This window comes from Mustela lutreola, chromosome 14 (genome assembly GCF_030435805.1).
Source record: "Mustela lutreola isolate mMusLut2 chromosome 14, mMusLut2.pri, whole genome shotgun sequence".
NCBI lineage: Eukaryota > Metazoa > Chordata > Mammalia > Carnivora > Mustelidae > Mustela > Mustela lutreola.
The window spans coordinates 30,625,356-30,901,249 of NC_081303.1; the positions used below are offsets into that span (position 1 = coordinate 30,625,356).

Sequence of the window (275,894 nt, forward strand, 5' to 3'; positions counted from 1 at the left end):
ACAGAGAGAAATCACAAGTAGTTGGAGAGGCAGGCAGAGAGAGAGAGAGAGGAGGAAGTAGGCTCCCCGCCGAGCAGAGAGCCCCATGCGGGACTCCCAGGACCCTGAGATCATGACCTGAGCCGAAGGCAGCGGCTTAACCCACTGAGCCACCCAGGTGCCCATTATTATCTTTTATTTAAAGATTTTTATTTATTTATTTGACACAGAGAGAGAGATCACAAGTAGGCAGAGAGGCAGGCAGAGAGAGGAGGAAGCAGGCTTAACCCACTGAGCCTCCCAGGTGCCCCACAATGACCTTATCTTAACTTAATCACCTCTTTAAAGATCCTATCTTCAAATAGAGTCATAAGCTTCAACCTATGAATTTGGGGGAGGGCACAGTTCAGCCCATGAGAGGCCAGATGGAGGAGAACCGAGCTTGAACTGACAGCAGCACCAACTGCCAGATATGTGAATGAGGCCATTGTGAACCTTCCAGCTCAGCTGACTCTTCCTCCAAATGCTGTCACATGAGTGAGCTGAGGTGCCCTCAGCAGAACTGTCCAGCCATCTGTAGAATTGCAAGGAGTAATAAATCACTGTCCTTTTAAGCCCTAGGTTTGGGGATGGTTTGTTACGCAATTGAAGCAACATGTATGTAGAGTTACCTGGGTGGCTCAGCTGGTTAAGTGTCTTGTCTGCCTTCGTGTCAGGGCATGATCTCGGGGTGCTGGGATTGAGCCCTGAATCAGGCTCCCTGCTTGGTGGGGGGCCTGCTTCTCCCTCTTGTGCTCTCTCTTGCTATCTCTGCTGCTATGTCTGTCTCTCTCTCAAATAAATAAAATCTTGAAAAAAATTAACAAAGTGTATGAGCAGTTGAGCATCTGCCTTTGGCTCAGATCATGATCTCAGGGTCTTGGAATCCAGGATCTAATGGAAACAATGTGTATAGTGACACATAAGTTACAAACTAGGCCCAGTTCTACTACTCTACATTTACTGATGGGCTACGTCAAATGGATTGTTTAGCCAGCTTGTCATTGTTACCACAGAAAAGGAGTGAGTACTAATTTATTAATTTACAATGAATAGATGCTATTACTGCAACCTGTAACATTTTATATAGCATTTTGCTAATTGTTTGAAAGAGTATCTTTAATAAATAATAAAGTTTTTTAATCAAAGAAATATTGAATCATAGACCCTTGGGGCTAAAAAAACAAGAGGTCATTTAATTCAACTCCTTATCTTCAAAGAGAATGACTTACTCTATCCCAGCCAGATAAGAATCCTCCACCTCTTCATTGTCATCCAAAAAAACTTTTAAAATATCGATCTATAAATGGAACTGTATTTGGCACTGTACAGGCCTTTAAAGATTTAATACAAGAACAATGCAGAGACAAACCACACATAAACAAATCTAAAGTACAGCATGCACAAAAAGCTTAAAAGGAATGGATAAAAAAGATGTGATACGGGGCGCTTGGGTGGCTCAGTGGGTTAAGCCGCGGCCTTCGGCTCAGGTCATGATATCAGGGTCCTGGGATCAAGCCCCTCATCGGGCTCTCTGCTCAGCAGGGAGCCTGCTTCCCTCTCTCTCTCTCTGCCTGCCTCTCTGTCTACTTGTGATCTCTGTCAAATAAATAAATAAAATATTAAAAAAAAAAAAGATGTGATACGCACATACACGCACGCACACACACACACACAGGAATATCATTCAGCCATGAGAAAGATAAGATCCTTCATTTGCAACAACAGATATTGACCTTGAGGGCATTGTGCTAAATGAAATAAATCAGACAGACAAGGACAAATACTGTGGGTCACTTCAGTGTGGAATCTAAAAAGTCAAACTCGAGGTACTCACTGGCTCAGTCCTTGATTTAGGGGTTGTGAGTTCGAGCCCTGCGTTGGGTATAGAGATTACTTAAAAATAAAACCTTTGAGAAAAAATGAAATAAAAATAAAAAAGCTAAACTCATAGAAACAGAAACTAGAATGTAGCAGGGGTGGGGTGGGGGAAATGGAGAGATGTTGGCCAAAACATCTAATTTGGGGATAAGCTCTGGGGATCTAATGTACAGCATGGTGATTATACTTAATAATACTGTATTATATACTTGGGAGTTGCTATAAGAGTAGATTTTAAATGTTCTCACCACAAAAACAGAATGGTTATTATATGATGTGGTGGAGGTGTTTACTAAAGCAACGGTGGTAATCATTTTGCAAAATATGTGTATCAAGTCACCACGTTGTACAACTTAAACCGCATGTTGTATGTCAATTACATTTCAATAAAGCTGGGGAGAAAAAGAAAAACGCTACGTATAAAATGACATTTTTTTCTTCCAATTTATCTACCTAAATATTTTTAGCTCATGTAGATAATATAAACAGAGATAAACGTAACTAAAGAAGCATATACACGTACACAAGTAGTAAAAGAAAAGATTTGGGGCCACATGACAGTTCTCAAATATTTGAAGGGTGGTTGTGTAAAAGAAAGGTTAGATTTGTTTTGTTCAGCTACTGGGTAGAACTAGGACCAGGGTGAAACAGGTAGAAGTTTCAAGGAGGCAGGTGTCAGTTTATCTTTAGGATGAACTTTTTAGCAATTAGAACTCCTTAAGGGTGCCTGGGTTTCTCAGTTGGCTGAGTGTCTGCCTTCAGCTCAGGTCATGATCTCAGAGTTCTGGGACTAAGCCCAAAGGGCATCTGGCTCCCTGTTTCGCTGGGAGGCTTCTTCTCCATCCCCCTCCGCCTGCTCTCTGTTTTATTTTTATTTTTTATTTTATTATTTTTTAAAGACTTTATTTATTTATTTGACAGGCAGAGATCATAAGCAGGCAGAGAGGTAGGCAGAGAGAGAGGAAGGGAAGCAGGCTCCCCACTGAGCAGAGAGCCCAATGCGGGGCTCGATCTCAAGACCCAGAGGCTTTAACCCACCGAGCCACCCAGGCACCCCTCTCTGTTTTATTTTTAAAAGATTTTATGTATTTATTTGAGATAGAGAGAGCATGAGTAGGGGCAGAGAGAGGGAGAAGCAGGCTCCCCATTGAGCAGGGAACCAGATACCCACTGGGCTCAATCCCAGGATTGAGCCAAAGACAGACACTCAACCGACTGAGCCACCCAGGTGCCCCTGACTCTCTCTTAAAAAACAAACAAAAAGGGGCACCTGGGTGGCTCAGTGGATTAAGCCGCTGCCTTCGGCTCAGGTCATGATCTCCGGGTCCTGGGATCGAGTCCCGCATTGGGCTCTCTGCTCGGCAGGGAGCCTGCTTTCCTCTCTCTCTCTCTCTGCCTGCCTCTCCATCTACTTGTGATTTCTCTCTGTCAAATAAATAAATAAAATCTTTAAAAAAAAAAAAAAACCAGAAAACAGAAACAAAAGAACTCCTCCAAATAAATGAGTTCCGTCACTGAAGTTACTGTCAAGGGAATTCCAGATTAGCCTAGGTGACCTTGAAGGCTCTTTCCAACCCTGTGATGCTGAGCCCCATGTCAAAATTAAGCAAATTTACCAGCCTGGAGATGCAGGGATCAAAATGCACAGGGATCAGTGCAGCATTGCAACACTCCCCATGAAATAAGCTAATTGGATGAAATACCCATGCATGCCCTAGGAGGGGTGGGGGTTTGAGGACCAAGAGATGACATAACTTAAACAATTATAATCCAGGATGTTCTGGAAAATAATTTTGAAACAGGTGAAAAATTTGGGCATTGCACATAATGAAGGGCAGGGGAAACATTGTCCAAGTGATGAGAGGAAGAAATGTTTTTGTCTTAGTGAGTTGCTTGGTACTAAAGGTCAGGAATTTAGGAAGGAAAGGCTTATAATAGCAGAAGAATCCAGTAGATATGACCTGAGTCTAAATGAACACTGTGTTCACACAGAGGTAGAGAAAGAAGTAGATATGAAAGACAGTAAGAGTGTGATGATAGCCTGGAAATGCAGAGTTGTGAAGAAAGGGAGCATTGCTCACAAGTCCCTTGCTTCTGGAAATAGTGGTATTGCTCCTATTACAGGGAAGGTAAAGATGATAAGCATCTATGTCTTCCGTGTGCCTTGTTAATGTTGGTGATGGGTCTGTCTGCTCTTCCATGCCAGACCCAGGCTATCGGTTGGTTGAGGTTGTCCCTGGGCTATTGTGTATCATCCCCGCTACTTTTTTTTTTTTTTTTTTTTAAAGATTTTATTTATTTATTTGTCAGAGATCACAAGTAGACAGTGAGGCAGGCAGAGAGAGAGGAAGGGAAGCAGCCTCCCCGTTGAGCAGAGAGCCCGATGCGGGGCTCGATCCGAGGACCCCTGGGATCATGACCCGAGCCGAAGGCAGAGGCTCCAACCCACTGAGCCACCCAGGCGCCCCATCCCCGCTACTTTTTTTTCATCTGGTTTCTGTCCCTGCCTGGAGCTCACAGCTGCTCCTCAGTTCAATTTGAGATGATACTACTTGGGATTGTTTAAATGTTGTCCTCAGGTAAGTCATCTTGCTTTGGTTATATTGAGATGAAATAATTTCCCATGCCTAATGAAATAGGTTTCTACCTAGTCTATAAAGTTCCCATTCTTTTTTTTTTTTTTTTAAAGATTTTGTTTATTTATTTATTTGACAGACAGAGATCACAAGTAGGCAGAGAGGCAGGCAGAGAGAGAGGAGGAAGCAGGCTCCCTGATGAACAGAGAGCCTGATGTGGGGCTCGATCCCAGGACCCTGGGATCATGACCTGAGCGGAAGGCAGAGGCTTTAACCCACTGAGCCACCCAGGTGCCCCTATAAAATTCCCATTCTTTTTTTTTTTTTTTTTTAAAGATTTTATTTATTTATTTGACAGACAGAGATTACAAGCAGACAGAGAGGCAGGCAGAGAGAGGAAGGGAAGCAGGCTCCCCGCTGAGCAGAGAGCCCGATGCGGGGCTCGATCCTAGGACCCTATCCCAGGACCCTGGAATCATGACCTGAGCTGAAAGCAGAGGCTTTAATCCACTGAGCCACCCAGGCGCCCCTCTTTTTTTTTTTTTTTTTTTTTTTTAAAGATTTTATTTATTTATTTGACAGAGATCACAAGTAGGCAGAGAGGCAGGCAGAGAGAGAGGAGGAAACAGGCTCCCTGCTGAGCAGAGAGCCCGATGCGGGACTCGATCTCAGGACCCTGAGATCATGACTTGAGCCAAAGGCAGCGGCTTAACCCACTGAGCCACCCAGGCGCCCTAAAATTCCCATTCTTTTTTTTTTTTTAAAGATTTTATTTATTTACTTGAGAGAGAGACAGTGAGAGAGAGCATGAATGAGGAGAAGGTCAGAGAGAGAAGCAGACTCCCCATGGAGCTGGGAGTCCGATGCGGGACTCGATCCCGGGACTCCAGGATCATGACCTGAGCTGAAGGCAGTCGTCCAACCAATTGAGCCACCCAGGCGTCCCTAAAATTCCCATTCTTAAAGGTTCATTCTTAAAGTTCCCCATTCACTTTGAAAATGAAAGAATGGAAAATATCTACAAGATAATGCATATATCCTAATCTCCCCTTACAGAATATTTGCTTTAGTCTAGAAAGGATCCTAAGAATCAATGGTAGAGGAATCCTCATATGCAAAATAAGAATTATATTATATAGTCCATGTGTGCATAATCATGTAGGAATAATCATGGATTATAGTCCAAGATATATATATATATATCTCACATTTATCATGAGATATATATATATATATATAATATATGTGATATAATTATAATGAATTACATAATATAGTCCATGTGTGCATAACCATGTAGGAATGACTAATAAAGTGCTATTTGATTCTACATGTTTTAATTGGTTGATTGGTGTTTTTTTGTTAGCTGGTGGCAAGTGGAAGGGGGGCTCACCTGAATAAATACTGTAGCATTTATTCCATAATTTAAGTTGTACCACTTGAAAAAATTAGGCTTGGAAAATCTGATGGACTTCTGAAAACATTAATTTTTTTGAACTAATACTTCTATGACACTCATTAAATGTCAAATACTGTTTTAAGAGCTTCATGTTAGGGGCACCTGGGTGGCTCAGTGGGTTAAAGCCACTGCCTTCATCTCAGGTCATGATCCCAGGGTCCTGGGATCGAGCCCCACATCCCGCTCCCTGCTCAGTGGGGAGCCTGCTTCCTCCTCTCTCTCTGCCTGCATCTCAGCCTACTTGTAATCTCTGCCTGTCAAATAAAAAAATAAAAATCTTTTAAAAAGTTTAAAAAAAAAAGAGCTTCATGTTAACCTATTTGTTTATTTATTTATTTATTATTATTTTTTAATGTTAACCAATTTAGTTCTAACAACAGCCCTATAGGTATTATTGTTATAACCATTGCTTCATGGATAAAAGAACTGACACACAGAAGGTTAAATATTTGCCCAGGAGCAAATACCTAATAAGTATCAGAGCCTAGAATTAAAAAATTAAAACTGGGTCAGTATTAAGATGCAGAATGTGCAAAAGGGCAATGATTAGTGAATATTTGTACATATATATGCGGGTGCATGTATAAAAAACAGCTGTTGGCGTCACTCTCTTTAGGCAATATAAATTAATGATAAGATCTGACTCAGAAGCAGGGTCAAAGAGAAATTTTCTTTTCCCCTTTGTCATGGAAAGAAGACCTGACCACGAGCACTGTATATAAATCACACCAGTGCGAAGATTAGCTTTACTGTCAAGAATTGTAAGGGTAACAGAAACACAGGTATGGTTAGACGGTGAAGGAAGTCAAGAGAAATTCATGGTAATATGAGGAATGGGGCCACAACTGCTTCTCCAATGAGACGGCAGAGTACAGACAACGGAGGCGACTGCAATTTAACATCATGAAATAATTTCAAAAAATTACAATAAAATAATAATGTACCTTTTTACTACCTTCCTGTAAATTTTGTATAATCTTCGACTCTAGGCCTGCTGCTGACAATGGAGTTGGAAGGGATTCTCCTGGGCGTTTCAGGGATCTTCACCTGGATGGCAAGCAGCAAATGCCTTGTGCTTTCCTTTTTCAACTGTGCCTGCTCTTTAGCAGAGCTACCTGGGGGGCTCAGCGCAACGGACTCATTTGACAAGTGGAGGTGGGACAAGGAAGGCTTTAGACCGTCCAGCTCCAAAAGGCGGTAGGTAGCAATGTAGAGCCGGAGCTGGGAGGGGTCGGCTAGGACGAACTCAGACCTGGGAGGCCCAGGTGGCGCGAAGACACCCAGAGACCGAAAGACCCGAAGGAGCGGTGGACTGGCCGACGGGGTGGGCAGTGGGGGGACCTACCCCGCGAGGAGGCGGGGGCGGCGCGGGCGGGGTGGGGCCGGGGCGGGGTCGCCGGGAAGCCCTCCCTCCGAGTAGCGGAGGTGACTGGTCGGGTGGGGGGCGGGAGACGCTCTGTCCCACGCTCTCCCAGCGCTCGGTGGTTTAAAGATGGCGGCGGCGGCGGCGGTGTTGGGGACGCGGAGCCGCGGGAGGAACGAGAAGGAGAATCTGTGAGTCGCCGAGAGGCAGCGCGGCGGCTGCTTTGAGGAGTCTGCGTGCGGAACCGCCGACGGCCCTACCGCTCGGGGCCGGGGCCTGGGCTGGGAAGGAGAGGCCGGAGCAGCGCCGGGAGCCTGAGGCCGAAGCCGAGTAGGAATGTGACCTGGGGTCGGCGGGGGCGCGGGAGTACGCGAGCGCAGAGATGGGGCAGCAGGTGGGCCGCGTTGGGGAGGCTCCGGGGCTTCAGCAGCCGCAACCTCGCGGGATCCGGGTCAGCAGTGCAGCCAGGCCCTCCGGCCGCAGGCGGGACCTGGCGGGGCGCACCACAGAGGCCGGCTTCAATATCTTCACCCAGCATGGTGAGTGTGTGTGGGAGCTGGCGTGAGGGAGGCCGGGGGTGGGGTTGGGGCGGGGTGGGAAGGAGACAGGCAGCTCTAAGGGGTCTAGGGGTGGCGGGGTGCCTGAGAGTGGGGGCGGAATCCGCTGCCATCTGGGCCAGTCGCGGGAGGCGAGTCACACCCCTCCCCCCTCCCGTCTCCAGCCTGGCTGGCAGCTCCTGGGGGCGGAGAAGGGAAGAGAAGTGGTCTGAGGGGCGGTGGATGGACTGTCCTCTTCCCTGGGGCACACTGTGTGGCTCGGGGAAGACGGTGGGTAGTATCCGCTGGGGAGGCGAGGATGCTGGGAGGTGTGAGCTCAGTCCAGTAGGTGTTAGTGTAAATCGGTCGTTAGCGAAGGGAATCGGTTGTGCCTCGAGGGATTTGGAAATAGGAACTGAATCTCTGGAGCTGGTGGCGTATAAAGTATACACACGTATAAGTCAGACTGTGAACAGTGTCAGAATAGTGAGCAGTGACTTGAAATACTCTGATAAGGCAAAGATAAGGGTAGTATCTCAGCGCTTTGGGATTTCCACCCCTCAGCCCAGACTGGAAATGAAAGGCATTGCCAGACTGTCCTACGTTTTCTTTTGAGTAGGACGCGATTCTGAGAACCCAGCAGCGGTTAGAGGTTGGTGGGCATGGTTAGGACTTTGGATATGCACAAGAGTTTTCTTCCTACAGTGTGTGCATGTGTACATAAATCTTCTGTATAGTTTGGGACCTATTACTTTGACCTCATTATCAAGGTGTTTTTAGAATGGTTGTCTTCCAACTCTTTTGATCATATCCTCTTATCGGTAAAAGAGCACACACTCCCAAGAATTTGTTATCGTTAATTATATATGTACTTGTTCTGTTGTATCAATATGTTATGTAACTTATACATGCACTCAGAAACAGAATTTAGGAAGGGATGAGATGAAAACATGATGAGAGGTTTTTTTTTTAAGATTTTATTTATTCATTTTTTTGACAAAGAGAAAGAGATCACAAGTAGGCAGAGAGTCAGGCAGAGAGGGGAGAGGGGGAAGCAGGCTCCCTGCTGAGCAGAGAGACCGATGTGGGGCTCGATCCCAGGACCCTGAGATCATGACCTGAGCTGAAGGCAGAGGCTTAACCACTGAGCCACCCAGGTGCCCCTATAATGAGATTTCCAATATTTTTTTTTTCCTGCAGTCAAGTAGATCTTTTTGTGCTTCCTCTGAGCTGCATCCACACTACTTTTGGGACCAGTTTTCTAGAGGAAGGAAGAGTGGGGAGGGGGAAGAACAAATTGACCTTCATGGGGTTGGGATACCATACGACCTTAGGCTGAAGAGATAGATATGACTTATTATACAAAGGACTGGATAGTTGAGGTTGGATGAGGGGTGGCAAACACGTTTCACTAATAATAAAGAATAAAAGAGGGTGTCCAAATTGCACAATGTACAGAAGAGGAGGAAGAAAAAGAAGTGTGAACTATTTGTTAGAAATGGGAGTTTGGGAGGAAGTAATGATAGATGGTAGTATGCAGAGAGCCATGATCCCAAGGGAACTGTGGCTGCCAGCTGAGTTGTATCAAAGAGCTCTGGATTTGGACTTTGTGAATATGCTGAGTTATTTCTTTTTTTTTTTTTTTTTTAAGATTATTTATTTATTTATTTGACAGACAGAGATCACAAGTAGGCAGAGAGGCAGGCAGAGAGAGAGGAGGAAGCAGGCCCCCTGCCGAGCAGAGAGCCCGATGTGGGACTCGATCCCAGGACCCTGAGATCATGACCTGAGCCGAAGGCAGCGGCTTAACCCACTGAGCCACCCAGGCGCCCCTATGCTGAGTTATTTCTATATGGAGAAGATAACAAGTGATTTGGGGCTATTTAGGTGTTACATGTCTACTGTTAAAGATGTGAGTGAGCTTCTCTTCCATATATATGCACATTTTATGAAGGTGTTATATGTGAGTTAGTCTTTATTAAAATGACTTCCTAGAACAATGGAGGAATGGATGGCACGCTTTCAAGGAAGATCATCCAAGTAGCCTAGCTTTATGGTAAGTGTTAGAATGCATTAAACTTGGCCCAGCAGGCAACAGTGATTTTCTTCCTCCAGCACCTTATTGAAGACAAACTTTTCTGAGAAGGAGGAATGTCATGAAGAACAGAATAGCAAGAGATTTTGAAGGATGGAAGGATTTGGATCTATGGAGCAAGGAAAAGAGGGAAGGCTGGGCAGGAGAGACAACTTGAGTATAAACAGTGGGAATTAACATGATTTCTTGGTGGGGTGGTGAGGAGACATCTGTTGGGAATGAAGCAAGTTCTGCAGGAGTCAATCCTAGAGCAAAAACTGCGGGAATCAAGTTCTGGTCCTGGCTCCACCTGGCTGTGTGACTTAGTTACTTGCCATCTTTGGGTTTCTTTATCTGCAAAATGTAGGATTGGATGATCCCTGAGGTACCTTCTGACTCTAAGATTTTATGATTCTAATTGAAGTGATGGCAAAAAAGCTTTGGGTATGTTTGATTGGGCCTGGGTGATGGAAAATGTGGCAGAGGAGTTTATATCAGTTTACATGATTGGCTAATTCATAGGATATATCAACAAACCCAGGTGTGTAATGCTGAAAGACTGGCCTTAAGTGGACGCAAAGGAAATAGGAGTAAGTTTGAGGGATATTTCATTCCATGAACAAAAGTTTTTTTGACTACCTGTTACCTAACTGGGCTCTGGGAATGTTGCTGTCCCTTATAGAACTTGAAGGACTTCATGATTCAGTATAGAGGATGAAAGAGAGATCACTTTGGAGTATTAAGGGCATGTACTCTGCGGCCATTCTGCCTGGATTTGAAACCTGCCTCACCTGTTTATTTGTGTGATTCTGGGCAAGTTATTTAACTTTTTATACCTTGGACTCCATTGGTAAAATGGGGATAAGAGCACCATTAATAATAGTACCAAGACTAAATTAGTTAATATTCATAAGGCACTAGTTGCCTGACCAATAGTAAGAGCTGATATTGTTAACTGCTGCGATTACTACCACTACTATTATAAAAATAGTATATTTTTAGGGGTGAGTCAGAGATTATGAAGTTTTGAAATTGGCTTAAGTAATAAGCAATTTTGGAAGTCAGAAGCAGATCAAAAGGATGGGACAGGGTAAGTTTGTTGCTGAAGTTTAGTAAGAAAAGACTGTCATTAGTAGATAATATAGGAAATAAAGGTTACTTTATTTACTTCTAGTACTACTTCTAGACAGATGAGTGTTTATAAAATTTAAAAATATTCTGGTACTTTTTTTTTTTTTTTTTAAGATTTTACTTTATTTGAGAGAGAGTGGGTGCACAAGCAGGGTGAGGAGCAGAGAGAGAAGCAGACTCCCCGCTGAGCATAGAGCCTATTGAGGGGCTTGATCTTGGGGCTCCAGGTTCATGATCTAAGCTGAAAGCAGATGTTGAACCGGCTGAGCTGCTCAGGTGCTCCAAAGTGTTTATAAACTTTTCTATAGATCAGTGTCTCAGCCTTGGCACTGTAGATATTTTGGGATGGATAGTTCCTTGTTGGGGGGAAGGGGTATCCTATGGTTTGTAGGATGTTTAGCAGCATCCTGGCCTCTACTCACTAGATGCCAGTAGAACCTCTTCTGGCAACCCTTGCCTCCAGTTGTGACAACCAGAAATGTTTACAAACATTGCCCCCCACCTCGCTCCAGGGGACATTTAGCAAAATTGCTCCTAGTTGAGAACTGCTGCTTAGGAAAATGTAGAAGGGTCCCTGGGTGGCTCTGCTGGTTAAGCGTCTGCCTTGGGCTCAGGTCATGGGCTCAGTGGTCCTGGGAGTCCCACTCCCTGCTCAGCCCTCTGCCCTGTTCTTGTGATCTCTCTTTGTCTCTTGCTCACTCTCTCTCAAATAAATAAAATTAAAACAACAACAACAACAAAAACCTGGTAGATTCTGAATTGAATGACTAAATGAGTCAGATTCTAAAGCTTCTGAACCTGTCATTTGACATTTACATAAAAAATCTGAATCCTTGGGCGCCTGGGTGGCTCAGTGGGTTAGGCCACTGCCTTCGGCTCAGGTCATGATCTCAGGGTCCTGGGATCGAGTCCCGCATCGGGCTCTCTGCTCAGCAGGGAGCCTGCTTCCCTCGCTCTCTCTCTCTGCCTGTCTCTCTGTCTACTTGTGATCTCTCTCTGTCAAATAAATAAATAAAAATCTTAAAAAAAAAAAATCTGAATCCTGGAAGTAGTGTACAAATAGCGGTCTTGAGTTTCAGAATTGAGATATTAGCACATAATTTCATATAGGAAATTATTAGGTCTGGCAGACTTTTGAGCTTACATGTGGGTTTAGATATAGGTCAAATAATTGTTTGTAGTTAATCAGTAAAAATGTATAGATGTTATAGAAGTGGGTTTGAGTCCATGATTTTTCTTCTGTAGAAAGACATGGTATTTTTTATTGTTAATATATGGGAAAGTTATAATAATTTGCCTCTCCAGAAGTGATTTTTTTTTTTAAAGATTTTATTTGTTTGACACAGAGAGAGAGAGCACCAGTAGGCAGAGAGGCAGGGGCGGGGAGCAGGGGGAAGCAGTCTCCCTGCTGAACAGAGAGCCTGATGCGGGACTCCATCACAGGACCCTGAAATCATGACCTGAGCTGAAGGCAGTGGCTTAATCCACTGAGCCACCCAGGTGCCCCTCCAGAAGTGATTTTTATGAAAATAATTGAGAAGGAATAAAAATAATAGGGCTGGCTTTGGTATGAAAGGAGTGAGTGCTGTATGACTTCTCTGAACTCAGCTATTGAACCTTTTTGGTGAGTTCCTGTTCTGTCACTAGTAATCTGGGGTTAATACTTCTTTTTTTTATAACCGACAGACCTTGCAACAGTTGAGTGATTTCACTTCAGCTTCTCTAATTTGCTGAAAGTACTACTAAAAATGAACCTTAAATTATGAAGTTTTGAATAACTCCTCTTAAATCAATTTCATCATTTTATTTTATTTTATTTTTTATTTTTTAAGATTATTTATTTATTTATTTGACAGACAGAGATCACAAGTAGGCAGAGAGGCAGGCAGAGAGAGAGAGAGGAGGAAGCAGGCTCCCTGCTGAGCAGAGAGCCCGATGCGGGACTCGATCCCAGGACCTTGGGATCATGACCTGAGCCAAAGGCAGCGGCTTAACCCACTGAGCCACCCAGGCGTCCCTATTTCATTTGATCTTTAAAACTATTCTCGGGACGCCTGGGTGGCTCAGTTGGTTAAGCAGCTGCCTTCGGCTCAGGTCATGATCCCAGCGTCCAGGGATCGAGTCCCACATCGGGCTCCTTGCTCAGCAGGGAGCCTGCTTCTCCCTCTGCCTCTGCCTGCCATTCTGTCTGCCTGTGTTTGCTCTCTCCCCTCTCTCTCTCTCTGATAAATAAAAAAAAAAAAAAAAAAAAAAATCTAAAAAAAAAAAAAAAAAAAAAAAAACTATTCTCTTTACTCTGAAATAGGTAGGGGCAGGTATTGATCTTCCCGTTTTATAGATGGTGAGGAGTTAAAGGAATTAAATGACTTCCTAAGGTCACATAACTGTTAAATTATGGACCTGAAACTCATGGCTTTGCCTCCAAATTTTGCTCCAGTGAAGAGATTTAGAGAACATGGGTTTTAGAAGTAGAATTGCATTCACATCTTTGCCTCCAAATTTTGCTCCAGTGAAGAGATTTAGAGAACATGGGTTTTAGAAGTAGAATTGCATTCACATCTTGTCTTCTGACATTGCTAAAGAGTTACAGCTTCCAGCTTCATAAAATTATGTACTAAGTATTCAATAAGTAGGAATGTTGTCACTTATTTTGAGATGGTTGTAGAGATTGTGTCAGTTGTATGTGAACATGTTTTGTAAATAAAACACTGCTGTTGTCATTTTGAGGGCATGCTAAAGCGTGGCATTGTCTTACCACTTACATTTTAAGTCTCTATTTTCTCTGAGTTTTTTTTTTTTTCCTCTGAGGTGACTCTTGACTTTGAGAAAGCATCAAAAAGGTAGGGAAGGGGCGCCTGGGTGGCTCAGTAGGTTAAAGCCTCTGCCTTCGGCTCAGGTCATGATCCCAGGGTCCTGGGATTGAGCCCCATGTTGGGCTCTCTGCTCTGCAGGGAGCCTGCTTCCTCCCCACTCTCTCTCTGCCTGCCTCTCTTCCTACTTGTGATTTCTCTCTCTTTGTCAAATAAATAAAATCTTTAAAAAGAAAAAAAAAAGGTAGGGAAATTTTTGGGACCTGAATTCACATTAGGCCTTACTTTCTCTGAAAGTAAATGTTACCCCCTTTTTTTCCTTTCTTCCAATTTGAATTATAGTTAGTACACAATGTTACATTAGTTTCAGGAGTACAACATAGAGATTCAACAATGATATACATTATGCTATGCTCACCACACGTGTAACTACCATATGTCACCGTACAGCACTATAACAGGACCAGTGCATATATTCCCCATGCTGTGCTTTTTATTCCTGTAATGTCCATAACTGGAAGCCTGTATCTCCCACACCCTTTCTCCTATTTTGCTCATCCTTCCCCCCCAACTTCTGCTCTGGCAACCATCAGTTTTCTGTTTATAGGTCTGATTCTTCTTCTTGTTCATTCGTTTGTTTTTTAGATTCTATATGTAAGTGAAATCATATCGTATTTGTTTTTCACCAACATAATATCCTCCAGGTCCATCCATGTTGTCGCAAATGGCAAGATCTCATCTTGAGTAATACTCTAATTGGGTGTGTGTATGTGTGTGTGTGTGTGTGTGTATACACACCACATATTCATTCATCTGTGGTTGGACACTTGGGCTGCTTCCATATCTTGGCTACTGTACATGATGCTGCAGTAAATATAGGGGTGCACATATATTTATTTTTTATTTTTTTAAGATTTGATTTATTTACTTGAGAGAGAGAGACTATGAGCAGGGGGAGCAACAGAGGGAGAGGGAGGAGACTTCACGCCGAACAGGGAGCCTGATGCAGGGCTGGATCTCAGGACCCTGAGATCATGATCTGGGCCGAAGGCAGAGGCTTAACCCACCCAGGCGCCCCTGAATTAGTGTTTTATTTTATTTTTTAAAAAGATTTTATTTATTTATTTGACAGACAGAAATCACAAGTAGGCAGAGAGGCAGGCAGAGAGAGAGGAGGAAGGCTCCCTGCCAGTCAGAGGGCCCGATGTAGGGCTCGATTCCAGAACCCTGGGATCACAACCTGAGCCGAAGGCAGAGGCCCTAACCCACTGAGCCACCCAGGCGCCCCTGAATTAGTGTTTTAAGTGTTATTCTCTTAGAATGATTTGTCTTAGGGGCTGGGTGTCAGTCAGAGGACACATAGCCCATGGTTCTTTTTCACTGACTCTTTTTTTTTTTTTAAAGATTTTATTTATTTGACAGAGAAAAATCACAAGTAGGCAGAGAGGGAGGCAGAGAGAGAGAGGGGAGGAAGCAGGCTCCCTGCAGAGCAGAGAGCCCGATGTGGGGCTCGATCCCAGGACCTGGGATCATGACCTGAGCTGAAGGCAGAGGCTTTAACCCACTGAGCCACCCAGGCGCCCTCACTGACTCTTTTTATAGGAATGTTTCCCCCCCACCCCCTTGGAGAAGGTGAACCAGAAACACAGGCCAATGCAAATGTAATGTTTAGGTAGAGACCTCATTCTGAGCTGGCACATTTGTTTTCTGGTTAATATTTAATGACTTCATAATAAAACTTCCTTCATCTGATATCCTTTGAGACCTTTTTGTGCTTCCCTGCATTATTTTTACCTCTCATTGTAAAGTTTCTTTTTAAAAGCATGTTTTAGTAGGACTTTTATAATGATTTTGTGAGTCAGATGTGCTTTTTATCATATACTACACATAGATTTCAGAATACTTGAGAATGTTAACCTTGTCAATGTTAACAGATTTCTTTTGGAATAGATGAATTTGGAGTTTCACTGTAGAGTCTTCACCAGATTTTATAGAATAGTTCTCAAACTTTGTGGGGCGTTTGTTAAATACAGATTGCTGGTCCCATCCCCAGTGGTTCTGATTCAGGTCTGAGGTGGGATTTAAGATTTGCATTTCTGACAAATTTCCAGGTATTGCTGATGCTTCTTGTTGGGGGCAGCAGTTTGAGAACTAAGAGAACACTTTGAGTGATGTGAAATTAAGAATAGTAATGAATCAGGATTATTCAGAGATTGTCATTTGTGTCAGAAAATCTAACGTATTGATTCTGTTCTACTTAAAACTGGTTCAAAAGTCCATTTGTTCCAAGTCGGGTGTGTCTGTATGCAAGCGTCCACCATCTTAAACCATCTTTTGGTGGCACAAAGAGAGATGTCTTTTTGCTTTAGCCTCAGCTTTTTTTGATCTCTGAAAGTTCATATGTTTGGAGGTCTGTTGAGAGACTTACTTTGAAAGAATCTAGAGTATTAGAGAGAAAGAAGGTAGGACACGGGGTTCTGTTGACAGATTTAGGGTGGGCCTCAGTTTTTAGAAGAAGTGGTGAAGAAAGAATTGCCACCTATTGACTGCTATGTGTCAGGCATGTTTTTTCATTTAAAAGCGTAAACCCCTGCTTGCCAGCTGAAAGAGATTAGAGCCCAAAGATACTGGGATACCTATTTGTAACTATATTTTTGGTATATGTTGGGCCTTTTGGAGGATGTGTCCACGTACATCTGTATCTGTGAGTTTTAGTTTTTTAAAATCTCTCTTGAGACCAGTGATGAGGTTTTCAGAATGGTAGGCCAGAGTTGGGTCTGTATATTCTGTGGCTATGAATTGAGACTCCCAATATTATGGTATAACAAAGGGAGCAGTAAGTACTCAGGATGCTGTTTGGAATCTCACTGTAATGTGGAACTATGGTCCTAACTTCTAGGCTTAGCGTTACTGGTATTTCATACTTAAAACCGTGTGTGTATGTTTGTTTGTGTAGTATGTACATTTATATATTTATATATAAAAATATATGTATTTAAAGATTTTATGTATTTGATGGAGAATGAGAGCACAAGCAGGTGAAATAGCAGGCAGAAGGGGAGGGAGAAGCACACTCCCTGCTGAACAGAGAGCCTGACATGGGGCTTGATCCCAGGACCCTGAGATCATGACCTGAGTTGAAGGCAGATGCTTAACCGGCTGAACCACACAGGCACCCCTTAAAATTTTATGTTTTATATAATTTAACATGGGACTTCTATTAATATATTAATATATGTCATATTTTATATAATTTTATACTTTCTCCATCTTACAGATTACAACTCTTTGCTTTTTAGAAATTAAGATTTTTAAGATTTTTACTTATTTATTAGAACAAATTGGGGGCAGAGGGAGAGGGAGAAGCAGACTCCCCACTGAGTAGGGAACCAGATGTGGAGATCCATTCCAGGATCCCAAGATCATCACCTGAGCCCATGGCAGATGCTTTACCATCTTAGCCACCCAGGTGCCCCCGGTAATTGCTTATTTTAATGCCTCTGAGAGAATTTTTCAGGTGTTATTTATTTATTTATTCTTTAAAGATTTTATTTATTCATTTGACAGAGATCACAAGTAGGCAGAGAGGGAGAAGTGGAAGCAGGCTCCCTGCTGAGCAGAGAGCCCTATGTGGGCTTGATCCCAGGACCCTGGGATCATGATCAGGTGTAATTTAGAACAGCTGTCCAAGAGACTGATGCTGCTAAAATAGATGTTGGTGAACATCCTTACTGGTTTGTGTGTCTGCATGTATGGAAGTGTGATACTGTATGCAATAACCCTTGGTTGCTAATCCTGCCTTTTTGAGTTGAGTGCATAATTTCAGTGTGTAAATTTATGATTATTACACTAGTTAGAAAAATTTCTCAGTATTGTTTTGCTTAAACTTTCACTCAAATACATAGGTTGATACACATTAAGTACAATACTGTGCCACATTTCATTATGATTGCTAAAAACTTAGGAATCTGTTAAGCCTCCCCTGTGCCTCTTTGCTTCATGCTGTAAATGTGCTGAGTCTGTGGTGGTAGAATTGCTGGCTTCTCCATGGTGAACTCTGCCAGTGTGGGGTTTTGATCTAGCAGGACACAAAGCTCCACAGGCCCAGCCAGGCAATTTATATTCTCTGGTTTGCTTTCCAAAGACAGGGGAGTTTCAGAAACCTTTCACTTGATGTGGTCAGGGTCAAAGAAAATGATCTGTGGCTTCATCTAATATATAGTATGTATGCATACTGTTAGCCTGTTCCTCTCTCTATAGTAATTCCAGCAAATTAAAATAACAATACTGAGTTAGGACTAAAGATTGCCACTTAGCATTTTGTGGTTCTAGATAATTACTAAGAAAACATTTTCCTAAAACTAGCATACTAACAGGCAGAGTTGGTATCACCCATCTGTTTGTTTCTTTCTTTTTTAAGATTTTATTCATTTGTCAGAGAGCACAAGTAGGCACAGCGGCAGTCAGGGAGAAGTAGGCTCCCTGCTGAGCAAATAGCCCCATGATGATGCAGGACTTGATCCCAGGACCCCAGGATCAAGACCTGAGTGGAGAGCAGATCTTAACCGACTGAGCCACCTAGGAGTCCCTTTTTCTTTCTTTCTTTGTTTCTTTCAAGATTTTATTCATTTAAGAGAGAGGAAGGAGCAGAGGGAAAGGGACAAGGAGACTCCATGCTGAACACAGAGCCGGACACAGGGCTTGATCTCATAACCCTGAGATCCTGACCTCAGCTAAAACCAAGAGTTGAATGGTTAACCCACAGAGCCACCCAAGCACACCCACTTACGTGTTTCTTACAGGAAAGAAAGGTTGATACATGAAGGTTTTTGTTAAATAGCTTCCTTTTTGTTTTGAGATTGTAGTTTTAATTGTATATAAACCTATGAAGAGGTATCGCAATATAAAAAGACCAAATTAATACAGAAGCATATAACCAAGACTAAACCAAGACTAACCTTTGATAATCCCACCATTCTGTTCTGTTGTTAGAGGTAAGTACTGTTCGTGGTTTGATTTGTATTTTCCCAGAACGTTGTATATATTTACATGTATAAAAGTGTACATACTTAGAGTTCTCTTGCCATTTCATAAATAGTATTGTACTGTATGAATTTTTTTCTCCCAGATTTGTTTTTTTTGTAGTTAATGTATCTGGAAGACCTTTCTATGCCGTATGTGTCAATCTGCCATTCTTTTCAACAGCTTTATCGTGTTGCACGATTTAGATACATATAATAACCATTTTGTTTAGATATTAGCCATTTTTCTAAGTTGATGAATATTTGTTTACAAGATTATCAAAGATCTGTTTTTCTCTTCTGGTATTTTTTCCCTTTACATTACCAACTTGAACTTATGTGAAATATTTATCCATCCATCTATCCATCCATTCATTCATTCATTGATGGTTGGAACCAACTTAATATTTTTCCATTGCACTAACAAAATAGCTTATCAGTTCCCACTGCTTTGAAGAGCCATATTTCTCATATGTCAAAATCTTAAATGTACACACCTTTGAAAAATTATCTACATGATTCCATTCCTCTTTCTCTTCCTACACATTGTTTTACATATTATTTTATTTATAATAATTTGATTATAAGCTTAAAGTATATGTGTTTATTTGGGTAGCTCCCCATCATTGTGTTCTTTTTCAAAATATATTTGGATATTATTATTATGACCTTCAAAGATCACTAGGATTTACATTGTTAAGATTTAGAAATTTAGATTTTGATGGGATTTGGATAATCTGTAAAATTACTGGGCGCCTGGGTGGCTCAGTGGGTTAAGCCGCTGCCTTCAGCTCGGGTCGTGATCTCAGAGTCCTGGGATTGAGTCCCGCATCGGGCTCTCTGCTCAGCAGAGAGCCTGCTTCCCTCTTTCTCTCTCTGCCTGCTTCTCCATCTACTTGTGATTTCTCTCTGTCAAATAAATAAATAAAATCTTTAAAAAAAAATCTGTAAAATTACTGGTTAATTTGCGGCAAATTGACACTGTTGCATCATTGTGTACTTAATTCGAAGAGTAGGGTATCCTTTTGCCTATAAGTAAAAAATGTCTTTAAGTAAAAAAGAGTTTTCAGTTACTGTTTTGGATATTTCTTGTTAGGCTTATTTGTGGGCATTTTATAATTGTTGTAATTTTAAGTGTCATTTTTTGGGTACAGACTTAGAAGTGGAATTGCTGGTTTATATGGTAGTTCTATTTTTTTAATTTTTTTGAGGAACCTTCATACTATTTTCCATAGTGGCTCTACCAGTTCACATGCCCACCAACAATGCACAAGGGTGATAACACTGGTCATCTCATCTTTTTTGGTTATAGCTATTCTAACAGGTGTGAGATGATATCTTATTGTGGTTTTTGACTGACATTTTTCTGATTAGTGATTTTTCAGCACAAGGATATGAAACATATCCTTGTTGGCTCTTTGTGTCTCTTTGGAAAGATGTTCATTTCCTCTGCCTGTTTAAAAAAATTTTTTTTAAAAGATTATTTATTTATTTATTTGACAGACAGTATTTGACACAAGTAGGCAGAGAGACAGGCAGAGAGAGAGGAAGCAGGCTTCCTGCTGAGCAGAGAGCTTGATACAGGGCTCGATACAGGGCTTGATCCCCTGGGATTGTGACCTGAGCTGAAGGTAGAGGCTTTAACTCACTGAGCCACCCAGGTGCCCCTCCTCTGCCCATTTTTTAATAGAATTTTTGTGCTATTGAGTTATATAAAATTTTTCCTTTTAAAGCTCAAGAGTGTAATAGGTAAATCTTTGAGAAATCTATCTTCAAGGATTATTTCTGAATCTTTATGTAATGTACTACCTATATATTTGGATTTTGGTTGTCTTGCTAATTTAGGACTTTTTTTTTTTTTTTTTTTTTTTAACATATAATGTATTATTTGTTTCCAGGGTACAGGTCTGTGATTCATCAGTTCAGAATACTTACCATAGCACATACCCTCCCCAATATCCATCACCCAGCTACCCCATCTCTCCCACCTCCCTAGCTAGTTTAGAACGTTTTGACTGTTTTCCTGGTTTTCACATTATTTGCCTAACCTATTTCCTCTGCTATCCATATATTTATATATATTTATAGATTAGTGGTCATTGATCTTTTTTCTATATCTCACCATTGGTTTCCATTATTATAAAATTTCACCAAATTGATTTGATTCACTTATTTATTTCTGATTTAGCAGTGTCGAACTATTGTGTACTATAGTCAAGTCTTCTCTACCTTAGCAGTTTTCTTTGGGTGATATGTGTGAGTAGGACTCTTGGTTAAAAGTAATAGAGACCGGGGCGCCTGGGTGGCTCAGTGGGTTAAAGCCTCTGCCTTCGGCTCAGGTCATGATCCCAGCGTCCTGGGATCGAGCCCCACATCGGGTTCTCTGCTCTGCTTAGAGCCTGCTTTCTCCTCTTTCTGCCTTCCTCCCTGCATGCTTGTGATCTCTCTCTGTGTCAAATAAATAAATAAAATCTTTAAAAAAAAAAAAAAAAGTAATAGAGACCAATTCTAGATTATGTAATCTATAGAAAATTTATATGGGGACATTGGCTGCTCAAGTACAATAATGCAGCTAGGTTGGTCCAGAAACAGGAAATGAAAGGCTGCTAGAAACTCAGGCAATATTTATTTGTTGACTTTTGTTTTAACTATTTACTCACTTGATTCTTCCCTCTTAGGCATTCAATTCATATTACACTTTCCAGTTCTTTAAAATTTCTTTGATCAAGAGGATGGTTTATAGTAAACTTTCATTTCTTAGCCTCATTTCTAAACTCCTTGGACAGTCACTGTAATTGGTGGTGAGTTCACCCATAATAGGATTCCTTAGTCTCCATAATATTGACACTTGGGGCTGGATTTTGTTGTGGTGGTAGTGGGGACTATCACTATCCTACACATTGTAGGATGTTTAGCAGCAACTCTGGCTCCTAATAACTAAATGCCAATAGCACTCACCTAATTGTGATGACCAAAAAATGTCTGTAGATATTGCCAGTGTTCTTCTGGGGGTAAAATTACCTCTGGTGGAAAACTTCTTTTTTTTTTTTTTTTTTTTTTTTTTTTTTAAAGATTTTATTTATTTACTTGAGAGAGAGACAGTGAGAGAGAGCATGAATGAGGAGAAGGTCAGAGAGAGAAGCGGACTCCCCATGGAGCTGGGAGACCGACGCGGGACTCGATCCCGGGACTCCAGGATCATGACCTGAGCCGAAGGCAGTCGTCCAACCAACTGAGCCACCCAGGCGTCCCAAGAAAACTTCTGACCTAGAATGTGTTTGGCTGCTGTGGGCATACCATGTATGAGAAGGACTTTTCAGGAGAGTCATTGTGAGCTAGGTACTCCAGACTTTCGATAAATATTTTTGGGTTTTGGTAGCAACTATAAATTTAGCACTTTTTAAGTATTTTTAGGTATCCCTTTTAAATGGGTCAGTCAATTAAGTGTCCAGCTCTTGATGTCAGCTCCGGTCTTGCTTTCAGGGTTGTGAGTGTTGGGCTCCAAACTGGGCATAGAGCTTACTTAAAAAAAATTTTTTTACTTAAAAAAAAAAAAAAAAAAAAAATTTCCCCCCCAGGGGGCACCTGGTTGGCTCAGTCAGTAGAGCATGTGACTCTTGATCTCAGGGTCGTGAGTTTGAGCCCCACCTTGGGTATAGAGATTTTTTTTTTATATTAACATATAATATATTATTTACCCCAGGGTACAAGTCTGTGAATCATCAGGCTTTCACATTTCACAGCACTCACCATGGCATGTACCCTCCCCAGTGCCCATAACCCAGCCACCCTATCCCTACCCCGCCTCCCCAACAACCCTGAGTTCGTTTTGTGAGATTAAGAATCTCTTACGGGGGCATCTGGGTGGCTCAGTGGGTTAAAGCCTCTGTCGTCAGCTCAGGTCATGATTCCAGGGTCCTGGGATCGAGCCCCACATTGGGCTCCCTGCTCAGCGGAGAGCCTGCTTCCTCCTCTCTCTCTCTGCCTGCCTCTCTGCTTACTTGTGATTTCTGTCAGTCAAACAAACAAACAAATAAATAAAATCTAAAAAAATATATACATATTAAATTTATGAGATTACTCATCTACCAAGAATGACTGTTTGCTCTCTGATCTTGATGTGAACAGATTTTTTACACTTGGAATTCTTGAAGCATTTGGGTTCCCTAGTTGAGTGCTTTCAGTTGTAAACATCAGTCAGAGTTGCAGCCATTTTTAAGCATGCTGTTAACAGCAAGGATTCTGGTGTTAGACTGTGTGGGTTTAAAGCCTGGATTACATTTGTGACTTTGGTATCTTGACAAAGGTATGACAAATTTAGAACCCTGGGAGACCTTGGAAATAGTATTTCTGGACAAGTTACTTATTTTCTCTGTTTTTTCATCTGTAAGATAGTCATGCTAATAGTACCTACTTTACAGAGTTGTGAAAATGATTATGTATAAAATTCCCAGAGAGTGCATGGTGAATGATAAAAGTGCTCAAAAAATGATAAAAAAGCAACAAAGCGATAGAAAAAAAAGTGGTAGAAAAGCAACTTAACAAAAATGGCTGGTATTTTTATTGGTTAATATACTTAAGTTTTATAAGTTCCAAATGATTTAAATAACAATTATGACCATGTTGAGGCCTTAATACAAGGTAGTATATTGTACTTAGACTTGTTATGTGCCTCTGTTTAGTTATCAGATTTCAGTGCTTCTGGATATATAGGTAAGTGTAGTTTGTAGTTTTATTCTGTTTTGACACAATTATCAGCATTCTGATTAGTTATCTCTAGCACTTAGGTAAATCATAATCTTTCTTCTCTACACGGGGCACTTGGAAGTCATCCTAAAGTGCTTTCTCATTCATATAGGTAGAAGAGCTAGCTAGGGGCTCTAAGGTAAAAAGGAATGGCGAACCAGTGGTGCTAACTCCAGAAGGTGGTAGAAGGGAGAATTGTATGTGGGTGCCCTGGGGATCATGACACTCCGTAGATAGGAATCCTTCTGCAGCTGGTCCTTTCGGAAACTGGAGCCGGTAAGCAACTAGAAATTGAGACTGCATGCTCCATCATTCTCTTTCAGAGGCTACAAGGTTTTGGCATCTTTTTTGCTGTATACATCTGTTCAGTTTTCCTTTTCTTCCAGCTGGCTTTCTCCGTTTTAGCTTGTATATGAAGTGTAATGGCTGTGAGCTTCTCTTTATCATGAAAACTCTCAATATATTCTTTTGGCATTAATCCTTGCTGTTCAATGGCTCAGTCTTACTCTTTAAAATTTTTTTTTTTTTAAAGATTTTGTTTATTTATTTTATAGACAGAGATCAGAAGTAGGCGGAGAGGCAGGCAGAGAGAGAGGGGAAAGCAGGCTCCAAGCTGAGCAGAGAGCCCGACGCGGGGCTCCATCCCAGGACCCTGAGATCACGACCTGAGCCGAAGGCAGAGGCTTAAACCACTGAGCCCCCCAGGCGCCCCTTACTCTTTTAAAATTTAAATAATTTGTCTATTTATTGAATGGTCAGTATCTTTACATGGTTTAAAATTCATATGGTATGGAAATGTTCCTGCCACTTCCTTTCCTCTGGCCACTCAAATTTTGGCAATCCATTCACCAGCGTCTTGTGTATACTTCCAGAGATATAGTTTATATGTATGTGTATGCCTGTGTATCTCCCCAGTCCTTTTTTTTTTTTTAAGACCAGTGGAAACATGTATGTATGCATTGTTTTGCACCTTGGCGTTTTCAACTTAATTTATCTTGGGGATTCTTTCATGTTAGTAAATAAAGAACTTGTTTCTTTTTTTTTTAATGCATGCATAGCATTTCATTATAGGGATAAATTATATAATTAGGTTGTTTTATAAACAGTGCTGCAGTGAAAAGCCTTATTATTTTTTGCAAACATATTAGTGTAGCTCTAGGATAAATGCCTTGAATTGAACTTGATGACAAGAAAGGATATGGATGGGCGCCTGGGTGGCTCAGTGGGTTGAGCCACTGCCTTCGGCTCAGGTCATAATCTCAGGGTCCTGGGATCGAGTCCCGCATTGGGCTCTCTGCTCAGCGGGGAGCCTGCTTCCCTCTCTCTGCCTGCCTTTCCGTCTATTTGTGATTTCTCTCTGTCAAATAAATAAATAAATAAAATCTTAAAAAAAAAAAAGAAAGGATATGGATATTTCATAATAACCACTTATTGAATAAACTATCTTTTTTTTTTTTTTTTTTTTAAGATTTTACTTATTTATTTGGCAGAGTGTGAGAGAGAGAGCACAAGCAAGGGGAGCGACAGGCAGAGGGAGAAGCAGACTCCCTGCAAAGCAGGGAACCTGATGTGGAGCTCAATCCTAGGACCTTGGGATCATGACCTGAGCTGAATACAGATTAACTGAGCCACACAGGCACCCCAAATAAACTATCTTTTATTCACCTTTTTGTATACTAAAATCCTGTGCACATTTAATTCTATTTTTGGATTTTCTGTTCTGATGATTTGCCTGTCTAATTATGTGCCAGTACATGCTGTTTTAATTTTGGTATCTTTTTTTTTTTTTTTTTTTTTTTTTTAGATTTTATTTGAGAGAGAGTGCATGCGTAAGCAAGTAGGGGCAAAAGGGGAAGAAGGAGAAAGAATCTGAAGCAGACATGGAGCCCCATGTGGGACTCAGTCTCATGACCCTGAGATCATGATCTGAGCCGAAACCAAGGGTTGGATTTTCCAATTGACTGAGCCACTCCGGTGCCTCCTAACTGTGGTACTTTCTATAATGTGTGGGATAGCGTGGTGGTTAAGAATATGGACTTGTGGGGCACCTGGGTGGCTCAGTGGGTTAAGCCACTGCCTTCAGCTCAGGTCATGATCTCAGGGTCCTGGGATCGAGTCCCGCATCAGGCTCTCTGCTCGGTGGGGAGCCTGCTTTCTCTCTCTCTCTCTCTCTCTCTCTCTGCCTGCCTCTCCATCTGCTTGTGATCTCTCTCTGTCAAATAAATAAATAAACTCTTAAAAAAAAAAAAGAATATGGACTTGTGCTAAACTGCTTTGCTTTAAAATCTTGTCTTTATCACTTCCTTAGCTGTGTGTCCTTTGCCAAGTTACTTAACATCCCTGTAGTTTTGTGTCCTTATTTGTAAATTGGAGATGATAATACCTATTTGATTAGGTTGTTATAAGGTATAAATGAGTTCATGTATATAAAGTTCTTAGAACAGTGTTTGGCATATAGTTAGTATTACCATTTTACCAGTTTATTATTGCTGCTAACTAGTAGGGCTGGTTCTTCATTGCTCTTCATGTTCAGAATATTCCTGGGTCTCCTTTCTTGCCTATTTTTTTACATTAACTTAAGAATCAGTTGGTCTGTCTGGTTAGGGTAGACTAGGTTATGGGTTGGTAACAATAGCTCCCCTGCCGATCTTAGTGGAATAACCCATCAAAAGTTTGTCACTCACAGTACATGTTCAGTGTGGATCATTGCATGTATGTTGGTGGAAGGGCTTGGTGGGAGGTAAGAGAGGGGCTGTGCCCATCTTTTGTAACGAGACACCCAGGCTGGAAAGTTGGCAGATGCCATTGCATGGGGAAGAGGAATGAGAAATCAAATACTAGTGGAAACTTTAAAAGTTGGAAGAGACATATATCCCCCCCCCTTTTTTTTTTTTTAATGTAGGCTTCTCACCCAGTGTGGAACCCAGGGCTGGGTTTGAACTCATGACCCTGAGATCAAGAGCAGATACCTACGACTGAGCCACCAGGTGCCCCCATCACTACTTCTTCTATTTCATTGGCCAGAGCAAATTGTGTGGCCTTAAATCATGTCACAGGGTTGGGGAAGATGCAGTTTTGCCTGTGCCTGCAAAGGCAGTGGAGAGCAGTGATGATTACCCTGGTTTGCTTTACTGTTTGCTAAATATTTTTTTTTTAAAGATTTTATTTATTTATTTGACAGAGGGAGATCACAAGTAGGCAGAGAGGCAGGCAGAGAGAGAGAGGAGGAAGCAGGCTCCCTCCTGAGCAGAGAGCCCGATGCGGGACTCGATCCCAGGACCCTGAGATCATGACCTAGCTGAAGGCAGCGGCTTAACCCACTGAGCCACCCAGACGCCCCTGTTTGCTAAATATTGAGTAACTGTTGTGTTATATGCAACACACTAACCCCCAAAACTTAAAAAACCCTAATTTCTATCTAGTAACTATGCCGAGTTCAAACTCTAGAATCTCTGAGTGATGTTAGATTCAGAGGTTTGTCTGGGTCCAGATAGCTGTGAATGAAACAGGTCAGTTAGCTGGTTTGTTAACCACCACAACAACATTTTATTAGTATTTTCTTGGGCTCCTTGGTGGGTGGTGGGAGTGGAGATATAAAGGGAACTTCCATTTTTAACTCTGCATATATCTATATTATTTGAATTTCTTTTTTCATGGTGAATATATGTTGTGTGAAGAGAAATGTTAACACAACCTATCACAAAGGATTGTCTGATGTCTTGTTCACACTAAATTAAGTAATGTATAATAAGTGGTACAACCTGAACTGGAATGTAATATAAGGTTCTGACCCACTGTACCTTTTTTTTTTTTTTTTTTTTGAGATTTTATTTATTTACTTGAGAGAGCATGAGAAGGGAGAAGGTCAGAGGGAGAAGCAGACTCCCTGCGGAGCTGGGAGCCCGATGTGTGACTCGATCCTGGGACTCTGGGATCACGACCTGAGCTGAAGGCAGTGACTTAACCAACTGAGCTACCCAGGCGCCCCCACTGTACTTTCTAGTATACTAAAATGTCTCTTTTATTATTTTTTTATTTTTTAAAGATTTTATTTATTTATTTGACAGAGATCACAAGTAGGCAGACAGGCAGGCAGAGAGAGGAAGGGAAGCAGGCTCCTCACTGAGCAGAGAGCCCGATGCAGGGCTCGATCCCAGGACCCTGAGATCATGACCCGAGCTGAAGGCAGAGGCTTTAACCCACTGACCCACCCAGGTGCCCCAAGATGCCTCTTTTAATGCATGGGCTTTTGTGTATAGCTTTCTAAAGACAATGTAGATGCTTTTGTTACTTGCAGTGAACATAGAAAACTGTTTACTTTGAGGAAGATGATTTTTGGGAAAATAATAGAAGTGAAGTGAAGAATGATTTAAAGAAAGTTACCTTGAGGACCTCAGTGAGAGGGCAGTCTGTACTAACAGGGAGGATGATGGTGCATATTAACTGTTTTCTGGCTTGAAGATCTTCCCTGGAGCATTTAGTTTTATATTTGACTGAGTTTTAAGGGACAGTTTAGAAAGCCAGCAGAATGACCAAGTGTAGTATGTTTGTGTTTTATATTGTTATTTATCTAAGTATAACATGTTTATTAAATACAAATCCCTTGTTGGGCACCTTGCTGCCTTAGTTGGTTAAGCATTCAACTCTTGGTTTCTGCTCAGGTCATGGTTTTGTGGGATTGAGTCCCAGGCTGGGGACTGCGCTCACGTTGGGGTCTGCTTGAGATTCTTTTTTTTTTTTTTTTTAAATTTTTTTTTTAAAGATTTTATTTATTTATTTGAAAGACAGATATCACAAGTAGGCAGAGAGGCAGGCAGAGAGAGAGAGAGAGGGAAGCAGGCTTCCTGCGGAGCAGGGAGCCCGATGCGGGGCTCGATCCCAGGACCCTGAGATCATGACCCAAGCCGAAGGCAGCAGCCCAAACCACTGAGCCACCCAGGCGCCCCTGTTTTTTTTTTTTTAAATAAAGATTTTATTTATTTATTTGACAGAGAGAGATCACAAGTAGGCAGAGAGGCAGGCAGAGAGAGAGGAAAGGAAGCAGGCTCCCTGCGGAGCAGACAGCATGATGTGGGGCTCAATCCCAGGACCGTGACCTGAGACGAAGGCAGAGGCCTTAACCCACTGAGCCACCCAGGCGCCCCTGCTTGAGATTCTTTACCTTTCCCTTTCCTTCTTCCCCCCACATGCACACATGCTCTCTCTCTCTCTCTCTCTCAAATAAACTTTTTAAAAAAGATTATAAATTCCTTGCTTCATCTTTTAAATTAGAAGAAAGGGGAAAGAGCTAATTTACTACTCTTTATTTCTTTAAACAGAAAGGAAAGTAACTTTATCTTTTTTTTTAAAATTATTTAACAGACACAGATCACAGGTAGGCAGAGAGGCAGGCAGAGAGAGGAGGAAGCAGGCTCCTTGCTGAGCAGAGAGCCCGATGTGGGGCTCGATCCCAGGACCCTGGGATCATGATCTGAGCCGAAGACAGAGGCTTTAACCAACTGAGCCACCTAGGTGCCCCGGGAAATAACTTTTTCTTATTACAAAAGTATATATTTCATTATGGGAAAAAAAGTACATTAAAAAAAAAAGTAAAAGCAAATGAAACCTCAAAATCCACCTTCCTATTTAGAGACAACAATCATTAAAGTTTGGTATGTATCCTTTGAAATCCTCTTCATGCATATAATTTGTATTGTTAACCAAAGTGCATACAAAACATGTAATTTTTTATTTCTTTTTTTTTTTAATTTTTAATGTATGTTATATTAGTCACCATACAGTACATCATCAGTTTTTGATGTAGTGTTCCATGATACATTGTTTTTGTATAACACCCAGTGCTCCATGCAATCAGTGCCCTCCTTAATACCCATCACCAGGCTCACCCATCCCCCACCCCTCTCTCTTCTAAACCCTTCAATTTGTTTCCCGGAGTCCGTAGTCTCTCATGGTACTTTTTTCACTTTACACTTGATCCTTGGGGATTAAGAGTACCAATTCCCCAGCAGTTAAAAATCTACATATAACTTTTGACTTCCCAAGAACTTAACTACTAATAGCTTACTGTTGACTAGAAGCCTTACTAATGACATAACTGTCAATTAATACATATTTTGTGTGTTACACATATTACATACTGTACACTTAAAATAGAGAAAATGTTAAGAAAACCATATTTATAATAGCCAAGGTATGGAAGCAACCTAAATGTCCATGTAAGATGAATGGGTAGGGAAGATGTGGTATATGTACACAATGGAATATTATGCAGTCATTAAAAAGGATGACATCTTGCCATTTGTGATAATGTGGATGGACCTAGAGGGTCACTTAGCTTAAGAAAGATAAATATGATTTCACTTAATGTGGACTCTAAAAACCAAAAGCAATGAATAAACAAAAAGCAGAATCAGACCTGTAAATACAGAGAATAAACATATGATTGCCAGAGTGTAGGGGAAATGGAGGATGGGCAAAATGGGTGAATGTATATGCTCCTGTTATAGAATAAGTCTCTGGAATAAAAGGCATAGTATAGAGAATATAGTCAGTGATACTGTCACAGTGTTACATGGTGACAAGTGGTAGCTAATTGTGGTGAGCACAGCATAGTGTATGGAGTTTCTAAATCACTGTTGTATATCTGAAACAAATTAACATTTTGTGTCAACTATCTTTTTTTTTAAATTTTTATTTATTTGACAGAGATCACAAGTAGGCAGAGAGGCAGGCAGAGAGAGAGGAGGAAGCAGGCTCCCCACTGAGCAGAGAGCCCAATGTGGGGCTTGATCGCAGGACCCTGGGATCATGACCTGAGCCGAAGGCAGAGGTTTAACCCACTGAGCCACCCAGGTGCCCCTTGTGTCAACTATCTTAAAAAAATTAAGATCCTAAGGAAAATACATTCTACAATTTACTTTTAAAAGATTTTATTTAACAGAGGGATACACAATGAGAGAGGGAACACAAGCAGTGAGAGAGGGAGAGGGGGAGCCTGATGCGGGGCTTCATCCTGGGTCTCCAGGATCATGACCTGATCCGAAGACAGACACCCAGCGACTGAGCCACCCAGGTGCCCGGAAAATAGATTTCATAGTAATTTACTGTATTTATTGAGAAGAATCCATGTATAAGTGCACCCATTGTATATATTTTGCACCTTATGTATATTTTGAACCTTAGAAATCTTAAGGGAGGAAGGGTTTTTTTGGGGTCCTCTTTTTTTTTAAAGACTTTATTTGGCAGAGAAAGAGATAGCAAGAAAGGGAATGCAGGCAGGGAGAGTGGGAGAGGGAGAAGCAGGCTTCCCACCAAGCACCGAGCCCCATGTGGGGCTCGATTCCAGGACGTGAGCCTAAGGCAGACGCTTAACAACTGAGGCACCCAGGCACCCCTTGAGGCCTCTTTTTAGGACTTCTGTATTTACTTCTCACACTGTTTAATATCCATACTTTTGCCTTGCAATTTTTATTGTTATTCCTGTTTCCTCAGTTAGATTAAGTTCCTTGGAGTTTTCTGTATTCTTCATTCTGCTGACTCATGTTAAGTTAATTTAAGGACAGGATGTACATTAATGGAAGAGATTGTAGGGAAACAAGTAGAAGACATTTCATCAGTTATTTCAGGGTATAGATCAATCACTAAATCACTTACAGTCCAGCATTGTTCAATTTGCTGATACAACCAAAAACTAAGTACAAATTTGTAGACATATATTTAAAATTCTTCCCTTTTTTAAAGCTAGAGTAAAGTATTCCTATGATTATAATTTTTTATAATATGCTCCTTTGAACAGAACATACTTAGTTTGAGGAATTAACTCTTTTGAAAATAAAATGAGGGTAGTAAGGTTATTTTTTATTTCTTTTAAATGTCATGAGTTGTTTAATCTCTTAAGAGGAAAGTGTGGGTTTACTGTCTAGTTTTTAGGTGGTTATTTATAAAAGAATATCACTCCCACAGTGTTAACAGGTAATTTGTAAATGTACATATTAACTGGTAATATGTAAAAATCTCCTGGGGCTGAGGCCTACTTAAAAAAATTTTTTTTTCAAGGTTTTATTTATTCATTAGAGTGAGGGATCACTAGTAGGCAGAGAGCCCGACGCGGGGCTCTATCCCAGGATGCTGAGATCATGACCTGAGCTGAAGGCAGAGGCTCAACCCACTGAGCCGCCCAGGCGCCACCCCCCTATAAAAACCTTTTTTAAAGAGCGCTTATGGTTACTGATTCTGTTACAGTATAGATGATCAGTAATATGTATTAAGTTGCATTGAATGATGTATATATTCCAGTGGTTAAGATTAATTTTTTTACGGTCTTTAAAACTTATTTAATTTAATTTAATTAATTTATTTAAAAGATTTTATTTATTTATTTGACAGACAGAGATCACAAGTAGGCAGAGAGACAGGCAGAGAGAGAGGAGGAAGCAGGCTCCCTGCTGAGCAGAGAGCCCGGTGCGGGGCTCGATCCCAGGACCCTGGGATCATGACCTGAGCTGAAGGCAGAGGCTTTAACCCACTGAGCCACCCAGGTGCCCCTATTTTTTTAGTTTTTTAAAATTTTTTTATTTTTTTTTATTTGACACAGAGAGATCACAAGTAGGCAGAGAGGCAGGCAGAGAGAGAGATGGAAGCAGGCTCCTCACTGAGCAGAGAGCCCAGTGCGGGGCTCGATCCCAGGACCCTGAGATCATGACCCGAGCTGAAGGCAGAGGTTTTAACCCACTGAGCCACCCAGGCGCCCCTGTCTTTAAAATTCAAAAGGATTTTTTCCCCTCACAGGTATTCTCCTCAAGGATAGATACAAAAATTAATCATACCATGGCTTATAAAAGAGTTTTAAAACTTGGGCATGAATAGCTGATAAATTAGGAAAAAAAATACAAATCTCAGAAAAATGACAGGAAATGGGGACCCATATTATATAGAAAAAAGACTGCTAAAAACAAAATGCGTGTGTGTTTGTTTTTTTTTTAAAGATTTATTTGTCAGAGAGTATGCAGAAGCAGGGGGAGTGGCCGACAGAGCAGGCAGAGGAAGAAGCAGGCTCCCCACCGGGCAGGAGAACCTGATATGGGACTCGATTCCAGGACCCTGAGATCATAACCTGATCCAAAGGCAGACGCTTAACCTACTGAGCCACCTAGGCATCCCACTAAATGTTATTTCTAAAGGGAACATCTCATTTGTGCAGAAAAGAGTTAACATGGTGGACTTGAGACTACTATCCTTAGAATGGTCTGCTTACAATAAGGCTGGCTCTTGGCTAGATTTTAAGAGAAATTCACAGTTCTGAACTGTGAAGAGTGGCTCACTGTGCCTAAACTGTACAGTGTGGTTTATGTGAAACACCTGCTTTCCATCTAGGAGTCTAGAATTTTGGTGCATGGTAGACAGAGGAAAAGCCAGGAAAAACCTTGCTGAATCTCTAATGAACTTACCCTGTAGACAGTATTTTATACATGTTATACTTAACATTTCTGGAGGAGTTAAAGGTATCCGGTATGACTCTTATGGGAAAAGACTCTTGGAAACTTGTGTTTGATTTCTTCTATACCATCTGCCTTTTCTTTTTGCTGCTTTTGCTTTGTTTCCTTTTGCTTTACTATTGAGTATGACAATCTGCTGAGTTCTCTGAGTCTTCCTAGTGAATCATCAAAAGCTGGGGGTTGAAGGGACCCCCTTCCCTTGATACAACAGTAGATCAGATAGTTAGTATTCTTTTTCTGCTCTTCCAAGATGTGGAGAGATTGAACTTTAAGCAGGAGAAAGAGAAGCTGAAGTTTGTGTTTCTCTTTTAATTGGTTTAATGTGAGGTTGTGTAGCAAGGTTAGTGAGTAAAGAGGAAGTTTTAGACATCTAAAAGTTTAAAGTTTAGAACATTAAATTTTAGATTAATCTATCCATTTTAAATTTATCTCTGAAATTGCCCAGTGGAACTTTTCCTGGTTTATTTTAAGAGCTATGAATATATATATATATATATATATATATATATATATTTTAAGAACTATGAATATTTTAAGAACTAAGAATTTCGGATGATGAGCACAGTATTGTATGGAACAGTAGAATTACTGTATTGTACACCTGAAACTAATATAACACTGTATGTTAACTAACTGGAATTAAAAACTTGAAAAAAAAACTAAGAATATCTTAAGTACAAAATAAAGAAGGGGATGAGAAGTACAGAAACATTATGAATGTTCTCCATACCTTTAAGGTGAGGTTGTCATGAATTAGTTGACAGCTGTGTGTATGTGTGTGTGTGTGTGTTTTTAAAGATTTATTTATTTATTTGTCAGAGAGATAGAGTACAGCCAGGCAGAGTGGCAGGTAGAGGCAGAGGGAGAAGCAGGCTCTCTGTGGAGCAAGGAGCCCGATGTGGGACTCGATACCAGGACCCTGAGATGATGACCTGAACCAAAGGCAGCTGCTTAACCGACTGAGCCACCCAGGCATCCCCCCCCCTTTTTTTTTAAAGAAGTTCGTGTGTTTTAATAACTGACTCAACACATAAACCTCTCTTTTCTTACCATGAATTCGTCCAGGTAATGTTCTTACCATGAATTCGTCCAGGACAATTCGGATTAATTTATGGGCATATTACTTTATTAGAATTTTTAGAATCAGTGTTTATAAAGATAGTGGCTTTTTTTTTTTTTTTTTTTTAATTTGACAGAAAGAGAGAGAGTGAGAGAGAGATCACAAGTAGGCAGAGAGGCAGGCAGAAGTGTGTGGCGGGGGGAGCAGTCCCCCTGCTGAGCAGAGAGCCTGATGCGGGACTCAGTCCCAGGAACCTGAGACCATGACCTGAGCCGAAGGCAGAGTCTTAACCTACTGAGCCACCCATGCGCTCCAAAGATAGTAGCATTTTTAAAAAAAAGATTTTATTTATTTATTTGACAGAAAGAGAGAGAGAGAGAACTAGTAGGCAGAGAGGCAGGCAGAGAGAGGGGGAAAGCAGGCTCCCCGCTGAGCAGAGAGCTTGATGTGGGGCTCAATCCCAGGACCCTGAGATAATGACCTGAGCTGAAGGCAGAGGCTTAACCCACTGAGCCACTCAGGTGCCCCTGCCCCCCCCCTTTTTTTAAAAGATTTTATTTATTTATTTGACAGAGATTACAAGTAGGCAGAGAGACAGGCAGAGGCAGAGAGAGGGGGGAAGCAGGTTCCCTGCTCAGCAGAGAGCCTCATGCGGGGCTTGATTCCAGGCGCCTGAGATCATGACCTGAGGTGAAGGCAGAGGCTTAACCTACTGAGCCACCCAGGCACCCTGATAGTGGCATTTTAAAACCGAATTGTAGGGGTGCCTGGGTGGCTCAGTGGGTTAAGCCTCTGCCTTTGGCTCAGGTCAGGATCCCAGGCTCCTGGGATCAAGCCCTGCATCAGGCTCTTTGCTCAGCAGGGAGCCTGCTTCACTTCCTCTCTCTCTGCCTGCCTCTCTGCCCACTTGTGATCTCTATCAAATAAATAAATAAAATCTTTAAAAAACAGAAAAAAAAAACCCCACCCAGAATTGTATAATTCTGGTACTGCATCTGTGTTTTTTTTTTTTTTTTTAAGATTTTTATTTATTTATCAGAGAGGGGGTGCGGAGAGAGAGCACAGGCAGACAGAATAGCAGGCAGAGGCAGAGGGAGAAGCAGGCTCCCTGCCGAGCAAGGAGCCCGACGACGACGGGGGGACTCGATCCCAGGACGCTGGGATCATGACCTGAGCCGAAGGCAGCTTCTTAACCAACTGAGCCACCCAGGCGTCCCTGCATCTGTGTTTTTTTAAAATAACTTTAATGGGTGCTTCACTGGCTCAGTTGGTATAGCATGCAACTCTTGATCTTAGGGTTGTGAGTTCAAGCCCCACATTGGTGGGTGTGGAGCTTACTTAAAAATACTTTTAAAAAATAAAATAACTTATTTTGAAAGTTTTAAGATTATAGAAGAGTTGCAAGAAAAACATTAAGAACCCTCATTTACTCTTTGCCCAGATTCCCCAGTTGTAAATACTTTGTCTCATTTGTTTTTATCATATTTCCTCTCTCTCCTTTTCCTCTTTCTCTTCTCACTCCTTAATGAGGAGTATAGATAAAATCACCTCTAGAATATTAAAAAAAAGTTCCTACTGAACCAAACAGGTATATTCTGAAGAAAAAACAACCTCCCTTGTGATTTGGATATGCACATCAGGTGAAGAAATACAGATGATCCCTGAGTTATGATGACTTGACTTACGATTTTCAACTTCACCATGGTGTGAAAATGATACCATTCAGTAGAGACCATACTGCAAAATTTAATTTGATACGCGGTATGATACTTTTTAATGCTGGGCAGTGGCAGTGAGCTAAGTCACAGAGTTCTGTCAGTGATGTAATCAGGAGGGTAAACAGTTGATGGTACCCTTACAGCCATTCTGTACCCATATAGCCTGTTCGTCACTTTGAGTACATTCATTATTCCATAAATTGCATGAGCTGCTCAACACTTCATTATAAAATAGACTTTGTGTTGGATGATTTTTCCTAACTGTAGGCTAACATAAGTATTCTGAGGATGTTTAAGGTAGCCTAGGCTAAGCTGTGATGTTTGGTAGGTTAAGTGTATTAAGTGCATTTTCATCTTACAGTATTTCCACTTACGATGGTTTTGTTGAGCTGTAACCCCATCGTAAGTTGAGGAAGGTCTGTAGTTCATTACAATATGGTGATGAGAGTTTCTTTTCTTTTTGTTGGGCCACAGGAGCTCTCAGAGTTATGTAGGCTAAATTGCACAACTGTGAATCTTGTCTGATGATTTAGTGTTCATCTTTTTCAGTATGTTATTACCCTCTGGGTTCCATTATTGCTGTTGAGAATTTAGCTGTCAGTATAATTATCCTTCTTAGAGACAGTGTCATTTCTATGCTGTGGTTTTACACATCTTTTTGTCCTTAATATTCTGCATTTTCATTGCTAAGTAACTAGGTTTAGATTTCTTACTGTTTATCCTACTAGTGGTTATTTGTACTTCCTAAAACTTCAATTCTGGAGAAGTCTCGGCAATTATATCTTCAAATATTGCCTCCTTCCCATTTTCTCTACTCTTTTCTTGAATATTGTTTAGAGCTTTGTTGGATTTTTTGCTTTGTCCTCATGTTGCTTAACTGCTGTCCCGTGTTTTCATTTGTTGTATCACTGTGCTGCATTTTGTGTATTTCTTCAGAGTGGCCTTTAGCTGGTCTGATCTGCTGTTTAATCTATCCATTTAACTTCTCATTTTAGTTAATATATTTTGCATTTCTGCAAGTTCTATTTGATTTTCCTTAAAATATCTGGCTTTTTAAAAAAATTGTGAAATACACATAAAATTTACCATTTTAACCATTTAAAAATATACATTTGAGGGCATTATTATATTCACATGGTATAACCATCACCACCATCCATCCCCAAAACTCTTTCCATCTTACAAAACTGAAACTCTGTACCTTTTAAACAAAATAACTCCCTGTTGCCTCTTCCTCTGGCCCTTGGCAACAACTATGAATTTGACTACACTAAGTACCATAAAGTGGAATTATACTATATTAGTCCCTTTGTGATTGGCTTATTTCATTTAACATGATGTCCTCAATGTTCATCCATGTTGTAGCATGTTCAGAATTTCCTTTTTATGGCTGAATGATATTTCATTGTATGCGTGTACCACATCTTATTTATTCATCTGTCAGTGGACCATTTGGGTTACTTCCGCGTTTTGACTATTGTGAATAATGCTGCTGTGAACATAATGTATACAAATGTCTCTTTGAGCCCTGCTTTAATTTCTTTGGGTTACATATCCAGAGTGGAATTGTTGGATTGCATAGTAATTGTATTTTAATCTTTTGAGGAGCTGCTATACTGTTTTCTTGTTTTTTTCTTAAAGATTTTATTTATTTATTTTCCAGAGAGAGAGAGCACAAGAGCCAGAGAAAGCATAAGAGTACAAGCAAGGTAGAGGGAGAAGCAGGCTGTCCACTGAGCAGAGAGCCCGATGTGGGACTTGATCCCAGGACCCTGAGATCATGACCTGAACTGAAGGCAGGGGCTTAACTGACTGAGCCACCCATGTGCCCCAATAAAGTGTTTTTTAACAACAGAATAAAACTCTAAGGAATAATCTTAAATGACAGAAGCACATTTTATTTCTGACAGGTTTTTTTTTTTTTTAAGATTATTTATTTATTTATTTGACAGGGAGAGAGATCACAAGTAGGCATAGAGGCAGGCAGAGAGAGAGAGAGGAGGAAGCAGGCTCCCCGCTGAGCAGAGAGCCTGATGCGGGACTCGATCCCAGGACCCTGAGATCATGACCTGAGCCGAAGGCAGCGGCCTAACCCACTGAGCCACCCAGGTGCCCCTATTTCTGACAGGTTTAATGGGGCCAGTACTAATAGTGTTTACATGATGGCTGGCATTGTTAAAAGGTGGTTTACAGAGGTGTTACTAAATTATCCCAACAGCCCTGTAAGATAATAGACTCTCTAAATAACCCTGTAATAAAACAAGCAGACATTGCTTAAATAAATCTGTAAAAGTTGAGGTACGTAATGTTATGAGAAGCAGTAATAGAATTGTATCTAGTCATGGAGGTTAGTGTTGATTTAGTTGAGGTTTGAAGGGTGGGTAGCCATTAATTAGGTCCATGGGTCGGAGTGGGGAAGAGTGTCTTAAATAGGGGGAACAGAATGCGTAAAGATGGTGTGGATGGAAGAAGGAGGATAGCATTGTTTTCAGTGCATTCAAGTATGATTGAAAGATTTTGTTACTTTTTTTGTGTACTACTCTTCAGTAGATTTTGCTTGCTTGCAAAAACATGAAATAATCATTGTGTTATTTTTATTTGTGTATAGGTTTTTGATGCCTTAAAAATTATTTTTTAGTCGTTCTTCAAATTCCCACGTTTTCAGAAATTACATAGTATGTAAAAGAATCATTTTCAACCCCCTTTCATAGTTTCTCAAATTCATTTCTGGTAACCTCTGGCTCTTTGGGAAACACTCTACTTGATATTCATAATTTCATTGACCTTCAGATCAGTGAGATGGTATGAGTAATTTCCAAAATAATTTCCTTTCTTTTAAATTATTAGGAAATTATTATAGAAGATTGGAAAAATACATGCTTTGGGGATTAGTACTGTTAGTGAATTTGTTACTATCAGAGACTTGAAGTTCAACTTAATAAGCAAAAGAAACCTGTTCCTTACCAGTCCACTAGGGGATACTCCAGGACTTAGAAAGAAAATCCAGTTGCCACTTTACAAAGTTTTAAAAATTACCTCGGGCGCCTGGGTGGCTCAGTGGGTTAAAGCCTCTGCTTTCGGCTCCGGTCATGATCCCAGGGTTCTGGGATCGAGCCCCACAGGGGGCTCTCTGCTCAGCAGGGAGCCTGCTTCCTCCTCTCTCTCTGCCTGCCTCTCTGCCTACTTGTGATCTCTGTCAAATAAATAAATAAAATCTTAAAAAAAAGAAAAAAGAAAAAAAAAGAAAATTATCTCCTGTTTGGGGTGCCTGGGTGGCTCAGTCATTAAGCATCTGCCTTCAGCTCAGGTCATGATCCTGGGGTTCTAGGGTCGAGCCCCACATCAGGCTCCCTGCTCAGCAGGAAGTCTGCTTCTCCCTCTCCCACTGACCCTGCTTGTGTTCCTTGTGTCTCTTTCTGTGAAATAAAGAAATTAAAAAACAAGTCTTTAAAAATTACCTATTCTTTATAAAAATTACTACTTTCCTATTTGCTTATATGGAAAAAAAAAAAGACTTTTTGGTCTGGTTTGGGCTATTAATTTAACAATAATAGTTACCTGTGGAAGAATTTGCAGGATTTTCCTAACTTTTTAAAGGTATAATTAACAAATAGGAATTGTATACATTTGATTAGAACATCAAGTTGTGGGCGTCTGGGTGGCTCAGTAGGTTAAGTGTCTACCTTCAGCTCAGGCAGTGATCCCGGGATCTTGGATGGATGCTCAGCAGGGAGTCTGCTTGTCTCTCTCACTCTTCCCCTCCCCCTGCTCCTGTGCCCACACATTCGCTAGCTCTCAAAAATATCAAGTTGCATGTTTATATTTTGTTGTATGTTGATGATACAACATGATGTTCTGATATACATACATTTTGTGAAGTGAACACAAGCTAATCATTTTCTTTTTTTATTTTTTGGTATGGTGAGAACTCTTAAGACCTACTCTCAGCAAATTTCGGGTATGTGACCCATTTTATTAAGCATAGTCACCATACTAGACCACAGTTTTCCAGAATTTATTCATTTCGCATAACTGAAACTTTGTACCCTCTGACCAGAATGTTCTCATTCCCTTCCTTTCCCCAGAACAACCATCATTGTACTCTTTGTTTCTGAATTTGACTATTTTAGAGTCCACATATAAATGGGATAATGGAATTTGCTGCATTTTTAAAGTGTGGAAACTCAGTGTGATTCCTTGGCCAGTTTTTCTGATGGTAGTCCCTTAAACTTAATTCTTTGAGCACTTTAGAAAAAACTGGTTATTTTTATTTTTTAGTACAGGAAAGGTTTCTCATTTATTTTCAAATTGTGCTTTTCCTTGGGAAGGCAAAAAAGGTGATATTTGGTTTGAGTTTGTTAAATTTTCTCCATTGTATGATATATGATCTTTGAATCTCTTAACTTAGAAATGAAATATGACCTTAGCTACATGTAACACAGGACCGTTGGTGCTGCTATTAAAGGCATTCAACAGAATTTAGTATTATCTTGATTTCTCTCTGGTAATTTAAGTAGACACAGTGCAATTATTTAATACTCTCAAAAAATGTAAAAAATTGAGTTCTGTTTTTAAAATAGCAAAGTTTACTGGCGATTCACAGACCTGTACTCCTGGGGCTAATAATTCATTATATGTTAATAAAAAATAAAAAACAATAGCAAAGTTTCAAGAAATTTAGTCTCAAAAAATTTAGTCTCTTGAATTAGGAAAAGGTTATCAGACTTATGTTTCAGAAAGTACTTCAGTTAACCAAAATTTTACTGTCTTTTCTAGATTCATTTAAAAATTTTTGTCTATTATAGGATTGTACACATTTTCTGCATAGGATGTACATGACTTTTCTGTGCACACAAATATCTTTAGGTTAAGTGACTTTTCTGATTTAACTCTTCAGTTTACCTGATTTCTACTATTTATAAACCCAACAAATGGGTGAAATCATGTGCCATCATGACAGCATGATTTAGAAAATGGAAAGGCAGGCTGGGATAAGAACAAGTATATTTAGGGACACCTGGGTGGCTCAGTCAGTCAAGCATTTATTTGTCTTTGGCTTGTGTCCTGATCCCAGGATCCTGAGATCAAGTCCCCCATCAGGCTTCTTGCTCAGCAGGGAGCCGGCTTCTCCCTATACCTGCCACATCCCTGCTTGTGCTCTCTCCCTTTCTCTCTGACAAATAAATAAAATCTTAAAAAAAAAAAAAGAAAAAGTTTATTTATTCTTGTGCAGAAAATAAAGCAGTGAAGGAATTATTCAGTAAGTTTGTTTTGATTAGAGTTGGGTGATAACCTTTACAGGGTATTAAAGAAGTAACAGTATTGGGTGGAAACATTTTATTTGACATTCTGATTCCATATTTTTTTTTTTTAATCTCTTTTTCCCTAGCAAAATGGGGAAGGAGCTAGAGAATGTGATAATATGGCTTTTTGGTTGTGCTTCTGGATAGATTGACTGGCATGACCTTGATGCTAGCTGTACATACCTGTGGTATAATGAGAGCCAGAATAGTCCTATGAGCCATTTTTCTTAATTAGTTCTGTAACTAGAGCCATTTTTCTTAATTAGTTCTGTAACTACTAAGTCTGATTAGTAAGCTCCCTCTTGTATACAGTGACTTGAACTATCACTGGTTCATGTTTTGTTATATTTTGGCTATAGAGGAAAGGCAGAATGTCCAGAGTATTACAGTTGCTCTTTTGTTTCTGTATGTTTTTGTTTGCAGTGAAATGTATGTGTGTGTGTTTAAAGGAAACTAAAGACCATTTATGGTGCTTTTGTTTAGGTCCAGACTTAATTTATTTATTTAAATTACGGTTGAACTTAGTTTTATAGGACAGATTCCAGTTGATTGTTCAACTTTTTTCTCTAACTTCAGTTTAGGGAGTAATTAATGATTCCATCTTTCATGTAACACTATGTAGACTGTTTCTTAATAATTTCAAGGGGAGAAGTTTTTTTTTTTAGTAATAATTGTAGAGATTATTTAAATAATGGGAAAATAGGTGTATATAGTTTAAGTGATTAAATACAGAAAGATTATGCTTGTCATACTACCATGTAATACCTAATGTCTTAATATACAAGAGTTGGATAAGTATCCAGTACTATATGAATTTGAAAACTAAGAAGTATAATAATCTGTTAGCGGATGCTTGGCAGAAATCAGTGTTTATTCTTTCCAAGTTAGTTTTATAATTCTGATCCTTTGTGATAAAATACAAGTAGAAAGTACTTGGAAGGTTGTTAGAGTTAATATTGGTCCTTGAAGGAGTTTATCCCTATCTTGCCGGGTTTCCTCTTTTGTAAGGAACCTTTTTGTGTCCTTCCTATCCTGTGAGAGGAACACTGTTTTCAAGAGAACTGGGAGGGACTTTCTGGTTAACTATGTATTAGCTGGGATGATAAGGGGAGTGACAGTAGCTGCTTTCATTTCTCCTTTTCCAACATTCTTCCCACCCAATCCCATTACCAGACCTAAGACTTTACCTTCCTGATACACTAGAGCCTGTCCTTGGAATAGTCTTTGTTATTGCTCTCTTTAATGACCAAGTTTCTGATAATACCATTGGCTTACAACCCTATAATTAGTAAAGGTATTATCATACTGTTTATCTTGTTTACTAGTGAACTAGTGAATGTAGCTAACAAATTCCTAGTGACCAGGTGATTGCTAGTAAATATAAGACTAAATGGAGCATTAAAGAAGGAGCATAAAACTTCTTGTGCTCTGAGAAATTCCTGAAGAATCATATTAAAACATCCCAGAACAACATAAAGAATGCTGTATTTTTGCAAGTAGTATTCCATATCTTTTTTTTTGTTTCCTTAAAGGTTTTATTTATTTGGCAGAGAGAGACACAGTAAGAGAGGGAACACAAGGGGGGGAGTGGGAGAGGGAGAAACTGGCCGCCTGCCAAGCAGGGGGAGGCTTGGATCTGGGACCCTGGGATCATAACCTTAGCAGAAGGTAGATGCTTAATGACTGAGCCTCACAGGCGCCCCAGTATTCCATATCTTGAAAATGCAGGATTGAACTGGAGTGTTTACATAAGTCAAGCAATAATATTACTATTAAATTTGAAATTTTATAAATATTAAGACGAATCACACATTGGTCCAGTTCAAGATTTAAGTTAACACATTAATATAGTTAATGAAGTTAGTACATTAATATAGTGTTAACACATTAAGACAGTTCAAGATTATAAGAGGTATACAGTTATTTTTAATTTTTTTTTTAAGATATTATTTGTCAGAGCATGCCAGGGGAGAGGCAGAGGCAGAGAGAGAAGCAGACTCCCCGCTAAGCAGGGAGCCCGATGTAGGGCTTCATCCAGGACCCTGGGATCATGACCTGAGCCGAAGGCAGATGCTTACCCTACTGGGCCACCCAGGTGCCCCAGAGGTATATACATTTAATTGCCCTGCATCTCTCTGCCCTCAGCTACCTTTTCTCTTCCTTAGAGGCAAGCGACATTCCTAGTTTAAATAACACTTTAAATATTATTTAAAGGACTTTTTTAGTATGCTTGAATAATAATGACAGCATGACTTCCTGAGTGAGGCATTTCAGATTTTCCTGTATTTAACTGTTATTGAGCACCTACCACACACTTTCTTGACACTGGGAGTATGTTAGTGAGCAAATGAGACTCCTGCCTTTGTGGTACGTGGTAGTGGTTGGAGACAGGCACTAAATAACTATGGTGATGAGATCGAGGAGAAAAATACTGCTGAGTAAAAGAGCGGACCCAAGGGGTGCTACTGTTGATGATAGGATGGTGAGAGAAAGCCTCTGGCTGAGAGGGTGATTTTTCAGCAGAGAACTGAATGATCTGAAGGAATGAGACTTAGGGCTTTCAGGAGTTAAGTATTCCAGGGAGAGGACCATCAAGGACATCTCTGGAGAACATTTTCAAGGCAGAGGTATCCTTCTGGAGTGGTAGAGGAGGACTGGCTAGAGAGGACTGACTTGGTGGGAGAAATGCTGAGAGATAATCTGTAGAAGGAGAAAGAAGGTAAAAGTTGCATGTGGGATGAGGGAGACTGCTGAGGGCCAGTTTACAGAAGGCTTGCTTACCATCGTAAGGAATTAGGACTTTATTCTGAGTAGGATGGGAATCTTGGGCCATGGGGGTTATATTTAAAAGTTTCAGTCTGACTGCTTTGGGGAGAATAAATTCTTGGGGACAGGGATGAAAGCAGAGAGACACATGACTCTAAAATAGCCATTGAATATGTAGCACTGTACTAGGTAAAGTGGGTTTTATCAAATTTAGTTAGGTGTCATTTCTCTCTGGGATGTGACTTTCTACCATTGAAGACAGGGCATGAAATAAAAGTGAATTCATAATAAGTGTTTATATTTTCAAATAGTAACTTTAGGAATTATAGTCAAAACTCTGTAGTGATTTAAATTTGATTAGATCCCCTATGTATCACTTGGATCTTGAAGAAAGGTGGTAAGATTCCTAAAAGAATCTTCAATACCTTTTATAGTTATAGCATGAAATAAATTTTTATTCCTTAGGCCTTCCAAAAAAGGCTGAGCAGTAGAGTTTTGAGAAATTAAATATTGGGTGCTATTTTTTCCTCTCTATTTTTACTAGGTAACATTTCAAATTTGAAACTGCTTTGGTTTCTCCAGCATGTATCAATGTGCTGAGAAGTATTTAAAAGTTAAAATTCGTAGACTTTAAGCAAGCAGGTTGCTAGTGATGAAAACAAATGGAATATAAAAATGTCAACATGTAAAATTTAAACTTCTGAATGATTGAATAATATGTCTGAATTTGCTAGCAAACCTGCTATGTCTGATAATGTGGAAAGGAGTTGCATCATAGGGAATAAATCTGAAATTTGAGGATCTCAGAACTCTTAATATCTAACTGGGTCAACAGAGCCCCCCCCCTTGGGGGGGGCATAGACTTAGGGACACTTTGAATAAAAAAATGGGGCTGCCTGGTGGCTCACTTGACCCTTGATCTTGGCTCACGTTATGGCTCAGGGCATGATCTCAGGGTCCTGACATTGAGCCCCACCTCCTCACTAGGTGTGGCACCTGCTTGGGATTCTCTCTCTCCTTCTCCCTGACCCTCTCCCATTCCCTTGTATGTGTTCAGGTGTATTGTGTCTTTAAAAGAAAAATGAAATCATAGATAAGGGAGGCATTAAAAACCAGGCATGGTAAAGGTATAGGAAGTAGGTAAGCAAAATGGTCACTGCGAAGCATACTGAAATGTAGATAGTGTTGGAAGGAGAAGAGGAATAGAAAATCAAAGTTAAAGGGAGAGCCTAGCATATTCAGAGTTTAGGAAAACTTTTATTTTTATTTTATTTTATTTTTTTTTAAAGATTTTATTTATTTATTTGTAAGAGAGAGAGAGAGTGAGAGCGAGCACAGGCAGACAGAGTGGAAGGCAGAGTCAGAGGGAGAAGCAGGCTCCCTGCGGAGCAAGTAGCCCGATGTGGGACTCGATCCCAGGACGCTGGGATCATGACCTGAGCCGAAGGCAGCTGCTTAACCAACTGAGCCACCCAGGCGTCCCAGGAAAACTTTTAAATAAGGAATTGCTGGATCCAGTCAAGTTCAGAGGGAGTTAAAATGACTTAACGTGTACACTCCAAAAGAACTCTGAGAATGAATACCAAAGCTATCTTGTACAACTTAGGCATACTACATAATTGTAGTTACAGTCTAAAAGGGCATCGATTATTTATTCTTGATTTCTGCTAATTTGATCACTTCTCTAGAGTTCCTAAAATACGAAAAAAAAATATATCCCTCAGTTTGGTTCATGGAATCAAAAGATTTTTGAGCTGAAAATAACCTTCCCCTGCCCCTTATTTTTACAGGTTGGAGAAGTAGAAACACAATGGTAAATTTTCATATCCGGTTACGATGGAGGAAGGATTAGAACTCAGGTCTTGACTTCCAGTTCAGTGCTCTTCCACAGATTTTGCCTTATGTGTGTTTTTGAGTTACAGTTTTTTGACTATTTTAGTTGTATATTAACAAAGACAGGAATTTTGTTGTTGTTAAATTGCTAAGAACTAACAGTCTTGTTATCAAAACAAGTAAGTCTTGTTAGTGAAAGTGAACCTGTATTTTGTAGGAATACATTATCTAAACTTTCAGTCTTAATTGCCAGCTTTCTGACTGTTTATTGCTTCCTTAAATATTTTTATTTGAATTAGTATTTTTCATAGTTAAAGTTATTTAGAAGAGTTAAGTGTGCAAAAGTATAAGTGGCAACTTATCTGTTAAAATCTTCTAGAACCTTACCAATTTTATTTTTATTTTTTAAAGATTTTTACCCACAGCACGAGTGCATGTGGGTAAGAGGAATGGCAGAGGGAAAAGCAGACTCCCCCGCTGATTAAGGAGCGCCATAATTGGCTTATTAGTCCCAGGATCCTGGGATCAGGACCTGAGCAAAAGGCAGAAACTTAACCAACTGAGCCAGCCAGGTGCCCCCGAACCTTACTAATTTTAGTATGAAGAAACAGTTTGGCTTTATAGGATATCTGATTTATGGAAAATTTTAGGGCATTTGTTGCTATTTTTTGAGGTACAAATAACTGAAAGTAGATTATTATGGTCTTGCTGGTAAGAATCTTTGGGACACTTGATTTTAACATACAGCTAAGGATGTTTTTAGTACCATTTTAATTTAATAGTTTAAATTAAATAGAGAAAGTGTCTTTACAAATAACTTTTAAAAATTTTAAGTAACTTTATCCTTAAACATTTTTTTTTTTAATTTAAGATTTTATTTATTTATTTGACAGAGAGAGATCACAAGTAGGCAGAGAGGCAGGCAGAGAGAGGAATGGAAGCAGGCTCCCCGCTGAGCAGAGAGCCTGATGCGGGGCTGGATCCTAGGACCCTGGGATCATGACCTGAGTGGAAGGTAGAGGCTTTAACCCACTGAGCCACCCAGGTGCCTCCCCCCGCCCAAACTCTTTTTGACATGATTATTTAGCAAGCCAAATTTTTACAGATTTGTAGAGACAAATTTTATTAACTCCCAATAAAGTATTAGGTTTCCAAAGCTTTGAGGTAATGAGGCCCTTAAGAATAACATTTTGATGGAGTAATTTTTTTGTAAAAGCATACTTTAGAGGACTGTAAATATATATCCTGTGTATCTTTTTGTTTTGAAAGTTTTATTTCAATTCTGAATATAGTGTAGTTGTTAAATACATTTTGGATGTGTATTAAAACACTGAGTATTAAATGTATATTAAATCACTAAGTCAGTTTTCCCTTTTGTAAAATGGGAGTAATAACAGTGCTTATGTCACAGCATTGTAAAGGTTTAATGAGATAATGTGTGTTAAGAATGTAGACCTTTTCTTCTAGAAAACACCAATGTATGGATGATGCTGGTGCTGCAGAAGGGCCCAGAGACCCAGAGACCCAGAGTGGGTGTGGGGGCTACAGTGGGAGGCTGGCGGACATAGCGGCATCCAGGATGAGTCTTGGCTATGGGTGTGATGATGCTGAGGCCTAGCTGAAGTCAAGGAGTGGTTCCGGGTCACCAGGCTGGGCCACCTGTTCAAGGACATGAAGATCAAGTCTCTGGAGATCTCTTCTCCCAGCCCGTCAGGGAGTCTGAGATCACTGACTCTTTCCTTGGGGCATCCCTCAAGGATGAGGTTTTGAAGATTATGCCTGTGCAGAAGCAATTGCCTGCTGCCCTGTGGACCAGATTCTAGGCATTTGTTGCCATCGAAGAGTACAGTGGACATGTTGGTCTGGGTGTTAAGTGCTTCAGGGAGGTAGCCACTGCCATCCATGGGGCCATGATCCTGGCTAAACTCTCCGTTGTCCCTGTGCTGTGAAACTACAAGGGGAACAAGATCAGCCAGCCCCACACTGTCCCTCACAAGGTGACCGGCCACTGTGGCTCTCCTTGTGCACCTCATCCCTGCCTCCAAAGGCGCTGGCATTGTCTCAGCCGCCCAAGGAACTCCTGATGATGGCTAATACTGACAGCTCCTGCACCTTGGCCAGGGGCTGCACTGTCACTTTGGGCGATTTTGCCAAGGCCACTTTGGATGCCATTTCCAAGACCTACAGATATCTCACATCCTCCCCACCCTCCGTCCCAACCTCTGAAAGAGACTGTGTTCACCAAATCTCCCTATCGGGGGATTCACCAACCAGCTTGTAAGGACCCACACTAGAGGGTGTAGAGGACCCAGGCTCCTGCTGTGGCCACCACTATAGTTTTATAGAAGAAAAATAAAGAGAATTAAAGCCTGGGAGGGGGAAAGAATGTAGCCTTTCTGAGTTCATATCCTAATCCTGCCACTTATTTAGTATGATATTGTAAAAGTTAAGTAGCCCTTCTTAGCTTCCTTTGTTCAGTCCTTTTTAGTCTTCCCTGAAGGAAGCCCATGTTTGCAATGGAGTCATTTTTTTTCTTTCAGCCAGTTTCCTGCTCAGAGATGTGGGGATCCAGAGGCCTGTTTTCATTTTGCTTTGTGTTTCTTTTTAGTTCTACCTGGCATTGTTTCTGCTCATACTGTTTTTGTGATAGGAGTTACAGCATTTTCATAGGTATTTTGTATGCTCATGGAAGTGATGTGGTAGAGAGGGAAAAAAGGGAAGGAAAAAAGCTGATGATACAGAAGAGGAGGAGAATTGGTGGTGGTCGGGATTGGAGCTTGTACAGGAGGGAAGGGGTTAGATAGAGAAAAGATAGTAGTTCATTTATCATAACAAGAAGGAAGGCAGAACATATGGGTGTAGAGAGATGCTGATACGCGGTGGGTGGGTGCGATGATAATTCCTGTAAATCCTCTTCTGACTGCTTTAATTTTCTAAGCAAGTCATCAGCTGAGAGTGGGAAAGGGCATGGAAGAAGATATTAGAAGTTTGAGAAGAGGAGAGAGCATGTAAGTGTTTAGAGAAGTGGGAGAGTGCATGGGCTAGGGAAATAGATTATGATTACCAGGCAGAACTCAGGGCTCACTTGAGGTTAAAGGTCATGAGTTAAAAGAGGCCATTCAGCTTGGTTGTGTGCTTTTTTGCTCGAGTACTCTCCTTGAGTAGTAGGAGAACAGAGAATTGAATTTAAGCAGGATTGTGGTTTTGCAAAGTGAGTATGTCCAAGTGAGAGAGGTGTGAATGATCATGATGCATCATGGAGTTTAAACTGGGTAAGGAGAGAAGAGGGGACTCAGCGGGGAGGGAGAGTAAAAAGATGGTTGGGTCAATAGGTTTGAGGTTCTGCTGGGATCAGATGGTGGCAGGAGCTCCTGTACGAGAAGGAATGAGCTAATAGGATAGAAGATGTGTTCAATAGTGGTTGCATGAAATTGAAATTGCTGAGAAGGGTGCATTGCAGTGTGTGGATAAGGTAAGGTTACATTTAGTTCTTTGATCTTCAAGCAACTCTGTAATGTAACTAGTGTAAGCATCATTATTCGTGTTTGATGAAAAACTGAAACTTAGGTTGGACAGTTGCCCCAAGATAACGAAGTTAGGACTCCTAATTCTGTTACTCTGATTCTCAATATGCACTCCTTTACCGTACTGTATCAATTTTCTGAAAGCTAGTGGCTTTTTACCTTCCCTTTGAAACTGAAGGGCAACCTCAAATCAAGAGTTAATAAATGTACATGAACAAAATTTATTTTGTTCAGAAGTCTTCAGAGACTAACTTTAGGGTAAGGGTGATGTTAAAGGGTTTATTGCTTCTGATATTATCTAACTGACCTTACTGAACACACACACACACACACACACACACTCGCGCGTGCATATTAGAGGCTTAAGTATGACAGTTTTGTTTAAACCTCCTTTTGTAAGGAGACTTAAGGTGCATAGAGGACAGGACAAGTAGGAGTGTACTATTCTTTCAGCAGCGTGCCTGGACAGACAGCTGTGCTGTCAAATGTGTCTGCCCAAATCCATGTGCATTCTTTATGGAAGCAATTTGCACCATTGCAAGATCTCTTGGAACGGATAGTTAGTTGGCTCTTAGATAACATCTGTTTGGGATATGATTGTCTTCTGTCCCCCAGCAAGATAGTAATTATTCTTTTTCTTTGTATTCTTACACATTTAGTTTTGTGTTTGGGATAGATTTTGAACAGTTCTTTAAATGTGAAGGAGGAATGAAGGAATTGTAATTAAATATAATATGAACTTACCATTTTTAATGTTTGCCAGAGTATGAAAATAGGTTGCCTAAATTTTAGGCTTTTTTTCTTTTTCTTTTTTTTTAAATATATTTTTAAATATTTTATTTATTTATTTGACAGATCACAAGCAGGTAGAGAGCAGGCAGAGGGAGAGGAAGGGAAGCAGGCTTCTTGCTGAACAGAGTGGCCATGCAGGGGAGGGGGGTCGATCCCAGGACCCTGAGATCATGACCTGAGCCGAAGGAGAGGCTTTTTTTTATTTTTTAAAGATTTTATTTATTTATATGACAGACAGAGATCACAAGGAGGCAGAGAGAGAGGAAGAGAAGCAGGCTTCTCACTGAGCAGAGAGCCCGATGTGGGGCTTGATCCCAGGACCCCGGGACCATGACCTGAGCCGAAGGCAGAGGCTTTAACCCACTGAGCCACCCAGTCGCCCCTTTTTTTCTTTTTTTAAAAGTTGATTTAATTGTGGTAAAAGACACACGACATCAAACTCCTCATCTCCTCAGATAATGTTCTAATATGCTTTAGATTATATATATTTTGTTCCTGTAATAACAGGATTTATATATTTAGATTATATATATTTATATTTATATATTTAGATTATATATATTTTCTTCCTGTTTAAAATAGGAATAGTTTCCTATGGATGATCCTTAAATTCACTTTGGTCAGAAGAACTCCCCTTATCTGTTACCACTTTCTGTCTCCTACCTGCTACTGGTACTGAAACCTTTTACCTCCCTAGAATGGAGTCTGATGATAGAACAGGAGGCTAGGGAAATGGTAAACCTTATTAGTAGCTGATGCTCCCTCCTACAATATCTGTGAAATGGGGGTTGTATCTGCTTGTTTCTTCCCTCTCCCTGGAGACTTTGCGCCAGCTCCTTGGAGAGAATGTATAAGAAAGCCCCAGTCAGAGTCTGAGTGGTACGGCTTTGATCTTGTTACTTCCTTAAGAGCTTTCATTTCTGGGGCGCCTGGGTGGCTCAGTGGTTAGGCATCTGCCTTCAGCTCGGGTTGTTATCTAAGGGTCCTGGAATTGAGCCCCACATTGGGCTCCTTGCTCAGCGGGGAGCCTGCTTCTTCCTCTCCCACTCCTCCTGCTTGTATTCCATCTCTCGTGGTCTCTCTCTCTGTGTCAAATAAATAAAGATCTTTAAAAAAAAAAAAAAGCTTTCATTTCTTATCATCTTAAGGATGATGTCTAAACTCCTTAGCAGAGCGCCATCCAAGGCTCTCATGATCTGGTGCCTGCCTTGTCTCGTACATTCTCTCTAGGTCCCAGCGGCACTAAAATCCTTTTAGTTCCATCAGTATGGTGTATGCCTGGCACATACATGGTCCAGAAATCCTTCTGGAGAGAATGAATCTCTCTCTGTCTCTGTCTATTCTGTGTCTGTATCTTGAAGCTGTAGTTTTTGACATAACTTTTATTCCATGGCTAAGACTCAGGCCAAGAATCCTTTATCAAGAGCCCTTCTCTGCTTTTGTAAGCACTCTTGTTCTATGATATCAAAACATTCAGGTCACATCTCTGTATATGATAGCTGATTGACTTCTTTGTTTCTCTCATAAGTGTATGACATGCTTGAAGGCCAGGTACCATGTGTTATTTTCCTTAGTACCCCATAGCTCTTACCCTGTTCTTCATAGGCATCTTCTATTATTAAAATAAGTCTTTAAGTTAGCTGTTGTTTTTGTTTCCTCATGTTTACATTATGTAATGTTATGTGTTCAGTATTCCTGCCCTTTTTCTTTCTTTTTTTTTTTTTTTTTTGGCCTTCCTAAGTGAAAATTACATGGACACTTAACTTGTGAAATAATCAGTATTTTAATGAGTATATATTGTACATCATACATCATGGTTTTGCTTATTGGGGGATTGGGATGTTGGGTACAAAAATTAGAATTTCACACTTAATTTTCTATAGAGGAATTATTTGAGCATTTTTTTTTTAAAGATTTTATTTATTTTATTTGACAGACAGAGATTACAAGTAGGCAGAGAGGCAGGCAGAGAGAGAGAGAGAGAGAGAGAGGAGGAAGCAGGCTCCCTGCTGAGCAGAGAGCCCAATGCGGGACTCGATCCCAGGACCCTGAGATCATGACCCGAGCCGAAGGCAGCGGCTCAACCCACTGAGCCACCCAGGCGCCCCATTATTTGAGCATTTATTATTATTATTATTTTTTTAAAGATTTTATTTATTTATTTGACAGAGAGAAATTACAAGTACACTGAGAGGCAGGCAGAGAGAGAGAGAAGGAAGCAGGCTCCCTGCCGAGCAGAGAGCCCGATGTGGGACTTGATCCCAGGACCCCGAGATCATGACCCGAGCCGAAGGCAGCGGCCTCACCCACTGAGCCACCCAGGCGCCCCTTATTTGAGCATTTAAATAGCTGGACAAGATCCCCTTCTAGATCAGTACATTTGAGTTTGCACATTTTCTTCTTTTCTTTTCTTTTTTGATATTTTATTTTTTATTAATATTTAATGTATTATTTGTTTCAGGGGCCCAGGTCTGTGATTTGTCAGTCTTACACAATTCACAGTACTCACACAACACATACCCTCCCCAGTGTCCATCACCCAGCTCCCCTCCAGCAACTCTCAATTTGTTTCCTAAGATTAAGGGTCTCTTATGGTATGTCTCCCTCTCTGGTTTTGTCTTGTTTCATTTTTTTCCTCTCTTCCCCTATGATCCTCTGCCCTATTTCTTAAATTCTGCCTATCAGTGATATCATATGATAATTCTTTTGCTGATTGACTCATTGCACTTAACATAATCCCCCCATTCCATCCATGTTGTTGCAAATGGCAAGATTTTATTTATTTATTTATTTTTAAGATTTTATTTATTTATTTGACAGAGAGAGATCACAAGTAGGCAGAGAGGCAGGCAGAGTGAGAGGAGGAAGCAGGCGCCTTGCTGAGCAGAGAGCCCAGTGTAGGGCTGGATCCCAGGACCCTGAGATCATGACCTGAGCCGAAGGCAGAGGCTTAACCCATTGAGACACCCAGGCACCCCAAGATTTCATTTTTTTGATGGCTGCATAATATTCTTGCATGCCTACGTGCATGTGTGCGCGTGTATGTACATACCACATCATCTTTATCCATTTATCTGTCAGTGGACATGTGAGCTCTTTCCATAGTTTGGCTATTGTGGACATTGCTGCTATAAACATTAGAGTGCAGATAACCTGTCAGATCACTACATCTGTTTCTTTGGGGTAAATACCCAGTAGTGTAATTGCTGGGCACAGGGTAGCTCTATTTTCAACTTTTGAGGAACCTCCATACTGTTTTCCACAGTGGCTGCACCAGGTTGCATTCCCACCAACAGTGTAGGAGGGTTCCCCTTTTTCCTCATCCTTACCGTATCTTTCATTTTCTGACTTAATTATTTTAGCCATTCTGACTTTATTTAGCCATACTGCTTGGTATTAACATGTGGCATTGTGGTTTTGATTTGGATTTCCCTGATGCTGAGTGATACTGAGCATTTTTTCATGTGTCCGTTGGCCATATGTCTTCTTTGCAGAAATGTCTGTTCATGTCATCTGCCCATTTCTTGATTGGATTATTTGTTCTTTGGATGTTGAGTTTGATAAGTTTTTTATTATTTTAATTTTTAAAAAGATTTTATTTATTTATTTGAGAGAGAGAGCATGAGAGATGAGAAGATCAGAGGGAGAAGCAGACTTACCATGGAGCTGGGAGCCCAATGCGGGACTCTATCCTGATCAGGACCCGAGCCAGAGGCAGTGGCTTAACCAACTGAGTCACCCAAGTGCCCCTGATAAGTTCTTTATAGATTTTCAATACTAGCCCTTTATCTGATATGTCATTTGCAAGTATCTTCTCCCATTCTGTCCGTTGTCTTTTGGCTTTGTTGACTGTTTCCTTTGCTGTGCAAAAAGGTTTTTATCTTGGAGCGCCTGGGTGGGCGCTCTGCCTTTGGCTCAGGTTGTGATCCCAGGGTGCTGAGATCGAGCCCCGCATCGGGCTCTCTGCTCAGCGGGGAGCCTGCTTCCTCCTCTCTCTCTGCCTGCCTCTCTGCCTACTTGTGATCTCTGTCAAATAAATAAATAAAATCTTTAAAAAAAAAAAAGGTTTTTATCTTGAAGTGAGTTTGCACATTTTAAGTTGGTGACTTGTTAAATTGTTCCTACTTAAGATGTAACTATTGTTAATGCATTTCTGTTTCCTAATTTCCACTCTCTTTTATCACTATTGCTTTTCTTTCTTACTCTAAAGATTTATTTTATTTTATTTTGTTTTTTTTTTAAAGATTTTATTTATTTATTTGACAGAGAGAGATCACAAGTAGGCAGAGAGGCAGGCAGAGAGAGAGGAGGAAGCAGGCTCCCTGCTGAGCAGAGAGCCTGATGCGGGACTTGATCCCAGGACCCTGAGATCATGACCTGAGCCGAAGGCAGCGGCTTAACCCACTGAGCCACCCAGGTGTCCCAAAATTTATTTATTTCAGAGAGAGAAAATTAAGTGTCCAAGTCAGGGGGAGTGGGAGAAGGAGAGAGAATCTTTTTTTTTTTTTTTTTTTAAAGATTTTATTTATTTATTTGACAGAGAGAGATCACAGGTAGGCAGAGAAGCAGGCAGAGAAGCAGGCAGAGAGAGGGGAAGGGAAGCAGGCCCCCTGCTGAGCAGAGAGCCCTATGTGGGACTCAATCCCAGGACCCTGAGATCATGACCTGAGCTGAAGGCAGCGGCTTAACCCACTGAGCCACCCAGGCGCCCTGGAGAGAGAATCTTAAGCAGACTCCCTGCCGAGCACAGAGCCTGAGGTGTGGGACTTGATCTCATGACCTGAGCTGAAATCAAGAGTTGGGCGCTAAACTGACTGAGCCACACAGGTGCCCCTTTTCTTACTCTTGACATCAAAAGTTGTGTGATTTGTGTATTCCTTAGAATTAATGACATAGTGGGTGACACATTTGTTTGTATGAGTAGGCTTTATTTTATTTTTATTTATTTTTTTAAATTTTTTAAAATTTTTTTTTAAAGATTTTTATTTATTTGACAGAGATCACAAGTAGGCAGAGAGGCAGGCAGAGAGAGAGGAGGAAGCAGGCTCCCTGCTGAGCAGAGAGCCCGATGTGGGACTCGATCCCAGGATCCTGGGATCATGACCCGAGCCGAAAGCAGAGGCTTTAACCCACTGAGCCACCCAGGTGCCCCGAGTAGGCTTTATTTTAATTTTTTTTTTTTTTTTTAATTTATTTAGTCAGAGAGAGAGAGCGAGAGCGAGCACAGGCAGACAGAGTGGCAGGCAGAGTCAGAGGGAGAAGCAGGCTCCACGTGGAGCAAGGAGCCCGACGTGGGACTCGATCCCAGGACGCCGGGATCATGACCTGAGCCGAAGGCAGCTGCCCAACCAATTGAGCCACCCAGGCGTCCCGAGTAGGCTTTATTTTAGATGTTCTTCCTGTTTAGCTTTCAGAATCTTAGTCATTTTACCGTAAGTTTCACTTTCTCTGTTCCTAATTTTAGTGTGAAATCATTTAGGTGAAACAATAGTCAAGGAAACTACAGGCATACTAAACATGTCTTGGATTTTTTTTTTTGTCATGAACCTAAGTACAAAAGAGATTTATTATGTAAATAGCAATGTGTGAAACCCCCAATTTATTGAGATGTACTTAAATAACTTCTTAAAATTAAAATTAGCATGTGGCATTGAAGACATTTCTGGTAACTTTTTTTCCTGGTGTAGTCTCACTTTTCTATGCTAGAGCTACCTGCCTACAGCAGATAAGGTTTTATGGGACTTACTCTTTTAAAAAATTTTTGTATTGTTTTAAAATATATATAACAAAAAATTCTCCATTTTAATCATTTTTAAGTATACAATTGACTGGCATTAAGGGCATTTACAATGTAATGCAACCATTACTACTATCTATTTGCAAACCTTTTCAGACAATCCAAACAAAATGTGTCCCCATTCGTCTCTCTTCCCAGTCCCTGGGAACCTCGAATCTACTTTCTGTCTCTAAGAATTTGCCTATTCTCGATATTTCACATAAATGTCTTCAGTTTGTTTGACTAGCACAATTTTCAAGGGTTACTATGTAATGGCATGTACCAGAACTTTGTCTTTCTTTTTAAAATTTAAAGTTTTATTATTATTTTTTTAAAAAGATTTTATTTATTTGACAGATCACAAATAGGCAGAGAGGCAGACAGAGAGAAGGGGAAGCAGGTTCCCCGTTGAGCAGAGAGCCCGATGCAGGGCTCCATCTCAGGACCCTGATATCATGACCTGAGCCGAAGGCAGAGGCTTTTAACTGAGCCACCCAGGTGCCCCTATTATTTTTTTTTAAAAGATTTTTATATATTTATTTGACAGGGAGAGAGAGCGAGCCAGTGTGCACAAGCAAGGGGGAGCAGCACAGGGATAGGGATAAGCTGAGCAGGGAGCCTGACCCCTGGCTCCTGAGCCAAAGGCAGACCCATAACTGACTGAGCTACCCAGGTGCCCCTAAAGTTTTATTTTAAGTAATCTCTACATCTAGTGTGGGGCTCCAGCTCACAGCCCTGAGATCAAGCATCACATGCTTTTCTGACTGAACCAGTCAGGCGCCCTAGAACTTCCATTCCTTTTTATGGCTGAATAATATTCTATTGTATGCATAGACAACAGTTTGTTCATTTCTCCGTGGACACTTGGGTTTTTTTCCACCTTTTGACTATTGGGAATAGTGCTACAGTGAACATTAGCATGTTAGCTTCTGTTTGGATCTCTGTTCTGGATTCTTCTGAGTATATATCTTGGAGTGGAATTGTTGGGTCATTTGATAATTCTGTGTTTAGTTTTTGAGAAATCACCAAGCTTTTCCACAAGGACTATATACCATTTTACATTCCTACCTGCAATATACTGGGATTCTTTAAAGGGAATTCTGCCTACAACATCCTTAGCTAGTTATGTATACCTTGGATGAATCTCTCTTAACCTAGCTTTGTATTTCAGTTACCTCATTGTTAAAATTGGAGCTTGAATTAGATAATCATGTCTTCTATCTCTAAAATTCTGTGTTACTATAATGAATTGCCATGATTTGCAGTTCTTCTTCTTTTCTTTTTTTTTTAAAGATTTTATTTATTTATTTGACAGAGAGAGATCACAAGTAGATGGAGAGAGAGGCAGGCAGAGAGAGAGAGAGGGAAACAGGCTCCCTGCTGAGCAGAGAGCCCGATGCGGGACTCGATCCCAGTACCCTGAGATCATGACCTGGGCCGAAGGCAGCGGCTTAACCCACTGAGCCACCCAGGCACCCTTTTTAAAAAAGATTTTATTTATTTATTTTACAGAGAGAGACACAGTGAGAGAGGGAACAGAGCAGGGGGAGTGGGAGAGGGAGAAACAGACTTCCTGCAGAGCAGGGAGCCCAATGCAGGGCTCGATCCCAGGACCCTGGGATCATGACTTGAGCTGAAGGCAGACGCTTAACGACTGAGCCACTGAGGTGCCCCTGATTTGCAGTTCTTTAGTTCTTCTCTCCCCCTTTTTTAATGAGCAATTTGACTTGTATATTGGGAGGCAGCACCCTTATATGTCTCGTGATACAAGTGTATGCAAATCTCCAAATACATTTTAATTTTTTTTTTTTTAAGATTTTACTTATTTATTTGACAGAGAGAGATCACAAGTAGGCAGAGAGGCAGGCAGAGAGAGAGAGAGGGAAGCAGGCTCCCCGCTGAGTGGAGAGCCCGATGCGGGACTCGATCCCAGGACCCCGAGACGATGACCTGAGCTGAAGGCATCAGCTTAACCCACTGAGCCACCCAGGCGCCCAATTTTAATTTTTTTTTAAAAGATGTTATTTATTTGACAGAGATCACAAGTAGGCAGAGAGGCAGGCAAAGAGAGAGAGAGGAGGAAGCAGGCTCCCTGCTGAGTAGAAAGCCCGATGCGGGGCTTGTTCCCAGGACCCTGAGACCATGACCTGAACCGAAAGCAGAGGCTTCAACCCACTGAGCCACCCAGGTGCCCCTACATTTTAATTTTTATTCTATTATATATGAGCCACTTTATAGAGTTCATCAAAGACTTTTTATGGTACATCTACATTGAAATATCATAAGATTTATTAATGTGCACTGTATGGATATAAAAACCATAACTTGGATGAAAAGTTGTTTTTTGCCCAATTTATGTCACAAAAAGTTTTGCTATCCACTAGTCTACACTAGTGATATATATGAAAATATGTACTGTATTTATATATAATTTATGTTATCATGTTAATGTGATTTATATATGTAACTACATATATTATAGATGTTACATAATATATTTAGAATAGTATAATAAAATAATTATAAGAAAGGTTATTTTTAAGAGTGTAGAATAATTTGCGTAAAGGGAATTGTCTCTAGATGCTTAATGAAAACTTGAAATAAAGGCGAGAAAGGAATCAAGGATAACTGCAAATTTCAAACCTGAAGGAAAAGTAGTTTTCATAATAAAAAATGGAAATTTTGTGGGGCGCCTGGGTGGCTCAGTAGGTTAAAGCCTCTGCCTTCAGCTCAGGCCATGATCCCAGGGTTCTGGGATCGCAGGGAGCCTGCTTCCTCCACTCTCTCTCTCTGCCTGCCTCTCTGCCTTCTTGTGATCTGTCAAGTAAAAACAAAACAAAACAAAACAAAAAACCGGAAATTTTGAAATAGAAGTATATTTAGTTGGCATATGAGCAAGAACTGAAGTCAGTATCAGCTTGGTAGTACAGTTGTTGCTTTCAGTGGCATGTTGGAACTTGCATCTTTTTTTGCCAAAATTGTATTCCATTCTGTGTAATTATATGATGATGATATGTAACTAAGTATATTTGCATGGCACCTAAATTACATACCAAAATACATTATAGGTACAATGAGTCGGGAGACTGGAAGTCTTGTGTATCTAGTATCTTGTGTTAGAGGCATCCTTTTAGAAGGCCATGATGCCCCAGTAGGTCCTAATGGGTTATGGAAAAGAAGTTTTAGCAGAAATTTTTCCCTTGGCTATGATGCCTGAATTGGGAGAACACTGAATAGCCCTTCTTCCCTAAAAGCCACTTTTAAACTGGTTATGTAACCTGTTAATATGTAACTGTCTACCCCAACATTGCAGTGAAAGGGCCACCTTGTTACTTAAGTATTTTCAAAGTTGATTTTATTTTTTATTTATTTATTTATTTATTTATTTATTTATTTATTTTTTTTAAAAGATTTTATTTATTTATTTGACAGAGAGAAATCACAAGTAGATGGAGAGGCAGGCAGAGAGAGAGAGGGAAGCAGGCTCTCTGCTGAGCAGAGAGCCCGATGCGGGACTCGATCCTAGGACTCTGATATGACCTGAGCCGAAGGCAGCGGCTTAACCCACTGAGCCACCCAGGCGCCCCAGAGTTGATTTTAGTAGTTAATTGTTTTCCAGATAGCCCCTGAAAGTAAGATTTGTGAAAGAGGTAACAGTTGTAGCTTATTCTCTCCACCCCCAGTAAATTACATGAGGTAATTGCTGTTAAATGCATGCATTGCTATTAAATTTAAGGTTTCTCTTTATTTGAGTTTCAGTGATTGTGCCATTAGTCCCAGGACAATCTAGTTCCCAAGACCAGCAGTCTCCCTGAGGAAAACTAGTTAGAAGGGGATGGTATGTTATGACTATTCTTGGAACTTGACTTGGCTGTTAACTGTGCTTCTCCGGCAGAAGACAGAAGGGTTGGGTTGGATCTCAGGGCATCTTTGGAATAATCAACATGCTTAGTGTAGCAGCCGGGCTTGCAATCAGGGCTCAGCCCTCTTATTGTGTTTGTTTGATTGATTAGTTTTTAATCTCATTACCGTGGTTTTAATCCTTTTCTTCTTGAATAGGAGCCTCCTTATTAGTCCATCTCTTCCACCTGGGCTGGCATGTGAAACTAGTTTATTCTTTCTGTTGGCATACTGACTCCTAAACTTGGATCCTCAAAATCCATTTTACTACTAAAAAATGCTCACTTGCTTCTGTTTTATTTTTCTTAGGATAGGAAAATGTAACAACACTAAAAATTAAAACTAGCTGCTATTAATAATAGCCTTACTATTTTTGTTTTCTTGAATAGCACTTCACTCTCCTAGATACTTGCCTTTATCTCTCAAGTGTAATACTCTAGGAACTGTAAAAATTCTTTTACGCATATAATTAAAAGGAGTGATAATTGATTTTCATTAATTTGTTAAAACTAATTTTGATTATAGAGACTGTGGTAGGAATTTGTCTAGCCTGTGATCTCCTGTATTAATTTGCTTCATAATTCCCTTTCATCAGTGTTTATGTGTTACTGCCTAGGGCATGAGCTCACATTCCCATTTATTGGACTTACAAGATAGTGGCATGCCAGACAGTAGTAAAACTTCCTAGGATATCTGTCTGCTAGGAGACTAAAATTAAGAGCTAGATGTTTATTCCTTAAGGACATCCATTTAGGGAGAGTGGTTCCTCCCCTTCTTACCCCACTCCTCAAATAGCTAATTTATTTCTTTTAGGTGCTTCACACTTGTCTGTTCTAATGTTCTAAATACACCACCAAATATTTATTAAGCTTCTACTATTGTGAAACAGCCTTGGCAGGAGTCTGGTCTCTGTCAGTGACTGGTGATAGCTTTTCTTTTCTGAGTTGGACAGGGGACAGAAGGCCAATTCACCAGGTCCAGGGAATAGCTAGCTGAACATCTTTCAGCCTGGACTAACAATCCTGTCCATCTTTATTTTCTGTCCCTGGCTTTGGTATCCCTAGCTTTCTTGCTGCTATGGCCATGTGGGTTTTCTACTTTGCCAGTCTGCTCCAAAAACAAAAACAAAAACAAAAACAGGGCGCCTGGGTGGCTCAGTCGGTTAGGCCGCTGCCTTCGGCTCAGGTCATGATCTCAGGGTCTGGGGATCCAGTCTCGCATCGGGCTCTCTGCTCAGCGGGGAGTCTGCTTCCCTCTCTCTCTCTTTGCCAGCCTCTCTGCCTACTTGTGATCTCTCTCCGTCAAATAAATAAATAAAATCTTTAAAAAACAAAACCAAAACCAACGACAAAAAAATTCATCTCCTCTATTTTTTCTCCTCTTTTTTTTTTTTTTTTTTTTTAAAGATTTTATTTATTGATTTGACAGAGATCACAAGTAGGCAGAGAGGCAGGCAGGGGCGGGGGGTGTCGGGAAGCAGGCTCCAACCTGAGCCCAACGCAAACGGAGAGCCCAACCGGGGCTTGATCCAAGGACCCTGAGATCACAACCCAAGCTGAAGGCAGAGGCTCAACCCACTGAACCACCCAGGTGCCCCTATCTTTTCTCCTCTTACTGAGATAAGAAAATACTCTAAGAAATTTCACAGGGAGTAACAAAATGTAAAGACACTAAAGGGACAACAGGGGATAGTCTCCCTTTGATATTTAAAAGACTTCTCCTTTTTGCTTGGAATCAGTAGGAAAGTTGAGAGGTATGAAATTGTAGAAGGTTTAAAGACTACACTGGACTAAATGAAGTAATATTCATTTATATGTATATACGCATATATATTTAAAGTATTTCAGACTTATTTTCAAGTGTACATGCAGATGTGGGAATTGCAGTGGGCAATATCAAAGAGGAACTCTAGTAACTAGAAAGGCTTTGCATTTCGCGTCTGTAAGGACCGTAGGAGGATAAGCTTCTTATTCCTAGTCTAAAGTGAGGACATAGGAGAAGGGAGCATCATATGTTGCCAGGACAAGCAGGGGAGGGTGGCGGAACATTAAGAGGGAAACAAAGGAAGAGAACCTGATGGGGCAAAGGAGGGAGGCTCTGTAGCTGCTTTTAGGGCCAGCATATAAAAAATGCAAATGTTTTTCTTCACATAAAATTTGATATGAATACAAGCACAGTAATAAGGGAAAACTGTAATAATAATGCTGGTTTGCCAGTTCATTTGAAAATTTTTTTTTCTTGCAAATAACAATATCATGCTTCAAGGTTTTTTTTTTGACAGGGCACCATGGTAATTTATACTTTAAAAAAAAATGCTTACTTGTTTTGCTATAGTCCCATAATCAGTGTTCAGATGTCATTGTTTTTCAGGTTATGTGAATTACTATCCAGACAAGACCTGTTTGTCACAGTGATATATTTAATAATTGATAGAATTATTTAATGATGTATCTAATACAATTCATAGGTATCTCAGATCTCTGCTCTGTAGGTTCTCTGCCTGTCATTCTTCCTTGTGCACTAAAGGGTTGTCACTTCTAAAAAACGGTTAAAACCTTTTGCGGGGCACCTGGGTGGCTGAGTTGGTTAAGTGTCTTCCTTTGGCTCAGGTCATCATCCCAGGACCCTGGGATTGAGCCCCTAGAGCCGCATCACATTCCCTGCTTAGCGGGGAGTCTGCTGCTTCCTCTGCCCCTCCCCGTGCTTGCATTCTCTTGCAAAAATAGATAAATAAATCTTTAAAAAGCCACTGAAGAGGGACACCTGGGTGGCTCAGTGGGTTAAAGCCTCTGCCTTCAGCTCAGGTCTTGGGGGATCAAGCCCCGCATCCCGCTCTCTCCTCAGCAGAGAGCCTGCTTCCTGCTTCCTCCTTTCTCTCTGCCTGCCTCGCTGCCTGCTGCCTACTTGTGATCTCTGTCTGTCAAATAAATAAATAAAATCTTTAAAAAACCCAAAAGCCATTAAAGCCTTTTGTAGCTTTAAAATTTGTTGTTCATTATTCTAATTATATCAGCTATTTCCTAGAACATGCTTCCAAAAGATTTCATTAATGGTTTTAGAAGAGTGCGTATGCAAATTTTCTTTCTTTCTTTCTTTTTTAAGATTTTATTTATTTATTAGAGAGAGTGAGCGAGAGTATGAGAGGGGAGAAGGTCAGAGGGAGAAACAGACTCCCCATGGAGCTGTTTGATCCTGGGACTTGATCCTGGAACTCCAGGATCAAGACCTGAGCGGAAGGCAATCGCTTAACCAACTGAGCCATCCAGGCACCCAGAAATTTTTCTTAAAATAAAACTTTGCTTCGGGGCGCCTGAGTGGCTCAGTGGGTTAAGCCGCTGCCTTCGGCTCAGGTCATGATCTCAGGGTCCTGGGATCGAGTCCCGCATCGGGCTCTCTGCTCAGCAGGGAGCCTGCTTCCCTCTCTCTCTCTCTGGCTGCCTCTCTGTCTACTTGTGATTTCTCTCTGTCAAATTAATAAATAAAATCTTAAAAAAAAAAACAAACTTTGCTTCTAAATATGCAGATGGGGCATATTATATTCATATTTTATATTATAAATTTCCTCATAATATTCTGGGTGGGCATTTGTTGGACCCTGTTAATTTAGTATCTTCAGTGGAGATTTCCTTGTTAAAACAGAGCTAGCCCATATGTATTTCTACAGGGATAGAACAAGCTTTATGGCATGATTTGAGGAACACCAGCAGTGTCTCCCTGCCTACTTGTTAATGATTAAAATTATTTCTTTAGGGAAATTTCTTTTATTTTTAACTGCCTAACCTATTATGGTATAAATATTACTGCAGTGGCTGGTTGTGTGGGGGTGTTGTGGTGGGGGGGGGCGGGGATTCAGGACCGTTATACTTTGTAAATGTTTCTTATGAAGTTACCTTTAAATTTCATAGATTATCTTTCAATTCTAAGGTTCTAGAGCACAGTTGTTCTGGAGACCTTAGAAGAGTAAATACCTTTAGATCTTTATTAAGATAAGTGGAATCTGGGGCGCCTGGGTGGCTCAGTGGGTTAAGCCGCTGCCTTGGGCTCAGGTCATGATCTCAGGGTCCTGGGATCGAGTCCCGCATCAGGCTCTCTGCTCGGCAGGGAGCCTGCTTCCCTCCCTCCCTCTCTCTCTCTCTCTCTCTGCCAGTCTCTCTGCCTACCTGTGATCTCTCTCTGTCAAATAAATAAATAAAATCTTTAAAAAAAAAAAAAAAAGATAAGTGGAATCTGCTCTCTTCCTCCCATTACTACCCTCCAGTCAAAGATAAATTAGGAGTGCTTCAGTGGTTCGTTCGGTCTGTTGAGCAGATCTTTGATTTCAGCTTAGGTCTTGATCTCAAGGTTGTGAGATCAAGGCCCCTATTGGGGTCTGCTAAAAACAAAAACAAAAACAAAAAAACCCCATAAAATAGGGGCGCCTGGGTGGCTCAGTGGGTTAAAGCCTCTGCCTTCGGCTCAGGTCATGATCCCAGGGTCCTGGGATGGAGCCCCACGTCAGGCTCTCTGCTCAGCAGGGAGCCTGCTTCCTCCTCTCTCTCTGCCTGCCTCTCTGCCTACTTGTGATCTCTGTCTGTCAAATAAATAAATAAAATCTTTAAAAAAAAAACATAAAATAGCTTCAGCTCTTTAGATAGACTGACTTGGGGCAGTTTGTATGTGCATTCAGGTAGGCGTGTTTATCTCGAGGGGTTAAAGGCCTTGGAAAATAGAAAGAGAGGTTAGGAAAGGAGGGTACCTGCCTGTCAAGGCCAACTTTACCATCTTTTCTAGGATAAATTAAGGAGTATGTATCTCGAAGTAGAGCATACACCAACTTTTAATTCAAGTCTGCCATTTGAAAATGATTGCCTATTTTTTCTTTTGAGGTAAATTAATTTGTTTTTTCATTTTGTCATGAATTCTTTTAAGTTCTAACTCTGATCAATTTTAGTAAGGAGAAAAGTATTTGTGGTTTCTGCTGGGATTTTTTTTGGGGGGGAAGATAACATAGCAACAAATAAGGGATATTTGCGATCATTGGTACTTAGGTTTGATGATTTTTATTCTTTTTTAAAGAAATGAGAACATAAATTATGCATGACTTTTCTGGACATATGACAACATGAACATGAAAACCCATTCTTTGAAGTGTCATGGAACTCCTTATAGAATTGTATTTCTGTTTCATTGTAGTAAGGTGTAGAATAATTAAGTACCTGTTGTACTTTATTTCCTAAGTGTAAAATGAATTTATTCTAACCAAATCTCTCAGACATCAAGCTTCTTGAGTGTAGTGTCCGTATCTTTCATCTTTGTACCTTCCAGTACTAAGTAACAGAACCCTATTGTAAGTGGGGTCCAAAATGTGGTATATCTTTTTTAAAAATTCTCTTTATTCATTTGAGAGAGGGGGGCAGAGAAAGCACAAGTAGTAGGAGGGGAAAGGAAGAGGGAGAAGCAGGCCCCACCCCCTGCTGAGCCAGGAGCCTGACATGGGGCTCAATCCCAGAACCTGGAGATTATGACCTGAGCGGAAGGCAGACACCCAACAGACTGAGCCACCCAGGAGCCCCAAAAATGTGGTATATAATTAAAGTTAGTAAAATTGGGGTGGCTGGGTGGCTCAGTCGGTTAAGGGGCTGCCTTTGGCTCAGGTCATAATCCCACGGTCCTGGGATTGAACCCCTCATTGTGCTCCTTGCTCAGCAGAAAGCCTGCTTCTCCCTCTCCCTGCCACTCTGCCTACTTGTGCTCTCTCTCTCTCCCTCTCTCTGTCAAGTAAATAAAAAAATAAAGCCTTTAAAAAAAAGGGAAAAGTTAGTAAGATTACCAATATGGTTGGTCAGTAGACATAGAGCCAGTCACCAGTCATAGTATTTCAGAACTGTAGTCTCTCGAGCAAAGTAAGTTCTGAATTTTTTGAGTGAATGGGCATTTCTGTTTGTATTAATACGAATAAAGATGATTAAGTTCCTACTTTCCATTTAATTCTTTGTTATTCTCAAGTACAACAGTGTTGGGGTTTATACTGTGTTTTTTTGTTTTTTAGAAAAAAGTGATTTTTACTGTTTGGCCTTAATGACTAAATCCATCTTTATTATCAGTCTTTCTTTCTTTTTTTTTTTGTAGAGTTAGAAATAAATTCGTGTTCTTAAATAATTCAATAAGGACCACTTTAGGTTATGTCCTATATTTAACCTTACTTGCTTATAGTTTCCATAATTGTTTGAAGTCCTTTGCTTTTAACTTTTTTATTTAAAAGACTTTAATTATATTTAGAAAGAGAATGCATGTAGTGTGTGCGTGCGCTTAGAGGGAGGGGCGGGGAGAGAGAATCTCAAGCAAACTGCTGAGCAGGGATTCCAAGTCTCAGGGCTCAATCTCACAACTGTAGGATCTTGACTTGAGCTGAAATCAAGAGTCCCATGCTTAACTGACTGAGCCATGTAAGTGGTCCTGCCTGGCTTTGACTTTTGATGTTTCTCCTAGTGGTGGTATGCTTGGTAGTTTTGAGAAAGACTGGTTGAAACCCTTTTGTGTGCAAAAGGGTTTATTTTTTGTTTGTGTTATACTTCCTTGATTTTCATTTGGAATTGCTCTTTAAAAGTGATATTTATCCAAGTCTAAACTTCCTGTAAAATTAAAGCAAGCAGAAATGGAAGAAAATTCTGACTCGGAGGTCGTTTAATACAGTCGGGATAACCAAGCAGATGTATTTAAAAAATACTAATTTTCAGATGAAAATAGGCATCCTTTATGAGTAGTGTGGAGAAACTCTAAGTCTTTTTTTTTTTTTTTTTTAAGATTTTATTTATTTATTTGACACAGACAGAGATCACAAGTAGGCAGAGAGGCAGGCAGAGAGAGAGGGAGAAGCAGGCTCCCCGCTGAGCAGAGGGCCTGTTGCGGGGCTTGATCCCAGGACCTTGAGATCATGGCCTGAGTGGAAGACAGAGGCTTAACCCACTGAGCCACCCAGGCGCCCCAGAAACTTTAAGTATTGACTGCAGTGGACTATGAGTCAGTAAGCATATTAACCAACTCAAGACTGACTTGGATATATTATTTTGCCCTTTGAGTAGATTTTACTATTGCTTATTGGATGTTTTGGTTGTTATTAATATTGCTCAAGGAACTTGAATTCTGCTAAAAATTTGCAGCTTCTGTAACCAGTCTAGTAAATCATGCTCGTTAGTGTCATATAGCAGTGTTCTTCAACTTCTTTGTTCACATATTTCCTAAAAGAACTTCAAACAGATCTAGGTGAGAAGAGAATGTGACAGGGACAGGGATATACTGTGAAGGGACAGCATGAGAGGGATGATTGTTCTGTATCTTATACAAATAGGTATTGATTACATGAAATTCACAGAACTGTATACTAAGAGAAAGAAAGTAGCTGTCTACTGTCTTGCACATGTTTTGGGTGATAACAAAAGTTTTCATCATAAGTTTCAAAAATTGCAAATTATGTAATTATTGGTGTATTATAAATAATGACATTTTAAAATAAGACATCATTTAAAAAATGTATCTAGGAATCTAAATACTATAGTAATTCATCATTACCATAATCCATTTTACAAAGTACATGAATAGGCTCTTTTTTAACAGCCTAAAGTTGTAAGTTGTTCGTGTTTTTCTTTGGATTTGTATTTCTATTCCACTTCCTTCAGAGAAGTTTATTCTAATGTATTTTGACTATCCAAATGCCATATCATAATTCTCTGCACCTAAGATAGGTAAGTAAATTGAAGTTAGATTTTTCTTTCAGTATCTCTGTTTAAAATTTTTATGATTGATTTAAGATTTTAACCTATTAGTACATAATCAAGACAATATAAGCATATATTTTGATAATTAAAAGTAAAATTTTATTGGAAATGCATTATATCAGCCGTTGGTGCAAAAATGCTATGTAATAAATAATCTGAATCTCAGTAGCTTAAAACAGCATTCCTTGTTTTTCCTCATAAGTCTCTCTGTCAGCTAGGATTTGGTTGATCCTAGCTTAGCTTGCCTAGTTTCAGCTAGATTTGGCTCCACACCCACAGGTCTGCTCTGCATGTCTCACTGGAGAATCATCTCCTAGAGATAGCGGGAGCACAGGAAGGGTGAGAAACAAACACACATGAGGCCTGGTAAAGCCCCAGTTCAAAATTGGACATTGCCCATACTCTTGGGCAGAGGAAGTCACATGGCCAAGCCCAGCATCAGTGGGGAAGGGAAATATATTTTGCCCATTCCAGTGGTACATAACTGTAAAGTCTTTTGGTCAAAGATACGCATGTATAATTCTGTAACAGTGAGGAACTTAAAAATTGGGAACAAAAATCTTAACTTATTTTGTGCATTTTTTTTTTATTTTTTAAATTTTTTGGTTTTTAAAATATTTTATTTATTTATTTGACAGAGAAAGAGAGATCACAAGTAGGCAGAGAGGCAAGCAAGGGTGGGGAGAAGCAGGCTCCCTGCCAGCAGAGAGCCCGATGCGGGGCTCGATCCCAGGACCCTGAGATCATGACCTGAGCTGAAGGCTGAGGCTTAACCCACTGAGCCACTCAGGTGCCCCTATGTTGTGCATCTTCAAAGAGGTATTTTTTTCTGTGTCTGTGGATACCGTTTATTAGAATGAGACTCTTCATTGAGATCTGAAGCAGTAGGAATTAAGCCAGGCAAAATGGCAGTGGAGATAAGTGGGAAGAAAATATTTGGGGCTGAGGAAATAGTATTTATCAAAATAAGAGAGAGTTTGGGAAACCAGAGAGTTGAGTATGTCCAAAGCATGGGTGAGAGGCCAGGTGTTTATCAAAAAGAATTTTGCAGGACCAAGGCTTTGGTCACTGCAAAAGAGCCTTTTATGCCATGTGAGGGAGATTAGTCTTTAACTTCAATACAGTAGGGAAGTCATTGGAATGTTTTAAATGGAGTAGTGATGTGGTCAGACTTCCTTGTGCTCAAGGAAAAAAAAGAATCATTTTGACTGTTTATGCACATTAGAATGTTGTTAAGGAAGACCAGAGTCTGAGAGACCAGTGATTAGATCATTGCAGGAAGTTAGGTGAGGAATGAAGGTGGCTGAAACTAAGGGAGTAGAATTAGGGCTGGAAAGAGATGATGTTAAGCGACAGAGAACTAATTCGAACTGTTTTCAGCCAAGGAGTATATTGGTCACATTTTCTCATTTATATATAATTTGAATATTAGAACAAGGGCATTTTTTCAATTGATACATGTCATCAGTATTTCTTTTATTCTGTTTAGTTAGCCAACATATAGTACATTAGTTTTTGATGTAATGTTCAGTGATTAATTAATTGCATATAACATTTAGTGCTCATCACAACATGTGCCCTCCTTAATACCCTCACCTGGTTACCACATTCCTCCCACCCTCCTCTCTTCTGTAACTCTCAGTTTCGTTTCCGGAGTCCAGAATCTCTTATGGTTTGTCTCACTCCCTGATTTTTTCCTAGTTTTCCCTCTCTTCCCTTGTGGTCCTCTGCTCTATTCCTTATGCTGCACATATGAGTGAAACCATATGATAATTGTCTTTCTCTGCTTGACTTATTTCACATAGCATAATCCCCTCCGGTCCCACCCATGTTGGTGCAAATAGTGGGTATTCATCCTTTTTGATGGCTGAGTAGTATTCTGTTGTATATCTGGACCATATCTTCTATCCATTCATCTGTTGAAGGGCATCTCGGCTCCTTCCACAGTTTGTTGTGGATATTGCTCTTATGAACATTGGGGTGCATGTGCCCTTCTTTTCACTACATTTCATCAGTCTTTAATTTTACAGAACAGTGAATATTAACAATGTTTAAAATGCTTCATAAATAGTAACGTTTACTACAATGCCAACTGTTAATATTGTGCAGGATGTTCTTTGTTTTAATTTCTTGGGAAAAGAGTTAATAAATGAATATTATTTTATTGAAATAGAGAAACACTATTATCTCTGACCTAGTGTGTATTGTGTGCTTTTTATTTCCTTGGTTTAAATATTTTCCCCTTCTTCCATAATCCAGAAAATTCAAAGCATCTGTTTGAGAGAAAAACTCTTGAAATTCTTACTGCTCTTTAATGGCTTCTAATTGCCAACAAAATAAATCTGAACAACTTAGCGTGGCATTCAAGGTTCTCCAAGAACTAGTCCTTGCTTATTTCTCCTGCTTTAATTTTCTGAGCACTTTCATTTCATGCATACACACTTCTCCACCCACTCAAATCTTTGGCCCACACTTTTTTTTTTTTCTCCTCTTTCCCAGTTTGTAGAATATACTGTGCAGCTTATTATTACTAATCATACTTTACTTGGAATGTCTTTATCTTCATTCACTTTACCTGCTTCAGATGGTTGATACAGAATACTTGTCTTTAAACCAGAGGTGATATGTGAGAGCCAGGTTTCATCTTTCCACTTACTGATATATTCCTGGCGCTTGTTAATAGTGCTTGGTTCAATGTGGATATTCAGTAAATATTTCAGTAATCATCAGTGTATTAATTATTCAGAGTTAGGCATTGCATTATTTCCTGTGGATTGAGTTATTTTATTTCTTTCTGGATATACAGACACATTCATAAACATTTCATGCATAGAAAAGAGTGTGTGTGTGTGTGTGTGTGTGTGTGTGTAAAAATGCAGTTGTTACATACTTCCATAGTTTCAAACAGCTGACCGCTTAGATTTCAGAGGATTGTATTGTAGACCTTTAGGAATGATCTAGGTTTATTTGTGAGTTCCTCCCTAGAATGTCAGCTCTGAGCTTGCATTGAAGTTATTATACCAGTTGCCAGCTACATTGACTTTGGGAATTCCATGAGGGAAAGAGGATTGGCACATTCCTTTCATCCCTTAGATATTTCATTATCTTTTGCCATAACAACATAGGCAATGATGTGTCTCTGCTAAGATGCAAAGATCTTGGAATGCTAAATTCCACAAATTTCATGTGTTTAGGAAGGATCCTTCCTCCAAACTTCTGTCACAGTTCTTAACAGAAAGGTATTTATATCTAAAAATAAGTATGGAAATTTTAAATTCTTATTTAAATTCTTATAGGTAGGTATTGCTAAATTTTAGTGTTTTGTTCATCTGATATTTATGACATGGCTTTGATTTTTTTCATGTAACTGGTGTTAAATGTGCTTCAACTTATTTCTTTGCCTTTTTTCTCTACTTTTCAGATTATCATACAGTAAAATTGATTTTTATATCTGTACAGTTCTATGAATTTTAACCCCTATAGATTTGTTTAAACCCACAATCAGCAGCAAAGTAATTACATTATCCCTAAAAACTTTATTGTGCATTCCCTCTGTAGTCTCATCTTCTCTCTATCTCATCATTCCTGGCAACTGCTGATCTGTTCTCTGTCACTGTAGGTTTGCCTTTTCCAGAATGTCACTTGAAAAAGAACCATGCAGCATTTAACTTCTTGAGACTGGCTTCTGTTGGAAACTTAGCATGGTATCTTTGAGACTTAGATCTAAGTTGCTGTGTGTGTCAATAGTTCATTCCTTTTTTAGTGCTGCTTGTGTTCCCCTGTGTGTTCCCTTCATCTGTTGAAGGACGTTAGGTTGTTTGCATTTTGGGGCAGTCATAAATAGCTCTGCCATAAACATTTCTGTACAGGTTTTTGTGAATAGAAATTTTCATTTCTCTGTGGTGAAATAACCCACCAGTGGGATTGCTGGGTCATGTGGTAAGTGTATGTTTTACTTACGAGTAAAACTGCCCAGCTGTTTTCCAGAGTGCCTGTATCGTTTTATGTCCTCCCTAACGAAGTCTGAGAGAGCCAGTAGGTCAGCATCCTTGTCAGTACTTGATGTAGTCAGTCGTTTTTGTATTAGTTGTTCTCATGGGCATGTAGTGGTATTTCATAGTTTTAATTTGCATTTCCTTAGTGGCTGCTGCTCTTCATCTTTTCATGTGCCTGTTTGCCATTCATGTAACCTCTTTGGTAGAGTTTTGCCTGGTTTTGTTATTGTTGTTGTTGTTATTATATATGTGTTTTCTTAGTGTCTTTACCCATTTTTGTTTGGCCTTTGTATATCCTCAGTAAATGTTTCCTTTTTTTTTTTTTTTTTTAAGATTTTCTTTATTTGACAGAGAGAGATCACAGGTAGGTGAGAGGCAGTCAGAAAGAGAGGGGGAAGCAGGCTCCATGCCGAGCAGAGAGCCCAATGTGGGGCTCGATCCCAGGACGCTGGGTCATGACCCAAGCTGAAGGTAGAGGCTTAACTCACTGAGCCACACAGGCGCCCCAGTAAATAATGTTTCTTGTTCCCATCAGTTTTCTTATTTTCTGATTAAAAGACAGTGTGACAGGACTTTGGAGACAAACCAACAGCTGGGTTTTAAATGTGGGTTACTCTGTAAATCACTTTCTGGTCTGGGACAAATTATTTACCTGACAGGATTATTATGAAAATTAGAAAATTTGGGGGCACTTGGGGGACTCAGTTGTTAAATGTCTGCCTTCAGCTCAGGTCATGATCCTGGGATCAAGCCCCGCATCGGGCTTCCTGCTCAGTGGAAAACCTGTTTCTTCCTCTCCCCCTGCTTGTATTCCCTCTCTTGTAGTCTCTGTGTGTCAAATAATTAAATCTTTAAAAAAAATTAGAAAATTTTAATTGATAGACATGAAGTGCTTGGCACATAGCTTTATCTAAGCCTTTCTTTCCCCCCTCAATTCCTATTTTAGAGTGCATTCCCTGGAATACTAGTCTTTGAAAATGCTCAGTGACAATGAATCTGAGAGAGGCTACTTGATATAGCCGCTTTTTGGAGGGCTAGCTATGAACATGAGTATATTACTGGCTCTAGTAAGTTAGACTTTTTTTTTTTGTTGTAGAACTACTTTTATTTAGCATTTTCCAATATTACTCAACTGTGGAAATACTTGGCCTATGACATCTATGTCATAGGTGCTTAACCTGCTTGTATGGAACACACTTTGGGGAATACTGACTTAGCATGTTACCCCAAATAGTGTGGCACGTGGTAACATAAATATTATTCACACACACACACACACACGATTCATTTAGTTTAAGTCTTGAAATAGCATTTAAAAATATATAAACTCTTTGGGTACCTGGATGACTCAGTTGGGTAAGCATCCAACTCTTGATTTTGGCTGAGGATGTGCTCTCAGGGTTGTAAGGTCGAGCTCTGTTTAGATTCTCTCTCTCCCTCTCCTTCTGCCCCTCCTGCTCTCTTGCTCTCTCTAAAATAAATAAATCTTTAAAAAATATATTAACTCTTATTTTGGGATGGGTTATGTAGATTAACATAATCTTCCTCTTTTTAAAATATTCTGTTCATGATTCCTTTTCTTCATTTATTTTTTTAAAAATTCCAGTATAATTAATACATGATGTTAGTTTCAGGTGAACAACATAGTGATTTCAACAGTTCTGTACATGACTCAATGCTCATCACAGTAAGTGTGCCCTTCATCTTAATCCCCTTCATCTGTTCATATGTGTCCTATCCCCTTTTTGAGAAAGTTCTGGGCAATGGATTGAAAGTTTGATTTGTAGACCCTTAGCCTCAATATCAGTTCTGGGTGAGATTGGAAAGCATATTCTTTGGGTCCTACCCTAGGCCAACCAAGTCAGAAACTTAGAATGATGCTTTATAATCTGTGTTTTCCAATAGGTCCTTCAGGTGATTGCAGAACTCACTCTAGGGAATCATTAAGTTTAGGGTTTTGTTGTCAGAGCAACAAAATCTGAGAAGATTCAGGGCTCTCAGCAGGGAGCCTGCTTCCCCCTCTCCCTCTGCCTGCCTCTCTGCCTACTTGTGATCGCTCTCTGTCAAACAAACAAACAAACAAATAAATAAATAAAAATCTGAGAAGATTGAGATCATCTAGGTGTGACTTGGATTAACTAGAATACCTTACTGTATTATCTCTTAATGTTGAAAAACTTTGTAAAATGCATTAGAACACTACTAATAGATCAGATTGTCTCATTTTCTTGCCTTGGATAGTAGTTTTCCAATTGTAGGTTTTGAAATCACTTCATTGGGAAGCCACCAGCAGTTGAGAATATATAGAGGGAAGGGAAGGAGACCATGAGAGCGTCACCTGTGTTAAAAAATGTTTTATGAGTTTATTTCACTTGCACATGTTGGTATGGAGTGTCACACTATCACATGTTTTCTTTTCTTTTCTTTTTTTTTTTTTAAAGACTTTATTTATTTATTTGAGAGAGAGACAGTGAGAGAGCGCTTGAGTGAGGAGAAGGTCAGAGGGAGAAGCAGACTCCCCATGGAGCTGGGAGCCTGATACGGGACTTGATCCCGGACTCCAGGATCATGACTTGAGCTGAAGGCAGTCGTCCAACCAACTGAGCCACCCAGGCACCCCTATCACATGTTTTCTTTACTGTGGCTATGATTTGGGGGCATATAAGGGGAGGCAGATGTGTTGTAGAGGAGGGAGCCCTGGATTCAGAGTCTGAAAGCTTGTACACCACTCAGTTATTGCTTTTATCAAAGCTTTGTATATCATAGGATTAAAGATAAAGATAAAATCAGGGGTTCTCAGCTTGCCCTCCAAGAGACTAGATAACCTTTGGAGACGTATTTGGTTGTTGCAAGTGGTGATAGGGTGCTACTGATTTTGAGTGGGTAGAGAGGCTAGGGATGCTGCTAAGCATTTCACAAAACAACTGTCTGGCTCAAATGTCAGTAGGGTCGTGGTTGAGAAACCCTGGATTAAATGATTACATTTAGAAAAATTACAAATTGTCATATAAGGTACATAATATTTTTTTTAAAAAAAGATTTTATATGTTTATTTGACAGAGAGCAAGAGAGGAAACACAAGTGGGGGAATGGGAGAAGGAGAAGCAGGCTTCTCGCCCAGCAGGGAGCACAATGTGGGGGTCGATCCCAGGAATCAGGACCTGAGCCAAAGGCAAATGCTTAACAACTGAGCCACCCAGGCGCCCCCATAATATTTTTTATTAAGAAATATTTAAGGGGTGCCTGGGTGGCTCAGTCAGTTGGGCGTCTGTTTGACTCAGGTTGTGATTCTGGTTGTGATCCAGCCTGTGTTGGGCTCCTGCTCAGCGAGGAGTCTGCTTCTCCCTCTTTCTCTGCCCCTTCCCCTGGCTGGTGCTTTCTCTCTCTCTCTCTCTCAAATAAATACATAGTCTTAAAAAAAAAAAAAAAAGAATATATTTAAGTACTTTGGTTTTTAATTTTAATTTTTTGAGAGAGAGCAAGCGCGGAGGTGGGGAGAGGGAGAGAGAGAATCCACACCCTAAGCTGGGCTTGGAGCCCCACGCTGCCCTGTGTCATGACCAGAGCTGAAATCAAGAGTCGTGCGCTTAACCAGCTGAGCCACTGAAGTGCCCCATATCTAAGTATTTTAAAAAGACCTATGTCTCAGTATTATCTTTCAAAGATGAATTTTTATCATAAAATATAGCATATAAGGAAGATAAAGGAAATTGGAGCAGACCTGTATAATCTGGTTAAGTTCTTTACCTGACAGAATTATGAGAATTTGATAATTAGATATGTACCAATTAGATACATACTAATAGGATAATTACATATATCTTTCTTTCTTTCTTTTTTTAAAAGATTTTATTTATTTGACAGAGAGATCACAAGTAGGCAGAGAGGCAGGCAGAGAGAGAGGAGGAAGCAGGCTCTCTGCAGCAGAGAGCCCAATGTGGGGCTCGATCCCAGGACCGTGGGATCATGACCTGAGCCGAAGGCAGAGGATTTAACCCACTGAGCCACCCAGGTGCCCTGATAATTACATGTATCTTGATACATTTTTCAAACCCTCATTTGGTTTAAGTAATATGTAGACATAAGAGCAGTGCAGAAGGTAGAGTACTTGTATAAGAAATGATTTTGTATCAATATAAGCAACATTAGAGAAGTTGCATTTAAACACATTATACCAATCTAGATTATTTGAGAGATTAATGTAATTCTGTACTATTCTGTGTTAGTCAAGTATAAAAAAGTATAGCTATTTAACAGCTTTTAATCAGATTTTCAGGAAGGCTGCAAGTTAAAACAACCAGAATCAGCAAATTTTGAAAGGATAAGCACTGTTCACACTATATTTTCTAGCTCTTTCTGAAACAGAGCAATCTCTTAAATATATGGTCAGAAAATCAAGATATCACCTGAGCCAGAAATTCCATTATAGATGTCTGTTACTGATAATTTATGAAACAGCCATCAGCACAATACAGTCTAGGACTGCTGACCACTCCTTCACCAGCAAGATGTGATAATCGTCATGTACCCTCTTGACTGTTTCACCATGTATTACCTTGTGAAAAATGAGGGGGTTAGCATAAACCCTCTCTGTGAACTAGAAAATTGTCCTTGGACATTAAGTTCTAAGGATTCCAGATTAAAGAGACTATCTGTACTTAGAGTGTGCATATTATCTACATTAAATCGAAACCAGCTTTCATCCAAGCATCCCGTGCAGTCTGTTAGAAAAGACGGAAATTTTATTGTTAAGGTTTGAAGGTAATGCTCGGTGTACATTTCTTCTATTTAGCTTTTTTCTCTTCATCAACTAAAAAACATTTTATACAACTCTTCATATCAGACACTGTTTTATGGTCTTTACATACAAGCATCATTTAATTCTTATTTTTAGAGGAGTGCTACTATTACACTCCTTTGGATGAAGAAACTGAGGCACAGATATGTTAATTTGTTGAAGGTCATGTAGTTAGTAAGTGGTAGAACTAGGATTCAGACCCAGGGAATCTGGCTCTGCAGTTTATGTTATTATTGACTGTGTTCTGGCTGTTCTGCCTCTTCTGTAACAGCTGCCTTGCAGGATGGTTGTAATTAAACTTCATGTACCTAACACTTCACATGTGTTATGTACTCAATAACTGAGAGATGATGATATATATTTTGTTAAACGCAACTAGGGGGAGTTATGCGCAAAGCATTACTTTTAAACATCTCTTTACAAAAAAATGCAGAAATTATGTATTTAAATCAAGAATTCATGCTTTAATTTAAAAAGAAAGATATTTATTTATTTATTTATTTATTTGAGAGAGAGAGAGAGAGAGAGAAAGCATGATGGGGAGAGATTAGAGGGAGAAGTAGACTCCCCGTCGAGCAGGGAGCCTGATGTGGGACTTGATCCCAGGACTCCAGGATCATGACCTGAGCCAAAGGATCCTCCAGGAGCCTCAGATCAGGATCTGAGCCACTCAGATGTCCTAAATTTTTTTTTTTAAATAAAAGTTATATTAAGATAACCATATGCTTCCCCCCTTTATTTTATTGACGCGGGGTATTAGCTGATTGATTTTTGTGTATTCAGCCAACCTTGCATTCCTGGGATGTATCCTACATGGTATGGTGAATAATCCTTTTAATATACTCCTAGATTTGTTTGCTTGTAATTTATTGAGGGCTTTTGCATCTATTTTTTTCTTAAGATTTTATTTATTTATTTGACAGACAGAGATCACAAGTAGGCAGGGAGACAGGCAGAGAGAGAGAGGAGGAAACAGGCTCCCTGCTGAACAGAGAGCCCAGTGCGGGGCTTGATCCCAGGACCCTGGGATCATGACCTAAGCTGAAGGCAGAGGCTTTAACCCACTGAGCCACTCAGCCCCCCCCCCCTTTAAAAGATTTTATTTGTTTATTTATTTGTCAGAGTGAGCATGCACAAGCAGGCAGAGTGGCAGGCAGAGACAGAGAGAGAAGCAAGCTTCCTGCTGAGCAAAGGGATCATGACCTGAGCTGAAGGCAGTGGTTTAACTGAATGAGCCACCCAGGTGTCCCTTGCATCTATGTTTATAACGAATATTGGTCTATATGTTTGGTTTTTTTTTGTGGTATCTTCAGCTTTATCTTTTTTTTTTTTTTTTAAAGATTTTTATTTATTTATTTGACAGACAGATCCCAAGTAGGCAGAGAGGCAGGCAGAGAGAGAGGAGGAAGCAGGCTCCCCACCGAGCAGAGAGCCCAATGCAGGACTCTATCCCAAGACCCTGGGATCATGACCCGAGCCGAAGGCAGAGCCTTTAACCCACTGAGCCACCAAGGTGCCCCAGCTTTATCTTTTCTTGAAGTCCTTCTCTACTCTCTTTGCCCCCATCATGGAAGAGGCTTATTTTACTCACCCATCTCTAGTTTTAAGTCAGAGGTCAGTTTCACTGCATAAGGCCCAGACAGCCAAATAATTAGGCAGTTATGGGGCCCTTTAAAACATTCTGGCTTTGGCAGCCCAGGGCAGGTGATCCCTGGCACAGGAGGATATTTAATAAGGCACATATGCTTTTGCAAGACTGTTATGGTTCTATTGTGCTTTGCTGATAATAGGATGACTATATTTTTAGTTATTAATTGCCCGTGGTAATTTAAGGTTTCAAGGCTCGTATGTGCTAGAGGCATAATTTCAGCTCTTACTCCAGAATTGTCTCTGTAGGGGCACCTGGGTGGCTCAGTCAGTTAAGCGTCCAACTGTTGATTTCAGCTCCGGTCATAATCTCAGGATCGTTGAGTTTGAGCTCTGCTTGAGATTCTCTCCCTCCCTGTTTTTTTTATCCCTCCCTCCACTTGTGCACATACTCTCTAAATAAATAAATTAAGTACATCTTTGAAAAATTCCACTAAATTATCTCCCTGCTTTATAGCACATGGCTATTCATCTGAGAAAGGGGAATAGTATTCTCCTATCAGTATTAAGATGAGAATTAGTGATAACATAGGTAAATTCCCTGGCTTATATAAGCAAGTACTCAACAGTTGTTAGATTTTAATTTTCTATCTCTGTCTTCTATTCTCTACTAGATGGTATGGTGCTCAAAAGTCCAGACTTTGAATGCTTAAGTGGCTCAGTCGGTTAAGCGTCTGACTTCAACTCAGGTCAGAATTCCCAGGAGTCCTGAGATGGAGCGCCATGTCAGGCTTCCTGCTCAGTGGGGAGACTGCTTCTCCCTCTACCTGCTGCTCCCCCTGCTTGTGCTTACACGCTCTATCTCTCAAATAAAATCTAAAAAAAAAAAAAAAAAAAGCCAGACTTCAAGTTTTATTCTTACAGGGTTGGTATAACATTGCTTCTCCCCACCCTCCCATATTCTTACTATTTTTTTCTGTCCTTTATCCCTTTTCCTCACAATCCTGCTCACCATTTAGGAAGAATTTTGATGTCTGATTTACGTTCTTTCTAGGTCCTATAGATGTTGCTACTGAGCACAGTATTTTCCCTTCTGTCATCAGTATAGAATCAGTGGAAATCTAGCAAAACTGAAAAGGAAAATTGAAATTAGTCATACCTTTGGGAAGCCAGTTCTTTCTTGACCTGGGCCTGGCTATCTTGGTGAAGAAACTTAGCTGACTCCTGCTCTTAAGGATTCTGTATTTTTATCTGTAGATACCTGTAAAGTATTCACTTTCTTTCTTTTTTAATTCTCTATGGCTCTCAACTGATATTTGGACTATTAGTCTGGGAAGACATTATTGGTAGTTGTAGGAGTGTTTAACGCAGACTTTTCTGCTGTCCTGGGGTTTTTACCTTGCATCATAAAATAAGCCAGTGATAATAGTCAACTCTACTATGAGTTATTGTACACAGTCATGTGAATACATAGTATTCACGTCACACTTAGCATACCAGGGACTCACAGTTTGATGCTGACAGATGTTCAAATAAAAATAACTTTAATAGCTTTATTAACAAAGAGATATCATTAAAAATTTTCAATAATTTTGTAATTCAATGATAGTCTTATTTTAAGTTGGAGATAAATACAGAGTTTTGCAATAGGGATTAAATCCTGGGCATTTTTTAATAGATTATTTGAACAAAAAGTATATATTAATATGAGTACTAAACCAAAAGAATTTTGTAATTTGAACTATTTTTTTTTTCTTCTTACTTCTAACACTCATGATGTAGGGAGGTAATAATAATGCCTCTCTTTCAGAGCTGTAAGTAATGATATTATAAATTATAATACATCAGTTAAAGTGTGTGAAGTGCCTTGTACGTATGTGCTCCATAAATGGTAGCTGTCATTCTATTCCTACTGTAGAGGGCTAGAATTGTTTTGAGTCATTTTTAGTTTGCATAAAAACTTCATGCTGGTAGAGATTTGTGAACATTAATTTAAAAATACTTGCAGGCCTACAATGTGCAAGATGCAGTGATTAATACAGAAGAAAATTAGTGATCATATTGTTAAATGCAAACAGCTGTTTAAAGAGTCTGATCTGTGGCTAGGTGATTCTTTCCCAAATGCCTATATCCTCATATTATCTAAAGGCAACTATACCTCCAAAAAAACTATACCTTCAGAAAGAGGGCAAATGATAATGTAAGAAATAATGAGAAGTGGGTGTTGTTAGGGAGATGTTCTAAGAGATGCTTTTATAACACAAGAATTCCTAAGTCCATATTATATCACTCCCTTCATACAAGATCCTCTTTCAAGAATGATGCTTGCATGTGGAACTCAGGAAGGCAGGATAACACTTTGTTAGCAAGAGTTTTGGCTTTGGACCCCATTGAAGAAATACAATTATGTAGGATCAAATTAATAGATCTTACCTCTAGCTGCATGAAAAGACTATACCTTCTAATAAGAAAAAAGAGGAGAACACAAGAGATGGGGAAAAGTGTGACTTACTCATTGTCTCGAATATAGTAAATCACAAGTCCTCCGTCTCCTTGATGGTTGAATTGGAAGCCAAGCTTCTGATTCAACTTTGTGAGAAAATGAAGATCTGGGAAGGGAGAGGGGAGCCTTCAACTTCTCTTTCACAAAGACCAGTACATAATTAAGCATGCTATTTAAAAGTAAAATTATAAGCTCATTAGACCAAATCTCTGAAACACTTTGGAAACTTTGCAGTTTCATTTTGACAGTCTGTAAGGACTATATACTTTTGCGCGTTTGGTATTTTGGCCATAAAATGGGTAAACTACTTCAGGAATGGATCACGTCTTGTGTTTTATTTTAAATTTTGTTCATCTTTCAAAATTAAAATTGTTTTATAAATGTATAAAAACTACCTAATGTTGAAGTTTGCTTTGAAATTCCTTAAAACCATAACACTTGTACAGATCTTAGATCTTAGGGATCTGAATATCTAGAAATTTAAATGAGATAAATCAAATTTGCACATTTCCCAGACAAATCTGTGACTAAATTCATTCTGTTGCCAAGTTCTAAACCTTAACCTAAAGGAATTGGTAGGTTATTATTTAGGCTTAAGGTTAGCCTTAAGGCTAAAATTGCTATGAGAGTATATAAGGGAACATCTTTAGGAAGGAAATGAGGAAAAGACTGTATTAAAATGTATGAACATTGTTGTCAGTAATTATTTCTGGGTGTTGGGATCATGGCTGCTTTTAATTGTCTTCATACTGTTATCTTTTAGTTTCTAAAAAAAAAAAAGAGCAAGTCTTGGTTCTGTGATTGAGAAAAAATGATATGTCAATAAGTGTTTATTGAATGCATGTCCTAGGCAAATAGATATGGATAAAACATAATCCCTTCCTTTACATGGGGGTAAGGCTGGAGTCATACATTGTAAATAATAGTACTTTGCAGTATTTCACCCCCACAAATAACTACTACTAATTAAAATCTGTGTGAATGTGATGAAGTGTAGAGTTACAGACTTTATTTTAGGGGAGAGGGAAAATTCTTTTGAGAACACTGAACAGAAGGAATATGAATTGTGTTAAATGAGTTCACTAGGTAACTGGAAAGGAAGACTATGGGAGAAGAGAATTAGCAACAAAGGTTGAACAAATTGATATATTCAGAGAACTGTTGGGAGAGTTGTATATAGATGAACATAAGATTGAGGATCTGGCTAAGTGCCAGATCATAGCTAATCATTCTCATGGTGAGAAATTTGGAATTTAACTCTGTGCAGTAGAGAGCCCAAATCCTTAGAGATTTTTTTTTTTTCTTAGAGATTTTTTTTTTTTAAAGATTTATTTATTGGAGAGAGAGCACAGGCACAGGAGTGTGGCTGAAGAGGGGCAGAGGGAGAGAGAGCGAGAGAGAAGCCCAGGCAGACTCTGCTGTGGAGCCTGACATGAGGTTCAATCCTAGGACTCTCACCACCAACTGAGTTGAAACCAAGTGTCAGACATTCAACTGATTGTGCCCCCCACCCCCCAGCAGCCCCTTAAACCTTAAAGGTTTTTTTTTGTTTGTTTTAAAGATTTTATTTATTTATTTGACAGACAGAGATCATAAGTAGGCAGAGAGACAGAGAGAGAGGAGGAAACAGGCGCCCTGCTGAGCAGAGAGCCTGATGCTGGGCTTGATCCCAGGACTCCGGGATCATGACCTGAGCTGAAGTCAGCGGCTTTAACCCACTGAGCCATCCAGGCGTCCCAACCTTAAAGGTTTTAAGTATAAACATAACTCTAGGTGGTCTTGCCCTTTGAAACTCAGTTTAGAGGCAGTGTGGGTATTAGATTGGAGCAGAGTGAAACTGAAGAAGATCAGGTGGATGAATGTTGTAGCAGCTCAGGCACGGAAATAAAGAGGGCCTAAATGAGGACAGGTGGTAAGGGAGTAGAGTTAATGGATTTGAGAGAGATTTAGGAGCTGGAATCTGTAGGATAATAGTGTTAGAGGGAATTAGGGAAGAAAGAGGATTCTAGAATGATGATGGGGTGTCCGGATTAAATACTTGGGTGAATGGGTATGCCATTAGCAAGAACACACATGCACATACACATGCTAAACTGAAAAAGAAATAAAAGCATAAGTAAGAACAAAATGGGGTTTTGGTTCTTTTAGGATATCTGAGTGTACTTAGAGGCTCTTGGAGTCAACTGACCAGGAGAGAGATTTGGGGTTGGTGAGATTTGGGAGCTATGGTGGGGTGAAAAGTGCCCCCTCAAAAGATACCCATGCCCTAATCCCTGGAATTTGTAAATGTTACATGGCAAAAAAGTGGGGGGAGGAGATGTCTTTGTAGATGGAGAGATTATCTTGTGTTACCTGAGTGAGCCCTAAATGCAGTCAGTATCTCTGTAAGAGGGAGACAGAGGGAAACGTCACATACATGATATGAAGCTGGAGCAGAGAGCTCTGAAGATGCTGATTTTGAAGATTGGAGTGATGTGACCACAAACCAAGAGATGCTGGTAGCAACCAGAAACTAACAGGGGCCAGGGATGGATTCTTCCCCAGAGCGTCTAAAGGGGGCCGAAGCCTTGTTAACTACATTTTGTCCCAGTGATACCGGTCCTTGTGATTATTGCCACTTTTTTAGTTGATTAAAAAATGTCTTGATGAAATTCTGCTTTCCATTGCCTTTTGTATTAAATGTTGAACCATGTTGACAATTCCTAAAGTAATGTCCTTAGTGGATATACCTCATTTATATTTCTTGTCTTACAACTCTGGCTTTGAAATCATTTTGCTCCAAACTAGAGATAGATTTATTAGTTTCCTTTCCTATATCCTCTATTACTAGATAATTGTCAACTCCCTTCTTCAAAACATTTCTTGAATATGTCATTGTCTATGCCATGAACAGGCTATTATCCCTGCTTAGTTTTCTGAGGCCAACTTTTAGTTGGTCTCTGTAAATGCAGGGGGTCCATCAGGAGCATTATAGAGCAGTCCTCTTCCCTTACTCTTTTATTTTTTTTTTATTTTTATTTTTTTCCCTTACTCTTTTAAAAAAAGATTTATTTAGGGTCCCTGGGTGGCTCAGGTGTTAAGCATCTGCTTTTGGCTCGGGTCATGATCCCAAGGTTCTGGGATTGAGCCCTGCATCAGGCTTTCTGCTCAGCGGGAAGTCTGCTTCTCCCTCTCGTACTCCCCCTGCTTGTGTTCCCTCTCTCACTGTGTCTCTCTCTGTCAAAGAAATAAAATATTAAAAAAAAAAGATTAATTTATTTGCAAGACATACACACTCACTCACTCACTCAGTCTGTATGCCTGTGTGGGGAGGGGCAGGAGGAGAGCATCTTCAAGCAGACTCCACACTGTGTGTGAACCCTGACACCAGGTTCAGTTCGATGAGATTATGACCTGAGCCAAACCAAAAGAGTTGGGCACTTAACTGATCGAGCCATCTAGGTTCCCCAATTTCATCCCTCGCCCGAAGTAGGCCCCATGTCTGGTTTGAATCCAGGGCGTGAACTCATGACCCTGAGATCAAGAACCAGAACCTTAATTGACAGAACCACCCAGGTGTCTTAGACCAGTGTTCTTTAAATAGCACAGTCAATGTGTTACTACTTCTCACAAATCTACAATGATTACTTACTGTATCTCAGTATAGTCTTAATTCTTCTTTTGTCTGGTTGTCAAGGTTGTCTGTGTCATTCGGCTCATAAATATCTCCCATTGCTTGACAAAGACACATAGATTTCTTGTCTCTTCTAATCAGGCCAAGTTTCTCATGCAGCAGAATCACTGAGCTGGATTAAGGATTGGGCCAGCTGGGCTCCTCTCCAGATTGTGTTTCTAAAGGTTCACCTGAAATGAAACAAGGAGAAGAAATCGGCTTCTAAAAATCCTCTCATAAAGAGTGGTGTTGGGGAATATTTTCATAAGCTGTTTGGGCTAGAGCCTTAGACCACGAAAGGGCATGGGAAAGTGCCTGCTGAGGTGGGTAATTCTGGTTAACTGCAGGGTCTCTTGCTGAGTCAGGACTCCTGAGTTTAGGGCTAGAGATGAGTTATTCCGGATCACTCCTTTGTTTCTGTTTTCCCTTCTCCCTTAGCACAAACTTCAGGCTTCTTGATGAGTAAATGTTGAATACATTTAAGGAGTGTTGTTTTGAAGCTGTATTAATAGCCTACCCAGGTTCCCACATGTCTTGGTCTGGTCTTGTAAAACTTAAAATGCTCAATGCTTTTTCTTCTCTGCCTTTGTCATGTATGCGTGCGTGTGTGTTTATGTTCTTACCCCCTGCTTAGGAAAACGTGTTCTTCCTTTCTCTGTAACAGAAAACTTTGAGTCTGAAGTGTGTTGACATCTTTGGTTTTGCAGTTAGAGAAAGCTCTTACTCTAATAAGAACAAATGAGTCCTGTTCGGACCTTCAAGTGTTTGGAGGATTTGGTTAAGTATAGAACATGCATTCTCAACAGGGCTGATAATAACTTAGGTATTTACAGTGGTTTGTGACCCTCCAAATCTCAGTGCTACCTTATAAAATCTTACCCTTTTAATTTTTACTTTCTCTTGTTAGGGAGAAATTGAATTAAGCTAAATTATTAGTTAATTTAAGTTAAATGTAATTTTAGTCCTTAGAGTAGTGGTAATGAAAAAAAAGTTTGAGAAACACTAGTGTAGAAAAAGGGAAAAGATGCTCTTAATAGGTTTTATTTTTGTAACAATAAGTCTCACTGAATTTTTTAAATGAGTTAATCCTTTTTACCAGTCATTATTTATTAGTAAAGTACTTTGCTGGGTTTCATAGGACAGAAAAACATAATGGTTCTATACCTGTAGAAACTTAATCATACTGGATGAAAAAAGACAAAAAAAGGAAGTAGTAAATTATAGTAAATACACTATAGAAGATGTCCCAATATAGTATGACAGTTGCTGTTCTAGGCAAAGGCAGAGAGTACTTAATCAGAAATGGTCAGAGAGGTAGGGTTCAGGGAGAAATCTATGAACTTGAGCTACACTTGGAAAGATAATACAGAATTTGAATAGACAAAGGAGGAGTATAAGTATGGTCCTCATTTTGATTCTTGTGACTTTTTGTGATATACTCAAATTGAGAGTGTATGAGAGCTTGGGAGATCATCTATAACTACTATTACTAACTGACCTTAAGAGGGTTACTTTTGCAAAAAAGTTTAGAGTTGCTTACTTTTATTTCTGTATCTTTGACTTCTTGTTAGCTATACAGATCGTCTAACTCGAGCTCAACAAATGTATTCTTATCTTTTAGTAGATGTATTTTCCAAGCAGGAAGGTATACTTTTAGAACAGAAGGTACTAAAGTTTTAACTTACGGTGTCAGGTTTTCCCGTAAACACTTTACATCAATTTAATCTCATTTAAGGACTACATAAAAGTACTTACCATTTTCTTTCTGTCTTATGTATGAAAACTGGACACTCAGATATTGTAAATAACTTAACCAAGTTGAAACCTCACGTTTTGAATGGCAGAGCCCAGGGCTACTTAGAACAGAGCCTGAGGTCTTAGATTACAAAAACAAAAAACAAAAAACTTAACATTAGGGATTGGTTTTTGTAATGAGAGGCCAGTTTTTATTCCTGAAGCCTTGAATTCACAAAAGGAAAGGTAAGGTGGTGAACACCAAGAGTGAAGTAGCATGACATGGAATTGGTGCTCTGCTCTCTTAGAATTCTAGTCAGCTGCCGTGTTGGGAGGTTGAGGGGTGAGGGTTAGCAGCAGACAGGGCTGTGGCATCTGCCACACTAGAGATCATTTGGTTCTGACACTGGCTTTGTTTTTTCACTCTGTAATAATGGAATTGAACATGTTTTGAGGTCTACCATTCCGTCCCAAAATATTACTTGAAAAGACCCCTGTCTTAGAAAGTACCTTTCTGTGCATTGGATGCTGTAATGCTGTCTGTGTGATGCTGATAGGAAAAACGGATAGATGATCTGTTGGGGATAGTTCATCTGGTGTGGCTGTCCACTCTAAGAATACATGCTGGTATAGAAATGACAGCTCAAAAAAAAAAAAAAAAAAAAGAAAGAAAAGAAAAGAAATGACAGCTCCAGTGATGAACTGTTTGAAATTGAGGGCCTACATAGGGAAGAATCAGATTTTTTTCTTTGTCATATCTCGAGGGAAGAGTGCCACTAGAAGTTATATATTTGTATATTTCCTGTTTATTGATTTTGATTTATTGCTTGTGCCTCTTAACAGCTTGAAAAATAGGAAACAAATAGCAAAAGAAACGAGAAAATATTTTATGTCATGAGGAATAAATTACTGTGTAGTTAGCCAAAGAAATGGGAAGTAAATTGTGAATTTAAGCAAGTTACTTTTGTTTGCCTTAAAAAAAAATTATTTATTTTATTTAAACATTATTTATTTATTTAAATATTAAATTATTTAGATTTTATTTTAATAAATAAACATTTAAATTAAATTCAAATTTAATTAAATTATTTAAATTTTATTTTAATAAATAAATATTTATTTAAATGTCAATTATTTAAATCTTAATTGTATATACACACATACATATATACACCTTGGTGAAATGAACATCTATACATTGTTATTAGTGTAAAGTGGTAAACTTTTTTGGAAATAGGTACATGAGTTGAAAAGGTCCTTGGACTAGAAAATTTGTTTGTTTTTAACATTCTTAGTTTATTAATCCTCTCATGAAAAATCTGCACAATCACCACAGATAAAGCCACTGCAGCATCTTTACTCCTTCAGTTGTTCAATCTCCAGCTTACTGCTAGACACTTCTTTTCTTTTTGCCGGCACTAACATTGGCTTTTGCAGTCCACTGACTTTCTTCATTCTGTTCTTGGCATTTTTTTTCGCTGTTTCCTTGAGGTCTTTTTCTTCTCATAGAGACCATGTCTTGCACGTCTGTCTTTGGGTTCATTTTTCTTTGCATAATCCAGGGAGTCATAAATCATGCCAAAGCCAGTTGCCCTACCACCACCAAAATGGATTCTGAATCCAAATACAAATATAACATCTGGTGTGGTCTTGTACATTTTGGCTAATTTTTCCTGAATTTCTGTCTTAGGTACTGTTGCCTTTCCAGGATAAAGGACATCAATAACCATTGTTTGCACTGAACTAGTCAGTTGGTCATGAACTTCCTGGTCCGCAGGGACCAGGTTGCCTGACCCTGGCCCCTGGCAACCACAGTGGTTTTGTCTTTTGAAGAATCTATGCTTTTGAACTTCCTGGTCCACTGGAAGTTGGTTTGTTTTCATACTGTTGAGTTTGAGAGTTCTTGATACATCCTTTGTCAGAAAATGTAACTTGCAAATATTTTCTCCTGTCCGTGGCTTATCATTTGATGATACATTTCAGAGAACAAAAGTCTGAATTTGTTTTTTACCCTTTGTGCTTTAAGAAAAATAGCATTATTGAGCTATGATTTACATTTCATAAAACTTAAGTTTTAAAAGATATATAATTCAGTGATTTTTTGGAAAAATGTACATAGTTTTGTAACTCTCACCACAGTCTAGTTTTAGGATATTTCCATCACCCAAAATGTTCCTTGTACTATTTTATAGTCAGTCAGCATTCCTGCTCTAGTCCCAGGTAATCACTAATTTCCTTTCTGTCTATATATACATGCTCTTTTTGGGGTATTTCATATGAATGGAATCATGCAACATGTAGACTTATTTTTTTTTTATTAAAGATTTTATTTATTTATTTGAGAGAGAGACAGTGAGAGAGAACATGAGCGAGGAGGTCAGAGGGAGAAGAGGACTCCCCATGGAGCTGGGAGCCCGATGTGGGACTCGATCCCGGGACTCCAGGATCATGACCTGAGCTGATGAAGGCAGTCATCCAACCAACTGAGCCACCCAGGCGCCCTGCAACATGTAGACTTTAAATCTGGCCCTTTTTCCCATAGCATAATGTTTTTAATGCTTTATGAAATACAGATCCACCCTCTTACAGTGTATGATAAAATGGTTTTAGTATATTCAAAGTTCTTCAACCATCAGTACAATTTACTCTTATAATATTTTCATCACCCCTGGGGTGCCTGGGTGGCTCAGTGGGTTAGAGCCTCTGCCTTCAGCTCCGGTTGTGATCCCAGGGTTCTGGGATCAGGCCCCACGTCGGGTTCTCTGCTCTGTGGGGAGCCTGCTTCCGCCTCTCTCTCTGCCTGCCTCTCTGCCTACTTGTGATCTCTGTCTGTCAAATAAATAAATCTTTAAAAAAATTTTTTTCATAACTCCCCAAAAAGAAACCCCATAGCCTTTAGCAATCATTCTGTATTCCTCCCCACATCCCAACCTTAGGCTACCACTAAGCTACTTTCTGTCTTACGGATTTACCAATTCTAGACCTTTCATCTAAATGGAATCATACCAACATGCGTTCATTTTGACTGGCTTCTTTCACTTGACATGTTTCCATGGTTCATATATGTTACAGCATGTATTAGTATTCCCCCCCCCTTTTTAAAAAAAATTTTTGCTGAGCTGTTTTATTTATCTATTCATTAACTGATGGGACATTTCGGTTGTTTCTACTTTGGGCTATTATTAATAATGCTATGAAGGTTCATATACAGGTTTTTCTGTGGACATATGTTTTCATCCTTTTATTTTTACCTACTTCCATGGTTATATTTGAAGTGAGTTTCTTTTAGATAGCCTGTAGTTTTATCATACGTATCTATTAGGACAAACTAGCTTATAATTGTATTTAGATCATTTTCATTTAATGTTAACCATTGATATGTTTGGATTTCAGTCTACAATTTTTTTTTCTGTTACTTCATCTCTTTGCCCCTTTCTGCTTTCTCTTGGATTATTAATGTCTTTTTAATATTCCATATCACTTACCTGTAGTTTCTGGATTTATCTCTTTGGATAGGTTTTCCTGTAATTACTATAGGGATTTCAGTATACATATTGAACTTTTCACACTACTTAAATTCAGTATTTTGCCACCTCAAGTGAAATATGGGAACCTTGCCATCATACAGATTTTTCTTTTCACTGTGTTATGTAGTCGTCATATATCTACATGCATTGAAAAGTTCCTACAGATGGCGTTAACACTGTATGCTGTATGTCTGTATCCTCCCCCCCTCCTCCTTTCTCTCCTCCTTCCCCCCTTTTTCTTCTTATAAAGATTTTATTTATTTATTAGAGAGAGAGAGAGAGAGATTGAGAATGGAGCAGGAAGGAGTAAAGAGAGAGGAGCAGAGGGAAAGAGAGAAGCAGACTCCTCCTGAGCAGGGAGCATGACATGGGCTTTAATCCCTGGGATCATGACCTGAGCCAAAGGCAGACCCTTAACTGACTGAGCCACCCAAGCACCCCTCACCTTCTTTAAAGTAGTGAAATTCCTCCCTTCTCCAACCCATTATCTTCATCTGTTACGGACTTCATTTCTTGCCTAGCACCTGATATTTAAGGTGAAGTGCTTTGCACATAGTACCCACTCAAGAAATAATTGGCTGAATGAATGAAACATGCAGATTAAAAGGGCCAAATGCAAAGGTATCAATGTTATTTTAATGATATAACAAATGGGGCTGTAGAAGTGGGTGATGTGCTGTTGTCTTTTTATATATTGTTTCCAAATTTTCTGTAATAAGCATGTGTTACTTTTATAAACTGAAAACAAAGAATTTTAAAAAGAAGAACTTGTCTTTCTAATGGTTTTGTTGAGTTTAATTTCCTTAGGTTTCATATACTATTTTTTGGTGATTAGTTTTGCATGTGTTCTTTTTCATTTTATTTAAAATATTTAGAAGTTATTAGATAGTTTAGATAGTTAAAAGCCGCATAGAATCACAAAAGTATTTATTTTCTTTATATTATACTTTTGTAGTGTCTTAATTTTTCTAGTTTTCTGAGTTGTAGCTATTATTAGTAATTTGAAGAGCAGATTTTCTGGCTAAATAGTAAATTATGTGGTATGGAATATAGGTGTGTATAGAATATGGATTATGGAGCTCCTTTCTGTTATATATTTTTAAAGATACTATTTATTTATTTGAAGAGAGAGAGAGATCACAAATAGGCAGGCAGAGAGAGAGGGGGAAGCAGGTTCCTCACCAAGCAGAGAGCCTGATGCGGGGCTCTCCCCCAGGACCCTGAGTTCATGACCCTAGCCGAAGGCAGAGGCTTAACCCACTGAGCCACCCTGGTGCCCCTTACTGTTATATTTTTAAAGATTATCTAGGGAAGGAGAAATTCAACCTGGTGTTTGAAACACCTGGTATTTGAGTCATTAATTGAGGTAACTATTAGTCATTTAACTCTTGCTTTTCCCATGATGTTAACAATACTGGCTTTATAAAAGGTTAATTTCATTGAAAGTATAAGCCTTGTTTTTTTTTAAGCTCTTAGTAATTCAGAGACAGTCTTTCTCTAAGGTTACGTTGTAATTTTGTTTCAACTTTATAAAACACTGTTTCAGTCCTGGTATATTACAATACAATGGAAACATCCATTATGGACCTGAAACCTAGCACAGTGGCTAGTACATAGTAGGTGCTTATTAAATATTGATCAATGAGTGTTCTTAGAAATACTTTTTTTAATAAAAAGATTTTATTGTTTTTTGAGAGAGAGTAAAGCAGGGGTGAGAGGCAGAGGGAGAAGGAGAAGCAGACTTCCTGCTGAGCAGGGAGCCTGATGGGGGACTTGATCCCAGGACCATGCGGTAATGACCTGAGCCAAAGGCAGATGCTCAGCTGACTGAGCCACCCAGGCACCAAGTTAGAAGCATTCTTGTGTTAGTTTTGTAGATAATACCACTGAATAATTTAGTGTACTATTTGCAGATTTACTAGTTTAATTCTCAACAAAGTACTCTCATCTCAGATTTTTACATTTTATTTAACTTTGTTCCTATATATTAGTAAAGATTTGCTTTTTCAAGTGTTAACATTCAGAAATTTTCAACACTGTCATGACATGTTTTTATTTTTCAAAAATTTTATTTTTATTTTGTTTAAGTTTATTTATTTTATTTTGTTTAAGTTTATTTAAGTAATCTCTACATCCAGTGTGAGTTCAAACTCACCACCTGAAATCAAGATGGCTCTTTTGGGGCACCTGGACGGCATAGGCAGTTTAGTGTCAGACTCTTGGTTTCAGCTCGGGTCATGGTCTTCGGACCTTGTCTGTCAGTCAGGGTTATGAGATAAAAGCCCTGCCTCCAGCTCCACACTCCACGAGTAGCATGGAGTCTGCTTGAGATTTCCTCTCCCTCTGCCCCTCCTGCTCATGCTCGCTCTTTCTCCAATGGATAAATAGATCTTTTAAAAAAAAAAAAAAAAGTCACATGCTTTTCCAGCTGAGCCAGCCAGGTGCCCCTAAAATTTTATTTATTTTTTAAATTGAGATATAATTGACACACAATGTTGCATTAGTTTCAGTGATTGAACAAATTTATATGCTATGCTGTGCTCCCCGCAAGTATAGTTATCTGTCACCACAGATAGCACTGTGTGCTATCACAGTGCCATTGATTGTATTCCCTACACTATAGCTTTCATCCCCGTGACTTACTTATTCCATAACTGGAAACCTTTGTCAGCCGCCCATCTCCCCAACCCCCTTCTCTTCTGACAGCCATCATTCTCTGTATTTATGGGTCTGTTTCTGCTTTTTGTTTTATTTGTTTGTTTCCTTTTTTAGATTCCACATTTAAATGAAATCATATGATATTTGTCTTAGTCTGAAAATTTCACTTAATGTAATACCCTCTAGGTCTATCTGTGTTGTCTCAATCATGCTGTATTTTTTTTTTTAAGATTTTAAAAATTTATTTGCCAGAGATCACAAGTAGGCAGAGCAGCAGGCGGGGGTGGGGGTGGGGATGCAGGCCCCCCACTTTGCAGAGAGCCCGCTGCAGGGCTTGATCGCAGGATCCTGAGATCATGACCTGAGCCGGAGGCAGAGGCTTATTAACCCACTGAGCCACCCAGGTGCCCCTTTATGCCATATTTTTAACTGTATTAATCTGTAGAGCCAAAATGTTAGTGAAGGCAGTTATTTCCTGGCTTCTGTGCTCATGAATCAGATTGTAACTATTTCTTTGACTTTGGAGTTGTGGTTACTTGAACTAATTTAAGGGACACAAAAGATGAGTCTCCTTAGGGCGTTTCCTCTTTTAAAAGTATATTTGGTATTTTATTGTAAACAGGTTTTCTCCAAGGAAACTTTTCTCTACAGCTTACATCATCATCCATTTAGGAACAAAATCCCATCTATATATACTGATCCCTACATATTTTATTATTTGTTACTCTTATGTGTGTTGGTTTTTATTTTACTTATTTTTTTCTTTTCCTTCAAAACATTCCCAGAGGTTCTTCTGAATAACCCTGTTGTGACTCAGTCTTTGCTGATTACTAGACATTTTCCTTTAGGTTACTCTCCACCCACTTTGGGACTTGTAAATGCCTACCCTCCTATTGGTTCCCTGTGGCCACTGAATACATGAGTAAATGCCACATGCATGTGGTATGGCTTGTCAGGGAGTGGAATTCTAAGACTTCCTCTACATAGAACAGTTTAACTTTTGTGCTTCTGGTCAGAAGAATGGTCCTTGGAACAGTCCTGCTTTCACCTAATAGTTATGACAGGGATCAGGACACGTCTTCGCTTTGCTGCCTGTGTAGTAGTGAGGCCTCAGACACTGCTGTACCCAACTTGACAGGTATGGTTCAGAGGTGATAGCTTGGGTGGGGTGTGAATATTCACAGTAATCAAGCGTGAATGGAGATTTCAGAAAAATTCTCTCTACTGTTAACTGTCCTCATTGGCAGGGAAGTTTTATGTGCTTTGTTTCTGGTATTTCATAGGTAGGGTCTCAGTAAGTACTTACTGAAAGAAAGAATAGTGAATAATATGTAATATTTTGTGATGTTCAGATATGTCTTGCTTGATATGAAGAACTTAAGCTATACTGAGAGCTGCTGAATGATTTATCCATCTACCTTACATAGTTGTTAAAAGAGATATTAAAAAGTAGTAGCTTCTTAGAGAATAAGCAATCAGATAAAGTGGAATTCTGGCAAGATACAGATTTGTAAATGCTTGGAAATAAATGCCTCAAGTGAAAAATGTTTGTATTTAATTCTCCAGTTACTTTCCTGATGAATTTCTAATTAAAATGATAAAAGTTATTGAATGACTAATTGGTAAAAGTGTTTTTTAATAAAATTAAACATTAAATTTAGGAATTGTCTCTGAATTTGAGTCTGAGTCTTTGTTTTTTTTCTTTAAAGATTTTATTTATTTATTTGACAGACAGAGATCACAAGTAGGCAGAGAGGCAGGCAGAGAGAGAGAGAGAGAGGGAAGCAGGCTTCCTGCGGTGCAGAGAGCCTGATGTGGGGCTCGATCCCAGGACCCTGAGATCATGACCTGAGCCGAAGGCAGCAGCCCAAACCACTGAGACACCCAGGTGCCCCTTGAGTCTGAGTCTTATTCTGGATTTTAACTTCTTTAATCCTGATAATTTACTTTGTACAAACTGCTCTTTCTGTGTTTTTGCCTTATTTTTATTGTCTTCAGCAAGTCTTTCAGATAAAAGTAATAAAATTACCTCTACTTAATAGTCATATTTCTTCTAGCTGGGTCCTGTGTTGCATCGGTGAAAATCAAGTCTATTGTCTCATCTTAAGTCCATGATTACCTCGGTAATAGTGATTAAATGAAAGATCAACCCGCTAAGGCACCTAATATATAGTAGTCACTTCACATTGTTTTTAAAAAAAACAAAAACAAAAACAAAAACAAAAAACCAGAAACCCATTCCCAGCTTTCCCGCTTGGATTTGTGAGGGCACAGTGCATCTGAATCTTCCAGCTGTGTCTGTTTTAAGCCGACAAGTAAAGTGGCATAGACTAGACCCACTGAATAACATGGTGACATTTACTTGCCTTTCCTATGGATTTTTTGTTTGTTTGTTTGTTTGTTTTTGCCCTTATTCCTTAGCTTGTTCTCCTGCATTTAGTTCTTTAACTCTTCATGATTTAATACATGTTCATTCTTGGTCTTAGGAAAATGTTAGGATGTTTTTTGTCTTCAGAACATTTTTCCTTTTGTTTGGTGCTAGCGGATAGGATGGTGTTTAAGTGGATATCCTGTGCAGACGGATTGTACAGGAAATTGACCCTTAGTTCTATGAGAACAAAAGCATGAGTGGGAAGAAAGAAGAAAGGAAGGAAGTAAGATTTTTTTTTTAAAGATTTTATTTATTTATTTGACAGAGATCACAAGTAGGCAGAGAGGCAGGCAGAGAGAGGAGGAAGCAGGCTCCCTGCTGAGCAGAGAGCCCGATGTGGGGCTCGATCCCAGGACCCTGGGATCATGACCTGAGCCGAAAGCAGAGGCTTTAACCCACTGAGCCACCCAGGCGCCCCAGGAAGTACGATTTTTGACTTGACCAAAAAGATCACAGAAGCAGAGATGGGAAGAAGGGGAGTGAGAAATGAAAAGGATTGTTTTCCAAGTCATGGTTCTTTTAGTACTTTGGCTTCAAAGTACTATGCACAGTATTGTTTGGCCTATAATAATCTTTTCATGTTTACATAAAATTGTGCTCATTGCCTTTTGTTTGTTTTTTAAGATTTTATTTACTTATTTGACACAGAGAGAAATCACAAGTAGGCAGAGAGGCAGGTAGAGAGAGAGTGGGGGAAGCAGGCTCCCTGCTGAGCAGAAAGCCCAACGTGGGGCTCGATCCTAGGACCCTGAGACCATGACCCAAGCCAAAGGTTTAACCTACTGAGCCACCCAGGTGCCCCTGCCTTTTTTCAAGTAATGTGGTTTTTAAGCTGAACTTGCCTTTAACAAACCTTCTTTGAGCTGATGGAGCTTGTCTCCAGTACAGATGAGTCACATGTTGTAGACATGTCCTTACGCGTTGACAGCCTGCCAGCTATCTCATCAGTGCACAGATCCTGCTCATCTAATTTAAATGCTTTCTCTTCTTTGAAACCTTTTGTGATCCAGAGTTTTGTTTTCTATCCTGTTCTCTCATAGCACCATAGCATGTGAATATAACACTACACATGATTCATTATTCAACAAATGTTTTTTGAGAGACTCTTACATACATGCACTATTCTGGGTGCTTGGAATTTATCAGTGAACAAAGCAGGCAAAAATCCTTATCTTCATAAAATCGATATTCTAGTTGGGGGGAGTTAGGTAATATACATGAATATAATAAGTAAATTATATTCTTTGCGGTAGTAAGAGCTATGGAGAGAAATAGGGAAGGAGACGTGGGGGGAGGTGGGAGTGTTGTCAGGAATAGCCACATTTTAAAATAGGGTAGTCAGAGAATGCTATACCAGGAGGGACACACTTGAGTGAAGTGTCATGTGAATGTCTTGGGGAAGGAATGTTTTAGAAGAAATAGCCAGTACAAACGTCTTGAGGCAGGAGCGTGCCTCCCTTGTTCAGGTAATGGCAGGGAGGCCAGTATCCAGAATGAGGTAAACCCGCGGAGGAGTATAGACAAATATGGGCAAGACAAGTTGTGAAGAGCCTTGCAGGCTCTCGCAAGCCTTTGGCTTTTTACTCTCTGGTAGGGAACCATCAAAGAGTTTGAGCAGAGGAGTAACATGATCTGACTTAAGCTTTATAAATTGGCTGGTGTGTTGAGAATAGACAGAGAACAAGGGCTAGAAGTGTGGAAATCAAGAGTGTGGTGAAACCCAGGAGAGAGATGATGGTGGTAACAGGGTAATAGTGGTGAAGGGCGTGAGAAATGAATAGATCCTGGGTATGTTTTTGAAAGCAATGCCAATAAGGTTTCCTTACGGATTAGATGTAGTATGTGAGTGCAGAAAAGGAGTCCTGAGGGGCACCTGCGTAGCTCAGTCAGTTAAGTGGCTGCTTTCAGCTCAGGTCATGATCCCAGGATCCTGGGATTGAGCCCTATGTCAAACTCTGCTCAGTGGAGAGCCTGCTTCTCCCTTTCCCTCTTTTGGCCGCTCTGCCTACTTGTGATCTCTGTCAGATAAATAAATAAAATCTTAAAAAAAAAAAAGTCCTGAGTGATTCTAAGGATTTTACTTTTGGTCCCCACCCCCAGCTATATTGATACAATGGACATTTTGCGTAAGTTTAAGGTGTACAGTGTGTTGATTTGATACTTAGGTATTTCATAATGATTACCACTGCAGCATTAGCTAATACCTGTATCACATCACATAATTACTTCTTTTTTTTGTGGTAAGAACATTTAATATCTACTCTGCCAATTTCCAAGTAGATAATACAGTATTATTAACTATAATCACTGTGGTATATGTTAGATGCCCAGAACTTACTCATCTTATAGCTAGCTTTTAAAAAATAAATTGTATATTTATTTTTCTTAAGAAATTATTTTATTATGTTCAATTAGCTAACATAAAATATATCATTAGGTTTTAAAATTTTTTTAATTTTATTTATTTGACACAGAGAGACATCACAAGTAGGCAGAAAGGCTGGCAGAGAGAGAGGGGGAAGCAGGCTCCCTGCTGAGCAGAGAGCCCGATGCAGGGCTCGATCTCAGGACCCTTAGATCATGAACTGAGCCGAAGGCAGAGGCTTAACCCACTGAGCCACCCAGGTGCCACCATTAGTTTTTTGTTTTTTTTTTTTTTAAGATTTTATTTTTCAGAGAGAGAGAGAGAGAGGCAGACAGAGGGAGAAACAGGCTCCCTGTGAGCAAGAAACCCAGTGTGGGACTCGATTCCAGGACCTTGGGACCATGACCCCAGCCAAAGGCAGATGCTTAACCAACTGGCCATCCAGACATCCCTTATAGCAAGAAGTTTGTATTTAAACTTCACGGTTTTTGGCCTGAGCAGCTGAGAAGAGGAAATTGCTGTTAAGTGAGATATAGGGAATTGTGGGAGAGAAGCAGATTTGGGGACAGAACAGAGAGAGTTTTTTTCTAAGTCTAAATAGTGTTATTAGTGATTTATAATTTTTATATTTGGAAACTCAGATTGATGACATATAGTAGATGTTCTCTAAAATTATTAGATTTGTAAACCTTAAAGTTTTCATATATTGGGTTTCACAAGGTATAATTGTATGACGTTGCTGGTTTTGGTCTGCTAGGATTTAAGAGTTGGCTTCAGTATCTGCTTAATTATTGTTTCTAACTTTGTCAATGATAGTAGAGAAGTTCTTATTACCCTTGATTTTTGTTCCTTGTATAGCCTTAAACAAGGGGGACTTCTGTTGCAAAAGAGGAAAATGTTCTTGAACTGTTTGATAATCATTAAACAGGGTAATAATCACAAAACATTATAATGTTAAACACCATCATTGACAAGAAACATTTATTAATGAGGATCATGTGATACTCAGTATAGAATCTAATATATATTACAAATATTCTCTATACTTTTTGGCAGTCTTTTTTTTTTTCATTTTAATAAAAGATTGGCATTTTGTAGTCTCATGGAAATTTTGCTACTAGAGTGGATATTTTCTCAAGCATAAGGAAAAACAGTACATGTGACTTGTTTGGAGGTTGTTTCATAGAATATGGTGTTTTGTTTGGTAAGCCTAATTGGTTACCTTAATACATAATACAGCTGTTTCCATTCCTTGTAACTGCATTTAAACAAGGAGCATCTGATTCACATTAGCTTTTCAGGGCATCTGGGCATACCTTCAGATTTGTTTTAATAATTTTTTTTTTTAAAGATTTTGTTTATTTGGCAAAGACAGGGAAAAAGCACGGGGAGTGGGAGAGGGAGAAGAAGCAGGCTTTCCGCTGAGCAGGGAGCCTGATGTAGGGTTTGATCCCAGTTCCCTGGGATCATGACCTGAGCCAAAGGCAGGCGCTTAACGACTGAGCCACCCAGGCGCCCCAGTCATAATATTCTTAATGTGAAACAAAATTTAATTAGCTCTGAAACTGTAAAGATACATTCTGTTTAAGAGGAGGAAGGAATGTGATGAAGTGACCTCTAAACCGATTAGGAAAATTATGATCCATCCTACCGCAGGAATGTCTGTAGACTGTTATGAAGCCATTTTTAAAACAAGTTAATTCTGTTTTAAGATTAAAATACATCTGAGTGTTACAAAATGAGGAGATGTGAGCCAGTCAAAAGACGGGTGGGTTGAGATCCCATTCCATGTAGCCAGGACTACGTGAGCAAAGGCACAAAAAAGCAGGAAGCATCATGGTGTGTGTTAAAGTTTAGAATTTGAAATTTGGAGGGGGGAAGGTAACCTGGAGAAGCAGGTAGAGACCTGACCATAAAAGACCTTGAAGGCAATTAAAGAGATTTTAGCTTGATGGTGAACTATTCAAGAATTTTAAAAAGAGTGACCTGGTCAAATTTTTGTTTTAAATAGATCACTTTGCCAGCTGTGTGGAGGATGGCTTTGAGGGAGACAAGACTGGAGGCAGTAGTCCAGGTGAGAGATGGTGGGGGTCTGATCTGCGGTGTTGGCAGTAGAGATGGAGAGGAGGGTGTGGGTTTGAAAAGAAGTGAAACCACAGATTCAAGGTTTTTCTTCTTCAGGTGTAGTAAAGTCAATTTTAAATTAAAAATGAGTGCAGGGAGGAGAGAGAGAGATGATAGTAAAGTGTTACATCACAGTGGGTAGTTGGAGAGTGGCAGAGAGCCACTATAAACAGTTCCTGTGATCAAGAAGATCATTGCTGAAGGCATGGTGTATTTTTTGTGTAAATGACCTGAACTGCAAAAAGCAGGTGATCTTTATAGGGATCACCTGTTTGTGTAGTGTGACTAGGAACCCATAAAGCCTCGAGGTAAAAAAAGAATTAGGTCTTAGAAGGCTTCAACATTACACATTGTAGATACTCAAATGGCTATTGCTGGTGATATTTTCTAGAGCTGTCAATTAAGTTCTCAAAATATTTTAAAAAATGTACCACCTAGGAAAAGAAAATAAGGTAAAAACTTTTTAAAAACAACAGTTGGAAGCTGTTATATTATACACCGTGCATAGTAATGCAAAGGTATTTTGTAGTGCCAAGAATATTTGTATTAAGCCAAAACATTTTTCTGTTGTTTAACAGATAATTTTAGTATTTTTGGTTTTTTCTGGAAGCACTGTTTCTATAATTTTTCTGTATGTACACAGAGGATCCGGATTTATGAAATATGTACATATTTCTTAAAGTTTCTGTTACCTTTTCCACAACTTGTTTTGTGTGGAGAGAGTCAGTGAAGAAGGGTAGTTTGGGAGGATTTTTAAAAACAATTTAAAATCACCACCACCACAAAGTAGCCTATATGTTTTATAAAATGAATTGCCATGTTTTTGAGTGTGGGGTTCTCCCCCCCTCCATTTTGAGAAACCCTGCTTTTTCTGTTTATTTCTGATTCTGGTTTGAGTGCATATGAATCACAGCTGAATGCTCCTTTGTGATCTCTTCTCTGTCTTGTTGCGTTTTCAACAAGTAGACTTCTCTCATGTTTAGGAGACGGTGCCATTTACTCATTCTTCATGGCTCCATATTATACAGTTCTTTTCCGGCCTGGAGCCATCAGTATACACATGCCAGCAGCTAAAATACTGTGTATGTACTGAATTAAATGAACTTAATTTAACCGTTGAACTTACTGTGAATTCCTTTCTCTGTTTGTCTTTCAGAAGCCTTGCACCGCCCCTATAGTTGTGATGTTGAACCCCAGGCACTGAATGAAGCCATCCGGTGGAGCTCCAAGGAGAACTTACTTGGAGCCACTGAGAGCGACCCTAATCTCTTTGTTGCACTTTACGATTTCGTAGCCAGTGGTGATAACACACTCAGCATCACTAAAGGTGAGCTTCACTTTCCAGTTTTCATGTGGTTAAGAAATAAAGGGGTCTGTTCTAGATTCTGCCTCTGACCAAAATTAGGTGATTTGGGCCCCAATACTTTAGGGTTCATTGTCTTGGTTTGGTTTTGTTTTTTAAAAAACCTGTGTCTCCTTTATCTGTCCTGTTAAGGGTAAGAGGAGATAAAGAACTTTAGAAAAAGCACCACACGGTCTATACTAAACTTTTCTCACTCTCAGGATTCAATTCTCTCTGTAATAGGCCAGCATTCATCTTATATGGCGGTAAGGTTCACTGTACATCCCTTCTAATGAAACCATGGCTAACATGAGTCGTTCTGCCAGAGCCGCTGCTACTTGGAGTGCTGTCCCTGGGCTGACTGCCTGTCTGAGAACCTTTCGTTACCAGTCCTCATTGTTAAGATATAGAACTTGTTCCCAATACGTAAATGAACTAATCACTAGGTATACTACTTATTTTGTTTAGAGACATTTTCTTTTTTTGGGGGAGCAGGACTTGCAACAAGAAGAAAGTAGTCTAGTGATTCCATATGCTAGTGCAAGTGTCCTGTCACATTGTGGACCTGCTTCAAGTAGCACTGGCGGAGACCATCTCTCATCTCTGTTTAAGTGCCTTACTGAAAGGGATCATAGGAAAGGTTTCTGTTGTAGTAATACTCTCAAGAGAACAGTAGTTTATTTTGGTAGAAAATTCTTATAAAAGGGAGGATTAAAAATATGACCAAGTAAAATCATTCAATATTAGTGTTTCTGAACAACGATAGAGAATGTGGAACTTTTATGAGAAAGAGCGTCTGGCTGGCTCAGTTGGTAGAATGTGTGACTCTTGATCTTGGGGTCATGAGTTTGAACTCCTCATTGGGTGTAGAAATTACTTAAAAAAAAAAAAAAAAGGAGGGGCGCCTGGGTGGCTCAGTGGGTTAAGGCCTCTGCCTTCGGCTCAGGTCATAATCCCAGGGTCCTGGGATCGAGCCCCGCATCGAGCCCCGCATCGGGCTCTCTGCTCAGCAGGGAGCCTGCTTCCCTTCCTCTCTCTGCCTGCCTCTCTGCCTACTTGTGATCTCTGTCTGTCGAATAAATAAGTAAAATCTTTAAAAAATAAATAAATAAAAACTTTAAAAAAAAAGGAATGAAAGAAAGAAAGAGGCATGGACCATTCTCATTGTGTCCTTGGATTGGAATGCTAATCTGCCCAAGTTTGTTCTTTTGAACCTATGAAAGCCTCCTCCTGGAAAGAACATATTTCAGGATAACTTTTTAAAAAGATTTTATTTATTTATTTGTCAGTGAGAGAGAGAGAGAGAGAGATCACAAGCAGGAGGAACGATAGGCAGAGGGAGAAGCAGGCTCCCTGCTGAGCAAGGACCCCCCCCCCCCCATACGGGGCTTGATCCCAAGACTTTGGGATCATAACCCCAGCCGAACAAAGGCAGATGCTTAGCCAACTGAGCCACCCAGGCGTCCCAAGGATAATTTTTTTTTTATTAAATATTTTGTTTATTTATTTGGCAGAGAGAGAGGGAGCACAAGCAGGGGGAGTGGCAGGCAGAGGCAGAAGCAGGTTCCCTGCTGAGCAAGAAGCCCAATATGGAACATGATCCCAGGACTCTGGGATCATGACCTGAACTGAAGGCAGACACTTAAGGACTGAGCCACCCAGGCGCCCCTCAGGATAATTTTTGACTTAAATGAAATTGTGCTTTAGGTGATAATTTGTCAGACATATGCCTTTTATTTATAAGGTTCAGAATGAGGTAATAAATGGGAGTGAATATACCAGATTAAGATAGGCCTCCATTCAGGGATTGTTACCCTTTTATAAAATTTTTATGTGCTTCTATTTTTTAAGTCCAGAGCAGAAACCTGTAACTCAAACTGTGGTATAGATGTGTTCCAGAGTGGATGGGAGGCACATACATACATACTTGTGCCAGGAGGTGTCGGAGGTGAAGGAAAAGTAAACATGTGTGATCTCCTAGTTGCAAGTTACTTGAAAACTTTGGGTAGTTTTGGGGGACGGGATGGTGATAGTATTTGTATGTGTGCGAGGTTTATGTATCAGGGGAAAATTTTACACAAAGTTTTAGGATAAAACAAAGGATTTCAAAGAATTTTATACTGTGCGTAGTCTCTTTGGGCTACAACACACTCTTTTACCTTTATTGATACTTCAGGAGAGAAGTTTGTGAAGCAGTGACTCAGAACATTCTTTCCTAGATACACTTTTCATGTCACTGTTTTCCAAGATAGCTCTGTCACCAAGGAAATACCAGTCAAGACTGTGTTGCTGCCTCAGTTACCAGTTATGGCAGCTGCTGGTGTGCAGCTCAAGGGCTGGGATTCTTGTTCTCTCATGGCGAACAGTGATTTGTCTCAAAACCCCTGAAATGGGGGTGCCTGGGTGGCTCAGTCGGTTAAGCCTCTGCCTTCAGCTCAGGTCATGATCCTGGGGTCCTGGGATCGAGCCCTACAGCAGGCTCTTTGCTCGGCAGGGAGCCTGCTTCCCTTCCTCTCTCTCTGCCTACCTCTCTATGCCTACTTGTGATCTCTCTCTGTCAAATAAATAAAATCTTAAAAAAAAAAAACAAACCTGAAATGTCAGATTTTTCTGTCAGGTTCATATTGATAAAAGTGATGTCATGCTAAAGCTATCTTACTATTTTAAAGGACAAGAAAGTATATTTGAAAAATAATGATTCCTACTTTACTTCCTTCTTTGAAGATTTTTTTTTGCTTGAATTAAAAAATAAGAGTTCTCCCAACATTCCTGTCAGTAGAGCTGATGTGTACATCCCCCTTAGTCAGACTCATCAATTTCCATGGTACTCAAAACTTCCAGAGTAGGATATTCTCCTAACTTCCAAAAGAGAGGAAAACAAACACCTAGGATTTTTTTTTACTGTATCCTACTTATGATGACTTGCTGTTACCAGAAACAACGGTATACTTGATGTTTACATTTTCTGGTTTTTGTGGTACAACAGGAACGAGTTTTATTTAGCTTTTCTAGTAGCATTGAGTTTTTTGTTTTCCTACAGATATGGCTGGGGAGTATTTCTCTGCATACTGGTGCATTTCCACAGCCACAGGACACACAGTCCTATCTGTCCCTCTATACATATGTGTATCGTATGAGTACATACTCCTAGGTTTTTGTCATTAAATGTCTCACGTCCAGGTGTCAATGGTGAGAGAGTGATAAAGTTATCCTATGGTAAACATTTCTGTGGGTTGCTGGAAAAATTTGATGACTGCCAGAATAATGATTTTGAGCTTTTCCTCAGTGGCCTATGTCTGACAGCTAGTGGGCCATATGATTTTAATTGGTTTGGTTTTCTTCTGCCGACACTGAGAAGTAGGTGTGAACTCTGTAGGAAGATGTACATCTCTCAGAGATAGGGGCCCAGGGCCTTTTCCACAGTCTCCCCCCACCCCCCTGCAAAAAAGGTTTAGGTTATTAGTTATTACTAATGATACCTATCACCTTTCCTGTTTTATCTGAGTTGCACATTCAGGGGCAAAATGTATATTAGTGAGTTTAAAGTTCACAACTTGAACAGAAATCAAGGGCATTGACGTTGATAGCAAGCAAAGACATTCTGAGTAACTTGTCTTAGGTTCCAGCTTCAGTGTCAGCTTCCCTTCCCACACACTAATTTTGGAGGAATGAATAGGACTGACTCATATTCTTGGGAAATGGGAGGGAAGTTGGGAAACTATAACTGTTAAAACTTGAGTCCTGGAATGTGCTTTGAGAGTTCTACCTGCCCAGCACCCCCAGCAGTTTTTGTTCTGAAAGCATTGCCCAAAGCCCTTTGGTCTGCTTCTGTTTTGTCTTGTTTTCTTATTTGTTTTTTTACATAAATGGTTTTGTTGCCTCGGTGCCAACTGGAAGCAACAAAATTTAGAAGTAACTTTGTATTTCATGATTCTCATACCAAAGCCTTGATTATTACTAACATTGAACCATGTATAAGATATATTCCTTGACAGACTGTTATGTGAGAAAAAAAAATGAATTATTTTTGAGGGGTGAGGCTGTGCCATTTTCCATTTTCCATTTCTTTCTGTCTTTTTTTTTCCTTTTTTAACTGAAGTACAGTTGACATATAATATTACATTACTTTCAGGTATACAACATAGTAATTTATTCTAAACATTATGCTGTGCGCACCACAAGTGTGGCTACCATCTATTATCACACAGTGCTGTATAATACTATCAGCTATATTCTCTATGCAGCTGTACTTTTTATCCTGGTGATTTATTCATTCTCTAAAGGGCTTTAAGCCTGTATCTTCTACTCCTCTTAACCCATTTTGCCCATTGCCCCTCCCTCTCCCCTCTGGCAACCATCAGTGTCTACTCTGTATTTATAGGTCCATAACCTTTCTATCCTTGTATGCCTCTGTACTATACCACACATGGGGTTGCATGAAGACATTTTTTTAGTTGGTGTAAAAGCCATTAGTCAATGCCAGCAGGCTATTTCTAACTATGCTGCTTCTGTTTAAGCTACACTCTAAAGAGGTTGATCAGGATATGATGAACAGCCAAGTTTGTTTTCATTAATTTTTAAAAAAAAGTTGGCATAGGAGTTACTGATTGATTTTTCTCTGAGTTTGACAGTAGACTGCTACTGCTTGAGATAAAGTCCTAACACCTTCTCTTTTCTTCTCTGATGACTTCATGGCTAGGTGAAAAGCTTCGAGTCCTTGGTTATAACCAGAATGGTGAGTGGAGTGAAGTTCGCTCCAAGAATGGACAAGGTTGGGTGCCAAGCAACTACATCACCCCAGTGAACAGCTTAGAGAAACATTCCTGGTACCATGGACCCGTGTCACGCAGTGCAGCAGAGTATCTACTCAGCAGTCTAATCAATGGCAGTTTCCTGGTGCGAGAAAGTGAGAGCAGCCCCGGGCAGCTGTCCATCTCGCTCAGGTACGAGGGGCGTGTATATCACTACAGGATCAATACGACCACAGATGGCAAGGTAAGATGGGCCAGCTCTGCCTGTAGGTGTGGACTGTTGTTTTTTAGAAAAAATACTCAGAATGACTAAAGAATATAGTTTTTATGTCAGACATAAAACGAAATAATCACTGATGTGAATTTGGGTTATTTGGCATGTGGAACCTTACTTTTTTCAAAAGAATATGGTAATGGGATTTAAAAACAGTACTACATTAATAGTTTAATGATGAAATAGAATTGAAGGTGAGTGAAGGGAACTGCTATATAAGTTAGTGGTTCTAATCATCATATACAGATACATACACACACGTGCATCTAGTACGTTGTACAGAATTGACAAATTAACCCTTTTTATTTTTTTTAAAGATTTTATTTATTTGACAGCGATCACAAGTAGGCAGAGAGGCAGGCAGAGAGAGAGAGAGGGGAAGCAGGCTCCCTGCTGAGCAGAGAGCCCTATGCGGGGTTGGATCCCAGGACCCTGAGATCATGACTTGAGCCGAAGGCAGAAGCTTTAACCCACTGAGCCACCCACATGCCCCAGAATTGGCAAATTAATAAGCCTTGGATCTTTGAAACTTATAATAATCTCTCCCAGAAAGTTTGCAGAGTAAGAATTTGGGCTTCTGAGACTGGGATTGATGGGTAGTATAGATAGATAATTTGGATATTTAGCAATGTACCTGTTAGAAAGACCAACCATTGTAGAATGGTAGTGTAAGAATGGAGCTGTTTTACTTTCTGAACTGTGAAGCACAGATTTATGTCCATTCTGTGGAACAGTAAATTTACATTGAATCATTTGTTCTTTCCTTGTATGTGATCTGCATAGTAGGGGATAGCACACAGACTTTGCCAAGAGCAAGCAGACCTGGTTTGCTGGACAACTCCACCGTTTCTCTTCGTTAACTTTGTGACCTTACTATAAGCCTCAATTTCTCATCCCACTTTATTGGATTGTCATGAGGATTAAATGAAATGATTTCCTTAAAACATAATAGCTGGTACAAAGTAGGAAGTAATTATTCTCTTTCTCTTTTGCATCATCCTACAGACACAACTGTTCCCTGATGAAACCACATTGAATCAGATTAAGTGATAATGTAGGAGAGACCTAGCAGCTCTACTTCTGGTTACATACCCAACAGAAATGAGTGCATGTGTGTACGGAAGACATGTCCAGGATGTTTGTAGTTGCATTATTTGTCATAGCCCCAGATTAGAAACACTTAATTGTCTAACAACAGAATGAATTAATAAATTGTGGTATATTCATAAAATAGAATCTCATACAGCAACAAGAAATGAGTGTTATACTGCTGTGTACATTCTGAGGAAAATCTGTGGCCCACCTAGTTTCCTGCTTTTGTAAATAAATTTTTATTAGAACACAGCCACATCCGCTTGTTTATGTATTGTCTATGGCTGCCTTCTCATTCTTTTTTTTTTTTTTTTTAAAGATTTTATTTATTTATTTGACAGAGATCACAAGTAGGCAGAGAGGCAGGCAGAGAGAGAGGAAGGGAAGCAGGCTCCCTCCTGAACAGAGAGCCCGACGTGGGGCTCGATCCCAGGACCCTGGGACCATGACCCGAGCCAAAGGCAGAGGTATCAACCCACTGAGCCACCCAGGTGCCCCCTGCCTTCTCATTCTTATACCCGCTTTGAGTAGTTAGCACAGAGGCACCATGGCCACAAACCTGAAATATTTACTCTCTGGCTCTCTGCAGAAAAGTTAGTTGACCCATGTCGTAGGTGAGTCTCACACCTATGTAAAGTTGAGTGAAAGGAGTTAGTCATTGTTGGGATGGGTGTGAGGGGAGTGGCAAGGGCTGCTGAGGATATGGGATTTCTTCATAATGAAGGCTGATGTAAGTGTTCTGGAGTTACATAGTGGTGATGTTGGACAACTTTGGGAAGCCCACTGAATTGTATACTTAAAAATGGTGGGCATTATGGTATGTGAATTCTTTCACAATAAAGAAGAGTGGAATGGAAGAAAGCAGGCACAACAGTGCATGAGGTATGATTCCATTTGTGTAAGTTCAGAAGCAGGCAAAGCTATTGTAAGTTGTGAGAAGTCAGGAGAGTGGTTACCTTTGAAGGAGTGAATAGCTTAGCTGGGATGGTGCTGGTAGTGTTATAATTCTTGGTGTGGGAGAGGTTTATGTGGGTGAGTTCACTGTATAAAAATCATCAGTTCTGTATGTAATATGTATCTGTATATAGCACAATCTCTTTTTCGGTAAACAATAAACAGGTTAGCTCCCACAGGACATAGGGTTCAAAGACTGCTCATCTTTTATACTTTAATTACTTGCCACAAAATAACTACTGTTTTGCTAACAACCCTGAAATAAAATTGTGGCTCTTTTTTTAATGGCCTAGCCACTCAAAGCACATCCTAATTAAGTAAAAATTGTAAGATCCTTAAATATTCTCCTCCTCCCCCCCCCCCCCCCCAAAAAAAAAGGAAGCCAGTGGTTTTCAAATTATGTTCTGTGCAAGACTTCATGACCTTTCAGAGACCAGGTCTCCCCTTTCCACTTATATCAGAATTTCTGCCTTTATCTTATGAATTTGGGTTTCACAGTCTTGTTGCTTCAACATATTCGAAGACCAGTGATCTTTTTTTTTTTTTTTTAAAGATTTTCTTTATTTATTTGACAGACAGAGATTACAAGTAGGCAGAGAGAGAGAGGAGACAGCAGGCTCCCTGCTGAGCAGAGAGCCCGATGTAGGGCTCCATCCCAGGACCCTGGGATCATGACCTGAGCCGAAGGCAGAGGCTTTATTTAACCCACTGAGCCACCCAGGCACCCCTCGAAGACCAGTGATCTTGATGATCCAGAAAGATAGCTTGGAAATCTCGTTCCCCCACTCTGCCTGGGAAGAGTGGTGTAAAGAGGGTTAAACTGAAGTTGTGTTTTCCTTTCTCCTCATCGCTTAATTCGTTCACTTACCTCCGTAAAAGAGCCTCTTATCTTCATATCTTCAGACCAGTGAAATAATGGGCTTTGAAAAAGGTTTTCAGACCTCTCTTTAAGTTGCTAGCTTTTCTCCTGCCTTTCTCACCAGGTTTACGTCACTGCGGAGAGCCGCTTTAGCACCCTGGCAGAGCTTGTGCACCATCACTCCACGGTGGCTGATGGGCTGGTGACAACGTTACATTACCCAGCGCCCAAGTGTAATAAGCCCACAGTCTATGGTGTGTCCCCCATCCATGACAAATGGGAAATGGAACGAACGGATATTACCATGAAGCACAAGCTTGGGGGTGGTCAGTACGGAGAAGTTTATGTTGGCGTCTGGAAGAAATACAGCCTTACGGTTGCTGTGAAGACGTTGAAGGTGGGTTGCTGAGAATTACAGTTTCCAGGCCTTTTTTTTTTTTTTTCCCTTTTGTGCTGAATCACTGGGAAATATGAGCGCGCCCCTCTTTAACTTTGGAGCACTTTCCACCCACGGGTGCCAAGCATATCAGCAAATTGATGAGTAACCTCAGTGCCCTTGCTGACAGTGCGGGGACAGATTGTTCATTGCGACGCAGTGAAACCCACATGTGGGGAAGGTTGGTCTCTGGAGGGTGTTGATGTAGGTCTTAGTGGAAGGTTAGAGCGGATTAAAGAAGTTATAAAAGCCAAACAAGCTGTTTTGCTTCCTGAGAATGACCCCTGCTGGATGACATTGTTCATGCAGTGCTCAAGAATTGTGTGTTCTCTCTTTTCTCCTTGAGCTCTCTGCCTCGTGCTCCCCCATCTCTCTGAGATTTAGATCACTTCTTCTCCTAATAGTCAAGGAATCTTCTTTCTGATGCCACTGCCTTCTTTAAGCGTCCCAGTATCTAATTACAAAGTTGTCACTCATTCCATTCTCTGAAGATCTCCCATATGCCTCGTAGCTCTGGCGAATCACGTGTAAGGGCTGCTCTTCGGCTTCCTGAGTGTGATCAGTTTCAGTCAGCAGATATTTATTAAGCATATTTTGAGTGTGAGACAGTATACATGGCTTTGCACACATGTATTGCTCCTTAAGGAACTTGTCAGGAAGACAAATGCATGAACAGCTAACTCTTCTGTCTCCTCTTTGGAAGGCTGAGGTACCTAGGGAAGTAAACTGTCAGAGAACTGAGTTATCCATCCAGGTCTCCCAGGCCTCAGTTGTGATGGGATATGATGGCTGAATTATGCTTGCCCTGATAATTTTCACTCCAACTTCAAATATTGGATAAATTTAGAGACACTCTCTTAATCCGATGTCTCTGGAGCCTATTATTAGGTTCTGATAAAGTTTCTGTAAGTAATCTGCTAGAATATTCAAAAGATACCTCCTTTTAAAACTGTAGTTTTAGGATTATAAGTTGACTCAAATGATTAAAATAGGGGTTTGTCCCCTGTTCTGGGTTTTATTTATTTATTTATTATTTTTTTTTTCCTCCTTACTTTTCCCTCTTTCCAGGAAGATACCATGGAGGTGGAAGAGTTCCTGAAAGAAGCTGCAGTGATGAAGGAAATCAAGCATCCTAATCTGGTCCAACTATTAGGTGAGGAAGATTGCCTGAACCATAGGTTTCCTCACAGGTCCTTGTCTCCCAACCCCATTATTTCCAAATGCTGCTTTTGTATCACCATGGTGGAAGCTCTAGTACAAATCTACTTCAATAAGTGGTTGTCATTTTTTTTTTTTTTTTTTTTTTTTTTTTTTAAAGATTTTATTTATTTATTTGACAGACAGAGATCACAAGTAGGCAGAGAGGCAGGCAGAGAGAGGGAAGGGGGAAGCAGGCTCCCTGCTGAGCAGAGAGCCCCATGCGGGGCTCGATCCCAGGACCCTGAGATCATGACCTGAGCCGAAGGCAGAGGCTTTAACCCACTGAGCCACCCAGGCGCCCCAGTGGTTGTCATTTTTAATGACACTTAATTTTAATCAGCAGGCTCTCGGTTTAAAAATTGCCCTGAAACGGGGTCCCTGGCTTGCTCATTCAGTAGAGCATCTTATTCTTAATCTTGGGGCCATGAGTTTGAGCCCCAAGTTCAATGTAGAGATCACATAGATACATACATAAATTAATTTTAAAAAATTTTAATAAAAATTGCCCGGGAAAGTGGCCTGGGTTGATTATAATATATAAAACTGGCCAACTTATGGTAATTGCCTCAGAATCAAGGTTCAAGAATACTCAGAATGATACCACACCAAACATTGTCAAAAAATATTTTACAAAATAGACATGAAACAAAGAACTGTTGAGACGAAGCAGATTCCAAATTGTGGCCACACACATTGGTTCACCTTCCTCAGCAGCAGGTGCTGTCCTATTGCAGAACAGCTTCTCACCCATTCAGGTCGCGGAGAAACTAGTGACTGAACTCTCGGCCCTTCTTAAAGGAGGACCAGTTTCTTTGTTCACCTTGAGCCATACTGTCCCAAAGGAAGTTTGGGACAGTTTCATTTTGAATCTTTTCAAGGAGTCTGCCATGTATCAGTAAAATCCTTGACTGTGGAAACATTCTTTTTACAAAGCATGATACAGACTGGGCTCACCTGGTCTTCAACACAAAATTGCTGTTACTTAAAGATAAACATTGTTAGTGTACAGGTGAGGATGGGAATCGTGGGCATATATCGAACTAAGGACATTTTGGTCTTCTTGACCCCTTATGAAATTCATGCTTTTCCCCAAGCAGGCAGATACTCAGATGTAGTGAATGATGTAGTGAAAGCCAGGACTCCCTTATCAACCACTTTTATCTGAACTTTGCTCTGTTATTTTAGGAGAGTGTGGTGGCAAGAAGGGAAAAGATTACTGCTGAACTAGACTTTAAAATGTGTCTGTTAATCTTGTCCAAGTGCTTGGGAATTTTTGGAAATATCCTAATAAAACAAGCTCTGTTCTTCCACTATCAGGTGTGTGTACTTTGGAGCCACCATTTTACATCGTGACTGAGTACATGCCGTATGGCAACTTGCTCGATTATCTCCGAGAATGCAGCCGAGAAGAGGTGACTGCAGTGGTCCTGCTGTACATGGCCACTCAGATCTCCTCTGCAATGGAGTATCTAGAGAAGAAGAATTTCATCCATAGGTGTGTAAAGCCTGATTATGGCCTGTGACTAACCATGAAGCTACCTTGCTTGATGTGCAAATAAAAGAATGTGAGAATCTTACTGGAAATTTCCAGATGACCCAGAAAAAACAGTTTTCTCTTTTACAGGACCCACCCACTATAATGTCATTTCCAGTTTATAAACCTACAGTATTTTGGTTAAAGTATTAATGGGCCTTTGCTGATTCTTAAAACAGAATGCTCTTTATTTTGCCCAGGACCATTTCCAAGAGCCTTTTGCTCTACCTAATGGCTTAATTGTAAAAATAGCTTGCTGTCTTAGTAAAGAACTTAAAGTAAAGCCTTGTAGAAAAGCATCTTTTGCTCACCTCTGAAACCTCTCCCAGCGTACTGGTAAATAGGAACCCATGTTCTGAAGTGGGCTTTATTCTAGTATCAGATGACTGCTGCCTCTTGGAGATGACTCTACAAGTGATACATAATTAGTGGCTTTCTCCTGTGTTAGCAGCTATCATCAGGTGCTACTGTGTCTGTCAGCATGGACTTAACCAACTCTGTTTACAGCACAAAGGACCAAGAAGAGACTGTTCATGGACATTTTTCTCAACATCTGAATGGAATCACATTAGGGTTCTCTTTTCCACAGAGATCTCGCAGCCCGTAACTGCCTCGTAGGAGAAAACCATGTGGTGAAAGTGGCCGACTTTGGCTTAAGTAGATTGATGACGGGAGACACCTATACTGCGCATGCTGGAGCCAAATTTCCTATTAAATGGACAGCACCAGAGAGTCTTGCCTACAATACCTTCTCAATTAAATCTGACGTCTGGGGTAAGGTTGGAAGGAACTTCTTCTGTGTCTGTCATTTTAGGTTTTTAATGTTCTTAATTCTTTAGAGCTTCTCGTTTATGCAATCAGTAAACTCTGCCTTGGCCCCCATTTTAAATTCAGGAAGGATTTATTAAATACCTATTATCTGCCAGGCATTGTGTTAGGCACTTAGCATAGAAGTGTAAAGAGGAAAGTGTGGGGGGGAAGTCCTCACTTTCAAAGAGCTCACAGTCTAGATCTTGGATTGCATTGGAATTTTACTGATCTTCTCTTTGTAAAGTCCCTGTTTTCTATATTAAATTTATTGCTCATTTTCGAAGTGCTGTGACACAGAGTAGCCTCTTCTCTTCAAGGAAGGCGTGATGGAATTGCACCTAGAGTTTGTCCTTGTAACTAACTCATCTTGTTTCTGTTACCCTGGAAAGCAGTCTAATATAGCAGAGGCTCTTGGACTGAACAAGTCTAGAAATTTGGGTTATAGGCCAACAGAAATAGTTGAAAGATGGCGAGTCACTTTTTACAGAAATCTCAAACTCAGAAATAATGTGTGACAAAATCAAGCAAATTTTCTTTGCTAGTTTGATTTTTTTCCCCCTCTGACTTTAAAAGAGTCCATTTTCTATTTTACTCCTTCAGTATTAGCTGATCTAATACCTGGAACTCATTAAATAGATCATCAATTGTTCTAAGAGTAGTTTGGTTCTGTCCCAGACTTTTTATGGTCATAATTTATTCTCCCTCACTACAGTTAAATCTAAAAATTGGGAAATTAATGGAGCACCTGGGTAACTCGGTTGGTTGAGCGTCGGACTCTTTGGTTTTGGCTTGGATTGTGATTTTGGTGTGTCAGTGATGTGGGATCAAGCCCTGCTCGCACTCAGTGCGGAGTCTGCTTGGGATTCTCTCTCCCTCCCTGTTCCTGTACTGTGTGCTCAAGCGTGCTCTTTCTGTCAAATAAAAAATCCTAAAAAAAAAATTGGGAAATTTATAGAAAACAGTCTATCTGAATCATTTTGTGGCAGATACCTTAGGACAAGTTCAGCTGTAAAAATTAGAATGTTACTAAGAATTAGAACAGTTTACTAATGTTGTAACAGTGTGGATGTTAATCCAAAACTTGAAAGAGAAGTCACCTAATAGTATAAAATAGATAACAAATCAGAAGAAACATTCAGCTTTTTTTATATCCCCTTTGCAGCTTTTGGGGTACTGTTGTGGGAAATTGCTACATATGGAATGTCACCATATCCAGGCATTGACCTGTCTCAGGTGTATGATCTACTGGAGAAAGGATATCGAATGGAACAACCTGAAGGATGCCCCCCTAAGGTTTATGAACTTATGAGAGCATGTGAGTGTTTTCTTTCGTATTTTAATTTTGAAGACTTAAGTCAGTGATTCAGGATGATTAAAGAAATAAGAAACCGTTTTCCTCTCAGTGTGAGGTTGACTCCAGCCTCCTGACATATAAAGGATTGGTCAGGCACTGAATGGCTTAGTCAGTTAAGCTTCTGCCTTTAGCTCAGGTCATGATCTCAGGGTCCTGGGATCAAGCCTCTGTGCTTCTCTCTCTGCCTCTGCCCTCCACCGCCACCTTCACTCATGCTTTCTCTCTCAAATAAATAAATAAAATCTTTTAAAAAAAGAAAAGAAAAGGTTGATCATTGATCATCCAGTTGGCATATATGATAAATCATCAAGTTTAATTGGAATCCTGACACAGTCATCCATGGCCCATATATTGACTAAATTTCCCCAGCCCACTTATATGATAAAGCTAATAAGAAACTCCTGTTTTTGTCAAAGTGAACTCTTAAGTTCCTCCTTTTGATATCCTGTTATATTTCTGAACATGGACAGCTGATTGTAAGGTTAGAAGAAGTTTGAAGACAGGTCTCATCATGCCCTTCATTTTCCCAGTAGAAAACAACTTTTCATTTCATAAACCATCTCTCTACCCCTCTTTATCCCTATAGAAGAAAAACAGAAGCTGGGGCTACATAGAAGGACCAGCCCTGGGAAGTGGGTTTATTACACCTGAGTCTGGAACTGAGAAGCAGCTGCGTTGCTCACTGTGAACCTGCTGTACCTCCGCCTCAGTAGCCTCCCTTGCAGGTGTGCCCCCGGGTATTTAGTTTCTGCAAGAAGCTTTCAGCACTTCCTTCTTTTGTTCCACAGGCTGGAAGTGGAGCCCTGCTGACCGGCCGTCTTTTGCTGAAACACATCAGGCTTTTGAAACCATGTTCCATGACTCCAGCATTTCTGAAGGTGGGACTCTGGCAGGTTATTGGTGGTGGCAGGGGTCATAATAACATTGCAAAAATGATAGACTCCTCTAGTTTGGGACTCCATTTCAGAGGACTGAATTAATTCTTGGCCTTCGTTAATTCTTATTTTGCCCTCTGTTTTGCTATTTTTAAATGTGTCTCTATGTCTCAAGCTCATTTCTAATATTGAAATTGTATTTTAATTAGAAATTCAATCTCATCATAGAGAAGTTGGGTAGTTCTTAAACCACCAACACTTAACCATATATGGAAGGGAATTAAAAATGAGTAGGAAGAATATTCTGCCTCCGTGAACCATACCTACAAAGACAGAATCAAATCATAAAAGCAATATCCAGAAATTTCATTTCTGGAAATAGATCTTAAGGAAAAAATTAAGGGTGTGAATAAAGATTTAGCTACAAGGATGTTACATCAGCATGTAGTTTTTAATATTGAAAAATGAACAATTTAAAAATCCAGTGGGCTAATTGATATATTCATATAATTGAATATTTAAAATGATACTCTTAGATATATTGACATGGAAAATAGTTTAAAAATGAGCATGTTAAGCTATGAACAGTGAGAACCCTTTTCATATCCGAAAAACGCATGTATGGGCACATACAGGCAGCTTCCAACGTCAGTATCCCAGTGCCTCTAACAATTATATGTGCTGAAGTGAGACAGTACACTTGTTACAGAGACAGCCTATTCCTAGGAGCTAAAAACAGAATTCTTAGTTATGTGTGCTGATTGGATTCTCTAGTATAGCTCCAGAATTTTGCACATATTTTTCCAATTTCTTCTTTACTTCCTAATTGAGCATAAGAGCTTATGACTTAAGTTCAGGTTTTAAAATACAAGAAGAGGAAATCAGGCAAGTTGAATTTTGTTGTCTTCCATTAGCTATTTATCATTTTGGACAAGAAGAAAGGGAAAAGTACAACCCTGAAGTTGAATGAAAAGTATTTTCTTCCTAGTACTTTGCTAGCTCAAACTTGTGCACATCAGCCTTTGGGCCAGATTGAGTAGCTGCCCCTCATGACCTTCTTCTTTCCTCTTTGTGCTTTACTTCATGTGGCGTTCAAGTGGTAGAAATAACAGGCTCCATTTCTTTGATGCTTCTGTGTCAACTTTTAACTTCTTTTGACTCCTTAGTTAAGTATTTGTTTCTCTTGAAAATGTTCTATCCTTTTAAAAAAATCAACCATTTTCAAACCGTTTTCAAAGGTAACTGCAATTCAAAATTGCTAAACAAATATATGATTATTTAACCCACATTTTATTAAGCGTTTAATCTGTGGGAAGCACATTACTGAAGAAACAGAGATAAGACACAGTACCTACCTTAAAAGGATGTACTTACTGGTTGGTTGTGAGTGGAAAAAACCTAACTCAAGCTTTCTAAAGCAATAAAAGGAGGATTTACTTGCTCATAACCAAACCCTGGTTTGGTTCAAAGTCAGTAGAAGCCACAGACTCAAGTAGCTTTGGGACTTCCTCCTTCCACAGCCTCTCCCACGCAGTATCACTTTTCTTTTGTCTCTGCATTGATGTCATCCTTGGAATCTTCCAAGAGATGTGGGGCACAGTTGCTAGCATCCTTGAGGTCATATCCTCATAGTTTATGTCTCTCTGCCAGCTGCTGTATATAGCAGTGTAGGAAAAGAGTCTCGGTGGCATGGCTTGGGTTATGTACCATGTACCCATTCTTGTGAGGGAGCCGATTTTTGAAATAGTTACCCAGAAATTTAATTGCTCTCATTTGGTTCATTTTTGTTCCGGAATGAATACTAAAGTATGTCTTTGCCCCAGTAGGAGCCACAAAACACATAGCCATGTTCAAAAGGGTGAACACTTCTTCACAAGCCTCATTTGCTTCATTTGCATGAAATCAAATGTATCTACCCTCCTTCTTTGGGTAAGATGCAACCTAAAAATGAAAATAACTCCAGAAATCTGTCGCCTTTGTTCAGCCTCTGAGCAAGCACTCAGTAAACAAGGCTAGCCAAATGATTTGAAAGCCTGTGAAACCGTGCTTACTTAACATTACTCCTCATCAGAGAAGTCCAAAATAGAACAGTGAGATGCCACCATATACCAATACCAGAATGGCTAAAATTAAAATCGAGCCCCCAAAACGGATAATACCAAACCCTGGCAAGCATGCAGAGTAACCAGAGCTTTTACACAATGCGGGTGGGAGTATAGATTGGTACAGCTGTCTTGGGAGACAGTTTGGCAGGACCCAGCGAAGCTGAGTGTTGTGTGCCCTGTAACCCACCAGTCCCGCTCCTAGGGATGTACCCAGCAGACATACACGTATGATTCTGAAGCAAAAGACACGTAGCCAGGTGTTCCTAGTGGCCTAGTTACAGTAGCCCCAAACTGGAAGCAGCCTAAATACCCGTAAAAGACAGATAGATTCATTTTGTTTGAGTCACACATTTGAAGGATGCACCCTGAGAGAAAGCCCCCGCCACAGATCACACTGTGGATGAGGCTATGCTCAATGTTGGACCACCGAAGCCTGGCGTAGAAGAGTCCGTACTCTGTGATTCCATTACATATTTGAGTGCTCTTTTCTCCAGTTTTTTTCTCCGTTGTATATCTTTTCTGAGAAGAAAACCTTTTCTGTGTCACAAAATGGTTTTTTATCAGTACCCTTGTCTTCACAGAGGTAGCTGAGGAGCTTGGGAGAGCCGCCTCCTCCTCATCTGTTGTTCCATACCTGCCCCGACTGCCTATACTTCCTTCCAAGACCCGGACGCTGAAGAAACAGGTGGAGAACAAGGAGAACATCGAAGGGGCACAGGATGCCACAGAAAATTCTGCTTCTAGTTCAGCACCAGGTATTGGTCGCTAGGCGGGTAGCAGCAAACTGTCTTCGTTTCCAGAACCTTGGGGATGATGCTTTATCTCCACTGTGCTGCCCGTCTTCCCTGAGGAGAGAGCGGCCGGCATTGAAACAGATCCTGCTCTTGGGCTCAGCCCCCCAGTGCTGGCATTAGTCCTGACCTCTCCGTCCGCTGCTCAGCTCAGCCTCCTGCTCTCTTTCCTCAGCTCCCGAATCCCAGCCGCTTACCGTCCTTACAGTTCTGGCAAAAACTGCCTGATAGATGAGGCCAGGGCGTGCTGTCATTTTTAGAGAAAAGACAGATGCCGAGGTGAAAATCAGCGGGTTGTTCCTTTGCATTTATAGCCCATGCTGTATTTGGGACACTCATCGGTGTGAAATAGTATTATCGGTGATATTGTATTTATTAGTTTTCTCTGAGTCCTGCTAATGCCTGACATTTAAGAGATCCTGGAAAAACTCTTAAAATGTAACCTTATTTACTCAAGTGTAATGGAGTCACTGTTTGTCTTTCACATTACTGACTGGCTGTTTCTCTTCAGGGTTCCTTAGAGGTGCACAGGCCCCCACTGGGTCCCCAGCACTGCCTCGAAAACAAAGAGACAAGTCACCCAGCAGCCTCTTGGAAGATGCCAAAGAGACATGCTTCACCAGAGACAGAAAGGGAGGCTTCTTCAGCTCCTTCATGAAAAAGAGAAATGCTCCCACACCCCCCAAACGCAGCAGCTCCTTCCGAGAAATGGAGAATCAACCCCACAAGAAATATGAGCTCACGGGTAACTTCTCATCTGTTGCTTCTCTGCAGCATGCTGATGGGTTCTCTTTCACTCCTGCCCAGCAAGAGGCGAATCTGGTGCCACCCAAGTGCTATGGGGGGAGCTTTGCGCAGAGGAACCTCTGTAATGACGATGGCGGTGGGGGCGGGGGCAGTGGCACCGCTGGGGGCGGGTGGTCTGGCATCACAGGCTTCTTTACACCACGCTTAATCAAAAAGACACTGGGCTTACGAGCGGGGAAACCCACAGCCATTGATGACACTTCCAAGCCTTTTCCAAGGTCAAACTCTACATCTTCCATGTCCTCAGGGCTTCCAGAGCAGGATAGGATGGCAATGACCCTTCCCAGGAACTGCCAGCGGTCCAAACTCCAGCTGGAAAGGACAGTGTCCACCTCTTCTCAGCCAGAAGAGAATGTGGACAGGGCCAATGACATGCTTCCAAAAAAATCAGAGGAAGGTGCTGCTCCAAGCAGGGAGAGACCAAAAGCCAAACTTTTGCCCAGAGGAGCCGCGGCTCTTCCTCTCAGAACCCCCTCTGGGGATCCAGCCATTACAGAGAAGGACTCTCCAGGGGCGGGGGTGGCTGGAGTGGCAGCTGCCCCAAAGAGCAAGGAGAGGAATGGTGGGGCGCGACTCGGCATGGCTGGAGTCCCAGAGGACGGCGATCAGACAGGCTGGTCTTCTCCGGCCAAGGCTGCAGCAGCCCTCCCAACCACTCACAACCACAAAGTGCCAGTCCTTATCTCACCCACTCTGAAGCACACTCCTGCTGACGTGCAGCTCATTGGCACAGACTCTCAGGGCAATAAATTCAAACTCTTATCTGAGCATCAGGTCACATCCTCTGGAGACAAGGACCGACCCCGACGGGTAAAACCAAAGTGTGCCCCACCCCCACCCCCAGTGATGAGACTACTGCAGCATCCGTCCTTGTGCTCAGACCCCACGGAAGAGCCGACCGCCTCGACTGCAGGACAGCCCGCACTAGAAACACAGGACGGAGGGAAAAAGGCCGCTCCGGGGGCAGTACCTGGCAGTGGGAAAGCTGGGAGGCCAGTGATGCCTCCGCCTCAAGTGCCTCTGCCCACATCTTCCATCTCGCCAGCCAAAATGGCTAATGGCACAGCAGGTACTAAAGTGGCCCTGAGAAAAACCAAACAGGCGGCTGAGAAAATCTCAGCAGACAAAATCAGCAAAGAGGCCCTGCTGGAATGTGCTGACCTACTGTCCAGTGCCATCACAGAACCTGTGCCCAACAGCCAGCTGGTGGACACTGGCCACCAGCTCCTTGACTACTGCTCAGGCTATGTGGACTGCATCCCTCAGACGCGCAACAAATTTGCCTTCCGAGAGGCTGTGAGCAAACTGGAACTCAGCCTGCAGGAGCTGCAGGTGTCTTCGGCCGCTGCTGGGGTGCCCGGGGCCAACCCTGTCCTTAATAACTTATTGTCATGTGTGCAGGAGATCAGCGATGTGGTGCAGAGGTAGCCACTGTGAGCCTCGTGGGAAGATGCTCACAGTTCTGAGGGAGAGGGGGAGGGACTTGTTTTCCTGTGTTCTTGTTTTCAAAAAATGAAAGACTGATACTTGAGTGTGTTTATGTGAAGTACCTCAGATCTCTGAGTTCTCACGTTTACAGGTTCATCTCAAAAATAACAAAAAACAAAACACGTAGTACAGGGAAATGAGATGGGGACGGAGCAGTCGTGGACAGGATTGGAAGGTGCCCCGGGACATCAGGGAACGTGTGTATGTCAGGCCGCGAAGAACCCAGTGCAGGCCACTCCTACCCAGGATGCTGCGCGGTGATGTCGTGGGTTTGCTCTCGGCAGGGCTGCAGGCCCGCGCCTGCTCGGGGACTGGCTGTGCCACACAGGAGGGTTGACTTGCGGCTCCACTAGGTACTATTGGTAATGTCACTCCACCTCGTCAAGTGAATGGGGTGGGACAGAAGAAGGGAAAGCTGGGAATGTACCAAGGGACCTTTTCTTTGAGGCTGCTGAGCGCAGCTGTTTCTGCAGAGCTCCCTGCAGTAGTAGGAACTGCAGATCAGATCGCTGGGTGTGCTCCCATCTTCTCCCCCATGGTGTGCTAGTTGGTGCAGGAAGTGAAAGAATGCTAGGAAGTAGTCAGGGAGATTGAAACCTCCTTCTCACATCTTCTCCACTGATGAGCAGAAGTCCTTTCTCCCAGTCTCGTGATTTCCTGATGGACCAGGATTGGGTTTCTACTTGCTGGTGCCCATCTATAAATCATAGGCATGGGGGTAGACCTTCGTGGTTCCTCTCTGCTCTGCGCTGAGCAGGCTGTCTTCCTTTATCTCTGGCAGTATTCGGGGCATTCACCAATGCTGATTTTGAAAATAGTGGTCATGTACAGGTTCTCTTGGAAATCCTTTTCTGATATGGTGTCCCTGCATACCAACATACTGGCCAAGGAATTGAGCAGCTCTGTATTTTTTTTAATCAGCTAAAATACCAGGGAGGGAGGTCCCTTCTTGGAATCCAACAGTGAGGTTCAGATGTCTGTGACAAGAGTTTTCGAGAGGCTAACTTGGTCCCAATCACCATTTCTCTGTACCTTTCTCCTCCCTTATCAACTTAGACTCAGGCTAGGTATAGGATAAGGAAAAACATTCTCTCACTCTCTGTGGATTTCAAGTGAATCACCCCAAATTATTCTCCTATGCTTCTCTCGTCTCACATATCTTCCTCCCCCTTGTTGTTGTGCTTATCTGTAAATAATCTTATTGGGAACACTCTTTGATATTTATTTTGTCATTTCACCTCTCCTTGAAAAATGCGTAATTGAGGGGGCAGGTCATTTCCAGGAAACACTGATTAAATCCTAGAAACCTAATGACTTAATCCCCAAATGTGTTTTGCCTTGAAAAATGAGCCGTTTCCTTTCTGTTCAGTTACTGTTATGGAAGCTAATTAAGATCATATGAACTGAACCTAATCAGTTAGATATTACTAATATCCTTGATATCAGGTCTAATTTTAATGAACACTTCATTCTCTTTTTAAAGCTTTACAACCACCTCCCACACCTGCCCAAGGAGAACCTGATACAAGAGAATAAATACATTATTTTCTTCCCAAAGGAATATTAACTTAGGAAGATAAGAATTGAACACTGATGGCCTGTGATTTTTCTTTCTGGCTCTGTCATCGATCCACTGTCAAGCCACAGCCCCATCTCTTAATCTGTTGAATGAAGGTAATGCTTCATCTTCTTAAGGGCTATTTGCAAATAAGTGTATAGCTCTATCCCTTTGAGAGCTGTTTCAGTGCAGCCTTGTTACGTTGAATGATTTGCATTCTCTTCTTTGCTCAGTAGCAGTCATGGAAATGTTGAAGTGCCGAGATGATCCTAACTGGGCTAGAATACTAAGGAGGAAAAACTGTGTTTTGGACAGAGTTCGTCATCTTTGACCAAGGAGGAAATTCAGTTTTCATTAGACAGAAAACCCTGATTCTTACTGTGGCTGCTCTGAAGGAGGCCCAGGTCAGGAGCAGGGTAAGAAGGGAGGAGACAATCCCGGGCCTTCCTGGGAGGGTGTGGATGAGCCGTGGCCAGAGGTTAACAGGCAGCACAGGCCGCTAGCGATCCAGCAGAGCTTCCTGTGGTAGGTGGACGAGGAGACGAGTTCCCTTTAATCTGAACATGGGCCCGTGGTCCTCCGTGGTCCTCCCACTCTCTGCCACTCCCTTTCAGCAGTCATTTCTGTGAACTTGAAATCGTTTTAGCCATTAGCCTTTTTTAAGGGTGGGACAGGGAAAGCTAAAACTTTATAGAGTATTATGCTGCTTTTTAAGTTTATCTGTCATTGTGGGATGCAAGTTGATGGGTTAATTATAATTGCGTTTTTTCAGGGGACTTTTTTTTTTAAAAGCAAAGGATCTTTCCTTGAGAGCTCTGAAAATAAGCCTTGGAGGAACACTACTGAGTGTGTGTAAGCTCCCTGGTTTTCTTATGGCAGAACAGTCTTGAGGACGGGGACAGTGTCTTACTCAGGGGCAGCACCTGGCTCTGTCTTGCCTGCAGTAGGTGCTCAATAAGTTCATGAAATGAATTTGCTTTTTCTCAACACTGTCAAGAGCAGCATGAACGATTGTAGCACAGCCCAGCCACATGATGCTTGAACTGTGTGGGACTCCAGGGTCAAGTGAAAGAGGCACTGTCAACTTACTCTAAAAATATCATTTAGATTGCTCCTTTTTCTAATAGAAAAGGATTCGATTTTTAAAATAACCTTATGTAAATTTAAAAGTTTGAATTCACAGCAGAGAAAACTGCTTCTCCAAGACTTAAAACGTAGTCGTCTTTAAAAGCAAAGCCAGGAGCACGAGGCCTTCTGCAAGAGTTTGACGACTTTCTCACGTGGCTGATACATGTGCGCACCTTCGGGCTGGCACAGCCTACGTCCTTTCAGCTCTGGATAACAGGGTTTCAGTGTAGATTTCTTACCTTAAAACGCAGTGTTTTGTGTAGAATACATCTTGATTATGCTTTACATGAAGTATTTTCTTAAAAGGCTTTGTGTAAAATTGAAGTGTGTATATTTTCCTACAGACTTCCATTGTGATTTTCAGAGATAATAGCCTTAAAAAAGATTGGCCCTGAGAAATTCATTCGGTGTTTTTCCAAGTGAACCCCTGTTCATTGATATCATTAGAGATCCTTTGCCAGTTGTATTTTGGGTTTAAATTAGAATTTTCTTACAATGCAATTGAAATTTGGCTAGTAAGATAGTGCCCTGTTAACAAAACATATAGCCCATGTTTATTTAACTAAAGTCATGGAGCTTTGGAGTTTTAAAGGATAGTGATTAAGAGTTGAGACTCTGAAGCCAGTCTAGAAGGCAAGTCATTTAACCTTCCTGAGCCTTAGTTTCCACATTGGAAAACAGGGATAATAATAGTAACTACCTCAGGGTTGTTGTAAGGATTCAGTGAGATAATGTATGTGAGATTTTCAGCTTGAGTGCCTGGCACTAACGAGCACTCCGTAAGCGGGCGCAGCTCCTGCTGTCACTAACACTCAGTCTGGTGAGTCTTGGCCAGGGATGGGCAATGAAATCCCTGGCATTTAAAACAGTCTGATGCATTGGCTTACCCAAGACCAGACTTCCCAGTGGGGTAAGGTCCCAGCTGAGAACCCCTCCAGGTGTTTTAGACACCCTGTACTGTCTGAACACTGTCAGGACTCCAGCCCTTTTCATCACAGCTTCAGAAATTGGAAGAGAGCATGATGAAGTTACTTGCCCACTGTCTCAGTTAGTTAGTGGCAGAGCCAAAGCTATATTGGGTTCAGGTCTCTGGACTTTCTGGTTGTGGGGTCTTTCCACCTTTCCTGCTGCCTTGTGAGATACTGCAAAACAAAACAAAACAAAGCGGCTCAGATAGACAATCAGTCTGCACAGTGCTGCACACTTTCTAAAGCACATGCGCCTGGCACTCTCTGACCTTACGGGTCTTGAATGTTGAGTCATGGCAACACCAGTGAAGCAGGCATTCAGTAGAGCTCAGTATTTAGAAAAATGTGTGGGGTCATTCTTTTGGACAGACCCTGGCAACACAGCAGTAGTCTGCACTTTGTAATAAAAAAATACCAACTTGATTTTTAAAAAACCTAGTCCTACATTCCTTTTTCTTAAAATAAAACTTTATTCCATATCATTTTAATGACTATGAGGTAATATATATGAAAGCACTTTGAGAAAAGTATCAAATGTAATTTATACTGTCTATATTTAGAAGATCAAACAGTCGGTTAGATGCTGATTGACTTAATAGGCTTTTGCCTGTGGGAGACCAGAAAATGCACATATATAAGTAATCACCCCATGACTTACCACATTTGTAAATAGGAAACTATTAAATGAATATGTGCAGGCATAGTAAGTGTTTTGCTAAAATTGTAGCTCAGCCGAATTACTTCAGAAAGCTGCGGACCAACTTTCTGGTTTAAAGATTTTATTTATTTATTTGAGAGAGAGAGAACAGGGGGAGGGTTTGAGGGAGAAGCAGACTCCCCGCTGAGCAGGGAGCCCAATGAGGGACTCGATCAGGTCCCTGGGATCAGGACCGGAGCCGAAGGCAGCTGCTTAACTGACAGAGCCACCCAGGTGCCCACAAATTTCTGGTTCAGTTGTAATCATTAAAAAGTAGTAATGTGTACTCTGGAATACAGCAGCTCTTCCAGGGATCTTGACTCAGGAAGAATTGAGACCCTCTCTTCCTTGACCATTTTTCCACAACGTGTTCAGACAGCATCCCAACAAGGTGGGCGCAAACTCGTACCTGTTGATGTTGACAGTGTCTTTTTAAACTGATGTCCAGTGTGATTTTGTTGGGGGCTTTGGGAGGGGAGGAGAGAGGGGTGGGATCAGATGGCTGTAGAACCAGTGCACTTTGGGAATTAGTTTTCTAGGATTTCCTGCCAGTTCGAAATGAGCTTGACATTCATCATCTGTGTGTGTGTGTTTCTGAAATGAGTAGCCAAACAATTTGCCTATTAGATTATAAAATACCCCAGAGTAAATTGCATTGGTGGCCACTTTTGAGTTACAGCTACACTACATTCTGACCTCTCGCTTCCAGTTTTGCTGTTAATGTCATTGTTACTATCAGGCTCTGTCTCTACAGGAGTTTGCATTGGGCCGACAGGGTTGTCTATGTTTTTGTTCATCACGATTTTTGGGTTTCATCATCTTGCTTGGCATTAACTTGTTCTACCTGGATTTGGGTCCATTTCTAGTCCTAAGCATTTGTTATGACAGTTTTCTTATGTAGGTGGATGTATATTTCTTCTTATGAATTAATAGGACCCCCCCCCCCCCCTTAGCTATCTACAGCTCTGTCTCAGCTCTGTCAAGCCAGTAGCTCAGGTTTTTGTAAATGCTTTGGTTTGGGATGTGTGGGAGCAGGAAAGAGAGAGGGAAAGACAGCTTCAGGGGGGCCTCTACCCTTCTGACAAAGGTAGGCCAAGGCAGCCCCACAGAAGCCTGTCCCTTCCGTGTGACAACCCAGGAAATTGCCACTGGCCATTAGCTTCACTAGTCAGAGAGGAGGGGTCTGGGGCTGGTTCTCAAGCTTGTCCCACTCTTAATAGTCAGGATAGTTAAATCTTTGGACAGAATTCCACTTTTCCAACTACCAGAATTGGAAAAATTCAAATGCAAGGCTTTCTTTTTGGGCAAGCAGCCGGAGTAGCAGTGATTGTTGTTACCTGCCCTGGTACTGCCAGAACTTCGCTGCCGCTCCCTGTCCTCCTGTATTGCCAGGAAGTGTGGGTGGATTTCCGGGCTGTGCAATGGGCCACCTGTGCAGAGCGTCTACCCAGGTGACTAAGACAGCATCCAAGTCTGTCTCACTTGAAGTTTACTGCAGTGTCCAAAAAGAGTTTACCTGCTCTGGGGCTGTTGTTTCTCATGCCATACAGAAGATGTAGGTTTTGTCTTGAGATAACACGTGTTAAGTGGTATTTCCTTCATTTCTGACTCTGTACCCTAGAGCCCAAGAGCAGGACATTAGGGAAGTCTCCACCCTATGATAGGGTAGGAAGACCGCGTGCTTCTCCCTGGGTGAGGAGGCCAAGGCAGGTCATCCTGATTCTAGGATGACTTGGAGTGGTAAAGGTCACTCTGAGAATTGTGCCTTCAAAGATGAGTTTTGTGCATTTTGTGGAGGAGGGACGTGTAAGCTGGGTTGATGGTGTACAATTAGTGAGCTAGAACGGGCTAGGTGGGTGGTGGTGGCTCAGTGCCACAGTCAGTGAGAGTCCCTGCTTGAGCTGTCACCAACCCCCCCTCCACCCCGCCATAGGGTGCTGATGTGACAGACTGCACTTTCCTCCAGCCCGCTTGGTGAGCTGGGGGAAGGCTGCTCTCCATGCACCCTTCCCTCCCTCCAAGTGCACATCTCTGCTCTTGTGCACAGTTAGGAATCTGAAACTGTTTACATCTGTTAGAGAACTTACATCCTTTAATTTTCCCATTGTTGAGTACACATACTGAGCACAGTATGTGTACGGCCCAAGGTCACAGATGGCATGTGAACAGATCTAACCTGCAACCCATCGGAAGGAAAGTGTGTCTCCTTTAAGTCGAAAGCCTAACCTCCACTTTGTCCTCAGACTACACCCCATACGTGCCCTCTGTATGTGTTCTGTGAAAACCTTTGTTCATCATTTTACTCAGAAGAGCAAGTTTCCGGGTCCTGCCTATCCCTCCAAGTTGCTGAGCTGTACACACAGGGCTTGAGGTCTGGGAGGGTTGTAGTCAGTTCCTCAGGACATGGTGGCGATGAACTGTCCAACACCAGTGGGCTTCAAGAAAGGAAATAGTCCATATTGTTGAAGCTTGCTTATTGGGTTGTTTTTTTTTTTTTTTTTTTTTTTCCTGAGCCTCAGGATAGGCATTTCAGATGCTGTAATTAAGCAGCATAAAATTCAGTTGGAGAATGGGTTAATAAAGATTCCACATGTAAGGATAGTTTTCATCAGTCATGACACAACAGTAACACAGGTATGCCAAATAAATTTCTTCTTGATTCAGAAGATCTTGCAGGATCATGTAGGGCTTTATAAAGGGTCCTCACTGTTGAATCCCAAATACTGTTCTGCATGATTAAGAAGCACCATACCATGTATTGAGAGTTGGCAAGAATGCCTGGAGACTGAGATTTTTCTGGTAGGCGAGGGCCAGGTTAGCCAGCTTGCCTCCATTTTGACAAGCCATTTTTCACTGTGGCCACTGTTGGAATTCCGTTATGAGAGAGATTTTCTGTGATCTTAAGAAATCACCATGGTTAGGGCAATTGTCCTTGGGAGAAATTAGTATTCAGAAACTAGAAAAGACAATGAGGTACTCAGAGTTCTTTAGGGTATATGTTTGAAAACGCTCATCTCTCAGATCTGTGTAGAAGGGTACGTGTTCTGTCTACATTCTGTACCTGCACCATTGTTGTGCTGAAAAATGAGGGGAGTCGGTGAAAGGGGAGTCACTCAGATCTTTCCCCACGGTGAACAGAAACTGTGCCCTGGTTTGGTGTGTTGGCCACAAGTAGGCTGACTGAGCTGTGTATGCATCCTCAGAACCCCCGTCTCCTGGGTAGACCCCACACTTTCCCTTCTTGCAATCTGATTCTGTAATGACTATCAGTGGAGAAACCCAGTTTTAATGCTTGTCAAAAATAAGTTTGAACGTTTTATGGTTGTTGACAAACCTTTATCCTAAAACCCATGATTCAGTCTTTAAAACTTGTTTAGCGTTTATACCAAAGGTCACACTCCACCGGTGTATGCGGGGTGGGTGCACGGGGGTGAGGCCTGGAGGGCCTGGCACTGTGCCTACCGCTGAGGGGACACAGTGAGACAATACGGGATGTCATTGAAAACACATCAATCATGGGTCACACTACCAGTGTTGTCAGGTGTTTGTTCTTGTAATATATTTTCAGGTGTTTTGTTTTTCTAATTTAATTCTCTCACCCTGTTGTCTGACTGTGAACTGCTAACAGTGTTAAACTTGATGTAAATAAATGAGGCCCTTGAAAGGGGAATGCTGTCTGCCTGTTGTCTCACAAGGCTTGCCAACTTGTGTTTTATTTTAAATAAAGGTTGCAATATTTTATTGGCAAAGTGGCTTCTAATTGGAGTGTTTCTCCTACAGTTTTAACTGAGAGGGAATCTGTGCAGGATGGATCTTTCCCCACAGGAAAATAGAAGTCTGTAAGGTAAAGAAGATGGTTTTAGCAATGGCCCTCTGGCACATTGTTTCAATTGTCCTCTGTGGGAGTGAATGCTCATTCTTCGATGGAGTACACCTTTTGGAAATGGCCAAAGGCATCAATGGAGCCCAACAGGTACATACGGTGGGCAATGTGTGTATGTGCATGTGGGTATCTAACATACGGTGACTGTGAAGGGAGACTTAATTCTCTGAGTCCATTCTGGGGACACTCCAAATAGGTTCTGAAAAAGTGTAAGTGTGTGTGTTTTTAATTACTCTATCCAAGTGCCAATTGTGTTATTAGAAAGGTATTTTTAAATTTTTATTTATTTTTAGTTTTTTAGAAAGGTTTTTTTTTTTTTTTTTTAAGATTTTATTTATTTATTTGACAGGCAGAGATTACAAGTAGGCAGAGAGGCAGGCAGAGAGAGAGAGGAGGAAGCAGACTCCTCACTGAGCAGAGAGCCCGACACGGGGCTCGATCCCAGGACCCTGGGATCATGACCTGAGCCAAAGGCAGAGGCTTTAACCCACTGAGCCACCCAGGTGCCCCAGAAAGGTATTTTTTTAAAAAGCTTTTTCATTTATTCATTTGACAAATCACAAGAGGCAGAGCAGCATTCCAAGACCCTGGGATCATGACCCAAGCTGAAGGTAGGCACTTACCCAACTGAGTCTCCCAGGCACCTTGTTTCTGAAAAAGTTTTGAGCCAAAGTAGCATTAATAAAGCACGTATAGAATGTCGGAACATCCTACTCTTGCTTGACTTAATGTTTTTTTTAAAAAACATTCATTGCTTTTAGAAGTACCACTGTAATTAGGTCGGAGTAGGCTGTATTCATGGAGCGCACATGTAAGGTTCAGTTGGAAGGGCTGTTCACCATCCCCTTGCATACCCGCTCGCACTCCCCCTGCAGTCCTTTCCTCCTGCCCAGTTTCGGTTTAGTTGGGAAATCTTGTTTTAGAGTTTCTGGAGGAGAACCTTCCCTTGTGATTTTCTTCCTCTTTTGTATTATTTGTAACATCCCACACAGCTGAGGAAATCTGTTGTAGGAACAAGTCACAAAAGCGTGGGAGCTGGAGGCAGAATGCCTGGGTTGAGCCCCTCCAGCCCACTGACTAGCTCTGAGACTCTGTGCACGATCTTTTCCCTCTCAGAGCCTCGATTTCCTCATCACCAGAGTCAGCGTTAACGATGATATGAAATGGCTATGAAGTGCTCAGCACAGGGCATGCGGGGCCCGTGGGAGGTCCTCAAGTGTTGGCTACCAACAGCAGACTTCCGCTGGGGCTGTGCGGACTAGTGGGGCCAGGGGCTGGGCCCCACCTTGGCTTGGGAGTGTGGTGTCAGCTGACAGCAGTTTTATTAGATTGTATTAGATTTACTAGACACCAGAGCTCTGTGTCCTGAGCACTTTATAGTGTATGTGCTGCCGAAGCGAGCACTCCTGAGCACCTTATAAAGATGGATTCGTTTGATCCTCACAGAAGCTCTTCGAGGGAAGTGCAGGGACAGAGGTAGAAAGCAAGGTTCAGCTGCGGTCTGTGGCCTTCTGTGGTCTCACAGCACTAAGCAACTGAGCACCAGGGAAATATGGCACTTTTTTGTGCCATATTTGGCACAAAAAATATGGCACCCAGGCCACTGTGTCCTGCTGCCTGCCTTCATCCCTCACGTGCAAGCAGGTCACACCCTCTGTTTACACCATCAGCTGTGATAAGCCAGTGCTAAAGGATGGCAGCGGGTGTGTGGCTCTGAGACTGGAAGATAGAAAGTTCTACCTTGTAAAGTGTCTATCATGGGGGCGCCTGGCTGGCGCAGTCGGTGGAGCTGAGTCATGATCCCAAGGCTCCTGGATTTGTCCTTGATCAGGTCTTGGGCTGCCTCCCTGCTCAACAAGGAGCCTGCTTCTCCCTCTCTACCACCCCGACTCCTGCATGCTGTCTTGCAAAAAAATCTAAAAAAATCCTATTTACAGAGTGTGGAGCTGGGGTTGTAACAGGATCAGGTGGGCTGCATCTTCTTCCCAAAATAGTCTAGACTGAGACACCCAGCCAGTGGCTAACACTGCCCCCCCCCCCTCAACCACATACCCAGCCCATATTACTGTGCAGTGAAGCCGAGCTTTTGTCCTGTGGTTAGTGAGAAGAAGTCCCTTCAATCACCTGTTTGCACACTGAGAAGGTAATGTGGCTCAGGCTGCAGGTTCTCCCTGAGCTTGAGACAGTGTGTAAACGAGTGCCGTCAAGTGCTCAATGGGAGAGAGCCCGAAGCTTTGTTTTTCCAGGGCTAAACGGAAGAGGGTTGGGGAGGGTTTTAAGTAAGAGGCGATACTTGAGGTGATGACAAAAGTAAGAGAAAGACCTGTGTGTGATTCCAGAAAAGCAAAAGAACGAAGAGCAGGGAAAAGACACAAGACACATCCCCTGTGTCTAGAAACACAATGTTCGCATTTATACATGGCCATTCTAACCTCAAAAATGAAGATTTTTTTACGGCTGGGAGCCCGGGAGTGGTGTTTCCACGTACAGGAGCACGATGCTGTGAGAGGCTCTTTAGTCAGAGGCTTTAGTAATAGCTTGGCCGCTGCATGAGGTGACGGGAAGTGACCTGGCAGAGCTGGGGTCACCCCGTCCGCCAGCACCCGCCGCCCACTCGGAGTTTTGGTGAGTGAGCACGAGGACCAGGTCTCAGTAAGAGAGAGGGTTTTAGAAAAATACAAACTTTAATCTTTACACGTGACACAGCCATGTCAAAGCGCCTTACTTAAATTTTTCTTTTAAATCTAAGAGAGCAAGTCTTAACCTCCACTGACATCATATATATTATAAAAAATTATTCCTCTGTGTACTTTTCCTTTAGCCTGAGGCTCTCTCCTGATCTGCTCACAGACAGAAGCTGCTCAGCTTCCCTCTTGGAACAACTTGAAAGCTAAGCCCCCAGCCTTTACACCTGAGGCACAGCCTGGCAGCTGCTAAGCAGAACTTGATTCTCCCTTCCCTGTCAGGGAGGACCCTGTGACCTCCAGCCTCAACGCCCAAGTCCAGGCATCTGCAGGCAAGAGTGGAGATGCTAGCGAGGCCTTGGGACTCAATCTGGCCTGTGGCTTTCTCCAACCACCTGGCCCACGTTTTGGAATGTGGCTCTTTAAGGCACCAAGTGATTAAAAAGTGTTGGCTCTGTTTCTGATTTAAGGTCTTCCTTTTTACACGTTTTGTGTGTCAGTGATGGATGGAGGCCAGCCTACCCCTCCTGCCCTTAGAGTCGCAGACAGTGCCGTGACCCACCATAGGGTCCCACTGGTGAAAGGCAGGCAGTTGCAGGAAGTCCTCCTCTAGCCCTCAAGGGAGGAAATAGTTAATTCTCTGAGAAATAGATTTGCAGCCCTGAGAAGAGAAGAGTTGTTCCTCCTTGGGGAGATACACCATCATCTTGGCAATTTGGTCCAGGGCTGCTTCTGTGTACGGGAGTCCCTGGCTCAGGAAAGCGTCTCGTGCGCACAGCCTCACGTGGCGGTACTCCAGTGGCAGGAAGGGGATGAAGAAGTCAATCAGATTTTCCTTGACAAGACAGCTGTGGCCAAAGCCAGTGTCTGAAATGGAGACCAGAGTTACATGGTGCCCATCCTGGGGCTGACCCCAGCTGGAGTTTTAAAGTGTCCATCCCCAGCCCTAAAGCTCATGTCAGGAACTACAGAGCCACGTTTCCTTTGAGGGAAAATGTGCCCCGCTAACTCCAAATCATTGCGTGCAGGTTTATGGTTTTGTTTCACAGCAGAAAGCAGGAGGTAGCTAGAGGCGTGAACCACTGAGCTCACAGACACTGTTGCTCAAGAGCCAATGCCTGGGTTTCCAGGGCTGGGGCAACTACCATCAAAGCCTTCTCAGAAAAAGGAGTTTAGCTTTCTTAGACCGTCTCTTGTGAGGTGTTGTGAGGTATATCCTCTGGGCCTTGTCCCACTCAGGAGCCCACATCCTAGCCCAGAGGCCCCCCCCCCCGCCAAGCTGTCCCCAGAGGCTAGGAGCTACTTACCCGTGGACTCTGCAATCTCGGCCTGGAGCTGGGGCACCAGCTGGTCCAGCTTGATTTCTTCCCGGGTCCCTCCGGCCTGAAGCAGATTCAGGACAGCTGCATTGATGGTATTGCCTCCAAGGTTACTGAAAGAAACAAGAGCTTGTGAACACATTTTATTCTTTTTATATTTAGCTATACGGACCACTGAGGCTGTGCATTAGTGATTGGAAGAATGGAGGTCAAGGGGCTTCTCCTTGTCCAGGAGATCTTGTCACAACCCAGAGTCACACAGAAGACACTGTCTTCCTGCCTCACTCCTCACTCCCTTTTGACACACACACACGCCACTCGGGCAAGGCACACAGAGATGGGATGATGTGGGACTTTCCCTTGACCTCTGTAGGGAAGAGGAGGCTTAGGATTCCAGACTGAGTGGCAGGTGCTAAGGGAGGAGCACCTGAAGAGGGAGGATGAGGCTTCTGAGTACAAACAGACCCGTCAGTGATCTCCAGACCAGGCAGCGTGTGTCCCAGCCTGGATGACCAGAGGGCTTGTTGGCTTTGGGGCCGGGAGCAGCAGAGCCCCGAAGGCAGGTGGAGGCTACCGTCTGCCACACACACAGAAGTCAGCTTATAAACCAAAGAGAACCACTGAAGGGGTATGTACTTGGGAGTGCAGGGTGGTGGGTTACCTGATTTGCTTTACCTCCTAAGAAGGTCATTCTAGAGCCACAGAGGTTGGATTGAAGAGGCAGGGTATTGTTACAGAAAGCAGGGCGGGAGCTTTCTGCAGCAGTCCATGTATAGAGATAGAAAGACTGAAGAATTAGTTTAGGAGGCCCAACTGCCAGGCCCTTGTGACTGATAGATGTGAGAAGTGAGGGAAAGGAAGTCATCAAAACACACAAGCATCTGTCGGGAGCTGCCTGCTGTCCCCCAGCTGCTGACAAGTGGTGTGAATGTAGAAGAAGGGAATGGGAGGGACCGGCTGGGAAGGCCTAGCCAGGTCCTCTCTGCACACGCTGCAAGCGGCCATGATTCCATCAATGGAGGCAAGAACTGTCCCCTGCCGAGGGGTTGCCCCACCCCGCATTCCCCATGGGCAAGGGGAGGTGGACACGGGTTGCCTGGAGGGCAGGCAGCCCGAGAGAGGAGTTGGGGGGCACTTATCCAGTCCCCGGAACAGGGACTACCATGCTTGCTGCTTAGTAAACATTATTTAACGAATTGTGGCGTCTGCACATTTGTCTACACCATTTCCATCTCTCTCAATTTCTCTTCTTGTTTTGCCTCACAGCCCATGTCTTCTTTTTCTTTGTAATGGACGGCTTTTATCTCAGACAGACAACTGGGCCCTCTCTCTCTTCACCTGCCCTAGTCTTCAGCTCCTCAGGGCTGTCCCTCTGGCCCCAGGATCGCTCTGTTAAAGAGCTGGGGCCTTCCCGGAGCACGTCTGTTCTCCACATCATCCCAGGTCCGCAGCTGCTGAGGGGTCTGAAGGCCGCTCTGGAGCCCAGCCCTTCCCCTGGCTCTGGGCCAGGACAACAGGTCCTCCTCCCAGCCTTTAGTTCTGAAACTTCAAAGGAAGGGGACTTCAAAGGCCTCTCCAGAACTCTTAAACCCCAACCCTAATTGCTAAGTGTTTCTTAAAGAGATGTAAACACTCTGTTACTATCTCTCAGCCTCAGTGTCCTCATTTGTAAAATAAGAAAATTGGCCAATTTCAGATTGCCCCCTTATGTCACCTTAGGTTCATTGGTCAACAAATACACACTTCTACAGGACCTTTGATTCCATGAACAATTTATATTCATATTCTTTTAATTGTTCAAAGTCCTTCCTCTTCTTTCCCTGACAACAGCCCGAAGAGACATCAATCACCCTTTCACTGTACTGATTCACTGAGGACAGAGCTCTGATCTCCAGAGTTCCACAACCCTGTTCCAGGAACATCTTCTAGAATGGCAGGGACAGGTGAAAGTCCTCTGTGTTAGTGGAGGCCCTCAAGCCTGGTGCCCAGGACTCCCCTGCTCTGACTAACGCCGGCACAGGGGAGACTGCGACGCCCCTCGCACCTCACTGCAAGCAAGCAACACGGTTAGGAGTTCTCTCGGGATTACACTGCTGGCCTTCACCAAATGTGACTTGTTCTCACCAACGGTTTGAATCAGCCCTGCTTTCCTTTCAAACACAAAAGAACTCAGCACATGGATGAGGCCACCGCAGGCATCAAATCCAGAGACTCAAATATGGTCTTCCCAACCCATCCCTACGATACAGACAGTCCCCAATTTAGGAATGTTCTACTTGATAAGGGTGCAAAAGCAGTAAGCATTCAGAAGAAATCTCACTCTGAACTTCGATCTTCTGGGCTAGCGACACACACGGTACAAACCTGGTTTGTGATGCCCGGCGGCAGCCGTGCGCTCACAGGGGCTGGCCAGTGACATCTGCGCAACCACGCTGTTTCCGTCCATGTGGCTTTCAGCCAATTACATGAGACGACACTTGGTCAGAAGACAGGCTTTGTTTGTGTTGGAGGATTTTGCCCACCTGTAGGCTAATGTGTATGTTGAGAGCGCATTTACAGCAGGCTAGGCAGAGCATAATGTCTGGTAGCTTAGGTGTGTTAAATACATTTTCAACTTACAATGAGCTCACTGGGCCACAATCCCACTGCAAACTGAGGAAGGTGTGTACCTGAAAACCTTCAGGGTTTAAAAGTGCTGCTTTCTGGACACATGGGGGCAGGGGTGAGGCTGGTGTGGAGCAGCACAGTCAGCCTGGCCGGCCTGAGGACTCTGGGTCGGGTCCCAGGCCTGTCAAACTCCATGGACTCTCCTAGGCTGGGTCCAGGCCTGCCCTGAAGACACCAGAACTGGACACCATGTCCTCGTGGGCCCTGTCACAGGTGTGCGTCCTTCCCAGGGGGTTCCTCCTGGAGGGCTGGCACGGCCTCTCCATCCCTAGCAAGTGTGGGCCCCACAGGGCGGCTTTTCCCCCAGCAGCTCTCTCCCCAAGCCCAGCCACCACCCCAGCCTCATGGCTGTTCCCTGGTGACTGCCTGGCTTCGGACAGTGCACAGAGGCCGGTCACTGAGGGAAAGGGCAGGGCTAGAGGGGACTAGGGCACTGCCAGCAGGCCAATGACCAAAATAGTACAAAGGCAAATGTTTGCCCTGAGAGCCCAAGTTCACCTGGGTCGCATTAGGAAATGCTGGTCCTGGCAAGAGTGAGGGTTTTCCAAGCTGAGAACTGCCAGGAAGGGCAGCACCTTGGCATCACAGCTCAAGTCAGGGAAAGGTCAGATTCTCTCTCTGCTTTTCTTTTATAAATCACCTTTGGGGAGGGGGGGGTTCCTGGGGGGCTCAGTCAGTTAAACGTCTGCCTTTGGCTCAGGTCACGGTCCCGGAGCTGGTGTTGGGCAACCTCCTCAGTAGGAAGTCTGCTTCTCCCTTTGTCCCTCAGCATGCTCGTGCTCTCGCTTAGTTTCTCTCAAATATTAAAAAAAATAAAAAATAAAAAAATCCCCTTGGGAGCACCGCCCCCCAGCATTGCACCCCTCCACAGTGCACAGTTGAGTCCCATAAGCCTTAATCATAGAACAGGAAGGGCTTGCCATCACCACACTGAAATCCCAACAGGCCAAGTTCCAGCTGGTTTCGTCTTGTGGGTCCACAATGACACAAGCTCTGCCTCCACACCTGGCACCTTGACACGTTCCAGCTGGATGGAAATCCAGATTCCCTATTTCTCTACCTTCACAAGGTGCATACAAAACTGAATGAAAGCCCCTAGCTGGCGTATGGGCCTGTGGAAGGTGAGAAGTAGGTTGAGGGGGAGGGAGCAATGGGTAACCCTTCCACTCTGAGTGCAAGAACTTGCTTGTGAAGCATTTCAGGCTGAGCCAACAGGAACCCAAACTTGACCTCTAACAGACGTTGGTCAGGATTATCCCAGTTGGAGCCGCCACAAAGATAGGATTGGACAAGCTGATTTCTCAAGTCATTCTTTACAAAACCACTTCCAGAGCATACAGGCAAACAAAACAGGTAACATATAATGGCTAAGGGATGAGTCCTGCATGATCAGGGTACATCTCAGCACAGGTGAAAGCAAGAGCTTTTCATTCAACACATCATACCCTAAGCTTAGAGCCAGTGACTTCCTCTCGTGATCAGAAAAGAAACTGACCTTCCAAGGCTGGAGAAAGAACAGGCCATTTTGGACTTAGTGGGATACCATCCTCCAACTGGGTCTACCTTGGGAATTTTCAAGGATAGTTTGTACTTAATTTTATTTTAATTTTAATTTAATTTTATTTTTTTAAAGGATTTTTTTTAAAGATTTTTATTTATTTTTTGACAGGCAGAGATCACAAGTAGGCAGAGAGGCAGGCAGAGAGAGAGGGGGAAGCAGGCTCTATGCCAAGCAGAGAGCCCGATGTGGGGCTCAAATCCCTGCACCCTGGGATCAAGACCTGAGCCAAAGGCAGAGGCGTTAACCCACTGAGCCACCCAGGTGCCCCTGTACTTAATTTTAAATAAATATGATGGTGGAGGAATAGGAGACCTAAATTTCTTCAGTTCCCAGGAATCCAGCTAGATAGTTGCAAGCCATTCTGAACACCTACAAACTCAACAGGAGATGGAAGAGAAGAAGAGCAGCAATTCTAGGAAGAGAAAAGCGAACACTTTCTGGAAGGTAGGACATATCGAGAAGTGAATCCGAGGTGATACATGGGAAGGTAGACCACGGTGGGGAGGGGCCAGCTCCCAGCAAGCAGCAGAGCAGCAGAGCACAGAATCGGAACTTTTAGAAGTTGGCTCCACTGAAGGATGTTGCTCCAGAGGCTAAGTGGGGAGTGGAGCCCTCTTAGGGACAGTGTGGTCTCAGGACCTGTGGGGTCATTAAAACACCAGGGGTGTCCAAGTGTGACAGAGCTCCCAGGTATAAGAGCAGAGAAGCTGGCTGCCAAGACGGAGCCTAGGAGTGAGGTCTCAGCTCAGGGTTACCATCAACCATGATCCGAGGCACAGTCAACAAGTAGCAGCAGATCTAGGGAGACTCACCTTCCTCCTCCAGGAGGAGCAGTGCAGCAAGAATCTGCTATGGATAGGTCAACCAGGAAATTAAAGAATTAAAAAAAAATTCATGGAGGGGCGCCTGGGTGGCTCAGTGGGTTGGGCCGCTGCCTTCGGCTCGGGTCATGGTCTCAGGGTCCTGGGGTCGAGTCCCGCATCGGGCTCTCTGCTCAGCGTGCTCAGCGGGGAGCCCGCTTCCCTCTCTCTCTCTGCCTGCCTCTCCGTCTACTTGTGATTTCTCTCTGTCAAATAAATAAAAAAAAAAAAAAAAAAAAAAATTCATGGAAACAAATGAAAATGAAAACACAGCTGTTCAAAATCTTTGGGATGCAGCAAAAGCAGTCTTAAGAGGAAAGTATATAGCAATACAAGCTTTTCTCAAGAAACAAATATACAAGCTAACTCTACACCTAAGGAAGCTGTAGAAAGAACAGCAAATAAAGCCTCAACCCAACCAAAGAAGAGAGATAATAAAGATCAGAGCAGAAGTCAATGAAATGGAAACGAAAAGAATAGTAGAACAGATCAATAAAACTAGGAGCTGGTTCTTTGAAAGAATTAATAAGATTGATAACTCCCTGGCCAGACTTATCAAAAAGAAAAGAGAAAGGACCCAAATTAATAAAATCATGAATGAAAGAGGAGATATCACAACCAACACAAAGAAATACAAATAATTATAAGAACATATTATAAGCAACTATACACCAGCAAATTTGACAACTAGGAAGAAATGGATGCATTCCTAAAGATGTATAAACTATCAAAACTGAACCAGGAAGAAATAGAAAACCTGAACAGACCCATAATGAGCAAGGAAATTGAAGCAGTAATCAAAAATCTCCCAACAAAAGCCTTGGGCCAGAAGGCTTCCGAGGGGAATTCTACCAAACATTTAAAAAAGAATTCATACCTATTCTCCTGAAACTGTTACAAAAAATAGAAATGGAAGGAAAACTTCCAAACTCATTTTATTAGGCCAGCATGACTTTGATCCCAAAGCCAGACAAAGACCTCATCAAAAAGGGGAATTACAGATCAATAACCCTGATGAACATGGATGCAAAAATTCTCACCAAATACTAGCCGAGAGGATCCAACAGTACATTAAAAGGATTACTCACCATGACCAAATGGGATTTATTCCTGAACTGCAAGGTTGGTTTGACATCCACAATCAATCAGTGTGATACAATACATTAATAAAAGAAAGAACAAGAACCATATGATACTCTCAATAGATGCTGAAAAAGCATTTGACAAAGTACAGCATCCTTTCTTGTTCAAAACTCTTCACAGTGTAGGGACAGAGGGTACATATCTCAGTATTATAAAAGCCATCTATGAAAAAGCCACAGTGAATATCATTCTCGGGGAAAAACTGAGAGCTTTCCCCCTGTGGTCAGGAACACGGCAGGGCTGTCCACTGGTACCACTGCTATTCCACATAGTACTAGAAGTCCTAGCCTCAGCAATCAGACAACAAAAAGAAAAGGCATCTGAATTGGCAATGAAGTCTAACTCTCACTCTTCACAGATGATATGACACTTTATGTGGAAAACCCAAAAGATTCCACTCTAAAACTGCTAGAACTCCTACAGGAATTAAGTGTCAGGATATAAAACCAATGCACAGAAATCAGTTGCATTTCTATACATCAACAAGACAGTAGAGAAATGAAACAGCCGATCCCATTTACAGTTGCATCCAAAGCCATAAGCTACCTAGGAATAAATTTAACCAAAAAGGCAAAGAATCTGTACTCAGAAAACTTAAATACTCATGAAAGAAATTGAGGAAGACACAAAGAAATGGAAAAACATTCCATGCTCATGGATTAGAATAAGAAATACTGTGCAAAAGTCTATGCTACCTGAAGTAATCTACACATTTAATGCAATCCCTATCAAAATACCACCAATTTTTTTTCAAAGAAATGGAATAACTTATCCTAAAATTAATATGGAACCAGAAAAGATCCCGGATAGCCAGAGGAATGTTGAAAAAGCAAACCAAAGTTGGTCGCATCACAATTCCAGACTTCAATTACAAAGCTGTCATCATCAAGACAGTATGATACTGGCAAAAAACAGACACACAGATCAATGGAACAGAACAGAGAGCTCAGAAATGGACCCTCAACTCTATGGTCAACTAATCTTCGATAAAGCAGGAAAGAATGTCCAATGGAAAAAAGAGAGTCTCTTCAACAAATTGTGTTGTGAAGAATGGACGGACACATGCAGAAAAATGAAACTGGATCATTTCCTTACATCACACACAAAAACAGACTCAAAATGGATCAAAGACCTCAATTTGAGACAGGAATCCATCAAAATCAAAATCCATCAAAATCAGAATCCATCAAAATCAAAATCCTTGAGGAGAACACAGGCAGCAACTTCTTTGACCTCAGCTGCACCAACTTCTTCCTCGAAATAGCGCTAAGGCAAGGGAAACAAGGGCAAAAATGAACTACTGGGACTTCATCAAGATCAAAAGTTTTTGTTCAGCAAAGGAAACAGTCAACTAAACCAAAAGACAACCAACAGAATGGGAGAAGATATTTGCAAATGACATGTCAGATAAAAGGCTAGTATCCAAAATCTATAAAGAACTTATCAAACTCAACACCCAAAGAACAAATAATACAATCAAGAAATGGGTAGGGGCCCCCGGGTGGCTCACTGGGTTAAGCCTCTGCCTTCAGCTCAGGTTATGGTCTCAGGGCCCTGGGACGGAGCCCACATTGGGCTTTCTGCTCAGTGGGAAGCCTGCTTCCTTCCCTCTCTCTGCCTGCCTCTCTTGTCTACTTATGATCTCTGTGTGTCAAATAAATAAAATCTTAAAAAAAAAAAAAAAGAAATGGGTAAAAGATATGAACAGACATTTCTGCAAAGAAGACATCCAAATGGCTAACAGACCCACAGAAAAGTGCGCCACATCACTCAGCATCAGGGAAATACAAATCAAAACCACAATGAGATACCACTTCACACCAGTCAGAATGGCTAAAATGAACAAGTCAGGGAATGAGAGATGCTGGTGAGGATGTGGAGAAAGGGGAACCATCCTACACTGTTGGTGGGAATGCAAGTGGGGCAGCCACTCTGGAAAACAGTATGGGGGTTCCTCAAAAAGTTGAAAATAGAGCTACAACCCAGCAATTGCAGTATTGGGCATTTACCCTAGAGATACAAATGTAATGATCCAAAGGGGAACCTGTACCCCAGTGTTTTTGGCAGCAATGTCCACAATTGCCAAACTATGGAAAGAGCCCAGATGTCCATTGACAGATGAATGGATAAAGAAGATGTGGTATGTACACACACACACGCACACAGAGGAATACTGTGCAGCCATCAAAAAACTGAAATCTTGCCATTTGCAATGACATGGATGGAACTTGAGGGTATTATGCTAAGCGAAATAAGTCAGTCAGAAAAGGACAATTATATGATCTCACTGATATGAGGAATTTGAGAAACAAGACAGAGGATCATAGGGGAAGGGAGGGAAAAATGAAACCAGACAGGGAGACAAACCATGAGAGACTCTTAATCTCAGGAAACAAACTGAGGGCTGCTGGGAGGTGGAGGGAAGAGGGATAGGTGGCTTGATGGCCACTGGGGAGGGTATATTCTATAGTGAGGAAAAAAATTTTTTTTCAACAAATGTGTTGGTTTGAAAACTTAATGGTCTTTTAAGAAGGGACTCACAGTATGAGAGTTATATTCCAAACTATATTACAAAACCACAATAATCAACACAGTACAGTACTGGCGTAAAAAGACACATACATCTTTTGTGTCTTGGAACAAAATAGCCCAGAAATAAACCCATGCACATATGATCAATTAGTTTATGGCATAGGAGCCAAGACTAGACAATGGGGAAAGGACAGTCTCTTCAATAAATGGTGTTGGGAAAACTGAACAGCCACATTCCAAATAATCAAACTGGACCACTACCTCACACCGTACACAAAAATTAACTACAAATGGATTAGTCTTAAATGTGAGACCTGAAACCGTAAAAGTCTTAGAAGAAAACAGGCAGTAAGCTGTCTGGCATCAGTCTTGGCAATGATTGCTTGGATGTGACACCAAAAGCAAAAATAAGCAAGTGGGACTACATCCTAAAAAGTTCTGTATAGCAAAGGAAACCAACAAAATGAAGAGGCAACCTACTGAATGGAAGAAAATATTTGCAAATCATGTATCTGATAAGGGTTAATATCCAAAAAATATAAAGAGCTCATACAACTCAGTAACAAAAAATAATCTGATTAGAAATGGATAGAGGATCCGATTAGATGTTTTTCCAAAGGAGGCATACAGATGGCCAACAGGTAGATGAAAAAGCACTGAACAGGGGCGCCTGGGTGGCTCAGTGGGTTAAGCCGCTGCCTTTGGCTCAGGTCATGATCTCAGGGTCCTGGGATCAAGTCCCACATCGGGCTCTCTGCTCAGTGGGGAGCCTGCTTCCCTTCCTCTCTCTCTGCCTGCCTCTCTGCCTACTTGTGATCTCTCTCTGTCAAATAAATAAATAAAATCTTTAAAAAAAAAAAAAAAAGCACTGAACAGCAGTGTCATCAGGAAAATGCAAATCAAAACCACAATAAGATACCACCTCACATGAGTGAGAACGGCTACAACCAAAAGACTGGAAATACCAAATGTTACTGAGGATGTGGAGGAAAGGGAACCCTTGTGCCCTGGGTGGGAACGTAACTTGGTGCAGCCACTGTGGGAAATACTATGGAGGTTCCTCAGAAAGCAAAAGGTAAAATCACCCTATCTATGATCTAGCAGTTCCACTTCTGGGGATTTATCCAAAGATAATGAAAATACTCAAGAAGATAATATACATGTCTCCATGTTCTTTACAGCACTGTTTACATTAACCAAAATACAGGAACAACCTCAGTGCCCACTGATGGATGACGAAAATGTGCTACACACACACACACACACACACACACACACACACAGAGTATTATTTATAAAATTCCATAAAACTTGAAGAAATCTTGCCATTTGCAACAACAACCCTGACAGCAGCATGTGAGATGAAGTAAGTCAGAGAAAGACAAATTCTGTACGATCCCACTCATACATGGACTCTTGGCGACAAGAACAGCAGCGACCCAAGCTCCCAGATACCGAGAACAGACGGCTGGTTGCCAAAGGCAGTGGCGGTGAGGAACGAGTAAGGCTGGGGGCTCAGAGCACAGCGTGGCTACTGTGGGTCACACCGCATGGAAGACCTGAAAGCTGCCGAGGGAGCAGATCACAGCACTCATCACAGGACAAAAGCTGTGTACTTATGTATGATGACGGTGTTAACCAGACTTACTACAATCATTGGCAATACACGTATATACAACTAGTGAATTATGTTGCACACCTGACACTATGCTGTCAATTATAGGTCAATAAAAAAGACCCCAAATCCCCAAAATGCCCTTCTAGGAGGGGAGGCCTGGCGTATGAGCTGTCTCTCCCTGAGGAGGCTAGGTATTCTAGGGAGTCCGAGGAGAGCCTCACAACCCTAAGATAGCCATGGGAGACAGGGGTGGGGAGGAGAGACAAGGGACAGCTGCTCTTCCTCATCACCCATGCCAGTGGTGGTGGGGGAGGGGTGGGAGGCAGAGTCTTCCCAGGTGCCTCAGTGGTGGAATCAGGGCAGGACCCGGGAGACTATGGCCCCCCACCATTGCTACCACCCAAGCAGCGAGGCTTCTGTTTCCTCTGCTGGAGTGTGTGTTGGTTTCCCTTGTGGAGAAGGGTCTGCGGCCCAGGGGAGCACAGAAGCCTCCCCTCCCCCCATCAGCTGCCTCCCAAGCTTGGCCCAAGAGGCACCTGGGCCAAGTCCTCCCTCCCCTCCTCCAGCCCTCCTGACTACTGTTCCTCAGACCTTACCTGAGAAAAAGAAAGATGGTTTTCGGGGACTCGACCCTGTGGTTCTTGGGGGTCTGCTGTGCCAGGTGTGGCCCAAGGGCCTCTAGCAGTCCCGGATGTAGCTTTTCAGCCTCATCAAAGATGAACAGGGTCTGGTGGCAGCGCTCCTGTGTTTCCTTGATCTCACTTGTTAGCTTCTCCTGCACGGAATACAGGGAGCTGACAGGAGCTGGGGAGCAGGGGGAGGCCCAAACTCATCCTCCAGCCCTAAGGCCATGCTTTGGCATCTGCAATGCATCAAGGGCTCCCACCAGCTGCCAATCCACACTTCTGGGGGTGGGGCTAGCGCCCACACCTCTGATGAATTTCCCAGGAGATTCTCATGCACCCTGAGCTCTGTGGAGGAAGAGGGCTGGCCAGGCCTTGGAAACAGGCCCCAGCCTGCAACCTGCCTCATGTGTTCCACGGTGAGGTCCCATCCCAGAAGGAATCAGTCAGCCTCACTTGGGGTAGGAGTCAGGCTCTAATATTGGGGAGACAGGCACAGCAGGTTCACGTGCCCAGAGGTGGCCAAGTCCCCCTTCTTGAACTCCCGGGAGCAGGTGCTCACTAGTACCCAGGCTAGACTGAGACCTCAGGGGAGAAACCTGGGTGGGACCTGTCTGGGACTCAGCCAACTGGCCCTTGGGGTACCCCACCCCTAGCCAGAGAGTCAAAAGCCCTCTGCAGTCTTCACCAGGAGAATAGGGCCAGTGTCCACAACAGGTGGGTCTGTCAGCAGAGGCCCCCTCCATCCACCTCTGGCCTTCCCAGATTCTGACCTCAGACCCATCTCCCTAATGTGTGTGTGTGTGTGTGTGTGTGTAAGCGGAGAGTCACAGCAGTTCTGCCACAAAGCCGGTTTGTTCTTTCTGCGAAGCCCTGGTAGACCAGCCACCAGTCATCAGACCTTAGGACACTTCACCTCTGCCCTCCAACACTGCACTGAAACGGCAGCTGACTCAACCATCTCTATCCTCGGAAACTTACGTAATCTTCCCAGGTTAACACACTGCAAAGAGCAGAACTGAAAGCCAAAGACAGAGGTCATGCAGCAATGACATGACATTTTGTTCATCATCTGGCTTATCTGAAATACTACATGTCTAAATGGAAGAAACCCACAAGAGCAGAGTGGCAAGGACAATTTTTGTCCCACTACTTATTGGTGATTTGGGAAGATATGGAAAATCTTATATGATATGCCTCCTTAAAAAGGGGGGTGGGCAGGATATGGGCACCTGGGTGGCTCAGTCTGTGAAGCATATGACTCTCCATTTCAGCTCAGGTCATGATCTCAGGGTTGTGAGATTGAGCCCTGTGATGGGCTCCATGCTGGGCGTGGAGCCGACTTCAGATTCTCCCTCTCCCTCCCTGTACCCCATCCTCCCAAAAAAGCAGGATCTGCAACTTTCTGTCCAATGTTAATCACAATGACATAAAACTTGAAGGAAGCACAACAAAATGTGAACTGTGCTTGTGTCTGTGTGTGGAGATTCTGATCAAGTTTTTGCTTTTCTCTGTTCCACATTTCCTGCAAAATTCCCACTACTTCAAGAACAGACAACCAACATTGGATCCTCTGTTTAAGCTCGGGGTGCAGGTGATAAGGAGACAGAGCTCAAGATGCACGGTGTTTGAGTATCAGTCTTTCCTCCACATGCTCAGGGCCTGATATTTGTGGAATGGTGTCACCAGGGCCACCAACCCCCATAGCCAGGCTTCTCTGAGGCCACCTCCTTGCAGGGAAGGGCTGATTTCAGGCCTTCTATCCCATCCCAGAAGCTGCTGCTCAGGTTGTCAGAGCCTCGTTCCCGTCCCACCGGCCCAGGCCCCCAGTCCTGCCCGGCCTCACCTCGTACAGGTCCATGTACTTCGGGTGAGGAAAGTGTAGGGTGGCGATGAATGTCTTGACGCAGTTGCTCCTCAGCCCATCCCGGTACAGGTTCTCTGCCAGCAGCCGCGCCACAAAGTTCTTGCCTGTGCCGGACCAGCCGTGGAACGACAGGGCCAGGGCCTTGCCTGGCTGGGGCACCTCTAAGTAGCCCTTCACCGTGGTCAGGACCAGCTCCCGAGCCAGATGCTGGCCGTGCAGTCGCACACTTAGGTCCGATTCCAGGCCTGGGAGGGGGAAAGAGGCAGCCATGGTGAGGTCGCACAGATGTGGTCTCCCCTAGGCTCAATGACAGCAGGGAGGCTGAGCCCCTCTGAACATCTCTGAGGGGGTGCTGTGGGGATTATCTGGCCTCAGAATAAGAAACCACTGGACAGACCTTGCAGCCCAAAGGGATTCAAGGGCCATTTTTGAAGAGTTTGAGAAAAAAAAATTGAATTTAGAGAGGGAAGGGAATCACCCTGAAGGTCCTGAAGACACCCCAGAACAGTTGACAGAGGGCGGCTGGGTGGCTCAGTCAGTTAAGCATCTGCCTTCAGCTCTAGTCATGATCTCAGGGTCCTGGGACCAAGCCCCCTACGGGTTCCTTGCTCAAAGGGAAGTCTGCTTCTCCCTCTGCCCCTCTCCCCACTTGTGCGTGCACCTGCATGAGCACAAGAGGTCTTTCTAATACATAAATTAAAAATCTTAAAAAAAAAAAAAAAAAAAAAAAAGGAATGGTTGGCAGAGTCCTGTCTGGAGGAGGAAGTCCATCCCCATGCCCAAGAAATTGCTCCCACCCAGAGATTTTGAGAACCCTTAAGTGCTTTATGGAGACAACCTCACGTGAATAAATTCAGTTCAGCAAACACTTATTGAAGGTGGCTAGTGTGTTCAAAGTCCTCTGTGAGGCCTGCCTTCCTTCCAGCCACGAGATCACAGGGTATGGAGAGGGGTTCTGGGAGTCCCAGCAGAGACAGGGAGGCTATACTGTCAGCTGTGGGCAGGACAATGAAGGGTGCCTTCACCCTAGCCATTCCCCCTGGACTGCCTCTCCTCCCCAAAGATCCCCAGCCCCTCAGGGCCATGCAAGGTGCTACCTGTGAAGTTGTTGGAGATCCTGCAGTCCCCGCTGTTGCAGCAGGCCTGGAAGCTGCAGTACCACGAGGTCAGGATGTCCAGGTACTGCTGGCCCAACAGGGGAAGGCTCCAGCCTGGAAAAGAAGGAGCTGTGAGACAAGGACAGAGCCCAGGGCCACGGGGAAGGTAGACATGGTCTCCCTGCAACCAAGCAGAGAGGTTCTTCTTGTCCTTGGTCCTCCTTCCAGAGCTGCTCCGCACTGTTCTTCCATGGGCCTGGCTTGTGCCTGGCCAGGGAATGAGCTGGAGGGGGCACCCCCAGCTTGGAGGAAGTCGATGTCCTTGTTATGAATACAGCTCTGGCAAAGGTTTGATTTGTTCAACACAGAATGCCTTTGCCAGAAATGTAAGAAAGCCAGAGCTGCCCACAAGGAGTTCGTGCCAGTCTAGCAGGGAGACCAACAGCAGCTGGTGATGCTCATTCTGCCTACTTGCTGTGAATTCCAAAGCGATGTGATTACAGCCAACCCCAAGGGTCTCTCAATTCTTTTGTCAAATGTCAATTTGAACATACCCAGCACTAGCAAAACCACAACGAAACAAAACCCAATCACTGGGACTTCGAAATCTTTTGATTTCAATGAAAAATGTTCACAGTACCATTGTAGGACTATCATTAGAATAGCATTAGGGACCTGGAATTTTCGACCCAGACTGCAAGGAGCCTCAGAGAGCATCTGGTCCATAACAGTAATGTGACAGATAACCCCGGCGCAGAATTTGTCACTGACTAGCGGGAACCAGAACGCAGGTGCGGGGCTCTCAGCAGCAGAAGAGAGAAGGTACTGGGGTCGTGTGCAGCCCGGGACTCTGCTGAAATCCCAGAAGGCGGCGGGGAAGAGCAGCTCGATGGTGGACTGGGAGGCTCAAGGAAGTGTGAGCTGTCTGGAGGGGTCAAGGACTGACGCCGAGGGCAGGGCAGCCACCCAACCAGTCCCCTCGGCAGCCCCGGGGCCCGTCCGGGTGCATCCGGGGGAAGGAGATGACCTTGTTATGGATACAGGCCGGGGATGCGGCCCGGTCTCCAGAGGCGCCCCTGCCCGCAGCCCGGGCCGAGGCCAGGCGGGGCGGAAGAGCGGGTAGCCAGGGAGCCTACCTGATGGCCGCGGCCCGACGGCCGGGACATTGGCGCCCGGTTTCCCGGGCCGGCGCACGTCCCCCCGCCGCCCTCAAATCCCCAGTCCCCGAGACGCGGCCGAAGGACCCCGGGCGGCCGTTCTTACCCAGGAGCCCTGCGCCAGCCTTCTCGGCGCGCTCACAGTCCTCGGGCCACACGCGGCAGCGCAGGAGCGCCCAGTACCGTCGGGAGAGCGCCGCGGCCGCCCTCAGCCGCTCGCGCAGGCCGCGGAGGGGCTCCTGGGCCCCGTCCGGCTGGCTCGCATCGTCGCCTGGTTCCGGCGCGCCCGGGAGCGGCAGGAGCAGCAGCAGCAGCAGCGGCGGCGGCAGCAGCGGCAGGCGGAGGCGCAGGCAAGGCATGGCTCTCCCGCCGCCGCTCTCGGTGGTGCCGGGGCGGCGGGCGGGTGCGGCCGGGGGAATGGGCGCCGCCGCGGGAACCCAGGTCCAGGCCCGCGACCCGAGCGCACCGCAGGGCCGCCCGCAGGCACCGCCCACCGCCGGGGCTTGCTTCCGGCTGGGCGTTTCTCTGGGGAGCCTGAGGAGGGGCGGCCACCCGGAGAGTCCCCTCGGCAGCCCCGGGACCGGTGGAGGCCGGCCCGGTAAAGGCCTCCGTCTAGGCCTTGCCCCGGCGGCGGATGAGCCCCGGGCCAGCTCGCAGCGTGTCGCCGGGAGCCGGAGCCGGGGCGGCGGGGTGGAGAGAGGCCCTGGGGAGGCGGGGAGCTCCTCCGCCCCGGGAAGTGAAACCGCTGCAGGCAGCAGCAGGTCTCCACAGCTGGGAGTCCGCCCGCGGAGAGCGGAGGCCTGAGGGCGCCAGGCTGGAGATGCTCGGCTTCTGGAAACCCCCGTCAGGGGGACTCCACTGAGGGAAGTTCGGCGACACTGTGTCCGCTCTCTTGGCTACGCTGGTAATTTTCAAGTGCTTGTTACCTCGAGCCGCTCCTCAGATGGCACTGGCAGGACTTGAGGGCGCCTTTCCTCCGGGACCTGGTCTCCACAGCATGAGCCTGCCACCTGCTTGTCGGATTTCAGAAGACCTTAATGCATTTTTCAGAATCACCCGAGTGACGGAAGCCACTTGCCTTGCGGGGCTCTCTTGTCCTTGGAACAAGGTGCTGTCTAGAGGTCGTGGGACTCGACGCATGAACGGCACAGGCTCGGTGGCTTTGAGGTTGGGTTCTGCAGGCAGGAAGGTGAACCCCGACGCCAGGCCTCACGGTGTCCAGTCTTTCAGATCACTCAGCAAACCGTGTGCTCTTTCCTCAACAGCTCCCCACATCTGCCCTCTCAGAACAGCTGCAGAAATCCCCCGAGCACCCGTTAAGACACCACCACAGTTACACTGCGGCACACTGTAGGTCTCCGCCACTCAGAGTGATGGCAACACTGAGCCCAAACCTCCCACAGGGCAGCTTCCCCAGCCCTGCTCCATGTGCAGACAAGCCCGAGAAACCTGGCAGGGACCCTTGACAAGGAACACACCTTTATGCTTATCCTGAAATTGAAGACATGAACTCAATCAGTGAATGAGCCTGAATGCCAACCCAGTAGGGCCTCTACCATTTCCTATGTGTGATCCTGGGTATTATTTGCCCTAGGCCTGATGCCCCATCTAGAAAATGGCATAATAAAACAGTCACTTGACTGGGGGCCATAAGCTCGTTCAGTTTACAAGTGAATTTATGGTGATAAAATTACTCATAGTAACACTGGTTTCTTTTAAAAACCCAAGTTTTGGGACTGTGAAAATAACACTCTTACTGTTAACTTTCATGTAGGACTAATTGCTAATTTCTGAAGTGTTCTGATTTGAATTTAGCATTTAGTGGCAAATAAAGTAGGCAGCTGGAAAGTTCTTAATTTCAAGAGGACATTTTTTCCCTAAGAGTAAAAGTAAACGTGTTTTTTTTTTCTTCACCTTTGTTAGTTCCACACAGAAACAATGGATCCAAACACCAGTTTTTAGACAAACCTCAGATTTCAATAAAACATTTCATTCTCAGGGCTTGGAGGCAGTTGGTTCCAAGTCTAGGAACGAGATCTCATGGATGATGGAGACATCTATAGGCTGTTGTGAAAACTACAGGCCGCCATGATTCCTTAGCAGGCAAACCCCTCTCCAGGCTACTGAAGTGTGGTCAGGAGCTTGTTAGAAAGGCAGAATCTCAGGCCTCAAAACCACTCAATCAAAATCTGCATTTTAACAAAGGCTAAGAGAAAAATGGGCACACAAACCTATACTGAGGTCATCAACATGGTACCAAGCTTTGCCACGAACCTCTTCTCAACCCCGGCTGGAGGCAGACCGAACTTTCTCTGCCCTGAAAACAATCTCTGAGTAAAAATCAAGCCTTTATCTCCAATTACACTTGACATGTAAAAAGCAAATTCTGAAAACATAAAATCAGTGTTTCACAGCTCATCTATACACTGGTGGCACTTTGTTTAATATTTATACTAAGGAGCAACTAAAACAACACATTGGACTCAGAGGGTCCTTTCAAGAGACAGGGCACGCCTGATGGAAACCTTTCCATGGTTTCCCACACCCCTGAAGGAATGAAACAGGGCACAGGCCCAGGAGGCTGTGTACTTCAGAAATCGGGCTTCTCTATACAGGGCAGGCCTAGCTCACTCTCCCTGTCTTCCACGTGTGTTCTGCCTACCTCTCACCCTCCTGACCCCCTGGGATTCGTTCCTGCTCTGATTTCTACTGTAATTCATTGACATCATTCCTGACACACTTGGTGCTTCACAGTTTTCTTCTGTTGGGACCATCTGTTCTCGAGGGGACTCCCAAAGCCCAAATGTCTACTGAAGACCAAACATGAACTCTCCCTACTCCAGCTGCCTTTTCCGAGCTTTAATACCAGTCCTTCTGATATGCTTGAAAAGCAAACAAAGCCTGAACTGTATCTTAAAAAGATCACTGAAGTACACAAGGCTGCAGCCTCCCACCAGTATTCAAGTTCACAGGACAAAAGGTGGCACAAACAAAAATGCGACAAACCAAGTAAAAACTCAAGAAAGTCTGCTTCATTGTCTAGTTGGGGTTTATGATGCTGGATTTCTATTTCAAAAGTTAAAAAACTGGCTGTCTGAAGAATAATAATCAGGTCCTTGGTCTCCTCCACATCTGTACAGTACTGGGCTAAATTAAGATTTGTAATGCTTTACTTCTAAAGAAGCTGCAGGAATGGGCTGAACTACTAAGTATACAAAAAGAAACTAAGAATTATCCAATGGAAACTTCTGGTAGAGTCACAACCTGGAATTAGCCTTTTGGAGGCTAGTGAGTAAGTGCAAAGGTCTTACTCATCAGATACCATGAAACAGTCCCTGTGGAGGTTTAAGTGGGAGCAGGAGTCTTTTTCTGTCCCCTAACAAAACAGACAGGAAGCTGGAAAAGAGAACACTGAAAATAGCTTCAAAGGGAAAAAAAGGAATAAGAGGAAAAGATGATACAACGATACTTATTAAAATCTTTATTCACTTTTTTCTTCTTTTTCAGAATTGAAACCCATAGAACACATTAGAAACTTGGGTGCATATCTGTCCTGTTTGGTGTCTTACCAAGCCCAACCTCCTGCTGTGTGACAGCTCTGAGAGGAAATCTTGGCAGATCAAAATCGAGGGTAGCGGTTCCTACACCTCCCTTTTGAGCAAACTAAATTAGCTTCCCAGTAAGTTCCTCCCCAGCTCCCCCGCTTACACTTTGTATTTGTGAGTAACACCTTAGTTCCTTAAAAACCTGTGGCAGTGGAGTAACCAGCCCCTGCCTTTTCAACCCAGGCTGGATGCATTGAAGGGAGAGAAACTGCTCTTCCCCTGGACGATAGGTTTCACGAAGTCAGTTCTGTCTGGCTCCTGCGTGTGCCTGGCCACGCCCAGCTCTCCAAAGGTGCCCAGAAAATGCCGGCTGAATGGTCTCTCTGTGACTTCAGAGCCATTCACAGAGACTGAGGAGAGACCCATTCACTAGCTTCAAGTTCTTCAGCAACATAAGTCAGTGTTTCCCTGTGTCAAAATAAATACGTTTTTTTCTCTTGCTACAATAACAGATATGACTATATAAATACATATGCCTTTACTCATGTTTCCTGAAGCTCAAGCTCAAAAGATCACTCCTACAGGACAGCTCACTGACAGACGCGGTTTTTATCGCCACTGAGGTGTGGTCACTTACAGTCAAATAAGACAAGGACCATTGCGAATGGACGCTGAAGGAATATGGGGGATGGGAAGGGAAAGCCAAAAGTCTTTCTTCTTTTCTTTTCTTTTTTTAAGGAAAAGAAAGATGAATTTCCTTGGAAGAACTTACTGTTCAGGAGACACTAAAAAATTGACATGTACAGGATTCATCCTTCCCCAAATAATATGCAATAGATGTACCTGAATTCTTCCATTTCCTCCTTAAATTTCATTTGATATATTAGTCCTGAGTGCAACAGGGAGAAATGCCTTATTAATATATTATCGAACAATACTCTGAGCAAATCACAGATCCTGTCTATTAATTTGTTTTGCACAGAAAATTATTTACACCCAAACCCACAATAGAGCCTCATATTAAAGAACAATTTAGAATAGAACTTCTATACCCATATTTCCCCATTCAAACTCTGCAATAGACATATTTAAGAAGTGAGAGGAGGTAAGGAAATGGCATTCAGTTCTGATTTTCCTAGTTTGATAGTATTAAAATATATCCCCTTCTACCTTTAGATGTTGACTAGGCAAACCCAACCTAGGACTGACCAAGACCACTTCTAGTGACTTGTCTAACGGTGCTAAAGAAACCACAAAGAGGACACAGTGACAAAACTTAAAAAAAAAAAGAAAGAAAGAAAGAAAAAAAAGGTATCAGCCTCTGTTTTTCCAACAGAATTTGGTTTTTGTGACTTTCAGGGCTATAAGCTTTTGGTTGGTTTTCTCTAAGATTAACTTAATCCAATCCTGATTAGAACATAAATCTATGTTCCAAGAGTCCTGTGACACCACCCTATTAGTAAACGACATTAAACATGATAGATCTGAACACCTCTTAAGATCATGAATTTTTAACAGCAGGAAACAGAATGAACTCATACATTTTCTGCCATGTTTTGAAAAAAGGATGGGATATTTCTTCCTGCTTGTTTCCTTAGCAATATCTTCTGCTTTCAACATTAGGAAGCAAGCTCCCAGTTGGAGAACAAGTCTTACCCATTCCACTGCGCCACACAACAGGTACCATGTGTCTGCAAGGACACTGGGCCATCATTTGGTTGAACCAACATAAACCCAGGCGAGCCCACTGCCTCCCACCGTCTCCCTCCAGCCAGCTCCTTGACCCTCTGGGTGAGCACCATCCACGATATTCTCCAGCTCAGCTATGAATCCTGCTCAATGCACACAATAAATGGTCCTACAACTGAAATCTAAGGCCTCCTTCTGTTAACACCATTTCAGTGTTTTGTGCTAACACCTGGCTCCTTAGACTCAATACCTTCTTTTAGAACTCAACCCATTCTTGTGGATGTCTCCAAACATACTTACAAAGTACAAAAGCATCCTGACCTCAGGCTGTTGTTAACAGTTACAGGCTGCCCAGCTGCCTTTCAATGCCTTTCAAGAACAAGGACCTAGATTCTAAGCTGTTTTTGAAAGGCTGGCTGCCCCACACTGGTCTCCAGAGGCTGGCACGGCATTTGCTCCCTCACACAGTTGAAACAGCAGCCTCTGCCTGACAGAAGCACAAGGCAAGGCTGGACCGGCCCCTAGACAGGATGCAACGGCTTATAGGTCTGGGAGGCTCTGCAGGAACACAGACCAAGCTGAGCCTGGCCTTCTGTCACTACCGGGACAGGGACAGGGACAGCGGCGCTCCACCACCAGTTCTGAACACCCGATGAAATTAAATGAAGAAATCAGGGCTTGACATAAACCAAAATCTTAAGGCTCTTCCTGGTAACCTCCTTCGTTTTGAGGCTCAGAGAGCTTCAACTCTTTGTTCCCAGTCATCGGCATGGCCCACATCACAAGACTGGTCCAGCCACCAGCAGAACGCGTGGTCGGCTGAGCGTGGGAGCTAGCTCTTCCCACGAGAAAGGGACAGACAGGAATTGCCAATCTCTTGGGAACAGCAGCTTCAGTGACCGAAAGCCTTAAAGGCTGAGGTGGAAATCATTTCAGATGAGAAATTGGGATGGTGGAGATCGTAGGCAACTTAACTCTCATCAAGGTGTTAGCTCAGTTTGCTTTGTTAATTCAGAAAGGATTTGCCTGCTTTGGGCAAAGGGAAAAAGAAAAGTCTCCATGAGAGCATCCTGCTTGGACAATTTGCGGTCTAACTGGGATACCACTGTGAGCACACAGATCCACTGAGGTTCAAGTCCTGTTTGCTTTCTCTACACCCGTGGAGCTCTAATACCGGGGGGTCTCCCCGCTTCTGGTGCCGTCTCTTCCTCCCTCCTCTAAGAGCTCACGGAAAGCACTATCAGCCAATCGCTTAAAAGCCCAAGCATCCTTCCTGCTGCTGTTGTTCCCGCTAATTCGATCCTGAACATGTTTCCCTGCCCACAGAGCATGCTATCGGGCTCAAGAGGCCCGGTTTCCCCGGCTGCCACTCCGCAGGAGGTGGTCAAATTCCCAGCTGGATCGGTCCTGGTGCAAAAAGGACTCCAGAGATGGCCAAGGGTTTTCAGAAACTCCATCGGGGTGGAGAAAGGATTCTAAGGATGAACTCAAACCACACACTCCAGAAGCAGGCCCAGCATTCACCTCTCCGCACGTCCCCCCTCTATCTGTCCCGTGCCATGCGAGCGAGGACCGACCAACCAGGAGGCCCGCCGCCGAAGTTGGGGGGTCGGCGGGAGCGCTCCCGTGGTCTGAAACCTGTCATCTTTGCCTTCGTTTCTCCTACAGAAGTTGCCAGAGGCATCCAAGGCCACCCTGCCCCCCATCACCAGAGCTTGCTGCCGGCTGTCTCCGATCCCCCTCATCCCGTTCGGAAGTGATTGTGCTGTTTCTCTAGCTTTGTAAAAAGGAGTCTCGCTTATTCTGTGGAGCGGATTACAAGTGGGAGAGAGGCATCCTGTCCTCCACCAGCACGGTGTCCGCCCCGAACTGGTCAGTGCACTGCTTCACCGTGGCCAGCACGCTCAGGAGTCGCTGCTCCGCGGCGTCCAGGTGGGGCTCAGACAGCACGGGGGCGATGGGGTCGTGGGCCATGGCCGACTTTAAGGCAGACTTCAGCACGCCGTTCTTCAGGTAGTTCAGTCTGTTCCAGGTGGACACCCGAATGCTGGAAGAGAGAGTTGTAAGGGAGATGACGTGAAACCTCTTACTGTCAAGAGGAGTTTAAAGCCTGCTCGGTGGGCAAAAGTCAAGAAATAATTATGTAAGACGTTTCAACTAAGGAAAAAAAAAATCTGTTTCCAAAGGACCTCTACATTACCACATTTTGAGATTTTTTTTCTAGGTAATTAATTAGAGGTATATGCAAAGATTTATCAATGTTCACTCCAATGTGCAACTGAATTTGTAACAGGAAAAATGTGAAACAATACGAATGTTCATCTATTCAGAAACAGTTAAAAGTATGGCTTACCCATTCAAGGAAATACCATGCAGCCATTAAAAACAGTTCTGGGAAATTTAATGGCTTGAAAAATACCCATGATATAATACTGGGTGGGGGGAAAAAGTTGGTGGGAAAAAAGTTTTACTCCAAATCTATGGGAAAAGAGAATGTGTGTGTATGTACACACACACACACACATATATAGCCAGACATACACATACAGTTAGAACGAAGTCACTATGATGTTAATAGGAGTTAGCTTTATATCTTAGTAGGTAGTTTTAACTCTCTTCTTTCCATGCTTCTGAATGTAAAAAATTCCTACCAGCAATATTATAACTAAACTGCAATATCAATATTATAATCCTACCCACTTCCTGTGGGTAATGAGAGGATTACGAGGTAGGCACAGAGGTCCGACTCTGCAAGAGGCAGCCGGGTCCGCATCTACTAACAAAGGAAGAGCGACCTTTGGACAAAGCACAGAAGGGGCAGACAGGCACAGAGGCGGTACGATTTTACTATTCTCAAGTCCACGACAAGCGCCCCCAGCATCAGAGCCTCCCCTGTGTAACTAAGGCCTCACTTGTCTGCCTCTCAGTCCCACACCCGTCCTCCTGAGATGTACGCCCTGCTATGATGCAGAGAATTCCTGAAAGCATCTCTCCAGTCCAGCTTTCTCCGAAGCGGTCACTGGAGGGAAGTGCAGACACCTCAGGCTCCTGCACAGGTGGGTCGATAGTTAGGGAGAGCAGGTCATCAAACGGTGCTCTGCCCTGGTCCACACTGCCAGAACGAGCAGGCCCTCTTGACATGGAAACCCGAGCCCCGGAGACAGGCCCTCACACATGCCCTGCCTGTGACAGAGGCGGTTTCTCCTGAGCTGTCCCTCCCTCTGTTGCCCTGACCCCAATGCAAGTCACTGCCTGAATGTGCATCCCAGAGGGCTGCTTCCTGCTTGTGCAGGGCCTGCAAACTAGCTAACTTCTCTGCTATCCCATGAACTGAACTATCCTTCTCCATGGAGGTCCACACCCTAGCCTTGGTGACAAGGTTCCCTTCCAAGTTTGTCCTTCCTTGGGTACCCTCTCTCAGCCCTTTTATAGTTATGCTTGTATCAGAGCTTCTTTATATAAACTTTCCCATTTATTTTTTTGAATTTATTTTTAAAAAATTTTTATTAACATGTAATGTATTTTTTGTTTCAGGGGTATTTTTTGGTTTTTTTTGTTTGTATTTTTTGTTTCAGGTCTGTGATTTATCAATGGTCTTACACAATTCATGTACTCACCATAGCACATACCCTCCCCAAAGTCCATCACCCAGACACCCATCCATCTGACCCCCTTCACTCCAGCAGCCCTCAGTTTGTTTCCTGAGATTAAGAGTCTCTTATGGTTTTTCTCCCTCTCTGGTTTCATCTTGTTTCATTTTTGCCTCTCTTCCCCTATGATCCTCTACCTTGTTTCTCAAATTCCACATATCAGTGAGATCATATAATTGTCTTTGATTGACTTATTTCACTTAGCATAATACCATCTAGTTCCATCCATATTACTGCAAATGGCAAAATTTCATTTTTTGATAGCTGCATAGTATTCCACTGTATATATACACCACATCTTCTTTATCCATTCATCTGCTGATGGACATCTGGGCTCTCGTAGTTTGGCTATGGTGGACACTGATGCTATAAACACTGGGGTACAGGTGCCCCTTCGGATCACTACACTTGTGTCTTTGGGGTAGATACCCACTAGTGCAATTGCTAGGCACAGGGTATTTTCAACTTTCTGAGGAACCTCTATACTGTTTTCCAGAGTGGCTGTACCAGCTTAAACTTTCCCATTTAACCTACTGTGTCTTTTCTAGCTTCTGACTGGATCAGACAGATAATATTATTATTACAAAAACATCTTCCTTCATAGATGTATGTGGTTTTTGACTGGCCATACTACTGCCTCCTATTGATGAAAACAATTAAGGGGCTCTTAGGGCAACACTTCCTGCGGAATATCGTACTGCTGCTACTAAAAACAGAGGCCAGAGAAACAGCCTGGCTGTGATGAGGGGCAGTTGGATGGGATCTGAGGGTCTCAGGCGGTGAGCTCAAAGTAGGACACGGTGCTCCCACATTTTTTTTCTGTGTGGCTCTGCAACGTGCAACCCAGCAGATTCTTAAGGCTCTCCTTCAAACTGATACCAGCCATAATGCTTTGAAAAGGAGCTCCTTAGAGCCCGCTCTTTGATCTCATTTTGATTTGCCTTCTAATTTCTTTGTTCTCGAACACAGACTTTAAAAAAAATACAAGGCTAAATGCCTCTGAAAAAGTTACCTTTGGCTTACACACTTTCAGACTGAGATCTGCAAACCACAGGTGGTCTGTGGTGGGCAGTGAGAGGACTTGGAACCCCAGGGTGAACATGGTACAGGGGCCAGGGATGCAGACTGTACTAGAGTCCTGGTGGGGAGAGGACCGTATCCCGATATAAAAACAAACACGAATATGTATTGAATAGACTGAAAATTTCTATTCATACAAAATTTGAAATGACTGTTGAGCTCCGGGGGTTCTGGCCTGGAAAAGCATGAGAAGCATTTGCTCAGGTCTTAGGAAGTTTTAAGGCCTGGAAAACGGATGTACTGTTAGGTGAGCCTGGAAAGGAAGATGACACAGGCCAATGTATTTGCTGTGAGGAACTTACATGCAACACTGATAGAGGGGGGCAAGAATGCTTCTCTCATCCAGCGATGGGTTCCCAAAGCTGAAAATTAAGATTAAAAAACTTAGTGAATTACTTAGTGGCTCCAGTTGCCTTCTTAGCATCAAAGCGCGAGCAAATTCTCTAAGACGACCCAAATGTGATCCTAGATAATTTCATGCTCCCACGGCTCAGATCACTTAAATTAAAAATAAACAGGGCGTGGCCAATCTGACACAGGATCCCTAACAGTCTGTACTGCAGCATCAAACAACAAATGTCCTCATGTACAAGCCTCCTGTGTCCCACTGGCTATGGTACGGTGCTGAAGCAGAACCACGGCACATGGTATGGAGCCCACGGGCCACAGGGAGGACCCGAACCCCTGGAGGTTTTACGAGCACAGGGGGGAAAAGGCTATGCCCACAGTTCCCACTAACACACAGATGGTCGTCACTTGTAACAGGTTGTTCTACCTCGAAATCACCAATCAGAAAAGAGCAGGATTATCCTTTCCCTACAAGTAAGTATAGCCAGATTCAAATAGGACAAGCAGCTCACGGAGGCTGAGAAAACGGTGATTCAAAGCATCTGTAAAAATGACTTCAGCAGTAATTCAGAGGTACACGAGAAGTGGTTCTGGAAAAACTCAATCTTCTACTTCTCTCCTGGAAGCTCAGCCTTAGCTGGAAGGTCTGGGAGCTCTGAGCACAGTGCAGCCCTCCAATAATTAACAGCTAAAGCAACTATTTCCACAGCACACACAATCATTTAAACAAACACACAAAGATCATTTGTATAAACCAGACAAATTTTCAGGAATGCATGTAGCACTGGCCTCCACCCGCTCTGCTGTGTGTGCCGGCCTCCGCGCTCTGCAGGTGGCAGCCCCCTTCATGGAGCATGAGGCCCCGGGGCTCGGGGTAACACAGGGTGCTGCCACCAGCAAGCGCCCCTTGGGCGTTCTTCGCTGAGGACCCCTGGGTCTCAGGTGAGCCTCAGCACCAACGTGGGACTGACCCACGTTGACCAACGACCTAGAGCCTGGACGATTCTGGGCTCCAAGGAAGTGTTCCATTTAACACTTATTAAATGTAACTGCATGAAATTCTGAAATGAAATTCTGTAAATGAAATACTGAATCGGGCACCATGGAGAATGCAGGGGGCACAATAAAAATATAATATGCTCTTCAAAGAGCCCAGGCTGAAAAAATTAAGGACCACCCATTTATTCAAAATAAATAAGACTGTCCTAGTCAAGATAAAAGTAACTTGTTTTTATGTATCAGAAGGAACTATTCTTCTTACGATCACAAAAAGTCTGGGCCTAGACTGCCATAAACATAGCAAAACATCCTATCAAACTGATATTTAAACTACATGAACCTTTGGACAGACTCAATTTAACAGGAATTAAATTTCATGTTCTATTAAATATGTATTTCTCAAGACTCTAGACACCATAGTCAAGGAAGAATGACAGAGGTAGTGACACATCAAAGACCTGGGCATCCAGCTGTCTGTGTTGAGAGTCAGTGTTAGACTCCTGGGAGAAAAAACCCCCACTTTTCCATTATTTAAAGTCCTCAGAACCCTGAGGGCAGAGGGAGTACGAACCCTGAGCAAGATGGAAGGACGGGTGCCAAAAGCAAAGACCCTGACCAGAAATGGGAAGGACACCTTCCATCCACTATATCCTAGACATTTCCCAGGATGTCCTAGAAAATGTCCTTCTTGTATACACAGAAAGCCCTAACTGACGAGGATGGTCCTATGGTCCTACCTTTTGGCATTATCGAGAAGGATGAGCATACTGGCACCTTCGTCATCTTGAAAACTCTCATAGTGATGGCGGTCCGCGTTGCCGATCAGGTAATCAAAGACAGCGGTGTCAATGATGTCCAAGAGGCGCGGGCCCGAGTCATAGGGGGACGTTTTCTTGACAGCATCACAGTAGCTCTCGTCGTACTCCCACCTAGAGGCAAGGAGCACCCCTAGCATTACAGAGTGCCAGCACTGTACCTGGCTCTGTTTTGTTTTGAGAGAGAGAGAACGCAAGTGTGGGGCAGAGGCAGAGGGAAAGAGCGAATCTCCAGCAGATTCTGTGCCCAGCAAGGAGCCCCACGTGGGACTTGATCTCACAACGCTGAGACTACAACCTGAGCTGAAATCAAGAGTCCAACATATAACCAAGGGAGCCACACTGGTGTCTCTGTAGCTGGCCCTGTTTACAACATAGAGAAAAGATGTCGTTGCCTGGCAGGTTTGCTCCCAGACCCACCTCCTGGGACAGAACAAACTGGAGGTTTGTGGGAGCACTTACCTGGCCAGTTTGCCCTCGCGGTATGTCCTGCCCCATGGGTGTCGGTGTTTCTGCAGAGGCCACACATCTGGAAGCCAAAGTGTGACAGATCCCTCCATCGTGTCTCCATCAGCACAAGCTGGCTCTGTTTCTCGGCAGTAATAACACTTCCCATAGAAACAAGTGTTATTTCCTACGGGACAGAAAGGAGCCAAAAACACTTAAGGGAAAAAGGAAAACTCCAAATTCCCCCAACAATGTAGAAGGGAGCAGCTAAGTGAATAGAACCTGCAAAAACAATGATCCTGAATGATATCTGAACATTTATTTATTTTCTGTACATGTTATAAAAAAGCATACAGTGAAAAAAAAGTCAAAGGGCAGAAAAGGATGTATATAGAAGTCTCCTTGCCCTTGGGGCCCCACCACCCAGTCCCCCTCCCAGGAGTCAAGCGGCATCACCACTATCTTTCTGAACTCACTCTAAAGTCTATGGCCATACCACCCTGAACGCGCCCGATCTCGTCTGAACTCACTCTAAGGAAAGTCATGCCCCTCCTCTTCTGTCAGGGCCGACACTTTGGCCAGAGCACCCAGGGGAGGGAAGAGTGGGCCCATCCAGGGACAGGCTCGGGCTGGGAGTGTGGGTACTTGGGGGGGTGCCAAGCAAATAAAGAAATATATTGAGGATAATGGAAACCAGGTTTCTCACAGAGGGAGAAGATTAACACACAGAAAGGCAGAAAGCCAGAATAAATCTTGTGGTGTTGAATTAGAATTGGACTGCAGCTATTGGTTGGAACAGAGATACAGAAAAAGACAGATATGTGTGTGTGTGTGTGTGTGTGTGTGTGTGTATGAGTGTGTGTGTGTATACGGCTTTCCTCCCTGTCGCTCAAGAGAGCCTGGAAGCAATGACAACCAGTAAAAAAAACAAAGGCAGTAAACACCCAGCTCTCACATATTAATTTCTAAATATCATTTTACTACTGTATTAAAGGGACTCAGGGCTCCTTGGAGAAACTGGTGACTCTAGGGCTGGAGCAGAGAAAGGGTCTTACTGCTATGCCAGGGTAAAGAAGCACTCAGAGAATGACGGGAACATTCCAAAGGATCTACAAGACAGTGTGTAGGAGTTCCTGGGACAGCGTTAGCATCAAAATAAATAACAGCAAATCATAACTCTGACTCAATTAAGAGTCTAAGAGTTCATAGTGATATAAACAAACAAATAACTACATAAATGTGGGTCACACGGGAAGAGTTGTACCCTTTAATAGACTGGTGACTATTAAGTCTAGAAGGAATGAAAAACTAGCAAGTAACTATTGGACAACTATCACAGTAGCAATTGATCCAGGCAAGAGTCATCAATGAATGCTGTAACTGGTGGGTAAAGGCTTGATGCAGGTGTAATATTTACATAGTTCTAGACTATATCATTCCAAAGTATCCCGTTAATAAAATACTAACTGGAGAGAGAGAAACCTTACAGAGACTTACCATCTTAATCAAAGGATACAAGTTAACATCACCAGTAACGGGCCACGGCAGCAAACCCCCATCGCGTGCCTCCTGACAGGACATGCCAAGAAGGGCACAAGAGCACTTCTCTGGTGTTCCCGCCAGCATGGGTAAGTCACGAGCAAACGTCAGACACACTCAAATAAAGGCATACTCTATAAAGTAACCAACTTGTGCAGTTACGAATGTCAAGGTCATGAAAAAATAAGGAGAGTGAGGAATTGTTCCAGATGGACAGAGACTAAAACGACATGACTACGAACACATCATGTGATCCTAGACTGAGTTCTGGACTTCTACAGGGCATTACAGGGACAAGTGGCAAAATCTGCACTCTAGGGTCCGTGGGTTCGATGCGGGGCTGCATTGTGCAAGGTTGGTCTCTTGCTGCTGATGACTGGATGTGGGTGTGGAGGCGTGGGCCCTGGTGGTTGGGGGTACTGACGTCTTCCCACACCTGTGTGAGGAGCATTCATGTCGCACACTGTTCTCAAATGTGTTAACAGTCCGAAGGTGTTAACAGTTAAGGAATCTGGGGGACTCTGAACCGTCTCTGAAACTTTTATACAAATCCAAAATTATCTCAAAATAAAAAGTTTAAAAAACAAAAACAACTGAAAAAGCTTAAGTAATGCTTTTTTGGCACTCCATACCTATTAAATATAGCCATCAAAAGAGCGGACTTCCTACCTATAACCCCCTCACATACTCCTTAATGACTGTTCTGTTCTCACACACGTGTCCCTGAAGAGATGAGCAGCCCTCAAGCCTCTTAAGTATTTCTAACCCCAGCACAGCACACACTCCACACCCAACCGCAAAGCTGATTCTGTCACTCTTCCATCTTAAAAACATTTTTAGGTAAAGAAAATTTGAACTAATGGAACAATATACCACATATATAATGTTCATAATTATAAAAATATAAACTTATAAATTTAATTTGACCCCAGCAAAAACAGCAATAGATCTTTTAAAGGGTAGGGAACCTGACGTGGGGCTCGATCCCAGGATCCTGAGATCAGGACCTGAGCTGAAGGAAGACACTTAACCGACTGAGCCACCCAGATGCCCCTGAATAAGATTTTTTTTTCAATTAATTTATTTTTATTATTTTTTTTCTTCCTGTCATTTTTCTTAAAGATGATTTCTAAGGTTACAAGGAATAAGAAAGAACTGCTAGCAAACTCTTAAATAGCAGAGAGAGGGGACTAATCTTACCAGGTATCAAAACATAGATCAACTCAGTAACAGATAAGAGAACAGAAAACCCAAAAACTAAAACACATAGAAACAAAAATTTATTTCAGTGGGAAAAAAATCCCCAACCAGTTAGAGCCATACTTCATCCCACATACTAGGATAAATTCTAAACTATGTCAAAAACTTAAATGTGAAAAATAAAACTATAAAAGTAGTCAAAATAAAAAAAGGTGGAATTCTTCCATAATCTCTGAGTGAGCAAAGCTATGATTCACAATCAGGAAGTCTCTTAAGAAAAGATGCATTACATTAAAAATAAACAAAAATGTCTGTAAGGCAAAAAAAAAGAAAAAAAAAAAAAAGAAAAAATACCATTATCAAAGTCAAAAGAAATTAAAGACCTGGGGAAAAATATTTATATCACAAAGGACTATTCTCCCTGTGTATGAGCTCCTATACCTTGAGAAGACCAGAAGCAGAGCTGAAAATGAACAAAGGATACAGAAAGACAGGTAAAAGAAAAATACAAAGGGCTCTTAAATAAAAAGCTGTTACGTGTGAAACAGACAAAAGCCAAAGTTTGGAAACACACCGTTGATGCCGCTGGCGGAACAAAGGCATTCTCCCACGTCACCACCGGCAACGTGAACTGGTTGAACATTCATGGAAAAACACATACGCCCTCTGACCCAGTGCTTTCACTTCTAGATATATGTGATCATGTCTGAAGTAACATATGTTCACATTAATTCTGGGCAACACTGGTTGTAAAAACAGGATTGGCACTTGTATGTGTAATAAAGGTCTAGTTAGATGAACTACGGTAGAGCCATACGACGCAGCACTTTGCAGCTGGTGACACAACAGAAGAATGAAGACGCTCTTAATGTGATAATAGATTTCCAAGATCTGTTAGGTAAAAGATTAGGTGAAAGAACAAGATGCAGAAGTACGCAAATTGTGACATACGTTTCACAGAATGGCAGTTAAATAAAAATATATATTCCTATTTCGTACCAAAAGGACAAAGAAATTACCAATAGAGATGACCACTGGGAGGAAGGAGGGAATGGAGGGAGAAAGGAAAACTTTGCACTGCAATCTTTCTAATATTTTTTAAAAATTTTGAGTTAGGTGAATGTATTACTGATTCAAAAAGCAGTTAGAAAACAAAGCAAAACCCTGCTGGGTGCAGGAAACCTGCACACACATGACAAAATCCGAACTCCTGAGTCTGGTAAGACCCTTCAGTAAGTGAACGGAGAATGTGTGATGGTTGAGTGGGAAGCAGGATCAGGTTTCTGGGGTTAAAATATGGACCTTCACCAGTCATTAGACATAAGACTTTGGGCACATGATCCTAACTCTCTAAGCTTTCTCTGTAAAATGGGTATCAGTCCCCTACCACTGCGTTGTGAGGGGTGAGGTAATCCACAGGAATGCTCAGCACAAAGCCCGACACAGTGTCAGAGACCAGTCAATGCCGGCTATTTATTATTAATAATCTCACTCCAATCTCTTTCCAGACTTCAATATCTAATTTGCCTAGGCTCTGAAACTTTTCTCATTTCCTGGATTTTTTAACTTTTATAACTGGCTTTCTGATCACCCTGGTCTCTGTGCTCTTCTTGGATGAATCACCACCTCTAATAACCAAATCTAACCCTCTAGCCCAGACTTCTCTCCTAAGCTGTAGACTGTCTAAAGCCCCTAAATGACTCGTCACCATTCACTTCTGGATGCTCCTGTCACGGTAAGACTCTGTAGCCAATTTCACTGTGGAGAACTGCATTCTGCGACTCCAGCTGGGCACCCTACAATTCTACTCAACGCTGACACTGTCTACCCAGAGGAACCGGTCCCAGCGGTTGAAGGCTCAGTCCCATGAGACTATGCCCCACTTCAGAGGCCAGCTGTAAGCCTGGGCTGTCACCTGTGCTTCTGACTGGCTTATATATCAGGGGTCCATGAGCCCCATCTTGGGGTTTGATTTGCTAGGACAGAAGAATATATGATGGGGAAAGGACAATCTCTTTAGTAAATGCTGTTGGGAACACTGGACGGTCATATGCAGAAGAACAAGAACTATCTTACACCACAGACAGACATTAATTCAAAATGGACTGAAGACCTGAACATCAGACCTGAAACCATAAAACTCCTAGGACACACCAGGAGTCAACTCCCCGACGTCAGTCTGGGTGATGAGGTTTTGATTTTTTGGATATGATACCAAGAACAAAAGCAACAAAAGCGAAAATGAACAAGTATGACTTCATCAAGCTAAAAAGCTTCTGCACAAAGAGACCATGGACAAAATGAAAAGAGGCTAGTACCCAAAATATAAAAAAAAACAAACTCCTACAACTCAAAGGCAAAAAACCAATCTGATTAAAAAATGAGCAGAAGATCTGAATACACATCTTTCCAAAGATATACAAGTGCCAACAGTTGCATGAAAGATGTTCCACATCACTGGTCATCAGAGAAATCCAAATCAAAACCACAATAAGATACCATCAAACATACAGACAAATAGTGCTGGTGAGGATGTGGAGAAAAGGCAAGTCTTGGGTACCACTGGTGGGAATGTGAATTGGCATAGTAAGGTATATATCATAGTATGGTAAACGCTATGGAGGTCCTCAAAAAACTAAAAAAATGGAACTCCCGTATGATCCAGCAGCTCTACTTCTAAGTATCCGAAAGAAAAAAAAGAAAGAAAGAAAGATAAAAGAAAACACTTTAACTCGAAAACCTATCTGCACCTCCATGTTCACCGCAGCATCATTTATGACAGCCAAGCCGTGGAAACAAGCTAAGTGTCCGCTGATGAGTGAGTGAGGATGTGCCATATATGCACAATGGACTATGACTCAGCCATAAAAAGAATGAAATCTTGCCATCTGCAACAACATGGATGCGACTTTGAGGGCATTATGCTAAATGAAACAAGTCAGAAAAAGACAAATACCATATAATCTTATTATATGCAGAATCTAAAACCAAAACCAAAACCAATGCAAAACCAAGTTCTTAGATACAGAGAGAAGTCTGGTAGCTGCCAGAGGTGGGTGAAATGGGTGAAGGGGTCAAAAGGCACAAACTTCCAGTTAGAAGATAAATCAGCCCGGAGATGTGAAGTACAGAAATGTGCCTATTAAGTTAGTAGACCATAACGAAAGTTGCTATGTGAAAAGATCGTAAGAGTTCCAATCACAAGAAAAAAATCCCATAACTATGTATATAATGACAGATGTTAACCAGACGTTGTGGTAATCATTTCATCATAAATAAAATTTCAAGTCATTACGAAGCACACCTGAGACTAATTTAAGTGTTCAATGTCAATCACACTTCAAATAAAAAAAGAAATGGCCAGGGAGGCTCACAGGACTCAGGAAACCAGTTTACTCACTGGTTACTAGGTGTATTGCAGAGGACACATTTCAAAAGCCCAGTGAAGACATACACAGGGCAAGGTCTCAGACCAATGAGCTTCTGTCCTCATGGAATTTGGGGCCTGGCCAGCGGCACATGGAAACATCCTGCTTCACCAACCTGGAAACTCCCAAACTCCGTACTATTGGGATTTTTATGGAGGCTTTCTCCAGTAGGCATGATCTATTATAAACTCTATTCTCAATCTCTCTCCCCTCCCTGGAAAATGGAGGGTGGGGAGCTGAGAATTCCAGGCTTCCAGCTACGCTTGTCGTTCCGGTGACCAGCCCACACAGAGCCTCCTCATTAGAACAAGAGATACTCCTTGTGCTCTTAAGGCTTAGGAATTTACCAGGGTTTTCTGAGCTCTCCCTCAGGCACCGGGGGCAGAGACCGGTATATATCTTTCTTGTTATTTCACACAAGAAAACAAAATGTCCAAAATTTGATTCATGATCTTCCTCCTCTTCATACATTCCAAAGACAGCTGACAGCTTTGTAATACACTGAGTCATCCAATTCAGGAACTGGGAGTCATTCTTAATTTTTTCCTTCTCTCTCAGTTGTCCCACTCAGCCCAAATGTTCACCAAATTCATTCCATTCTAATTGCTGAGCATCTCTTAACGCTTCCTACCGGCTGTCCGTGATCGAGCTATGACTCGCCCTGTATATGCACAGAGTACGGCGGCCACCACGCGCTCCCAGCTCTCACCCCACCCCCGTCCCAATGCAGCCTCCACGACACTGCTGTGGCTGGTTTTCCAAAATTCCAATCTGGTTTTCTCATGCTCCAGCCCTTTTAATGGCCTCCCAGTGTCTAAGGAAAAGGTCTCCACTTCTAAGCCTGGTGCACGAGGCCCATTGGACACCGTCCTGACCACCTGCCTTTCTCTTTCACCAGCCCCGAGCCTCCCTTCACTGTAGCTCAACTCCCCTGAGCTTGCCACAGGCTTCTCTTGCTTCTTGTCACCCCTGTCTACACGCTGTCCTCACCTGAAGCAGACTTGACTCTGGAGCCTGTGCACTGGATGGGAACAAAGTCACATTATTTTCATTAACAACTGTTTTATTTTAAAGATTTATTTAGTTGAGAAAGAGAAAGCACACGCAGGCGCATGCAGGAGCCGGGGGAGAGGGGCAGAGCAAGAAGGAGAGAGAGTCTTAAGCTGATTCTTCACTGAACATGGGGCCTGATATGGGACTCAATACGACAACCCTGAGATCATGACCTGAGCTGAAACCAAGAGTCAGATGCTTACCTGACTGAGCCACCCAGGCGCCCCTTTATTTTCATTAACTTCTATGTGAAACTTAGTGTTCCTTCAAATTAGGACAGTAGGAAGCAAACCATGGCGGTATTAACATTACCTGTGACTCTTTCGCCGGAAGAAACCACAGACTTTTCATATCATATCAATCATTGTTGCAAAATATCATTTATACTGTCTGAAATTATGACAGTTACTGGATCACTGCTAGATCTGTTATTTAATGTGTTAAATAATAATGAAGCACAAGCTTATAGATGGCAAGCTTCGAATTTTTGATAACGAAACTAGATTTCAATATTATTGATTTCATTTGTAAAAGTCTATGTATTCAAATGTGTGCCTTTAAAAAACACTAATCTTTTTTTTTTAAAAGATTTTATTTATTTATTTGACAGAGACAGAGATCACAAGTAGGCAGAGAGGCAGGCAGAGAGAGAGGGGGAAGCAGGCTCCCTGCTGAGCAGAAAGCCTGATGTGGGGCTCGATCTCAGCACCCTGAGATCAGGACCTGAACTGAAGGCAAAGGCTTAACCCACTGAGCCACCCAGGCGCCCCTAAAAAACATTATTCTTTTTTTTTTTTTTTTTTAAAGATTTTATTTATTTTATTGACAGAGAGAGATCACAAGCAGATGGAGAGGCAGGCAGAGAGGGAGATAGAGGGAAGCAGGCTCCCTGCTGAGCAGAGAGCCCAACGTGGGACTCGATCCCAGGACCTGGAGATCATGACCCGAGCCAAAGGCAGCGGCTTAACCGACTGAGCCACCCAGGCGCCCCCCCCTTTTTTTTTTAATTTTACTTATTTATTTGAGAGAGAGAGAGAGTGGAGAAGTCAGAGGAAGAGCAGACTCCCCACCAAGCAGGGAGCCCGATGCGGGACTCAATCCCAGGACTGCAGGATCAAGACCTGAGACGAAGGCAGTTGCTCAACCAACTGAGCCACCCAGGCGCCCCCAAAAAACACTATTCTAAGGAAAGATCCCCAAGCTTCTCCAGCATGCCAAGAGTCTGTAGTACAAAAAAGGTTGAAAGTCCCAACACCTAGGACGTTCTTTCCCACTGTACCGCCCTGAGGTAGTGCTACTCTCCCTTTAAGACCTGAATGAAATGCCACCTTCACCAGGGAACCACCACCCTGACCTGCACATCTCCCCTTTCCGTCCATGCCGCCACGGGCCCTCTGTACATGTCTGGCTTCCCCATCAAATGAAGTTCCTTGGGGGCAGGGAGGTGTCATTCATTTCTAGATAGTTCAGAGCCCACCACACAGAAGGGAAATAAAATTGTGTTGAAAGAATATTAGCAGATGAAATATAGATAGTCTGAAAATCCAGGTATGAATCCTGGCTAAGAGTAGCTACATGACTCAGGAAAGTCCTCCAACTCTTCTGAGATTTACGTGGGTAAATCTCCCTTACTCACTGCACTCTTTTGTCAAGAGGATCAACATAAGGTAACTGTATGAAAGTGCTTTGTCAAGTTGCAAGGGTTATGCAGAATTTGGTTGTTTTATCAAGTTATCTAATATTTTAAAAAACTGATGGGGCACCTGGGTGGCTCAGTGGGTTAAGCCTCTGCCTTCAGCTCAGGTCATGATCTCAGGGTCCTGGGATTGAGCTCCGCATCAGGCTCTCTGCTTGGTGGGGAGCCGAGTCTCTCTCTCTCTCTCTCTCTGCCTGTCTCTCTGCCTACTTGTGATCTCTGTATGTCAAATAAATAAATAAAATCTTAAAAAAAAAAACAACAACAACCCAAAACTGTGCTAAGGTCAGCTCATTATTTAAAACCTATCTCCAGTGCAATCCCTCTATCTGCCTTAATTTTTGTATACCCCCAAATTCAGATGTTGAGCCCTTAATCCCAGTGTGGTGGTATCTAGAGGTGGGACTTTTGAGGGGAGCACTCATGTTGGGATTAGTGTCCTTCTAAGAAGGACTCTCTGCAAGACATAGCAAGACAGTGGCTGACTATAAACCAGGAAGAGGGTCCTCACCAGAACCCAAGCATGCTGGCACCCTGACCCTATACCCCATCTCCAGAACTGTGAGGAATAAGTCTCTACTGTTTAAGCCACATCATCCATGACGTCTTGTGATGGCAGCCCACACTCAAACACTGCGTGTGCTGCAGGCTGTATCCAGAAGCTCATTCCCCAAAGGTACCAGTCTTGTGTACTTCCAGGTTTTTAGGCTCTCGTTCCCATGATGACTTCCTATTATTTTGCCTCATGCCCTTTCCTTTTGCTGCCGGGGTAGCTCTTACTGATTCTTCAATACTCAGCCTAGTTGCTAATAGCCTCCTCTACAAACTTTATCCTGGCCTCTCCGACTCCCACACTCGGCACCATGTAGGAGAGTGAACCTGTGAGTCTCCAGAGAGCGGGGCTCTGGCCTACTCTTCTTGATCTCCTCTCATCCATCAGAAAGTCATGTCTGCCAGACCACAGAACTGGACCAGCAAAAGTAATTAGAAAACACATTAAACAAATCACTGACACTGTTCACTTTGGGTTATTTGTAAGAACAGCTTAAGCCTTAGCCCTGTAGGTTTAAATTCTGAAAGATGACTCCGTCACAAGTCCTTTAAATATCCAATTTCAGGGGCACCTGGGTGGCTCAATGGGTTAAAGCCTCTGCCTTCAGCTCAGGTCATGATCCCAGGGTCCTGGGATCGAGCCCCGCATCGAGCTCTCTGCTCAGCAGAGCCTGCTTCCTCCTCTCTCTGCCTGCCTCTCTGATTACTTGTGATCTCTGTCTGCCAAATAAATAAATGAAATCTTAAAAAAAAATATTCAATTTCACCTCATTTCAAATATAAATCCATTCATTCTAGCAAAGCAAGGTGAAATTCATCTGGCAATGTCTGTTTCAACAGTCATATTGTAATGCGGAGCACCGTGTCATTGAGAATGTCACCACGATGAGGCTGAGACAAGAGACCATGGCACCTCTGACTTCTTCCCATTCTCACCGTGCCCACGAGCAGAACAGGAGTGAGAATGTTAGCTCAGATGCCTGACCTCAGAGTGAGAGAACAGAGCACAGAGGCCAGGGACCAGGGTCAAGTTCATGCACAGTGGGTTACGGGCTGACCCTTGCGGGTTAGAAGGCAGTGGTCATCTTCCAGGCCCAGATCCAACCTTCCAAGGGCATTTCTGACCCTCTTTCAGAGCTGCCTTATAGTTCCCTCAATTCTAAGGAGACAGTTCCCAAGAAAATACATGTATATGAAAAATCCACCAAGTCAAAGATACACATACAGTAATGGATTTAGGCCAAAATCTGAGTCTGAGATTTACTTTAGGATCAGGCAGAAGAGGAGGCACCTGGGGGGCTCAGTTGGTTAAGCCGCTGCCTTTGGCTCAGGTCATGATCCCAAGGTCCTGGGATGGAGCCCTGAATCGTGCTCCCTGTCATCGGGCAGTCCCCCCAATTCAAGCTTGTGTTCTCTCTTAAATTAATAAAACATTAAAAAAAAAAATAAAAAGATCAGGCAGAAGGAAACAAAGTTATTACCTATTTACACTATCAGTAAATGACCTCACTTCCTACCTTCACACAGGCAAGTACATGTCAGGGAAAACTCTCACTTTCTGGCCACCTACCTACCGTTAGGATCCATATCCCCCAGTAGCCTAAAAACAAGTGGCCCAATATGTTTTTGTACTCCCTTGAGTTCTTCAATTCTTAAAAGTCACAAACCAGCTTACTCAATGATGTCCCACTTAACTTTTTAACTACTCCCCTAGTTAAATGTCCTCTATAATCTTACCTACGGTTAGGAAGGTGCTCAAGAGCTGCTCCGTGGCAACGGGCTTGATCTCTGTCCGTAGATTAACAAATCTGCCAACCACCAAGGGGGCGCGACGGAAACCCAGAATCCTGGTTTGGGAGGTTGAAGAACAAAAGAGAAAAATCTTTGGGGGGTGTATTTTATAAAGAAAATATATTGCTGATTGGTAGGTATATACATGTATATTTCTATTTATACATGTTTAAAATTTTTTTTTTTTAAGTAATCTCTACCCCCAGTGTGGGGCTTGAACTCACAACCCTGAGATCACAAGTCCCATGCTCTACTGACTGAGCCATCAAGATGTACGTAATGTATTTTAATATGCACTTCAGCAAAAAGGGTGAGGCAAACCTAGCAAAATGAGAGCAACCGTTAAACTTGGGGAATGAGTATATGGATTCATTAAACTATTCTAATTCTTTAGATATTTTTCATAGTAAAACTTTTAAACAAATTTCAACAAAGCATTAAAAAAACAGGCTTAAACCTATACATGTGTTCAAAGCTTTGGATAAAACAGCACATTGGCAGAAAACTATACAGATTAATCTAAAAAGATAAACCCAGGGAACAACTAAATACAGATATATTTGAAGATGCTTCTCTCTGATGGTCTAAAAGATCAACCTAATGGTTGAAAAAAATCATTTTTAAAAAAATGAATTTTCCTGGCTACAAAATACACTCACTGAAGTAACGTTGGAGGGGGCAGGATTTGGACCACACAGAAAAGTTACAATGAAGAAAATAAAGATCCATAACTGCACAGCCCAGAAATAACTACTGACATTTTGGTATATGAGCATTTTTTTCCTTTACACATGTATGTAAACACACACAAACACATTCTTGTGTATAGACACACAATTGAGATTATACAAACACAGTTGGGTATCCTGCTTTTCACTCATTCTGAGCCCTTCCTCATGTCATGATAAAACCTTTCCAAACAGCTACATAAAGGAATAATGCATTGTTCAGGGCTGCTGATGGTCTTAAACTCAATCTTCTAAAAGCCACAAAAGTAGATCAACAGATGGGTCAAAATAACATAAAGATCGAGAAAGTCTCCTGTGGTCAGACAAAGTGGTTAAATCCTCATGTGGCGAAACAGCAACCCAGAGCAGAAAAGGAGCAGGAGCCGTGGCTGGTAAAGAGAGCGGGGAGGTCCTTTTTCTCCCCACTGACCACCATCAGGACAACCACTAGCAGCCAGTCCAGTGCCGAGAGGCCATGTCATGGGGGCATGTGAGCCCGGCTGGGGTGGCAGTTAACAAAAGGGGTAGGGGGCCTGGCTAGAGAAGAACTTTCAGACTCTGAGGGAGGTTTCCCTTTGAAACGCAAGACCTCCCAGAGCACAGGTCATGCACTGAAACATTAGTAGATTTAATTAACATCAAAGGGAGTGATTTCTGTACAAAGACTACTTCACTCTAAGTTAACAAATAGGTGTTGTGGTGTGAAAAGATACGGACATGTTAAATTTTGCTAATAATGGCTGTGGAAAACCAAAAATCACTAAGAATGAGGTATCCCTTTACATATCTTAGATGAACACAAATTCGTGTGCTGGATGAAATACTGGTATATGAAATATTGGTATTGGTAGGGGAAAACGATCTTCACGTGCTGCTGGTGTCTGTCAACTGGGACATCAGGTTGGGAATGAAGAAAACGAGGAAAAAATGAGCTCTTGGAAAGACTGATGCTAGCAGGCCTTTAAGTGAGGAACAAGATTTACCCAATTCTCTACCGCTAGGTCTTAAAAAGAGGAAGTGAAAAACTCATGGTATTGTGAACACTTATTTAACCTTTTCCATTATCACTGGATATTTAGACTGCCACTAGTTTTTCACTACTGAAAATTTCACGCTACGGCTAAGATCCTGGATATATGTTAACTCTGAATTCCATTATTTCTCCAGGTACTTCATAGAAATACATTCTTAAAAATATCTTCAATATTGGCGTAAAAAGGTAGTTACTCATCTAAAGGCCAGGAGCATTCAGGTTTCCGATATATAATGCCAGAGTTCTTAAAAAGAAAGATGGAACTGATTAACAATGCCACAAGCTGCATCTAAATCTCAATGCATTCCTTCCAATATAGTACTACCTTTTTTTTTTTTTTTTTTTTTTAAAATCTGGCCTTTCTCAGCAGAAGAATCCCATTGTTTCAAATAGATTTTTTGTTGTTGTTGTTCCTGGTGAGGATGAACCACCCCCCCCCCACCATATTTATTAGCAATTGATCATTTCTATTCAGTCAACTGTGCCCTTAGATCATTTCCTATTAAAGTTTTAGCATATATACAGATTTGCATAAACATTTATATATTAAGGTTGCTAATGCTTGGATTACATTAGATTCAAGTATTTTCTCCTACTTTGCTTTCAAATTTCATTTGATGTTTCCTGACATTGGAGTTAATTGTATTTAGCTGTGTCTGCTGGAATAGCTTTTTCTTTGCAATTTTTCAATTATTGCTTTTATGCCTAGAAAATCCTTCCTAATCCAGAAAAGAAAAAAATCACCTTTATTTTCTTCTGGTTTCCTTTATGTATTCATTTAACAACTATTGTGAATAATTCTTCTAAAGTCTGTCAGTATGCCTGGACAAAGGAGCTGCTCAGAAGGGCAAGTGAGCTACCAGACACTCCAGTTACCAGGCTCTTGGCGAGGCCTGTGCTGAAAAAATACTAATTTTCCTAGTTAGCTTACATATTTTGAATTTATAACCGTTTTGCTTTTGGAATTATTCTGGCTACTAAAGCCAAGCATCTCCTGTGTGAAGGATAATAAAATTGATTATATATGTCATGCTGTATGCTTCTAGAATAAGTGAGTATTACTTAAAACAAAAATAAAAACAAAAAAACCAGCACTGTCAGGCCCCAGTTAATGATCAGTTCAGTTCAGGGACTTGAGTTCCAGCTCTGGTTTTCATCCTGCCATTTTCTTTACCAAGAATATCTTCACTCATGTTGCCAGAGGGCATACCAGAAGGAAATGATCTTAAAAAGTGGAGAGTGAAGATATGTACTCAGGTTTTCCGAGAACCACCCAGATTACGAAGGACTTGTGCGACTTTAATGGAATCCGTCAATCAGCTACCTCAAGTAGGTACCAAGTCAAAGTTATTCGAGTTGCTCGAAAGAGTCCACAAGTCCTCTCCAAGATGTTTTTAAATGGAAACAAAGCAAAGTAACCCTCCAGGATGACACATACCTGTCCAAATGAAAGGCTGCTACCTCTGCATTGTGTCTATCATAACCAGCATATGGCTCCCCTTCTACCACATAGTCTCGGTTATACCTGCAGAGTGAACGGGAAGCACAGATGGAGACGTGAATTACATCAGCACCGCACGTGACAGCACAGCAGAAGTAAACACGCCTGACTCCACCCTACGGAGGGCTTCCCTGCCAAAGTGGAGCGGGGCTGCGAATTCGGACGAATCTGGAAGAGGGGGTAAAGATGAAGTGGAGAAGGAACCTAGATTTCTCTATCTGCTTCAGCAATCACTCTATGAATAGAACACACAAGACGTTCTTTCTACTCCTCTGAAAGACTTTCCATGTAGTCTAAGTAAAACTCAAAGGTCGTTTTCTGGAAGGCAAGGACTTTCTCTGTACCTCTACCATGATGTGAAGCCTACAGTTGGTGCTTATTGAATGTTTGCTACCATTTTTATTAGACTGAACTGAAGAAATGAAGGGAACCCTATAATCAAAATGTCTGTATTACCAGAATGGCTATGGCAAGGTTTATAAGAGAAGTTTAAATTTCTTGGAAATAAATGGTCTTCATATGCCTCAGTGTTTGTTTAATGAGTAGGCAAAGGTGCATTTGAAAAAAGCTGTTTGACAAACCATCCTCTTTTTCTCTGTTTACATTTACGATGCTATAGTGGCAGGGATCCCAGACTGGCACAGGAGCTAGGCATATAGTTCTGTCATCACCTGTCTGGGTAACCTTGAGCAAAACTGTTCTCTTCTCTGGGTCTTAGATTCTTCTTTTATAACATACTAGGGGCTGGACTAGGTAGCAATTTCCAAGATCTCTTTCATCTTAAACTCTACGCTGATGATTTTTCCATCACATGCATGACATCAACAAAAGATAATCAAAACTGGCATATTTCTTTCTACCAATCATAAAGAAAGATACCATTTAATGATTAATTGGGAAGAAAGAAGACACTAAAGCTGCCTATGACCACTACTGTTTGCCTACATTTCCCTGAATCAAAAGACCTATTACACTTTCCAGGCAAGTATAAAATAGAAATGAACGGAGGCCGGAGAGAAGAGGAGCTGCTCCACTGGGGACACATGAACTGGGGAAGTGGGCGACGGTGCTGTCAAAGGCTGTGAGCTTCACTGTAAATGATCTTGGAGTCAAAAGTGAAACAAATCATGCCCACAAAACACATTATCAAGGCAAAGTGACAGAACACTTCTGTCGGAAGACAGCTGTGCATCACCCCCTGGCTGGAAGGCCAGTTTCTTCTTAGCATGGTCAGTACACTCCAACGTCGTTTCTCATTTCTAGTGTCAAAGCATTATTCAGACTACCTAGGATTCCACTGGCTGCCTCCTGAAAAAGCCTCAATTTTTAAATAGAACTGCAGCAAAAGCAGACACTATTAGAGCAAGTCTCTGTCCAACACAGCTGTAGGCTGTCCGCAGAGCTGGGGGACAATCCTGGAACACTTTCTGTGCCGGGGCTCCAGCGGAGCCACAGGGACATGTGTGCACTGCGCAGTCCACTCCTTCCAGTAAAAGGTTCAAGAGCTTTCCAATACCCCGAAAGGCGGCTCAGAGGTGAAATGTTAAACCCTACAGGAATCCAGGGACATTGCGGGTGGCCTGGAGGGGGAGGGAGGGAAAGAAAAGGGAAGATTCTAATAAGAATCAAAGAGCTGCAGCCTCCCTGGCTCCCTGTGGGCTGTGTAAACTGTGGCGAGTCCCAACTCTGTGTCTCACCAACTCTGTGTCTCACCGCTCAAAGGAGCAGCTGGCCCGGCCGGACAAACCTCCAAGGTCCCTCCTAGCACATCCTAGGATCACTCCCTTATTTCTCCCCACTCTGAGGCCTAAATTGCTATCTTGTCTTCCCACCATAACTAGTCTTGGCCTGTGAAAGCCCATCTACCTCCAGAACGCCGACAACTACAATGAGGGAAAAAAAAAATCACTTCTCTAACGTAAGGCAAAAACATGCGAATATAAGCATCACTGTCTGCCTATAAATCCCACCCACCATGCACATCTCCTATCTCTAACAGGAGGACATGGCCATTGGGGCTTCAGAAGCCCAGAAACCATGAGCGGCTCATAGAGAGGGGTGCACGTGCCGTCTCAGCAGCTGGGACGCAGAGCCTCCTCTCAGCAGAAAGTGATCCATCTTAAGTCACTGACAGAGCAGCAAAATTCATATAGTAACTGCCAATAAATCACTCCTATCCTTCTGGTGAAGGACATCAGCATCTGACCAAGGACATTAATTTGTGCTTACACTGGAACTAAATAGCCTCGGAGGCCCCCAGGGTCAGAATAGCAATTTGCTAGGCGTCTCGGGGCCAGAGTCAATTTCTACAAGCACTGAAATGTGGACCCCCCCTCCTCCACAGCCAGTAACGGTGCCGGGTGTATCCAGTGCAGGTCACCAGGGGCCATGACCAGGAGGGCGACCCCCCCACTGCAGGGCCCCTGCAGCTGGGGGGGGGGGGGGGGAGGCAGGGGATGGGGGGAGCTGGGACCAGTGGGACAGGAATCGAGAACAGGGTGTGGAACGGAGGACCAGACTGCCAGGGGTGGACCATGAGGCTGTGGAGCTGAGTTCTGTCTGGTGAGCAACACGAGGTCCTTGGATGTTTTCAAGCTGAGAACCCAGGGCTCACATGGGCACATGGAGGGGTAATGAATGGGATCCACAGGAGGGTGTGGGAGACGAAGGTATGGGGACGGATGTGGTGGTGGAAAGAGACAGGAGATGAAGCTACAGTGAACGGGTTGGTCTGTACAGTTCTCTGCTGCACCGCTCTCCACCTCCCGAGCCTCCCGCCCTCCATCTCCACCTGCCAAGCGCCTGGATTAGGCCTGACAGGGTGCACTACCCAGAGTACCTGCCTTCTGACGCCTCCTGCTGGCTCACAGAGAGGATCTTCTTGAAACAGATCTTCTTGAAACACCATCATGTTAAACGCCCACAACTCATCTCTGTACGTGAATTTCATTTCTGTTTTTCGTCTGCCTTCTTTCCATCACTCTGCTCACGCTGCTGCTCACCCAGGCCCACCAACCAAGGTCAAGGACTACATTTCAAGACTAAACTAGCGACTTCTGATGATGGTGCTGCAAGTGCTCACAATTACGGGAAGGCAGACAAACCGAAGAAAATTACACGTGTGTGGCAGAACACCGGCCGCTCAGACTCCGATCCCGCCACTTACGACAGGATGACCCTGTCCAGTTGGTTATTCTCCCTCAGCCTCAGTTTCTCATTCTAGACACAAGAGTTTAACTGCCCACAGCTGTGATGGAGGCTGGAAGCACAGACAGAAACAAAGTACTTTGTGTGGTGCCTGGAGAATGGTGTGTGTCCAGTGGAAAATATATCACAAGGTTATATACCCACATACCCACACTTTTTCCACATCACCTGCCAATCAGACTTTTCTGTTCTCCAAAAGCATGCCGTATATTTAACTTTCCTAATTTCCGTATCTTCCATACATCCCACCTCCCAGTTCCAGGCAAATGCAGACTTCTTCCCTTTCTAGGATCCCAACAGATTTGTTTTCCCGCTGCATATTATCTACTGACGGTAGGGCTGTGAAGACAGCTAAGCTAACCACTTTCATCACAGCTGAATTTTGTACATCTTTACCCCATATTTCTTCTCCTACCCCAGCAAGAGACCCAAAGGTATGTGTTATAATTCTCTCAAAAGCTCTATTAGGGAATGAAAAAAATGTTTAGTACACAGAAAACTTTAGACATTACCAACTTTGAGAAACTTCACTGGTAAATAATTCCTGGCAAAAGAATACAAATCACCATCATTTTAACGTATTTCAAATTCATATACTCACAGAAAACTATTTAAAAAATTGCCAAACAAATGATCTCTGCAGAGCCTTAGAGAAGTCCCCAAGGGATCACTGTCTAACAACATACAATTCAGCTCATTTTCTTGGATTTTGGACTGAGGTAACTAAAATGGTTCAGTTTTCTCCTCAAAACAGGTAGAACAACAATGAGGCATCACTACACATCTATCAGAATGGCTAAAATCCAAATCATTGACAACACCAAATGCTGGTGAGGATGTGGAGTAACGGAACTCCCATTCACTGCTGGTGGGAATGTAAAACAGTACAGCTACTCTGGAAGACAGTTTGTCTATTTCTTTCAAAATTAAGCACACTCTCACCATATGATCCAGCAATCATGCTCCTTGGTATTTAACCAAATGAGTTGAAAACTTTCATCTACAAAAAATGCATACCTGAATGTTTATAGCAGCTTTATTCATAATTGCCCAGATGTGTAAGCAACCAAGATGTCCTTCAGCAGGTAAATGGATAAACAAAATGTGGTACATCCAGACAATGGAATATTATTCAGTAATAAAAAGAAATCAGCCTCAAGCCACAAAAAGACATGGCGGAAACGTAAATGCATTTTTGCTAAAGGAGAGGAGCCAATCCGAAGAGGCCACAAAGGTATGATTCCAATTATATAGCACTCTGGATAAGGCTAAACTACGGAGACAGTAAAAGATCAGTGGTTGCCAGGGTTTAGGGGAGGGACGGAGGGATGAGGAAGTGGAACACGGGGTAATTTTAGGGCAGGGAAGCTGTTCTGTAGGATATCGTAATGGTAGATACCTGTCATTACATGTTTATCAAAATCCACAGAAAGTACCACACAAAGCGTGACACTTACTGCAAACAATGAACTTTAGTTAATAAACTAGTACTGGCCCATCAACTGTAACAAACGTGCCACACTAACAGAAGATGTTAATAATGGGGACCCTGGGGATAGATGGAAGGACCTCTATACTTTCCTCTTGATTTTTCTGGAAACCTAAAACTGCTCCAAAAAATAAAGTTTATTAATTGGAACAAAACCCATATGAAAGAATTGTGGCTTCAGTACTGCAAAGGAACTTCAGTCACTGTCTGAACCCACTCCCGCTCTAGCGAGCTCCTGCTCTATCCCTGGCATGTGGTTACTTATGCAGCCTCCAACTGCACACTTTTGGTGACAAGTCACTTATTTCCTAACCAATTCATTTTGTATCTATCACAACTGGCACAAAGCACAAGTGTGATACCTTTAGAAAGCAAGGAGAACTCTGTGCAGTCTTGTACAGAACCAAGACACGTTCCTATAAATCTCCTCTACTCGAAGAATCATGGAACAGGGCGCCTGGGTGGCTCAGTGGGTTAAGCCGCTGCCTTCGGCTCAGGTCATGATCTCAGGGTCCTGGGATCGAGTCCCGCATCGGGCTCTCTGCTCGGCGGGGAGCCTGCTTCCCTCTCTCTCTCTGCCTGCCTCTCCATCTACTTGTGATTTCTCTCTGTCAAATAAATAAATAAATAAAATCTTAAAAAAAAAAAAAAAAAAAAAGAATCATGGAACAGTAGGAGCTAGAAAAGACTTGAGAGATCTTGTGGTTTACTCCCCTCATTTTACTGAGGAGAATACCAAGAGAAAGAGAGGAACAGTCTTAGAGAAATTACAAGCTACGTGAATCAACCAACTAGCCCAGAGGACTCCCAAGATGAAGACTTACCGCTTAGGCTTGAAGACGACTTTCTGTCCTCCTTCAAGTATCAGTAAGGCTTTCAGTTGTGTCCCTTTATAACCCACATCAGCTTTAATGATTTTCTTGGTGGCCATGGCATGCATGATTGCCCCCAGCTCTGGTGTCTCTTCTGGGTACACTTCCCGGGGAACCACCCACTGGGCCGCAATCTCCCAGGGGGACTGCAAGGTGTGGTCCAGCTTGGGCACCAGCTCCACCCTCAAGCCAGCCATCATTCTGTGGAAAGCCCTCTGGTCCTCTCGGTTTGCGGCTGATGTGTCCAGGTTGTCAATCAGGAAAACTTTGGTGAAGATGAAGATGACAAGAAGAATCGCTAAAAGCACAACTCGCTGCTTTAGCTTCATGTTGGCCTCTTTTCTTTCTCCCCTGACCCACTCTCTCTCACTTAGCAAGGAGAGCAGGTGGCGACAGTCAGCAAGAAGAGTCCATGCTTACACGCACTGGTCCATTTCTTCACTGCAGTGCCTCCCACAACGCCTGCAAGGCCAAGCACAGAGCAATGTTCAGTCAGAAATCCCGTCCCTTCCACCCCAAATCTTCTGTGACCCTCCAGCATCTTACTCACTCTTTTATCCTTGCTAATCCCATGCCTGAGAGGACCCAATAGTTTAAAACAAACCAGCGTGGAGAAGGACTTCATAGGTGAGAACCGGGTACAAAGGAAAATTTAAAGCAAATACTCCTGTTTCAATAGTGTGCAGAGTCAGCCAGGAAGCCCCAGACTGGCTACAAATCCCAGAACAGAACACCAACACAGCGAGGAGAAAGAGCATGACGAAAGCAACGCAAAGAGACGCCTAACTCCTTCACTTTCATTTTTACCTTTCAAAATCCATACAGGACTTTTGACCATCTAAAACCACCAGTATTTGGAAACTTTCCAGTTCTTATCTCCTCTCAATGTTAAGTTTTATGACACGCTGTAAGTCAGGAACTTCTAAAAGTGCCACGGAGGATCCAGAGGACAGCAGTAACTCCTCCGAATCCCAACCCCCAGCCACCCCGGGAGCGCCTAGCATGCTGCTCACGTATTTAAATACAACACCCACATGCACAGCTCTACTTCATCAGTTTTCCAGTAGTTATTTTTCAAAATGAAAATCCCTATAAAATAGGGATAATTAAATCTAGATAAATTAAGTAAAGGAAAAACCTAGCCCTATCCCCCTGGCTATTAGAAGAACATGACCAGGAAGTGAAACGTGATGCTGTAGCAACACGAGGGAGTCTGGGCTGGTGGGGCACCTGACAAAGGGACCGATGCCACAGACGTCAAGCAGCACCTGCTTCCAGTGTGGAGCGGGCCGCACTCTGGTCAGATCTCAAGCTCACAGATTCCAAACACAAGATTTCTGCTAGGCTATTAGGAACACACGGTTCAGTCTCATTTGCATGCTACCGGGTAGCTTTCTGCTCCGCGCATGAGCCTGCTGTGCTGTATGCCTACCGATGACATAGCACGGGGCCGAGACAAAGAGGACAGCATGCTAAGTGGGAGCCCCTTCACTCTCCAATTCCTTAACAACTCACACCATTAACTCAAGACACAATGCCACTACGAATGACAGGGCAGACTCCCAGCCCAACCGGAGACTACTCTCCTGGTAACAGCTGGAAACACATGGAAACCCAGAAGACCAGGGCAACCATGTGTTCCAAGGGCAACAACTTGCGGCCACAAGCATGCTGCCGGGCCCTTCATCCTTCGTCCACCCCTTTCCTCGTTTGCAGGAAGAGGCGGAACGTCAGAGTCCAGCTTGAATTCTAATGGTCTCCACCTGTTTGGTGTCATCCTCCTCTCCCAGGGAATACATAACACTTTTAGCTGAAGCCACGGTAATTCCAGTGCATCTAGAGTAACTGTGAGGGTAGTGAGTTTGGTGGGAAACTCAGCACAAGGGTTCTGTGTGATTTCAGGGCCGAGCCGTGCTAGGAGAGTGGATTTCAGAGGCTTCTGCTCATCCCAGCCCAATCTCAACCACACAGCTCCTCCAACGATCTGTTAGAGCAGACAGGCCGTGGCCGTGGTGCCAGTGGTTTCTTTCTCAGCCCCTCCAGCTGCAGAGAGTGACAGGCCTGGGATAATTCTGCTGCCGAGAGGTAAGCAGGGTGAGCAGCCTTCCTCCTCCTGTAAAGCATTCTTCAGGACTGAAGTGTGGTTAACCCAGACTTTAGCATAAATTCCTCCCTTGTGCTACAGAAACGTATCATACCTAAACACCATAAACGCTGGGGAGATTGAGGTGGTTTTTTTTTTCCCCCTCACTAATGCAATAGGAAGTTCCAGAAACTCCAAAATTCAAACAAAACAAACTGATTCAGCAGTCTTTTAAGTTCCGAAACCTCACCACCTTCTGACTAGGTCCCCGAAGAACACATTTCTCAATTCAGGGCTACAAACAATGCACCCGCTCAACTAGGACAGGAGTTCACATGATGTGACCTGAAGAGTTCAGCTGTTGCATTATCTTACCGTTTACCTCTGCAGGTTAGGAGTAAGTGCAGGTTGCAAGAAGCGAAATAAGTTTTCTTTTGTGACTCGTCACCACATCCCAGGAGAACAAGGAAGACAGCCATTTGGCATCGTTCTCTGCAACTGCCCTTCATTCCCACAGCCACCAATTTCATTTAGTGCCCCTTCTACTGAGTCACTAAAAGAACTGCCTTCTGGACCTCCAGTTCTCCAGCACGGACCAGATGACGCACTGTTCTGATGGCACACGACTTGTGATTTCTACAGACTCCTCAGCAAGACAGGAAAAGCCTTACCCTAAATGGCTTTGCTTCCCCGGGCATCCATCTTCTCAGCTCCAACCAAAACGGACCGCGACCGTGCTCTGCCGTCCCCGCCATGTGTGGGCCTGAGCTCTGCCCTGGACAGTCTTCATCCTGGGATGTCCTCAAAATTCCTCTTGCTCCTACCTTTTCCCCCATTGTCTCCTGTTTAAGGCCTAATCTGTTTTTTGAGGGCCATCCTCAAAGCCATTTCTGTACCCTCTCCACACCCTTCAGTAATCTTTCTCCTTCAGACCAGCGCTTAACTACATTCTGCCTTGTCCAAGTATCTCCTTGTATGTAGTTTTCAACTGCCCTCTCGGAAACCTGGCTCCTTGGTGATCTCAACTGTCTTCAGATCCCTACAGTGCCCAGCAGGAAACTGAACAAATCACTACAAGTATTTTGGGACTCGTGTTTACTTCCTCCAAGATGCAGGATCACGTGTGTGTGGCCTCTTCATGCCGGCTCTCCTTTATCAGCTGTCCTCTTTCGTTTGGCAGTCTACTTCTCTACCGATGCTCTGACTACTCGGTTTAGTGCAGAGTGTAGTCTCCTTTTCTGAAGAAACACTGCCAGTTCAGAAAAGAGGTTTTCTTTTAGCTGGAAAGCTGCTATTCCTTCAGCCCACAGGGCAAGCACAAAGATTTTTAAGAAATCAGCATTGTAGAGATTATAGTAGAATTTCTAGCAAAAAGTCTCTCCTATGCCCGAAAAATGTATGAGATGCATGATATGGAATCATACCAGTGACATTATACTTTTTACTACCTATATGCCCGAGAAGGGAGGATACCCAGGATGGGGTTTCCACACTGCGTTACCGTCTTGTGTTATTGGAAACAGCAGCATACATGTTATGCACTCTGCAAACTGGGTTCCTAAGAAGATACCCCATTACAGACACTAAGGAAATTAAAGCAGGACCAGAGTATATTCCAAATTCTTCATGAAAAATTTACTGGCATTCCCAGAGGACTCTGCCTGCTCTGTTTCATGTCTTTACCTCCTCTCTTGAATGTTTCCAACAGTGTAACACCATCCAGTTTATATTATAGTCATTTATTTTAATGGTTCTGTTATGTGGAACACAGCCTACCTCAAAGAACAAATAGACTCAAGGTGGGGCGCCTGGGTGGCTCAGTGGGTTAAGCCGCTGCCTTCGGCTCAGGTCATGATCTCAGGGTCCTGGGATCGAGTCCCACATCGGGCTCTCTGCTCAGCAGGGGGCCTGCTTCCCTTCCTCTCTCTCTGTGATCTCTTCCCTTCCTCTCTCCTACTGTGGTCTCTCTCTGTCAAATAAATAAATAAAATCTTTAAAAAAAAAAAAAAAAAAAATAGACTCAAGGTGATAAGACAAGTCAAAAAATGTTAAGCTCAAAAAAAGGCAATGCAAATGACAGTTTTCATACTAAAAGCTGGCAGAAACTCTCACGTTGGAGTTCTTTATGAAGAATTTTCCTCTTGAGCCCTGGTTTCACCCACAGCTCCATCAGCTCAATGAGGCTTGCTACGGCGGCTCATTCTTCACACTCACACTCTCTCTCTCAGACACACACACACACCATCCTACACATCTGACAGTTGTTTTATGAGGACAAACTTAGGACTATTACGTTGCTTGGGGAGAAGAGATACAGATTCCACAGGACAAAAGTGAGGTCTTAGTATGAAGTCCTCCATTCAGTCCTGGCGGAACAGCTACAGAAACACGTCGGTGCACAGGTTAAGTCACTGTGTGACAAAATATGACGTCTGTGTCTATGTCACTGTGCGAGAAAATATGACATCTGTGGCTGCCGAGGAACACGAGAACACCCGGCTCCTTACTTACTACCTTACTAGGGACTCCCACAAGCCACCAGTGACATTCCAGGCTCGCTGGCATCGGTACTCCCTTGACTCTCCCTCTGATCAACCAACATCTTCACACTATTTCTCCTCAGGTCATGGAGAAGAAATCCCCACCTTTCTGCAGAATGTAACTGAAAGCGAAAGCTTCAGGACTAACCCTTTCTTGTGCTTTCAGTTCAATGGTCCAATCGAGTTCTTTCCACATAAATGGAATGTGGATGTCTGTGACTGTAAAGTACCACGAGGAAATACTCCATGCAGAAGGCTATTAGAGGAAATTTCGGGCACAGCAGGTAGAATTTATTATATAACTAGTATATAATCACATTTAACCACATAACTTCCGTACCCTTGATCTTGCATAGGAGTCACAAGGACCCTTTTATAAACTTCTTCTTTAGTAACAATTGGTTTCAACAAAGCTCTGATGGTCTGTTGAGTATAAGAAGCGGTAATGCCTGAATTTACTTAAGAGTTTTTGGTTGATTATCTACAAAGACAGACACCAACAATTCCTCCCATCAAGAGGTAGAATCTAGGGGTGCCTGGGTGGCTCAGTCAGTTGAGTGTCTGCCTTTGGCTCAGGTCATGATCCCAGGGTCCTGGGATCGAGTCCCACATCATGTTCCCTGCTCAGTGGAGAGGCTGCTTCTCGCTCTCTCTGCCCCTTTCCCCACTCATGTGCTCACTCTCTCTGTCTCAAATGAAGAAATAGTTACAATCTTAAGGAAAAAAGAAAAAAGTAGAATCTATTTTTCCTCCCCTGGAATCCGGGCTGGCTCTGTAACTGACTTTGGCCAACAGAATGCAGTGGAAGCAACTGTGTGCCAAGTCTGGGCCTACTCCTTAAAAGACCTGGCAGCTTCCTGCTGGGACCCAACCACTACGTAAAGCAGCTTGGGCTAGACTACTGAATGATGAGGGACCCAGACGGAGAGAGAGGCCTGGCCAACCCCAGCTGAGGTGCCAGACACAGAAGAGAAGCCATCTCAGTTCCACCGGAGGTCCCAGTTGAATGGGGTCATACATGTGATCCAGAAGAACCAACAGGCTGAGCCCAGCTGACCCATATGATGGTAAGAAAAAACAAGTAACTATTTTAAGCCACTAAATTTTGGGGTGGCTTGTAAAATCCAACATTCTCATGTCTAGTCTGTCCTTATTAACTATTTTGGAGACATTAAAAATATTGAGGGAAAAGACAGAGAAATAAATCATGTCACTGAAAACAATTCTCTCAGGAAGAAGGGAAATGTTAAAGTAACCATTAACTATAAATAAACATTGGATTATAAATTGTTAGGTTATATTTGTAAATGATTATTAATGCCTTCTACAGAGCGATAAGCTCATTATGAAAGTTATACACCATTTCTACTTTTTTTTGTCGTCATTGCAGATGCTTAGGAAGATACATAATTAAGGTCTTTTTAAGGTAGCACAATGAAAAAATATACTTACCTGGATCATTTACTAAATAAAGTCCATTTACATACTTCAGAACAATCAAGGCTAACCCAGCACCCTCACACAAATACACATGCCCGATTTATAAAACCTACCATTCACCCTTTAGCCAAAGCATAACTAGTAGCAAATATCACAACCTTTCAGTACGAAAAAAGTTAGAAACATATACTTTCACCCTGGGCTGAGGCTGTTATAATGCCCTTTTGTTTTTTAATTGGAAGTGACATCAGAACATTATGCTACATTATTATTAACTGTTCCCTAGAAATAAATGCAGTTTCTCCTGATGGTTACTGGCAATTCTACGTAAAATCAGAGCATTCAGAAATCTTCCCACTTAGCACTGTATGCTTCTCCTTTATAGGAAGTCAAAGCACCAATACCAAACGGCATCAAGTGTTTAGCACCTGAATAAATCCTGAGTATGCCCAGAAAACCAGCCCATTACTGCACTGCCATCCACTGCTACCACAAGAGCACATTTTATTTCATCTTCAAATAGGAGTCTTCAACTAAAACAAAAATACCATATTAATCAGTATCTACATATAGTTTTCCTTTCTGTGCTAATTCTTTGCTTAAGAAATAGCTTCTTAGAGGGGCGCCTGGGTGGCTCAGTGGGTTAAAGACTCTGCCTTCGGCTTGGGTCGTGGACCTGGAGTCCTGGGATTGAGCTCCACGTCAGGCTCTCTGCTCGGTGGGGAGTCTGCCTCCCTCCCTCTCGCTCTCTCTGCCTGCCTCTGCCTATTTGTGATCTCTGTCAAATAAATAAAATCTTTAAAAAAAAAAAAAAGAAGAAGAAGAACGAAATAGCTTCTTAAGGACAAGTACCATATGATTCACTCATATGTGGAATTTAAGAAACAAAACAAAAGAACAAAGTGGGGGGAAGAAACAAACCAGAAAAAACAACAACAACACCCCACACCCTTAACTATAGAAAACTGGTGGTTACCAGAGGGGAGATGGACGGGAGGATGGGTGAAGGAGATTAAGAGTACACTTATCAAGATGAGGAATGAGCAATGTGTAGAGTTGTTGAATCACTACGCTGTACACTTGAGACTAATATAACACTGTACGTTAACTACACTGGAATCAAAATAAAATTAAAAAAAAAGAAATAGGTTAATTCACCTGCTTATTCCAAATAAAAACTCTTCCAAGGCAGAAGTGTTAAGAGGGATGCACTGGATTCAGAATGCCTACTTTATCACCTATGATGGGACTTGGGAAAGTGACTTAATGTGTAACCTCTCTGGGCCTCAGTCCTTTCATATGAAAAGTAAAATAAAAACACTATGATCTAACTCACAAAGTTGCTAAACATGAATGACATTACCATATACACTGTGCTAAAATTAGTGCCTGGACAACCCATCGTGATCCCTTGTTAGTCATTATTACCAGGTCACAAACCCATAGAGGACGATCTGAATGACAAAGAAAATAAACCTGTCTAGTCATGTTGTCTTTTGGGTTGCAGAGTGTGGGAATAAATTCCCAAGTCACATTATAGAAAGTTTCCATGGTCTTCTATTCCTGAACAAATCCTTTCCTCAACTGGAAGACTAGCTAAGACTGCAGGCCAGTAGGTGTCTTTAAAATGGGTACCGTGTGAAGCAGAACACTGGGAGGCTACGTCACTAATTGGACCAACCTATTTCTCTTCTCTACAAAGTTCAAGTCTAATTTCAGTCAATGATTAAAAGCATTAGGTTCTTCTATTCCATGAAAAAGGCTGAAGTAAAAGGCCTTCTTCAGTTTGGAAAATTAGCTCTCTGTTTTAAAGATGATAGCACTGCATGTCCTAAAGCTCTCTCTTTAAAGATTTGAGAGAGAAAGCATGTGTGTGCACTGGAGTGGGGGAGGGACAGAAGGAGAGGGAGAATCTTCAAGGAGACTCCCCACTCATCACAGAGCCTCCATGGGGCTCACTCCTACAACCGTGAAATCATGACCTGTGCTGAAACCAAGAGTTGGATGCTTAAGAGACTGAGCCCCCCAGGTACCCTGTCCTAAAGTTCTTTTTTTTTTTTTTTTTTTTTTAAAGATTTTATTTATTTATTTGACAGAGAGAGATCACAAGTAGGCAGAGAGGCAGGCAGAGAGAGAGAGGAGGAAGCAGGCTCCCTGCTGAGCAGAGAGCCCCATGCGGGACTCGATCCCAGAACCCCGAGATCATGACCCGAGCCGAAGGCAGTGGCTTAACCCACTGAGCCACTCAGGCGCCCCGTCCTAAAGTTCTTAAGGTATGCCTTAAGAGTAACTTAAAGCTACAGGTATAGAAAATTGAATTCCCACATAGTCCAAATTACCCCAAGTGTTACATGTTCCTCATTGTTTTCACTTCCACTTAAACATTTATTCATATCCATAAACTCACAATGCCCTACATGAACTCCTCTAACAGTTTCTTGTGAAGGAAGCCAACTAAATGTGATATCACTAGGCATTAACGAGGCATTAAGGTAGCCTTTCTTCCTGGGTGTGAGAGCAAAAACGAAACAGGCAATAAAGAGTGTTTGCTTCCTCTGAAAAAATTCAATTCCTGCAACCTGTCCCATTTAAAGATTTATTTATTTGTTTATTTGAGAGCGAGAAAGAGCACACATGAGAAGGGAGAGGTCAGAGGGAGAAGCAGACTCCCCACAGAGCTGGGAGCCCGATGTGGGACTGGATCCAGCGATTCTGGGATCATGACCTGAGCTGAAGGCAGTTGCTTAACCAATGGAGACACCCAGGCACCCCAACCTGTCCCATTTAAACCTTGATTTAGGGCAACTCTCTAACCCTATTCCTTGAAAAATGAAAAGAAAAAATCTTTAGCTCATACTTCTAGTGAGGTTTGTTCTAAAAAACCAACAGAGGCTGTGGTCACTGATCTAGAAACCCTGTAGGAATGCCTAAGAATTTGCATTCTGTTTCAAATGGGCCAGGTAAAAGGAACCTTCCCACGTTCTAGGTATTTCACTGCTCAATCATCACTTTATAACCCCCATGGAAGACTGTAGCATAGAATGTAATTCCCATATAGTGCAGAAATATGGATTTCAAAAAATGTAACATTTTCCTGTTTTCCATCTTTACTTTTCAATTCATTAGAGTTTTTGGAAAGGTGTATTAGCTTTATGCAACAGTAACACCTGACATTATTAGCCTCACGTTCCAGGTGTCTCAAGCTGATGGGCCACAGGTCACTCTAGAAATGGCAACAGCAGGGGGCGCCTGGGTGGCTCAATGGGTTGAGCCGCTGCCTTCGGCTTGGGTCATGATCTCAGGGTCCTGGGATCGAGTCCCGCATCGGGCTCTCTGCTCGGCAGGGAGCCTGCTTCCTTCTCTCTCTCTCTGCCTGCCTCTCAGTGTACTTGTAATTTCTCTCTGTCAAATAAATAAATAAATAAAAATCTTTAAAAAAAAAAAAAAAAAAAAAGAAATGGCAACAGCAGAACCCCTACGCAGGTCTGGGCTGAACTGAGGCTGAGTGGCTCCAGATATGATCCCTTTGTTAAAATATGAGTGTAAATACACACACACACACAGTTTTGGGCATGCCTGTCTCCTCTACTTTTCCATGACTTCCTCAAGGACAGGGGATATATTTTACTCTCTTCGTACCTCCACAGAAGCTGGCACAGTGCAAGGTGCAAGAGAGGTGCTCAATACATCCCTACTGAAGAAAAGGAGGGGAGAGCAAGGGAGAGAAAGATTTAAGGTCAGAAAAGTTTCTTCGGCTCCTTGGTCTAAAGATGGTCTCTTTTACAAAGAGAAACTAAGTCCTGTAATGAATTCAGAAATACAGTACAGCAAAAAAAAAAAAAATAAATAAATAAAAAGTAGAAATATCAAACATATATACCAATGTTATTCATCCAATTTTAAACTGCTGCCTCTGTATACCCTGCTTCCACCCTTCAAAGCAGTGACTACTGCCAACCTTGTTCCTGCCGCTGACTGGGACTGGGAATGAAGACGATCTGCAAATGCTAAGAAGATTGGAGATGGTCCAAGACGCTGCCCAAGAGTGACACAAGACGGGGCTGGAACCAGATCTTCAATCTGGCCTCGCATTCTGAAATGCGAACTGACACTTAGTACTTCTATATAATTTTCTCTGTTCTGCAGAAGACCCACAGGAACACAAATGTACCCAGAGCGCAAGGTCGCTATCTAAACCAAGGATAAGAAATAAGGAACCAATAAGAAAAAGCTCTCGGGCAGCCAAAGCTGTGGTCCCCAAGTGCATCCGCAGACGGGGAAGGGTGGCAGACCCTCGCCCAGCGCACCTGGCTGTTCTATGTTCGAGCGGGGAGCAGTCATCTGGGCAGCTACTCCACCGAAGATCAGAAGCTGCCAATTTAAAGAGGGCAGCAGGGACACTAACAACAGCCGAAGTTCAGCTTTCCCACCTCTGAAAGAAGAGCCCGACTACTAAAAGCGGATTCAATAATTCAAAACGCAGAGGGAGCACACAGCCTGCATGTTTTTTTTTTTTTTTTTAAAGATTTTATTTATTTATTTGACAGACAGAGATTACAAGTAAGAAGAGAGAGAGGAGGAAGCAGGCTCCCTGCTGAGCAGAGAGCCCGATGTGGGGCTCGATCCCAGGACGCTGGGATCATGACCTGAGCTGAAAGCAGAGGCTTTAACCCACTGAGCCATCCAGGCGTCCCCAGCCTGCATGTTTTGATTGTTTCAAAGCCTTGCTCGATTACGGTCACTAATGGAAACTAGTAGCACCACCTCAAGTCCGTGAGAGAAAGGTGAAACCCTACTGTTTGAGAAGCAAACAAACCACGAAATTTTTTTCCACAATAGTATAGCCAAAACAAGAGCTTCCACACGTTAACACCTTACTCCCTAAAAACAGAAGAGGGATGGCACTGCCACAGACAGAGAGTGGAAAGTATTTGAGGGCATGGTAGGACAGGCTGGCCCTGTACGTGCCCTGTTACACACTCACCATTTCATATTCCCTGACCTCCTTTTATCATGTACCCATGACACATGATACACCCTCCCCTCTGTAGGGCTTATTTCCTTGTCAGAAAGTACAAACCTTCAAACACACACCAAAGCTCTTTTCTGCAGCAGGCTCCATTTCTTATCTCCTCCTGGGATGAAAGATGCACCCCCAAGACTCATCAAGCCTGGAGCAAGGCCTTTCTTTCCTCTTTTGCTTTTAAATAGGCAAAACAAAAATCCCAAGTGAGATCTCTGCATCATATTCTCTCCGAGATGGCTCAAGCAGTCATAGTGATATTTTAAGTTGGTCAGTTGCAAAGTAAGGTCTCCTGGATCCTAGGTGTGGGTGAAGGAATTCATTAGTCCTTGGTGGGGGTCACCGAGGCAGCTCAAGTTCGGAAAAGAGGGAGAGAGATTATACAGGTTTGGAATGAGGAGCTGCAGGAGAAGTACTTCGGGGAGGGACAGCTCTCCCTTCCCATCCCGCCACAGAAGGGATGAAAAGATGCGCTATCAGGGTCAATGATAATGGCGTGGCCATTACCAAGAACTCCAGTTCTTCTCTTAGGGCAAAAATATCGACTACCAATCCAACTGCTCAATTAGTCTAGCCAGAAAAGGCTCCAGGAGCCAAGTCTGTGAAGCTGTGCCTAACCAGGGCACCACAAGCTGCCCCCAGACAGCTAGAATACCAAACAGTCACAGAATCAAAGTGCAAGGCAACTCCAGTATGGAATACCCTTCACAGATGCCCACCCTTTTTTTTTTTTAAGGACTATTTAGCTATTTTGTTCTATTACATTAGATGTTTTATATGTTTCTATTTTCAAGATTGGTTTCAGTTCAAAGGGGCTCAGTTACAATAGCACATAGCTCTAACTCTTAAAGATTTTATAGTAAATGGAAAGTACCAGATCATATCTGCTTTTGCATGAAATTGAATCTGATTATTAATATTTGGTAAGCCTTCAACTCTACCCTTAAAGCAATGTACAGATACCCAGCTCAATGGCAACTTTCAACAGTAATCTGCAACACGTTTTCCTGTCCTTTTTTTCTTAACGAAGAGAGGAACTAGCCAATTCATGTACTAGAGTATTTCCCCTTCCTTCATACTGTGTTCCATTCATTCATTCAACCACCAAACATTTCCTGCATACCTACTATGCACTCCGCATTTCAGGTGCACAGAGAAAAGTAGGCCAATTATCATCACTGTTAAAACATACTGTAGTGCCTTGTCGTGAAGTATACTTCCTACCTCAATCTATAAAACCACATGGCACTTAGTCCCAGGGTGACCTGACATCAGCTTCAGAAGACTGTCTCCTTTTCATTGCTTGCAACTGTGGCTACAGGATGAGACAGCACCAATGACGAGACAACCACTGTGGCTGCTATTTTAAAAAGTTATCAATTCAAGACCTAAAGTGTCTGGCTTCAGGGCTCACACCGCAGAAATGATGGTCACACAAAGCGTAGGAAGCTGAAGTTTGCCCTGCAAGTAAACAAACAAACTTCATTTAGAAATTCACAATTCAGAAAAGACAGAAAGCAGAAGCTTTCAGGCTCTGTGAGAGAGCTGGAGGCCACAAATGGAAATGAAGAGAATGGACTGAAAGTCAGAGTTATCAACTCAACATAAAATAATTCTAGGATGTACCAGGTTAGATGGTACAGACAGTGATTTGTTTGTTTGTTCCCTAATTCAAAGTACCCAGAAAGACGAGCAGGGCAAGTGTTTTCAAGTTTTCACTCTTTAACCAAATCTTAGTTAATTGCCTATTGGCTTCAGAGAAAGAGCAGAACAAATCCATACCGCATTTTCACCAACCACACTGAAGAGAAGCTGTGGGCTCCAAGATTTGACCATCTTTTGTCCAATCCATTCTATCACCACACTTTCTTGTGCATGAGGCCGAGAATCCCAATTACTTGCTTGTGCCTTTTTATTCTCCTTTGATAAGCACTTTCAAATGCAGAATCCACTCCTGTTGACTTATTCCACCGCGGGGTACTAGGGACTGAAGTCCAAGGACTTCATAAGCTTCAGAAAAGTTATTAACTTCAAACAGAACGTTAATTTTAAATTTACCTTGGCTCTGAGTCTAGGGGAATAATTTAGTATCCTTAACACTTGTACCACAGCTTCCCAAAGCCACGTCTTGATGACCAATAATATACGTGGAAGGTCTCTATGGCTTTGCTCAAAAGTCCTGCATAAACTCAAGGAAAAGGCACACTGAGTTCTCTACCTCAATTTTAAAAATTAACCCCAATGAAATTTATGTATTAATTTATAACACCAGGAAAATGGGAACAGTTAGCAAACACCAATCTTAATCACCAGAGTACAAATGTATAAAGTCCTACAGTTTAAAAGCTAGAAGATCCCACATTCCTATTCCCTCTTTTCAAGGTGAGAAATCCAATCTCCAGAGGGAAACTGGCTGTGTGGGGAGGGGAGGACCCTGAAATCTGTTTCTAGCTAACCACAAGTCGCGGTACCAAGCATCTCTAATTTTCCCAAATTATAAACTCATCACCCATTCGAGCGATGATAGAGCCATTTAAAGGACTAAAATTCCATAACCACCAGTCATGCCCTGTCCTCTCCACTTTCCCTCCAACATCCTTCCATCCCTTGTCTTCCCACCAGAAGACCTGCGGACAACAGAAGCCTGATGAGGAGGAAACTCTAATCAGATCCGACCATCAAGGTTGCAGCTTGACAAGTGCTCACATTCATCATTAATGGCAACGTTTCGGCTCGCTTTTAATCGCGGGGCTCTCACACCCGGAAATGAAATCTCAAGCGCAATCCACTTCGGACTACCGTATCATTTCCTTAAGTTGTGCCCGACTGCGAGTACGGGGTCCACGACCCCGAGAGACCGTTGACCCCGGGCACGGTTACCCCGCCTCCCGCCTCGGGCCTGGTGGTCACTTGCGCTTCTCAGCCACGAGGTGGGCCCGCCGGCGCGCGATCCTCCCTGGGCCGCCGCAACGGGCGCTCGGCGGGACTCGAGGGCGGCACCGGGGCCAGTCGCCTCTGGAGACGCCGCCTGGGCGCGAGGGGCGCTCACTTAGAAGGACCCCGGGCGGCCCCAGGTAAGGCCGCGCCTCAGGCGGGCCGAGGAGGCGCCCCTCCAGCCGCGCCCGCCCGCAGGAGCCCGCCGGGGGGCCAGCGAGGCGGGGCGGGCGGCTCGGGCCGGTCTCCGAGGCGGTAGCCAGGCCAGACCCCGGACCCGCCCGCAGCCGCTCGGGGACCGCTCGAGGCACCGGCGTCCGGCCCCTCTGGGAGGCGTCCCGCCCCCAGGCGGCCCCAGCCCGGCGCGCGCCACGCACCGCGCCCCGCCCGCTGGCCGGCCCGCACTTTCCCGCCCGCCGCGCCGGGGGCGGGGGTCGCCCGCCCTCCCCGCCCCCCCCGCCCCCCCCGCCCCCACGCCGCTCACCTGCTGGGCCCTAGGCTCGTTCCATGGCCTCCCGCGCGGTGCGGTGCGGTGCGGCCCGGCCGCCCCCGCCGCCTCCGGGGAGGGGCAGCCCCACGCCGCGCTCACCGCCCCCAGCCGCCGCCGCCACTGCGGCTCCCGCCCACCCCCTGCCCGGCCATTCCCTGGCCACTCTCCCCGCGCAGTGCCGGAGGTCCCACACCCACCCTCCCGCCTCCGCGGCGCCCGACTGTTGGTACCGTCCTAGCGTAACGCCTTCCTCGCGACCAATCCCAGGGCTCACTCTGCGAGGCCCCGCCCCCGCCCTCTGGTGGGCGGGCCTACCCGCCTCGCTGTGGACGGCCCTCCTTAACCCTTCCCGTCCCAGCACGGCCCCGTTTAACTCCCTGGGTTCCGGCTCCCATCGCTCCTCCTCCTTTTCCCTGCCGCCCTCCCCTCTTGCAGAAACTGACCTCGAACTTCTCTCTTGTTTTCGCTTTTCCTTTCCTGATTTTCGTAAGCATGTAGGAGACCAGGCAGCGGGACTGGTCCAATTCTACTTGTGAGAAACAATTTTCTTACTCCTTCTGCCCATTTAATTCGCCTCGACTGATGTTTCTGCCTTTTAGAGTGTATCCCCCTTACCCAAAAGAGGCCAACCTTCCTACAGCGCGCACAAGTTGCTCTTCCTTGGGACCAGAGCAAACTCCCCGCTACAGTTAGTAGCATTTTGCAAAACTGTGATTAGTTTGCTGTACTCTTAGTTTTTCAATGTCTGTCTCTTGCAATGGACGGTAAGCCCCAGGAGGGCAGGGCAGTCGTGTCCCAGTCTCCAATGCCCCACACCCAGTAGACTCCCTATAAACGGTTTGCATGAAAGTCTCCCTTGCCTGAAGTTGCTTCCTTTCTCCCAACTGCTGTATAGTACACCATATATTAAGCTTGGACTTAGTGTATGCCTGAAACATAACACAGGTTGCTTTGTGGGATGAGATGGTGGGGGTGAGACTGAGCTGACACTGTTCAGGCTGCGTAGTTCATTTAAACATTTTTCTTTTTTAGATTTTTATTTATTTATTTGACAGACAGAGATCACAAGCAGGCAGAGAGGCAGACAGAGAGAGAAATTGGAGGAAGTGGGCTCCCCGGCCGAGAGGAGAGGAGAGCCCGACAAGGGGCTCAATCCCAGAACCCTGGGATCCTGACCTGAGCCGAAGGCAGAGGCTTCAACCCACTGAGCCACCCAGGTGCCCCTGCGTAGTTCATTTAAGCAGTAGGGTGTAGTGGGTAGAACGCCTCCTTAACTGGTGGTGTGATACTGGGTGTGCCACCCAACCACTCAGAGTATCGGTTTCCTTATCTGCAAAATGGGAGTTAATCGGAGTCCTTGTTTCACAGCGTTGTTGTGAGGTCCAAATTAGGAAACGCGTGGGGAAAGTACTTTCGCCCTATTGTATAATACATGAGTTATTTTGCACATGTGTGTTTACTGAGCACCTACCATCAGAAGAGCCTAGAGAAATGACTGGGCTTGACACTAGTTCCAGACGGTCTGGTTAGGGAGGCAGCCCTCTGCAGAAAACAATCCCTACAAGGAGTCCACTGTCAAACACAGGAGTTGTATCAGCTTTTAACTGGATGTTGTTGAAAGGGCTTGGGTGTCATTTGCGGACCATGCATACATAATTCTTAGGGAAATGAGCTGGATAGCTATGAGAGTCTACCTAGCTTCTCTGCATAGGAGCATTGGTCTGACTGCCATCAGTTTATCTCCCTGAAACTTGTTTGCGACATCAGATCGTAAACCAACAGCCAAGGTCAGTTCCTCTAAGATCCTTTATCTGAAAGGGGCCCTCTCCTCTTTTCTTGCCTGGAACTCTTGACGGGTAGTTGACTGTTGAACAGTCGCTGCTCAGAAGGCAAGCATAGTCTGCAGCATCGGCTTTCTGGTGACCCCTTCTGGCACTAGGGACACTGAGAGACGTGGGTTCACGGCCTCTCTGGGCAATCCATTCCAGGGCTTAATTTCACATCCATCAGATCCTTCCTTCCACTCCACAGGCTGCAGAAGAGTCACACTGTCTCCTCTTCTGTCTTTATAGATGGCAAGCCGGGGATTCAGGACCTTCCTGCTTTCAGACAGCAAAATTTCTGTCCCCCCAGTTTTCTCTTCACTGGGCCACGTGATTCAGGCTTCTGTGAACGTGTACGCTGCACCAACACAATCCTGACCCTCCACCATGCTCTTTCCTGCCTTCTCTTCCTGGAATGCACCTTGTTTCCCAACCAATCGACAATCAGTATATTCTAGATACTGTGGGGGATGCAGTCCTTTAAGAAGGGGATGTTGCCTTCAAAGAGTTTATATGACAGGCACACAGGAAGCAGCTGCAAGGGATACAGGGGACTTAAATTTTGCAGCACGGACCCTGTGATCACCGAAAGAAGCAGGGTCCAGGAAGATAATGTGGGCTGGTATCACCAGTGAGGGAGGATTAAGGTGAGCAAAATACGGGTGGGAGAAGAGAGGGACAATATGAACCAAAGTGGCACCTGGGTGGCTCTGTCGGTTGAGCCGCTGCCTTTGGCTCAGGTCATGATCCCAGGGTCCTGGGATCAAGTCCTACATCCGGCTCTCTCTGCTCGGCGGGGAGCCTGCTTCCCCTCTCTCTCTGCCTGCCTCTCTGCCTACTTGTGATCTCTGTCAAGTAAATAAATAAAATCTTAAAAAAAAAATGAACTAAAGTTAGGTCATGCCCTGTGAATTTAAAGACGGACATCCTTATCTGATGATAGAGACTGGGGAGTTTTCTAACTTCCTTTGGCCCTTCAGTGAATGTCTACCCAATGCCAGATGCTGAGCTGGATCCCATCCATGGAAAGGCCAAAGAAAGCCCGGTTCTCATCTTTGGGAAGCTGACAGTTTAGTCTTGGGAAATAGAACAGAAGGTCAGGCAGAACCTCCATTAGGAAGGCCTGAGACTTTGCCGAGGCTTCTGGGATGCTTCTTTCAGAACTCGTGATGTAGTTCTAGCTCTCCTTGTCTGATCTCCCCCCATTTGCCTCTCTCTTCCCTCTCTCCAAACTGCAAGGCTCTTAAAGATACAAAATGACTTTATTTCATCTTTATTTCCATTTGTGGAGTACTTTCCCCTCCCTGATGTGTCGAGGTGCCCTGAGTGGAAATCGGAGCCAGAACTTGGTGGGACCCCCTCCAGCCAAGGGCGGTGCACATATGTCCTCAGTAGAAGAATCTTGGTTAGTGGCCCAGGGCGGAATCCTCCAGGGCCTTGTCCACGGCCTGCAGAACTCAATAGCAACTCCTCTGCTTGGCATGTCCAGGCCCAGTGCAGCTTTCCAGGCCCATATTCTGCTAATTTCTTACCTTCCACCCTAAAAGACTCACTTGCTCTGGAAACATCCCCTTTTCTGCACCCACGGTTGTGATCATCTTCCTCTGGTCTCCACCCGCACCCCATCCCCATCGCCTCTTGTGGAAATGTTATACATCTTTCAAATACCATTTGCTCACAAATCCTTTCCTGACTTTTGCAACTGTCCGTGCACTCCTGGCCTTCTAAGACTCAGTCCTTCATGCCTCTTTTGGAGTATGGTTTGTTGGTATCTTTGGGGATGTCTCTGACCCCTTCCACAGGATTGTAAACCCTTCAGGGCCACGGACAGTGTTTTATTCCCAACTGTATCTTTCTTAGCACTAACAGGGTCCATGGCCCATGGTGAACACGCAACCCTTGGAAAAGAAGTTTTAAAACAGGTCCTTGTAGACATGGGCCATCAGAGGCAATCTTTCTTGGCCTCTTCATCATTGTGTTTTCCTTAACCTGTTTCACAATTTCCAGGTCTCTGCCAATTTGTCAAGCCCGAGGACTCAAATAACAGTCCAGCAATCCCAAGGTATAAGGGGAGTAGTGTCTGAAGGTGCCTGTATACAGCAGCACCAACAGAACACACACACACACACACACACACAGCTTTTAAGAGAATACCTCCAGGGACGCCTGGGTGGCTCAGTTGGTTAGGCGGCTGCCTTCGGCTCAGGTCATGATCCCAGCGTCCTGGGATCGAGTCCCACATCAGGCTCCTTGCTCCGCAGGGAGCCTGCTTCTCCCTCTCCCTCTGACTCTGCCTTCCACTCTGTCTGCCTGTGCTCGCTCTCTCTCTGACAAATAAATAAATAAATAAATAAAAAGAATACCTCCACAATGGTGGGTCCTACTGAAACAAATTAATACTACATCAAGAAAGTCCAAAGGAGCTGGAGGCCAGTTCTTGCCAGTCCAGGGTGTAGGAGCCGAGGAGAGGGAAACGGGAACGGAAGGATTACTGAGTGAAGGAACACAGGTGTCCCTTGCAGGAGCAGGAGTTCATCCTCTGCCTCCTCTGCCTCCCGGCAGGATTGTTCTCTGCATGGGGCTCTCTGTGGACTGCATCTTTTGCATTTCTTTCCCAGCTGGGCAAACTCCTATCTCTCTCCCTTTGCCACCGGTTCTACAGAGCTACTCCTAGCCCACCCCTTGCTTGCAGCACTGGGACTGCCCACTTAACCCTTCGCAGGGCTTGTCTGTCATCTGAGCGAGCCTTGGAGCCTCTCAAGCCCGGAGTCCCTCCTACCCCCGCCTCTCCGCCAAGGAATCGTTCAGGAGGCATATATCTAAAAGTGGTGCCGATCCTTCAGTTGTTTCTCTCTATCCTAGTTATTTCTTTTCAAAGCAGCCTTATTGAGATATAACTTACATACCATAAAACTCGCCTGTTTAAATTGGACAGTCCGATGGTTTTTCGTATAAGTATGGAGTTGAGCACTTAACATGAGTCTAGAACATGTCCCTCACCCCAAAAAGTAATTTGGGCTATTTTCTTTTCTTCTGAAAATATATGTTTGTTTAGCGTTGTTGTTGTTGTTTTTAATTTGTTTATTAGAGCCAAGAAGAAAAATACCTCAAGGGGACAGTGGAACTCCTAGAATGATGAAGAATGCAAAGAAATCCTAGCTCTCCAAGCTGTTTCACTTCGCTGCCGTTGCCTGGCTGTAGTCATTTAATTAACCACTCCAAGATGTACACTTCGTTGTGTTATATGCTCCCAGGTGAGCGTCTGGGGCCACGTCTTGGAACATTCTCCAGTCTGTTGTGCCTTTCTCTCATGCCAGCGGGCTCTTCAGTGGGTTTGGCAGAGACAATATTGCCGACTCCAGATTGCTAATTCCCACCAGGCAGTCATTTTGTAACATGCTCAGCATCGTAGCCATGCACATGGGTATTTAATACACATCTTTTTTTCTTTTTGCTGTGATGGAAGCCATTTAATTTTTATTAGCTCAATTTAATGCATGAAGTAATTGCATTAATTACTGCATGAGGTTATTACAGCCACCTGGAGGTTCTGGGTTCCTCAAATTCAGCACCCCTCACCCACAAGTAATGTGCAAAGAGTTAAGCTGAGGGCTCTTTGAGCCTCTCTCATGACTAATCTGGGGATATGGTAAAGCTTCAGTCTTCAGTCTGGACCCCTATGCCTGCCCTCCCCCAAAGATTTGAGTGTAATTGTCTTAGGGGGAGGGCCTAGCCAGGTTTTTTGTTTTTTGTTTTTTTTACAAAGCTCCCAGCTTACTCTCATTTGCAACCCAGGCTGAGGACTGCTGTTCTACCAGACGCTAAGGCAAGATCATGTTGAACCGTGTGAAGTTGCAGTCTTTGGAGGGCAAAACCGGTCGAATATTGGTAATTTCATATGATTCAATCTAATATTCAGGCAACTGGTTTATATTTTTGAGCGGGAGGAAAGATTGGTCTTTTGGAAGGTATTCCATAGGAAACCAGTCATTTCTCCCCAAAATCCTGCTCTGCAGTGTGTGAGGGTGAGAAAAATGGGACCGGAGGCCAATGACCTAGGTGGTCAAGATGCCCCAGCTCCATGGACCAGACCTGCCTGCATGTCTCCTTCCAGTGCAGCTGAAACATTCAGCAGCCCCTGGGCTGCCGTGCAGGGAGGGAAATGGAAGGAGCAGGCCACGGGTGAGACAAGAAGTTCTGAGGGAATATGACGAAGAGAGTCTGGTCCCTCTTTCATAGGCATGTACGTTGATGAATGCATAAATCTTAAATATAGGGCAGGCCAAATAAATCCCATGGATGGAGGAAGCCTGGCACTCAGGCCCGCAGCTTGTGACCTTGTCCTAGAAGATGGCTGTTCATGGCACAGAGAGGTGGCTCAGAACAGGGGAGGACAAGATATTTGACGCAGTAGGACTCTGAGCCCAGGGAGAAAGGATCCAACACCTCATGGCCATCCCTGTTGTAGAATTATAGATCATTCTTTCAGCTGAAGAAAATTCCGTTGGGAGAATGTGTTACAATTTATTTATCCAGCTTTACTCTCTTGGAGATGTGGGTAGTTTCCAGATTTGGGCTGTTACAAACGGTGTTGCCGTAAGCATTCTTTCTGCCATGAAGAATGTTTGGGTTTACTTAGGAGTGGAGGGGCTAGGTCCCAGGGATGCTCATGTTTGGCATTAGTAGAAAGTGCCAGTTTTCCAAAAAGTGGAACCAATTTACACCTCTATCAGCAGCGTACAAATGGCAGTAGCCCCACATTCTTGCCCCCTGAGTGCTCTCCAAGCCACGGCATTAACCGAACCCGGAATGGTATACTTCCGACCTGAGTGTTCAAGCAATGGCTGGTTTCTGTTATGTGCAGACCAGAGCTTCCTGGCTAAGGCACTCTACAAGGGCAAGTCAGGGGGCTTGCCCTGAAAGGCATCTTCTCTTTAAAGGCCAGCCATTGGGGCACCTGGGTGGCTCAGTGGGTTAAAGCCCCTGTCTTCAGCTCAGGTCATGATCCCAGGGTCCTGAGATGGAGCCTTTCATCTGGCTCTCTGCTCAGCAGGGAGCTTGCTTCCCCCGCCCCACAACTCTCTGCCTGCCTCTCTGCCTCTCTGCCTACTTGTGATCTCTGTCTGTCAAATAAATAAATAAAATCTTAAAAAAAAAAAAAAAGAAAAACAAAAATAAAGGCCAACCATTTTTTGACATGTGTCTCACCCACCACCTCTGGAGCCGGGGAATCGTGTCTCCTTAGGGAGTGGCACAGAGGTTCCTTCCTTGTTGTTACCCCTGCCAGCTCTTATCCAGGTCTTCCTCATTTCTGTCCTGGACGATTGCTTGCTCTGCGCCTGGGTGTTGTCCTCTGGGGCTCTTCCACTCCAGTCTATCCCTCATACACTCGTAGTATTAACTGCCATATACACCTCTCAGTTGAACTTCTGAAGTCTTCTGGATAATCCCAAAACAACCAAAATTCTTTCTTTGACAACTCATTTGTCTGCCCAAGAGTATACTGAATGGCTTCTTTACTGTTGTCACGGAATCACCCAGTATAGTAACTATTCTTGACTGAGAACTCATTTTGTTTGCCAAGTCCTGTGCTAAGAGCGGCACCTCCGTTTCATTTTATCCTCACAACAATCTCGAAATCTTCGCGCCAATGATCAAGGTGTGGCCTCTCAGCTCCAAGCCACAGCTTTCATGGCCTGCCCTGGGAAAAGCAGCTTGGACCTTGTGAAAGTTTTTCTTTCGCGGATGCCACCATGTTGAGTTTTGTCAGTAGAGGGCGCCAGTGAGGCACTATCCCCTTCCGACCGCCAGACTCTAGGAGAGTCCAGGGGCCTGCTGCTTCACCCCGCACCCCTCCCGGTGCCTGCCTGATTGGCTTTCCTGAGCATCCGAGAGGGTGGGTTTCCAGCAAGTTTAGAGATTTCTAGCAAGTCCTCCATCGCAGCACCACCATGGTCTGTCCGCTGCTCCCCAATGAGCCCCAGCTATGCCCTCTGCAGCAGTCTGGATCCCAGCCCCGGGAGGGGAGGGGCTGTCCTGGAGCTCTGGCTCCACAGGACAGGGTGGCGGCTGCCTCTTGTAGCTGCTTCTCTCCTTTTCTGTAGAGTTCTGTTCGCTTCTTACAAGCCAGTCCCTCCTTACTCCAACCCACTCCTGCAGTGAATAATTCTTCGCCTCCAACGTTCTCTGTTCAAATTACTAAATTTCTACTCTCTGGTTGGACCCTGATGGATATAACCCTCTTCTGATTGCGCTTCTGGTTTTGTTTTTTGTTTTGTTTGTTTGTTTGGTTTGCTTTTGGGAATTAATGATATATATTTTTTCATTTTGTTGAGTTTTCCCTACTATTATTATTTTAATCCAAATATGTCAGCCAGTAAACTGTATCTCCTCTTTGTAAACACAAACATATTAGTTATTCTCATTTTCGCCTTAAGAAAACTTTTCTGGAGTTCTTGGGTGCATTCCCACACCATCTTTTTGCCCCTTTTTCCTGGTCTGCCTTCCACATCATGTTGAGCATCTCCCTGTTGTGTGGGCACTCATGCACACGCTTCCAGATTTTATCTTTTTTGTCTATTTCTTCATCCCTGTCTTTACAGACATATGTTTTTCAAAATACCCTTTGGGGCTTTCCTTACATGCCCACGTTTATGCTTCTTTGGCCTTGTTTTAAAGCAAAGTTTCATTTACTTGTTATCCTTTGTATAGAATCTATGTTTATTAATCTCATCGCTAAGGTTCTGATAAAGAGCTTATTATATCTACGGAAAAATCCTTATATTGTTAATTTAGTAGGGTTTGGGGAGGAACCAAAAAAAGCACACGCATGTGTTTTTTGTGCCGTCTTTACCCAGAATTCCTTGTATATATATTTTTTTGAAGTCAACTTAAAAAAAAATTTTTTTTTAAGATTTTATTTATTTATTTGGCAGAGATCACAAGTAGACAGAGAGGCAGGCAGGGTGGGGGTGGGAAGCAAGGCTCACTGCTGAGCAGAGAGCCCAATTCCGGGCTTGATCCCAGGACCCTGGCAGAGGCTTTAACTCACTGAGCCACTCAGGTGCCCCAACTTTTTAAAGTTTTTAACTTAACAGTATATCACAACCTGCTTCCCACATTATTACATATCCTTTTACTACAACATTTCCTTAAATTACTGCAATATTTTAAAAGGTCTTTGGCATTCCCTGCAGAGGATAGTACCAGGTTTCCCTTTGTTGGATATTTAGGCTGTTTGCATTGTTCCGAGAAATTTTTATGAGGGTTGTGGAGCATAACAGAGATGGAGGTGCTCACCCAGGACCCTGACAGATAACACAGAGGCAGCTTGTCATGCACACAGCACAGTTACACACCCCGGGGCTCCAGAGAATCCACAAGCAACTACAATTTTCTTTAATGGCCCATCCACCTACCAAGGGTAGAACATCCTGAATGTCTTCTTAGTTAGCTGCCTGTACCCGAGAAAAGGCAGAGTTCCTTATTTTCAACTTGTTTTCAGTTTTTCCGTCTCCCTTTACTACTCTATTTCTCATTTAACTCCTAATTTTGCCTTCAATATATGAGATAAATCTATTACTGTCTTCCCTGCACACAAGTAAACAGCGTGCTAATAATTTAATGTCTTGGAGTTAATCATTGACACTATCAAGTGCAATGTTTCTGTGCTCGTTCTCCTAGCTAAGTCACTGTGATGGTCTTCCACGGATGAATCGGGCCCTTCTAACTTCTGGTGGGCTCTCTGCCGCCCGCCATCTTGGCCCATTAGACTTGAGCACATCCTGTGGGGGAGAGCAGCTCTCAGCATCTCCAGTTATAAAATGAACCAAATAATGACATAATTATGCAGAAATAAATATAGACTGCTCAGTTAAAACCTTAAGTTATGGAGAAACCTCCAAGGAAAATGAAAATGAGTTTGTCCCTTCCAGTCTTTACCCTCCTCCATACACAAACACAGACCAGCAATTCACAAGTAAATGCAAGGTTTTCAACATCCAACAATTTGGAGTAGTGAAGAAAGAAGTCAGAAGTAAAACATTTTATACAGTGCCTCTCCTTGTCCTTTCTAAAACCCAAAAGAGGCTCAAGCGACAACATTCTCCTTCTGAGTTGAAACCAACGGGGGCTGAGGCTGCTCTGGGACAGTGCTCCTTTCATGAAGTGGAAGTGAAGACTGGGCTTATTCATACATAGAACTTGCTGGGCAGTTAGACCACACCCTTGTGGGCTGCTGCTCGCACCCAGGGCTGAGGCTGGGCCTTGATAGGATTGCTGACCTCCAGAGGGCAACGTGGGACTGCTTGTGAAGTAACCTTCCTCTGTGGAAGCCCACTGAGGTGGAAACTTTAATGTTGGTTCACTTTCATCTGTGGCTCTTGAGAGTCAGCCTTTCAACCCACATTTCCTGAACTGCTCCCATATGTTGGGCCTGGGACTGACAGAGGGCATCAGTTCGGTGGGGAGACAGACCTCGACCCCCAGACTCACAAGACGGTCTGTTCATGCTGCCTGCTCCTTGAACAAACATCTACCCACAAGCTATTTCTGCGAGCGGCACACTCTCCACACAGCGGAGGGGCTTGGGGGAGCCCCTGGGGTTGGAAGCTGGTAGCCAGGGAACTGGATGGAACAGTGTCTTCTTAGATCAGACACTAATAAATAGAGCAAAGATTTCCAAAGATGCTTTCATGTGCCTCAGACTAAAAAAAATGTTAGTTTTACGTATTACACAGGTCACCACATTTAAGAATATTACCCTTATTATTATGCGGGGAAGTAGAGGAGGCAACGGTGGGATTGTAAGACGCAGTCACAGCCCACCCCCCCACAGGCCACCCTTGGGCTACTGGCCTCCAGGCCCCGCATTAGAAACAGAGCGAGAGTGCCATCGGACACTGTGTGCCCACCCCCTCCGCCCCCTGCCGCATCCCCCTGGAGGAGGTTACCTTGTCCTGGGGAGTCACTATGCAAATAAAAAATGCAACACTGGGTAACGAGGGCTGCTCATGAATCCATTTACTGGATCATTTTTTCATCATTTACTGAGTCCTCACTGTGAGGCAGCCCCCGGGGCTGGGTCCTGAGGGTACAAGACCCTAGACATTGGGTTGCCTGATACAAGACAGGGCGGCCAGTTCCATTTGAATTTCAGATGAACAAATCACAATGCTTTTAGTGTAAGTATGTCCCATGTAGTAATTTGATTTGCTGAGTCTGGCAGCTCTCCCAAGGAGAGGCCATAAAGAAGGCAAAGTGCTCAGGAGTGCGGAGTGGGGGAAGGGCTTCCTTGGGGCCCCTGCTTCTGTCCGGGAGGCATCTCCCGGTGAAGCCTCCACGACCATCCTCGTGCCCTGTAGCCCCACACCTCAGTTATTCTGAAACTACAGTGTGCCTGTCTATGTCATCACCCAGGGGCAAGGTCCTTATCCAGCCTGGTCACTGGCCTAAAGCCCAGTAAGGGGGTGTGTGGCCACTACTTGTTGAATCAAGCAGATGTTCCTGGGAGACGGAAGGCGGGCATGGTGGTCAAGGGAGACCTTGTAGGGGGAGATGGCATTGTGGTGGGGTCTGACAGAAAGGCAAGCGCTGAGGGGGTGACAGGACATGCCCTCAGGGGAATGGCGGGAAGGCTCTATGACCAAGGCTAACCGCCCTGCAGTTCTTTCCATGTGGAGAAGTAACAACAGCTCATGGCCTGACCCCACCAGCCTGTGTTGTGAGTAAGGTGGATCTAGTGGGTGATATGTTTTTCCCTGTGTCTCCAAAAGGACTCCGTGTTCACCATGATCTCAGAGAAGAAATTCCCTGAGGGAGTCATGGTGGCAGCTTAACTGTTTCTGGGAGCTCAGGGCTGAGGATTACAAAGCAGACACATGGAGATGGACGGCAAGCTAATGGCATTTCAAAGGACAGTGGTAATTCCTAAGCTGTGTAAATGGTATAAGAAAGGAAATTAAGGGGACACCTGGGTGGCTCAATTGGTTAAGCAGCTGCCTTCGGCTCAGGTCATGATCCCAGTGTCCTGGGATCGAGTCCCACGTCGGGCTCCTTGCTCAGCAGGGAGCCTGCTTCTCCCTCTGCCTGCCATTCTGTCTGCCTGTGCTCGCTCTCCCCCCCCCCTCTCTGATAAATAAATAAAATCTTAAAAAAAAAAATTAAAAAAAAAAAAAAAAGAAAGGAAATTAAGCTCGTGAATGTCTGTCTGCTCTGAGTCAGGCCCTGTCCTAGTCCCTGAAGGCCTCTGCCATCTTGTTCTTTGAGCTGGGAGTGAAGGCCAGGGTACATGAAGAGAGGTCAGAGTTTTGTCATGGGCTTTTGCTGTTTTTGGCTTTTCCTAACATGTTTTCTTTGTGAATAATCAAAGTCACTTTTATGGGGATGTACAGTCTATGCATTTTTATCCACATACAGATTCTCATAACAGCTACCTCAAACAGGATACAGATCATTTCCAGTACCCTACAGATTTCTTTCAATGCTGCCCCTTTGGTAGTCAGAACTTTCCCTGTCCTTAAACTCTGACAACTAACTAAACTCTGATAACTATTGACTGATCTGTTCTCTGTTCCTACATTTTTGTATTTCTGGAAAGTTCTGTGAATGGAATCATGTAGTATGGAATCCTTGAGGCTGGGTTTTCCCTCAGCATGACACTGGAGAGTCACCCATGTTGCTGTGTGCTCAGTAGCCCATTCCTCTGCGTTGCTGAGAAGTATTTTGTTGTAGGGATCTAACGGTTTGCCCCCTCATCTCTGGGAGATGTTCTGTTGTCCCCAGTATTTGGCCATCGTGAATAATGCTGCTATAAAGATTCACATATAGGGCTTGATGTAAAATAAATTCTCATTTTTCTAGGATAAATACCAGAAAGTGAGATGTTGGGCCCCATGAGAAGTGACGGTTTAACTTATTAAGGACGTGACTGTGTTCCAGAATGGTTGTACCATTTTGCAGTTGAGTTCAGCTGTTCCTTCAGAGTTCAGATGACCCTTCCTTCATTCGTCCCTTCTTTCCTACTCACCTTCTTTTCTTCATTTGCCTTTTCTTTCTTTCACATTTTCACTGGAGTAGAACTTATGTGCTATCTTCAGGATAAAACTAGACAAAGGGTTACAGGCTTGTAACTACCACCTGGGTGATCATAGGGAACATTTCCAGCACCTCCTCCTTGCATATGCCCCCTAGTTCCACAAAAGAATTGCTCTCCGGACTTACATCTCAAGCTTGTTTATATTGCTGAGTGCCATTTTGTTGTTTGTGCAGTAAAACTTAGACTGACCCTGCTCCCCTCCCCACAGAGGAACTTATTGAGAAGCAAGTCTGGGAAACTAATAAAATAAGGTCAGCTAATTCCTAATAACAGAGCCCAGAATACAAGACTAGGTCGGCCAGTTCTTGATAACAGAGCCCAGAATACAAGGACAAGTTGGGCCAGGTAGAGACATCCAATCAGTAAGAAACACATATATTTTTTCCCTAACCACCAAAGAATGTAAACCCTGCCGTTTGGGTGCCAACCTTGAGCACCAATTCTGACCAGAGTAATAGGTTAGGTCAAACAGCTACTATAGGGTAAATTGTGATTCAATTGGCCACCTGCGTGTGACCTAACATGACTACAATTTCATTGGCCACCTATGTGTGGCCAGACTTTTGGTCTATAAAAGGTAGTCTGTAAGCTGGGGGTGGTCACTCTCTTCGGAGACGGCCCTGGCTGGTCAGTCTGACTTCTAATGCTTAACATAGAATAGAGCTTTGCATAATTTCACCTTGTCTCAGTCTTGTTCCCCTGGCTGATCAGCCTAACTTCTAATACTTATTATAAAATAAAGCTCTAAATAACTTTCACTTTGTCTCAGTCTCATTTCGCTTAATAAAGGACCTAATACTGAGTCATTTGCATTATAGGACTATGCCTCAACACCTTTATACACTCTCCTGTAGAAGAGAGAGGGGACCTGTCATCTCTGAAAACTTGCATGGACTGGGAGGTTCTGTATAGTTGACCTACCCACCTCAAAGGTCCTCAGAGTCCCTTTTCTGCAAACTCCTTTGGTAAATCCTGGGAGATTAGGATTTGGGGAGGGACTGGCCTTTCCTCCTGGAACACAGTGCTGACTGCTCTTCACAACCGGCCAGGCTCTTTATTGAGGAAAGACCTCTCTAGTGGGCAGAATGAGACAGGTTGCTATCCAGTGACATAATTGCTTCTCTAATGCAGTAAGACAGCCCTGAGCGAGTTGTAACATCCAGGGACTCTAGCCCTGTGTCCAAGGGGGCTTACGGGAGAGCCGGAAGACTTCACTTGCTTATGCCCTTGGGCCTGTGACCCTATCTGACTGTGTAAGTTATATGTACATCATCTGTCTTTTTAGGAGCATAGTCTAATTATGAAAACTTTTCTTATTGAAATGAATTATGTTTCCAGAAGTTTAAAAACCATAAGCTTACAGATTTAAAAAAAAAAAATGAGCACAAAGTGAACACATCCAGGTAACAACCACTCAGGTCATTTCCAGCATCCCGGGGCCCTGGCCTGTGTCTCTCTGTCTCTACTTGGTCTTCCTCAAAAGTATCCACTCCTGGTTTTAACAGATGAATTTTGCCTGTTTTTAAACTTCATGTGCAGGGATAAGTAAGTGGAATCACGCAGTTGTGTTTCTCTTCTGTCTGACCTTTTCACTCAACATGATGTTGACTGAGTCATTTATGTGATTACATGCGGCTGTAGACCGTTTCTTCTTCTTGCTGTAGAGCCTCAATGGAGGGACTATGCCACAGAGCCATTATCCTCCTGTAGCTGGACATGGGGGTTGTTTCTAGTGGAGTTCTTACAGAAAGTGCTACTCTGAACCTTCTTGATCATGTCATGTGAGGCACCTATTTCATGCACTCTGTGTGGCTCTAGAACGAGGTGTGGAATCACTGGCTCATAAAGTATACCCGTGCTCACCAACACCATTCCAAGTCAAGATTGCCAGAGAGGTATTAAAATGGCGGTCCTCATTTCCACTCCGATCAGCAGCAGTTCATGACGGTTCCTATTGCTCCTCTTGCTATGGTCAGTTTCTAATTTTTAGCCATTCTGGTGGGAATCATGGTTTTTAAACATTGCAGTTGTGACAACTAGTGGGGGGAGGGTGTCAGAACACCAACCCAGTTCCATCAACACAGGGTTCCTGAAGGTGGGGGTGGGACTCAGGGGAAGGTGGCTGGAGCTATTTCAGAAGCCATTCCCATGATCCTCATCTTCTTGGGTCTCTTCTCTCCACCATGCAAAAGTTGTGGCATGGTTAACCTCACCTGAATTAGGTATCATCTAGCAATTTCACCTACCAATGGGCACTGGCCTTGAAATTGTAATTTAATTTATAAATTTAGCACAATTACAAGGAACATAGCTAAAGAAGTTGGATGGAGGACTTGGCAGGCTCTCTTGAACCTTTCCAAGTCAGGTTGGCCTTTTCTGAAGGCAATACATAATTCATATTTAAAACATCCCAGTCCAGTGATTTGGACATAGTAAATGTTCAGTATTGGTTTCCAGTAGTACAAATAGCAACTTAAATTATTCTAGAAGAGATATGATAGTTGCTTCAAGTAACTAACACTAGCCCTACAAATGTCACTAAGCAGACTAGTTTCAATGACCTGTTCATCAGCCAGTTACCTGAGTGCCCTGTTTTCTTCCCAGCTTTAGGATTAGCCAAGACCATGGAGAAGGAGATGGTGCTGATCTTGAGTTCTAGGTGTAAGTCAAGGAATGTGTGTGTGCATCTGTGCGCGTGTGCGCGCGCGCACACACACACACACACACACACACCAGTGGTTTAGGATTGAAGGGAATCAGACCATCTGTACCCTCTCACTTCCCTCTGACCCCAAAGCCTTTCTTTCGCCATTTCTGCATTGCGCATTGTCTCTTAATGAGATTATTTTCCTTTCCTGACCCTGGGAAGTATAGCAGAAAGGCAAATACATGAGCTCTGCCTCCCGATTGCTTGGGTTCAAATCCCAGCTCTGCCAAATGGGAGCCGTGGCTGTGGTGGTCATTGTCATAGTGGTTCACGTGCATCAGGCTTTACCTGTTTAAATGTGGCTGGTGAGGGGGGTGGAGTCAACGACCGCCTTTCAGGGATGCACCTCTCAGCACATCCCATTAGAAAGTTTGGGGCCTGTTCATTTGCTCAGCAATAACATAGCTTTCCCCCAATGGAATATAAACCGCATGAGGGCAGGAATGTATCTGTCTTGTTTACTGTTATATTCCCAATGCTTGCTAGAGCAGTGCTTAGTACGACGTATTGGAGGCTCAATAAGTAGTTGTTGAATGAATGAACACTGTTCAAAGGGCAGGAGTCGCACTGCTCCTAAATTTGAAATCCATAACCCGGATGCAGAGTGAAGGAAAGTGGCTGGGAGCTAGAGGAGCGAGCAGCAGAGATGTCCAGAGGAGCACGAAGAACGGGGGCAGATCAGGACCAGCAGGGAGCCCGAAGAGAGAATGGGGCAGCTGGGGAGGCTAGAGCCAGGCCCACCACATCTGAGAACCCCACCCAGACAGGTGGGGTCTCCAAAGTGAAGGCCACTCCTCCTTCTAGCCTCTGGGCCTCCCCTCACCCTGGAACAGCCCGACCCCAACTGCGGGCACCTCTCTCGGCTCTGCCTACCTAAAATCAGGCCCTAAGTAAGACAGAGTCTAGATGGGAGGAAACTTTCTCTCTCTCTCTTTTTTTTAGTGGTTTTATTTATTTATTTGAGAGAGAGACTGTGAGAGAGAGCATGAGCGAGAAGGTCAGAGGGAGAAGCAGACTCCCCATGGAGCTGGGAGCCCGATTCGGGACTCGATCCCAAGACTCCAGGATCATGACCTGAGCTGAAGGCAGTCGTCCAACCAACTGAGCCACCCAGGCGTCCCGGGAGGGAACTTGCTCTTAATGGAAAGAGGACAGTCTGTTTCTTTAAGGTTTGGATCTAGCAGGCAGAAGGACAAAGGCAGGAACCCCACTGACAGTGAGAATTCACTCAGGCCACCAGACGTGAACTGGGACTGACTTCCCACAGAAAACCATCCAGTGAAGATTTCTCTCATTCCTGATGCATCAACGTCCCTGAAGTTTGGGAGACCAAGGCAGTTGTTCGATGCTAGAAGTACACAGTAGCCAAGATAATAACAACAACGAGGAGTAGGAGTTCGAGGAAGCTTTCCAGCTTGGAGGTAGAGCTAAAGTCAACACCATGCCAAGCGCATTCAGGTCACTGGCTAATTTTTCATGTTGACTCAGCACCTCCTTTGAGGTCGACATTGTGCGAGGGCCTGTCGTACAGAAATGGCTAAGACGTTGGGACCCTCCTCAAAATTGCATGGTTTTGTGGAAGCCAGCCAGCTTCTGAACACGAGACCCTTAAGTGCCTAAGTCTTGCCACTCTGGGACAAAGAGGTGCTGTCAAAGGGCTCCGTTGACTTTCTTCTTTTTGTATGACTCATGTCATACATACATTTTTCAAGTGAATTATAGTTGACACACAGTGTACATTAGTTTCAAGTACACAATGCGGTGATTGGGCAAGTCTATACATAATGTCAAGCTTATCACAAGTGTAGCTGCCATCTATCTGTCCCCACACAACACTGTCTCAATACCACCGACCATATTCCCTCTGCTGCACCATTCATCCCTGTGACTGACTTACTCCGTAACCGGAAGCCTGTGCTTCCCAGTCCTCTTTGCCCAGGTTGCCCATCCCCCACCCCACTCCTCTGGCAACCATCAGTTTGTCTCTGTGTTTATGGGTCTCTTTCTGGTTTTATTTATGTTCATTTGCTTTGCTTTTTAGATTCTAAGTAAAGTCATATGGTGTTTGTCATTCTCTGACTTATTTCGCTTTATAAGACCTTGTAGTTACATTTATGTTGTCACAAATGGCGAGATCTCATCTTTTTTTATGACTGAGTCATGTTCCTGTGTGTGTGTGTGTGTGTGTGTGTGTGTGTGTGTGTCTACAACATCTTTGTCCATTCATCTTTCAGTGGACAGTTAGGCTGTTTCCATATCTTGGCTATTGTAAATAACACTGCAATAAACATAGGGGTGCGTGTATCTTTCTGAATGAATGTTCTTCATTTTCCTTGGGTAAGTAACAGCGGTGGAGTTACTAGGTCATATGGTATTTTTTTTTTTAATTTTTAAAAGATTTTATTTATTTATTTGACAGAGAGAGATCACAAGTAGGCAGAGAGGCAGGCAGAGAGAGAGAAGGAAGCAGGCTCCCTGCCAAGCAGAGAGCTTGATCCGGGGCTCCATCCCAGGATCCTGGGATCATGACTTGAGTTGAAGGCAGAGGCTTTAACCCACAGAGCCACCCACGCACCGCTGGTATTTCTGTTTTTGATTTTTTAGGATCTTGCATACTTCTCCCCAAAGTGGCTGTACAATTGACATTCCCACCAATAATGCACGAGGCTCTCCTTTTCTCCACATCTTCATCAACAAAGGTTATTTCTTATCTTTTTTTTTTTTTAAAGATTTTATTTATTTATCTGACAGAGAGAGATCACAAGTAGGCAGAGAGGCAGACAGAGAGAGAGAGGAGGAAGCAGGCTCCCTGCAGAGCAGAGAGCCCGATGCGGGACTCGATCCCAGGACCCTGAGACCATGACCCGAGCTGAAGGCAGCGGCCTAACCCACTGAGCCACCCAGGCACCCCTCTTTTTTTTTTTTAAGATTTTATTTATTTATTTGACAGAGATCACAAGTAGGCAGAGGGGCAAGCAGAGAGAGACAGAGGAGGAAGCAGGCTCCCTGCTGAGCAGAGAGCCCGATTCGGGACTTGATCCCAGGACCCTGAGATCATGACCTGAGCCGAAGGCAGCGGCTTAACCCACTGAGCCACCCAGGTGCCCCTATTTCTTATCTTTTTTTGATTCTAGTCATTCTGCAGGTGTGAGGTGATAATCTCGTTGTGGTTTTGATTGGCATTTCCCTGATGATGAGTGATGTGGAGCATCTCGTCCTACGTGTGTTGGCCCACTGGATGTCTTCTTTTCTGGTGTCTTTCTTACTATCTGCTTCAGAAGTTTGGAGCTTGCCATGAAGCCTCCTAATTCCCCTGAGCTGTGTCTCCCTGACTCTTGGACTCACCCACATTTTGTGAATCTGTGTGTAGCTCCAGCCTCTGATCCTGCCTCTTAAGGTGATGAGTCATGGAACTGGGGAAACTCCTGAGTAAGGAGGATCATCTGGTAAATAGTCTCCATGTATGAACTTGCCGTGTTTCCTTCAAGCTCGCTCTTCCCACTGTGTTTCTTGTGCTTTTGAATGGCATCACGATTCATCCTGTTGTTCAAGCCAGAAATCAGGAATATTAAAGCAGCATGGGTCTGAGCAGGTGGGTATAAGAAATGGAGTGGAGGAGAGTGGTTCATCAGCTGTGGCGCCATCTGGGTCCTACAAAGGTAGGTCTTTATCCTCTGGCCCTAACTTACTCCTTTCATTCAACTGGAATGTGGCCCAGAAGTCTCACCATCCCCACCATTGTCCCATTCCTTTTTCTTTCTTTTTAGGTTCCCCTGCACAAGACACCCCTCCTCCTTCTAAAACCTCCCCCACTTCTGCCTCTTTCTTTTGGCCTAAACACAAGCTTCTGTTAAAAATATGACAACAGCGGCACCTGGGTGGCTCAGTGGGTTAAGCCTCTCTGCCTTTGGCTCAGGTCATGATCTCAGGGTCCTGGGATCAAGTCTTGCATCCAGCTCTCTGCTTGGCGGGGAGCCTGCTTCCTCCTCTTTCTCTCTGCCTGCCTCTCTGCCTACTTGTGATCTCTCTCTGTCAAATAAATAAATATATATATATTTTTAAAAATTTTAGAAAAAAAAAAAAAAAGACAAAGGTTCAAAATGGAGTTGTTTATGCCAAGCCCTAGGTCACCAAACTGAGACTTGACTACGGTTTCAGCCTTCCCAGAAATGGAACCTTAACTCAATCAACCAGGACTCCCTGATCAGCGCTACTCGGATAATCTGCCCGATAGACCCCTGCCATCCCGATAACCAATCCACTTTTTTGTCCAGTGTCACTTCCTTATTCTGCTCCCTCCTGCCTTTAACAGGCTTTCCTGTTGTATAACTCCTTGGAGTTCCTTTCTATCTGCTGGGTTAGATGTGGCCTGACTCATGAACCATTGAATAATGCCAAGAAGATCTTTTTTTTTTTTTTTTTTTTTTTTAAAGATTTTATTTATTTTATTTGACAGACAGAGATTACAAATAGGCAGAGAGGCAGGCAGAGAGAGAGAGGAGGAAGCAGGCTCCCTGCCGAGCAGAGAGCCCGATGCGGGACTCGATCCCAGGACCCTGAGATCATGACCTGAGCCGAAGGCAGCGGCTTAACCCACTGAGCCACCCAGGTGCCCCCAAGAAGATCTTCAAAAGCTACTCAGATGAAAAAAAAATAATAATACTTCTGTTTATATAAACTCATGCAAGTAAGTACTTTGGAGAAAAGATGCCTCCAACATGCAGACATGCTGACATTGAACTCGTATCTAGGATCGAACAGATGAATCTGTGCTATGCATGTTCCAGCAGCTCTGAAACACATGCCCACGCTGAAGGGTCCAGTATCCACATTTGCCTTCTTCGTCATCATTTAGATCGATTCTCTCAAGTGCTCTTGTGCCTTTCCTGGGCTTCACAGAGGATTCCAGGAGCACAGGCAGTGAGGCTCTATGGAGGCAGAGCAAGTTGCATTGTTTTGCCGCTACCTGTATTTTTAAGGATTTGCTTCTTTTCTGCCAACGAATCCAAACTGGCAGGATTTTCATTCATTCAACAAAAAGACATTGAGAATTGACTCTGTGCCAGTTTGTGTGCTAGAGGCCATTGTACAAAAGTGAACCAAACACAGCCGGGCTCAGCCCTTGAACACATCCCATGCAGTGAGGTAGGCGCTAGGCTGGGGATGGGGCAGAGACTCCAGTCCCAGGCCTTGTTGGTTTTTTTTTTTAAACCTTTTCTTTTGGAAACTTCCAAACACATGCAAATGTTGAGAGAACAGTATAATGACTCCTCACATACCCATCCATTTCCTGGTTTCAACAGCTATCAACATTCTGTCATTCTTATTTCATTTCCTGCCCCTACTTCTTTTTTTCTTGAGTATTTAAAGACCCATCCCAGATACCCTATCATTTACTTATTTCAGATTTCTGTTTGGTGCTTGGAAGAATGAGGCAGGCCCTACCCAGTCTCAGAGGGGGCTGGAAAGCTTCCCAGAGGAGGTGGCATCTAAACCGAGGCTTGGAGAAGGAAGAGGAGTAGCAGCCAGGTCAGAGTGATAGTGGGGAGGAGATGGGGCATGGGGAAAAAAGGTTTGAGACCGAAAAACAGTTCATGCAGAGGTCAAAGGTAAGAGGTCAAAGGTTAGGGGAGAAGGTGTGTTTAGCCCCCCGCCACTCACCTATGGTCTTGACCTGGGCGCCTGTCAGAAATTTAGGAGCAGGAGCCCCAGCTCAGGCCTAGGAATCAGAATCTGCATTTTAATCAAAATCTCCAGGTGATTGGTTTGCGCATCTAGGAGAGGCCCTGGGTTGTAGGGAAGCCTGAGGGCTCCTGCAGCAGGAGAGAAGGATGAGGAGTGAAGACAAATGCTCCGGGAGGGGCTGCCGAATGTTCTGAGCAGGGACTGGTGTGATCACATGTGCCTTTTAGACAGCAACCCTGCGGCTATGGGGAGAGTGGTTTTTTTTTTTTTTTTTAAGTTTTATTTTTAATTCCAGTTAGTTAGCATACAATCTTCTATGAGTTTCAGGTGTACAATACAGTGATTCAAACTTTCATACATCACCGAGTCCTCATCACAACAAGTGTCCTCCTTCATCCCCATCACCTGGTTCACGCCCCCCCACCCTGCCCGTGACCATCAGCTTGTTCTCTACAGTTAAGAGTCTGTTTCTTGGTTTGTCTCTTTCTTTCGCCCCCTTCCCCTTTTGCTTATTTGTTTCTTTTCAAAAAAATTATTTGAGAGAGCATGAGTGAGCATGGTGGGGGAGGAGGAGAGGGAGAGAGGGACAAGGAGACACCCCACCGAGTGCGGATCCTGATATGGGGCGCGATCTCACGATCCTGAAATCATGATCTGAGCTGAAATCGAGAGTCGGACACTTAACCAACTAGGCCACCTGGGTGCCCCTGTTTTATTTCTTAAATTCCACATACGAGTGCCATCATACTATGTTTGTCTTTCTCTAACAGACTTATTTGGCTTAGTGTCATACTTCCTAGTTTCATCCATGTCATTGCAAATGACAACGTTTCATTCTTTTTTATGACTAGAGAAAGTAGAGTGGTTGTTGGGGGCAGGGGACAGAAGCCCTAGACACTACCTAGTTAGGCTTTTGTTCCCTTAGAGCTACAGGGTACCAGTGGGAGCTGGGCATGGACCCAGGAGCCCAACAGCCTTGCCTATGCTGCATTTTTATAGTGTTGTTCAAACCCTGGCATGGCCGCTTTGCCTTGGGACATAGTATTTAAATTTTCTGAGCCTCTCTCCTGGCTGTCCCAAGCATGGCACCTTCTTTTTAGGGACCTTTGATCACAGTGTCCATGAAGAATGAATATCTAGAAATAGAACCTGATTTTGATCTATTAGGGATGCAAATGGAATCAGAAATGCTGCAACTGCCGGGTCCCACACCCATGTGTCCCCCTCCACAGAGGGCAGCACTTAGGCCCGTGGCCACCTGGGGCCTTCATGGAGAGGCAGCTTGCTGGCCAGCCGACGTCTGTGTTCGAACACGCCTGCCTCTGCTCAGGCCCATTCTCTTGCGCTTTGGGGCCTGAGGATGAGTGAGATACAGAACTCTGCTACCCTCCCCCTGTCAAAATGTTCCCTGTTCTTTGGGCTCATGCCCGCCCCCTCTGTGGCACACCGTCTCTCCCCCAAGAGGAGCGCGGGTCGTCAGTGGAGTGACGGCCCAACACAGCACAAAGCTGAGTGCCTCTCGGGGACATGTCACCAGAGGAGGACACTTAGTAGGTCCTGAGGAAGTCAGATCCCTCCTTGGGGGTTCTGTGCTGTGAGTAGGGACAGAGTTGGGTTGATCACCGAGGCCATGAAGGGGTCCTTGCTGAGGTCAAAGAGCCAGAGGACCACATTGTGCCAACTGTCTCCGCGGGTTCTCCTGTGGTGCTGCACCTCCACAAGTGGCCACACGGGGTCACTGTGCTTTCATGCTTGGGTTGACGCAGCCTGGCTGGGCCTTTGCCTCCCTACAGTTTGTTCTGCAGAATTCTGGCTAACGGAGAAAACTTCGCTGAGCCTGGAAGCAACATAGGCCCTGAGGGGAGAGGGACCCCATGGTCTGGGCAAGGCGGAAGAGCAGCAGATTAGTTCCACAGTCACATTGTTTCACCAAGAGCCATCATGGGGCCCTGCCCAGATGCCCTGCACACGTTGGCCCCGTTGGCCCCATGCTCTCTGATTCACCAACAGTGAGCGCTCACCTGGATGGGTGAGGGGTGGGCAGGAAGATCTACCAGAGCAGGGAGATGGCTGAGTTATGTGACTTTGGAAAGACAGGGGGTCACACCCCTCAAGAACATCTGGTGGTTCCTGTCCTCTGCAGAGCACCCCTGCTGGTCCTGGGTTTCAGGACTACAGACCCAGGAGGCTCAACGTACATCAGGCAGGTGGCTGACCCTCCTGCTGGGCAGGGCTTTGCTGGGGGGAAGCCCCCAGAGAGTGAAGCCAGCACAAGCACGTCTCACGGGCTCCTGGACCCTCCCACTCCCCAGACAGACTAGGGGTTCCTTGACCTCAGGTTGTTGATGGCTCCCAGGACCTAAGAGGCGAAGGTGTGGGTGGAGACTTGGAGGCCGGCCAGAGGGGGCTAGGGCCAAGGAACTCTGAGGGCCAGGACTGGCTGGTATAAACCCCTGAACCCCAAACCTAGGCTCAGGCCCAGAGCTAGGCTTTATGTGGCCTGAAGCTTATGCCATTTGAGGATCTTTTCAAGAAAAATAATATAACACTACACTACAACTGTTAAATTGGCCTAAAAGCAAATATTTAGTTAGAATGAGAAAATAGATCATATCAAATTATAAATTTTTATAAGGGGGCAAGTAGTGCAGATATCACAAAATCCAGAAAAATCTCATTTCTATGAACTGCCTGACAGACTTCTAGAATACTTTCCCAGGTGTGCCTGGATGTATGCTCTTTGATCACCACTTCATTTGCCAATGATCTGGTAACATCATTTTCCACATGGAGAACAGAAAGATAATCCAGCTCTTCCTCTAAGATGGTTGGTTAAAATTTGGTGTAAAATGCTACAGGCTTGTGCTTACAAACTCAGGACGTTGGTACATTCTGTTTTGTCAACCCCAACAAGGAGGAAAAAAATGTGACACGTTTAGAATTGTATATGCCGCATTATGAAGTCTGTTCCTGAGAGGAGAACCTCCTGGCAGAAGACAACTTTGACAAAGCATCAACAAGCACAAACCCTGCTTCTACATGTATGATGACTGAAAGAATTTCCCCACAAACTCGCTTCTGACCCTGGATGTTCTGAGCCTTGTTTCTCTTACACTTCCCACCTGCTTCGGGTGCCAGGGGCCCCAGGTCACATTCCTGTTGCCACGTGACCATGAGCCAGTACAGGGGACAGTAGGAATATTCTGGAAACCACTCTTACCTCGGGGGAAGATGCTAGAAATCATTGAACTGTACTAGGAAGTGACAAAAATCATATACATAAATGCACTCTTAACTCAGTTTCCCCTTAGCCGGACACTTAATAATGTTACAGCCTCTCCAAACCCCACCCAACATGAAAGGAAGCGTGAGCAAAGAACGTCAGAGTGGGAAGACACTGGAGTCTTAACTGGTTATGGTTTATATACACCACGCTTCTCTAGATTGTAAGCAGTTGCTAAGGGTCTCTCCCAGGAACTTGGAAGAGGTCCGTGCAAGTGAGGGGTCTTACAGCTTAAGCTTTATTAGCTAAACTCACCCTTGTCTGGAACCCATCACTCTTTCCTCCTTGTCTTCTTTTTTTTTCTCCACCCAACCTGTGTTGTTTCTGGTGGAGGAATTCGTTTCCTTCCAGGCGGAAGGCAGAGCCGGTCTCACTCCCCAGCCTCTCCGGGGTCTTGGCCTTCCTTCCACTAAACATACAGCTCTTCTAAGCTTTCCATTGAGTTGATAGCTAGAGACCACAGACATAGGGAATAAAGCAAATTCTTCGGACGTGCCCCTGAGAGGCAAAGTCACACACAGGTGTTACAATGCACCCCCAGCTGTGATTGGAGGCCTGAAGTCAGTAACCATATTTCTAAGCAAAACAGATTTAGGATCTCCTGGGGCTTTTATCCCTGGAGTTAGGAGTGAAACTCAGTAGGTAGACAAATAGGATAGAGGCCGGGGCAACTGGTGGCCAAGGCTGGGGTCATGGCCACCTCCCCACTTGGCTCTCCCAGACCCCATCCTGAGCTGTTCCCTGGAAGAGACCAGGCTTCCCGAGGGCAGAGGCTGCGTCTCCTGCTCCTAGCATGATTCTTGGTACATAGTTGGTGCTCAATGAATGCTGAAGAGTGAAATAAGACTGTGGGATCTGACTGCTCCCGCGTGGCCCCAGAGGCAGTAAGAAAGACTGCATTGGGTGTGAGTGGCTACAGGTCTGTGAAGGCCAGGAGACTGCCCATACCTGGCAGCAACTAGGTAAGCGGGCCAAGCCCTCTGCATCTCCTCCTTTGGTGCATGCTCTCATTTATGATGCTATTTTATTTAACTAGGTTCTTCCTTTAGAAATCAGGCAAAGACCAACTTACGGCCTGGCTTTTTTTTATGCAGGGATTTCTTCTGAGAGTTTCTTGGGAAGTTTACGTGTTTTTCCAAGCCACGAGTCCTGAGAAAAATCAATTGGGAAAACAGGAAAAATACTATAATTCTCCTGTGAGAACTGAAGCTTAGCAATCAACATAGAGACATGACAGGTTTGAAGGATTCCATTGACGTCAAGTGAAACCAGGAGTGGAAAGTGCTAACAACGCCAAGTTGAAGGTTAAGGTTGATGTTTTGGAGGACGGGAACAAGAACACATGGGAGGGATGTGCTCATCATATCATCAGTCTTTCTTGTAGCTGTTTTAGTATTTTGTGTGTGTGTGTGTGTGTGTGTGTGTGTGTGTGAGTCCCTGTTCTGGTGCTGAGTTGTATTGCTAACAAAATAAATATTAATAGGTTTATACATTTAGTATATGTTTTACAGATCTTATGAGTGGTGTTCCAAGAAAAAAAAACCCAACAAGATTTGAAAGCAAAAATAGATCCCTAAATTGACAGATTATAACACACAATTGTGTGTAGCGTTATTAGCTTTGTTAAAAGATCTGACCATTGGGGCACCTGGGTGGTTCAGTGGGTTAAGCCTCGGCCTTCAGCTCAGGTCATGATCTCAGGGTCCTGGGATCGAGCCCCACATCAGGCTCTTTGCTCAGCAAGGAGCCTGCTTCCCCCTCTCTTTGCCTGCCTCTCTGCCTACTTGTGATCTCTCTCTCTCTGTCAAATAAATAAATAAAATCTTTAAAAAAAAAAAAAAGATCTGACTGTTGCATGTCCAGATTCTCCCCAACGACGTGCCCTGGGGCTTCCCAGGGTTTGAATATCGGCCATAGGCAGTGGTGTTTCATGAGTACCACGAACTTGAGCGATTCTTAGGTGCTAAACAAAATTGTGAAGATATACATACGAGTAAAGAGTATGAGGAATGTTGGAGGTGTTTTAAGAATAACTTAGGATTGGGGAATTTCCAAGAATTCCCAGGGATTCCAGTTTCTTATTCCTGTGTTCTGACGTTAACCATCTGTTCAAGAATTTGGGAATGCTATTCCAGCCTTAGTGAGGATCCAATGTCAAGCTAGGGGACTGAGAGAGAGTCACGGTTTGGGGGCCAGGACACTGGTGCAGGACTGCTAGGTTTATGTCAATGTCTTTTTGGTCCATATCGCTCCACGTGGAGATCTCAGCCTTGTTTGTGTTTGGCTTGGGGGATAGCATGGAATGGGGGATTGGAAGGCATCCGAGGGGCTCTCCAGCGACCTCACACTTGTGGAACACCCATGACGGGCAACGACTCACCCTTGTCTCCTTACCCGACCCCCATGTTCCCCACTGCTCCCAGCCCTGCAGAAGGCTGTGCTTATCTTCTCCCTGTGGGAAATAACGTTTCTTGTGTCCTGCCCAGGTCAGAGTTTTGGAAGTCTGTTCAAGAATCTGTTACTTGGCTTCCTGTGTGGAAAGAGCTCTGGGTCTGATCCCAAAACCCAGATTTGAGTCCCCCATCTGTCAGCAACGAGCTTTATCACTCTGGCCTCTAACTGGTCTGTTTACAGGAGCAGTCCCCCAGGCTCCAAGGCTGGGGTGAGGTCCTGAAACCAACCAACCAACCAACCTGGTCAGATAACTAGATAGGCAAGTGACTGGATAGTCGAGAAGGCATTTGGGAAAGGGGCTGGTGCCTATTAGGCACAATCTCTGGAGGTCACAAAAGAAAAATGAAAACTTCTAGTTTAAACCAAATGGTTGGGAAATGGCTGTACATCTCTCTTCCTTCCCCATGCTGCATGTAAGAGGTTTTCTTAAGAAACACAAACCATGTACACTTCCAAGGACAAAGATAAGAAATGTCAACAGCTGCTTAGTAGACTGAATAATTGGAACTGGCCAGCCAGGGACAATGAGGCTGCCATGGGCTTCGGCTTCCTCAGGGGTCAGGGAAGAGGTGGCACAGAGAACAGAGGGACCCTAAAAATCTATCTTTCTTTCTGCCCCTCACTCTGGTAGGAGACAGGAAGTTCACTCTTCAGAGAAAGACAAGCCAGACCCAGCTCCAGGCCACCAGGCCGAGCAGATGGGGGAGAAAGGCACGAGCTGAGGTCAGGGCAATGGACTGGGAGTCCCCAGCCTGTGCCCTGGGGCCCTGGGGACTCTTTCCCACTCTGATCTGAGCAAGGCTGGCTGTTACCTTCCAGGTGGGCAGTTGGAGGATTCTTCTCTGGAAAAAATGGACCAGCCTGGGGCGCCTGGGTGGCTCAGTGGGTTAAGCCGCTGCCTTCGGCTCGAGTCATGATCTCAGGGTCCTGGGATCGAGTCCCGCATCGGGCTCTCTGCTCAGCAGGGAGACTGCTTCCTCCTCTCTCTCTCTGCCTGCCTCTCTGCCTACTTGTGATCTCTCTCTGTCAAATAAATAAATAAAAATCTTTAAAAAAAAAAAAATGGACCAGCCTGAGAGAAGAGACCTACAGCGACTGAAGTTTGGGTCCTCCCATCAAAATACCCAAGTCTTAAACTGGTCACTCTGTAGATAAGCTCTGCATGCAGTCCCCATGCCCTGTCCTTGTGCTCAGAGATGCCCCCGTACAACCACCCACAGACAGCCCAGGGTCATCAAGGTGGGAGAAAATCGTGGGTGGGCCAAACAAACACAAGCTTTGCCTTGAGTTCAACTTGTAGGGAAAACGCTGAGAAAACACTATATTTAAAGACAACCATCCCTGTATTGTAAAAGAGAACAAGTAGAATTATTCTTATCTGCTAGGAGTCTGTGCTGAGTGTTGAAAGCCTTGTATTTTATGGGGGGCAAAAAGGCTTACATCAACTTTAAATTGTGAAGATTAGTAAAAGGGAACCTCATTTATAATGAAGGCGGGAGGCCAGAAGGGGGAACTCTCACACCCTACAACTCATCAATCACTGCCCCAATGAAAAGAGAGGCGCCTTATAAATTGATACTACTTATGCTGTTACTTTACTACCCTAGTAGAAGGAAGGTTTTCTCCTCCCCTGGCAATAGCCCAGCCAATGAGAGACTCACAACCCAACCAATGAGAGGCCAGTATCCTTGGAATTTGGGATGGATTTTTCCTTTACAGCAGCCCTCCCACCTTCCCTCTTTCCTCTATCCAAGAGCCTTCTTTGTTCTCTGGACTTGCCGATGGTTTGGCTTAGTTTGCTTGTCCCAAATTGCAACTCTCTGCCATTCCTGAATAGACCCATTTTTGCTCTTAAAATAACAGGCTTTTGTTTTCTTAAAGTTTTTATTTATTTGAGAGAGAGAGGATGGGAGACAGAGAGAGACCATAAGAGGGGGGAGGGCCAGAGGGTGAAGGAGACTCCCTGCTAAGCAGGGAGCCTGATGCAGGACTCCATTCTCGGATTCCAGGATCATGACCAGAGCCGAAGGCACTCACTTAACCAACTGAGCCCCCAAAATAATGGGCAGTTTTGAGATTAACAGCACCTGGTGATCAGAAGTAGGATTCAGAGAAGATCCCCCCAACAACTCCAAGGCTGGTGAACAAACGAGTACTTACACCCATTAGACCAGTTGAGGTCAGTGTGTCTTGCCACCTCTGGAGTCTGAGGGTAAGTTTTCTCTGGGCTTTTAAGCTCCACTTTCTTTGTGTTTTGAGCTCTCTAGGTTTTATTCAGAATTGGTCTCAGGTCTTGTCCTTTCTGAGAGTACATGTTTGGCCTTCGATCTGATTCCTTTTGAAGCCAGGCTGTTCCCACTGAAACTGTAATGTTTAGGAATTTTTCCTTTTTACTCTAGAGAAAAATCTCTAAGAAATGGAATACCAGTCATCAAAAGGCTTTGATAGTGTCGCCCCTTCTGGGTTCCTGCCTGGTTTTATGGATAAAAACTGTGGTCCCACTTCAAGCACATTTCTAACTAAATGGACCAACTTAACCTAGAGTAATTTAGAATTTCAGTGGCCATTATGGGGAACTTTTGATCTTCCCAAATTTGTTTTACTCCAAACTAAATTTGAAAGCCACAGTTCCAAAAAAAGCAAGAACAAAAAATTTAATGGGATGTTTATTTTAATTGGTATCTTGAGGCTTCCAAACATTTTCAGGATTCCAAGTTTGCTTCTCTGCGAAATACTATTTCTAACTTGACTGAGGCAAATAAACAATGAAATAAGTCAAAATGGTTTCTGAGGCCTCTTTTCCCCCCTCTCCCACGTTGGCATGCACCTGTGCAGCTGCCTGGGGCTCAGGCCCCCCTCCAGGCTTCATTTTCCTCTATTCCGGCTGCACCTTCCCCAGCCCCTCAGTACTGCCTGCTCCCTCATTCTCATTTTTTCACCCAATTTCCCTTTTCCCCATTCCCTCTTTTTGTGAACCCATGAAAACCTGCCTCTTTAAAATTAAGTTTTCAGGGTGCTTGGATGGCTTGGCTGGTTAAGCCCCCAACTCTCCCCCCACCCCCAAGCCCCCAACTCTTGATCTCAGCTCAGGTCTTGATCTCAGGGTCCTGAGTTCAAGCCCCACCTTGGGCTCCAGGCTGGATGTGGAGCCTACTTAAAAACATTTAAATAAATAAATAAATAAATAAATAAATAAATAGTGAATTCTCAGGATCCAAATAAACTGCAAATTGCTTATGCTCTCTAGATTAAGGATGAATTTTGAGCCACAGTTTCCCCAAAGTAACTGAGGAACCCATAGGGTTGCTGAAGAGTTTCACTTAGTCAGACTTAACAAGTTGGTTTCTCAGGTTTATATCAATTAATCCACAGGACTGTTGGTGAAGGACAGGCCAAATGCTGAATGACAATAGCCTGATGGGAACATCCTGAAAGGGAACAGAGCTCTAACTTTTGGCAAGATGCTAGAACACTTGCTGGAAATCTCTACGAAGCAGTTGCAGTAACTTTTCCTAAGCCTGTTGATTGGAACAGAACTTAGGCTTGCACACAAAGGCCTAACGAACCTGTTCATGACTAATATTAACATCTCCAAATTGTATCCAGAGAAAATTATGGTCTTCTCTTAGATATTAAATTCACCTGGATAACATTTAACTGTTTATTAAATGACTGGACTGAGATCTTTCTCTTTTAGTTAAAAAGAAACACTGATGGACTAAGAAACCCTGTCCACTCCATATTTAACTAATTAGGCAAGCCAGCTCTTTTGCACCCTAGATGAGTCATCTAAAAGAAAGACTGCTAAAATTCTCAACTTTCAACTCGGCAAATAAAGGTCCCTAAACAAAACCCAAGTTTCTGCTATTATTGCAAAGAGCCAGGACATTGGGAAAAATATCATTATAAATTTAAGAGTTCAAGCACCTTCAACCCTCTGGCCAGCCTTGCCGATGTCCTCCTCCTTGTCCCACTGATGGGGCTCTGAGGCACTACAGGGACTCCTCCCAATCTTCCCTCTTAATTGGCTCAGAGAAACCATTCTCCAGACTGGGAATGACTCTCTCCCCTCACGGACTCCAGAGCTATACTCTCCGTGCTGAGCCCTGCTGCTCTAAGGTAGTCCCTAAGTTCTGAAGTATGAAGCCAGTTCAGGAAGTGGGGGCTCTCCACCAAGCCTCAACAGATCCCTGTCTCTGAGCCTGTCCCCTCTTGTCTAGGCCCCTGGAGAGGTACACACCCTTTTTTCCTTGGTTCCTCCACCCCTCTTCATTTATTGGGTTGAGATTTCTTAGAAAAGTGGCATGCAGGAATTTCTCCTCTCAAAAGGGAGGGTGATTCTAGAATGTGACCATAATCAAAAGAGCCAACAGGTGGATTAGGTGACGCTCTGTCTCTGCCAGCACCATGGTTGGTCCTGAGGATGCTGATTATTTGCTCCTGTTGCACCAGCTTCCACTCTTTGTATGAGCAGAATCCCCAAGTGATGTTGGCAGAATTCACAGGGTACCGCTCATCAGGATTCAGATAGATCCTCCAAAACCTCTCCCCAGAACTAATCAATACCCTATAAATAAAGAAGCCCTTCCAGGCACCAAGCCCATAATAGAACATTACAAAGCTCAGGGCCTCACAACCCGCCCCCCCCCCATTAGTCCCTGTAATATCTCTGTTCTACCCGTGAGAAAACCCAATGGCCAAGGATGGAGGCTTGTCCTGGACCTCCAAGCAATAAACAATGCTGTCATCGTGGTGCGCCGTGCTGCTCCTAACCCCCATGTGCTACTGACATCCCTTGTCACCGAAAGCAAATGGTTCACTGCAACTGATCGATGCACTGTGTTTTTAGTGTCCCAGCTGGTAAGGATGGTGAGTCTCCTCTTCCCTTGACTTACGAAGAACAGAAACACACCTGGACGGTCATGCCCCAGGAACACCCAGAGTCCTTCTTGTTTTTCACAAACCTTAAAAGCTGAAATGGGTGATGGCAAGTTCTCTGTAGGTTCTGCTTCGTTTGAATACATAGGTGACTTGCTTCTCTGCTCCCCTTCTCAAACCTCTCTACAGGTACAGCATCCTCTTGTAGATCCATCCATCCATCCATCCATCCATCCACCAACATCCATCCATCCAAAAGTTAAAACTTTTGGCCCAAAAGGGACATAGAGTCTCCAAAGAAAAATTGTGGTTTGCTCAAATGCAACTTCATCTGATCTGGGACCTGATCTGGTACCATTTGGATTCAGATGAAAACCCTCACGACTGCCTAATACTGACAGTTCAGTGTTTGACCCTGTGGCAATTTATAGGAAGCTCTTCTAACTGATATAGATTTTTTGTGTTTTTTTTTTTTTTTTAAGATTTATGTATCGATTTGAGAGAGAGCATGAGTGGGGGTTGGGGCAGAGGAGAGGGAGAGAAATCCTCAAGCAGATTCCCCACTGAGCATGGAGCCCAGCTTGGAGCTTGATCTCACAATCCTGAGATCATGACCAGAGCTGAAATCAAGAGTCAGCCGGCCAACCAACTAGGCCACACGGGCGCTCCTACTGATGGTACAAAAAAGGTAATTATGCTGCTACTGCAAGTTCTTTTAAAGTCATCGAGACAGCACCTTAACTGGTAGCCACTTCAGTTCAACAGGCCGAGTTCTGTGCCCTTACTAAGCTTGTACCTTAGCCACGGGTAAAACCCAAACCACAAACATTTATACTGGTAGTCAGTATGCCTTTGGGGTAGCTCATGACTTTGAAATATTTTGGAAACAACAAGATATCTTTACCCTCCAATGGGGATAAAATTTAAAATGGCTCCTGTGTTCAAAATTTATGAGCTGCTGCACTTTTTCAGGCAGCTCTTACTATTATTAAGGTTCCTGGGCATCTTGGACTTGACTCGCTGGAGGCCAAAGGAAACCAACTTCCCGATACTTCTGCAAAAAAACCCCCGCTGCTGTCAAGGGAACCAATAGCTAATCTTCTCATCATGTTCTGAAAGGATGTTCTCCCAAAAGATAACGTGGGAAAATTGAACAGGGACACCCAAGAACTGGCCCCATTAAAGGAAAGACAATATTAGAAATCTAATAATTGTCGGTTTAATAAAAAGAACTCTGGTTTAGACCTGATAACAACCTGGCCCTACCAGGAATTCTAAGATCCCACAACTTACCACTGTATATGCCACAAACCACTGGTGTACTGACAAAATGGTAAGTGTTCATGAACCAGCCTGGGTGGGAAAGTAATAAGAAGCTCCAAAATTGCCAACCTTGCTTGTCCTGCTTGTCCAAAGTATAATTCAGGGAAACCTGTTCACAAAGATGGATTTCCCACAGCTGTCCCATCTCACAAATATACATATATTTTAGTCTCAGTTTGTCTGTTTTCTCACTGGACCAAAACTTTCTGTAGATAGGCCAATGCTTCTTCTGTGGCTGAAATTCCATTAGAAAACATTATCTCCACCTGGAGACCCCTCTTGAACTTCAGATTGATTGGGGAGCCTACTTGACCAAGTCTGTGTTATCTGGCTGACTTTACAACGCTTCATTGTGTGGGTCATCCTCAACCCTCAGGTGAGTTGAATGCACTAAGAGCAGCATCAAGACATCATCAGCAAAATTTGTAGAGACCCGCCAAGTACCTTGGCCAAAAGCATTGTCCTTGATGCTTCTGAATCTCAGTTCCACTTCCTTTGGAACTTCTGGACTATCACGCTTTGAGATAGACACAGGACATCCAGTGCTCTTGGCCTCTGCTTCCTTTGATCCACAGTTAATAAAAGGAGATATACTAAATATTGCAAAGGCCTAATTGCTTCTATCAGAAATCACCATGCTTTGGTAGGGCAGTCCTCTCACAGCACACTCCTGGGAGAAAAAAACCCCCAGGCATCACAGTTTGCAACCTGGAGATATTTTCTGTTGCAAAAGACACTTCCAGGTTGCCTGGATGGCTCAGGTAATTAAGCATCTGCCTTTGGCTCAGGTTATGGTCCTGGGGTCCTGGAATGGAGCCCTGCATTGGGCTTCCTGCTCAGCAGGGAGCCTGCTTCTCCTTCCCTCTCTTTCTGTCAAATAAATAAATGCAACTTTTTTTTTTTTTTTAAAGATACCTCCAGAAAGACTCTTAACCTTGCTGGAAAGGCCCTTGTCAAGAACTATAAGCCAACCCTTGGGTTGCCAAGAGCCAGGGAGGAGACTCTTGGACTCATCTATAGTCAGCCTCAAACCAGATGGACTTACACCCCCATCTGGGGACCTGAAAGATTTCCAGGACTTGAAGCAGGCGACATGCGACAAGACAACTTTTTCCAGATGTCCGACCAAGGCCTGTCTGACTTCCTCTCATTCTTTGCTTCTTTGATGCCTTTTATGAAAAGAAAATGATCTTGTCCATATTTCCCAATCTCTTGTGAAAGGGGGGGAAACTCTTACTTGGATTATGGCCTTTTGAAATCAGCATCATCTGGATCCTGTACACTTTTTGGAAGGGTTAGAAGGTTCAGAATTCACAAAAGCCTTTCCTTCATCTGAACTCTAAACTGAATTTGGATTCTTATCCATATTCATGGTTTCTGAATTTGCAACCTGAGAGGCAGTATTATTGCTAACACATTTGTTCTCAACAGTTCTTTTGATATGACAGTACTGTTTTAGAACATCTTTGAAGTTTTGTTGTTTTGCAAAAATTTCCTCATCTGTTGTTTCGTGTTTATAACAGCACCATATCTTCCCAAATGCACCTGATCCCCTCTCTCAGCATGCTCCTGCCATAGTCACTGTTCTGCTTCATGGCCTCTCTAAATGGAGATTCCTAGGAGGTGTGTGTGACTCTGGGTTTGTCCCCATATGGAGAACTTTCTTCCCAGAAGTTGACAAACATGCCAGGAAATGTTTCAGTTGGTTCCTTTAGACCTAGGTTCCTAGCTTAGAACCATCATTCAATTTGGAATTGTTGTGGGATTTCTTCAGTCTTATAAAATTATTTAAATTTTGCATTTACCTGTCAAACTTCTATCTATGTATTTATAAGATTTTATTTATTTATTTGACAGAGAAAGGAGAAAGCACAAGCAGGGGAAGCAGCAGGCAGAGGGAGAAGCAGGCTCCTGCTAAGCAGGGAGCCTGATGACATGGGGCTCGATCCCAGGACCCTAGGATCATGACCCAAGCCAAAGGAAGATGCTTAACCGACTGAGCCACCCAGGCGCGACTCTGGTCAAACTTTTATAAAAATGATGTACCCAATAAGGAGATGATCTCCAGTGCTTACCATCTTGATAAATATGGATGATAGGTAGAAAGTACCTGAGAGTGCTCCCTCATAACCTTCTTAGTTACTCAAACATGGCCTTAAGTGATTTCCAACGGCCACGTAGTTGCCCGCCCCTGTGGGCCATGACAACCAGGAAAGGTCCTTCCTGGCACTGAGGGACAAAGCCACTAAATATGGAAAACCCTACTCTCAATCAATGATGTTTTCAAAGAAACTCATATTTCCCCCTTTTGATCAAGATGTTTCTTTTGAAAATTAATTAAAGGGAACCTCATTTAATGAGGTGCCTGAGTGGCTCAGTTGATTGAGCACCTGACTCAGGTCATAATCTCAGGGTCCTGGGATTGAACCCCGCGTTTCTGGGAGTGCAGCCTGCCTGAGATTCTCTGTCTCTCCCTCTGCCCCTGTCCCTGCTCCCTCATTATACCTCTTGCTCTCTCAAATAAATATATAAAATCTTTGAACCAATAAAATAAAATAAAATGAAGTCAGGAGGCCAGAAGGGGGAGCTCTCACACCCTACCACTTGTCATCAATTACAGACCCAACAGGAAGAGAGGTGCCTTAAGATACTACTTGACTGTGACAGCAGGAGTAAGAAAGGTTTTCCTCCACCCTAGCAACAATCAAGCCAATGAGAAGCCAGTACACTTGAAACTCCCAAGTTACACCAATGGGCCTTTTGTTTACAACAGCCCTCCCAACTTCACTCTTTGCTCCAAGAAAGAGCATTTGTCTCCTTTGGTCTCTGGATTTGCTTATGTCTTAGCTGTAGCTTGCTTGTCCCAAATTGCAATTTTTAGCTGTTCCTGAATAGACCCATTTTTGCTGTTAAAATAGCTGACAATTTTAAGGTTGACAGAATCGTTAATATTATTCACATAACCATAGATTTATGATTAATGTAATTATCTAAAATTTCACAATTCTAGTGACTGTTTTAATATTAGGAAGTGTTTTCTTGCATTTCCTACATTAAAAACAAGTTTTAATGCAACTATGTTTTCTTATTTTTTTATTCCTTGGATGTCAGGAGCTTTTAAGAACAGAAAATACAGCAAAATGCAATCTGATTTGGGATTTGTAAACTTTATACTAGTGACTTTACCTAGCAAAGCATTTTGTTGAAAGAAATCTGATTTTTTTTTTCTTAAGAGGGGAGCTTCCATATTTTTATCATATTTTATTTCTAGAGGGAGACTTAAATTTTTTCTTTCTTTCTTTTTTTGCTTATGTATTTTTCATCTATACCAGATAACCCCCAACATTAAAGACTGAGCCAAAACAAGCACCTCCCCCTGCCCAAACAAAAAATCAGGAAACAAAGATAATGTGCAGAAGAAAAAAAAAAAACAATTTTAATGATTTTTAGGAAGATCAAAATCCATAAAAAAGGAGGATGCTACATATATATTTATATGTATAGATAGATAAATATAAAGGAATGCCCAGAGGACAAAAAATACCTCTTGGAAATTTAAAATAAAATTGTCAAAAATAAATAGGAGGGATGGAGCATAAACTCATGAAAATCTCTCAGAAAGTAGAATAAAAAGAGAGATGGAAAATAAGAAAGTCAAATATACTAAAGAAGTGTCAGTGGGAGAGACCAGAAAAAATTGAGAGGAAATTATCAATAAATGAACACAAGAAACATTTTCAGTACCGAGGCCATAAATTACCAGTTTGAAAGATACCAGTGATACAGTGTATCAGAAAGAAGAATGAAAGTAGACCTACACCAAGGCACTTAATCTTGGATTGTCAAAACATCAAGAATAAGGAGACAATATTATCGGTGTGTGCAGCTGAGGAATAAAGTCACATGTGAAGATTGGTAATGACAATGGGATGCGATTTCTCACCAGCACCACCGGGAACTCGGAGACAGGGAACCATACCTCCAAAATAATGGGAGAAATGACTTCCAATCTCAAATTCTGTGTCCAGCCAAACTCTTAATCTTGGGAGAACAGACTAAAGGCATTTTCATAGGCATGCATGACTTCAAAATGATTGACCTTTCCTGCACCCTCTTTCTAGGAGTTACTGGAGCAGGAGCTCCCCACCAAAATGGGGGAGTGTCCAGAGAGGGAAAGATGGGGGTGTAAGGGATCCAGGAGAGAGGGGACAAGAATCTCTGGGCTAAGTTTGTAGGACGTCTCAGATGAGGGCTCTGAGCTCTCCCAGGCCCAGATAAGAGTGGGAGGCTGAGGGCTGGGGCACAGATGTCTCGGAGGAAAAACAAAAATGGCCCATTACCAGGATCACGCACAGAGAAGGGGTTTTGGAGAAAAATTAGTGATAGGTACATAGAGAACAGAAGGCACAACACAAGGCAGTTCTTAATGTGGGAGTGGGGTGGAGGTGAGGAAGCTGCACAGGGAAGGACATGTCATCTGATGTATCTCTGGGAACAGCATTTACCTTGTCATGAGGCAAATACTGAACATTGTGTTTTAAATATCGCCGCCATGCATCTTACTGTAAGGTGGGAGAGTGGAATGTATGTGTGTGCAAGGGAGACTCATCCTTATCTTTCATGGTGACAAGTGGTCTTATAAATATGGAGGTAAATTTGAAAAACACAGCTCAAGGAAATAAAGGTGGTAGCCCCTAGGGTTGGGGCTCAGAGGAGGACAGGAGCCTTGAAGTACTGTTTCGCTTTGAAAAACACACACCCTGGATTATGAGGCTAAGCCCCCAAAGGACAGGTCCCCAAAACTCTGCCTGCCATCATGTTGCACTGCTCCCCAGCAGGCCCTCTGCCCTGGGAAGCCGGCTCCCCATACATCTAAGGAAGGGCTCGGAGCCCTGCAAAGCCCACCAGGGTGACCTAAAGCAGCAGCAGTCCTCACGCTGGCTTGGAAGAGAGGAAGGCGACCAACAGCGCCCCAGAGGTTCAAGCTCTGCCCTTCTCCCCCCACCTTCCTTCCAGGCTGCTGGCTTCCTGCCAAGATCAGCGCTTTACTAAATCAAAGCTGCAAACCTTAAATCTCCTGCCCCACCCCCACACCAGATCCAGCCAAACTGACTTTGCAGGAGGATTTATTAAGCTGGAGGAACCTACAGAGGAGGAAAACATCCACTCCCCCCCGCCCCCTCCAGCCACAAGGCATCTTCAATGGCTCCTGTCCTCCCGAGAGAACAGAGGGGATGGGCTGCCCAGGGAGATCCGCAGGCGGGAAACTCGTTACAGATGTGAGCCCCGGAGTCAGAGGGGGCACTGGAGACCTGCACATGTCGGGACTTTGGGGGTGCTCGTGTGTTTCCTGGAAACCAGAGACCAAATAGGAAACAGGAAGCCCCAGGAGAGAGGCTGAAATATTTCAGCATCATTTGCAGAGGCAAAGGCTCCTTGCCAGGGCCTGAGAGCCGCTCTGGTCTGTATTTCTCCTCAGCCTCAGATCATCTGAGCCCTCTCATTCCCCTGCAGTGCATCCCACCTCTCTCTCACCTCTTGGGGTAGAGGTTGCTTCTTAAAGGGTGTTGGAGTCTGTGTTCACACACACACGCACACGCACACACACAGAGCTGCAAAGCCATTTTCTGGTGCAGATTTCTGATGAAGCTGACAGTTTAACACAAATACCATCTCACGCCTCAGAGTTTCCTGCAGCTACAGCGGCCCCTGGCACCAGGCACTGACTTACTGCTTCCATGTGAGTGACCCAGGGTGAGTCTGGGTCTGTCTGAGCCCATGCTACGATCTGTAGCTGGAGCTGAGCATGGCCAAGCTGGGAGAGCTCCTGGGACGTGAGCCCAGAGCTCGAAGCACAAGTGGCCCCAGCTGTACATCCTGGCTGTGTCCTTTTCTGCTGCAGACACAGGCCTGGCCAAAGGGGCCCCCTTCACGGGGCCCAGAACTCTGTCTCTCTGTCACTGAGAACTTTCTTGCTGGGAACCAGTGTGCCACTCCCTCCCAACTTCTCATCTGAAGACCCTCTCCATGGTGGGGGGGGGGTGCTCCATGTTTGGGGGCTCTCCTCCCTCCACACCCCGAATCTCTGTTGGCAATTCCCATTTGATGCTAGCATCTGTGAACTTAAAAGTCTGGGACAAGCATGTGCTGTGAATTTCAGGATCAGACCAACCTTGCTTTCCAGCAGGGTGACCTAGATTTCAGGCAACGTAGCTTCTCTGAGCCTCGGTTTCTTCATTTATAAAAACATGGGCTCCTCTCCTCTTGGTGGTGGTGTGTGGATTGGGGTGGGTGCTGCAGAATATCTGGGCCTCGAGTGGACATTTCTCCAGAGAAGATGTGCACACAGTCCAGGCGCACGTGAGAGCTGCTCCGTACTGTCAGTCACGAGCTGGTGAGCAGGAAAGTCTCAGCCACACAGCCACCTGTGCCCACAAGGACGGCCACAGTGAGAACAGGAAGATGAAAAATAACCAGTGTTGCTGAGCCTGGGAAGAAACCAGAGTCCTCACGCATCGCTGGTGGGAACATGAAACAGTCTAGCTGCTGTGGGAGACAAGGGAGCAGCTTCTCAAAAGGTTAAACTGGGGGGCGCCTGGGGGGCTCAGGCGGTTCAGCAGCTGCCTTCGGCTCAGGTCATGATCTCAGGGTCGTGGGATGGAGTCGGGCTCCCTGTTCAGCGGGGACCCTGCTTCTCCCTCTCCCTCTGCCCAATCCCCTGCCCTGCATGCTCTCTTTCTCTCAAATAAATAAAATCTTTAAAAAAAAATTTATTTATTTATTTATTTGAGACAGAAAGAAAGAGAGAGCGAGAGAGGGAACACAAGCTGGGGGAGTGGGAGGAGAAGCAGACTTCTGAGTCTGCTGATACTGAGGCCTGGGCCCCACACCCAGAGATTCTGATTTCCCTGGTACGAGCAGTGGCCTGCAGGTCGAGATTTCTGGAAGCTCCCCCAGGTGATCCCAGCAGCCCAGGACCTTCCCCAGCATTTCCACCCAGCTGTTCACCTCTTCCTTCCCGCTCTCAGGCTTGCTGAGGGCCCAGGGGCAGCTAGATGGGACCAGAGTACTTGAGCGTGTGAATGCGGAAGAGAGTGAGGAGCCAGATCGATATATGTGACTGTGTGAGGAAATCTTCCATGAACCCAGGAGTGGGGAGACGGAGTGGAGCTGAACACAGGGTGCTTCAGGGATCCCAGAGGTGCCAAAAATAGAAGCTCCCAGGCATTCATAGGACTCAGGCCCAGGCCTGGCCCAGCAACATTTCTCCCAGAGGCTCTTGGTTAAAAAGAGCTACAGGCCTGGCCGGAATTCAAGGGGAGGAACACACCACCAGGCTATGAATGCTGGGAGGTATGGGTCATTGGGGGCCATTTGGGGACACAAGCTACCATACAAAGCCTTTCCAGAACCGGGGCTTGTTACCCGCTCCATTCTCCTCTACTCATGTTTCTGACTACCTGGTTGGCCTCTCCTTTTTCGTTCCTCATCTTGAGGAGTGACACAACCATTCAGGCCCTTAACACTGAACTCAGACGCTTCCTGACATTTTCCTCTTCTTTCCTGCCCCTCCCCATCATGCTGTCACCACAAAATCCCATGTATTCCATGTCCTGAATACCTCTACTCTTCCCTAACACCCTCCCCACCCTGTCACGGCCTTCCTCTAGGCCACCGCCATCTCACGAGTGGGCTACTGCAAGCACCCCTCCAACTGACTAGTCTCCTGGCCTGGCCCTCTCCCGTGCCCCCCCTTCCTCCCAGAGTGAGCAAGCCACAAAGTGGGGGCCTGTCCTCCCCGTCTGAAGTCTTCTCCCTACCCCCGAGTCTTCCCAGGGCAGGCTCCTGCGTGGGGAGCATGGGGCACACCAGTCGCTTTCCCTGACCACCGACCCAAAGTGCCCTCCAGGTGCTCTCTGTGAGGGGGTTCGGTTTTGCTTTCTCCACAGCACTTCTCCTTACGCACTATTTTCTTATTTTTTTGGTCCCTTCTGTCATGATTCCTTTTCTTGTTTCTGCTTTCTGTTGTGTAGTTCTCATACTTACAGTTCTTTATGCTCTTCTATCTCCTTAGATTGAACTTACGGAGTTATTACTGATACTTGACTTTTTTTTTTAAGACCTAAAAAAAAAAAAAAGGCAATTTCGTGGGGTCTGACCCAATAGATCATGAGCTACTTGTAGGTGAGTAGCTTTGTGTCTTGCTGTCCTTGGCACCTGGTATGGGGTTTTAACTAGTTGGTCACATGCACTAGCTTTAGGAAAGAATTTCAAGAAGTCAGGAGGAAGGGCAGGTGTGACCCCAGAGACGTGAAAAAGAAATATGCCAGAGGGACAGGAGGCTCTAGATAAGAAGGCTCTGAGAACATAACCAGGGATAATCTCAGTGAAGAAGGAGACATGTTGAAATACAAGCAGGTGCTTCTTACAAAACACTGAATGTAAAGAAACTCACGTCAGTCCTGGAGCAGGGTCGGAGAGACAAGGTCAAACTCGAGAACACTTCTTGAGTAGCATCAGGAAAGCCAAAGCTTTGCAAGAAACAAGTGTTTTTAAAGTTTTTTTTTTGTTTGTTTGTTTTGTTTTTTTTTTGACAGAGAGAGAGAGAGCATGAACAGAGGGGAGGAGCAGAGGGAGAGGGAGAAGCAGGCTCCCCACTGAGCAGGGAGCCCAACTCAGGACTCGATCCAAGGACCCCAGGGTCACAACCTAAGCCAAAGTTAGACGCTTAACCGACTGAGCCACCAGGCACCCAAAACGGGTGTTTGTTTAGTTTTTTGTTCCTTGTTACTGTGGTTGTTTGTGTATTTGTTTTCTGTTGCTGCTCTGACAAATCACCCCAGATACAGTGGCCTGAAACAACGCAAACTCATAATCGGACAATCCTGGAGGTCAGAAGTCTGACGCCGGTCTCACTGGACTAAAATCGAAGTGTCACAGGTCTGCACTCCTTCTGGACGCTCCAGGGGAGAATCGGTTTCCTTGCCCTCACCGTGGCTTCTAGATGTGGCCGGCATTCCTTGCCTGGTGGCACCTTCCTGCATCTGCAAGGCCAGGGATGTTCAGCCATGTCTGCCTCCTGTCCCGTGTCCCTGTGATGACCTCGGGGGACCCCAGGCTCATCTCCCTGTTGTAAGAGCTGCTGACCAAGCAACCTTAATTCCACCTGAAGTTCCATGAACCCCCTTCTAGCATCTCAGTCGTGCAGCCTGACCGATTCTGAGGGCGAGGGTGTGCTCATCTCCGGGGCACCGTTCTGGCTTTACGGGAAGTGTGCGAGTCTTTGGCGGGAAGAGGGCTAATAAGAAAGATGGACGAGAAAGGGGCAGAGGCGCAGTGTGGGGAAGGTGGTAGGCGCGAGGGGCTGTCAGAGTCCACGCAGAGGCTGGGAGGCCCACAAAGGGAGCACGGGCGGGGTTGAGAGGGAGCTGCGATCCCACCCAGCCAGGAGGTAACGGAGCAGACAAGAATCCTGGCGCAGGAATTTGAATGTGCAAGAAAGGCCACATTTAGCTGATTTCTTCAAATTGATTTCAACCTGACTCCAAGTCCCCATCCTGCCAGTACGGCAGGAAACTCAACAGGAATGATTACCAAAGCTTCTCCTCTCCCCAGAATCCAGAGGCCGCCCCTCCGAACAGTTACCCACCACGACCCCTGCGATCCCGTGTGCCTGGCGCTGTTCTGAGTACTTGCATGGACCAACCAACTCACGACAGGCCTGAGACCAGACGAGTACTACTAACGTCCCTATTTGACCCGTGAAGAGGCGGAGACCCAGAGAGGTTCAGGAAGTCGCCTGAGGCCACACAGCTCCAGGCCATTGTGGTTGTGGTCAACATCCTCCATGTTCTTCAAGGGAGGAGTAGCTCCTTACAAGTCTTGGCTGGCTCAATGCCACACAGGAGGTAACCATTGCTAAGACAGGGCACCCTGGCCCCTGTGCCCCCCTCCGCACCAGGGATACCACGCAGCCGGCCACCCAGCAACCGCATCACTTCACTTGCTCAGCTCTGCCCAGACCTGCTCCCTCCTCTACCCAGATTAATGATTGTTTTTTTCCCCCCTCAGAGAATCAGTTGCCATTAAAAATATTTATCATCTTGTCTTCAACCAATGCTGGGAAGAGACAGCCAAGTGAATACTTCTATTTTGGGCCTCATTGTACAAAACTCCCCTGTGGGGAGGGAATGCACACAGATCCAGCTACCCTCACCCATCTGGGGACTAGGACATTTAAAGATGAAAATGCCCCCATTAAGACTTCAAGAAAGTATCCCGTCACACAAGGAAGGGAGTGCCCACCATCCTCGAGTTAGTTCCTTTACGTCCCAGAGCATGGCGAGAGCCTGAGAGGAATCTCCACGCCTTGGCTTGGGCCTCTTTGAGTCATCTCTTGGGAAGGCTGAGGGTGCCAAGAGACTAGCAGATTTTTGAACCAGTGTTTTAAAAATGGAAAAAGAGGTAGATTCCAAACCGACCGATCTGAACGTTGACAAAACCTTCTGAAGAGATTATTAAACACGTAATTTGTAAGCCATTAGCAGAGGAAATGGTCTTGTTTCCTTTAATAATGGGGTTCTCCAGACTGGAGATGTCTTGCTGTGGGTTGAAACAGGAACCTAAACGAAGACCCCCACTGAGACCTCTCCCAAGTGTCTCTCCCAAGTTCACGTGATGAAGCCCTAACCTTCAATGTCATAGCATTTGAAGGTAGAGACTTTGGGACAGAATCAGGCTCCGATGAGGTCCTGTGGATGGGGCCTCGTGATGGGTTGAGTGCCCCTGTGGGAGAAGGCAGAGACATCAGAGCTCTCTCTCTGCTGTGTGAGGACACAGCATGACGGCAGCTGGCCAGGAGCTGGGCTCTCACCAGAACCGAACCGTGCTGGCACCCTAACCTTGCACATCCGGTCTCTAGAACCGTGAGAAAATAAATCTGGTGGTTTAGCCTCCCAGTCTGTGCTATTTAGTTATGGAAGCCCAAGCAGACGAACACAGATGGGTTTGTAGCTGGCTCAGGGAAAGTTCTTGAAAAGTGATTAATGAAATTCTATCAGGGTCGGGGTGGTGGTGGTGGCGATCAGGGCAGACCTAAATTAACATATACAGGGTGCACGTGCCCTGGACCTATGCCATCCCACATCTGAATCATTTGCATGGTGAAAGGTAAAGCAGCTAACGCATGTGAAGTCTGCCCTGGGCTGGGGGTGCGCAGAGGGCTAGCTTACAGGTCAGATAACGGAACCCCAGCACAGAGCCTGCTTCCACGAAAAACTCAACGTGCAGACCCCCCGCCTCCCTTTGTGCCACGCTCTCGTGACGTGTGTCCCTGAACTCTTTCTTGTACCGACAATGGCCCTCTGCTTTTGTCTAGTCCAGGAACACGCTCTCCTTTCTTTACATCCCATTCCCATGTCATCTCGGTGAAGTCTTTGTGGACCTGTGTTCCCGGGAAGCTGAGCCCTCCCGGGGCTGTGCCCTTTGCTTTGTAATTTGTGATTTAACGTATGTCTTCCTACACGCAGTCCTGGCTGCGATCTCCCAGGCTCCCGAAGTGCCGTGACGGCCTTGCTCCTTTCTCTCTGGGCGCCTAGCATAATGCCTTGCATGTAGTAGGTACTTGATAAGCATTTGCAGAGGGAAGGGGGGTGGGAAGGAGGAAAGGAAGGAAGAGAAGGAGAGAGGAATCAAGTTGACTGCTGCTCTGCTCTTGCCATAGGAAGGGGTTTTGATGATCTATTGCTACACCCCGAACCACTCCCACACTGAGTGTCTGAAAACAGTAACTATCTTATTTTCCCCTGCTCTGTGGGTCAGGAACCTAGCGAGGGCTTCACTGGGTGGCTCTTCTCCTCCACGTGTGCTGGCGGAAGCCATGCACTTAGCTGTATTTGATGGGGGCTTGAAAGGTCAAGAAGACTTCAGTCATACAGCTGGGATTCCCATGTTCTGCCATGTGGCCTGTCCCCCTCCATGAGGCTTGAACTTGCTCAGAGAATGGTGCCCATCAATAGTTGGACTTCCGACATGGCGGCAAGTTTTCAAGAGGGGGAGTCCCAAATGGCGAAGGTTCACAGAAGCAGTGGATCTTGGGAGGCCCAGGCTCAGAAGTTAGGCAGGGTCATGTCTGCCACATTTTATTGGTTTAAGGAGGCCATAGGGCCAGGCCAGCTTCCTAGGGAGGCTTCAATGAGAGGAGTAGCAGAAAGGGGTGTGCGGAGCTCCCAGAAGCCTTGCGATGTAGCCAAACAACCATATGCTTTGGTGTGGGGCCCTGGGTTCAAATCCCACCTCTCTCGTATGTAGGTCTCATGTGACTTAGCCTGTCTGGGCTGGTCCCTCTATGACAGGACTCTGAGGATAATGAAGAGGGGCCTCTTTCCCAGGGTTATTGTGGGTTTCAAATGAACCCAGTTGTTACCAGCGGCAGAGCCAGAAGTGGTAACCAGGCCAGAGAGACAGCCCGCAGCCCTTCCCAGTGGCCCACGCAACCCTGGGGAAGACTCAGCGACCACAGAGTCCCCAAAGGCCAGTGAGTGCTGGCCACCTGTCTGCCAAGGAGCCCTGTCTCACCCTGAATAAGATGTAGGTCATAATCCTGCCGCTGTGTGACTAAGTAGTCTGTTCTTGTGTCTCTGTTGCTGGGTGGAGGGGGCGGTTAGTGTTGTCAGGGAGTGGGGCATGTTTGGCAGGGTTTTGGGGGAGCAGGGGGGTTGCCTAATTTAAATCCAGGTGGGAAATAAGCACGAGAAGATTTTTTTTTTTTTTCAAAACACTTTAACAACACTCTCTGCCCCGAACTCCCCCAGCCGTGCACGTGAGAAGTGCAGAAGGAACTCTGACCCCACTTGCCCAGGACTGTGGGCCTTGGGCTGAGCAAGGTAACAAGCAGATGTTTCCCGGTCATGTGCATTCTTGTCACCTAGTCTGGCTGAGCTGCTCTTTCTCTCCTGACTGGTCTCCCGGCTTCCCCATGGTCTATGCTCCACACAGCCGCCCAGTATCCTCTTATATCCCCATTTCTTCACTTGTCAATTTCTCTCTTTTTAAAAAAAATGTTTCAAATTCCAGTATAATTAATGTACTGTGTTATATTAGTTTCAGGCATCCAAGAGAGTGATTCAACAACTCTACAGATGAATGGATAAAGACGTCGTGTGATATATACTGGAATATTACTCAACCATAAAGAATGAGATCATACCATTTGCCACAACACGAATGGATCTAGAGTACATTAGGCTAACTGAAATAAATCTGAGAAAAACAAATACCTTATTATTTCACTCACATGTGGAATTTAAGAAACTCACAATTGAACAAAGGAAAATAAGGAGACCGAAAACCACTCTTAACTATCCTGTTAAATTTTTAGTTGCACCTCTCCAGCGGTTCCTCACCCCGCTGCCCTCCCCTGGCCCTGCGGCCTCCTGCTCTCCCTGAAACACGCCAGGCTCTGAGCTTTGCACGGGCTTTCTCCCACATCTAGAACACTCTTCCTCCAAAGTCTGGGTGACCCGCCCCCTCACCTCTTTTAAGTCTTCGCTCATAGTTCACCTTCCTAACGAGGCCCTGCCCAGCATCCTATTTACAATTGCAGCCAGTAGCTTTCTAGGCCGCTAGTCTTTCTCCCTTCACTCAGCTCCCTGGCGGCAGGGGTTTGGTCAGTTTTCTTTGCTGCTAGACCTCAAGCCTCCGAGGCAGCTGCTGGACCACAGGCAGCCTTAGCGGTCTCTGCTGCCGCTTCCTGTGTGCCCCTTCTGACATGTGTGCAGCTACACTCCCCAGTTCCTGGGATGGCCATGTCATTTGTTTGGGTTCCTGAAAGGAGAGTAAGAGGGACATGTGCTCCTTCCAGAAGGGACGTTTCAGAGGTGGCATGTGACTGATCACAATTCCCCTGTCATTCTGGTGCAGTGATCGATGGTTCCTCGCCAGGTGGTGGTGGTGGCTTTGTTTGCTCTTGTCCCTTGGTCCGAACTGGGCGCAGCAGAGTCCCTGTAGCTGGAGGGTTCAGTAGCCCTGTCCTGAGTCATTAAGATTTGGGGGAATTTGTTGTTGCAGACGGATACAGTGGGCCCTCCACAGATATCGAATAAATTAATGAGTTGTCAATGAATCCCTTTGTCGTCTCCTTTAAAGTCCTGAATTAAAAAATCCCACTCGAAGTATATCATATATAATGATAGTCAGGATTTTCTTGAATGCCAGCACCTAGAAGTTTGCGAGTTGTGCTTACCCATTTAATCCTCAATAACTGAATAAGAAGTTAAGCTATTGTTATTCCCGTTTGTCACAGGAGGAGAATGCAGGACAGAGAGATGGAGGCCAGACCCACTGGTCTCTGCCGGACTTCTAGTCACATGGCGGAGCTCAGCCACATTCGTTGGGGATGAACCCAGGCCACCAGCCCCACCCCCGGGCCGCGGTCAGAGCGCGCCAGCTGGCAACGGGAAGACATGCAGTCATCATTTCCCTACATACACGCTGTCTCTGGATATGGTGCAGGGCAGGAATGCGTGCTCCGAAACGGGGTGGGGGGGCAGGCAATCAGCTTGCTGACCTGCTGAGCTGGGTGATGGGTCACCTGGATGATTCCATGTCTGGTTAACATCTCAGGAGGTATTAAGTGGTTTGGCTGCCAGTAAAATTCTCCAATTGTGCTTTGTGCAGAGGAAAAAAATACCCAATCATCCAAAAAAAAAAAAAAAAAAAAAAAAAAAAGAATCCAAACCCTATCCCTGCCCTTTAATTTTTAAATATATATGTATTTTCCGGGAAAATTCAATCCATATGTTTAACCTTTCATATGCTGAACCGTTTCCTAGGGAATATTTGACTTGCAAAACCCTCAGAACCTTCTCCCACCTTCCTCTCCCTGTCTCCGGCACCCCCAGCACTCCAGAAACAGGAATTCACATTTCAGCAAAAGTGAACCTGGGGGGAAACAGGAAGCCTATACTCTGGGAAGGCCAAATGGCCCTGGACTGCTGAGATGCCCACGGTGCCCTCCCCCCGGGGCTATCACCTCCAGGCCTCACACTGTGTCACATGGGCTGCCCTCCACTGCTCCATGTGTGTCCCGCTCCCTGACCTCTACTTTGGAAACAGTGGAGGCATCTTGAAGGAGCTCAAAGCCTCTTTACACACTTGGAGTTGGGACAACCAGACAGTACAAAGACATACGTGAAACCAGACAGGGGTCCACATTTTTGTGGGGGAGCCTGGAGCCTGGGCCTCCAGAGTCTCGAGATAACTCTACCCATTCCTGATGGTGGCTCCTCCTGTGGGACCCACTAGGGACCGGCCAGTGGGAAGGGAGTGCGTACAGTACATCGGACCTGAAATGCAGGCTCTATGGGGGAGTCAGGCCAAGCGCCGCATGGTGTGAGCGATAATAATTATTAATGCCTGACTTTCATGTAACACTTCATAGTTTAAAAAAATGCTGTCAGCAGTTTGATGTAGCCAGTTTTTTGGAGCCAAAATGCTTGAATTCTGATTCTTGGTCCTAGCTGTGCAACTCTGGGTAAATCACCTAACCTCTCTGAGCCTGGGCTTACTTATTTGTGAAATGAGGACAAGAACAACTCCCACCTCCCAAGGCTTGTTGGAAGTCTGTGAGACAATGCCAGTGAACCCACTTTTAAGCTGTGCAGCTCTAACAGCTAGAGGTGCCTGTTGTGGAGGGGACACCTCATCTCCCTTGCTGTTCAGGTCTCGGTGCTTGTGAGTCTGCCCCTGCCCTGAGGACGACACATGAATTTGCAGTTTTCCATATATATATATATATATATATATATATATATATATATATATATATTTTTTTTTTTTTTTTTTTTTTTTTTTTTCCTTACCTTCCCATCTTGGGTGCTCTGGGTGGCCAGCAACACTTGTGGGTCCCAGGATTCTGGACACTGGGGAATGTTCCTAGGATGGACCATGAAGCCTCTTAGGGGAGAACTTGTCCTCAGGGTAGGAAGGGTCAAGGACAGGCCTTGGAGAGGCCGTCTGAAGGAGAGGAGAGGCTTCAAGTACCTCTGGAGAGTTCTAGCGGGAAATCAATAGACACAAGCGGTGGAGGGGTTCCCCTAAGTGTTGTCAGGCCAGGAATGAGGCCTGCAAAACGAGGTAGTGCACAGAGACAACTCAGTGCCCATCCCAGGGGCCCTTCTTGGGCTCTGGGGAGCACTGGGCAGGGAAAACCTTTCCAGGGGCTGGGAGGAAGGCACGGCAGGAGTGGGGTGGGCGCTGCAGAGCTGTCTCGCACACACTGAGACACCCCTGGGGGGCCCTTGAAGCAGGGGTCCCACGATGGCAGGTGGACATAGAGACCAGCACCATTCAGTCTCGTGACCGTGATGCTCCTCGACTCAACTGAGACTCACGTGCATGAGAAGTGGAGGCGGACAGCCCCCTGCCTGCAAGGTCTCCTCCCGCGTCTGTGCCCGGCCATCACCTACACCACCTCCCCCTTTCCCTCTGGGCCCAGCAGAGTGTTGGATAAACGTTGGTGGAAAACAAGTAGGAAGAAATGAAGAAGTGGAGAACTGAGGGCCCACCCGGGACCCCCCAGTATTCAAACTGAGCCCCAAACCCGTCTCCAGCGTGAGCTGCGTTGCGTTCTCCTGCCCTGGTCTGTCCCAGGGGTCTGCGGGCGCTTTGGGGGGAGGGGGTCCCAGGCACACGGCCCCACAGAGCCAGCGTGCGGCCGCACACTCACCTTGCCCCAGGCGGGGAGGGCACAGGCACCCAGTACGGGTCTCTGCCGCGGGGGCTGTCCTGGGGGGTGAGCCTCAGCTTTGTAAGCTGTAGCTGGGCATGGGCATGGCTGGCCTCTGACCCTCCAGGCTCTCTCCTGAGGCACCTGTGTCTGAGCACGAATGAAAGGCAAATCTCCTGTGACTTCCAGGTGAGGTGTGTCTCTGCCACCCATTAGGATCACCTGGGGCGCGCTGAGCGTGCCCTCCACCCCCAGCCCCCCTCCCCGTATCCCCATCCAGGCTTCATGTCACAGCAGCGCTGGACTGGTACCCAGGCGTCAGTTTCCTTTAAAATGCCTTAGGTGACTCTAGGGTACAGCCAGGTTTGAAAAAAGGTGATGTAGGGAGCTTTAAAGAAATCCCCATGCCTTAGCCTTATCCTGAACCCATGAAACTAGGCTCTCGGGTGCCTGGGTCTCCTTTGGTCTGTGGTTGTGTTAGGTGTCCAGGTGATCCTAGTTTGCATCGGGGTGAGGTCTGATCAAGCTCAAAGCCCACATTTTGCCCACGAGTCACCTGCAGCCCAGAGAGTCAATTACCTCCCTGGGGACATGGCATACCCAGTGGGAGCAGGAAACGACTCCAGCTCCAGGGCCCTGAACCCCAGGCCAGGGCTCATCCTGTCACACAGGGCGGGAAGAGGGCACATAAGGACACTCCCTCCAGCCAGGAAAACCCACAACTGGAGGGTTTGGGTTGGCTGATTTGGTCAAGAGAGGTCCTGAGATTCCCACTTGACTTTGATCAGAGAACTTGCACAGGGCAACCACTCCCCTCCCCTGACTTTTAGTAAACCCAAAGGGCAAAGTCCTTCAGGGAGACCTTGCCCAATTTCTGAGCATGGGCATAGAGTGTCTTGGTACTGAGGCTGATGAAGATGGTAAAGGTTAAACACGAACTCGCTGGAGGAAAAATCTGGAAGGAAGAACCACACCCAGGGGAGCCTTCTGGGCCATACACACCCCACATATTCTGGGGGGCTCTCTGGGGTCTCTGCGCTCCTGGCCCTGATTCCCAGGGCTCTTTCTGTCCATCCCAGCATGCAGTTCGGTGGGAGCGTCATGGGTCTGGAGGCCGACTGCCTGCTTCCCCTCTAGCTCCACCACCAACACCTGCTGGAAACCAGTATTTGCTGAGTGCCTGCCATTAGCAGGAACGATACCTTCTCATGCTTGGCCTCTCTGTACTCAGTTGGGGATTATTAATGCCCATTTTACAGATGGGAAAGCTAAGGCTCAGGGAGGTTAATCGCTTGCTCCAGATCACCTGGGTATGAAGGCACAGCACTGGGATCTAAACTCAGGTTGCAAAGTCCCTGCTTTCTCCTCTGGAGCACCATGTCCCCCAGTACCAGCCTCACCTTGTTCAAGGCCAAGGTCCTTCACCTGTTAAGGGCCTCCTCCTCTGTTGAGATCTCAGTGGCTTGCTTCTGGTCCTGCCTGATAACCCACACCACAGCCTGGGCGGGGTGTCTTCTGCACTCCTCTGGGCCCCTCTGGACCCAGCCCATGGGAGGATCCTCCCGACACGGACACACTCAGCCTGGGACAGTGGGCTGGCACTTTAATTTTACAGGACAGTTTTATTATTAACATAACATTAAGGGAATTAAAACACCATTAAGGGAATTTATTTATTTATTAAAATATTTTATTTCTTTATTTGACGGAGATCACTAGTAGGCAGAGAGGCAGGCAGAGAGAGAGGAGGAAGCAGGCTCCCTGCCGAGTAGAGAGCTTGACGCAGCTCGATCCCAGGACCCTGGGATCATGACCTGAGCCGAAGGCAGAGGCTTTAACCCACTGAGCCACCCAGACACCCCACATTAAGGGAATTTAAAGAGAAAACAGCACAATGTACAATCTTAACGACTCCTCTTCCACAGTCTTCTTTCGTGCCACTTTCTAATCTTGAGTTGGAGAAATGTACATTTTTTAAAAACTGTGTTCTAACTACAGCGCTTATAAACAATTTTGTGTTCTGCTTATTTTATTTCGAACCAGCTTATAAATACGTTTTCCTAGGCTCGTCCTCACACTGCCCGGATCTAGCATCTGCAGAGTCTTTCTGTCCCCTAGTTTGTGCCATCGTCAAATCGTTCCCCAATAGCCCGAAACTGCGGTTCATTTTACACGTGACTGCGTAAGGGATGCTTCTGTCCACACACTCCCTTTGCAGGGGCGCAGAGGCCAGGACTGCTGTGTGTGGCTGTGGGATAAGAAGGGCTGGGCTGGGGCGGGGAGTGTGGGCAGATCCTCTGTCGCCTGGGCTGTGTCTGCCCCAGCCAGGGTCAGGAAGCAGGCTTCCCGGCCACCGCCCTGTGGGCAGCCGCGGCCCGTGCAGCTCTGGCAACTTCTGTGCGGTCTCAGGCTCTGAGACCCTTGGTGCTCTTCCTGCTTACATTTGCAAAACTTGACCGTGAAGAGAAGACTCACCCCGGAACGCTATTTCCGGAGAGTCACTGGATGCAGAACAGTGTGCGTGGCGGCAGGGTGGGGGTGGGGGGGAGGAGTGTACGTCGTGCTGTTGGGGACCCCAGCGTGAATACCGCGTGCCCCCGACCCTAACGCTGCATGCAAATGAGCTTCTTGCATCCCCTCACACGCTGGAGTAGCTGTTTGACAGAGGTGGCCAGGAAGGACCCACGCTGTCTCCTCTAGGAGGTAGTGATCATGGGCTCGAATCCGCATGTGTCAGCTTTCCATCACTCCCAAGACCTGGAGAGGTAGGAAGTCTCAACAGAGCAAAAGTTGTCATTTCCAACAACCTCAGGAAGCAGCTGGAACTTTGGAGCCACACCCCATTGGGCAGGAAGAGGGGCTGGGGTGTTGACATGGTGGTGAAGTGACAATGAGGTGAGGGGCAAAAGTTCCCTTGAAAGCTGAAGAAGGCAAAGGTCTAAGTCCCCTTGGGGCTTTCCTGTCAATACCCCAGAGGGGGTTCCTATCCCTCTCCAACGTGGCCATCATTTTTAATGTACGCACTGTGCCTCCATCTGGGTGAGAAGCTTCTGGAAGGCAGGGTCTGGGTTACACTCTACTTCAACCTTGGGAATCGATGAGTCTCCACCACTGTGGGGCAGCCTCCTGAGCTCGGCTCTGAAGGATGGGTGTGATCTGAGTTGGTATAAAGAAATGGGAAGGGCAAGCCAGGCTGGGAGAGGGGAATGGGCAGGGAGTGTGTGGGGTGAGTGGGGGATCAGTGAGAAGACCGCACACACTAGGTTGGGCCTGCATTGAGAAAAGAAACCAGGCTGGAAACAGGGCCCCCGGAAGAGCCCTTAGCCTGGAGAGAGCTCCTCTTCCATGTCTGATTTTCTCTGGCTCAGAGTGGAGAACAGTGATGAGGGTTGGGGGTTGATTACATTTGGCACCTTCTTGTGATCATTCAAGGGGAAAAACACAACCCAACACTAGATTAGGTAAACAACCGAGATCCACGTTGCCAAGTCCAGACCCTGAGTGAAAACAGGCTGTCTAGTGCCTGTCTCAATTCAAACTACAGTCTCCCATGAGCACAGCCCTGCATAGGGTCCCGAGGGAGCCGCAGGGACTCTGAGGGCGGGGCCTAATCACTGCCTTGACCAAGGCTTTGTTGGGGGGGCAGGTGATGCTCAGGCTAGACCCGCTGCACAGCACCAACAGGGTGGCTGCTTGGGAGGTGAGAGAGGGTCCTTTCTCTGCAATGCCCCCTCTGTTCCTCACCTCTGCTCCTCACCAGAAGCTCCAGATCTACCAGGAAAACCAGGGGAGGCAGGGACCATCTTCTGGAATGACCAGGGCTCGCTCCAAATGCCTCTGCACCTCGACTCTGGGGCTCCACCACCCTCGCCATGTTCCCTAGGGTCGGCAGTGGAGGAGGGGGTCAGCCCCTTCTCTGGGTCCCAGCCTCTGGGCTGTTTGCTAATTTTGGTTGAACTCTGGTGTTAAGTAAAAACATCAGGGATTCCTGGCAGGCACTCAGATGAAATGAGACTTAGAAAAACAGAAGAGTGTCCAGGTCTTCCCAAGCAGTGTAAGCAACAACAGCCCAAGCTGTTGATGGCCCCTGGAGAAGCCCCCTTGGCAACAGCCAGCCCCGCACCACCTGCATTTAACTGGGGAGCTTTTCTCGGCCTGTGGCTCAGGTGAGAAATTCTGACCCACATGTCCAGCTGACTCTTGGATATTTCCATCTGAATGGAAACACCTCACCCTCAACAGGTCAAAGCCAAAGTCTCCCCCTACCCCTGACAGCCCTGTATGTCCACTTTGTTCTCTCTGACTCTTTCTCACTCGGTGGTGGGTTCCGCTCTCCTCCCGGAAACCGGAACCAGGCACGTGGGACACGCCCTTGTCTCTTCTATCCAGACACCAGGCAGTCCCCGCAGCTCCCCATCTTCTTCCCCGTTTCTGCTGCTTCCTGGGCTTAGGGGTCTCCTTTTGAACTGTCACAGCTCACTGTTTGATGATCCTCCTACCTCTGTCCTGTCCCTTCTCAAAATCATCCTTGACCCAGCTACCAGGGGGATCCATCCAAAATATAAAGCTGATCGAGTGCCCTGCCCCCACTCCCTTGACAGGGACAGAGGAGAAAACAGTTGCAAACCATTCATTGCAGGGTCCAGTCCTGTAAGTGGGGATGTAGATCTCTGTCCCGCTTCCTTCCCCTTGTAGGAAGCAGTGGGGAGAATATGTGAGAATGGCTGAATTTGTGACTTACTGTTTAGGGCAGCACAGAGAAAGACTTAGCAGTCACTGAAGGTTCATATTGTAAAAAAAATGTAGGTGAAAGCTATAAGGCACGTTGTGTTATGCTGGAAAGAGGGCTATGAGCACCTTATCTTAAAAATGAATATTTTTGGGGTCCCTGGGTGGCTCAGTGGGTGAAAGCCTCTGCCTTCAGGTCACGTCATGATCCCAGGGTCCTGGGATTGAGTCCCACATCGGGCTCTCTGCTCAGCAGGGAGCCTGCTTCCTCCTCTCTCTCTGCCTGCCTCTCAGCCTGCTTGTGATCTCTCTCTGTCAAATAAATAAATAAAACCTTTTAAATAAATAAATAAATACTTTTCAGTGTCCGTTACCACCAAGGGAGTCCTCTTGCCCCCGTCCCTCACTACCCCCTGTCTCATACTCACGTGCGCCCAAAGCTCCCAGATTGTGGTCTCTAGTATCATTTTCCACTAACAGGAATGAGAATTCCACCGAGGACAGCCGATTCCACGTCTTTAAGAGGCAGGGAAAAAATCAGGATGGGGTCTGGAATGTCTTCTTGTTGCCAGAAAGCAAGAATGCTTTCAACAATGTCAAGGGCAGTGCTCTGAGGACCGAGGAGCCAAACCGAGGGGTTCCTGAACCAAGCCTTGACCATTAGGACATTAATTAGAACAGGTTGAGCCGGAGAAGGAATGCGGGTTCATTACAATACTCAAAAAACCAAAACCAAAACCAAAACCAAAACCAAAACCAAACCAAACTAAAAACCTTAAAGTGTGCAGAGAAGTGGTTGGAGATCAAAAAGAGGGTGAATACAGTGGGCTATGTTAATTTGTCTCGGCTTTAGTAAGTGAGGCATTTCATAGGAACAGGTCTTCTGTTTCTTCTACTAATTATAAATCTGCTTATAAAGGATAGACATGTGCTTGTTTCTAACTGTGAAAGCCAGAAACAATAAATGCAGGGAACTCTGAGTCAGCCAATTTTTTGGTGGTGGTTGTTTTTTTAAAGTAAGCACTGTCCCAAGAAAGGGCTTCTCAGTCCTGAGGTCACTCAGGACAACTGAGCAAAGCAGGGTCCCCTGTGTTCCCAGTGGGCCCAGGGAGGGGCAGGAAATGCAGAGATTTGGCTCCTCCTTCCTTAGGGGATAAAAGTTCGAGATGGCCCCTCTAGGTGATAACACAACATCAGCAAGGAGATGCACCTCTTTTTTTTTTTTTTTTTAAGATTTTATGTATTTGATAGCAAGACAGTGAGAGAGGGAGCACAAGTAGGGGGAGTGGGGGAGGAGAGGGAGAAGCAGGCTTCCCACCGAGCAGGGAGCCTAATGCCAGGCTCAAACCCCTGAGCTGAAGGCAGACACCTAAAGACAGAGCCACTCAGGCGCCCTGAGACTCAGATTTTTAATAACGCTAACAGACCAGGGCACTATATCATGACATAAGGCTGGCCAAGCAAAATGCCAGCTCATCTCATTTTAGGGGGGAAAATGTAATGCCACAAAACTGAAAACGTTCCCGAAAGGTGCGGACTTGAAAAGTCTTAGTGAAGTAACAAAGTGTAATTATACAAAGGAAACTTCTCCCCATATTTGATCTCTTCTCATCAGACTTTGCAACCCAGACTCAGGCTGACCCAGGACTGATTCAACCACTCAGATTTTCACAGACTCTAGCGGTTTGAGATGCTTCTCTTTTGGTTTGGTAAGATTGTTAAAATCCCTAGGAAGGTAAAAATAGTACTTGGTAAAAATCACTGAAATCCTAGGAAGGTGTTAAAATTGGCGCCCCAGGAAGGTGTGGAGTTTAGGATGAAAAACAGAGTGAAATCCATATTATTAGCACTTTTATAACAGGTTTTGACATAAAGGTATTAAGCAGTTTTGGAACTGTGATGTTCTGTATATTTAATACATTTAGAGCTTTTAAAAGGATCTGCTGTATTAAATTTGTGTATTTAAATGCTTGGAGGTGTTTCTTTATGCTGGCAATCTGTGTTAAATGTTTGTGAAAATCCAATGTGCTAAATGCATGATTTAAAAAAAAAATCTTATTTTTTTCAGAACAACTTCAGGTTTATAGCAAAACTGAACAGAAAGTAGATAGTTCCCATATACCCCCTTCCCATAACAGCACACAGCCTCCCACCCTCCCAACATTCCCCAGCAGAGTGGGACACATGTTACAATCAATGAGCCCACACTGACATGTCATTATCAGCTGAAGTCCACAGCGAACATTAGGTTGTACACCTTGGTGGTGTACAGTTTATGGGTCTTGATAAAGGTATAATAATAAGGTGTAATAACATGTATCCACCATTGTACTGTCCTATAGAAGAGCTTCACTGCCCTAAACATCCTGTGCACTCCGTCTACTCATCCTTTCCTCCCCACTAGTCCCTGGCAACCCCTGATCTTTCTATGCTTCCCTAGTTTTGCCTTTTCCAGGCTGTCCTATAGTTAGAGTCATACCATATGTAGCCTTTACACTTGGACTTTTTCCACTCTGTAACACGTGCTTACATTTCCTCCATGTCTTCATGGCTCGCTAGCTCATCCCCCTCTCCCCTTGAGTGCTGAATAATAGTCCACGGTCCAGATGTGCCACAATTTGTCCATCTGTTCACCTACAAAAGGACATCTCATTTGCTTGCAGGTTTTGCAAATTATGAACTATAAATATCTGTGCATTGGTTTCTGCGTGGACAGAAGTTTTCAACTCCTTTGGGTAAATGCCAAGCAGTACAATCGCCAGATCATATGAGAGTGTGTTCCATTGTGTAAGAAACTGCCATCTGCCTTCCAAAGTCGTGATATCATTTTGCATGGCCCCCCAGTAAGCCCCCCAGTGATGCCCCCCAGTGATGAATGGAAAGTTCCTGTGGCTCCAAATCCTCACCAGCATTTGTTACTATCATTGTTTGGGGTGTTGGCCATTCTAAGAGGTGGGTAGTGGTGTCTCATGATGACTTACAATGAAATGTAATGAAAATCAAAGCCACAATGAGATATCACCTCACACCAGTCAGGACGCCTAGCACAAAACACAAAAGAAATAACAAGTGTTGGTGACAATGTGGAGAAAAGGGAGCCCTTGTGCACTGTTGGAATGTAAACTGGGGCAACCACTGTGGCAAGCAGTACGGAGGTTCCTCAAAAATCTGAAAACAGAAGTACCATACAATCTGGTAATTCCACTTTGGGGTGTTTACCCGAAGAAAACAAAAACACTAATTGGAAAAGATACATGCACCCCCATGTTCATCGCTCCATTATTCACAGTAGCCAAGAGACGGAAGCCACCAAAGTGCCCACGCATAGATGAATGGATACGGAAGAGGCGGAGTATTACTCGGCCATAATAAGACTCAAATTTTGCCATTCACAACAGTATGAATGGACCTAGAGGGTGTTATACTAAGTGAAATAAGCTAGACAAAAACATACCATATGATCTCACTTATATGTGGAATCTAAAAAACATAACAAACACACAATAATAACAAAAATGGGAGAGAAACAGCCTCATAAATATAAAGAATAAACTGGTGGTTGCCAAGGGAGATGGCGTGGGGGGAGGGGGAAATCGTGAAGGGGATTAAGAAGTACAGTTTTCCAGTTATAAAACAATCAAGTCATGGGGATGAAAAGTACAGTATAGGGTCTATAGTCAGTAATACTGTAATACACTTACAGTTCAAAATGTATAAAACTGTCAAATCACTATGTTATATACCTGAAACTAATTTAATATTATAGGTTAACCACATTTCAATTAAAAAAAATTTTTTAATAGGCATCAAACCACATGTAAATAGTAGTCAACATTCCTCTCCATTGCCCAGAAGCTCTGCAGACCTGATGAGACATCAGTGGTCTGACTATGCGCCAGAAAGCATGTGCCTGAGTGGAGCAGGTGAGGAAGGGCCGAGTTACTCCTGGTTGTAGATGGGAGGACTTAGGGAGGAGGAGTGTCAAGGGCAAAGGGAGTTAGTCAAGGTTGGAGAGAGGGGGACAAAGAAATATGGTGGGAGAACAAAACTCAGGACGGTGGAAATGGCTAAGAAAGATTTTAAGAATGGGAAGGTTAATATCTTGTTTGGTGAAATCAGCATTGTTGGGATGGGCTCCATTTCCACAAGTGGGCTGCCCTGCGTGAGTGTGGGCTGTTTTGTGCAGAACTCCAGGAGAAGTGATGGAGCTCCTTACCTGTGTCCCTGAGGGGTAGAGAAGGACCAGCTACGGGCAGGGCGAGGTGAGGACACCAAGCCCGTAGCAGCAGGCTGCAGGCTAACTAACTAATGGGGGCCCCTTCCCCCAGGGATGCAGGGCAGGGGGAGAGGTCTCTATGTGACTCAGGAATGCAGCAGTGTGTTGGAACGGGCCTTTATCAGCTCACAAGCTGACTGTTCCATTTTCAGGAATTTTTGTGAGTTGCTTATTAAACTATCAGTAGATAGAAATCTGCCTGGAAGCATTTACACCACAGAAGTTGGCACAAATATTGCAAATCAGCAACTTCCCCAACTCCGCTTACAACGGCCGGGTAAACGGTGACTGGTGCACTATGGCAGGTGAGGTCATCCGTGATCGGGCTCCTGGCCTCTCTCCAGGCTCAGCTCCTGTCACATCCTGCTTTTCACACTGATGCCAGAGGCTTCACAACTCCTGCCTCCTGGCTTTCTGCAAATGCTGTCCGCCTTTCCCTGAATCCCTTTCTTTGTTTTTTTTTTTTTTAAAGATTTTATCTATTTATTTGACAGACAGAGATCACAAGTAGGCAGAGAGGCAGGCAGAGAGAGAGAGGAAGAAGCAGGCTCCCCGCTGAGCAGAGAGCCCGATGCGGGACTCGATCCCAGGACCCTGAGATCATGACCTGAGCCGAAGGCAGCGGCTTAACCCACTGAGCCACCCAGGCACCCCACCCCTGAATCCCTTTCAAGATTCAACTCCAGTGTCTCCTCCTGGGGAAAGGCTCTGTTCCAGGGCTGATGTGTGAATCCACAAGGAAAAAGTGTCTTGACCCTCTGGCGTCTTCCCTTTCATCCCATCCCCTCCAGCTCAAGGCTTTTGAGATGCGCCTGTGCACTTGTCCTTCCTTTCTGTGTCAGGAGAGTCTGGTGTGAGGCCGGAACCTCTCTGAACTTCTACAGACTGATCTCCCAGGGCAGGTTAGTCTTGAAGGACAGTCATGCAGGACCAAGTAGAAGATGATGCCATCTTTTAATTTAGAGGGAAATTCTCCAGGGCATCTTGGATGAAGTGAGCTGAGGGACAGCAAGAGCAGGGCCTGCTGACGATGACAGGGAATGACAGAGGAGAGCCCCTGTCAAGTGCTGAGGCGTGGGGTTCTCCAGAAGGCAGCAGAGGCCTGTGGTCCCACCCATCCCGCCATGCACTGGGCCTCAGGCCTCTGGGATTGGCTCCAACGTGTTAGCGCCCCAGGCCCAGGCCTTGGCTGCCCACTGACCATGTTGCTTCCAGCCAGTGTCACTTTCCGACCCTGTGGACTTGTCAGCAGGGCTGGAAATGGTGACTGGAATGAAAAATTTAAGCTGCAGGGGAATTTTTCAGGGCTGTAGAGAAAAGAGCTGTTCTTGGGGCCTTTACAAGGGTCTCTAGTTTCCAAAACAGATGCTACCTCAGGGTGCTTGGCTCCATCCATTCTCCTTGGGAGAAAAAGGTGGTAGAAGAGGAGCAGGAAAACGGAGAGGTGCCAGATGAACTGGCCTCAGGAACCTGCAGGGAGTAGGGCCTCACTGGATGGCCTCTGGACTGCTTTGCCACCCCTCTGGTCAGGGAGATGAGGGTTCTGGAGGAAGCAGCCAGGAGGGAGAGGGACAGGCAGACAACCTCTCTTGATGCTGTTTCCTGCTCTCAGGCAGTGCCCCATCATTAACACCATTTACTTCAGAGTTCTAATTGACATCTAGAAATTCTACTGACATTTTTGGTAAGATACACAAGCCAGTCTTCCCGGTGCTGGTAGGACACCATCTCCATCGCAGCAGGAGATGGATTAGAATAAAATAGAAGGCTGGGAGCCCACGAGGGGGACAGCCAGGTCCTGCCCAGGTGCTGCCCGCCTGGGCCTCCACTTGAGTGCCTTACTGCTCTGGACTTGCTGTTTCCTGAGAGTGACCAAGATGGCTTTTTCTTGGAAAGCCAGGAGCCTGTTTTTCCTGAACCTCTGGTGCCCATGCAGGCCTGCCCTCGAGGATATCACCACTGCCCAGGGGCCGGTGTGTGTGTGTGTGTGTGTGTGCGTGCGCGCGCGCGAATTCGCAGCTTGCAGAAACCCTTTGCTCAAAGAACTCATCTCTGAGGCAGGTGTGCCTGCCAGACAGAGCTGGGAGTGTGAAATTTCTCAGCAGGTCTGCTCTGAGGGCTGGAAGCAACTCTAGGGTTTTTTTTTTTTTTCTTAAAGATTTTATCTATTTGTCAGAGAGAGAGAGGGAAAGAGAGCAAGCACAGGCAGACAGAATGGCAGACAGAGGCAGAGGGAGAAGCAGGCTCCCTGCTGAGCAAGGAGCCTGATGCCTGATGTGGGACTCGATCCCAGGACGCTGGGATCATGACCTGGGCCAAAGGCAGCCACTTAACCAACTGAGCCACCCAGGCTTCCCGCAACTCTAGGGTTTTATAGGATTCCGAGGAGGCCTCGTTATTCTTGTTATTCCGGCCTGAGCAACTCAAGTGTCATATGTCTCCTTGTATCTTCTTTAGGTGACAGTCCTGCCGTCACCACCTGAACAAGCCATGGCTCCAAGGCAAAATGATGGAATTCCCTTTATAACTTGTGGGCCGGGTGCCTCCCTCTATGCCTCCTGTTCTTCCTGAAGCAGGTCAACCCCGCAAACAGCCGCTGGGTACTTCCGTGGGTCAGTGATTGTGCTAAGCAATGTTTATGCACCATCTCATGTAAAGTCTCCACCATCTTGGGACGAAGCAGAGTTCTCTTACTGTTACCATTTTCCAGGTGAGAAAAGCCAAGCTCGGAAAGTTATGGTAGAGCCAGGGTGCAAACTCCCATCTTTCGGATTCAGGGGTGCGATACTGCCTTCCTGTGCCTGCAAAATTCAGGCTGATTCTAAAGTTCAAGTCCAACTTGGACTAGTCTCTGGACAATAGACAAAGCTTACAGTATCCGTCTCCTTTTTTTTTTTTTTTTTTAAAGATTTTATTTATTTATTTGACAGAGAGAAATCACAAGTAGATGGAGAGGCAGGCAGAGAGAGAGAGAGGGAAGCAGGCTCCCTGCTGAGCAGAGAGCCCGATGCGGGCCTCGATCCCAGGACCCTGAGATCATGACCTGAGCCGAAGGCAGCGGCTTAACCCACTGAGCCACCCAGGCGCCCTATCCGTCTCCTTTTGAGAAAGTAGGAAAATGTCACCCCTAGCACATTTCTGTCAATGACTTATCTAAAAGTTAAATTCAGTGTCAAGTATACCCACTACTGATGAAAACACTGAACTTCTGTCTTGTTTTCTCTCTACGCCATGTTTTCCCACTGCCACTTTGCTGGTAAGTATTATGTCGAATTGTTCGAAATTGGTGTTATTATAGGTAAAACCAGTAAAATATCAGCATTTTCATGTGGTTCGAGCTAATAGTACACATTGCAACTTGAAGAGCCTTCACGTGTCTCAACTGCTCGGTCTCCCTCCATCCCTGACCAGCGATGCCTCTTGTCCAAATTGTGCCCTCACTTCGGGGTTTAGCTGAAATAATGCCACCTCTGCCAAGAAGTCTTTGGTGAATTCCCATCTGGAAACCATCTTTCCTAAACACCCATGGCACTTTACTTGCATTCCTTGTCATCATTTTCCTGCATGGTGGCTGTCTACAGGGGTACGTGCCTTTTTTCTGATGAAGGTACAATGTCTAATTTGTCTCCATCTGACAGGCTCTTTAGCATAATATCTGGCACTTCGTAGTGCTTTTTCAGAGTTTATGGAAGTCAGTTATGTGCCCTCCTGCTCCTTGCAGGGGCAGTGTCTGTCCCAGGGCTTCACACTATAGCCTGTAGGAGCATCTGAGTTGGGAGCACCGGGCGGGGGGTGGGGCGGGGTAGGTGGTATCTTTCCCTCGAGTCCCCGCACTCCACTCCCTATACCGAGGGGGGATACACTCCTCCTCTCTCCCAACCTTGCCCAGGGCTAAACTAGAATGCAGACAGGGCAAGTGATACTTTTGGGGACAATTTTGGGGCACACAATCCAATACCAAACACATGTAAAAGTACTTTGAAAAATAAAGAGCTGTATAAACCTGAGGACTTAGTATTATCTATTCCTTCCTTAATACATTTACCGACGGCCTGGGAACTGTTAGGCAACGTGAGCAGTGCTGGGGCCAAAGTGAGAGCTCCGCATCAGGCAGACAGCAGTGGGGCAGACAGACAGAAAAAATAACCAGCGCCAACCGGGCAAACAGGAGCGTGAAAGACACGGGGGGTAGGGGTCGAGGAGCCCGTAAAACGGGGGCTTCTTGGAGAAGGAGGCCCCCACGGAATCTTGCGTAGCAGGAATTTACCACCGGGGAAAGGTTAGAATGAGGAGGGAAGGGCTTTCCAGAAACGTGAGCCCCAGCACAAGGGTTCTGAGTGAGGAACTCAGGTGTCCATGGCGAATAGGAAGGGTGCAGGTGAGGGCTGGGAGGAGGGGCAGGTCCGGCCGGGGAGGGCCCTGGGAGCCACACCAGGACCTGGGGCTGTGTTCTGGAAGGAGGAGGTCGCTGAAGTTGTGAGCAGGTGAGGGACAGGGACAGGAACAGGAGTGGGTGTCGGGTCCATGGCTGTGTCTGTAGTGAGCACAGCAGCTGGGGGTGCGGAGAGGGGGCGGAGCCAGGGCGGGGCAAGGGCGGGGCCTACCGGACAGCCCGCTCCATCAATAGGGACGCAAGATAGCGGGAGGCTCAAATGAAGGTGGTAGAGGAAGGGGGCCTGTGGATGGAAGCAGAGAAATTGAAGCAGTGTGAAGGAAGCTGAATGTAGAAACTTAGTAAGTCACTGGATGGATGGAGTTAGGGAAGGGGTAAAGAAGGGGAGTTCTGCAGTGTGTATCCTGAGTTTCTTTCCTTTCAAATGGGGAAACAGGTTTTCCCTCCTTTACACGTTTGTTTTATTGACACTTGTTTTGTTGCAAAAAAAAAAAAAAATCAGGACACACAGAAAAGTATCTAAGTGAATAAAGATTCCTCTTAATTCTGCTACTCAGAGATAGTCAATCCCTGGGGGAAAGTTCTTCCAAATCTCTTTCCTGTGATATATAATTTAAAAAAAAAAAAAAAAACAGAATTGGGAGTAGAGTATAATACTGTTTTTAAGACTTTCCATGCTTAGGTATACCTAGGTCAGTCCAATCAGAATCTCCGAGAGCGGAGATTTAAAGCTTCCCAAAGGATTCTGAGGCGCAGCCAGCGTTGAGAACCAGCACTCTAGAGGCAAATTAGTACAAGTCCGCGGCACTGTGAGGGCGCCTGGGTGGTTCAGGGGGTTAAAGCCTTTGCGTTCTGCTGGGGTCAATGATCTCAGGGTCCTGGGATCAAGCCCTGCATCAGGCTCTCTGCTCAGCGGGGAGCCTGCTTCCTCCTCTCTCTCTGCCTACTTGTGATCTCTGTCTGTCAAATAAATAAATAAAATCTTAAAAAAAAAAAAAGACAGTGGCGTTCTGAAAGCTGCCCCCTGCTGAGTCCAGGCTGTTCCGGAAGGTTCCAGAAAGAACTCGGAAATCTATGTAGCATCAGTGATCACAAGGCGCTTTAGACTTCTACCCAAGAGTCAGACCAAATTATGATTCAAAGCATGGAGTCGAAGTCAGTATTTTCAGGTATTCTGCTCAAAGCGCCTGGATGCTCTGCCCCAGCCGATGGGTGATGGGGAGCCACTTCGGTGAGGCAGTAACACCTTAAGGTCTCCAGCCCCAGGCTCTGTGGCTAGCCGGCCTTGCCGAGGAGGCTGTTAGCCAGAGAGCAAGAGTAGCTTCGGGTCCTAGCAAGAGAAGGGATTATAAACTCCGGGAGCAGGCAGTCCCCATCCCCGAGAAAGGAAAGAAGGTGAAGAGGGAAAAGAGCCTTCGGTGCACAGGAGAGCGTCGAGTCCAAGAACCGTAAACATGTATAGGCTGCCAAACCTCACTCTAAATATATTCCAATGATCTCATGTTTTCATATGCAGTGCAATAAAAAGAGGCATTTTTATTCATCTTGGATGACAGCGTCCCGAGCTTTTATGAGAGCGTCGCAGAAGTATTAGTTTAAGCAAGCGCTGCAGTCGGTATTTGAACCCTTTGAAGTCACGTAGACGCGCTGGTGACAGCTCTTTATCTTCTTGCAAGTGGGACCCTCAAATGCATTCCCAGAGAGTGGCGGCGAACCCCTACCCCACGGGGGAAACGTCCCGAATCAGGGAGCCTCCGAGGAGAGCCAAGGGAGGCTTTGGAGGCAGCAGCACATACTTTGAAGTGATTAACATTTCGGTTTGGCCTCTTCCTCCGCGTGGACTTCATCTGTTACTCGTTTTCTCTTTGGCCAAAGAGACCACATCCATGTCCCGAAGGAGAACGCTGGAAACTTTTCTGAAAGCCCTTTTAGGTGAAGCCCACTGAGAGGGCAAAGATAGCTTTACTCCGTTTATGGCCACAAGTCACTAGAGACAGAGACAGAGACAGAGACAGAGACAGAGAGATCGAGAGAGTTCGTCTCTGTCCCACCACGGTCTGTGGATCCTGTCATTCTCCGCCCTCACTGAGCTGAATGTCAATCTCAAAGCCCGGGACCCTGTCAGTGCCCCCCACCGCCCCTCCACTCCCCAGGTGACAGGACCTCCAGCGCCTCTCCACCGCCCACCCCAGAGCGAACCCTCACAGGGGCTCTGGAGTCTGCGCTCCTGCCCTTTCTGGCATAAATCAAGCAGCAGGGTAGAGCTCGGAAATATGACGAATCCCTTGGCTGGCTCTTGCTCCAGAAGACAGGGGGGAGGAGAGGGAATCTAAAGTAACCAGGCCTTGGCTGAAGTGCAGCTAGAATTTAGTGTTCCTGGAGCTGGCCCCAGCCGCTCAGGGAGCTGCCAGGGGAGTCCTCCCTGGGGGCAGCCCCGGGGCTCAGGCTGCAGGAGGAGGGAGCTCCGGTGTCTGTGGACTCTTCACTTCTGAGAACGGACCTGGGAGCGTGGGGAGCTCAGCCCCAGGCCTGGGATGTGTGGGCACCTATGAGCAAGCACGTGTGCTCATGTCAGGGGCCGGGGAGGCCTGACAGTCCCTTCTGAGGGTCCAGTGGAAGGCCATCTCCCTGGTGCCTGGTTGCCAGGGCTTAACCAGCTCCCCATGCCTCTGGTCCCCTCGGGTCATTTTTCCTTGGTAGGGACACTCTGGCTCTGTCTTCCCCACCAGGGACCACCCAGTAGGAAAAGCTGGGGGTCCTGGGTGTCACCCTCCCGCCTCGTCCATCTGCTGGGCCCCAAGGCTGGTCACAGTGCCCACTCCAAGCAGCCCTGGGGGGCCAGGCTCCTCCATCAGACGCCGCAGTCCTGACTGCGCATGACAGGGTTCAGGCCTCAGAGCCAGTCCACCTAGAGGTTTCTTTTCATTTTGTACTTGAAGAGTCTGGAGAGATGGTTCCGGCAGCCACCAGACCAGAGATTCTAAGCACTTGCGTTCAGCGGGAGGAGGGCCCATGGGGGGCCTCCTTTGAGAAGACCTTGGGGAGGGCTCCTGCCTCAGCCACAGCAGCCTCTCAGCAAACACGTCTTCCTAAAACCATTCATCACCTTAATTCACTCCCCTCTCCAAACCTCTTCAACACTTGAATGCACTTTTTTGTTGAAGTGGTTCTTTTTCTTTTCTTTTTTTTTTAAGGGGAGGAGCACTGTGAGACCCTCACAGCCAGAAGGCTGACGGTTACCATCCCCCTTCCCCTCTGCTCCCCAGAGCCTCCTCCAGGCACCGGAATCCACTGCTCTGGCCACAGATCGATTAGAGCAATAAGCTTCCTGGGGCGGGCGTGGGCAGATCACCCAGTCAGGCCTCTGTCCAGGGCTTTCCTGTCACCAAAGCCACACAAATGCAAATACATTTTTCATTAGGTGAAAATAAAACTCACAAGTGACATCAACTGAAAAATGTTCTTTGAGAGCAAGTTATTTCCATTTAAAGCTAAGCACATGACAGCTGGGGACTTTTAATGGAGAGTAAAATTTGCTGGGCTGACTTACTATCAAACCACTTGAGAGTTTGTGTTTTTAATTTTCCTTTTTGGAAAAAGGCAACACTTTGGAGTCCAGAAGCGCAGATGAGGAATGGAAAGGTCTGGTCTGCTCTCTAATTATGGCCATAAAAGACCCTGGACAATCCTCAGCAAAACCATGTTCCAAAACCTAGGCACATTAATTTCCTATATGCTTTCCTTGAAGCTCACTTAATAAGCTGGTCAGGAGACAAACCTCTCTGTTCCACCATTCCCTTGGGCTCTATACCAACGGCTGCATGAGAACTGAAAACTCTGAAACTGAAAACACCGTTTCCCCGTTTCACAGAAAATGCCTGGTATTGATGAAGTCCCAGAACCTAAGTCAGGTTCGGTGGGGTGAGGTTCGGAGCTGACGACTAAAGAAAGAATTCTTAAGACATCTTTGGTGCAAAATGGTGGTTTATTAAAGCACGGGGACAGGACCCGTGGGCAGGAAGAGCTGCTGCCCCGGGTTGTGAGGAGTGGCTGGTTATATATACAGGAGTTGGGTAGGTGAGGACAAAGGGTTGTTCAGAAGGGCTATTGGGATAAAGAAGACTGTCTGGATATGGAAGGCCTGGTTACTATCAAGCCAAGGCCACTTTCCCTCTAATGAGGCACTAACATAAAGACAATTGGGAGTCTCCTGGTGGAATGTTACATTCCTGCTATCAAACGTCCTTGTTAGTGAGATTTAGGTCTTAAAAGAAATTTAACTTTATTTACTTTTCCTTCTACCTCCATCTCCTTCGGTTTTTTTTTATGGAGGGGAGGGTGACGTTAGGGCTTGAGGAACTGAGTTATGTATCTTTGGAAATTGGGCTATTGATAAGGCAACTTCTTTGTTGTAAATCTCAAGGACATTTGTAAACCAAGAGAGACTCCTGCCTTGCAGGACTGTGATCTCTGCAAGATAACCATTTGCTCTTCTTTTAGGGCAGTCAGGGGTGCCTGTGAAATGTCACACATATTACCAAGGGGAGTGGGTGGAGAGGGGGTGCAAGGTGCCAGCCCCTGCTCCATTCTCAGCCAGCCTCCTGCTCCCTCATCAGTATGACCAGTGGGTATCTGTATGGATTATATGTTTGTGTCCTCTCCAAATTCGTATTTTGAAATTCTAACTCCCACTCTGTGATGGTAGTTGGAGGAACCACCTTTGGGTTTTAGATGAGGTCATGAGGGTGGGGCCCCCTTAGTTGGGATTAGTGCCTTTAAAAAGTAAGATTTATTTATTTTATAATAAATAAATAAATAATATATATATATATTATATAGATTATATGTAAATATAATCTATATAATATACTATATTATATATACTATATATATTATATATACTATATTATATATAGTATAATAATAAAATAAAATAATATAATAAATAAATAAAAGGGAGGGGAGGGGCAGAGGGAGAATTTCAAGCAGCCTGACACAGCACTCGATCTCACAACCCTGAGATCATGACCTGAGCCGAAACCAAGAGTCCAACGCTTAACTGACTGAGCCACCCAGACACCCTTGAGATTAATGTTTTTTTAAGAAGAGGCAGAGAGACCAGAGCTCTTTCTTATGAGCACACAGCAAGAAAACAGCTGTCTGTGAGGCAGGAATAGAGTTCTCACTAGGAACAGAAATTGCTAGCACCTTGATCTTGGACTTCCCAGCCTCTAGAACTGTGAGAAGTAAATGTCTATTAAATCAGTCAGTCTACGGTACTTTGTACTAGCAGCCCAAGCAGATGGAGACAGTATTCAGGGGAGAGAGGAGGTGCTCTGTGAATTATCTGAACACTTGAGCTGCATTAGACATGGAAGAAAAAAACTATGTGATACCAGACTTCTGTTTCAGGCCAAAATAAATTCAGTTCCTCTTTCCCTCCAGAATCTTCTAGCACTTTTAGAGTCCGTAACACATCGGTTGTCTATGTGGGCAGTAGAGAGCATTTGGGGACAGGATCAGAAGGTGTCAGCTGTTGAAGGGAGAAGCTAACAGAATCTTCACTAACAGAACCATCTACACACACAGCCTGCCCTCAAGGAGGTTTTGCATGTGTGCTGCTAAGGATATCACGGTTTGCTACGTTAAGAGGAGATAGTCCAGGGTGCCTGGATGGCTCAGTGGGCTAAAGCCTCTGCTTTCAGCTCGGGGTCCTGGGATTGAGCCCCGTGTTGGGCTCTCTGCTCAGCAGGGAGCCTGCTTCTCTCTACTCTCTCTCTGTCTGCCTCTCTGCCTACTTGTGATCTCTGTCAAATAAATAAACAAAATCTTAAAAAAAAGAGGAGATAACCCAATGTTTACCAGAAGATTACATCACGTAAAGTCATGACCAAATAAGAGAAGATAAAGAGAAGAGAGTTGATTTGAGGAGAATTAAAAAGTAGGTATGAAACATCCCATGTAGAGCCTGGGAAAAGAGGGCTGAAGAGTAAGAATGTAGTTAGTGTTTATCCAGGGGTGTCAAGGGAATGGTAGAGAAGGCATTCCAGACTCTACCACAGTCCAAGCCCCACACTCTTCACTACCTACTCCCGATTCCTGCTTGACAAGCAGTTATTGTGTAGTTGGCTGTTCAGCTGTTTGGAGCATAATGCGGAGGACTGTTAGGTCTTCTTGGAGATTGAGCCCTTCATCATCATGGAATGCCTTCCTTTATCCTTGATCACTTTCTTTGCTGTGAGATCTGCTCTGTCTGAAATCAGTGTAGCTTTTCCTGCTCTTTTTAAATTAGGATTAGCATGGTATATTTTTCTCCATCCTTTTTTTTTTTTTTAAAGATTTTATTTATTTATTTTTGGCAGAGAGAAAGAGAGATCACAAGTAGGCAGAGAAGCAGACAGAGGGGGAGGAGGAAGCCGGCTCCCTTCTGAGCAGAGAGCCTGATGTGGGGCTTCATCCCAGGACCCTGGGATCATGATTTGAGCCAAAGGCAGAAGCTTAACCCACTAGGCCACCTAGGCACCCCTACCCATTTCTTGATTGTATTATTTGTTCTTTGGGTGTTGAGTTTGATAAGTTCTTTATAGATTTTTGGATACTAGCATACATAAGCATATATATACACTGATACATATGTAAGCATACATAAGCTAAGGCATTGCTGCTATTACTATTTTGAACAAACTGGTATCTGCTAGATCAATTAAGAAAAATAAAGTTTTAATTTTACTTTCACCTATCCTACCTTCAATGCTCTTCCTTTCTCTGTGTAGATCTGGGTTCCTAACCCATTTTTCTTTCCAAGCAATTCCTTTTAACTTTTCTTGCGAGATAGGTGTACTGGCAACAAATACAATTTTTCTTTGAGAATACTTTTCTCTCTTGGTCACTCTTGAACAATAATTTCTCAGGATACAGAATCCTAGGCTGGTGGTGTTGGTCTCTCAACACTTTTCTCTTCTTGCCTGCATGGTTTCTGTGGAGAAGCCAGATGTGATTTGTACTTTGACTCCTCTTATAGGTAAAGTGTATTTTCCCTCTGGTTCCTTTCAGGATTGCTTCTTCTTGATTTTCAGTAGTTCAAAAATGGTGGGTTTAGGCATGGATTCTTGCTCTTCTGTTTGTTTTTGCATTTATCTTGTTGGTGTCCTCCAAGCTCCTGGATCTGTGGTTTGATGTGTAACATAATTTGGGGGGAAATTCTCAGTCATTATTGTTTCAAATATTTTTTCAGCTATTTTTTCTTTTTTCTCCTTCTGGGACTCCCGTACAAGTATGTTACATTTTTTGCAGTTGTCTCCCAAAACTTGGATGTTCCATCTTTTTGTTTTTGTTTTCTTTAGCTTTATTTTAAAATTTATTATTTTTTTAACGTCTCTGTTGTCTTTGCTCTTCAGTTTGGAGGTTTTTACTGAAATAGCCTCAGGCTCCAAGATTCTCTCCTCAGCTGTGTCCAGGATCCTGTTAAGCCCATCAAAGGCATTCTTCATGGCTATTACAGTGTTTTTCATCTCTACCATTTCTTTTTGGTTCTTTCTTAGGATTTCCATCTCTCTGCTTACATTGCCCACATGTTCTTACATGCTGTCTACTTTAACCATTGGATCCCTTAGCATATTAATCATAGTTGCTTTAAATTCCAACGTCCCTGCCATATCTGGTTCTAATGCTTGCTCTGTCTCTTCAAACCAGATTTGCTGATTTTTGTGTGTCTTGCAGTTTTTTCTGGATAGCTGAACACAACACCCTGGGTAAGAGAAATTTCTCCGAATAGCCCTTTAGTAATGAGGTGGTGAGGTGTCAGGGGAGGGGAGGCATTCTAACTCCTGTGACTAGGTCCCAGCCTTTTTGGTGAGCCTATACCTCTGGACCATAAACTTCCCAAGTGTTTTTGTTTGTTTGTTTGTTTGTTTTCTTTCCCTTTCCCCTTAGCTGGGGTGAGATGGTGAGAATCTGCCGGCCTGGGGTATTAGCCTCCCAGGTCAGCTAGGCTCTGATAATACCCCACCCAGCAGGCTATGCTCTAGTTCACTAGTTTTTCCTGAGGGCAGGCCTTAAGAGGAAGAGTGCTTGGCCAAAGTTCAAAATGGTTCCTTTTGCCCATGCTGGCAGCAAGAGGGTCATTTCCCCCAGGTATTTACTGTGGGGAAACTGGAGGCAAATTTCGCAGCAGAGTGCCCCTTCCCTCTCGCCCATGATGAGGTTCCTCCTAGGGTTCTTACCTCTCAGGTGTCCACCCTGAGCCTCCAGAGATCATCAACTACAGTTCATGTTTTCCGACCTGGAGTTCATTCCACTCTTTACCGGCTGGTCACCGCTCCTGCATCTGTCTGGCGAACTGTGATGCCTGTATTCACCTGTCTCTCCTGTCTTGAGGACAGTGCTATGTCCTATGCCCTCCTCCTTCTTTTATGGATCTTTTATATATATATATATATATATATATATATATATATATATATATATTTAAAGATTTTATTTGACAGAGAGAGATCTCAAAAAGGCGTAGAGGCAGGCAGAGAGAGGAGGAAGCAGGCTTCCCACCGCACAGAGAGCCTGATGTGGGGCTTGATGACAGGACTCTGGGATCATGACCTGAGCCGAAGGCAGAGGCTTTAACCCACTGACCCACCCAGGTGCCCCTTTTTTACAGGTCTTAAAAGAATTGCTTTTTCAGGTTCCTCAGCTTTTTTTTTCTTACTTATTGTTGGGACTGAAGTGACTTCCAAGCCCCTTGCATGCTGAACTAGAAATAAAAAGTAATTTTTAAAAATGCAAATTCTTTTTTCCTGGTACACTGCTGTACCAGGGGGCCCTGGAGAAGCAATTGGAAAGGCACGTCCTCCGTTGTCAGTCAGTTCAACCAGCATTCTGGTTTTTCTATCAGTCCGCAGTGAGTTTGGCTGGGAGGATTTCACCTCTTGGGGACCAGTCAGTCTTGGGGGGATCCCTTACTTGAGGTTCCTGAAATCCAGAAGCGAAGGGCCTGATCTAGACCAGACCCGCCCTGGGACACAGATGCCCTCTGAGGCTCGGCTTGAGCCATGGGATAGTGTAACCCGGCAACTCCACACCCGCAGCTGTCCTGGTTCTGGTTCTGCTTGCTGGTAAGTTACTTTGTACATATTCTGTCTTCCATAAGTCCTTCCTTTACACTTCTTCCTTACAGTGCCATGTGTTCTGTAGCAGGGACATGGTCCCTCCTCCTCCGTCCTTTATGAAATGTATGGTAGCTCGACCACAGGGACGCTCGATGTATTGACTAGCTTTATCAGCAAAGACATTTGAAAAGGCAAGAAGTGCAAATATATCCTCTTTGGAATCCAACTGTAAACAGCATGATTAAAGCAAGCTAACACATTGTTGTTGGATCTTCTGCGTGTCTGATTCGACTCTCACGCCACTCTACTCTTGAGTGATGAGCAAGAAATTCCTTTTTACCACATCTTTCCATATTCTGTCCTACAGCTTTTGTTTTCGTTCAACCTGTCATTTACCTGTCATGACCTGCGATGCTATTTGGGGCTGATTAGAGCTTGCAGGGCTCACATTCTTTCCCAATTATGCAGTTGGAGGTCATTCTTATAGCAAATCACCATTATGCAGCTACAAGCCTCTCATGATTCCTGCAACAAAAAACTTGCTGAACTTGGGTAGTCGGAACAGCAGTACTGGGCTTACTGTGAGGCCTGAGACAACGTGGAGGGGGGCGGGGAGCACCTGCAGGAAAGAAGGGGCTCGAGCCAGATGCACAAGAGACAGGATTTTGTTGCAACACTGGCTAAAGGAGTGGGTTTTGGCAACACCTTTCAACCATGATTCTATCTTCTCATTTATCCACGATGTGGAGAACAATCCTTATCTCACAGGACTGATGTGAGGACTGCGAAACATCGCATCTGTCAAACGCACAGTGTGGCGTCCGGACATACAGAGATGGACAAATGTTAGTTTCTCTGTTTCTCCTGTGCACAGTGCATTGGAGAAGAGGAGGAGTCAAGTCTTATGGAAAGGGTCTGCCTAGTGTTCTGGGGACATGACCTCTATAGCTGGGATCCAGAAGCATCCTGGAGTCCCACCCAAAGACCTGTTATGGCTTGGCTCCAGAGCCTCAGAGCATAAACACAAAGGGGAAACCAAGTCTGTATGTACAATTTAAGTAACTATGAAGTCATGCTTTGCTGTCAGCATGGAATGACTTCTGCCCCTCGTGTGAGACAGTGGCCTCTGTCCAGCTTATCTTATAGGAAGCCCTAGAAAGTGATACTTTATTTAAGATTTTTATTTATTTATTTAACAAACAGATCTCAAGTAGGCAGAGGCAGGTGGGGGGTGGTGGGGAAGCAGGCTCCCTGCTGAGCAGAGAGCCGGGATGCAGGGCTAGATCCCAGGACCCTGGGATCGGGACCTGAACCGAAGGCAGAGGCTTAACCCACTGAGCCACCCAGGTGCCCCAAAAGTGATACTTTAAATCGCCTGCTGTGGAAAGTGGCGACCCAGCCACTTTCCACAGCAGGCAAGTCCTCAAAAAGCATGCTCGTCACCCGGGAGGCACTGGTTTCCGCTGACCAAGGGAGCAGAGCCATCCTACCCGCGGCTCCCATCTGCTGACTGCTCACTCGCGCCAGGCCCCGTGCTTTGCATTTTCCATGCATTCTCTCAGTTGACCTCCCAATAACCTCAGGAATGAGGAACTGTTTCGTGCTGATTTAAAGGCTTGAGAGGTTAAGCACAGTGGACAGAAGGAATCAAGGGAAATGGGCCTTTGAGCAGGGAGGCTCCTGGGAGTGAAGATCCCATGTTGGCTCCATAAAGGACATTGTGTTGTTCTCGAGGTCCACCGTCGCCTGCCAACAGCTCAGGGATTCATCATTCCTGGCTGTCCTGCTCAGCATAGTTCAGGGACCGCGGGGCATGGGACCAGGTGGGGTGCGGGGAATGCTTCCTTCAAAGTGCTTTGCAGTTTTTTTTTTCCCCTGTGCACCCACTTGGGGACAGACCTGCTTTGTCCCACTCTTGGAGCACAACTCCTTCCTGCCTATTCTCCCAGCACCGTCCAACTCCTCATCCTGGCAGGTAAAGCCCTCAGCAGCTTGGGTCTAACCTGTGTCCACTTTTACTTGGCAGCGTGAACTCCTCCCAGCCTCAGTTGTGTACTCCAGTCCTTGCTTTCAGTTCTCCTCTGCCCTAAGTTCTACCCACAGGTAGGTCTTGCCTGTTCCTCCCGACCTCCCCTGACGCCTCCTGTCATAGTGCAGGGCCCCCTCCGAATAAGCAGAGCTTCCCTGGTCTCGTAGGCACATGCGGCATTTAAGCAATTCAGGATTACTGGTGCGAACTTCTCCGTCCTGTGAGCAGAGCGGTTGCAAAACTCCAGGGACCCACAGTGCAAGGCCCACAGGGAGGCAGGCTCAGGCCCTAAGAGAAAAAAGTTATGTCTGTGTGTTGACACCACAAGGATTTCTTCAGAAACTGTTATTAGCAAGGATAGTTAAAACAGGAAGCTGCTGGGTTTTTCTTTCTTTGGGTCACGTCATAGATCGCATTATCTGCCGTGTGTCTGTGCCGCTAGCAGGGCTGAGAACCAGACCCCTCAGAGTTTCAATCCTGGCTCCACAAATTCCTTAACGTCTGACGTCTCCTGTTGTGATCTGGGCAGAATTATCCCGCCCTTACTGGGTTACGACGAATAAATGAAGTCTTGCGTATAAGATCATAACCACGTCGTCAGCGATGGGAGGCTGAATCCCACTGTGCCGTGTCTGTGAATAACATCGGGGACTTGGCTGGTGTTTGCAGGGGCGCCACGAGGACACAGAGGGAAGCACCAGAGAAGAGGCCGGCATGAAGACTGCTGCTTAGTCACCTGGGCCTGGGGAGGGTTTGGGTTCACAGTGCAGGGACTGGGTGACGGGCTGGTGGCTGCCGCCAGACACGGAAATGAGTCCCTTCTTCCCAGTGACCTCCCGAGTCTGACCTCAGCAGCTGGCCTCGTGCAGGTGGCGGCTCGCGGGTCATTCCCGGTTCCCACCCTGACTTGGGGGACCCTTGCTCAGAGGCAGCCTCTGATGCCCCGGCATCTGGCACACGGCACAAGATTAGTGCCTTCTGCTTCTTGCTGGCCATTCCCAAGTACACCCTTTCCAAGAATAAAGAAAGACTTCTTCCTAGACCAACTAGCTAACCAATGAATGGATAATTAAGATGTTTCAAGAAAGCCATCGGTTAAGATTCAAGGAGCTGCTTTCCTTAAGGTGCCCCAGGTTACATTTTTTGACAGCAAGTACAGAGTTCAGGACAGATTGAAGAAAGACAAGCACAAGAGAGAATACATCCGTAAGCAAGCCTTGGGCTTTGTTTAGCCACTGTTTACTGGCTACCATAGTAGCACGCCTCGCCCAGAGGCTGTGTGACAGAGGCCTCATTAGCCAGCAGCGGGGAATGGAAATATTTGAGAGTAAAAGCCTAATTATTTTAAGACACATCAAAACAAAAGCAATGAGGGAAACAATCTGGCTTCAGCAGTTTGAGGATTCGGCATCTCGGTAGAAGCTGGTGCTGTGGCTAGCAAAGGGAGAAGAGGGCCCAGAGCGGGCGGGGGGCTGCCCAGGGACACAAGCAGAGCCCGGGAGGAGGAGGCGGCCAGACTTGTGTGCAGCTCCCCATGGGCTCACTTTCCCTGAGGAAAGGAACAGGACATTCCTTTGGAGCCGGAGGGCTGCGGAGTGGGGCCCCGAAGCCATGGGAGTCACAGCCTGGCCCGGGCTCGGCGGGGTTCCCGGGGCACCCGTCCCCAGTTTGGGACTTACGTCCTCGCTGCCTGCGGAGGTTGCATTTCCTCCCTACTTGAGTTAAAAAACCCACAAGGAATAGGTGTTTTTCTCCCCTGTTTTGAGATTGTGAATACCACCTGGTTGCACTTCTAAAAATTTATAATAGATGGGGACAGAAGCAGAAATCGTGAGACAGTTCTCTAGTTATTTTTTTTTTCCAGCTACATCATTCCTTAGCACAGGTTAAAGTCTTAGAGGCGGCCTGCCTTTTTTCCCTTTTTTCCTTCATTTTTCCTCCTCTTCCTATCCCTTCTTTTTCTTCTCTCCCTTTTCTCCTTTATTTCTGTTTTCTTTCACTTCCTTTTTTCTCTTAAAAGATTATTACTATACAGGCGTCTAAAAGTTAGGCTCTCGTAAGCTTGGATTAATTCAGCAGCACAAGGAAATCATTAAGGACCTAGGTTCTTTCCATCTTCCCTTCTCTTTGAGGACAGCTTTGCTTTCTGGCCAGCTTCTCTCTTGGTCATAAAGTGGGAGCCTAGTTCCAGGGATCGCATTACAACACCTAGGTCCGTAAAAAAAATGAATGGAGAAAATCGGTCTTGGGACTATAGGAAGGGATGTGGTGTGCGGGGGTCTGGAGTGAATGGCCCTGCCCAAGGCATTCAAATACAAGATAATTTTTTCCCATGTTGCTTCAGGCTATTTTGTTGTAGTTAGAGAGCAAAAGGTGATCATGGATGTTCTGAAATAATTCCTATGAGAGTAAATGCACTGTGCCAGCGGCTGAAAGAGTCACCGATCCACTCTTAGAGAAACCAGCCCTGAGCAGCAGGAGGACCTGACCTTCCCGAGATCTGATAAAGGTGAAGGTTTTTCCTCAGCCTCACCTCTGGGCTCCACAGCAGCTGGGGACCTGGCTGCTGCTCAGTCATGCGACACACTCTGCCTCCTTGGGCCGGGGCAGGGGGGATATCTTCCCCCTTGGGTCCCACCCCACGCTGTGGGTCGTGCTCTGGATGGCGTCTCTTCACACTGAGAGATGGAGCTGCACTCTCAGTCTAGGACTGACACTCCAGTGCTCCCTTCTAACCCAGTTTCTAAGTTCCAATGGTTCCCCAAGTGTGGACCCTACGACCCAGCATCGGCACTGCCTGGGATCTTGTTAGAAAGGTGCATTGTTAGGCCTTACCCTGCACCTGCTGATGCAGAAACTTGGGGAGCAGAACCCCGAAATCTGTCTTAATAAGCCCTCCAGGTCATTCTGGTGCCCTGTAAAGCTTGAAAGCTACTGTTCTAAATAAAGTCTCTGGGACGTTTAGAGACCAACAACTTAAATGCTGGTTTCCAAGCCTGGCTACCCATTCTTGTTATCTGGGGAGCTTTAAAGAATTATTAATGCATAGATCATATCCCCCCGCCCCTCCCCCCACCAATTCTTATTTACAAGCTAGGCTGGTGTGCAGCCTGGGCTTTGGGATTTTTAAAAGCTCCCTGGATGGTTCTAAATTGTAACCAAGGTTGAGTACCACTGATATAAATAAATATGAAGGGAGAAAAGTATACTATAAATGATTACATAGAAATCCAACAGTGAGATTCATACACTGAAATAAAATGAAGAACAAAAACCCAAACCTAACATGATGGGTTAAACTGTAAAAACAGAAACATAAGGGAGGAGAGATGACTTGGGTTTGACACTGTTGGGGATATTCCAGTCTAGGATTCATTTATTGAGAGAGAGAGAGAGAGACAGACAGACAGACAGACAGCATGAGTGCACCTGCAAGCGGAGGGGGTGGGTAGAAGGAGAAAGAATCCCAAGCAGGCTTCACACCCAGCCTGGAGCCCAACGTGGGCCCTGAGCTCATAACCCTGAGATCGTCTTGAGCCAAAACCAAGAGTCGGACTCTTAACTGGCTGAGCCACCCAGACTCCTCACCCACTCCTAGGGCTTAAGTGGGGCTGGAAAGCTCATCAGCTCCTTTGGCAACAAGGATGTATCAATGGTTTCTAAATACTGTAGGTTAGTGTTACTTGGAAGTCCCTTTTACGGCTTCAAGACACACAGCTCACTATGTTATGGAACACTCAACATTTGATGTTCTGTTAACTGTCCTTCCCCATTTTCCATGAGTTCAGATAGATGAAGCAGATGAAATAAGCTTAAACTGCGACAGCCAGCCTCAAGTCCCCATCGGGAACAGGAAGGGTCCCTATGAAAGACCCTTTAATGCAGAAGACCCTAATGGCTCAGAGAACAAAGGGCATCCATGGACTACTTAACCAATATGCAAATAGGAAATGAGCCCCTTAAAGACAGAAAACCATGAAACTGGAAATGAGTGTTCTTGGAAGAGGGGAATCAGTTTTAGTTTAGTGAAACTAAGGAATCACTACTATATCTATAACTCAAGTGCAGTAAGTTACCTTGATCTGCGAAGAGCCCTAGAACTTCATTAGCTGTATCACAGCAAGTTAGGCTAGAATCAAAGGTCTCCATGCAGATCGCACCAGGCCACACTCTGGACTGTTGCCAGGTCGTCTATTCCCAGCACCCAGTGAGATACGATCACACTCAAAATACAGCCACTTACCTATCTTGAAATAGAAATTCTAACTGTGTGTTTGTGTGGTTTAAGACTTGCTAATGATTTAGGTAGTATGAGATCATGAAACATGGCTTCTCCAGGACTTACTGGTTGGCGGATGTCCATCCAAGGATTCACAGTGAATCTCCAGGTTTTTCTGTCATAAATAATAGCAGAGGGTCCCGCTTTTATATTAAAATCTCAGAACTGTTCCTGGCAATAAAAACAGCAACTTGCTTGTCTTTCTTCTACAACAGCTTAATATGTAGATGCTAAGTTTCTGAACCTAACCGGGACAAAAACCCTGATTCTGACAATTAGGGAATAACACAGCAGATTCAGCAACTGTTACTTCTTGCAGCGCCTGCGACGTGGGCAAAGGAACCCACATCGAGTTCAAGCTTCAGCAAGCACCGGGCACCCACCACAGATTCCGACTTAACTAGTCTGGGGTGGTATTCAGAAGTCATGGTTTTAAATTAAATGTTTTAAATAGGCGCTAACGTGGGTGACATACTTCCTGGTCTTCATAATCAACAGTAATAAGCAGGGGTTCTTTCATGGGTGGTTTTTCTTGTTTTTCTCTACTTGCCAGTTTGCCTATGATGAATACACCTAGCTTACTTATTTGGTTTCAGGTTTACAAGTTATTTCTTAGTTCACTAGGACTCAATGAAGCAAAGACCCTGCTGCCTTCTATTTAAAATTTCCCCTTTCTCCCTAATCCCACTCCCTGCACCTGACTCAAAGAGCAGACTGTGTGACAGGGACCCCAACTATAACACTGCCCGTGCTGCCTATGGGCCACAGAGTCCTGCTCTAAGGGCCTGAGGCGCTTAGTTAGCCTCAGCTTGATAAGTGGGTTCTGCTGTTGTGTACATTCCACACATGACAAACTTGAGCGAGAAGGTTGAGTGGCTTGCTCAAGGTCATGCAGTGTTGGAGTGCTCTATATACAAATACAAGTTCCCTAATATCGTCCAGAAGGTGTCTGGCATGGTTCCTTACCAGCTTATACTCTTACCCACATACCTCACAATAACTGGTATTACCTGCCTATTTTTCACCAGTTTGACAGATATAATGTGATACCTCCCTGGTGATTTACTTTTCATTTCTCTACTAGTGAGGTTGAACATCTTTTCACAGATTAGCCAGATGAGCTTCCTTCTATAAACTGTCTATTTACATCCTCTAGCACATTTTTCTACAGAACTCATTTTTGCACCAACTTGCAAAAATTCCTTGCATGGTCTTGGTATGAATCCTTTGTTTTATAAGTTCCAAAAATTTTCTCCCAATCTGTCACCTTATTTACAGCTCATAGGACAAAAGGATCATACTGGACAAACCATCAGAACAAGATAGGGGAGTCCAATAAGGCAATGGATGTTAAGTCTTACAAATGAATGCAGAGCTATTTCATAAGGGGAATGTTTAAAAACTATTAATTCTCAGGCGCCTGGGTGGCTCAGTGGGTTAAGCCGCTGCCTTCGGCTCAGGTCATGATCTCAGGGTCCTGGGATCAAGTCCCACATCGGGCTCTCTGCTCAGCAGGGAGCCTGTTTCCTCCTCTCTCTCTCTCTCTCTCTCTCTGCCTACTTGTGATCTCTCTCTGTCAAATAAATAAATAAAATCTTTTTAAAAAACCTATTAATTCTCAAATTAATTCTTTATAGATTATATAAATCTATTTTATATAAATTATATAAATTCAAACAATTCCAGTAAGAGCACCAACAGTGTTTTCACTGATCTTGACACAATGATCCTAGAATTCACAGAGGAAGAGTTAGAACAGCTAAGGCAAATTTGGAGAACAAGATGGTTATAGGCTTACCTTGGAAATACTGTGGGTTTGATTCCAGACCCCTGCAATAAAGTGAGTCAAATGACTTTTTTGGTTTCCCAGTGAATATAAAAATTGTTTACATGGTGCTGTAGTATATTAAGTGTGCAACAGTGTTATGTCTAAAAAACCAATGTACATATCTTAATTAAAAAATACTGCATTGCTACAATATGCTAACCACCATCTGAGCAATTTCCTAAAATAGGACAATGAAGTCTGCCACATCAGTGGACCCTTTCATGACAATTACTCTGCAGCATGCAATGCTGTTTGAGAGCATTTATCCATAAGAGAACTTCTTTCAAAATTAGAGTCAATCCTCTCAAAACTTGCCATTGCTTTGTCACTAAGTTTATGTCAGATTCTAAATTCTTTGTAGTCATTTCAATAATTGTCATGGCATTTTAACCAGGACTAGATTCCATCTTAAGAAATGACTCTCTTGGGGCGCCTGGTTGGTTCAGTGGGTTAAAGCCTCTGCCTTCGGCTCAGGTCATGATCTCAGGGTCCTGGGATTGAGCCCCGCATCGGGCTCTCTGCTCAGTAGGGTGCCTGCCTCCCTTCCTCTCTCTGCCAACTTGTGATCTCTGTCATATGAATAAACAAAATCTTAAAACAAAACAAAACAAAACAAAACAAAAAACTACTCTGTTCACTTCCAGTCCTTTAGCTCAGCAGTTACCTCCTCCACAGAAGGCCCGAACCCCTCAAAGTCATCCGTAAGAGGGCAGAATCAACTTCTTCCAAACTCCTGTTCATGTTGGTATTTGGACTTCTTCCCATGAATCCTGAGTCTTCTCAATGACATCTAGAATGGTGAATCCCTTCCAGGTTTTCAATTTACTTTGCCCAGATCCATCTGAAGAATCAGTATCTGCGCCTGCTGTAGCTTTACGAAATCTATTTCTTTTCATTTTTTAAAGAGATTTTACTTTTAAGTAATAATCTCTGTACTCAATGTGGGATTCAAACTCACAACCCTGAGACCAAGAGTCGCACATGCCACTGACTGAACCGGTCAGGTGCTCCACAATTTTTTTTTTTTTTTTAAATAAGACTTAGAAGCCAGATTACTCCTTGACCCACAACTGCAGACCGAGTGTGGTGTCAGCAAGCATGAAAGCAGCATGAACCTTGCTGTCCTTCTTCATCAGAGCTTGTGGGTGAGCAGTTATATATGGTTTTTCTT

At 44.1% G+C, this 275,894-nt stretch overlaps 4 protein-coding genes, 1 long non-coding RNA gene and 1 pseudogene across 14 annotated transcripts; 3 read left to right on the forward strand and 3 right to left on the reverse strand.

Annotated features, from left to right (window-relative positions):
- Positions 1 to 7,384: 7,384 nt before the first annotated feature.
- Positions 7,385 to 127,681, forward strand: ABL2 (ABL proto-oncogene 2, non-receptor tyrosine kinase). Of its 4 annotated transcripts, XM_059145609.1 has the most exons (13): positions 7,387 to 7,836; positions 98,797 to 98,859; positions 100,066 to 100,236; positions 104,951 to 105,246; positions 108,306 to 108,578; positions 109,686 to 109,770; positions 111,135 to 111,312; positions 111,941 to 112,125; positions 113,324 to 113,476; positions 114,304 to 114,393; positions 117,077 to 117,250; positions 117,798 to 118,031; positions 118,341 to 127,681. In XM_059145609.1, the coding sequence occupies exons 1-13, from the start codon at positions 7,680 to 7,682 to the stop codon at positions 119,519 to 119,521; spliced, it is 3,240 nt and encodes a 1,079-aa protein (XP_059001592.1). In that variant the 5' UTR covers positions 7,387 to 7,679; the 3' UTR covers positions 119,522 to 127,681. The 4 variants fall into 4 exon arrangements, with proteins under 4 accessions (XP_059001591.1, XP_059001590.1, XP_059001592.1 ...); XM_059145607.1 differs by having other exon boundaries at positions 7,386 to 7,836; positions 117,798 to 127,681; XM_059145610.1 differs by lacking the exon at positions 98,797 to 98,859.
- On the forward strand, positions 47,270 to 49,592 carry LOC131815189 (small ribosomal subunit protein uS5-like; annotated as a pseudogene).
- LOC131814578 (small ribosomal subunit protein eS24-like) lies at positions 87,256 to 87,534 on the reverse strand. The gene has a single exon (XM_059145620.1). The coding sequence runs from the start codon at positions 87,532 to 87,534 to the stop codon at positions 87,256 to 87,258; it is 279 nt and encodes a 92-aa protein (XP_059001603.1).
- Positions 127,682 to 130,480: 2,799 nt separating the features above from the next.
- On the reverse strand, positions 130,481 to 148,363 carry TOR3A (torsin family 3 member A). Its single transcript, XM_059145619.1, has 6 exons — positions 147,050 to 148,363; positions 145,787 to 145,900; positions 144,669 to 144,934; positions 142,796 to 142,974; positions 131,807 to 131,931; positions 130,481 to 131,366 (listed from the first exon to the last, which is right to left on the reverse strand). Exons 1-6 carry the CDS (start codon positions 147,300 to 147,302, stop codon positions 131,116 to 131,118), a joined length of 1,188 nt encoding a protein of 395 aa, XP_059001602.1. The 5' UTR covers positions 147,303 to 148,363; the 3' UTR covers positions 130,481 to 131,115.
- Positions 148,364 to 150,409: 2,046 nt separating this feature from the next.
- On the reverse strand, positions 150,410 to 194,249 carry FAM20B (FAM20B glycosaminoglycan xylosylkinase). 7 transcript variants are annotated; one of them, XM_059145614.1, is made up of 11 exons: positions 194,110 to 194,236; positions 191,916 to 192,152; positions 190,749 to 190,990; positions 182,788 to 182,937; positions 179,558 to 180,067; positions 173,975 to 174,061; positions 170,722 to 170,831; positions 159,532 to 159,703; positions 158,992 to 159,183; positions 157,210 to 157,269; positions 150,410 to 154,224 (listed from the first exon to the last, which is right to left on the reverse strand). In XM_059145614.1, exons 5-11 carry the CDS (start codon positions 179,932 to 179,934, stop codon positions 153,993 to 153,995), a joined length of 1,230 nt encoding a protein of 409 aa, XP_059001597.1. In that variant the 5' UTR covers positions 179,935 to 180,067; positions 182,788 to 182,937; positions 190,749 to 190,990; positions 191,916 to 192,152; positions 194,110 to 194,236; the 3' UTR covers positions 150,410 to 153,992. The 7 variants fall into 7 exon arrangements, with proteins under 7 accessions (XP_059001597.1, XP_059001595.1, XP_059001596.1 ...); XM_059145612.1 differs by lacking the exon at positions 194,110 to 194,236 and adding an exon at positions 192,474 to 193,306; XM_059145613.1 differs by lacking the exons at positions 190,749 to 190,990; positions 194,110 to 194,236 and adding an exon at positions 192,474 to 193,306.
- Positions 194,250 to 222,925: 28,676 nt separating this feature from the next.
- On the forward strand, positions 222,926 to 228,838 carry LOC131815131 (uncharacterized). The gene is made up of 2 exons (XR_009347587.1): positions 222,926 to 223,374; positions 228,275 to 228,838. It is a non-coding gene; the product is annotated as an uncharacterized LOC131815131 (long non-coding RNA).
- The last annotated feature ends 47,056 nt before the right edge of the window (positions 228,839 to 275,894 follow it).

What these genes read in the sequence shown, in the direction of transcription:
- ABL2 (XM_059145607.1), top strand. Translation starts at nt 7,680, where the DNA reads ATGGGGCAGCAGGTGGGCCGCGTTGGGGAGGCTCCGGGGCTTCAGCAG. An exon ending in GACTGGAGGCAGTAGTCCAG is followed by an intron (nt 98,860 to 100,065) that starts GTGAGAGATGGT and finishes TTTGTCTTTCAG; the next exon opens with AAGCCTTGCACCGCCCCTAT. An exon ending in CACACTCAGCATCACTAAAG is followed by an intron (nt 100,237 to 104,950) that starts GTGAGCTTCACT and finishes CTTCATGGCTAG; the next exon opens with GTGAAAAGCTTCGAGTCCTT.
- LOC131814578 (XM_059145620.1), bottom strand. Translation starts at nt 87,534, where the DNA reads ATGGTTATTGATGTCCTTTATCCTGGAAAGGCAACAGTACCTAAGACA.
- TOR3A (XM_059145619.1), bottom strand. Translation starts at nt 147,302, where the DNA reads ATGCCTTGCCTGCGCCTCCGCCTGCCGCTGCTGCCGCCGCCGCTGCTG. An exon ending in GATCTCCAACAACTTCACAG is followed by an intron (nt 144,935 to 145,786) that starts GTAGCACCTTGC and finishes TCCCCCTCCCAG; the next exon opens with GCCTGGAATCGGACCTAAGT. An exon ending in CGAGATTGCAGAGTCCACGG is followed by an intron (nt 131,367 to 131,806) that starts GTAAGTAGCTCC and finishes TCTCCATTTCAG; the next exon opens with ACACTGGCTTTGGCCACAGC.
- FAM20B (XM_059145611.1), bottom strand. Translation starts at nt 179,934, where the DNA reads ATGAAGCTAAAGCAGCGAGTTGTGCTTTTAGCGATTCTTCTTGTCATC. An exon ending in GAGCACCTTCCTAACCGTAG is followed by an intron (nt 159,704 to 170,721) that starts GTAAGATTATAG and finishes TCTGTCCCGTAG; the next exon opens with GAAATAACACTTGTTTCTAT. An exon ending in CCCCTCTATCAGTGTTGCAT is followed by an intron (nt 154,225 to 157,209) that starts GTAAGTTCCTCA and finishes TCTCTCTTCCAG; the next exon opens with CATTCGGGTGTCCACCTGGA.